The sequence below is a fragment of the Silurus aristotelis genome (assembly GCF_946808225.1).
Source record: "Silurus aristotelis genome assembly, chromosome: 23".
NCBI lineage: Eukaryota > Metazoa > Chordata > Actinopteri > Siluriformes > Siluridae > Silurus > Silurus aristotelis.
The window spans coordinates 5,651,561-5,936,556 of record NC_139596.1 but is presented as its reverse complement, the minus strand read 5'-3'; the positions used below and the strand labels follow the sequence as shown (position 1 = coordinate 5,936,556).

The window sequence follows — 284,996 nt, the reverse complement described above, 5'->3', positions numbered from 1 at the left end:
GTAAAGCTTCACAATATGACATCTGACTCAAGGCAGAAGCTTACATGATACAAAAAACTTCATGCATGAAAAAGGCAATACACAGACCATCTCTGCCAAATGTGAGTTAAAAAAAAAAAACAGGCAGACAGATAATTGCCAGAACCATTCTGAATTTGTTATTTTCTATGACTATACAGTACTTTGCATTTGCCCTTTGGCTGCATATTGAAACCTTTAAAATTCCTGAGCAATCAACTTTTCACATAAATAATAAAATTCTAAATTGGTTACTGTGAAAAGAATGATGCAAAATGAAGCGTATAAAATAACACAAATGTCCTATTCTATTCAAGTGAGCAAATCCTGCTCATCACCATAGAAATCTTTTTTCCAACTGCATAATGGTTACCAAGGTGAATCCATGTTTGGGGTGCTGCCTGTTTCTCACTGATATTACATTTATAAATATGCACACGGCACCAAGGCTGAAGTTCTTTTTAAAACAATCTACTGTACGGTGTTTTAGAAAACTAAATGAAAACATGAAAATGTATAGGCAGAACTATAACTACTCTTTACCTTGAACCCATCAAAACCATATGTGATTCCTCTCCAAACTATTGCCACAAAGTTGAATTGTTTAGAATGTCTCTATATGCTTAGGATTTCTCTTTATTAAAACTTAGAGGTATAAACAGCATGACAATGCCTCTGTACACAAACACATGGGTTGAGAAGACTGGAATAAAAGATTTCAGGTGACCTGCATAGAGCCCTGACCTCAACACCACTGAACCCTCAGGGATGAACTGAAACCCTGAATGCACCCCAGACCTCCTCACACAAACCCCCACAGCAATGCTCCAAAATCATTAGCCTTACAGTGTATATTATATATAAATGTATATATTTTTTCATGAATGTTTAAATATCTTCAACATCTCATGCTTGAAACACCTGAATACATTCACCCCTGAAAAAAAAATACAATATTCAATAAGTCACATTTTCAGCAAGAAATTGCAAGCTCCTGAAGAGGAAAGTATTTTTTATTTTATTTTCAAAAATGTTATATTGACTCACAAGGTGATTATAGACGTACAATCCGTTATCAAAATATAAACTTGAAAATAAATTATTACATTCAAGCAAATCACTTATTTTTTTAATAAATGATGGATTCGTGGTTTTCGAATGTTTAAGTGGCTTTTTTTATATGTATTTAACCGTGAAAAATTAGAAACTAATATTTACAAGGTGACACAATAATGAAATCAACTATCATCAGAAATTGAGCAAGGTTCAAGGTTCCACCAAGAATCAACAAGACCTGACACAAGCATGAAAGATACACAATCCCAAAACTTCACAACTGTTTCCAATTACAGACATCTATCAGGAAGTCCCACTTGTCTGGGCAAACGTTTTTTTTATTTAAAAATGGAGTCCAGAAAGGTCACAGCCATGACTCACTTACTCTGTTGTAGTGAGTACAGGGTGGTGTCTTGGCTAAAACGTAACTTTGTTTTTTTTTTTTTTTTACGTTTTGGAGCTGCTGTGACTTTCTAACACTAGGACTGGTTTTTACCTATCACCCCCCCAAAGATCTAACATTTCACAGGTTACAGACAGACAATGGGGAAATAAAATAATAAGTCGTACCATGAACGCATCCCATTCGTCCTGAGTGTTGTGCCACAGGTAGAGTGAAGGTAATCCTGCTGGTCCTGGAGGACCTGGGCTACCCCGTGGACCGTCTAGCCCTCTTTCTCCTTGATATCCCTTTAGGTATGTAACAATGGATTTTTATAAGTTATTTACTTTTAAAATGTGTTAAATGCATGCAGGCAAAAATAAAATGTGATGTCTAAAATATAAAAATAAAATAAAATGTGTATATATATATATATGTATATTTGGTCTAAATTCAATAATAATAATGATGATAAAAAAAAACTCATGACCTTCCAATCAGAAGTCTAACATCTAACATGATATATAATGATTTATGTTGTAGAAATTCAGGTGTGAAAATCCTAAACAAACACACGAGATCGTCTGAGAGTGAAATGCAAGACTATTTGACTGAACAAATCTCTGAGGTAAAACGTGTTATACGTTGCCTAATTTTTTTATATCACAAGAAGTGACTTCACACCTACAGCAAACAAGACAAACACTAAGTGAATTGCTACTCTTGGAAAATATCAGTGTGCTGTAATCACCATCAAGTTTATTTTGATTGTCCTATCAAACATTTTAGGAGAACGTCTTGTCCTATAAACGCTGCCATGTCCGAAAACATCCTGAATGAAAACTTAAGTTCTGAAACTGGAAACTTTTTTTAATCAATGTTAGTTAAAAATGTTAATCTTAAAGGGCTTAATAGAGTCAAACTGAGACTTGCAGCTGAAATGCTGTCAGAGCTGCTGTTATAGAGACTGAATCAACAGCTTCTGACAAATATGGCTGAGAAATAGTAACGAGATTTACATTAAAGTGTAAGTATTAAAATTGAGCATCTAGATTTAAGATTCAGGCTCTGAGGCAAATATCACCTTACAGATGTTCCTTCTCACCTTCTCTCCCTTAAATCCAATGAATCCTCTGGTCCCGGCACAACCCTAAAACAATGACATAAACGATGTCCATTAACCCGCTCAACATTTCTATAAAAGAGTTCTGGAATTTTAAGGGGTTGTTTTTTTGTTTTATTTTGTAAAAGGAAAAACTGTGTTATAGGGTTTTTTACAGGTTCTCCACAGAGACAAACAAAAAAACCTTTTATAGGTGCAATATTGAACTCTTTGTTCTAAATGTAACCATAGATGAACTACAGTTTCAATTTTTTGGACTATAGACAAGATGAGTCACATATTTAAAGAATATTCTAAGGTTGTAATTTGCTAAATCAAAGATGTAATCACCCAATTATCCATGGCTGTATTTGATGGCTAGTGTCCCAGCATTGGCGCTGAACATGTTTCCCCATTTAACATATTACAAAAAACCCTGGAGTCTAAACAAAATTCTAAAGGTCTGAATGAGTCAAAACATTTTAAATCGAGTCAAAAAACTTCTACAGTATACTGTTTCCTTTTAGAAACATGTGGAACCCAACAAGAAAACCCTTAGCTAGCCAACAAATTCTTAAAAAATCTCTAAGTGAGTAGTGAGTGAACATGACCATAATTAGCTTCTGTATGAAACTTGATGACAAATGGAGAAGGTTCTATTCATTTCATTTTTTTAACATGATTTAAATGATTGTGTACTTCATTGACAGACAGGCAAATCATAGCAAATATACTTCCAGACAAAGAAGACTTGAATCCCACTGGAAATTCAGAATGTCTGCTTGTTTTAGATCAACTGTACTGTACAGAACAGCTGAAATATAACCCTAGACATAGATATTATTAAGGACAATGAATACCTGTAGCTGGCAGTGGAGTCCCCATTGTGTTTGTATCACATAAACACCACAAAAATATGAGAGATCCACAGTGCAGTTTTCATCATGGTATAGCTTACTCTTTTCCCTGGATGCCCAACAGGTCCCGGGGGTCCTCTCAACATCCGATACCTCTTGCCATCAGATCCTGTGAAAAGATCCCCGTGTTTAAGTTGACTCCTTGTGGTGCCTTGGTGTGCCAATTTCTCATTATGGGTCTTTGATTTTTCATGGCCTTTCTGGCTTAGTACGTCTGTGGAGCCTGTGCCAGATTTAGAGGTGATGTATGTCCCTGAAGGTAATAGGTCCTCTTCTGTCAGGTTCAGGTCAAGGAACTGTGCATGCACATGGTTCCTATTTACATGCCTGATATCAGTTGAGGAATCCAGGTCGATGATGTCCTCTGAGGGTTCTGAGGGAACTACATCCACCCGACCTGTTTGTTGTTTTTGTGACTGCAGATCGTTAACTGTAGATTTAGCTGTGGGAGACTGTGCCTGGTTCTCAGAGCTGCCCTTAATCCTGGTGTACGATGTTATGTGAGGGGGTTTTTGCCTCTTGGATTCCTCCAGCACTCGTAAACCATCAGTCGGCTTGTAGTCACCCCTCTGGGATGGAGGGTTCAGCTCATCAAAGGGAATAAAATTGAGCGGATCCTGCAATTTAACACAAAAGGTTATTAGATCACACTCTACCTCTGTACTACCCCAGCAACAACTTCCTTTTGGTACCTTTATTTCTGACACCAAAACAGAAAGTATCATCAATTTCACCTTAATTTGAGTAGTTTGAAGAGTATGTATAATTAGCATTTTCTCCCATGCACCAGAAATTTGAATTTGATGTGCAACAAAAAAAAGTTCAGACAGGGGCAATAAAATGCAGAAAATCACAAGTATTACTAAAAAGAAAAGCCTGGAGAAACAACTAATTAGTTTAATTGGCAACAGGTCAGTAACATAATTAGGTATAACAAAAGTATCTTAGAAAAGCAGAGTCTCTCAGAAGTATATAGGTTCATAGGTTCACTAATCTACAAACTCTGAAACAATAAAGAACTACGTTTCTCAAAGACTGAATATCTCTTTATCTATAGTAAATAATATCATCAAATGACTGAACAAATATTTGTGTGCAGAGATATCAAAGGCCACTGCATTAAAAACAGGTATGATTCTGTAATGGGAATCACTAATGAGCTCAGAAACCAGAAATCACTGTCCGTGAACATAGTTCACCATGTCATCTGCAGATGCAAGCTAAAGCTCTACCATGCAAAGAAGAATTCTTCTTAAACTAGATCTAAAAATGCTGCCATCTTCTCTTTGCCAAAGCCCGTTTAAAATGGACTGAGGGAAAGTGTTCTGACTGTTTTTTGGTCAGACAAATACAAAGTTGAAATTCTTTTTGCAAATCAAAGCTAATACATCCTCTGGACTAAAGAGGAGAGGGACCATCCAGCTAGTCATCAGTGCTCAGTGTAAAAGCCTGCATCTCCTAAAGTAAGTGTGCATTAATGCCTATGGAATGGGTAACCTTGCACATCCGGAAAGGCACCATCAATGCTGAAAGGTATATATAGGTTTTAAAGCAATGTATGCTTCCATCCAGATGACATCTTTTCCAGGGAAGGTATAGCATATTTTAGCAAGACAATGCTAAATGACCTACTGCATTTATTACAACGACATGGCTTCATACTAGAAAAGTCTGCCTGCAGTCCAGACCTTTTACCACTGAAAAACCTTTGGTGCATCATAAAACGAAAATATGACAAAAAGACCTAGAACTGTTAAAAAGCTAGAATCCTGTATCAGATACAAATGGGAAAACATTGCTTGCCTAAAACTCCAGCAAATGGTCTCGTCAGTTCCAGATGTACATGGACTTTTGTTAAAAGAAGAGAGGATGCCACACAGTGGTAAACATGGCCCTGTTCCAACTTTTTTCGAGATGTGTTGCAACCATCAAATGAAGAATTCCCTTTTTTCCCCCTTAAAATTAAACATTTCCTGCTGAACATTTAATGTTTTCTGTTCTATTACAGTTAAAATATCGGTTCATGAGATTAATGCAAATAATGCAAATCGTTGCATTCTGTTTTCAATTTTACGTTTTACACTATATTCCGACGTTTCAGGAATTAAAAATATATCTTCATCTACTCTAATATGCTAACAAGACTCTAAATCAAGTTGTTACTGTAAGTAACTATAAACTGACATTGATATAGAGTGATGAAGCCTCAGCCTTTTACTTTAGAATTTTTTTCCCCAAAGTAAATAACATCACTCAGTTTGCTACACCTTTAGCAAACTACACTGTTTTACACCTTCTTTCTTGGATTTTTAAATTCTAGTGTATTTAGTCTGTATTCAATTCTTAGTATTAAAAATGTTAATACAGGGTATTTAAGCATTTGAATGGCAGTGATGATTTTGATGGAAAGTTAATACCGTACATAGTACGTAATATGCATACAGTATATTTGTTTTTTTTTATAAATAAATAAAACTGTTGTATACTACAAGTCCTCTTTAGGGAGACTGAATAGTCCAAGAGTTAGTGTTCTGAAAAATTGTGTTTTGCAACTTCCATTTTTGCATGTCAGTGATTGGGGAGGAGTTTCATCTTGTCCAGGACTATTTCTGCAGCAAAGACGCAAAACCTGGGTAGGTAGCAAATGCATGACTTCAAGCTCCATTAACCAGGATCTCTGTCCTCCATTAAAAAACACGCCTCAGACTGAAAGCAATCAAGCAGATCACTCTACAAAGCTGGATCCTGGGATGAAACACTCTCCTTAGAGGTGATATGCTTAGTCTAATTTAATGCCTCACCTCCTTTGAGCTATGAGTCAGATTATTGGCTGCTGTTGCAAGAAAGTTGAAATTGTAGTTGGCTCCTGCAGAAGCACAGCACTACTAACACTTTTTTTATAAAACAATACAGCTGATCAGATCTTAGTGGGACATTTGGATAAAAACCAGAAGTTCTAATGCAAAGAAAGAGGTGCCATTGTGGCGTAAACAATAATCATATATTCTCAAGCGCACAACATACTGAGTTTGGGTGACAGTGTCAGGATACTTAGGTGTCTGGTGTGATTTGGATCTAAAGCTGTATTGTAAATAAAAAAATAAGATAAAAGGTGATACAAAGGAAATCCGTTGCTTTCGCAAAAAGTCGCCTGGATGGCCAGGACGAGTGGTCCTTTGTCACTTGAGGACATTAGTACAGCTCAGCCATGGCTTAATATAACTAACCAATAATATATGACCACATGATTGCTCATAATTGCTCATGATTGCACTTATATTATTGATTATCATTATATATTAATTATTTGTTGATGTATTGCTGACCCACTAGATTAATTTTCACATGGCCACAACTCTTCAACAGATCTTCAATAAGCTGTTTAAAAAGGCAGTTGGACAAATATGATCTGATTTTGGTAGGTGTAGATCCTGATTTCCATATAGTAAGAATATCAAAACTGTAAGAAAAAAAGTTATTTATATAAGTACACTAAATGTGATATTTATATAAAAGTTATTTATATAAGTACACTAAATGTGATATTTATATAAAAGTTATTTATATAAGTACACTAAATGTGGCTTATAGCTACATAAAAGAGGAACCTAATACTTACAACCCCAGATGCAGCCTCATGAGTTTGATTGTACATACTAGCATGATGATTGTCTTACATGTTTTTTTAAATCATCAATTGGAGAATTACTTTGAATTAAACATGTTTGCAGAGATTTACATGGTTTAACGGGAAAATAATAAAAATCCAATTACAACTTCGGGTTCAGCTGTAAATACGTGCAATTTTTCTCACTTTTGTTATTTTATTTGTAGTACAAACCAGCACTCTGGAATGGTTTAGCATTTTTAATGGGTTTTAAATGTGGAATTTTAATGGTAAACAATTTAAATAAATAACAGGACCACTAAATAACTAAGTAATTTAAAACACTTCCAGTATATGTATTGACTGTGAAACCTTATAAAATGTGTCTTAAATAAATTTCTGTGGGTTCATCACATTGCTGCATTCTATTCAGAAAAAAAGAATTTACTAATTGAATAGAAGGTAAACCCTGTAGGCTGCTGACCACATATTCTTGGGGCCTACAGTATATTTTGGTAGTTGTTTAATAAAAAGTAGTAAGGTACACAAATATGAACGTGTGGTTTCAAGAACTAGAAATCTTGGACTGCAATCAAAAACAACACTCTCTCAAAATGATTAAATTTAGAACAGGTAAATAATACAGAACTCAGATTCAGATGACCAAATAAAATAAATATCCAAATCGCCAATTAAATAGGCTTACAGCTTTAAAATGATTAATCATTTTTAAAAGGCCTACCACAGCTTTCCATTGTCCATTCACGTGCTGTCCCTTTTGAAATATTCCCAAAATAAGGCAAAATCCAACCCAAACACGAAAACGCATGCTGAAGGTGGAACCACGTTGCATCAGGTCATGAAGGAGTGCACTGCTCGCTCCTGCTTTCGTACTCTCTAACAGGGCTGGAACCTCCCATATACACCCACATCAGAACTCGGCCCAAACCCAACACACCCAGACAGCTAGGCTTCAGGAAATCAAGGCTTAACCCACAGCACGCCCCGTACAGATACTGTAGGACATACACTGCTTGACACACTGGAGACTAGCCATGAAGAAAAGTTCATACTATATATATGTATATATATAGATATATATATATATAGATATATATATATATATATATATATATATATATATATATATATATATATATATATATATATATATATATATATATATATATATATACAGGTGTAGTGATCTTTTCTTCACTGCATCTCATATATATATGATAATATCCCTTACGAGGGAAATATTAATGTCCGTGACGTCGGAGTGACGTTGGGCCGCCTTCCCGTGGGCTCACCACCTGCAGGAGGGAGATATATATATATATATATATATATATATATATATATATATATATATATATATATATATATATATATATATATATGCATGCACTTCAGTGGGTCAGTATCAGTTGGTAAATGGTAAAAATAAAAAAATATTTTTTTTTTAAGCAAATCAGTTTACTGATGTAGTATGAAATACCTTCACAATATTTACAAACAATAATTTACAAATCTCATAAACTTATATTTTATTCACAATAGAATATAGATAACATATCAAATGTTGAAAGTGAGACATTTTGAAATGTCATGCCAAATATTGGCTTATTTTGGATTTCATGAAAGCTACACATTCCAAAAAAGTTGGGACAAGTAGCAATAAGTGGCCGGAAAAGTTAAATGTCCATATAAGGAACAGCTGGAGGAATAATTTGCAACTTATTAGGTCAATTGGTAAAATGATTGGGTATAAAAAGAGCCTCTCAGAGTGACAGTGTCTCTCAGAAGTCAAGATGGGCAGAGGATCACCAATTCCCCCAATGCTGCAGTGAAAAATAGTGGAGCAATATAAGAAAGGAGTTTCTCAGAGAAAAATTGCAGAGTTCGAAGGTATCATTATCTACAGTGCATATTATTATCCAAAGATTCAGAGAATCTGGAACAATCTCTGTGCGTAAGGGTCAAGGCCGGAAAACCATACTGGATACCTGTGATCTTTGGGCCCTTAGACGGCACTGCATTACATACAGAAATGCTACTGTAATGGAAATCAGAACAGGAATACTTCCAGAAAACATTGCCAGTGAACAAAATCCACTGTGCCATTCGCCGTCGCTGGCTAAAACTATATAGGTCAAAAGTGAAGCCATATCCAAAAATGATCCAGAAGCGCAGGCGTTTTCTCTCGGCCAAGGCTCATTTAAAATGGACTGTGGCAAAGTGGAAACTGTTCTGTGGTCAGACAAATCAAAATTTGAAGTTCTTTTTGGAAAACTGGGATGCCATGTCATCCGGACTAAAGAGGATAAGGACTAAACCCAAGTTGTTATCAGCGCTCAGTTCAGAAGCCTGCATCTCTGATGGTATAGGGTTGCATGAGTGCGTGTGGCATGGGCAGCTTACACATCTAGAAAGGCACCATCAATGCTGAAAGGTAAATATTCAAGTCTTAGAACAACATATGCTCCCATCCAAACGTCGTCTCTTTCAGGGAAGACCTTGCATTTTCCAACATGACAATGCCAGACCACATACTGCATCAATTACAACATAATGGCTGTGTAGAAGAAGGATCCGGGTACTGAAATGGCCAGCCTGCAGTCCAGATCTTTCACCCATAGAAAACATTTGGCGCATAATAAAGAGGAAGATGCGACAAAAAAGACCTAAGAGAGTTGAGCAACTAGAAGCCTGTATTAGACAAGAATGGGACAACATTCCTATTCCTAAACTTTAGCAACTTGTCTACTCAGTCCCCAGACGTTTGCAGAATGTTATAAAAAAGAAGAGGGGATGCCACACAGTGGTAAACATGGCCTTGTCCCAACTTTTTTTGAGATGTGTTGATGCCATGAAAATTAAAATCAACCTATTTTTCCCTCAAAATGATACATTTTTTTCAGTTTAAACATTTGATATGTCATCTATGCTAATAAAATAATGAAATTTGAAACTTTCACATCATTGCATTCTGTTTTTATTCACAATTTGTACATTGTCCCAACTTTTTTTGGAATCGGGTTTGTATTATACTGATTCAGATATCAAGCTAACAATTGTATGAAACCATATCTACCCTTCCTTTTCTTATCCAGCACTAAGCTCAGACCTTGGTGGCTATCAGCATTTAAATAGGAATAGGGAAAATGTGATCCTGATTGGTTAAATCCATTTTTTTACTAAAGCAGCTTGTAGCCAATAAAATGTGAACAAAGACAACCACAACAATAGATCAAGAATATTAGGAATATCCCGAGTAGCAGAAAAGTGTCTGCCATCTAGCTGTAACGAGTTTGAATCTTGACAGGGCAGGTGGTACTGTAGTAAGACTCTGGTTTACTATTCTAAAGTTCAGGATTCAAGAACCAGTATCGCCAAGCTCTTGAGGCCCCTGAGCATGGCCCTTAACCCTCAATGTTTCAGTTTTTTTCACTGTGCTGTAAAAGTAAATGTTACAGCTATAAAGCATCTTTCCTTCTTTCATTTCCACAACTATATATGGCTGAGAGCAAAGGTAGCAAAATTGGCCATACTTTTGCATGGAAGGAAATGCATAGTCTCTCCAGTAATTTCAGTAACACTAGCTAAATATTTGCCTCTGTGTATTAGGCTGAGTGTATTAGGATCACTTTAATGCAGCATGAACAGCAGCCCAAAAAGATGTGGTTGAAACGGGGAAACAAGCCGCTAAATGCAAACTATTTCAACATGTTACAAATAATTGGTTTCATTCAGGTCTCTTGAAATGCTGGGTTGAAAAGGGTTGGTCATAAGGCTGTTAAAACAGGAACGATTAGCATTTTGGGCTGCTTTAGAAATATAGTTGACTCTGGGAGATGCATTACAGAGAAGGTTTTTGTTGCCTTCGAGCTCTATGGAACTCTGTCTCTGAGGTTTAACAGCTCTTTTTGGTGGGCAGGAAGGGCGAAAAAAAAAAATGAAACACTTCCAACATTATGATGAACTCCACTTTCCATACACTCTTCTTTTAAATGGGAAACTGCAGTTCTTCAGAACTGCCTTTGGAATCATTACAGCAGTGACTGAAAACACAAAAGTGTATATGTATATGTGTGTATTGGGTGAAGTGTGGGAAAAAAATGATTTATAAAAAAATATATAAAACCGGACACTTTTATCTTCTCTTAATTCCACAAATAGCATATCTGGGTTATTTTCAAGAAATAAATTACAGATGAGAGATCATAATTACAGGGCTGTAATTATGTCTGTTAAAGCAGAATATTCTGATGATAGACAAGCACTGCCAAGGCACACTGATTTGGAAGAGTCTGATGTGAAAGTGGAGCAGGGCAAAATTCACTCGGCTATACTTAGAATAGAATAGAATAGAATAGAATAGAATAGAATAGAATAGAATAGAATAGAATAGAATAGAATAGCCTTTATTTGTCACATATGCATTGCGGCAGTGAAATTATTTCTCCGCATATCCCAGCTTACTTGGAAGCTGAGATCAGAGCGCAGGGTCAGCGATGATATAGCACCCCTGGAGCACCTGTGCTAGGGGCCTTGCTCAAGGGCCCAAGAGCGGCAGCTTGGCAATAACAGGGCTTGAACCCCTGACCTTCTGATCAGTAATCCATTTACCACTCCCCCACTTACTCACACCTCATCGTTGTTGAAGGAGGCAAGGCTTAATAATGCTGATAATTGTAATACTAATACTACAGTATTACTAGTAACATATAATAATAATAATAACAATAATATAATAATTAAAAAGAGCTAATCCTGAAGCAGAAGCATTTAGTTTTCATAATATATGAACAACTAATATACATGATGCCCACAGGTGGAACTGCTGCTATTGAGCCAGGGTTCTTAACAAAAACAAGGTTCATGATAGAGTGTTGCATGTTGCCATACTGACACACTGCTCAGGCATAATGTAACATTATGGCCACTGATCAGGGGTGTGACATTATGACTACCTGCCCAATATTTTGTTGGTCCCCTTTTCCTGCCAAAACAATCCTGACCCGTCGAGCATTAACACCATTAACTTCATCAGCAATTTGAGCTACAGGAGCCTTGGCTGCCCATGACCCTGTTGCCGGTTCACCACTGCTCCTTCCTTGAACCACTTTTGATAGATACTGTCCACTGCACATCTGGAACAACTAACAAGAGCTGCAGTTTTGGAGATGCTCTGACCCAGTCGTCTAGACATCACAATTTTACCCTCGTCAAACTCTTTCAAATCCCCCAACACTCACCCATTTTTCCTGCTTCTAACACACCAACTTCGAGGACAAAAGGATCACTTGCTGCCAAATATATCCCAACCACTAACAGGTATAATAGATAATCAGTGCTATTCACTCACTGGTCATAATGTTATGCCTGGTCGGTGTATACTGACAGACACAATATAGTAAGTGTTGTTACATGTTTTATGTAATTAATTATTTTGAAAACTCAAAAAAGAGGAATGATGCAAACAGTGAATTTTATATCAGTGCAGTTATCTCTAATCACCGATTGCCCAGTCAAATTAGTGGACAGAAGCAGACTGTACAATATAGAAACAATAAACTAAATGAGCACATTATTACAAATGTTGGAACCAGAACATATGTAAGAGTCACAATGGTATAAACCCCCTGTAACACACAGAGCTTCACAGCTGTAATGTATATGACCTATTAAACACCAGTTACCTCAGTTTTATTATAAAGTGTATGACTTCAGGCGCAATATAGTTTAATTAAAACCCCCTGGTTTATAACCATAACTTAGTCTGATTAACCCCACATGACAGATTTGGCCTGGTTTCAGACACCTGACTGTAATGAACATATAACTGTTTTTGTCATGATGTCAACAATGCTCTCTAACATTAGTGTGGAATTCCCAAATGTTCAAGGAAAATGTTTTTAATCTGAAATTTTTGTTTGAACTGGGAACAGCTGTATAAGTGATTAAAAACACAACAAAGCAGTTATTACCATATAATTCTATTGAAACTGATGTAAACTTGCTCCATTTGGTACAACATTGTTTTATACCATTCATTACACATATGTGGACTATAAAAAGGTTAAAAAAGCAAAACATGTATAACTCTACTCATACAGAAAGCAACAACATTCCATGTAATATGGCCCTTTTGTGGAAAACTATGGTCATAACCCCAGACACACACACACACACACACACACACACACACACACACACATACATACACACAAACACACACACACACTTAACCCAATCTTTTCAGCTTACAAGAATATGCAATGTGTTAAATGAAAAATCATTTGAAAGGTTTCAACCAGTTGCCTTGAGCCTAAATGACGAAGCCACTCAGGCAGGTTGGTTGTGGTGGTAAATCATTTAAACACCCTGTAAGTGTATTCAGATATTTATTTCATATCATATTAACATGTAACTACTACAAATTATACAGTAACAACACTAAAACTAACCAACATTTATAAGGGTGTATTGATGCATAGATTTAAAATAATTGGGCACACAAATATATTTAGTCTTAAAAAATGTAAGTTGGTTCTTTATTCTGGATCTGTATATAGATACAGTCATGTAAAGATTAAAGTACTCCCTCTATGAATTCTGTTTTTTTTTTTTTTTTTTGTTTTTTATCAGGACAAAAAAAAAAAATCACCTGGTCCTTATTAGGTTTTATTTAGCTAAATAAAACTTTGAATAAACAAGAATACACAACATATTACACTCTGTCATATGAAAAATGATCAATAAAACAATTATTTATTTTTAGAAACATCAAGTAAAAATGGAAAATAATGTCACCTTATGATTTAATAGCTTGTAGAACCACCTTTAGCAGCAATAACCTGAAGTAATCCTGTTCTGTATGATCAGTCTCTCACATTGTTGTGGATAAACTGGCTTAATCTTCTTTTCAACGATGCTTCAGTGGGATTTGCAGGCATTTGTTTATGCACAGCTCTCTTAAGGTCCTGCCACTGTATTTGACTGGGCCATTGCAACATTTTGGCAAGCTTTAACTGTCAGACAGATGGCCTCAGATTTGGTATATAGGTGGCTATATTTTGCTGGCTGTAAAACAAGCCAAAATCATCACCACCATGTTTGACAGTTGATACAAGGTGCTTGTGCTGATATTCTGTGTTTGGTTTTCACCTAACATGGCAATGTACATTATGACCAAACATCTCCACTTTGGTCTCATTGGTCCAAAGGGCATTGTTCCAGAAGTCTTGCGGTTTGTTCAGATGCAACTTTGCAAACCTAAGCCATGCTGAAATGTTCTATTTAGAGAGAAGAGGCTTTTTCCGGACAACGCATCTGATCAAAGTCTTTTTCTAATAGGACTGTCACTTTAACTTTAGTTTTCTTTTTTTTTTTTTTTTTTTCCTTACAATTATACAGTCTGACTTTGGGGGAATTGGCTAAAACTGAGAAGATTGGCAACTGTCATCCACTTGTACATCTTCTTCTTCTTCTTCTTTCGGCTGCTCCCATTTGGGGTCAACACAGCGGATCATCCGTCTCCATACCACCCTGTCCTCTACATCTGCCTCTTTCACACCAACTACCTGCATGTCTTCCCTCACCACATCCATGAACCTCCTCCTTGGCCTTCCTCGTTTCCTTCTACCTGGTGGCTCCATCCTCAGCATTCTTCTACCAATATAATTCATGTCTCTCCTCTGCACATGTCCAAACCATCTCAATCTCGCCTCCCTCACCTTGTCTCCAAAACATCCTACATGCGCTGTCCCTCTAATAAACTCATTTCTAATCTTGTCCATCCTCGTCACTCCCATTGAAAACCTCAACATATTCAGTTCTGATACCTCCAGCTCCACCCCCTGTCTTTTACTCAGTGCCACTGTCTCTAATCCATACAACATCGCAGGTCTCACCACAGTCCTATAAACTTTCCCTTTCATTCTTGCAGATACCCTTCTATCACAAATCACTCCTGTCACTCTTCTCCACCCACTCCACCCTGCCTGCACTCTTCTCTTTGTTGACCCCAGGTACCTGAACTCCTCCACCTTCTCCAGCTCTTCTCCCTGCAACCGCACCACTCCACTCTTCTCCCTCTCATTCACACACATGTACTCTGTCTTAGTCCTACTGACTTTCATTCCCCTTCTCTCCAGCGCATATCTCCACCTCTCCAGGCTCTTCTCAACCTGCTCCCTACTCTCACCACAAATCACAATATCATCCGCAAACATCATAGTCCAGGGAGACTCCTGTCTGACCTCGTCCGTCAACCTGTCCATCACCATTGCAAACAGGAAAGGGCTCAGGGCAATCCTTGATGCAGTCCAACCTTCACCCTGAACCGGTCTGTTGTACCTACTGCACACTTCACTGCCGTCACACTGTCCTTATACATGTCCTGCACCACCCTCAAATACTTCTCTGACACACCCGACTTTCTCATACAATACCACAACTCCTCTCTTGGTCGTACGCTTTCTCTAAATCCACAAATACACAATGCAATTCCTTCTGTCCTTCTCTATACTTCTCCATCAACATCCTCAAAGCAAATAAGGCGTCTGTGGTGCTCTTCCTCGGCATGAAACCATACTGTTGCTCACAGATGGTCACCTCTTCTCTCAGCCTGGCTTCCACTACTCTTTCCCATAACTTCATGGTGTGACTGATCAACTTAATTCCCCTGTAGTTACTGCAGGTCTGCACATCTCCCTTATGCTTAAAGATCGGTACCAGCACACTCCTTCTCCATTCCTCAGGCATCCTCTCACCTTCCAAAATCCTGTTAAACAATCTGGTTAAAAACTCCACTGCCATCTCTCCTAAAAATCTCCACGCTTCTACCGGTATGTCATCTGGTCCAACCGACTTTCCACTCTTCATCCTCTTAATCGCTGCTCTCACTTCCTCCTTACTAATCCTATCTACATCCTGCTTCACCAATTCCACATCATCCAACCTTCTCTCTCTCTGATTTTCTTATTCATCAGCTGCTCAAAATACTCCCTCCACCTTCTTAACACACTCTCCTCACTAGTCAACACATTTCCATTTCCATCCTTTATTGCTCTAACTTGCAGCACATCCTTCCCAGTTTGGTCCCTCTGCCTGGCCAATCGGTATAAATCCTTTTCTCCTTCCTTAGGGTCCAACCTCTTATACAGTTCCTCATATGCCTTTTCCTTGGCTTTCGCCACATCCCTTTTTACCTGCTGCCGCATCTCCTTGTACTCCTGCCTACTTTTCGTATCATTCTGTCTATCCCACTTCTGTTTTGCCAACCTCTTTCTCCTTATGCTCTCCTGCACTTCCTCATTCCACCACCATGTCTCCTTGTCTTCCTTTCTATTTCCAGATGTCACACCAAGTACTTTTCTAGCTGTCTCCCTCAACACTCCTGCAGTAATTGCCCAATCATCCAACACCTCTTCAACACCACCGAGCCTCTGTCTGACCTCTTCCCTGAACCTCACCCTACACTCTTCCTTAGCTGCTAGCCATTACCTGGAGAAATACAAATGTGTACAAATGTTTTCTCAAGTTGAATATTATTATAAAAAAATGAGCTCAAAGTGTGAGGCAGAGACCAAATAAACTTGCCATCTGCCACTTAATACAAAACTATGTTCCGCACGTACAAATGCACGTACCGCTACACCCCAATATATATATTTAGTGTACACACATATATACCCTAATGTGTGTGTGTGTGTGTGTGTGTGTGTGTGTGTGTGTGTGTGTGTGTGTGTGTGTGTGTGTGTACTGATATATCAATCAAAACATTAACAGTTCCTGTCTGTCTGGTTCCTCTAAAGGTTACTTACTCATTAAGTTTAAACCTACAATTATAAATATCAAACTTATACGCACTAAACTTATACACCCTCTTATACAACTTTATTACAACATTATCTCGATATAACTGTTTTTAGGCAATGTCTATTGTAAAAAGTGCTATACAAATAAAAATTAATTAAACTGTAATCATTCCTTTATGATTTCTTTTTCTTGACACATTTGCTTCAGTTTTTATCTTTATCTAAACTTGTTGCTTTAAATAATTTTTTTCGGGGTAAAACTAAAAAAAAGCCTGAAAAGGCTTAATGAATTTCCAGGCGATTTACTATCTCTAGAGTAGTTCCTGCACAGAAGCTCTAAGCGAACACCCTCATGTCCTCCCAAATGGAGCATTTATCACAAGCATATTCTCATGATCATCATTAATCACAGCCGCTTCCACCAGGAGAGCACTGTTAAAGTTTAACAGGGACAAACTAGTCAGAGTCCTCATGGTATCTCAGTTTGTAATGTTTTCAGACTTCCAAAGTTGTCCACCATGAAGTTCATTCACACATTTTGCACAAGGGCTGCGTCTTTTTGTAACAGAAAAGTAAGCCTATGGAATGCTACACGAAGCATGTTAATGTTTCTAGATGTGGAATTTACCAGCATGTCTGCTTCCTCCGTTTGAGGCCTGGGATTTTGATTAGTGCGTGTAATAAAAGGATCCATTCTTCCACTGAAAGACTCTGCAGAGCTTACTGGGTCGTCTATCAGGCTGGTTGAGGACAGCGATGGAGTCTGGTGAAGTATTGCAAAATGTTTTTAGGCCAATTACAGAAAATATGATTACAGAAAATAATGAAAGTCATAAATAGTGACATCATTACATTTGATTCATTCTGTTAACAGAGTCACGAGAAATGACAGTCTAATCTGGCTCTGCTCTTTGTACCTCTGTGTTGCTGACTGAAGTTACACACACCGGCTGATGGAGTCTGCAATGATTTTGAGCAGCTTTGCCATCACCTATGATGAACATCATCTGCCTGATATCCCCCTATGAGCACAAAATCAATAACATTTAGGAAAGCTCTAGCCAACCATCTTTAAAACACTAAAAACAAGTAGAAGTGCCAGTCACAGCTCTCATATGAGTAGTATTTTCTGTGACTGTTTGCACTGCAACTGTCATGCTCTGATATGAGAAACAGCCTTGAAATTTACTGGAACATATGCACGATTTATCACACACGCTCACACAGCTGCTTGACCTCTTGCCATTAGTACAGTGTTGCAGGGTAAATGATGGTGAGATCGCGAACATCCAACATATTTGAGTCACATGGTAATTAGACACAGTGCTTAAAGTGCAGCATCTTGGAGTTTTCTAGTTTTAGTAAAAGATCCAGATGATCCACTGCCGAATTTAAAACCCAGCAGTTAACTTTTTTGCTTTAAATTTTTTTCAGAATGTGAATTGAATTTGGCATATCCCCTATGTCATCGTTATGTAATTTTTTTTAAGTGTTATCTTTTGTAAAAGTTCGTGAGGGTTCACCTCCACAGTCTTATACTATGAATAGTCAAAAAAAAAAAAAGTTTAATAAGACAAAAAAAAAAAAAAAAGAACCCGATCATTACTAGGAAAATTTGTACTTCAACAGCTTTAACTCTTCCTGTAAGCCTACATAAACAACGAAGTGCGGTGCACATGGTCACAGTGTTAAACACCCTCAATACATGGTCACAAATACCTCAAAAGGGGTCTCAAAGCCCTGCAGGATGCCCCCGACCATCATTAGACCGTCTGCAGGGATGCCCAGGTATGGAAAAGTCCATCTGATTTTCTCCAGCAGTACACAGTTCACATATACTGCCAAATATTCCACAGAGGCTCCCACTGAGACCCAGTGCCACTGCGAATCAGAAAGGCCTGACACTAAAAACCTGTGGAACCAAAAAACAGAATTTATTCAAGCCTACTTGAGTGACACACCCATAAAAATGTAATCAACAATAATAAGCCATTCATTTAAGCAGCATTCTATTTGCCTTGTAAAAATAATTATAATAATAATAATAATAATAATAATAATAATAATAATAATAATAATAATAATATGTACGCACATGATGTTGACACTGTTAGCAAAGTTATTTGCCATGTTTTTACACTCGGAATCCCCTAGAAAAGAATGGCCTTAATTTGCTTCTAAGTGTTCGACTTACTCGTAGTTTTGCTGATGGGCAGTGATGAAGGTAAAACCTGAGGGACTGAGGCGAATCTGAAGCGTCACCTGATTGTAGAAGTCCAGAATAGTGAGGATGCTGCGGTCTACATCCTGAGAGCTGCGTAGCTGAAGGAGTACACTGTACTCATCTGTAAAACTGTGTGCACACACCAGAGTGCACACCAAAAATTCAAAAACACAGGATGATGGGTTAAATATGATTATTCTGCTCATTATTGATATTATGCTAACTTCATGACGGTGTCAATCATTTGTTAATACACTATTCATTGAATGCAGTATGTAGTCTAAATAAAAAATACAATAAAAACAGGCATCTAAGGAAAGCTAAGTTCAATAATATCAGAGTCAACTAGCTTTAATTATTTAATCAAACCAATAATCAACATATTAGCTGTTAATCAGCAGTGCAGAAGAGTTCAGGATTTAGGGACAGACCTCGTGCCAAATGCTTGTCTCGTCGGCAGAGTTAAGGTTGAATAGAGTCCAACGTTCAACACAGAGCATCCCTCATTATCCTTGAACAGAGTTGCGTTCTTACTCTGTGGCACAAGACTAGACAGGAGCCTCAGTAAATCCACCTTTCGGGTGAAAGGATTTAAACGATGTTGCAGTTCCTCTGTGAATATTGCAAACAGTATACATTTTTATAAATGAGTTCTTCACATGGGATGATTAAAGGTTATTTCACTACAGAGTGATAGGCTGCTTAAAGGATTCACAGAGTAACATTTTTATTGTATGTTGTTAACAGACTTCTAACAACCATAGAATCCATAGAATCTTAAATCTATACAAAACTTAGAGAGGGACAAGTTGAAAAACCTGCTTAGAATGTAGTCCAACGATGTACATTATAATAAAGAGAACATCATGTCAAGTCAACATGGAATTGGAGTTAAGGCACATATTTAATTTATAGCATTGCTGATAAATAATGGCTTAATATGAATAACAAAATAATTAAGGGTTTTAGGACTACATTACAGGTTGTGAGAATGCATTCACACAGAGGTTTAACTACACAGACATCAGTAAGTGCACCTGGGTGTTTATACCACTGTGTTTAACTGTTCACTCTATGAAGCATTGACATTGGCACTGTCCTACTGAAAAATTACATCATTTTAACTTGCTTGATTGATATGCCTTTATTTTTAATGTACACTAAAAGCCAAATTATATACCTAAAAAGCCAAATACCTAATGCATTACAACTTTACCTTAAAGTTAAAATTTAGAAAATCATGATAATATATTACATGATTCTATATTATTATAATAGAAAATTCACATCTTGTCCAGCATCATAATGTAATTGTTTAATCACTAATGGCTGGTCCAATGACATGTTTTTGATTTATTTTTTTTCTGAACGACTCATGTATGTAACACAACTCAGTGAACACACCAACACCTCAGGTCACTCATATACAGTAAGAGTTATTACATCACACAGAACGGAAATGGCAGAAAAACAGCAGGGAAAAGCAGGAAACAGCAGAACACAGCAGGGCACATAATCTAGAAAGGAACACAGAAAGATTGCTGATATAATATCTTCTCCCAGTGCCCATGTAATAGAATTTTTCTAAGATAAAAGGCAAACCCCAATCCATCAACAACATTCCTACTTTGAGAGGTCTGATAAATGTGGTTGGGTTAGAAAACTTCTTAAATGATTTATTGCATAAAGATCCCCTAAAAGAGATGGAAGAGTGGCTCTTTAAAAGCACAAAACATTCTTTGCTCAAAGCTAATAGGATGGATACGAGTAAAAGAGAGATGTATTCCCACACTATGTACATCAGATGAGTTTTAAATTATATCGATTTTATTTAGCATTTAATATTTTAAATAATGAACTTGGAACAATGTAACAATTACTTTTCATTCCTCAGCCCTGTGTTTTCTGTTATGTAGCTTTAAGTTGTCTATGTAGCTCCAGGGTTCTGGAGGAACGTTGTTTCATTTCACTGTGTACTGCGTCAGATATACAGTGGGTACGGAAAGTATTCAGACCCCCTTTAAAACTTTAAAATCTTTCACTCTTTGTTATATTGCAGCCATTTGCTAAAATCATTTAGGTTCATTCTTCTCCCTCATTAATGTACACACAGCACCCCATACTGACAGAAAAACACAAAATTGTTGACATTGTTGCAGATTTATTAAAAAAGAAAAACTGAAATATCACAAGTATTCAGACCCTTTGCTCAGTATTTAGTAGAAGCCCCCTTTTGATCTAATACAGCCAGGAGTCTTTTTGGGAAAGATGCAACAAGTCTTTCACACCTGGATTTGGGGATCCTCTGCCATTCCTCCTTGCAGATCCTCTCCAGTTCTGTCAGGTTGGATGGTAAACGTTGCTGGACAGCCATTTTTAGGTCTCTCCAGAGATGCTCAATTGGGTTTAAGTCAGGGCTCTGGCTGGGCCATTCAAGAACAGTCACGGAGTTGTTGTGAAGCCACTCCTTCGTTATTTTAGCTGTGTGCTTAGGGTCATTGTCTTGTTGGAAGGTAAACCTTCGGCCCAGTCTGAGGTCCAGAGCACTCTGGAGAAGGTTTTTGTCCAGGATATCCCTGTACTTGGCTGCATTCATTTTTCCCTCGATTGCAACCAGTCGTCCTGTCCCTGCAGCTGAAAAACACCCCCACAGCATGATGCGGCCACCACCATGCTTCACTGTTGGGACTGTATTGGACAGGTGATGAGCAGTGCCTGGTTTTCTCCACACATACCGCTTAAAATTAAGGCCAAAAAGTTCTATTTTGGTCTCATCAGACCAGAGAATCTTATTTCTCACCATCTTGGAGTCCTTCAGGTGTTTTTTGGCAAACTCCATGCGGGCTTTCAGGTGTCTTACACTGAGGAGAGGCTTCCGTCGGGCCACTCTGCCATAAAGCCCCGACTGGTGGAGGGCTGCAGTGATGGTTGACTTTCTACAACTTTCTCCCATCTCCTGACTGCATCTCTGGAGCTCAGCCACAGTAATCTTTGGGTTCTTCTTTACCTCTCTCACCAAGGCTCTTCTCCCCCGATAGCTCAGTTTGGCCGGACAGCCAGCTCTAGGAAAGGTTCTGGTCGTCCCAAACGTCTTCCATTTGAGGATTATGGAGGCCACTGTGCTCTTAGGAACCTTAAGTGCAGCAGAAATCTTTTTGTAACCTTGGCCAGATCTGTGCCTTGCCACAATTCTGTCTCTGCGCTCTTCAGGCAGTTCCTTTGACCTCATGATTCTCATTTGCTCTGACATGCATTGTGATCTGGAAGGTCTTATATAGACCGGTGTGTGGCTTTCCTAATCAAGTCCAATCAGTATAATCAAACACAGCTGGACTCAAATGAAGGTGTAAAACCATCTCAAGAATAATCAGAAGAAATGGAAAGCACCTGAGTTAAATATATGAGTGTCACAGCAAAGGGTCTGAATACTTAGGACCATGTGATATTTCAGTTTTTCTTTTTTAATAAATCTGCAACAATGTCAACAATTCTGTGTTTTTCTGTCAATATGGGGAGCTGTGTGTACATTCATGAGGAAGAAGAATGAACTTAAATGATTTTAGCAAATGGCTGCAATATAACAAAGAGTGAAAAATTTAAGGGGGTCTGAATACTTTCCGTACCCACTGTATATGGTTAAAATGACAATAAAAGCTTCTTGGCTTGACTTCTTGACTTGTACACTGAATAGTCCATTACACTCTACAGCTAAAATGAATAATGGTATTTAATACATGATAATGGATTTGACATTTTCTATAAGGAGATATATTTATTGCATCAGTAAACTGTAACTTGATGTTTTAAACTGTAGAGTAGCGCTGTACCCAAGATCTCCATGTGAAGTCAAAAAGAAGTCCAAAACTAAATCATATTTAAGGCCAAGGTCCTTTACTTCAGCTAGTTGATGCATTGTGCAAGTGATTAGAGTGTTTCCCATAGGAATATATTGCTTCATGTTAAACTTTGTGCATGTGAAAAGGAAAGATGATATGAGCAATCTTTAAAAAATAAAACAAATCTCCAAAAGTCCAAGACAAAGACCATATTTAATCAGACCAATGGCCAAGACAAGGGCAATGTGTTTTTCACTATAACAATGTAATATAATATTGTTAATATGCAGTCCAATATGCTGGAATATATGACACTTCTTTGCCTTCTTGTATTTGGACAATTTTTGCACTCAACTGAAACCGATGTGCAAATTTGCCAAATTGATGAATCAGCCAATGCACTTCTAATTTAGAATTAATTTACATTTTGTTTAACCTAATCCCCAAAGTGGCATGATAGAGATTTTGCTAAGGTGGTCCCAAATAAATTTTCCATCCATCCCTTCTTCACATCTAACTGTGCTGAGAGGGACTAGCGTGACGTCTCTGCATACTTATTAACCTTGTAACTTTCCAGCAGTGTAACAAAGGACCCTCTCAGAAATTATACTAAATAAAAAAAAAAAAAAATCGTTTTGAAGAGCAAGGTTCTAATTTTACATCATGACATTTCCATCGAGTTCGATTTGTGGCTTCATGGCCATTAAATCTAGGAAAGGGAAAAAGAAAACACTGTAGTAAGTACAGATGTATACAGATTTCAACTGAAGCTTAAACCAGCAATAAATCATTACATTAACTTTTAACTCTTAATGCCTAAATCTGTCAGAAATATCATGAAAATAACTGTTGTACATCGTTCCTCAAAACCAGGCTTCCAGTGTGTGATGTGAAAAGTCTCAAATGGCAAGACTCCTCGTTAGCTTCAGCTGAGTGTTGAAAAGAAGCTTCACTCCAGGCCTGTATTGCAGTCACTGCTCACTCATCGCTCTCAACCGGAACAGATAGCAGCTAGCATGAGAGCAAGACTCTTGTCGCACATCAGCATTCTCTGATAATCTGCTGAAAGCTCAACCTTGCTTTATACCGCACGTACTGCATACCACAAGTGCATTTATCTATACACAAAAGTATATGCTATGATATATACTATGAGCTCTCATTATATAATTAATACATACTATAGGACGATAATCTTTCATGGGAATCTATCACTATATAAAGGGAATATTGAATATTAGGGAATATTAACAGGCATTGTTTTGAGTCTGGTGTGGAACCGTATGCGGTCTTTTGCTGTTGTAGCCCATCTACTTCAGTTTTGTGTGTTTTGAGATGATTTTCTCACCACCGTTATAAGATGTGGTGAGTAATTGTAGCCTTCCTGTTAGAGCATTGTTCTCTGATCAAGATTTTTTGGAAACTCTGTGTACACTCAAGAAACTGTGTGAAAATCCAAAAATCCTGATCAGCTGTTTCTGAAATGTTCAAACCATGCCATCTGGCACCAACAATCATACCATGTTTAAAGTTATAAAGATCACAATTTTTACGATTTCTGAAATTTTATGTAAACAATAACCATACGATTGACTAATCTAATAACTGCATTATGTGTACTAATTATATACATTTTGGCCAGTGAGTGTATAGTAGTCTTTTTTCTCCCTTAAAACACATGCATGCACACCGAAGTCTTGTAAACACACGTCATTCAGTTATGTTTCCAGAGATCAACTCTAGTTTTTAATCACATCCACACTCGAACATATCACACTTTACTTGCATTGCTAAACGCTGCTGTGTACTCAACCTTAGGGGGCTCGAGGTATAAACCGGGGTCATGGCACCGTCGTGTTTTCTCAATAGAATATTTGAGTAAATATTCACCCATTTATGGCCGTGAAACTGCATATAAGGCAATATTTTAGCTGTAGCTGATTTGGAGCAGGACACACATGTTACCAGAAAAGAACAAAAACTTTTAACTGCGACAGAACATGAAGCAACAATCTATTATATCTCATTCTATTACCAAACTTGACAATTACAATTCTGTTTGAAAGTAAAAGGTGAACCTGAATTAGCTGGCAAACTGAACCTTTGATAGCACTTATTTATGGGATGCAGGGTTTAGTGGAATGTTGTGCATCACTTATATGCTGGAATATTTGAGATTCTTGTACTTGCAAGAATTTCAGACCTGTAAAATGGCCAAAAAAGGTTGAGAACACCTGGCTTATAGCCTGAAAAGCTTCTGTCAATGGTAAAAAAAAAAAAATATCAACCAAACCTCTTTATAAAGTATTAAATCTAACCCCACCCCCTTTTTACAATTAGACATCAGCATGCCAGGACACAAAAATAACAAGAACATATAATGTGGATTCTAGAAGTTCATTTATTTACTCATATTCAGTAGATCTGAAGCTGATCCCAAGAACAAAAGGATAATCACACCATCACTGTATGGCATGTTTGGCCTTGATGTACACCTGCTCATAGTAATGTGTGTGTATACTTTAAAACAGTTATTAAGTGGGTTGGTAGGGAGGTGGGTGTTTAGTGTAAACACAAGACCTGAAGCCTGGCAACAGTCAGTGAAGACAGCTGCTCATACACAGTATTCATCAATGAGAGGCTACTGACAGACAGTGTAAAGGCCATTTAGGTACACATGAATTTTGTGTTGTGATGATAGAAAACAATCCAGCAGGATTCTTCAACGGAAGAAGAACTCACATAAGCAAGCTAAACTCTCATAATATTTTCAACTCCTCTATTTTCAGCATACGCATACCTGCTTTATGCTGAAAACTGAATGGAGTTCTTCTTAAACAGATCAATATGCTGTTAAAATATAACACACAGCAAGATCAGAGATCAGAGAGAAATGAGACAGGTGAAAGCAGAGAGAAGCTGCACCATCTTGATGCCACGTGTTTGAAAAAGACCGGAATACCACTATTCTGAACTCTTTCTGTTCAAAAACACTTTAGAACAGCAGATCATGGACACACAGCTCATTGCTTTCAGCATGCTGTTGTCCATAATGCCTCCTATCATCCTGCTGATCAGAGAGCTTCAGGGCAAAACATGTATTATTGTGCTATATACACAGTTAAGAGAGTGTGGACAACAAAAGGAAATTGCAAATTACACCTTCAGCAGCATGTGGATTTTCATTTTCAATATCAAAGGTGTGCAACAGTAATGTGTGCAGTCACGTCTAAGAGTAGCATACAAAAAAATTTCATTGTACATGTCATGTCCGAAATGCTCGCCTCCTTCAGCGCTAACACGAATTGTTATCTTTTATCCATTAGCCATCTAATGCATCCTAACAACTGATTTGGCACAGTTCCAGCTTTACTACACAGTGGTTCAGTGGCTGCTCAGACACCATTATAGTGATTTCAGAATAGTGATGAGAGAGAAAGATCACAGGGCTAGGAGTGTGTAGAGAGAGTATCCATTACCTGTTCTGCTCAGGTGTAACAGGTCTCCATAGACGGAAAGAAAAAAGAGTTACAGAGTTAATTATTAAAGGAGGAGAACAAGCAACTTTCAAAAGCAGCAGCACAAATAACATGTTGCATAAAGTCCTTTGCATACTATTATTATCTTAAGCCTGCTAACTGCAATCACAAATATGCTTTCATACCAGGAGAACACAATGCCACAAACCTACACTGTGTTCTTTTGAACTGGATGCTACTTCAAACATAAATTTTTTTTTTTAAGAGTGATGCCAACTGGGTTGAGACCTGGCAACTTTAAAGACCAATGCATACTCATTACATCATTTTCAGCATCAAACCATCTAGTACCCTCATGTTCTGTGGATGGGGTGGAGTCGTTTTTGAAAGAATCTTTGTCTATTAGGAATGAAATTGCTCTGTCCTCACAGAATACATATTGTATGATAGGTAAGAAGAGCTTTGCAGTAGTCAAGGGACAAGTAGAGCAAAACCATGGCAGCATTAATATTACACCCACAACAACTCAATTTAATTCATTTTTATTTGAACAAATGAACATTGTCTTATAGCAGCTTTACACAGATAATGTGGAGATAAAAATTAGATGTTCTCTCCCTGATGAGCGAGCCGTTGGCAAATCATCAGGGTCGTAAACAACCATTTTGTCTCAGTTTCCTGCCTATGTAATGACAATAAAGGTTTACCTAGATATTAAGACAATGGAAAGTGATTGCCATATAAACAATTTTACCACTGAAGAACGTAGAACTACATCCCAGAAATCTTTTAACTCATAAACCATGAACCACTTATGAGCCTGACCATTAAAAAAAAAATTATTGCCAATAATTTATCTAATTTCGACTAAGATAGATTTAAAAAGCTAATTTTCAAAAAATGCAACCGCACCATAAATCTTTATGGACTGTGGCTCACTAATGTTTCTCAATTAGTAGTGCCTCCAGAGAAGCTAAGAGTTCCTTGTAAGTAGATGCTTTATGGGTAAATTTTTCAAGCTATATCTTTATATAGCTATATTTTGCCTTTGTGATACTTAATAAGGCCAAAACAAAAATGAAAGAGTGGAATCCTCTACCTGAAAATAGCATTACATTTGAGACCTCGTGAACCCAAAAACCCACTAAGATCTGAATGTGCTCTCAAACCAAGATAATGCTGTCATTGCAGCAATAAGGTGCAGACAGTGTCTGGTGAAAAGGCTTGATCATGGCACAATGATGATTTCCTGTCTTGCTTTCATCGCCCTGAATACAAACAGGAACAACTGCAAAGAAGGTACAAGTTTGCATAATTCACCCAGATATACTGTATACCTAGTACTGGTTGAGGACTGTAGCCAAATATATATATATATATATATATATATATATATATATATATATATATATATATATATATATATATATATATATATATATATATATATATATATACACATTTTATTTATTAAACAGCCAAGAACAATTTTATTTAATCTGCAATTATATGATATTTCTTTTCCTATTACTTCTGAAAACCTTTTTGTAAAGCATTTTGAGTCCAATAATATATATATAGAGAGAGAAGCAAAACTGCATGTCTGCATATAGACAGCAAGAAATGCAAAGAAATTAAGGAAACATTTAGGCAAATTATTTCTTTATAGACTAACAGGCTTCCAAACATCAACATTTGGAACAGACATTTTTGAAAAGAGCATGAATATGAACATATGATATAAGCTCTTGTTTCTTTCCCAGATTCCTTTGAGAAACTGTGATTCATGTCAGAAAACACATGGACATGGAAAACTATCAATGCTTCTCAGGGGGATGGGAAATCTGGCCTGGCAGAAATGTACAACTAATTTTCACCATTAATAATCGGTTTATCCAGGTTTCACATGATACACTTGTTCTATGGGAAAAATCGTCCATGCCAAGATGATTAACTGGGTTCCTCTAGCCTCTGTGGAAACAGCTATGTTAACAAAATGTGAATACAAATCACACATCTCCACGGTTACATACCGATAATGTTTTCAATTGGAGAAGTTTGAAATAGCCTGAACCATGCTTAATGTAATGGCATGCAGTGTAATCAATTCTTTATTAGTATTTCCAACATATCTTAGGTTCAGCTCACCATCACTTGCTGCCCTGTAGATATTTGCCTTCCAAGTGTGATGACATATAAAAGGTGACCCAGCTTTCTGACCAGAGGCTACATCGTTAAGAGCAAGATGTACATTCCAGGCTTAAATGAATCCAGGGGTGTTGAGCACACAGGCCATCCACATGCTGACAAGCTTGATGAAAGGTCTCTTGGACACTTGCCTAATCACAGTCCCAAGAGTATCTTATTCTGTATGAATTATTATTCATGAATTATGAATTATTATTATTCTGCAAGTTCAACATTTAAATCTTACATCACCTCAGAAGAAAATAAGCTTCATATAGTTTCATATAGAAATGCAAGAACTAGCTGATATACAGTATAGTGTTATATGCTATCTAGCAAATATGAAAAAATTCTAATACCTTGTTTTTACTGAAGATTCTGAAACTTGAAGTTAGAATTAGGGATTGAATTAGCTTTAATGCTTCTCTAACAACTTTCTTTTATCCATCTATCGTTCATTTTTTTTGGTTTTGGGTGCACATGTTCCCATGCAAACTCTGAAGTATAACTAATCTCCAATCCTCCCGTCTACCTCAAAGATCTCCTTCAATTGGGGCATACATGATAATACAGCTCTAGAGGAAGCTTACCAAAGTACTTTCAACACTAGAAAGAAAGAGTAAGCATACTGTAGCAACCCTGGAATCACATGTAGTTCTTTTGTAGTTTATTTATTAATTAAGTAGTTTTGGGCATTGTGACTAAATGTGTGCAAATGGACCATCACAGCGGGTTTCATTGGCAAACTAAGCGTGTTTTACCAACAATTTCAAATATAACTTTTGTTGAACACTTTTAATGCTCACTGCTTCACTCCATACAGTTTGTTGAAGGGACATGTACTGTATAAATGGGCTACAGTGGCTTCATATTAGCTAATTTCCAGTCTGTCTTGGTGACTTTTCCATTAAACATCCTCCGTAGGAAAAAATACTTTGACATTAAGTAAAATTTATGATTTTTTATGATTTTTAGTTTAGGAACGCAAAGAGTAATTGCTTGTGCATTCAGTTATTTATTTGTAAATAAATATTAAAATAAAAAAATACATATGATTTTTCATTACTTACAGTAAACTATGGGATAAAGTTGTAGATAAATTTATAAACCAATTAATAAATTTACAATTTAGATTTGTATTCTATTTATTTCTATAAAAATGCTTTGGAACAATGGCCATTGTTTAAAGCACTATACAAATAAAGTAGAATTGAAATAATTGCATTTTTTTTTTCATTTTATAAACCAGAAATGACTAACAAGGCTCTTCTTTGTTTCGAAAACTTTAACAATACGGAAATCCAGTCTCACTGCTTCAAAACATCATGTTTCCATCCTGATGGATTTGTATAGCAGACACTGCCAAATACAAACACACTAAACCACTATTTAAACAAATCACAATGTGCCCATTATGGGCTTATCTTTGTGTTACACTGTTGGTTTAGATTACAACCCCCAAAGTGGACATTATGCTATGCTCCAATAGGCATATCAAGAAAACAGTCCAGATGGTACCTATAGAAACTGCATCACCTAAAATGGTTTTACAAACCTGTGCTTTTATGGTAAAGATGTAAGCAGCTATATGTTCCTTAAATCGAGGGAAAAAAATAGAGCAAAAACTTAAACCGGAAACTTTACTTTATTTATAATAAAAAAATATTTTCATGAATGTTTGGTAAAACTGTAGTTAAACTGTTATAGTGCTAAAAAATAAAGACCAAAGCTCCAGTAAATTCAAATCAAGTGTGACTAGAACAGCATCCTTCTAAGAGCAAAGCTCCAAGCTTGTAAAGCTGTTTTACAGAACTTCACCCACAATGTTGACACACCGTTAAGAACGTCTACACACACCTCACACATTGTGGTGTTTTACCTTGGGAATGCAGGCACTTCACACGTCCTAATAACCGAGTCAGACAGTTCCAACATTACACCATGTCTATCAGACATCCCACGAGATTTTTATTCTTACCGTTTTCTCCCAGAGGAGCTGTACCTCTATCCCTTGTACAGTTCTGCCAATATTACCAACAATTACTCTCCATTATCCAAGCAAGAACGAGCGACAACAATTCAGAGTTGAGATTAAGGTCTGAAAATGTAATTTCATTTGGAGAGGGCTTTCCTCTGCACGAACTTTGGTACTTACTAATAGCTGTGCTCTTTAAATAACTTTTTAGAAGCAGGCAGGTCAGACCCTCGAGCCTGTGTATATTTGACAGAGCTGCGTTTTTTTCTGTAACAAACCTAATTTGAGCGATTAAACATGACTTATAAAAGGTTATTTAGAAAGTAATTGTTATCTTGCTTATTTAATTAATTTTTACCTTAATGGTAAACTAGCATAAAAGTATGGACACTAGAAGGGATCCTTGAAAGCACGAGAGTGCCAAGAGAAGTTTGAGTGGGTTTTGCCCCCTCAGGGTCTCTTTTCATTGCTAACAGGAGAGCTCTTGTCTCTTAACCACAGACTCAAGCACTGCCAAGAGTTGTTCTTGGAGCCTGGACACAAGCTCAATTGGGAGGACACTGGCGCTTTAAGAGGAGATTCCTGTCACCAGTCAGGGCAGTGTTTTAAGAGCCGAGTGACTGGAGTCAGGACCACACTTGAAGACAGGAGAGATAAAACTAAGGGGTTCAGTTAACAGAAATACAATTTACAAATACAGACAAAAAGACATTTGAAATCACCGGTTCCCAACCCAGGGGTGGTTACCCCCACTAGAAGTCGCTAAGGATAACAAAAAAAATAACTCGATAAATAATTAAACAGCATTACATACATATTTTGTCACTTTTTTAAGGTAATAAGTGAAATGGGTAAATTAATTTGATATTTACATTGACAGATTAAAAATTGCTGCTGTTATTTGTTCATCAGGATTGAATTGTTGCAAGTTGCAGATGATTGTTTGCATTCTGCTGTTTTTCCATTTATTAAAAACTTATACACCTGACTGTCACCTCAAATGAAATGTGTTTTCTAGTGTGTTTGAATGGAAGAGGGGCATTGGGGGTGAACGACTGTTCTAAATGAAAAACTTAAAGTGCATCTTCACCGCAGTTTATTTTTACCAAAACTATGTTTTGCTAATTAACATGTTTACACATAAATTATATAAAACACAATACAAAACACAAAACACAAAACAAAATATTTTAAATGACCAAACATAAGTTACAAGAAGCCCACTGTAAAATAAATACACATAAAGTGGTCCTAAACTGGGGCCTTGAGGTACACCAGTTAGTACACTTCAACATAATTATAGAAAAACTTTAAACAAAGATTCAAAGAGTGTACATTTGAGATCATTTTATTCAATGTGAACAAAAATGTAAGTTATACAGCACATTTCGGGAATGTTTTGTCTATTCAGCCTTATTCGCTGGCACTGGATCAACCCTTTCAATCAGTTTAGATCACAGGCAATTTGAAATAGCTGGAACTCTTCATGCCTTGGCTACTAGTGTAATAAGAAACAATACATGGCCTTGAGATAACTCTTAACAGATTAGCTGTGGTCTCCATTTCTGTATCTGAGAAAGCCTGTGCTTGTCCAAGCATACTCTAATGATCTCCAGACGCACAATCAGCAGGGCCTAGATAGAATAATCTACCCTGGCTGCACTCCAGAATTATGGTTATCAATCAGCAATAACATTAATTATGCATGCTGTCATTTCACTGCCTTGTGTCTGGCCATCAATGTTGGAGGTGCCACTTAAACAGAGACAAGAAGGTTCTTTCATTTAAAGTCAAAATTAAAAGATTACCAGACTAGAAGCTGAAAAAATAGACCCTGACCTTACTGTGTAAAGGGTGCAATTTGGATGTTGCCCATTACAGTACACCATATACATTATACTACACAACCGGTGGTTTGGGCAAGTTTGGTGTAATGATTTAAAAAAAAAAAAAAAAAAAAAGATTATGCTGAACACAAACATCTGTGACATCAAATGTAGGAAATTGGAAATTGAATATTAGGACAAAACTGATGATCAATTATAAGACTAAAATCATATAATGTTTGTTTTTATACTGTAGAAAACATAATATATACCTCAGTTAACCCACTTATTTTACTCATACACTATGTGGCCAAAGGATTGCAGATGCCTGATCATCACACAATTATACTGGTTGTCTTGTATGCAGTACAATTACAAATTTCACTTCACAGGAACCACAAGGCCCAAACATGTTCCAGCATGACAATGTCCCATGTATAAAATAAGCTCTATGTTTGCCAAAATTAAAAAACTTGTGAGTCCTGCACAGCGCACTTATCTCAGCCCCACTGAACACATTTGGGATCAACTGGAAAGCTGACTCCACCTCAGACCTCCTAACCCAACATGAGTGCCTGAACTCACTTACACACTTATAATCAAATGATTTCCATTAATGATCCAAAATGTAGTGGAATGCCTTCCCAGAAAAATGGATGCTATCCTCAGAAGGGGAGCACAATCTTGAAATGGATGTTCACAACAGGGAGTGATGATCAAGTGTTTCACATTTGTGGCCTTACAGAGTATATTATGTAATTTACAAAACACAATGGTGGATACTGTTCTCAGAAAAAAAAGGGTGATGGTGGTCACATGATGATGCCACAAAGTTAAAAATGCTATATTACTCTTAGACTACTGCAAAGGATTATTCATAGACAAGTTCCCTAATAATATTTCCCTCAACAGCCTCTCTTTTTATTCTCTCTTTTGAAGTTAATAAGACAAAAAAAAATTGTCCTATTACAAGAAACCCAAAACCACAAAGCCCTCTGTCCTGAAGACTGTCCTGTTTTCAGAATCAGCTTTACATTTAACTGCTACAAAAAGCTAACTTTGGAGACGCCATACAATAAGGCTAAATAAACAACGAAATAAACAACTCACTATCTTTAATGCCACTATGTAGAACTATTTCACAGACATTTATCTGTTTATGTAAAACTCTGTGAAAGAAATAATAATGTGGAAAGGATATAATACAAGTACACACACACATACATTATTACTATCCCAGAGGTCTCTAAATTCATAGAAACTTCCAGCAGTGAATTCAAGAAATACTGACTCACACTCATACCCCTGAGAAACTTTCTGTTGGGGACAGCTAGGAAAACAGTGACCTCGACTGGACAGTTCATGTGACATGTCATGTAAACATCTCTGAATGGAAAACGAAAATATATGCCCTCATCAGTTGAATCCATGACTTGACACAATGTCTTTATGTTCTTTCCTCAGCTGGTTATATTTTAAATATAGCCACAAGACAAGTAAATACGGCACACCCAAATCCCCTGGCAGAGAAAGTATAGTAAGTATTCCATAGAATGATATAATACACAATTTTCCACCTATTCTGCAATAAAGACTAGAAATGACTTCAGCAGATCCATGAGTTTAATCCATAGTGTTCTCCATTTCACCTGCTGTTCTCAATCTGGAGCTATACTTTTCCCACTTCAGCATGGCAGCTGGCTGAAATGGAGCCCTTGGGAACTTCTTGTAACATAAGCTCTATAATAAAATTAGTATATTTTTCTCTCTATACATGGAAGTTATTTAAAGACAACCCAAATTATGTCATTCAAAATTTGTGGGAAACCTCAGTGCGTTAACATCATGCCTGTGGTTTGCTTCTGGCTAAAGCTACTGACAGTGTATCAGTTAACATGACAGGTAACTTGAATCACTTTCCAAGCTAGTTCTCATGATTTTAGTGGTTACGTAGACAGTGGTAGCTACGTGGTCAGGAATCTGAGCTAAGGCTTATGGGCCTTTAAACATCAGGTTCAACTCATTTAAGGTTGAAAGCTAAAGAAAATCAGCCATGTTAAAATCCACTTTCCTCACACTGGTTCCTAAATGCTCTCTAAAAAAAAAACGTACAAAAGGCAGGATCATGGTGTATGACTTGCATTGCGCTCCCGAAATAGGTAGAAAGGCACATTCTGGAGACTTTTGCTGTAGGTGGGAAAGTACAGTCTGGGGACCTTTGCTATATATAGTATCTGGTGGGATAATGGAAATGTCAACCAAATTATGAGATGTTATCTGACATACACCAGACTTTTCCTCTGTCCAAAAAAGGGTTAACAAAATAATATTTCAGGAAAATGGTGCTATTTGGTGGTTGAAACACTCTCAAACTCAAGGACACGGTGTCTCTATTAACTCCAGTATTAAACAGTTTTCAACTCAACCCAACATAAGTTATTATCCTTATTTACATTTGTCAGTTAAATGTTTGCAAAATGTTTTGGTATTCCAGCCTTTTAAACAAATGAACAATAACTAAATTGCTGTTACTTGTAAACTATGTCAAATGTATATTGTATATACACTCACTATATTGAATACTATATTTAAGATCCATATTTGTGTGTGTGTGTGCGTGTGTGCGTGTGCGTGTGTGTGTGTGTGTGTGTTTAGTGTATAAACGAAAGTCTGGCGGCCCCCTGAGGCGCACAGCGGTACTGCATCTAACTCTAAAGTTGTAAATAGAAACCCAAAAGCCATTTTTATGAATTACTCACATCTAAGGTGATAAAGGCGATGAAAAAAATAAGATCGAACTCAAAAATAATTATCAAAATGTTTGCAATTAAAAAAGTCAGCAATAAATAAATTAAAAAAACAAACAAACAGACACACAAACAAACCACTTGTATAATAATAATATAAAAGAATGAATAATTCATACCTGACTCCTGAATCCCAGATCCTATTTCTGTCCAATCCGCATGAAATGAACTGATGCCCATGGTGAGGATGGCAAGAGCCAGAAATCCTCTTAAATACATATTTATCAGAAACAGCAATTCCACCTGATTCTGATGTTACATCGAATAACACAATAACAATACGAACTTGCTTACAAGTAATTATTAAAAAAATTTTTCCCATTTAAACAGTATCCATTGTGGTTTTTGGGGAAGAGCTAAAGGAACAGTGTATGTGAGTGTAGGAGTGCATGTGTGCCATCTGTGCTGTTGCTCTCCGATTTACAACTTTTCCTGGGCAAGTGCACAGTTTACTATCAGACCGGTTAAAACACGCCTACTACGAAACAACATCCAATCAGATTTCTCCAAAACTATTTAGGCGTTACATATTCCAAGTGTTTACCAAAACACTACTTTTATTATACATGTGTATTAAGGTATTAGATATGAACACCACTTAATACATTAGACTACAGTCTTTAACAAAATTATCTAAAGTTCTAGAAGTAAAGCTGAATATATCTTGATACAGTGTCTTTAATTGTAACAATAAATACTTAATAATCCTTATTTTGTTTCTCTGTAACCTTTCTACTCACCTTCTTTCTTTCTAATTTTTCTTTCTTCTTCTCCTCTCTGTTCTTAAGGTATTGGTGACAAGAGATATTGTCTCTTTCTTCTTTTCAGGTCCGATCCAATGCCCTGGAGAACTCTGGATGGAGTTCTCTTCAGTTGGAGACCACTCTGTACACCTGGGTGGTTCCACATGAACATTGTAAAGATCAACAGCTCAAGAACGTTGAGAATGGATTTGGACTGTGATTAATATAAACAGTCTGCTACAATGGCATAGAACTGCAATTAGTATGAACAGTTCTGCATTTAAGGACCAATCACTGAACTGCAAACCTCAACAATGATGGAACTGTAATAAATAAACATTCGGTTTTGAGTCTGATTCCACTTTAGGTTCAGGAAGTTTTTCCTTTCCACTGTCTTGCTCATTAGGTTTAAACATATAAGGAATAAACTTATAGGCACTAACATAGAAATTCATATTTATTAATCTATTTATTTGCATAAAGATGCTTTGGGAAAATGTCCATTGTTAAAAGTGCCCTACAAAAAAACTTAATTTAAATGAATTTAAATTAAATCCAATCTGAGTCTAATCTGACCATTTTTTGCTTTTAAAACTGCACAGGTTTTTTCAAGGTGACTTTTAAGAAGAAATTATGGCTAAATAAATGCAATCGATCTATTTAATCTGTTATGGAAAAAAAGTAAATAAATAAGTTTAACTCTTAATACTGTATACACCTTACTTTTTGTTGTTGTTGTTGTTGTTCTTTTAGGCATGTTCCTTTTGTTTATATGCAACAAACACAAAACACACAATGACTGAACAGTTAATGACTGAAAGAAGGTTTTGTGGACATCTGAGTCGAAATTTGACATTTTTGTCTCTAACAGAAAAACATAAAACAGAAGAGAAGATGTCAGCAGACTGCCTCACACCCACAGTCACACCTGGAGGTAAAAGCCTAATGGTTTGGGATTGTTCTGGAGCAGGGAAGGTTGGAGACTTATTTTGGGTCGAAGATATACTGGACCATCATGGCTACCATTCCGTACTTCAACATCAATAAATTCCTTCTGGACTGCAGCTAATTGGAACCCACTTTAACCATACAACAAGACAATGAACCGAAGCATATGTCCAAGTTCTGTAAGCATTATTTAGAGAGCAAACCGTCAGCTGGAGTGTTTTAAGTTTTGTCATGGTATCGTCTGCCCAGTCACTGCACCTAAATCCTACTGAACAGCTCTTTTGCTTGACTGGATCACAAGATCAGAAAGAAATCTCCAACTAGTAAAGGAAACCTTGGCAAGTTTTACAAGAGGCACAGCAAAGTATTTCACCTGAATGTTTGGAGAAATGATCTGTGCGGATGCCAAGAGTGTGTGTCATTCTAAGGGAGGATTTTTCAATGTAATTAAAGTTTAACATCTGTGCATTTTTATATTTATTTTGTTTAAAGAAAATCTTCATACTGTTACATCACCTAGATTGCTGCATATAAACAAAAAGGACATGCACATGCCTCTGAAAAAGTGCTTCTTTTTCAACTTTTTTTTTTTTTTTTTTTTTTTACTTTTGACAGGCGCTGTATGTTCAGGGAAAAGGGAAGAAACCAGAGAAACCCAGAGAAAATATTTAAACCAGCAATGTCTTAATTCTTCTAAATAAAATTTTTTTTTCAATAGGTAATACTTCCTAAATAGTTTGTTTTTGAACTCTTTCTGAATAAGATATCCTCTGTTACTGGGTTCTTCACAAATCACACACACAGAACCCTTGAGGTCACATCTTGAATTTGGGCTAAATATATTTTTTTCTTTCATGGTTCATTCATAAGCAGTAAGATGGTGAATTATGGAGAAATACAGAACATCATTTGTATTTACACAGTATGATATTGTATATTAGTATTGGATACAATGCAGCAAGAATACACAAAAGAGTTTGGTTTCATTGTTTTTTAATTCAAGGACTTTGCTTCATACAAAATAGTAAGGTAGAAACAACTGCAGAATTCAAAGTCTGGCCATTTGAACAGAAATCAGGCAACAAACAAGTGAGACGTACAATCCAAATAAAGGGCGTTTGTTTCATCTCTGTCTCACTGGAGGAGCTGTGCACAATTTTCAATACTGAGTTTATATAGAAACTTCTTATTTTTTAAATGTATTTCTTTTTGCCTCAACAAACCCATCAGTTTATATCAAATGTCATTTTAAAAACAGAACCAAGAAAAGAACACATCGTATCAAAACAGTATGAAGATTAGCAATGCGTAGTTCAACATGCACATACATCGTCAGACCATGCAAACATTACTTTATTCCCCAGAGAGAACAGCCACATTAAACTAGATGTGCAGAAACGACAGGGTGCTCTTTCAGGTTTGGTAACAAACAGTGAAAGATTTTGGAAGGGTTCCAAAGTTTGTCTTTAACAGTGATGAACCTGCAGGTGTGGATGAAGTGGATTATATATGGACTACAGTTTACAGCCACAGTGGCAGAGTGCTGAAGGACAACAAACGTTCTCGGGAGTGCAAGGAGGTTTTACACACTTCGGCATAAAAACGGTGACAACTTCAACATCTGAACAGTTTCAGCGCAGCGGTTCCTTTAAAGAGTGGCCATATAAAAATACGCACTATTCAAAACACCCGCTCTGCTTTTACAAGTGTAACTCTGAGTGGGTAATTCTGATGCATGCAGATACATAGCAGATTATTATTTTTTGAAAGACATGTTAGTGACATCTGCTTCATTAAATCATTGTGCCTTTATGCATTCTAAAATATATATATTTTTCATACATTTTAGTCATTTTTTTTATAGAAAAAATTTGGTCACGATCATGCGGAAGGCTAAATCTGGACATCCCAGCAGATAAAGCTACAGAATGAATGACTTTTTTTTTTTTTCTTTTTTTTTTCCTTTTTTAAAAGTGTCTTCTTGTTGCATAGCCCTACTTCCAAAAGTACTCACATACAATTAAAATCCTGCCTTTTCAATGGCTGAGGCTTTAAGTTGCCCAGCCCCTGTCACCTACTGCATGCTAAGCAGCTAAATGGACACCAAGTTGTGTGTGCAGTGCTACAAAAGTAAGTGGTGCTCAAACATTCGTGGGAAATTGTCTGTTTTTTTTGTTGTTGTTTTTTCCCTCAAGAAATCTCGACACTAGCTTTGCTCTCCAAAAGCCATGTTGAGCTAGACCTTTTAAATCCCAGCCACTGAAACACACCATTATTTCATTACTAGGTGTTACCTTCTGCAAAACTTCTCTGTCTTGTTCTCAGCCATACAGCTGAACATCTGGCAACAGGTCAGTTCAAGCCAGTAAAAAACAGAGTGGAAGGTCAAGGGGTGGACAAATCTCTAAGGATTCTGGGAAAAGCAGAATTATTGTTCTGGGTTTTTTTCCCCTAGTGGATTCAACAACCAGGAATCAAAAACAAACCCTACTCAATATCCACTTTAAACGTATATACATTGTCGTGACATGGGGGAGTGGTGGCTCCAGCGGTTAAGGCGCTGGGTTGCCGATCAGAAGGCCGAATTACGGATAAGCGGGAGAAAATGAATGAATGAACATTGTCGTGACATGTATTGGTGCTGGAATTATTGTGCAAGCATTCATTCATTTTAAATCTCACTGCCTATTGCACTACACACATCAGCTCAGTCGATTTCTGGATGATAGAAAATGCTTTTTAAAAGTTGGATAAACTGAGCATTAATAATTGGCAAACTATTCTTTTCCAGATCAGGAACACACTGTTCTGTGGAAATTAAAATTCTGGACTCTCCTGCATATTACATACATAGTTGCTACCATTGTTAGACAAAAAAAATAACCACTTCATTTCTCTTAATCTTTAACGCACTTAATGCACTTTTGAACTAGCTCATCATAAGCAATTCGATTAGGTTAGCTAAAACTTTTTAGTTTAGAAAGAGAAAGAGTGGGCAGCACACTGGAACTTTTACTTGCTTACCCAAATATTTGTCCACCCCTAAAGAGATATTATGTGTGTGGAGTAATACAAGAATGTTTTTTAAATCTTCTCAACATCTACCTGGGTGTCTGATTCTCAAGCTGTACACCACAAAAATGGATGATTTTTCTGTATTTCCTATTTTGATACACCATCTTATAAAGTTGCTAAGTGAAGCTAGTAGCTAACATTGATGTCCTTCTCAACTCTACAAAAAAAAAAAAAAAAAGGACACACACATTTCACCATCATCAACCTGGTAATTTTGGAAGAAAAAAAAAAACATGCATGAGATTATGTCATGTAAAGTAGTAATATATAACTATTTTCATTTTTATATTTCATCCTAAGCAATGCTGCATTTGATTTTTTGACAAGTACCGCCCTCCCCGTTTTAAAGTATTACAAAGGTAGGAAGGAAGAAATTTAAGATGCTCCAAGAAAACAAATAAAGAACAATCGTACTGTCATTTTCATAAAAAAAAAAAAAGTAAACCCAATGAAATAAAAGAAGAAAAAAAAAAAGTAGTTTCTTTTGCTTCCTGATTAAGGCCTGCAGTCATAACACCTTGTAGTTCCACAAAACCCCCGAGATTTCTTCGGTCCTCCTTTCCGTCGCGTCCTGACACACTAAAAAAAAGTCTGAGGTTGCTTCATTACTACAATATATTCAAAAGATCAAAAGGTTAGGCACTTTGTAAGAATGTCTGGAGCAGTCTGTAAGAAATGGTAGATCCGACAGGACGATGAAACTGTAAGCAATTCACATGAAACACCATCATATCTTTACAATATAATACAAAAAACGCACCTAATGAATAGATAAAATATCAAGTTTATACAAAAAAAAAAAGACTTTTTTTAATTAATTTATATTTTACCAGTTCCTCAACATCACACAGGGTGATGTGTTCTGGGAATGGTCTTCAGCAGCAAAATAACAATTTAAACCTTTATGGAAAATGATAAATAAATCTGTGTGCATGTGGAAAACATATATAGGTGTATATGTATGTGCGTACATAGCCCACAGGAATGGTTCAGCTTTCCAGAGATGGAAAAAACACAAAATGCTTCAGTGAGAGACTTTCCTTTTTGCATTTTCCCATCACAAGTTATACATGTATATATATTTTTATCTGACTGCAGGTGTGTTTGACTAGACAGCTGGCCACAAGAGATTGAGAAACATTGCATTCTAAGAAGTTAAGCTTTATACTGTAGGTCACTGTTTCCAGAGACGGGGTTTTTTTTGTGTGTGTTGTTGTTGTTGTGGTTGTTGTGGTTGTGTATCATTCCAAGTGTGACCTCTCTCACAAAGGCAGGAATTAAGAGCAGAAACGTCTATACATACGATCCAGATCTATCAGGTCTTTATCATTAAGGCTGAATATGAGCCCAGTTAGATAATAATAAAATACATTAAAAAGCAGTCTAGTCTAGGGCTCTCTTTTCGTTTTTGTGTGCGCACATTTTCCCTCTCTGCAAAAATGAAAGAATGTTCACATGTTGTGTGAAACAAGAGATGATAAAACTCATCAAAATTGTACAAGTAAAAGGAAAACACACTAAGAATCATCAGCAGATCTGCGTGTGTGTGTGTGTGTGTGTGTGTGTGTGTGTGTGTGTCTGTGTCTGTGTGTGTGTGTGTGTGTGTGTGTGTGTGTGTGTGTGTGTGTGTGTGTGTGTGTGTGTGTGTGTGTGTGTGTGTTAAAGCCAGACTAGCACCATTCCTCCTCCTCTGCTTCAGGGTAGTAGTGCTGGACGTTGTTGCTGCTGCCACCAGGCCCCGTAGTTATGCTCATGATGTAATGGTACCCGTTGGGCATTCCGAGCAGGGAATGCTGGGACAGCGGTGGGAGGGACACGATCTGCTGTGGGCTTAGCAGCGTCGTCTGGGGCCGGAGGTATGGCTCGGAGCTGATGCGCATTACAGGACTCGGGGGAGGGAGGGTGGTCTGGGCACCTGCAGCGGACACAGGAGAGGAGTTGGCAGTCCTGTAGGCCACCGCTGGGCGAGGGGTCAAGGGCGTCTGGGGCAGCTGCCTGCGCCCGCGGCTGGGCGTGCTCGAGCCCGAACTCAACAACACCAGGCTCCCTTTAGCCCAACCACTGCCCTAGATGAAAATTTAACAAGCAAATCAAAACAATAAAACGATGAGGGTAATGCGTAAAAATGGATCAAATAGGAAAAGGGCCCACAGTGAGAAAGGAGAGAAAAGGAAAACACCAGAGACACAAAAAATGAAGAGAAGAAAATCAGGGAAGAAATTGAAAGGAAACAAAAGGGAACAGTTATATGTTTGGCAGAGAAGAGCAAAAAACAAAAAAATGATACACAAAGACAAAGAAGACAGCACCAAGAGGATAGAAATGAAAAAGAACAGAAAGACAGACAAGACACACAGATAAATAGTGAAGGAGAAAAAGAGCAGAAAAAGAAGTGAAAGGCCATAAGTGGTTGCACTAAAGGGAAAGAGAAAAACAATTTCATTTGAAATCCAGGACAAGGAACAACAGCCACATGGACTAATAAAACCACACTGTTTACATGCATAATAAAATCCAGTGCATTTAAAGGACATGAAAAACAAATGATAGTGAAGTGAGAAGTGAGTGTGCTACAGCTCATCAGGACTCGCCTGCCTGTTTTAAAGCATCATCGTGTGTTCTGCACCCCAACATTCATAAATCATGCAATCCTGCTTCTGAGGAATCTCGCTGCACTGGAAACCTTTACAAAATACCAAAACCATATGACGTTTGAATTTTTCTTGGTTTCGATCTGAACTTGATGAATAGGAAAACAAAACAAATAAAGTGCAATTTTAAAGGAAAATTAAGATCTTTCCTAAGACAATCGATGATCTCGGTCTCTGATTAACAAGCTGAAGTCATACCTTGTACCTTTACATCCACTTTATAGTCTAGCCAGCTTTCAATCCCACCTGCTTGGTGAAGGTGGTCTCCTGAGCCTCTCTGGGCGAGGTGGCACAGCTGGCTGGTGCAGGTTTGGCGGGAAAGTGCTCTCGGCTGCCGTAGCGATCGCACGAGTAGTAGCGCTGCTTCTCCGCCGTCGATGAATGTTGTTTCCTTTCATGGGAACGGCCTCGGTCGTGCCCTCTCTCCTGGAGCGTGGAGTTCCCTGCAGGGTCAGCTGCCGTGCCTGAAAATGAGACAAACTCAAAAAATCTCTAATATGAAAGTTTCAGATGTAATTATGATTAAAGACATACACTATATTACCAAAAGTATTGAGTCACCTGGTCATAAGTACAGTATGTGATTTTTGAGCATTGCATTCCACATTTAGTCCCAATTTGCTCTTATGATTCCTTCCACTCTTCTGTGAAGATGTTCCACTAGATTTTGGAGTGTGTTTATGGATATTTGTGATTATCAGTCACAAGGGTATTATAAAAGGCAGGTACTGATGTAGGTGAGGTGAGGAGGCCTGGGGTGCAGTCAGCGTTCACATTCATCCCAAAGGTGTTCAGTAGGGATGAGATTGGAGCTCTATAGCAGACCATTCAAGATCTTTCTCTCCAAAGCATGTAAACCAGATCTTCAAGGAGCTCACATTGTGCACAGGGGCATTGCCATGCTGGAACAGGTTTGGGTTTTCAAGTTCAAGTGAATACAAAATGTTATTATATCGCATCTTAAGATGTCCTGTACATTTGAGTGCCTCCAGCTTTGTGGTAACAGTTTGGAAAAGAACCACATAGAGCAGGAAAGGTCAGGTGACCCAACACTTTTGGCAATATAGTGTAGTTTACCAAAAACATACAGAAGTTTAATTAATCTGTAGAGAAGGTGTTTGGAGGGTCGTATCAGGAATCTTGTTGATACAATGTTTGTTTTAGAAACTTTTGAGAAAAACGTAAAGCCCAGATTGCATTGTAACGTTTACACAGGACATTTCCCTGAATTTATAATATACATAAAATGAAAAGACAAATAAAAAGAAACCATATTTCCACAGAAATATTAAAATATCTAAATGTATGCTTTATTTCCTTTCAAATAATCTCAGTACTGTGGGAAATCCTTTAGCATGTATTCTATATTGAGTGCAAAACAAATCACTACAATGTTTTTATTCCGCTTATGAAAATTAGGCCCCAAGATATAAACTTACTACACCACTATATGAACGTTATAACTGTAAATGAAATCAATTCTGAGGTCATTCAGTCTTTACTATAACTCTCAAAGCACCTTAAAATCTTCAACCGTGAAACAAATCCTGAGCTGCACTTCTGATCGTTCGCTTTCCGTACAGATCAAAAGGACGCTTGAAGACGCCGTTCCTCATCTTTCCTCCCCTCCAGAACTCCACATTCCTTACCCACCATGCTTGTGGAGCTTGTGCTTCTTTTTTTCTGTGCATTCGGACATTTTTACCAACGGCTGGCCTGCTGTGATGCGGTGATAAATTAGTAGGTCACTGGGTGTTCGGCATGTCTGTCAAAACCTTTTATCTGGCTAATGGATGCCAGCTGCATGCTAAAGCTCCCGCAGATCCAACACACATCAGCTGCGGCTCAAGTCTGCACCAGTGCATAGTGCAATGAGAGCTTTTTTCAAAGATAACCCGGACTTCAGTCATTCTAAATGTAAATTGTGACTGAAACAATCTAACTTTTATTAAATGCATGTGTATGTTATATTGATAATAAGAAGTTTTATAACTTTGCTCCAGGATCTTGGATCTAATCCAAATAAAACGCAACCGCATTAAGGTGTAACTCCAACATCTAAAGACTAAACAATTGATAGCATTGTATCTAACATCCAGTGGCAGGTGGTCAGGGAAAGTCTTCTCTGCAGGCTAAACACTATCAGAAACACTTACCCACATTTACAACCTAAATTCTAATATTTGTTCCATGAAATTGTATGAATTTATTCCCAACAGTTTATTCTCTTCATTTCGTAGCGTTTCTCTTGACTGCACTGTTTCCAGTACGTGTATGTGGATGTTAGATTTTTTGTCCAATCAGATTTCAGCCTCTATGTGCTGTCATGTCAATCTAATCTGCCCAGGGCCTTCAATGTCAGTACTGCTGGCCTTTTTAACCATAGTCCAATAGCTCTGTTTATTTAACCAATCAGATTTCATATTCGCATCACAGGGCGGCTAGCTGGCCCAGAGTAGCGTCAGCATTTTTCCGTCCTCTGATTGGTTGGTGTACATGTGTGTAGCGCTGCACACATAAATACATCTGAGTTAGACTTTTTTTTTGCCTACAGAGAAAGAGAAATTGATTTGGTCTCGGATATACTTAAATATCCATTTTCAAGAAAGGCTAGACATCGTGAGGAGGTCACCCAACCCCAAAGCCCGGTAGTGTAGAGGTTTGGAGTCTTAACTGGGTATTTTGCTTTAGTAAAATGGTATTCATCCTCCTTATGTGAAATGCCTCTCTCTCTGTAATGCCATGCGCTGTTATATTGCATTTTTGTATTGTATTGATGGTTTCTATAATCGAGACATGATAGTGGTGGTATTAAGAGGTGGATTAGGTCGGGTAAGTCCCCACTGAAGGCCCAGGTACCAAGTGCACTAAACCAAATTTAGTAAATATTTTTAATGTGCATGAGTAAATACAACCACCCATATTTTAAATTTAAGTTTCAATTTCCATGATCCATGACTGACACAAGAGCATTTTGGCAGCAGGGATTAAAATGTTTGGGAGATTCTGTAAATGTATATTCTGTTCTAATTTCGTTCTGTAAATTAATTTTTGTTTTTCGGTGCGTCAGTGTTACGCTGTAAGCAGTTTAGACGATTAAATTTGATTTGCCGACATGCAAAATGCAGATCCTGTCTACAGTGTGGCCTTTCTGCAGTTATTTATTTAATTATTAGGTTTATCGATTTAAAATGAAAAGTTTTTTTAATATCATTGTGTGAGACGTTCTTTACATTTTGGTTTTAAACAGGTTGTGAGAAATCACATGATTTGACTATTAGTCGAATTTAGGCAAGACTTTACAATTCTAATTTATGTAAATCCTTATTTGCGGACACTCCAGATTTTCACATATATCACACTGACCGCCCGAGTTTGTGTTCTGTCCACCTGGTGACCGATCCAGTGACCTCTGCTTCTTCTCTCTGTCTCTCCGATGATGGCAGCGGTGATGATGGTGATGGTGATGTGCTCGCTCTTGTGCAGCCCTTTCCAGCGTGTAATCGTTGGCCATGACCTCCGGAGGATGCTGTGGGGCAAACGTAGATGCCGAGCGCCTCAGGGGGGAGTCGGGAATTGGCTAAAACAGGAAAAGAAATGTTGCTATATACTTGTAGAAATAAACACACAAAAGTCAGTGAGCAGTGAAAGACTCATGAGTGCCCTCTGGTGATAAGGCAAATGACAGCTAGAGCAAAACTCAGACAATATTAATTACAACAAATCCCTTAGCAAGGTCGGAGTACTAAATATAAAGACGGGTACATCTGGGACAGCTGCTTACTGTAAGGTTGTTATTAATCTCACTCAGTTTAGTCCTGACCAGCAGTTTCGGGCTAAGCATTAAACAACATTTTCCTGTCAGCAATGGTGCTTACAGGTGTCGTGTCAGTCTGTGATGATTATAGGTAAGCGGTCTTTACCTGTCATTGTCTCTTTGATTTCATGCTTTAAAACAGACAATCTGTCTGTATTACTTAATCCTAACATCCCACATAACAACAGGGTCAACAGACTGCATATAATTCAAGTCTGTGTATTTAATAGCAGCCTAGTAATATATACCATAAAGATTTTATTGAGCTCTCAATTCAGTGGAAGAAAAAAAAAATTAAAACAATACATACAGCAAGTAATGTTCCGGGAGAGTGACGTGAATGACTTCTCTATGAACGTGCCATGCAGGAAAGAGAAGGAAAAAGTCATTTGTTAGAGGGAAATAAAAAAAGATAAGTAGTTAATGTCATATGCATGTGATAAAATGATGTGAAATAAAATGCTAAAAACGTGTAATTGGTCCTACATGTAACGTGTGGCTGATTCTAAATGGATCTAATTATTTTCAAATGGGATTAAAGGCATCTGGTGGTCTCTGATGGTTAACGTGTGGTAATACTGTGTAGTTCAATAGAAAATTTAATAGCTATTAGACTCACAGAACTGCTACTCACACTTCTGGGTTTATGCAAGGAGACAAAGGTACCTGATATTTTTATTAGTCTGCAATGGTTTCAATATGGGTTTACTGTATATCGCATCATTTTCTTGAACATCATAATGTAGCCTGTTAACTGTTATTTTGTTGCTAAGCAACATCACAGACAAAGATTCAATCATTCCACACAAAGAACAATAGATTAAGTGTAGCATATCATGATGCAACCCCAGGTATGAGTATCTTAAAGATTTTGGCACCTAAACCACACCTGAACTATCCTTCAGTTGAACAGAACCATTCGTTTAATAATATGGATTTACTTAACCTAATAGACCAATTCTAACAATTACAAACTATGACTGATTGGAAGAACAAAACATATGGAATGCATTTAAGCTATTAGATTCTGATTGTGGAAAATGTTTATTCAAAGAAACTATGTGGTTTTCCTATTTGGAAATGAAGCAATATGGTCAATGTTTTATTCTTAGTCCATGATCGGTTCCAGAGCCTGTGCTATTTGGCCATGAGTGAATGTATCTTTACTATGTATCCTGTCTAACAGTAAGCCAAGCTGCAGACCTGGAACTGTGCCAGGGTCAGCTAGTCGATGGAGGGAGGGAAGGATCTCTGGATGAAATCCGAGAGATTTCAGCCATATAAGCAGGTGCTGAAATCTCACAGTCAGCCACTATTACCTGTTAAGCACTTTTTTTTACTCCGTCTTTCCCAGGATGAAAATACACTATACTAAGGGAATGTGAGAAATCTGTACCTTTTTTGGAGCAGCTCATTACACCTGAAGCCTTCTAATCGCCTTCTGTGTTACAGGAAAAATGATCTGTGCAGCAGTGCTATGACTCTGATCTAATCTGTCACATCAGACGCAGTGTAGTAGGACTCAAAATGGTAATCGTTTTACAATCTCAAGGCTTTTGAGAGTCCTGGGTTTGAAAAGGTAAAAGGCTACAAAAAACACACAAAGCAAATAGTAATAACAATAAAATGGCTCTAGTGACAGCAGAATGGTCTCAGCACACATGCTGTTGTCAGGAATGCAAGAGGTCAAATCCCAAAATATTCCAGGTATCCATTGCTGGGAGTTTAAGAGCATACAGGTAATTGGCCTTGTTCTCTAGATGGGGAGAATGGCCTTCCTCTTTCTATTATATTTTGTCAACAATCACGGGTATCTGTTAGCTCATGCAAACAAAATTACAGCAGTTTACATTTTCTTCAAGGGTGTTACATGAGCAGCAGTTTAAAAAAACATTTGCCCTCACCCATTCTTATCGATATCCATCGTGCAACATGAACAGCTCATTTAACTGGTGAAATCCAGCCTTGGGAACTTTGGGGAGACCAATCTCTTGATTACAAGTGTTATAGATTATCCCTCCTCAGGCAAGCGTGAAAGGAAGAAAGGTGCTACCTATTTGTTTATGTTATGTCTCCACGCCTGTCTCGTCATTGTTCCTTGTGTTCATGTGTTTTTCCATTCACATCTGTTCCCATTTCCGTGTTTGTTAGTTTGTGTCTAGATCCCCTTTGTTTCCTCTGTTTAGATGTGATGTAACATATTTAATTTATCTGTCATTTATTAAAGCATTTTTTTGTTTCATCAATATTTTATCCGGGTTCTCAATTACTCTTTGTTTCTCGTTTCACGCTCTTGTTTTGCCTTGCTCATGTTGTCTACAGATCGCTTGCTTCTATTTTCTCTACCATGTATCCATACACTGCATGACAAGTCAGAATAGAACTCCGAGTTGCCAGTTTTGTTCAATGCTAACTCTATTATACAAATTTATTATGACTGGTGCATTTCAGTTGTGTGAAGCTATAAATCTATATGCTCTTATACCTAAGTAACAGTAATGGCAGCAAAATAATGTGATATTGGGATATAGGCTTTTAATTCAATGAACAATGATTAATGCACAAGTATAAGCTTTTAAAAGCATTGCACTCAAACCTGTCATTTTTAATGGTTAACTTATGATTAAGATTAGCTATAGTTAGGTACAGATGGGTGACGATAAAATATATGTATACAAAGTGCATTAGCAAGAGGTCAGGTCAGCACAAACTTCCCAAACAGCATCAATGCAATTGATTCATAAATACTAGGATTTCCACACACAACCGCCACACAACGAAATGCATTCATAACTACTGTATGCACCAGTTATACATAGGTTACCTGCATCTCTGCGTTGAGTTTGGGCATGGATACTGCTCTTCCTTGACCCTCTAAACCAGCAAGAGCTACTGTGTTGGCACTGTTTTCCATTTTCCTCATTTCTACTGACACCTGCCACACAAACACATAAATTTTTACAAACTTACACTGCTTACAAATGTGTACCATGTGTAAGAAGACTTGTTAACACCAAGTACCTGGGCATTGTTTGCATTTGAGATGTCTTCAGACTGGCCTCTCAGGATTGGTCGTTTCTTTGACCTCTGGACATCTTTGGTTTTCTCTGAAGCCCAAGATGAGGAGCCTTTAATGGTGTTGTCATGGCTGGGTTTATAATGGGAAGTAAAAGTGTGACATATAAAACACAAAAGCGTAAGAATAAGAAATCAGGTCTATAGTGGAAAATGTCATCTTATGAAGTGAAAATTAAGTCAAATGTGTTGATTATTGTTTATTGTAAGATTATAATATACCAAACAACAGATCTTATAACTTATTTTTGGCATTATTCCTCATTTTACTAGTAGTTTTCACAAATGTAATAATTTTTCTTCTTTCTACAAACAAATGTTTTAAATGAGCAAAATTGCACCCACGCAAGGGGGGTTTTACTGCCAAAATAACATGAAATTAACTTGAAATTAGTACAAATGGTTCAAAATGGAATTATAATGTAATCTTATTGTAAGAAGTTCTACATGCACTATGTGGATAAAAGTATTGGGACATCTGACGAAGTTAGAAACTGAATTGCATAAAATGTCTTTGGATGAGGTAGCATTAAGTTCCCTTTTGAGAACTCGACTGCGTCGAAACGCTTTGGGAATGCCTTGTGTTGTCTATGCTCTGAATCACGTGTGAAATCCGGCCAATAGGTAAGTCATGATGTCATCGACGGGCGACATCGCTTAAACTAGGAAGCTACAAATGGGCGAGCGATGGTAGAGACATTAGCTTCTGTTTGTTCAGGTAAGCGCTTTGTGTGTGAATTTGTGCAAGCATTGGCGAAAAGCAAGCAAAACTTTTGCATGTGTGTCCTTCCTTGCCCCCGTTTTATTACGGGGGGAGACACACATTAACTGTGTGTTGTCTGCTTGGGAGTGGAGCATGCTCAGTCTCCTCTCAAGAATGACGATTGTCCGCGATGTAGCCGCATGGCTATGCGCACGCTCTGCTCTTCCTCGCGGTTCAGGTCCCACTCTCCCCGAGGCGAAGCGACACCGAAGGTCATGGGGCTCGCAGGCCGACCTAGCAGAATGCATGGAGACGGATGAGTCCCCTTTATCCTCCCCTGCTGGGCCAAGCTCCTGACGCGGGCCGTGTCCAAGCTAGAGATAGCTTTGCCGGATGAGAAGAAGAAGCAACGCATTTCCAGCAAGCTGAATAAGCGTTTCACCTAAGAGATTTCCTATCAGCTTGGGAAGTGCAGCATGTGTGGACCCTCCTAAGGAAAGAGGCCATTGAGGTGGTTCCTCTCTTAGTTACAGAGTCAGGCTTCTACAGCCGGCCGATCCTAGATCTGCGCTCCTTAAACCGCTTAAACCGAGGACTGGTTTGTCTCGATAGATCTAAGGGATGCCTATTTCCACATACCTATCCTTCCCATTTACAGAAGGTTCCGGAGGTTTGCTTTCGAGGGGGGAAGCTTACCAATATCGGGTCCTCCTGTTCGGCCTAACACTCTCACACCTCACCTTCACAAAGTGCATGAATGCGGCTCTAGCCCCACTACGGCTTTAGGGCATCCACATTTTAAATTACATCTATGACTGGTTGATATTAGCTCGATCAGAGCTTCAGGTGGTCCAGCATCAAGATGTCATTCTCGCCAGTATGAAGGAATTGGGATTAAGACTAAACGCAAGGAAAAGTGTGCTTTCTCCACTGCAGAGAACCACCTTCTTGGCCGTAGTTTGGGACTCGACTGTGTTGCAGGCACAATTGTCTCCTGCCCGGATCGAAGCCAACCTCACGGCAGTCAAGAGAGTAAAAGAAGGCCAGTCACTTACTGTGAAGCAGTTTCAGAGGCTGCTGGGTCTCATAGCGGCAGTGTCCAACGTGATCCCACTTGGCCTCCTCTAAATGAGACCCCTCCAGTGGTGGTTTAGAGGCAGAGGATTCTCCCGGAAGGGCAATCCACTCCATATTATCAAGGTCTCGTGGTGAGCCCTTCGAGCCTTAGAAATATGGAAAAAAAACGTACCTTCCTGTCTCAAGGCCTCATCCTGGGAGCTCCTTGTTGTTGCGTAACGCTGACGACGGACGCATCCCTCAAGGGGTGGGGAGTGGTCATGAGTGGCCACTCCGCCCAAGGTCAGTGGAACGAGCGGCATCTTTCATGGCACATAAACTGCCTGGATAGTGTTTTGCCACTAAAACACTTCCTCTGAGACCTGAGAGATAGCCACGTCCATACAGACAACACGTCAGTGGTCTTATACATCAACCACCAGGGGGGTCTCCGGTCTCGCCCCCTGTACAGGCTGGTGTGGCAGATCCTCCTGTGGTCCCAGGGAAAACTCCTCTTGTTGAGAGCAGTTTACATCCCGGGCAATTTAAATTGGAGAGCAGACGCCCTTTCGAGGCAAGGACCGAGGCCCGGGGAATGGAGGCTCCACCCCGAGGTGGTGAAGCAGATATGGCAGAGATATAACAGAGCCCGGGTGGACCTGTTCGCAACTCAGGAGACTTCGCACTGTTCCCTCTGGTTCTCTCTCACCCAGCCCCACTAGGGGTGGACGCCATGGTGCAGACATAGCCGGGGCTTCTTCTGTATGCCTTTTCCACCAATCGCGCTGCTCTCAGAAGTTCTGGAGAGTATCCGCCAGGAAGGAGCCCGTCTCCTCCTGGTGGCACCTCGTTGGCCAGGCAGACTGTGGTTCACAGACCTGCTGTCCCTACTAGGAGGGCTCACCTCTCGCAGGCAGGGGGAACAATGGTTCACCCCCGCCCAGAGTTATGAAAGCTATGGCTGTGGCCCCTGAGGGAGCACAGTTCTTAGCAACTGGTCTCTCTACTGAGGTGGTGGAGTCCATCCTCCATTCCAGAGCTCCCTCTATGAGGAGGTTGTATGCCGCTAGATGGCATCTGTTCACCATGTAGTGTGAGCACTACCAGTTGGACCCAGTCAAATGCCCGGTTGGTTCAGTTCTGGAGTTTTTGCAGGAACAGTTTGCCTCAGGATTGGCCCCGTCAACCCTGAATGTTTACGTGTCCGCTATCATGGCTTATTGTACTTATTGTGTGGGACTTGGCCATTGTGCTGGTGGCTCTATCTGAGGCCACCTTAGAGCCCTTGGCCGAGGTGGCCCTTAGGTATTTGTTGGTAAAAACCGCCATTCTTCTGGCAATTTCTACCCTTAAGTGGGGCGGGACCTACAGGCTCTCTCCACGGCCCCTGCCATGGCCAGCGTTTTTCTCTACCCTAAACCTGGGTATGTGTCTAAGGCGCCTGCAGCTTCCTCACGACCTGTCGTACTGCAGGCATTCTGCCCTCCTTTCTTTTCCCAGCCCCCGACCAGGAAAAGCAAAATCGCACACTCCAACATCTGGGGCAACATCCTTCCCGAAGAGTGAAGGTTATTATAACAGCAAATGAGAAATAAATGTGGAATAGCATGTTCAAAAAGCACATATAAACCTTGTGCTTAAGTGTACACAAACTTTTGTCCATATAGCGCACATTTGTCATATTCAAGATTTTCCACTCGCTAAGATGGCAATGTCTGCAGTGCATGCTTTGTATAAAGTGTGTGTGTTTGCAGAGTGATAAGGGCCTACGGTGTGTGTCCGTTGTTCAATGTGGCAGAGCTGGGTCTGATGGAAGGCTGGATATTTGATGGACAGTCCATCATGCTCCTGCTCTTCTGCTGCATAGGGTTTAGAATGGGCTCCAGGAGAGCACCCACATTGTTCTACACAATGGATACACAGAAGAGAGCAGCAAACACCAACAGTCAATAAACTGGTTTTCACTAATTCTCTTGATATGTTGTGCTGCCGTTTGATTTTCTCCTTAACATAACTGTACATATTCAGCAAAGATTTTGTGCTTAGCATTCAAAATTTGCTGTGTTATTTTTTGGTACTTGAGGAATAATGCTAATTAAATAAATTCTTCAAATAAATCATTACACATCAACACAAAACACTTATTTCAGTTTATATTAACAGCAGAATATGAATTAAACCTGGAACTCTATTACCAGGTTAATGTAGCTTTACGCCACACATTCTCTCCAAATCTGCACTGAGGATGAAATGTAATTCGCCTTAAAGATGGCCGCCATGATTGTGTTTAGCTCTGTGAGGTCCCTTTGGTCACCCCCACAAACACACAAAATCTGTTGTCAAACCATGTCAAAACTTAGATTAATTAAAATTAATTAAAAACTAAGATTAATTACCACCACAACACAGCTTTTCGGTGATTTTGCAAGTCTAAAATTGAACAGTAATACACTGGCGGCAATTATTTTTTTTAGCAAAGTTAGTTTTGCAACTCAATTCCTCCCCTGAAAATGTATACAGAACGTGTGATGCATGAAATCAAACATTTTATTTTGAACTATTGCTTCAAACGTTATAAAGAAAAATAATCAATTTGAGTACACAATATGACAATATGCATGTGGTAACACTTTATCTGACCTGTGGTCCTGGCTGATCTTTGGACTGCTGTTGCAGCATTTGCACTTTCTTAGCTCTGTTCTGTTTGTAGTAGTCAAAGATCATGAGTGCAGCATACACTTTGCCAACTGTCAGCTCATTAGCTGTAAATAAGAGAAATATATAATCACAGAAATATATATACAGTGTGTCACATTCACAGCTTTTTCCTTATTTATTTAGCCAGAAAGAAAATCCTATTGAATGATTTACTGAGAGCTCTTTTTTTTTTAAGGTTTTAAAACTAGGAACCACTTTATTTCAATATTTTCCCACAAGTTTTTTTTCTTTCATTTAATCTTTAAAAAAAAAAAAAAGCATCAAACACTGACCCAACACAAATCACACTAACTGTTACTCTTACCCACCCCAATGTAGATCACTTTCTAATAAGAGCACATTACAAAGTGTTATATTCCCCTTAAAGCACTGAATCCATAAAAATCTTTAATAATTCATTACAAGAGAAAGGCATGTTTCATCTGTTTATAGCAATTTGTAATGTTGTGGAATGAAAGATTAGTTCCTGTTATCACTGACATTATAGAAGATCTAAACTTAAAATATCAAGAATATAAAAAAAAAATGCAGCTGGTTACAATTAAAACCAGAAACCAAAAAAAAACCCAGTTCTTCTATGTTAAATAGGTTATACAGCTGACTGTTACAAAGCACTGACAATGGAGATAAAATCCAGACCTGCCAAATAATCTCCTCTCAGAAAACCTAACTACATTATCTTTTACATCGGTGAACGCTACGTGTACAGTTCACTTTACCAGTCTAGAAGGAGCACATTTCTAAAAACCTTGCAATCAGCAACCTTGCACTTGCACTGTCATTCGGACCAATCAAAATTAAGCATTCCAAATTGCAAGACATCTCTTTAAAACTTCTTCTCTAACTGTGGTGAAATGGGAAATACTTCAATATATAGTCCATTTCTTTACCTTAATGCCATATCATAATGGTGTGTAATACTTTTTAAATGTAATTAGTCAAAACTAGATTTATATTTGTTACTTATGACATAAAACTAAGAAGTAGTAAAAGTAAAAGTGCTAATAGTAGTAACAGTAGAAGCAGTAGGAATAAAAAATAATAGTAGTAGTAGAAGTAGTAGTAATAGCAGTAGCAGCAGTAATAACAATAATTGTAGTAGTAGTGGTAGTAATATTAATACTAAAAGAAGAAGTATTAATAGGAGTAGTAATAGTAACAGTAATTGTAGTAGTAGAAGTAGTAGTAAAGTAGTAGTGGCATTAGTAGAAGTAGTAGTAATAATATTAGTAGAAGCAGTAGCAATAGCAGAAATAGTGGTAGTAGTAATATTTATAGTATTAGTAGTAATTGTAGTGATAGTAGAAGTAGTAGTAGTGGTAGTAATATTAGTACTGGTAGTAGTAATAGTTCTGAGCAGAAAAGCTTATTCACCTGCTCTCAGTGCAGACAATCTATCTGCCTCTCATCACTAGATGGCAGTAACAGTACATACTGGACTGGGTTCAAGTTGATAAACAGTGTTAATTAGGATCAGCTGTGTGTGTGTGTGTGTGTGTGTGTGTGTGTGTGTGTGTGTGTGTGTGTGTGTATGTGTGTGTGTGTGTGTGTGTGTGTGTGTGTGTGTGTGTGAGTGTGTGTGTGTGTGTGTGTGTGTGTGTGTGTGTGTGTGTGTGTGTTCTCACGTTTGTGGGGAGTCACCAGAAGATCCATGGTCTTCTGAGACAGGTTTGGCCAGACGGTCGCCAGCTCCTTCTTCAGCTCTGCATCACACAGACGCTGAGCCACGATTCCTGCAAACACACACCAAGGTTTCACTATCACCCCCTCACTACACATCCGGATCAAGATCTAATTCCTCACCTACTGCTCACTGTTTGTGTGTATTTTCCGTATTAGTTAGGCTTTAGAAACACTACGTTTTAATGCATCTCGGTTCTGGAAATTAGTTTTTTGGGATTCTCACAGGATCTTCTTTTTTTTTTTTGCATTAAACTGATGAAGCTACTCTTCATTTTGTGGCAAAATGGTGTATATTATTTTTTATTTTGTATTGTAGGTGAATATTATTTATGTGTCACATAGTATAATAAATACAGGTGTTTTCTGGTTGTGTTTGTTTGTTTATATCCCATAAGCATTGCAATTGATTTTGCAGAATTAATACAAATAATTTTCCTCTTCTTCACTGAGCTCTATTTAAAAGACACATTTTGAAAATTCCATGAATGCATTTAAATATGTCTGACTTGAATCAGAAACATCTTTACAAGAAAAAAAAGCAAAAATTAATTATTACATTAATACTCATATTACGACTACTTCTAAATAAAGACTTTGTTTTATTAATAAGGACGAAGCAAATATATTCTAAGACTGTTGAATTAAAAAAAGCCATTAGAAATGCACTTGAACCGACTCTGTGCTTAGAGGCTGTGGAGGCAAAAAGACTGACCTGAGGCCAGTTTGATCTCCAGCGCAGTGCGGATTAGAGCCATGAGCGTGGAGGTGAAGTGGACCGTGTTGTCATCGGCGATGGGCATGTTCATCTTCACCAGACGCTGAGGGGAGTCAGGAGGGTGTTAGAGGAGAAACCCACAAATAACAACAACAAAAAAGCACGCTGAGAAACTAAACAAACAAACACAACCCAAGCCTGCGAGACACCTCAAGTCCAAAACCATCTGTGTGCTTGTGACAGGCTTTTGCTCAAATGTGGTGTTTTTGACACTTAAAAAGCTGAAATGTTTAAATATACACACGCTCACAGATCTAAATATCAGATGCTCAGCCTGAAGCACACAAAATGTTTTGTCCAAAATGACAGATTACAGGTACAGAGACATAACAGTATTAAACAGTCACATTCACTGCTACAGGCTACATCTGTGGCAAAAGGCCATCAGTGACACAGTGACAGAAAAGTAGAGGGAAGCATGAAGGCATAACCATGTAGATGAATCAGAGCACAGGAACTCAACACTGCACATGGGTAAAGGTATGAGAACATTCAACTTTCCCTCAGGGTGCTGTTCACATCTATTAGACTCGAAGGAGAAACCCAGAGTGAAAGTAATAATTTGAGAAAATGAAATAAAATACCGGTAACGTTGATTAAAGTCATTCAGTAGTCAGAAATTTAAATAAGTTCACTTGGTTAACAAACCTTATTCAAGTAAATATAGAACTAGCACTAGCAAAAAACGACTACATAGTTCAGATGTTTTTTGACTGACATGAGTGAAACCCAGCATGGTCTTTTCATCACAGTTGTAAAGAGTGCTTATGTTCTGGCTCCTTCCTGTCAGCTTGACTAAAGTGTTTCTGGCTGCCAAACCACCACTCGGTGGATGCTTTGTTTTTGTTTGTTTTTCTCAACATTCTGTGTAAACGCTAGCAAAAATCCATTTTTTTTACAAAGCATTTGTAAAAACAAGTGTCCAGTGAGTGTGAATTAAACGTTAAAATAGTATTTGCTGGATGCATCCATTTATTTTTATTTATTTATTTTTTTTAATCAAATCCAATCAAACCCTTGCAATCTTGTTTGCTATGAGTGGTATTAGCCTATACACCGGTATTAGTAATAACATTATAATATTATAACATTATGACTGGTGAGCTTCTGTAGCTCAAATTGCTGAGGAAGTTAATGGTGTTGATGCTCGACGGGTCAGGATTGTTTTGGCAGCAAAAGGAGGACCAACACAATATTAGGCAGGTCATAATGTTATGCCTGATCAGTGTATTTCACCTCTAGTTACCGGTTCTTGTCTGACTTCGGATATTCCGCCTTCTGACCGCCTGACCTTTCACCTGATACCTCTTTTTTAACTTAACTTAAAGGTTTTAACCCTCACTTGCTTTTACTCACATGATCACATGACACAAACGCTGCAGTTTGCTTCAAAATAGACATAAAAAATCCTGTCTCACTCAGGCTGGGTGTAAGCAGTAATTATTGCTGTTTTCTCCCCTACCTAAAAGACTGCACTGATGAGGAAAGCACACTGAGGTTCGTTTCAAAAGGAAAACTAAACCCTGCGTTTGTAAACAGCACCCATAGACTACTTTACCGTACTTAAGAAAGAAGTTTCCATCAGATCAGATCATATGGAATTGCATTTGCAATTTGCTTAATGTGGTACATTTGAGCTGTGAAGTGTTGAGCTTCTGTGAACTGAAAGATTGAATGAATCTAGTTGCAGTCATGGTGTGGAGAAAAAGAAAAAGGATAGAAAAGGAGGGAGTTCACACACTTGTCATACTAAGCAGGTAGCAAAAAAGAGGATGTAGTGGATGAGGGCACAAGCAATAGAGGCATGTGGTAGATAGATAGATAGATAGATAGATAGATAGATAGATAGATAGATAGATAGATAGATAGATAGATAGATAGATAGATAGATAGATAGATAGATAGATAGATAGATAGATAGATAGAGAGAGAGAGAGAGAGAGAGATAGAGAGAGAGAGAGATAGATAGAGAGAGAGAGAGAGAGAGAGAGATAGAGAGAGAGAGAGAGAGAGAGAGAGAGAGAGAGAGAGAGAGAGTAGGTACAGTCCTGGTGGTTTAAAGCCACACATACACAAGACGCATACGCACATATGCATTGCTCCACTACAGAGGTATGATAGAGAGCGATTATTAGGGAAACTTACTACTACGCTCTGCTGAGAGGTTAGTCATTTATGACATTACAAGTTCTTCATGAATTTTTGTGGCCATCAAAACAGGATCACACCTATAATGCCTATGGCTCAGTCACCTGTGTTTAGACTCCAGCATGTGTACAGTATAAAGGAGTAAAATCGTCTCGAAAAAACATCTGATTGAGAAGTGGTGCATCTGAGCTGCTTACAGTATATACTGTGTGCAAACAATGCAGATTTAAGGTGTACATGATTCAATGTAAAGTGTGACAGCTTTGAAAGTAAAACAGAGCGAGACTCAGGACATTTACACGTAATCGCTTCATGTGTCTTAATGAGTAACGGGATTATATCCAGATATTGATTACTGGGGACGGTCTCATGTTAAGGATTCTCAAAAATAGTTTATACCCACATCTTACGCTTGCTTTAATGGACAGTGTCAACTGCATTCTGTAAATCTGTACCTATCTGTACCGGCTGCTGTAAGGGTAAAAAAAATAAAATTTTAAAAGTTTAATCTAAACATCCATTTAACTTTGTGTTTCTACAATTTGTGGTTATAAACACTGTCTGGTATTACAGTTATACAAACTCTTTGAAATTTGGAGCAATACACACTGTCTGGTGTTAGTCTACTTTCCTTGAAGGTTTCTTCCTCACATTATTTCTCCTTTCCACTATTACTTCTTACTTGCTAATTGGAGATGTAAATATGCATTTTAACTACTTCCATTACTCTGTGAACCACAAATCATAACTGAAATCCATAACACCATGGTCCATGGGTCCTTTATCTTTTAAGAGCAAAACAGGTGGAACAAAAACACTAACAAACGGTGTGACTGGTATAACAGATAATCGAGGAGGTTAAAATCTGGATATAATCCAAAAGAAATGACACATAAAATGACCAGGCGTAAACGAAGTCTGAGTATGGGTCTTCACTGAGCTATCACATTTTTGGCACTATAAAGCACATACTAAAATCAGATGACTGGCCTACCTAATCTGTTCTATTATTATATTATTGTCTTTATATAATAGTGGGAGTGGAGAAGGGGCACAATGGTCTAAGAAAAGGAGGGGAAGGAGAAAGACGGGCCACACCAGAATGAGCGGGCACAAAGAGGAGGGGGGGGGGGAGGGGGGAACTGCAGAGCACAGAGGTTGGCTAAAGGATAAGCCAATGGGAAGACAGGGTGAGCGGAGCAGGGGCGGGGCAGGGTGGGGCACGGCAGGAGAAGTTAGGCTACCTTGTAGGCGATTCGTGGTGGACATTTCTTTCCCAAACCTAAAGGTGGGCACATGTGGAGCGACATCTCATACATATCGCGGTACTTGATACGGCCACTTCACAGTGTCGAGAACGCAATAGAATCCAAAACCAAAAGACAAGGATGGGGAGTTAGAAAGACGGGAAGAGGAGAAGGGAGGAATGAAATGAAACAAAGCAGAACCAAAATGATAAATAATAATAATTATTATCATAAAAAAAAAAAAGAAAGAAACAGAAATCTGTGTTATTTAGATTTCCACGAGTGTCATGAGCAGGGATGCCATCCTTGCCTGGGTCAAGGTCAAAGATGGATCCTATAAGGTTAGAGGTTAGAGGAAGAGAGAAGGAGTTGATCCTTGATGGGGAAGAAGAAGAATGGAATGAAGCAGAGGTGCACACATGGTGTGGAATCGTGACAAAATGGCTGCATTGTTTGTAAGATGTCTGCTTGTGCATGCTAAGAGACATCAGGTCAGGTTTCCTTTTTTTTAGTGCTTGAAAACAAAGATTTCAATGCCAGCCTTTTTAAGTCAATGACCTTCCTTTCATACTTTATGTAGATCCAAGCTAAAGCTCAGCAAAAGCTTAGCTTCAACTTAGCATGTCGGAAGACAGTGTTTCTCCAAGCTAAGCTTTTGTGTTATGCTATATTACTATTATATACCTTATTGAGGGTGTATATCGTACAATATTACAAATCTGAGATGACTAAAGATGAGTGTGTTGGCATTGAAAGCTTAGTTTCTCATTCAGCATCATTAACCAAAGCCAGTCAAGTCTGAAAGGGCAAGTGCTCGTGTATATGCAAGTCATTTAGTGCACAGCCATTCAGTTCAGGTCTCTGGGCATTGGTGCGCAGAGCCCGCAAGAGTGGAGGAAGTTTTCTGGGGTTTTCAAACCTTGTATGCTACCCTATTAGGGCAGTTCTTCCCTAAGCCAAGAGGGGGTGAGATAATTCGCAACAAATTGTACATATCCTTATAGGAAATCCGTCCGCTGCAGAGAAAACAAGCAAGACATGACACAGGTGTAAGGCAAGCTCAGCTCGGAGAGTATATTAGTAAAGGCATTGGACACGTATGGCCATGTCAAACCCATATGCATCCATCAGGGTTGTGCATGACTTTAGAGGGGTTTAGATACTCCTTTACATATTATCTTATAAAAAAATGACAGGACAGGAAAGGCTTTTCAGACCCCAATACAGCTTCCAAACTGTGATACTACATAAGTCAGTGACTCAAAACTCTTTCTGTCTTATTTTCTCTCTTCGTTTGCAGAGCATTGTGGGTGTTAGCACATACCATGCAGCCGGGTCGTACTCAGCCCACACACGGATGAACTCGTCCAGGTGGTGGGGACCCAGGATGGAGGAGTCCCGGGTCAGGTACTCAAAATTATCCATGATCACAGCAACAAACAGATTCAGCATCTAGAAAAAGGAGATGGTGATGACTCGATACAGGTGGAGGCTCTTTAATGCTGAAGCAGCACTTGCTACTCTTGCAGGACTACAGGAATCATAATATATAATATAATATACATTCTGTATAATTAATGTGAGAAGCAAATGGAAACTTAAGAAGAACGGGAAAAGGTGAGTGTACACAATACAGTACGTAATGAATACATTATATAGACAAAAGTTTGTGGACACCAGACCACAATATTGCGCTGTGCTTTCTAAGCATCCAATTTCATTTGTAGTCTCTATTTCCTGTTATGATAACCTCTACTCTCTGGGATGGTTTTCTACTAGATTTCGGAGTTTGCTTGGGGAGATTTATGCTCATTCAGTCACAAAGATGTTAGTAAAGTCAGGTACTGATGTAGTATGATGAGGCCTGCAGTCTGTGTTCTAATTCATCACATATGTGTTCAATAGCGTTTAAGCCAGATCTCTATAGCAGGCCACTCAAGATCTTTCTTTTCAAACCATGTAAACCATATCGTCAGAGAGCTTGTTTTTTAGCACAGTTCCATTGTCATGCAGGAACAGGTTTGGGTCTGAATGGAAAAATAAATTTTACTACATTCCACATTTGTGTGCCTCCAACATTGTAGTAACAGAAGAATCACATATGGCTGGAAAAGTCTGGTATGCCAATACTTTTGTCCATATAGTGTTTGCACTGTATATCACACTGTACAAACTTTGAGTTATAATGTGTTACAGACAGATTATATAAACATTAGCAGTTTTCTTAGTCATGAACCCCACCAATAAAAAAAGGTGGGACACAAACAACATTCCTTTAAACCTGCTGTAAAACACAGCAATTGATGTTTTTACAGCTGTTTGCAGCTGGTGGGGCTTATAACGAACGATTGGAATCATAAACCAAATAAACATCAACAAACAAATGCTTGCTGAAATCCCAAATCAGTGTTTGCATGAACCTGACTCAAACCCTTGCGGTCTTCACTGAAGACTTCGGTCTAAATGCATAACCCTCAAGGTATAAATGTTCTGTATGAATTAAGGAGCAATCTAAAAGGTTTGTAAAGATTCCTCTAACTTTGTCAGATATTTAAAGAAGAGACTCACAGCTATTATTTGATGCAGATTTTAAAATTGGGATGCCAGTAATTTTGACTCAACTACAACTACAACATTTTGACTCAACTACATTTTGATGCAACAACTACAAAAAAAAATCACTACTTTTAATGGAAAATAAATCGTGTTGAAATTAAAGTATGTCTCAATGTTACGATATCTATTACTAAGTGTAAGTATTGTTTATTTTATATAAAGCCTAGTAATTTGAATAAAAATAATTTGAATGAGAGAAGAACACATTTTAGAAACTAAAGCCTTTTTTGGTTAAAGATGTACAGCGATTACTGCTCTTCCTGAAGTTGGGGATTTATGTTAATTCCACTTCTCTCTAGAGATTTTCTGAAATATTTTTTCATGCTGTGAGAAAAGAATGTGCATCCCATCGTGTCATGCTTCTTGGAAAACTAAGTCAAGAATTGTTTTTTCCAGATACTTATAGTTGAAATGGAAAACTAAACCAATCTGTTCAAATGCCATCTGCTTAAGCAGTATAATTAGCGGAGTGTACAAACAGATACATGAGCCAGGGCACTGACCAGGAAAGAGCAGAGGAAGATGAAGGAGACAAAGTAAAAGTAAGCAAAGTCGCTGCCGCACTCATTTCCGGGTGTTCCAGAGTTCACATCACATGCACGGTGACTTAAACACGACAACATGATCTCGTGCCAGGCCTCTCCTGTAGCACTCCTACAGGGGCAAAAAACACGCCAGACTTTATTCATTAGTGTGGATGTTAAAAAAAAAAAAAACGTTGTGTTTTTGACATATACCATGTATATTTAGTTTTTTCAAGAACATGCTTAATAAAGAAGGATGTACACACATTAATACAAGAAAGTGAATAAGAAGTAGTCCAGTTTTTTATATCTAAACTTCTTTTAATGAATCTCTGCATGGAATGTGTGTTTTTTAAAAAGTTTCAAGTTTCTTCTTCTTCTTCTTCTTCTTCTTCTTCTTCTTCTTTTTGTTCTTCTGGCTGCTCCCATTAGGAGTTGCCACAGCGGATCATCTTTTTCCATACCCCTCTGTCCTAACTACCTGCATTAATCTGCTTTTAAAATGCTGGATTAATCTCTATAAGAAAAACTCATTTAAAACCTTCCATCATGTCTGTTTTTATAATTAATTCTAAAAAAAAATTGGTCTCATACATTTTTCTTTACCTACATTAAAAAAATTTTTTCTTGAGTAGAACCATGTATTACCGCAGTACAACAACTACTTAGATTTTCATTAAAACCTTCATAAAAACGGCTTGTTATAAATTTCAAAGATTTTATTTTTATTGTTTGCTTTTTTAAAAGGACTTAAAGTACATTATTGGATCATGAGTAGCTTTCAGTATGTTCTTCAGTAAACTATGGGGTTATATGGCCGTGGTCTTGCAACAGCTTCTCAGTTCAAAGTAAGTGAGCAACAGCATGAACATTCTGAAATGTTGTAAAATAAAAAATAAGATCTTAAAATGTAATAAAGTTTCCTTACATTAAAATACATAAATAAAATACAGATACTTGAAGATTATGATTTAAAAATACTATGTTAATGTCCACCACTGGGTACAGTGTGGTAATAAATAACACATTATAGATAAATTATACACACTGACGTATGTAATTGTTCATGCTTGAAAGTTTAACCTACAGTAGGAGAAAGTTAGCATAGCAAATCCACCGCTCTGCATTATTTTGCTCTTAGTTGAATAAGTGACTCTGATCCACCAGGTGGCAATTCAGACTATGCTTTTATTATAGCGAGCGCAAAAACAATTAAAGAACATATGTTCAACTATGTAACACAGCATGCTTAAAACAAGAGCACGTGAAAGGAGAAAGAATGTGCAACAGTAGTAATGAGCTAATCAAAGGCCACAGTCATTTTAACACTGTGAAAACACAGACAACTCCCTGTCTACACAGCCAATTAACAGCTCCATAAGAACCTCCAGAAAAGAAGCACAAGAGAACAGCGCTTATCATCACTATCTCCGCATTTCTCTGTAAAAAAAAAAGGCTTCCAGTGCCAATATTCTGGCAAAAAAACAGCTGCCAAGATCTACAGGAATCTCGTAGTACATGGAGATTCAGCAGCAAGAGCTCCGCAACATGGTGCCTGCTCGGCTTAAAGAAACCAAAGGATGCAACTGAAACACATTAAAGTCAATAACTGTTGTTTTAATAAGAGCTTGGCTGCTTTCTTTGACAAGGAATCAAGTGAGAGGGAGCAAAAGCAGCTCCTCACCTGAAGAGCAGCATGAGAGCTTGCAGGAAAGTGCGGAAGTTGTTGTGGTGGTTTATGGCCGTGTCCTCGTTCAGGTCAATGTTTCCGAAGACCTGTGAGAGACAAATAAAATATAACTCAACATCAGGGATTATCATGGTTTCATGCACTTTTTAAAGACTGACAATCAATTTGAGGCTTTTGCATATAAATATTTGAGGAAAGTATAAGATATAAATCTCCAAATCACCTGAGAGCATTAATGTGAAACAAAGGAAACATCTGTAGCTCTCTAGACTCCAGGCGTTCCCAGTCTTTAATAGTATAGTAACTATTACTATTGCATAAATAAATAAATAAATAAATAAATAAATAAATAAATAAATAAATAAATAAATAAATGAAAAAAATAACCCAATTAGTACTCTAGCTACTGTAAAATGTGATTTTCTTTTGTTTATTCAGAAATAATATTGTCTAATTATTCGAACATATTTTACACCTGAATTAAAAAAAAAAAACCCTCAAGACTGAAAGGTTATATATATATATATATATATATATATATATATATATATATATATATATATATATGTATATATGCATGATTGGATATACAGTGCCCATATTTATTGTATATGTTCACTGACCTGCATTCCAATAATGGCATAAATGAAGAACAGCATAGCAATCAGAAGGCAGACATAAGGCAGAGCCTGGAATGGAAAAAATACTCATTTATGAAATATTCCTTTATCACCGATTAATATCACAGTTCCGTCTGATGGATTTGATGTTAGTGACTTTGAGTGTGGTGGTGCCAAATGACCCGAGTCTTTCATAGACTGAAGACAGGGATTTTAACAAATAACAGGCTCAGAATTTCAAATGTGCATAAAACAAAAAACATCCACAGATCTGTGTATTGAAGCCCTTAAATAATGAAAGAGGTCATGGCTTAACCGGTTCAAGCTTCCTGAAAGTCACAATCTGATCTCAAATCACTACAAGAACCTTAAACAGAAAAGCCTGCGACAAAACACATCTAACATTGAGATTGATGGACTTCATGTTTCACTTCTGTCAAGAATCTGAGGCTACAGTAAGATAAATAAATAACGAGACAGCTGTTTTGAGATGCTTTTCTGGTTATTGCAGTTGCAATGAATAGTTATTTGATTGACAGTATATGGACAAAAGTATTGGGAACCTAACTTTCCCAGCCATATGTGATTCTTTCCCAAAATCTTATCACCAAGCTGAAGGCACACAATTGTATTGAGTGTCTTTGGATGCAGTAGCATGAAATTATTCATTCCCTCAAACTGGGAGATGCAAACCTGTTCCAGTGTGACAATGCCCCTCTGCAGAAAACAAACCCCTTGAAAATATGCTTTGCATGGGTTGGCGTTAAAGATCTCCTGTTCCTCAACCCAATTGAACACCTTTGGGATGAATTTGAATGCTGACTGCACCTCAGGCCTCCTCACCTTCTCACCTACATCAGCCCCTGACTTTACTAACAGCCTGGTGTCTGAATGAGCACAAATCCCCACACTCCAAAATCTAGTGGAACATCTTTCTGAAAGAGTGGAGGGAATTAAAAAACAAATTGGGACTAAATGTGGAATGCGATGCTCAAAAAGCACATACCATATTTACGACCAGATATCGCAAACTTTTGGCGATATAGTGTATCATAGTCTTCCTTGTGAAGAACCTGTTTCCGCTAGTAGATCTGCTAATGACTGAATGCTTTCCTAGTGTCCGAACACTATTCTGTATAGACTCTAGAGACTATTGTAACCTGCTAGACTGTTAACACCAGTCACACCTGTCAATTTTATTAAAGCTCAGGATTATCACCTACCTTGAAGGACTGTACAAACGTCCAAAGCAGGATGCGAATGGTGTAACCCTGCCGGAGGAGTTTAATGAGACGGGCCGCTCGAAACAGCCTCAGGAAGCTCAGGTTTAACAGGCGGTCCTGTGGGGTTACACATGCCTTCATTTAATCGCCCCCTCTTTCATTTACTCGTCTAACATATGACTCTTTCTAGGTATTAATCAACCCACATGGCTCATAGACTCGATGTCATTGCAAAATGTTAGAACTCGGACACATTATACATCTGAGAAAATGCATATTCAAGAAGACGTGCCACTTACCGTAGTCTATAAATGGAGTGCATTTATCATGGTAGCCAAGATGGAGTGAAGACAATGAACAAGACCAAGAGAAAAGAAGAAAGAGAAGATGACAAACAGAGCAGGAAAGCAAGAGAAAAACAGGGAGACATGAACAGTCGTCACATACAGAAAAAGTTAACAATACAAACATTAACATTAGCAACACTTCAACACGGTGACAGTGGGGATTAAAACATACACACAATACTAGAAATACAAGAAAGGGCATTTTTTGTTCCCCTCCTGCCTATGAACCTATTTTGCTCCACAAGCTCAACAGTTCACTTACATTAATCTCAGTGACCAGGATATCTGTAATACTCCCCAGCACAGTCACAAAGTCAAACACATTCCACGCGTCCTTCAGGTAGTTCTGAAAAGAAAAGGATTTGCTACATCACTCACTCACATCCCCAAGTGTCATCACTCGGATTTTTGCGTTTCTTCAGTAACCTACAAGTAGCACAGGTGAGGACTTACCAAAGGACCAAAAGCAATGATCTTCAGAACACACTCCAGTGAAAAAAGCGCAGTAAAGACAATGTTGAGATACTTCAGCATTGCTTCATAGGAGTTTGGAGCATCGTAGTACTGTTGGGTAAAAAAAAGAGAAAAGCGCTCGATTCAAAAAAGGTTTCATGAAGCAGAAACGATGAGTTTTTCTCAGTTGCTTTGGAGCATTTCTCGAATCATTATTTATATATCTGCAAATCAGTAACTGCATTTCTTAAAACAATTTGTACAAACAGCACCACACAATGGATTTCTTGCAAAAGCCTGTATATTTCTCAAAATCCTTAGTTCATCTCTCAAAAGTAAGTATTTGCACAAGGCTAAATTTCTTCTGTATGACAGTATAAGAATTTCAACAGCACTCATTTGCACAGTATCATATGTGTGATATTAATTGCAGGACACCGGACAGTATTCACACTTTTACTGTACTGTATTAGTGTACTTTGTTTCTTGGTTGTTCATCCATTTTCAGAAATTGTAATTCTGTGTTTTGATCTGTTTATCTACAGAAATTTAAAATGGACAGATTATGACAACTGGTTTAACCATTTTTCATTCAATGTCTTATGCAATGACTAAATGCTTAGATGTTTTGGGGGTTGAGACTAGTATATTATATTTTGATCAACATTACAAAATGTATTTAATGTAGGAAACAGCAGATAATTATACCCAATCATTTAAACAAATGTACCAAAGCATTCGCAATTTGTTTAAAGCAACAGGAAAAGCTTTTAAGCCGCCCTTTTTTCCCCACACTTTGAACCCCGTGGCTTAAACAATAAAGCGGCTAATTTATGGATTTTTCCTGGGTTTTTACCGGTTTCACAAGCTTCATGCCGCCAAAAAACTGAGCCCCGTCACGTTAAACCAATGAATTTGCCGCTCCCACTGAATCGGGCCGCACCAAATCATAATTATGGATGAGGTTCCTCTGACGTTTGACCTGCCGCTCACTCGAACTGTCTACAGGAACGCTGGAAACAACCGGGCATGAAAAAACTCACTTCACCTGTGTTCTGAGCTGAATGGCATCGGGAGAAAAACTTCACCGATGGTGACTTTTAAACGCACGACGATGCCAAAAGATAAACTCCTGAGATAAATAGTTGTGAAAGGAAGGAGGAAGACAGTGAACAATGACTTTCTTGGTCGGCTACTGTTTAGATACAAGCCGTGTAACAGACACTGTCTTTCATTAAAGCCTGTGTAAAGTTCATTAGTTTCAGTGTAGACATTGTGTAGGCGGCTTATAGACAGGTGCGGCTTATTTATGTTCAAAATAAGACTCTTTGTAAAATTCAGTGGGTGCGGCTTATATTTGGGTGCGTTTAATAGTCCAGAAATTACGGTACATGATGTGGAAGTTGAACAAGTAGTTTTGAGAATTTAATTCCTGATCTGAGAAACTGAGAAAAACAATTATTAACAATAATTATTTAAAAAATTAACAATAAACATTATTTATTATAACTCTCAAATTATTATTGTTTTATTATAAAAGTGAAAAAAATATAATAAAAACTGCAAACCTTCATCATAAGGACCACAGTGTTGAGGGCGATCATGATCATGATGGAATACTCGAAAGGTGGAGAAACGACAAACTTCCACATTCGGTACTGGAAAGATTGCTGGTTCTGAGGCATGTAGCGTGTCAGTGGTTTGGCATTGATGGCAAAGTCGATACAGGCTCGCTGTAAAACAAAAAAAAAAGAGCAATTAGTGAATCTCATCCTTCATTTCTTACTTAATCACTAAGCTGGACATTCTAAAGCAGCATTTCATAAAAGGATGTTTAGTGCTTTGCTCTTTTAAAAGTGAAGTTTGTAATTTATTTAAGTGTTTCTATACCTGTAATAACCCCATCGCATCAAAGATCATTCAGAAAAAGTGTTATTCACAATACTGCCATACAATGTGTGTGGATAGAGCAGAGGTGCCCAACCACCGGGTTGTGACTGGGGACCAGGTCTGCAAGAATATTTAAAAAAATAAATTCTGAATTTCTGCTTTCTGTTAATAGTTCTTCTGGCCCAGAGATTAGCCCAATCCTCTATTAAGACTGAGTTGCTTGACCTTGTCTGCTCTCCTTATCATATTAAGTTAGTCACCAAATTAGCCAAGTTAGTCAGCACTTTATTTAAATTATAAAGGATTTGTTATTAGCTTAAATCAAACAGTGCATAATAACAGAATATATATTATACAGAAAACTAAGATTCAGAATGCAGAATTTTCTTTATTTATTATAAGTTATATTAGTAATTAAATACTATGCAATTAAATAAACCAATAACGAAAGAAAAATCAAAAGTTGTCACTTTGCCAACAATCATAATGTTTAATTTATTAATAAATGTCACAATGTGCATTAAAATTTTTTATCTCTATTTAAATATATAGCCTGCCACAAAAAAAACAGGAAAAGATAAACACCTTTATCCTGACAATTTTTCTGAGCTCTGCAACTTTGTTATAAAATCCTTCTATAAAAATTTAATAAATATCTCGTCATCACATTTTGTAATAAATATTTTGTTAAATCATTGTTAAATTGCTGTAATACATTATAATGTTGTTAATAAAACAAATGTTATTGAAAAATGTATTACTTTTGGTCACATTGTGCATTTTTAATGCTTTTACTGATTTTACAACATTAATTCAGAGGTAGAGTTTGACATGGTGGAATGGTTGGAACTAGCCTGCATTCCGTCTTAATGTAAATGGAGCCCTGATAACAGATGCAGAGACATGCAGGGTGAGGACATAATCTGAGTGACAGTGCTGCCGCTGCAATCAACTGTACACAAACAACAGAATCCTTAAGTATAGAGGCAGATTCATCTCACTGTCATTTTCTTCTGCTGCACAGAGCCAATACTTGTTTGTGTTGTGTGTGTGTGTGTGTGTGTGTGTGTCTGTGATACAAGTTGCAGAATAAATCCCGATTCTTGGCCCTGTACCTGTATCTGTTAGCATGACTGACTTCACCTCAAAAGACCACAATGCACCACTAAGTGTGACAAATGACTGCAGTGCTACAGCACCACTGTAGATTAAAAAAAATATTCAAACAGAATATTGCAGAACCATTTACATTCCAGTTTCCTAACCATACTGATTTACACCATAAACTCTTAGGTTCGGATTGTGGGTCACTTCAGGAGAGAATTACATTCACCACAGTCATAATAATTTTTTCTATAAATGAATGAACAACTCTGAATAATAGACTTAATGTAGATACCATATAACACACTGGGACTGGGAAATGCCAGCTCCTCATGAATCAGTGTTTTGGCATTTAGCTTTTTGTTGCGGCTCATTTTTGTTGCTTAATATACTTTTAAGGGCTGCATAAAATATACTGTAACATTTTTTATTGTTAACACTTTTATTTTGTGTTTTATATATATTAGGGCTGTCAATCATTTAAAATATTTAATCGCATGATTGTCATGAGTTAACTACTTAGTTAAGGACTGCAACAACTAATCGATATAAACAATAATAATCGATAATGAAATTCCTTGTCAACAAATGTTATTGATTAGTTGGGCTGCTAAAGTTAATTCAATTCAAATGGTGTGAACAAACACTAAATCTAAAGGCAGCAAATAACAGCAGCAGTAAACGATTAAATTTTTAGTCACTGCTGTGGTTTAAGTGAATGGTTATGCATTTGGACTTAAATGCATATTTTTTCCTTTCTTTTTAAGCCTGTTTTTTTGCTGCCTTTTTCTGTTCCATTCTCTTTTATAGCATTTGTCTACTACAACACAAACATGATTTACTGCAGCTTTACTACGTTCCAATGCTTGTTTTCCATGTTTGCATATTTAATGTATGCAAATATCATTTAATTATTATACAAAATGAAATTAATTCTATATTCTAGATGCTTACATCTTCACAACTGAACAAAACCAGATTTTTCAAAAGAATTTTTCCCTGTTTATTGCAGTGTTTACGTTCCAAAACGGCCTGCGATAAACGAACAACCGCGATAAATGGACGCCACCCCAAAAATGCTATTTTATGTATACAGTACTGTATTAACATTTTACTTCATTTATTAATAATTATATTTGTATTCATAAATTTCATTATTTCAACATAAGACTCCATAAAAACTATTTATATATCAAAATATATGTATATATGGAAAGGAAAGATTAACAACATTTTTCTATAACTAAATCAGTATATGCAGAAGCATCAAAACCAACAACAATAATAATATTGACAGCTATTATTATTATTATTATTATTATTATTTTTATTATTATTATTATTATTATTATTATTATTAGTTTTTTTTTGCTGTTATAAACAATATTATCAATTTTAATATATCTGTTTGGTAAGCATTACCATGTATACCTACTGACATTCTTTAAATAAGCATTCATACAGTTTCTGCAGGTTTAATATTTTTATGTATATTAAAATAATAAAAAAGCATTTCTAATTGTGAAGAGATTATGTAATGGTTCAATATTACATATGCATGTTTACTGGTCATTTACATAAACAGAAATGTATTTCATTTACATTAACATATTTAGGTTTTGTTCATTACTAAGTGCTTTTAGAATTGAATTTATTGATGTAATATTATATACTGATTTCACTCACTTTGCAAAATTCAGTCCAGTAACTTAAATTAAGTTTAGTATAATCAATGAAATATTTTTTTCATCTAAACGATACTTAATATGTTTGGTTACAGTAAATCTGAGCAACCACATTCTGCAGTGTTTTTGAGTGAGAACTAGCATGAGGATGTGTGTTTACAAGTTGCTCTGAAAAAGGAGGTCTTCTGAATACTATACAAGTAAATCAATAAGCAACGGATGCTCAGCAGTACATTCTATACATAAATAAAGCAGTAATCCATGCAAATTATATGAATATAATTTTGCAGTAGCTTGTAGTAGCTTCTGTATGTGTAGAGATTTACACACCCTCAGAGGCACGAGTCAAATTTGAATGTTTTTCCCAATATACAGGCCTTTCCTGAATAGCAAATTTCTTGTGCAGACACTCTTTATGAATAAATAAGTTCGTTCGTTCTAGCACTGAAAATGTTATGAATTGTCAGTGACTGAACTGCTGCTTGAGTTAAAAAACTGTGATGAGTCGGTAAACTGCTTTATAGAATTTACCGCCTACTATTGATATATACAGTATGGGTTAATACAGAATGCTATAGAGATATTCAGTCAATGTTGCCAGGCCTGCCGTTTTTCCATTAGATTAATAATAACTCTCCTGCTAGCACAACAGGCAGTGACCTCATGTTTACTGCGAGAAAATAAAGACACCAGCCTGAATTAAATAATTATTTTTCATATGCGATAAAAGAGAAAACAAATCTCACACATAATTGCATTGTGTTTGTTGCAATTTGTTGGCAATTTAAACACTAGTCAGTTAGATTTCATGACAACCAAAACATAGGACTGAGCGAAACAAAAAAAAAAAAAAAGATATACATTTAATTTTGAAATGGATGGTTATCGGGCTTATTTTATCATACAGACCTGCTAACTCTAATTATTGACTAGTTCTTACCTCATTTTTCTCCAGACTGCACTCAGACAAAGCTTTATCGCCCTGCTCCTGGAATGTGATAATTATCAAGGCCACGAAGATGTTGACGAAAAAGAAGGGGAAGACAACAAAATACACCACATAGAAGATGGACATCTCAATGCGGTACCCAGGACTGGGGCCCTGGTCCTCAAATGTGGCGTCCACAGAGTGCTTCAGAACCCTGAGAACACAAACACTCTGAGATTACTATAGATGCCAGAAAATATATTCTGTAGTCATTATTACACACAGCATTAATGTGAAAGTTGGAGGAGCCATGCTCTAAAAAGTTTTAGGCATGAAATTAATTAACAACATTAATCTTGTGCCTATTAGTGTTACATCATCAGCATTTCCACTACAGTAATAAAAGTGTAGCAAAGTTCCAGATCAGAGAAGTCTGCCGTATTTTAATTATCTTTTTTCTTTTTTTGCTTCACCCATAAACTAACTATTTCATCATTTTTACATCATTGCATCAGTGAATTATTTAATAATAGACGTTCATGATTTTATAAGGAAATGAGGGCAGAAAGGGAAAAAGGACACAGTGGCTGAAACTGCACTGGTGACCTGGTCTGGAGTTGGTCCAATGAACCTCACTTACATAAACTATAAATCATGTAGAATTAAGTGGCTCATCCAGGCACATCCCCTCTCTCTTTCCCCTATGTCTGTGTGTGGAGAGCTGAAACTGCTTAAGGAGAGTTCTGTATAGCTGCTCTCTAAAATGCCACACAAAGCTTTGAACTGGGATCAGAGGAAGTCACAGTTGGGTCAGAAAGGCCAGAAGAGAAATCTAAAGTGGATTGTGGCTTTTAGGGGCTTTTAACCCCTGAGAGAAAATAAACTCAATATGCATAAATGTACATTAATAAGAAAGAACTGCACGAGAAAGGCAAAGTCAGAAATAATGACATGCCATGACTTGCGTTTCTGGTGAAAAATGACGGGCAAATATGAGCAAGTTACCCACAGTGGGAAATATTTTGGAGTTTCTTCCAGGATGGGTGTCCAAATCCAAACTTCACACATTCACTACAACTCTCACAGTCATGTATAAAACATCTGATGCCATATGAGTCTGTATGCTTGGAGAATGTTAACTAGCTAGTTTACTGGGTTTCTTATTTGCAAATATGTGCAGAGAAACTATAACTAAAAGAAAAAGAACAGCCAGTGTTACTAATTAGCACCTCCTCCGTTTTAATTTTACTCATCAAACCAACTAAAGTTCTGCCTACTTATTTTTTATTGGCTCACAAGTCTGAAGCTCACTTTTACCTCAGATGGCATTGTCAAAAAACATATTGAACCCTTTCAGTGAACTGAAAAAAAAAAAAAAATGTGTGCATTTGGTCTGGATGCTGCGTTATTTGATAAACTATAAAAAAAATTTCAAGTGTCAAGTCATAGATGCAACAGCTAAAAGTTTAATACTGGCATCCCAGAAAACCACAGACAGAACAAAGGAAAACTGAAAACAGGAGTGAAAAAATACATCAAACAGTACATACTTCTTGAAATTCTATCAGAATACAAAAATTGTGTGTGCGTGTGCATGTGTTTGTGTGTGTACTCACGTAGGCCAGCCCTCCCCTGTAGACACAGTAAAGAGTGTAAGAAAAGCCCACAGCACATTATCATAGTGAAAGTCGTATTTTCTCCATTCTCTGGGTTGGGCCGAGACCTCCTGCTTGTCATACTCCAGAAACTGCCCCCTAAAACACATATACAGTCAAAAATATCTCATTTATCACTTTTTTTATGCATATAGATTTACAGTTCACAAGTTGGTAGACCTGTAGAGAACAAATAAGACAAAGGTTCAAATGACTTTACAGTCATTTGATTCACAAAATTAATAAAAATGTAAAAATGAACAGAGAAATACTGCCGTTAAATGCCTTTCAGATACTCAAAAAGCATATGATTAAGCTGTAGAATGAGAAGCTCCAGTCAAATTGTTAATGTTTTTCTTTAATAGATGCCTTATCATTACATGAGAATATACACATTCATATTGTGTCTTATACACAGCTTGTAAGTAACTTTTTTAATATATACTTTTTCACCAGAAACCTTTCCACTGTAATTACCCTGTCTCTAGACTCAGAGCAGCTATCTGGTCTATTGAATGTCTTTGCTTTATAATCTCTTAAGCTTGACTGCTTTCTCTCCATGAAAAAAAAATAAATAAATTTAGTGTAGGACTGTACCACTGTCTACAGGGAGAGCTGCAGATGTAAGACTAAGCAAATTCAATACGGTAGTGATTGACTTTACCTGCAGTCCCTCTCCAGGCCTTTGGATTCGTCCGTGCAGTAGAAGAACTTGCCCTTGAAAAGCTGCACGGCAATGACAGCGAAGATGAACATGAAGAGGATGTAGACAATGAGGATATTCAGCACGTTCTTCAGGGAGTTCACCACACAGTCAAACACAGCCTACGGGAATCACCAACACAACATTACTGCAATGCAGTGCTGCAATTGTTCACACAAACGGTATATGTCCACTTTCAAGGGGGACTTATGCATGTAAGGTGAGGAGAAAATATGAAAATGTTCATTCAGAACTGAGAATCTGACTTTAGTGTTGTTTAGAAATCTGCATACAGGGGTAGAATTGGTCCAAAACAGAGACATGACTAAATTTCTTCTTTTATGTGTGAAATGCATGGGGCATTCCTTTTTAAGAAAATAATCAACGATCCATTATCCATACGAAATGTTGGTAACCACCATTTATTTTCCAATAACAACAATATGGTTTATTTCCATCTTATATGACAGCAACACTAATTAGAGAGAAAGGCTTTTTACTTGTCAAATATACATTACAGTACAGTAAAATTCCACTGAGCTACCACTTTATCTAGGGTTTTTGTATACATCCCAGCTTGTCAGGAAGCCGGGCTCAGAGTGGTACGGTGTCCCGGGAGCAGACGGGGTTAAGTGCCTTCCTTGTTTAAGGGCCCAACAGAGGCAGCTTGGCAGTGCTGAGGCTTAAACCACCAACCTTGTATTCGGTAACACAGAGCCTTAACTATTGACCCGCCAGTGCCCATAATTATTTATTATAATAAAAAAATAATTACAAAATAAATATTTCATCCATTTAAAGTCCCATTAAATGCTGTGGAGTGAAAAAAGTTCTTCAATCCTCTCTAAAACAATTGTCACCCCTAGTCTTAAAGTTAAAGCTTTACCTCTGACTGTAACAGAATGCTAATACTGCAGACCTCCTTCAAAATATTACAGAAAACAAGTATATTAAAATATACCATTGAGTTGCCTTAAAGCCCACTCTACAGTCGGAGCAGAGCTGTGTCAGTACTAGCTGCTCACATGAGATTTTAGTGCTGTAACTGAATAATTACGCTTTCTTCATTTGTCCTATTTCCATTATATCAGAGTCTGCTGTATACCTCTGTGATATAAAAATTATTTTTTATAGAATGTTAGAATAATGGCTGGATTTTTGTAAAATGTGAACAAATTACACAGTCACCGAGGAAATTTCAGTGTATTCTCAGTACAATTATGTGCTTATTTAAATCTTTTGTAACTTTTGTATTACATTATTAATCTTGAATTAATAGTTTTTGCTGTCATATTGCAACTGAAAATATGGAATATTCATCAAATGTGATTTAGTTTGTCCACATTCCCAATCAGCTTTCCAATGTTGCTGATACTTCCAAAATCATCTCCTCAAAGAAACATACCTAATATCAATGATTATTCGTTTTTAGGTAGATTAAGTGCATTAGAATAAAATCTGTGGTAATTGGAGCTAATGTTAAGGAATTTCCTTTATAAAAGGAATTTAGGAATAATTATTTAAAAAATACTTTATTTTTACCTTAAGTTTTGGTAAGCGTTTGATGGTCTTCAAAGGCCGAAGGACTCGTAACACCCTGAGAGACTTGATGGTGCTGATGTCTTTGCCTTTGGTCCCTCTACAAAATGTAATTAAAATAATCAGATATTCACTTTGGTCAGTGTTCAAAGTGAACCACTTTAACATTTACACATCAAATATGAATTTATTTTATTATTATTTAAGATGTTTTTTCTAGAAAAGACATAACAAAGAAAATCTGCTATGTTACTACTGCGTATACTGTATTTTCAGCGAGTCTGAACCAGCTACCAGATAAACTAAAACACTTGGTGTTACTGGAATCGATCCGTCCAAAAAATGCTAGCAAATCTTTGACATTCATACAAAATCAAATCCTCTGTGGATTGCTTACCTGTAAATTACACCCAACCAACAAGGCATTAAAAGCACAAAAGCACATGACCATATCTGCCAAATATCATGTAATCCTGCATTACATGAGCTTATTGAGATTGTTAAATATAAACAGCATGCTATTATAAGTTAGTTTTATGGATTCAAAGCAACATGTTATTGTACTGAAACCTGTACAATGCTTAACCATGCAACAGAAAAAAATTATCGTGTTAAAAAAAAATGCTGTGCATCAGATTTCGAATACCACAACCAAGGACAGAAAAGAAACTCCATCCAGGAAAAGGGAGACGTTTCTGTTTCTTTGCGGGGAACCAATGCCGCAATGCATTGAGCAGGTAACCGCAAACTTGAGAGGACATACAGCATCCTTAAGCATGTAGAGCAAATCAAACAGAAGTGGACCAGACAACCCTTTTTTATTAAGAAAACCAAAAGAACAAGATCTTAAAAATGACTTTGCCAGACACAGTGTGACCAACTGATTGGCATGGAAACCAAGCTGTGATCCATCCATGCTATGGTCTCTAGATGTCTTAAATAATATCATGAGAATGTAACATCAGTTCACTGCTCAAGCACAGCCTATGACTAAATGTTCACAGAAATAACTCTGAATGTTCACAGAAATAACCCTAAATCAACACTATTCTATTTCTATTTTTTTTTTTTATGTTTAGATGTTGGACAGTCGTAAAAAGCATTTTACTGCATGTGTACTCTGTATGAATGTGTGTGATGAATAAAATAAATTTGAATTTGAAAGTATAGAATAATCCTCATAGTAAGAAAACCTAGGATTGAATTATTTATTTGCATTTAAAATTACTTGAGGCATATCATGAACAGTTTAATTTGAGTTTATACCCGTATTTACATTGAGTTCATTTTGGTCCATTGGTAAATGCCAGACATTCAGTACATAGGCTACTGTTGGATTTCTGATTATATACACAGTAATGAGCAAATTTACACAGATTGCTGTAGCAATCAATTTTCTTAATGTGGAACAACCCACTGGTCTTTTTACATTTCGCCATCTGTAGTTTGGATTTTGTACTAAAATGGTATGATGGGATAATGTAATGCCTCAATCTGAAAAATAAACATCCATGTTGAGCAGGTACCGTTTGGGTCTTCCAGTGCAGCAAAGAAGAAGTGAACATTATTAACAGTATCACATCTCATTCAAGCACTAGCACTGAGCAATTAGAAAATAGGCAAAAAACAATCCTGGGCATAAAAAAAATGCTGCGAGATAATTCAAAGAAACGTGATGAATATGACTACTATACAGTACAGACAGTACTGTTGAGTCCAAATGCACTGTGATGACCTGGATATAATTTTATTACAAATGACAAAATGACAAATGAAACTATAAAGCTGGCGCTTAGCACTTTCAATCCTTAAAAAACCCTCTGTATTAAGAATATACATTAAATAAAACCCTGTTATCTCTGAACCAATCAGATCATACAAACCCATAAAATCTACCCATAACTCATCGCTTTTACTGGATACTATCCAAAAAAGCCTCTACAGGACTACAGCATGGTCACACACATTATAGCAGGGTTAGTTCCTCGATCCACTCACTTAATTCCAGCATGCACCTTACCCATGCTCTCTGATGCACATTATTTCAGCATGCTTTCATCTAAAACTAAATCATGGCACACCACTCAGACGCTCACAGGTAATATGTAATATATCAAGGGTTCCCAACTCCAGCTCCTATTGCTCAGCTTTCATCACTTCTCTGAACATTTCTGCACAGTTTCACATTTCCTGAACAGGCATTCTTCGATTCATGAGCTCATTATCTACAATGTTGTGAGCTGCCAATGGGCAAGAGGAAAAAACCTGAAACTGTGCAGTGCAGCGACTCTCCTGGTCTGGTGTTTAGAACCCTTAGGATATATTATGCCACACTGATCTTGATGATAGCTTTTGCAGAAGCCCCTCTACATTCAAACTGTATTAATACACTGAACAAGTTCTGAGTTTCTGTTGAATGTTAACAGAATGGCCAGTGCAAAGGCCTTCCACAGGTTTCCTCCACAGAGTGGTCGCATTAATTAACACGACAAGGTAAGAGGGGATTTGGGTAAAAAATAAAAGAATGAACATACGTTCCCCACCTGTTTGGACTTTGATGCGATCTAATAAATGAAACAAACACAGGGTAAATATTTTCACTGCTTACAACACAGTCAGTTAGGTCAGAAACTAGGACTGAACTAGCAGTTATATACGCATCATTGTATTCTCATATATTCAATACATGTATCATGTTCTTAAGCTATTACAGTTGGCCTTAAAGTCACCATAAACTTGCAAAATGTAAAAAAAATTTAAATTTTTTAAATAGCAAAAATAGCAAAAAAATTTAGCCCATGGAAGAAATAAAATGTATGGCAAATAATTATTTAGACATTACACACTCAGGACAAGAATAGAACCTCCAAAAACACCCTTCAGGTCTGCACCTTGGATATCAGTAGAAGTGAGAATTAAAAAGCTCTTCTTTTTGCTTATTTATTGAAACTCTCTAAAGAGTTACCTCATATTGCCATGGTTTATCTATTTGGACCTGCCACTTAACTGATTGAGCTTAATTTGATGGGTTTATATGTATTTGTGATCAACACTTGGGCTTACCATACGCAGAGTAAAAGGTTTTACAGATGCATCACTTCCATGGAGTTTTGCATATTGAATCAGAGCAGATATTCACTTGGAGTACAGAAGATTGGTGGTTGCATTTACAAAAGAAATGAAAGGTCAGGATTTCCAGGCTTAAAAAAAGATGTAGGACTATGTCCCCTTTATGAATTACCATTGACTCATTAAATCTCTATTAATTTCACCGGAACTGTACTATAACAAGCACACACAAACCTCATACACAACCAAAAAGGGTACAAGTGGAAAATTGTCTTCTCTCCAAAATGAGTCACTATGAATATCCAATAATATGCTGTATCTGTTAGACAGTCCTTGGTCTATTTGTTAGTTCTATTTTACTCACTGTTTACATGGCTGCTGTTGATAAGGTCACAAGTAAGTGTTATGGCAAGAAATGTCTATACTGCCAATTTTATAATGGTCTCCTAGAGTTGTTCAGTATGGAGCAGTGCAAACTTGCAGTTTGGTATCACAGGTAAACAGTTTCTGGGCTTCTGAAATTTGTAAAGAATGTTCATCTGCAACTCCTGTGTATATACTGTATCACTAATCAGAATGGCTGCAAGCAGGATCTTCTGGTCACCAAAATTGCTTTCATCTTCCTGTAGGAGAGATTTCCATCATTTTCCACGCACATCATTTTGTTTGTGTGGTCAAGGAGAACACTCCTGAGGTAGTATATAGGGCCATACTCTCTTTTAAAGGAAAGGCAAACTACCCAAACTTTACCTGGTTGTCATCTTCTACAAGAACCATTGACCACTAAAAAAATAATTAATAGTTTGGCAATTGGGAAGTCCGTGATATTATGCTGGCCTGAAGGAACTTGTGTAAGGGGTGTGTACTGTATCAGAGATCTTGCCCATTAGTTTGCAGGCAATGCTGATTACAGACACCTGTGTTTCCTAACTCAAAGATTTAATAAGCAACCTGGACACATTTTACAATCTATTTGTTTGCATTTGATCAAGTTGTTCTTGAATGATCAGCTTTTGCCCTGCCTTGGGCATACGTATCACTGCTTTACATTGTAGCATTGTAGCATCATATCACCTTTCTACACTTGTTATATTTAGTTAATCTATGAATTCATATTTATTTGTTCCATACACTGTATGTATTACTTTTTTATAGCTTTTGTTGTGTTTAGTGACAGTTGACAGTTTTTAAAATAAGTTCTGGGTGACTTTAAGCTATGACACAACTGTATTGACAGCATGGGACATAACCACTGACTGGATGAATGGAACAGTCGAGTCAATGGAATAATTTGGTAGACCTTTTCGTCCTTTGGATCAGGTTTGGAGAAAGCACCTGTAGGTGGACGCACAAACTACAGCCATTCCACTCTACAGCAGCCTCACAAACAAGATCTCTTACAAAGGAACACATACTGAAAACATGTAGTAGCTTTTTACTACAAAAAAATCCAGTTCATATGATTTCAATTGGCTCTGAAGAATTACATCCTCACATTATAACTGCATTATTATTCAACGCAGTAAATACGATCATGGGATTGATGTTCTGGCTTTGTTAGTGTCTTATTCAAACAAAATCAGAATCACATGAATCGGATTTTTGTTTTTTCAACAAAACCTGTGGGATGATCTTGAAATTAAGGCCTTTAAATTCTACTTACCACACATAAAACATTATGTCTATACTGCAATTAACAGCATTCTCCCAGTAAACCTCATGATAACATGCATTACAAGAATGTTTTATTCCTCTGCATGCCTGGAGATGGAAATAAATGACCATGTTCTGTTTGCTGGAGATGTGTAGTGATGAAGGAGAGCTAGACCAGACCAGCCTTATTCCCCAACATGATTTTACAGATCAAACTCATATTTACGGTCACATGCACTGATCTGAAATACATGTAAGCCCTCGGAGCAGAAAAGCCCTCATTTGGGTTCTCAGGCTGTGTTCAGATTGTTATCAAATGCAACGATACATTTTATATGGAAAGAGATCATGAGATAAGATCATGAGACTTGGTTTTGTCCATCACAATGTTGTTCTTGAACAATGGCAGAGAAGTTGGGTGATCTAGCAAACATGAATGAATGACAGAAAGTCGATGATCACACTTACAGTATGCACAAACAGGTTAGAGTACAAACGAGGGAGAGGAAGAGACAGAGAAAGCATGAAGGAGAGAGAGTTAAGGCATTACCCCATGAAGCTCCTTCACGCCATTCGAACAGGTAGGAGAAAGAAGGAAAGTAGAGAGTGAGCACGAAATAGGAGAGATCACTCATGGTGTACAATGTGCACAACAGCTCTGACTCCACATTACAGAAATAACAAACAAAGACACAGGAAGTGTAAGAGAGAGCAGCTTTCGATAGAACAAGCACTTGAGACTGGAGGCTCGTAATGCAAAAACAAGAATCTTGTCATCTTTATAAGAAGTCCATTTATCTGCAGTCCATTTATACATTTTTATATGAACGAATACATGTTTATATGATTGGGAATTCCTGTGACTTAGCATGGAGCCTATGCAACCATTTAAGAATAAAAAGCAACCTTTTATCTAAACCGCAACAAATTTTAAACTTAATTTGAAATAGGTTTTTTAATTAATATCTTATATCATTTAAACTACCTATGATCATCAGATTTATTTTAAGCCTGTTTCTGACTACCGGTATATCTCTCACAATTCTGACTTTATGTTTTGCAATCCTGACTTTATTTCTTGTGATTCCGACTTTTTTCTTGCAATTCTGACATTTTTTCTCGCAATTCCCACTTCATTTCTCTTACTTTATTCCTGCCAATTCTGACTTTATTTCTACCAATTACTAGTTATTTTTTTACAAACAAAAGGTAACTTGAGCTATTATTTCTGCTCCTGCTTTAATGTTACAGTGCAACACGTACACAGAAGACAGTAGCTAAGAATACAAGATGATTGGGAGATACATGATTGGGTCCTCTATAACTTTATCTGTTGTTCCATTGATAGATGTACTGATTGTAGCCTATTTTATTTTCAATTTGTAAAGCTTTCTGGCACTACAAAGGGAGTGAATATGCCCGATTGGTTACAGAATTGCAAGAAAAAAGTCAATCAGGCAAACTTTTTTGTGTGGCAGAAACGGGGCTACCATCATTTCTAAACAATTAATCAATATGTAAGATATTAAAAGTTTGAGACCATCTTAATATATACAGGGTATGTTCAGATGAAGTTCAGAACGCATATAACTGTAGTTTAAAACCATAAGCTAAATGCAATCAATGTAGACAAGTCACAATTTGAGCTTCCTGTCCAAAAATCCTAAGAATAAGATTGTTTTCGCAAAACAATTATTAAGTTCAAACTATTAACCTTTATAAATGAAATATTTCTATCATTTGTACACTAATCAACACACACATTAAGAGGTTAAATGAGACTACTCAGTGTTTGTATATGAAATTGTCATTACCCCTTAAGGGAAGAGTGCAATCAATCGCAATAATGCTGAGGTTTTAACTAAGGTTACTGACATTTTTATACAAAATATGTAACTTACAAAGTATATAACTTACGTGAATGCGAATGCCACCAGGGCTCCGCTGACCACAATGAAATCCAGGATATTCCACAAGTCTCTAAAGTAGGAGCCTGGATGCAGTAGCAAGCCCAAATCTACCATCTTACAAAAAAAAAAAAAGGAGCAGAGAATGAAGTAAAAGCATGTAAAGGTGGAAACATTCTACATTTTGGTGTACATGGTTGTACGTGAATCACTGTCACCTTTATTAGATCGCACCTTTAGGCTATTATGCTAATTAATTCTTAAATCCGGATGTTAGAGACAGATGGCAAAGTAAAAAAAATTAACAAAACTTGCTAAGGGTAAAGTGACATCTCATAGTCACATCAGTGTCAAGTAAGCATTAATAAAAACACAGCACGATGAGATCTGAGCTAAGAGCTGCTTGCCTTTTAGTGTCTAAAGAAGGAAGTTTGTGCTCACCTTAATTACCATCTCAAATGTGAACACTCCGGTGAAGACGTAGTCCAAATACTTCAGCACCTTTCAAAACAAAAGGTAATGTTGAAGTTCTATTCTGAGATGCAGCATATTAAAACAATGGAAATGCACTGAGGTGAAACTGCATATAATTAGACTGATTTAGGTTTTGAATGAAACACACTCACGTAGTTGCGCAGAGCGTTGGCATTAACCGGGTCTTCTGCAGCCAGTGCAATGCTGCTCATGGCTATAACCATCAGGATGCACATCTCAAAGTATCGAAGGCTGACAATGTAGTGGCACAACCGCCTCACCCTGCATGCAAAAGATAAAGAGGAGATTCATATACATGCATATTCATAAACTGGAGCACAGATGGGAACACCATTGTGCAGCTTTAATGAACACTGTAGGTAGCAGAGCAAGTAGCTTGGGGCCAAAACACAGATTTTCTTCAGAGATTTTCCAAAAAAGTGCCTTAAATGCAAACACACAAAAACCCAAACATATACAAACACACACTCACGGGTTAGTCGGGCTGAAGATAAACATGGAGCTATATGGAAGGATAGGACGTGGACCACTCTGCTTCACCTCCTCCAGGTTCTTCTCAGTCATGGGCACTGTCTCACTGTCTATACTGTTCACTTCAGTACATAGATAGAGCAATTTTTTAGAGATAGCGATTTGTTACACAATGATGCATTCATTTTTTTGTCATGTCAAATTAGTGTTGCTATCATTTTGTAGCATTACATATTAATTGCATACTGGCTATGAGAGTGGTTTCTCCAGGTGGAGACGTGATGGTGACAGGGATGCGGACCCCCAGCCCTCCTGTGCGGCTGACATTTCGCTGGTTATCCGAGTCTTCTGGTTTCTCAAAACCCCACTGATTCCCCAGCGCAAGCTGATGAGAAGTCGCAGGCAGCATATCTCCACCCATTTCAGCTTGTCTAAAGCAGAAAAGTGAGAAGCCTCAGTTTGTACAACTCAATTCCTGAATAACTTACTAGCCAGCTAGCTTATATAAGAAAACCTGACAGTATTATAAGCAAAGATTTCAAAGGGTTTCTAAAATATTTTAAAGGTACCTTTAAATAATTTTTAAAGATGTTTGGAATCAACACTGCTAAACAACTTTGCTTGTTAATAATAGCTGAACTTACAGGATTTTATAAATGCTTTGCTAACACAGCCTGCATGCTAACATAAACAAAACTGACATGATTTATGAGAGGATTAAATCATATTCATAAACATTTAGAATCTTCCCTGATAAATTTAGTTAGCCAGCTAACAAAAAAAAAAAAAAAAAAAAAAGAAAACCACTAATATTTGTCTGGACCATATTTTGCTTTGATAGCATGCATTTGCTGTGGCATTGTTTTGATAAGCTTATGCAATGTTGCAGTATTTATTTTGATCCACAGTTGCATTAAACAGGATCTTGTAAAGATGATGGGGAAGTCGGACCGCTGTGTAAAGTATTCTCCAGCACATCCCAAAGATTCTCAAATCAGTTAAAGTCTGACCTCAGTCAATCATGTATGAAATTAATGTTTCTTGAACCACTCTTTCACAATTTGAGCCCAATGAATCCTGGCACTGCCATCAGGGAAGAAAAAAATTTGGAAAACCTGGTCATTCAAGAAATTAAGGTAGTCTTTTTTTGCTGAACCTATAGTATACCTGACAAACAGAAGCAGTCCCAGATCACAACACTGCCTCCACAGGCTTATAAGGTAGGCAATAGTCATGATTGGTGCATCTCTCATATTTTCCATGACCACAGGATATGTCTAGGAAATTAGAAGCTACTCACTGCATCAGATATGGTTAAATAACTTGTTGCCATCAGTGATACTACTGTAACACTGCAGTAATTATTCAGTGGAAGGCTCTTATCTATTTGCTTAGGTTAATCAACGAATAAAAAACTGTATTTGCTAACTATTTGGAGATCTTATGATGTCTTAGAATCAAAGAAAAAACTGAGAAACTAGCTGGTCCTATTGCTAGTTAGCATCTGTAGCAGATACGCTATTAGCAAGAAGAATATACATATTTCTGCACTATAAAAATAATCATGATTGAGTAATTGCAGTGCATTACCTGTGTTCTAGAGGGTTGCCCTCTTCTTGCTCTTCATTCTCTCTCTGCTCCCCAACCTCTTGTGTAGACTGCACCTTGCCAGCTCTTTGTCTGTGTCTCCTTCTGCCCCCGTTGCCCCCTTCCTCACCTCGTGAGCTCCTCTCTCCATCCCCTCTGCCTGAACGTGAGCCTTCTCTGTGATGGGGGCGCCTCTCGTTCTTGGCACCGACACCACCATTTCCCTCACGTCCTGCCCTATGTGAACGGTGGTGTCTGTGTTCTCCTCTAGCATCATGGCTGTGGCTGCGCTCACTCTTGCCATCTTTGGTCCGCGTGCCCTCAGTCTCCTTGTTGCGGCTGTGGTGCACATGGTGGCACGAGGCTCCAGTTTCACCGTTTTCTTGGGCTTCATTGGCTGCTCGCTCACGTTTTCGATGGTGGTGTTTACGCGGGGGCTGGGACTGAGGAGGCTCCATAGCAAGAGGGTCAGCATGTACCTGTGGGTTGGGGTCCTCAGGGGTGCCTGCTTCAACTCTCAAGTCTTTGGGTTTGTCCCAGTCACATCGTGGCTCCACCACCAGTGGCCGATCCAGGTGGGTGGTGACATCGGGCCGTAAGTGCTGGGTGGAGGTCAGGCGAGGGTTTAGTTCCTCGTGGTACAAGGCCTCACTGCTGGCTCGCATGTGCTTACGGATCTGTGTGGTCCGTTGCTCCCAAACTGACATCATCTTCAGTGAGCGACGCTGCTCTTGACTGACAAAGAAAGAAAATAAAAACAGAAAAAAAAGGTTATTTTATAATATAAGGTTTTTAGGAAACAAAGAAATGGGACCAGAAATGAACTTTGTCCATCCATGTAAAGACCACCTTTTAAGGAATAATGACCAATTGTTTACTGCTGCAAAGATTTTTCTGCACAAAATTTCAGATGGAAAATTTCATATCAAAATTATGGTATTATACTAAAAAAAGAGGGTCTTTATGGATGTCAAATAACAATAAACATGCTGTCTTTCCTATAATGCCTGTGGATTATATTTAACCAAATTGTCACCATGCATCCCGAACACAGATATAAGATACCCAAAGATCAGGAAAGTTTAAGGGTGGCTACAAAAGATTAAGCCTGGTCAGATAAAACTCTGAGAGTATCATAAATATTCATCTTCGAACTCGAGTTTCTTCAACTGCTGGATTGATTATGATTGGGACATGCAGGGGTTCTCACAGAGGTTTTCTCTAATAGGGACTTGAACACTTTTAAACCCTTCTCTCTGATCTCACTGACATTTATATGGATCTAAATCACTAATCTCAACAGAACAATGAGAAACTGCACACTAACCGTTGGTTGGTATCTCAATCATCTCATGATCATCTCATGGTTGGCATCTCATCTCATCTCATCTCATCTCATCTCATCTTATCTCATCTCATCTCATTCTTTCTTCGCATATCCCAGCGTGTTTGGAAGCTAGGGTCAGAGCACAGGGTCAGCCATGATACCCTGAAGTATCCGTATCATGGCTGGGATATGCGAAGAAAGAATTTTACTGTGCTTTAATGTATAATGTACAAATACAGGCTATTCTAAATGATGCTGCTCATACAAGTGGAACACTGAAGATCTTGCTATTTTCTATCAGTGTCTGGTCTATAAATAGCTAACATTAGCCCCTTTTGGAATAATATAAGTTTAAAATGTTTTCTTTGCTTCTAATTTAAATCAGAGCCTAATTTCTGAAGTGTGATATATGTAAATTATTTTGCCTTACACTTAGTATGGCATCGTTTTCACATTATTTAGCTGTTAACCGAAACTCAGGCATAATCATAATTAGGAATACTCTTCTGTTGGAAAGAAAGAGAGTGAGAGTGCATGCAAGCTCCTCCTTTTTACAAATCTAATCCAGGTTCAACTTAGTGCAGGCTCACTGGTTTCAGGACAGGAGACTGAAAGTATTGTATATGAGTAAATAAGTCATATATAAACAGTATTTTAATATTATAATATTGCAACAGGCAACAGGTTTACTGAATACACAAGACCTTAGAAGATAAGGGGCACAAAAACCCAAAATATCTACATGTTTTCATTTTAACAAATAACTACACCTTAAGCTGCAGGGTTTAAGATTTCATTCGTGACATGTGGGTTGTCGTTCATGACAGCTCCAGCAGACACATTCACACATCTGTGAGGCCCACTAACCTTGTCTTTCTGAAATACAGTGTGAAGGATAAAACCACAATGTCTACATACTTCTGCTTTGTGTACATTTAAACAAAAAATGCATTCTCTTTGTCCATTATTACTTAATCTGTGCATTTTCTTTCTTCAGCCTGTCAATTATTTTAGGCACAAAATAACCAGCCCCAACAAAGACCAAAAAGAAATTCTTTAAATTTCACACTCGAGTTTGTTTATACTCTCTCTCTCACTGGCTTTCTCCTGCCTGTCAGTGGTCAGTTGGACTTTTTTTTATGCAAAAAAAATTATATATATATATGAGCTGAACGGTGTACACACCCTGACCTCCCCTAACACAGCACCGAATAAAAATTACTAATATAGGACTGTCAGGGCAACTGAGAGAACCAGAGACATGTGAATTTATGTGCAGTATTTTTTTTTTTATTATTAATAATCATGTTTTCTAACAGTTACTTTGACTTCTGCTCGGCTATAAAGAGGCGCTGTATAATAAACTATAATTGCAGTTCACTACGAAGCCTCGCTACTAAAAAAGCATCTTAACCTCAGTGTCTAAAGCTTCTGTAAATTCACACATTAGTTGTTTTTATTTATTTTAAACTGCAATAAAGAGAGTTATGAAAATCTTCGTTTTTCCAATAACGCCAATAAAAACAAATAAAAAGAAATAAAAAGCAAAACCCATGAGCATTAATTTGTTCTTGTGGTTAATTGAAGAGAAAATGTTTACCCCAGATGCAGGAAATGAAGGATGGGAAAATACTGTCACATGTCCAGTCTTACACATGTATACACACCAACCACAATGATGAGTGCAATGCTGGTACATATGACTTAAATACATATACAATACAGGGGTGAGTATGTCTCAGCAGTGTCCTTCATAGAACCATTACCTCAAGTAGTGATGGGCAGGGGAGCAGACATAATTCCTAAAACACACGAACATACAGTCAAATACAAACAAACACACAGACACACAGACACACACACACACACACACACACACACACACACACACACACACACACGGAATTCCCGTAGTGCTACATGCAAAAGGTTAGAAAACATCTGACAGGGAAAATACAGACAAAGAGGTAAACAAATAGACACAGAAAAAGCATGAACCAATAATACAGGTATAAAAAAATAAATATATAAATCATAATAGAAATAAAATAACATAGAAGTACATGTAGGCACTAGTAACAAATGTCTTGCTTCTTCATAAAAAATAAATAAATAAATAAATTCACTCCTTGGAAGTGGAAAAGAGAGAGCGATAGAGAGATTGAATTCGAATTAAAGGCACAGAAAAGTTTTTTTCTATGAAGTTTGAATGATTTTTAAAGTTCTGCTGTGAATATATCTAGTCTTGCATAGCTGAACAGCTCACTGTATGTGCATGTGTGTGTATGTGTGTGAGTGTGTGCCCGCAGATGGCAGGCGTTCCAGGCTTTAGTGGGCAGAAGTGCTGACTCACTCGACACCAGTGACAGCACTTGTGGTAGTAACACTTGTTCACATACACACAGCTGGCTCAGAAAATAGAGGACCGACTGCCAATGACACTGCTACGCTAACAGCTAACAATGAACACACATTTTAAAACAGTTTATCTCTGTTAAAACAGAGATAAGTTCCATCCCAGTAAAAACCCACTCTCCTAGAATTTAATGTATGTCTAAGAGTAAATGCTGCAGTATTGCTAATAAGATTAGGTCTAAACCAAAAATTTTTCCTATTTTGACATGCCATGGTCAAAAACAGTATGAAATCAATGTGCTTGTATGGATGTGCATAGTGGAGGCCGGACACAAAAAATGTGCTGTCACAGTGGTATTTTCGAACCTATTCATATCTAACTAAAATACAAGGATATGTACAATACTGAGCTACATAGAAGAGAGCAGATAAAGCCTGTAAACCTATGCTGTATCAAAGTATCATATATGGACAAGTATAAGAGCGTAGACTTATTACAGGAGATGCAGCACATTCACAGCTCTGATCAATGCACATTTAAAGTGAGTGAAGATGGAAAGATGGTCTTTAGACAGAGATTGAGTGTAAAAACAAAACAAAGAAATAGGATGAAAAATGCAGGAGTACAAGGTAAGTAGAGAGTAAAGAAACTCACGGGGAATCAGAGCTGGAGTTGGAGGAGCCGTGCGACAGCGCCCCTCCATTGAGCCTTATAAAACGGCACAAAAATCAAAGAAAGAACAGAAGGGAAAAAAGATCGGACGGGAAAGAAAGAGCGGAGCAGGGCCTGAGCCAGTGGAGATGTCGGTCACAGACTCTGGCCCTACGCCACAAAAGTCAACTCAATCTCAACTGAAACATGATAGACATTTCAACTGAATGAGAAAAATAACATACGATTTAGCAACACATTTATCCTTCAGGCCAATTCAAATTAACCCTTTCATGCAAATATTTAAAAACATGATCCAGGTTCTTTACATAAACTTGTACAGCATATGAACTTCGAACTTCTAATTATCACTTATAAAAAAAAAATAATAAAATCACAAATGGTGTAATTATACAATTCTTCAAAAGAATTCAAACATTCCTCCTGATATAAAAACAAATTCCTAAATGTCTTTATGACAACAAATTGTTCACAATTAATTATGAAATATAGTAATATTATAAAGTTCTGGAATATAAGTAGTTGTGAATGCATGATATAGCTGATAGTAAGTTAGAATAAGCTACTGTATAGCATTCGTTAGAATTTGTATATCATATACATGATATAGAAGCTAAAAAGACAAATAAATAAAAAAAATATCGGATAATCATTTATTTGATACTGCTAAGAGAGATTTCACATATTTTACAAAATGATTGATTATCCAGAAGTCTGGATACTGATACTATACATGAAAGGGTTTTCATACTTTTAAAGGCATTTATTGGAGAAGGAAAAATGTCTTGTAAATACAGATTTTAGATAATTCAGAAAATAAATTAAATTCAGGGGTGGACAAATCAGTAGCCCAGGTGTCCAGGTCAAACAAAGTTTGTGTATAGGCACAATATATTTTTTTTATTATTATTATTTTTTTTTTTTTATCATAGTTCCCTGGTCAACTCAGGTTCAATAACCACAACAAGAAAAGAAAGCACTACCCCTTACTGACTTTCACAAAACAAGTTTTTCATTTAGCATGTATCATTTAGTATGTGACACACCTGTCTCACCAGTAACACATGCCAAAATCCCTACACCTGCTCCTCTATTTACATTCACCATTGTGTGATCTGGCTGTTGATAGAATGGCTTTTACAGATTATCTGATGTATGGATGACAGACATGGATGCATTGAAGCACCTGCCTTTTCCAGCTAAATGTGGTTCATCCCCAGATTGTTGCCACAAAGTTCCATACACAACTGAATAAGACGTTGTTGGATAATGCTAAATTTCGACTACACTATAACGACCATAATGGCTTTAACTAGAAGACTCAAATCTTTTTCAGCTTGACCATGTCCCTGTAAACAAATACAGCTCGATGAGGATATGGTTTGCAAGGGTTTGACTTGAAGATTTTAAATGGTCTTCTATAGAGGTCTGCTTTAATCCAATCGAACACCTTTGAGATAAACTGGAACATTGACTGCACCCCAGGCCTCCTAACATACATCAGTACCTGACTCTACTAAAACCCTTGTGGCTGAATGAGCACAAATGTCCATAACCACAGTGGTACAATATTTTCCCTAAAAAATGGAGGTTATTATAACAGCAAATGGGGACTAAATATAAAAGGAAATGTTCAGAAAGCACATACAAATATTATGATCAGGTATCCATGAACTTTTGTCTATATATTGTATATGAAAACCAAGCAAAATTCAATTCTGTGTTAAGATATCATATATATAATTACTCTCCTGCTAGAATAAATACATTGTACTTTGAATCAGAAGGTTGTGAGCACAAAGCCCAGCACCACCACGCTACCAATGCTAAACACTTGAACAAGGCCCTTAATTCCTCAGTTGTATAAATGAGACAATAGTAAAATGTTTTGGATAAGGGCGTCTGCCAAATGCCATTAATCCAATCTCATAGCTGTTACATTTACATACCACTTACTGACATTTGGTCAAGAGCACATACATGATTACAAACCTTATTGTGTATTAAATCACATAACAACCTAGCTAGCGCTCTATTTGTTATCATTTACATTTATTCACCACTTTTGACCCTAGTCACTTATGTTTCCAGGTAACCATGTTTACAAGCCTGGTAGCAGACCGGAGCTTTTATTTGCCTGGAGGGCTATGAAATGAATGAATGATTTGTCCACGCCTGTAAACTGATACCAACTCAAGCAAAGAACATTCAAAATGTAAATGTTATTATAATCCTTAAACAAACGGAAAAAAAAAAAAAAAAAAGCACTACTAGGTTGGAATGAATACTGGTTAAGAAAAACAAACTGACCATAATGACATGGCAGTTAATGTTTAAAAATTTTTCTTCTTTAACCTTAAAGCCCATTAGAGCAACATTATTCTATTTTGCTATAAAAATGTGCAGTGAAATGTATTTTATTTGTGTACTAAATATCCTCAGTCAGTAATTTATAATCGATGCGTTAAGAGATAGTATTAGTAAGAACTACTGGAAATGAATACTTGAATGTCCTTTACAAGCCTATTGTGCTTCATAATATGCTGTTTATGCATCATGGCTAAACAAGCATATCAAATTCTCAGGCCTAGGGGTATACTGAGGACAGAACTTCCATGAAAATAACATTCACACACACACATAAACTGTAGATTTGATGAAGTTACACATACACAGACACAGACATTTAAACAGTCCAGACACTAATGAATTTAAGACACATACAGTAGATTACAACATATACTGTACAGACAAGAAGTTTTCAGAGTTTTCTCACTGGTGTATTGCAGCAGCGGTGGGATTATTACTTACGCTGCGAGAGAGATGCTAGCAGCTGACATGGGGCTGACTTCCTTCACCTCTTTAGCTTTCTGGAGGGCCAACTTTTTACTGATGGCCTCCTCCTGTTCTTCTTCATCCTGTGATAAATGAGGGTTTAATGACTTAACGTATGACCCACATTTAGGACTCAACAAATCAAATCCTGTAATGTCCCAAGGGACAGATACTATACATGCACCTTCCATGTACTCTAGTTTCAGTATTAATGTAAAGCCATAAATCCTGACCGAAACGTAGCACTCCATTAGTGTGAGTTACTGAGTGAGATGAGCATCAGTCAACGATAAACAGCTGACATGGACAGGGCTATGGAGCCAATAAAGGGCTGCCAGGTATGGCACGGTATGAAGATTGGATCTAACCCTGAAAAATGTTATTTAACTCTGAAAGCATTAGATGCACATGGAGAAATGTGTGTGTGTGTGTGTGTGTGTGTGTGTGTGTGTGTGTGTGTGTGTGTGTGTGTGTGTGTGTGTGTGTGTGTGTGTGTGTATAAATGAAAGCACTACCTTAGTGAGTTCCTGTGCGTTGGCAAGGTTGTCGACAGCGATAGCCAGGAAGACGTTAAGAAGTGTGTCTGAAGTCAGATGTGAGTTAAGGAAATTAAACACACATGAAGCACTGACACCACGCAGTTTCATAATTTCACCATGTTACACGGTGCTTCTTTTCCAGCTGATACATAAGGATACAGTTTCCAAAAAGTGTGAGGACGATGAAGTAAACAGAGGAGAACATGCCACTGCCCACTCCTCCTTGAGATTCAATCCCATGATACATCACTGCATTCCAGTCCTCTCCTGTCAGAATCTACAACACAAATCACGTCTCTGATGTGACCTTACAATCCACTAACAAAACAAATCATTGAAAACATGGATTCGGCTTTTACCTGGAAGACTGTCAGGATTGCTGCTGGGAAGGTGTCAAAGTTCGTTGTTGGGGTCTCGTCTTCAAAATTAAACCTAAAGTACAGAGAAAAACAAGTTCTTTTAGGTTACATATAGAAAGATGTAGTGGTAGGATAAGCAATATAGGTGCATACTGTGTAAAATACACTTGAGACCCAGAAATGTTATTTAAAAAGTCTCTCATTTAAGTTACTCAAACCAGGAACCAGTAAGTCCTCCTTCTTTTACAGTACACTGCACTTATCATTACTCTTAATAATAATGATTTAAAGATCCTACATGATTTAATAGCTTAGATATTAGTATAATAATAAAGGATCATCTCTGCACCTTTACCTTTATAAATGATGCAAAGAACTATAAAAAACACACGCATATAAATGAATATGCATAATCATACTGGTTCCCTTCACAAAGCCCTGAAAAAAGAATGATGCTGACTATAGTATGCGACCAGTTCATTCATTTGTATTTATGTATTTCTTACCATTATATCACTTTTCTCTGGGGTGTACTGGAAGTCAGAACAGTTTCTTGTTTTGTTTAAGTTTTGAGTTGTTATTCTTTATTACAGCTGAATTACTGTTATTGCCCTCTTACCAAACAGCATAATACAAAATAGCGATTAAAGATGTTAGATGAATATGTCTGAAACCTATTTAGACAATGATAAATGTATGAATTGCTGCCAAATGTGCTTCAACTAAGTAGTGATTAAAAGGTCTTAATACTGATGTGATATTCATTCCTTTAATATTTCATTTTAATATATTTTTTAAAGATTTACAGACATTTTTAGAATTTTTCACTTTGTCATTATGGGGTACTGAGTGTAGATTAATGAGAATGAAATATGATTCTATTCTCAAAATAACTATAATAAAAATCCCTAAAAAAAACCTACTGGACTGTAAGAGGGTTTAGGGAACTCTTGTGTATTAGAAAAGCTTATCAACGCTGGCATTTTTATGATCTGCTTCATCTGCTGCTCTACATGCCTGACCCATCATACATAAATGTGTGCATGGATGAACTCTGCCACTGAGTTTATCAATTTTATTCTATTTAGAATACAAAAACACAATAACATTTGTGGAAACTATTTGTTTATGCAAGTCGCTGATCACTGTGGCGGATCGTGTCACTCGATGTTTACACGTTTTTACCTCGCGGCAAAAGTGCACACGAGCGGTTCCTCTGTTACACAGCTCTATCAATAATTCATTGTAGACAGAAATGAAGACCTTGGCTATTTTTTTTGTCATCCCAATGGAATCCACTGTTATTCCCTCCCCACACACAAATACAAACATAGACAAAACCCAGATCTAAATTTACAAGATATTGTTTTTGAAAAACGACAAGAGAAAATATTATCTTTGTTAATATTTCTTAATGTCTAGATCATGTTATGTAGATACTATTTAGTAAAATGAAGAAGATGTATTTTAAGGTGTCTGTGACTGTATTAAATACTATAAAATCTACAGAAATGGACAAAACATAAAAGACAAAGTTTAGGAGTCAAATTGTTTTCTTTCTTAGGTAATTAATTGTTAGAATAATGTTAAGATAAATGATCATGAGTGTGGAATTGTAGTGAATTTCTAATTGGATTTATTCTTATACATTATTATTATGCTATTTAATTACAAATTTAAACTGAATAAACTATTATTATTATTATTATTATTATTATTATTATTATTATTATTATTATTATTATTATTATTATGAGCATAGTTGTAGTTGAAGTGTGTAGTTGTAGTAGTAGTGATTCTGACCAGGAAAGATCACTAAAAGAACAAATGAATGAATGAATGAATGAATGAATGAATGAATGAATGAATAAATGAATAAATGAATGAATGAATGAAAGAATGAACGAAAGAATGAACGGACGAACAAACAAACAAACACATTTCCACATTAAAGAAAGATGACAGAAGGAGTGTGAATACTCACTGTCCCCCAAAAAGCTGCATTCCGAGCAGAGCAAACACCACAATGAAGAGAAACAGGAGGAACAACAGGCTGATAATAGACTTCATTGAGTTCAGCAGAGACACCACCAGATTCCTCAAAGAGTTCCAATACCTGATCGAACACACACACACACACATACACACAAACACACACAAAAAGACAAATACATCACACCCAAAAAGCTTTCAGGGAATCAATACAGCTAGCATGCATCCGAAATAACTTTGTTTCCGAAAGGGAATACGTCTGAGAAGGAGTCTCAGAAAAGACAATAAATCTACAGCAGATTATAATATGGAGGCAGCGCTTCGGAAATGGACATCCACTTTGAAATACGATAACAACATCAGGGATATTTCTCTTTTCTCACTTTGTAACCTTGAAGATCCTCAGCAGCCGCAGAGCTCGTAACACGCTGATGCCAAAAGACGCCCCCGGTTTAACAGCCGCCCATATCACCTCGAAAATACTCCCTACAATCACCTGGACATAACAGAGACAGAATGGACAAACATCCTAATACACTCACAAGATTTGTGCCCTTTCCTATTTCTTATTCCAGGGCAACAGTAATTCCCCAAACACATGCCTGAAATATACTGCATGGTGCTTTATCACTACTCAAGGCAGTAATAGCAGTGTATGGTATTTCAGAGGCAATTCATCACAGTCGTTTGCAGCAAAAAGACACTCACGCCAAAGTCGAAACAGTTGAAGGAAGAGTGGAAGTAGCTCCGGGGGCCGAGGCCGTACATCTTCAGACTCATCTCAATCAAGAACAGGCCCAAGAATACAAACTCTGCCAGATCTGTAATAATGAATGGATCATTTCATACATTTAAAATGTAACTTAAAACACTTCATGAGAAAAATTATGCAAAATTGAATTTCATTTTGGTTTCCAAAAACAATTTCAAAATATGATTCGACTGACCACAGAACTGTTTTCCATTTTGCCTCTGTTACTTTTAAATAAGCTTTGCTCAGAAACGACTGTGGCATTTCTGCACAGTATCATCTTCACATATGGCTTATTCTTTGCATAATAGAGCTTCAACTTGCATTCGCTTATGATATGCCGAAGTGTGGTCACATACAATGATTTCTGCAAATGTTTCTTAGCCCATGCAGTGATTTCATTACAATATCAATAAATTTTCAGTATGTTTCCAGATAGGGGATAGCCTTTGAAAGACTCTTTCTAAAAGATTTACAGTAACTTTTTTAAAGTACTTTCTATAAGACTTTGCAGTAACACTCACTTCACCAGCCTTTTGTTGCCCCATCTAAACTTTTTTGAGACTTGTTGCAGTCATCAAATTCAAAATTAACTTATTTTTTCCCAATAACAATAATAATAATAATAATAATTATTATAATTATAATTTCCTCAATTTAAACATTTTGCTATGTTTTCTATGTTCTATTGTGAATAAAATGAGATTTAATGAGTTTTGCAAATCATTGCATTCCGTTTTTTAATTAGATTTTAAAAACCATCCCAATTTTTTTTAAAGTTCAGGTTGTAGTAAGTTTTATTTTAAATTATAATCTTTCAATTATCCTCCTCATCTTTTAAAGCAATGCAGGATAGCATAATACATTTGGAAGACAGCGCTTTCTGAACACTTCTGCATGCTGAGTGTCACTAACTTTCTTTCGGCTTCTCCCATTAGGGGGCGCCACAGCGGATCATCCGCATGTTTGATTTGGCACGTTTTACGCTGGATGCCTTTCCTAACGCAACCTTCCCCATTTATCCGAGCTTGGGACCAGCACTAAGGCTTGTGCAACCTTAATGGCTGGGGTTGGTTCCCTTACCGGGGATTGAACCCGGGCCGCAGCGGTGATAGCGCAGCATCCTAAACACTAGACCACCAGGGAACTTGCATGCTGAGTGTCACTGATTAATAAAAAAACAGGATTCCACCTCCCTGTCTCACAGTTGAGATCAACTCTGCAGAGTTCACCAACCAACATCCAGATTCAAACTCACAAACTCCAGGCGATATTTTTTTGCCATGTCTCTCAAGGCAGATTGTTTTCTTCATAATCACATAAAAATTGTGTCAGGTACTGCATGTTAAGAAGTTAATACAGAAAATCCAAGAGATATTAGCTCAAATGTACCTCTCTTTTCATATATGTTATAAATATACTCAAAAATCTTGCCCATCTTCTGCCTTTGCTTTTGGATCTTCTCAGTTGAGACCAGCTCGGCAGAGTCCACCAACCCCCACATCTTTCCTGACATATCTGTTCTAACGCTGCCAGATTTCACATACCGCCTTCTTCAGAGCAGGTCTGGAGATTGAGCGGGTCATGACAAAACTTCTTTTCAAACTATTTTTCTGTTGATTTTGGCTTATGTACAGTATCAGTGTCTGTCTTGTTCCATCCAGGATACACCCACAATGCATTTTTAACTGGAATTCTATTTTGTGTAGACAAAATAAAAAACAACTTGTTTTTCAGAAAGAACATTATGCATTTTTCAGGATAATGCATTCTTTTTCTATCCACAGGATATAAGAAGTAAAGGTGTGTATAGGAGTATTAACACAAATGCATTCCGAAAAACTGGACTGGTGTATTGAAGTCAATGTCAACTTACAGAGAGCATAAGTGAGCCACTCAGGCTGGTCGTAGTGCACTATAGCCACACACAGTGTGTTCAGGCCCACCAAACACAGCACAGTCCAGTAGAAGCCTTGAGACTTCACCATGCGCCGGATGAAGAAGCGCACTCGCTTTTCTTTCCTGCGCAAATACGAGGAGCTCTCATTCTTGCTGCTCTTCACGCTGGCCCGAGCAAACGGGGAGCCCTGGGGTGCTGAGGATGGAGAGAGGAGGGAACAGTTACACAAAGCGACTAAACTGCTATCACTTCAAGAATGATAGCGAAGGATCTGAAACATGTGAAAGAAGTAACAGTAAAAGAGGCTGTGGCCCATTTCATGGTGGTCCATTAAGACAAATAATGTCAAAATGTCTATGATGTATTCGTACCTAATTTAAAGCACAGAAGGGAACACGAATTCCAGATTCTACATGTGCCACAACTCTAGAAATGCTCCAGCCACATGTACTAAACCAATATACATACTCAACATAATTGGCACTTATATTTTATGGTGCAATAACAATTCAATAAAATGTTATTTATATAGCACTTATAAACTGGCCAGTGTTACAAATCAGCTTCTGAATACACAGTAATAGAAAACCCTGCAAATTTCCCAAAATGTGACACAAATTTGAGAAATTGAGTTACAAAGATGCAACACTAATAAATGCTTTATAAATGCTGGCTGATGAAGCAGCATGGGTGCGGCGGAGCTCTTGTCCCGACTCTGTGTCTGCCTTCCAGACCTCAGTGCTATATTAAACCCTTAGCAACTCAAATTAAACTAAAATGTCAAGGCCGGGTGTGAAAAAGAGACAGAAGTGAAATATTGGCCCATTAGCATCTTATAATTTGCCCTGTGAGAGACGAGGAATAATCATTTCAAGGGCTATTTTAATCTGGAAATCTGACACAGGAGAAGCCTCTAAGGCTGGACCTGCCCCTCGATCTACCCACCTACACACACTTTTCCACCACCTCATGCTTGCTTTCTATTCGCCCACACACTAAAAGATAATCAAATGCAAAAAAAATGCTAAATCACTGATGCAAAGATTGACTAAAGTATGAGATTAATACTACATTTTGCACTCTTTCTGTTCCTTATGTGACTGAACTGGAATTATTTATAATCCCACTATCAGACTTTAAATAGAACATGATGGGTTCCACTTTTAACTATCGCTCAAGGTTTCTTTATCATGTATTCTCTAGATAATTTTTTTCTTCAAGCCATTGTCTTCTCTGGATTTCTAAACATAAAAAAATCTTTTTTTTTGTAATATTGCCCTGTTGCCCTGCTTGTTCCCGAAGCTTCCAGTCTGCAGTGGTCAGTGTCTATCAAATGTGGTCCAAGGAAGGAACAGTGGTGAACTGGCGACAGGGTCATGTTCGGCCAAGGCTCATTTATGCATATAGATCAAATCCAACAGATGAGCTACTGTAGCTAAAATCTGTCTTCTTCTTCTTCTTTCGGCTGCTCCCATTAGGGGTCGCCACAGCGGATCATCCGTCTCCATACCACCCTGTCCTCTACATCTGCCTCTTTCACACCAACTACCTGCATGTCTTCCCTCACCACATCCATGAACCTCCTCCTTGGCCTTCCTCTTTTCCTCCTACCTGGTGGCTCCATCCTCAGCATTCTCCTACCAATATAATTCATGTCCCTCCTCTGCACATGTCCAAACCATCTCAATCTCGCCTCCCTCACCTTGTCACCAAAACATCCTACATGCGCTGTCCCTCTAATAAACTAATTTCTAATCTTGTCCATCCTCGTTTCTTGCTACCTCCAGCTCCACCTCCTGTCTTTTACCCAATGCCACTGTCTCTAATCCATACAACATCGCAGGTCTCACCACAGTCCTATAAACTTTCCCTTTCATTCTTGCAGATACCCTACTATCACAAATCACTCCTGTTACTCTTCTCCACCCACTCCACCCTGCCTGCACTCTTTTCTTTACTTCCCTAACACACTCTCCATTACTTTGCACTGTTGACCCCAGGTACCTGAACTCCTCCACCTTCTCCACCTCTTTTCCCTGCAACCGCATTCACACACATGTACTCTGTCTTACTCCTACTGAATTTCATTCCCCTTCTCTCCAGCGCATATCTCCACCTCTCCAGGCTCTTCTCAACCTGCTCCCTACTCTCACCACAAATCACAATATCATCTGCAAACATCATAGTCCAGGGAGACTCCTGTCTGACCTCGTCCGTCAACCTGTCCATCACCACTGCAAACAGGAACGGGCTCAGGGCTCCTTGATGCAGTCCAACCTTCACCCTGAACCAGTCTGTTGTACCTACTGCACACTTCACTGCCGTCACACTGTCCTCATACATGTCCTGCACCACCCTCACATACTTCTCTGACACACCTGACTTCCTCATACAATACCACAACTCCTCTCTTGGCACTCTGTCGTAAGCTTTCTCTAAATCCACAAATACACAATGCAATTCCTTCTGTCCTTCTCTATACTTCTCCATCAACATCCTCAAAGCAAATAATGCGTCTGTGGTGCTCTTCCTCGGCATGAAACCATACTGTTGCTCACACATGGTCACCTCTTCTCTCAGCCTGGCTTCCACTACTCTTTTCCATAACTTCATGGTGTGACTGATCAACTTAATTCCCCTGTAGTTACTGCAGGTCTGCACATCTCCCTAATGCTTAAAGATCGGTACCAGCACACTCCTTCTCCATTCCTCAGGCATCTTCTCACCTTCCAAAATCCTGTTAAACAATCTGGTTAAAAACTCCACTGCCATCTCTCCTAAACATCTCCACGCTTCTACCGGTATGTCATCTGGTCCAACCGACTTTCCATTCTTCATCCTCTTAATCGCTGCTCTCACTTCCTCCTTACTAATCCTATCTACATCCTGCTTCACCAACTCCACATCATCCAACCTTCTCTTTCTCTGATTTTCCTCATTCATCAGCTGCTCAAAATACTCCCTCCACCTTCTTAACACACTCTCCTCACTAGTCAACACTTTTCCCTCTCTATCCTTTATTGCTCTAACTTGCAGCACATCCTTCCCAGCTCGGTCCCTCTGCCTGGCCAATCGGTATAAATCCTTTTCTCCTTCCTTAGTGTCCAACCTCTCATACAGCTCCTCATATGACTTTTCCTTGGCTTTCGCCACAACCCTTTTTACCTGCTGCCGCATCTCCTTGTACTCCTGCCTACTTTTCTCATCACTCTGTCTATCCCACTTCTGTTTTGCCAACCTCTTTCTCCTTATGCTCTCCTGCACTTACTCATTCCACCACCATGTCTCCTTGTCTTGCCTTCTATTTCCAGATGTCACACCAAGTACTTTTCTAGCTGCCTCCCTCATCACTCCTGCAGTAGTTGCCCAATCATCCAGCACCTCTTCACCCCCTGTCTGACCTCTTCCCTGAACCTCACACTACACTCTTCCTCCTTCAGTTTCCACCATCTTATTCTTCTTTCAGTCCTCACTCTCATCCTCTTCTTCTTCACCTCAAAAACCATCCTACAGACCACCATCCGATGCTGTCTAGCTACACTGTCCCCCGCCAACACCTTACAGTCTCCAATCTCCTTCAGGTTGCATCTCTTGCATAGAACATAGTCCACCTGTGTGCACCTTCCTCCACTCTTATACGTCACCCTATGATCCTCCTTCTTCTTAAAATACGTATTCACCACTGCCATTTCCATCCTTTTAGCAAAATCTACCACCATCTGCCCTTCCACATTCCTCTCCTTAAAACCATACCTACCCATCACCTCCTCATCACCTCTGTTCCCTTCACCTACATGTCCATTAAAGTCTGCCCCAATCACCAATCGTTCTTTCCTAGGTACACCATCTACCACTTCATCTAATTCACTCCAAAATCTTTCCTTCTCCTCCATCTCACAGCCAACTTGTGGAGCATAGGCACTGATGACATTTATCATTATCCCTTCAACTTCCACCTTCACGATCATCACCCTATCAGAAACCCTCTTCACCTCCACTACACTCTTACTGTACTCTGTAGCTAAAATCTGTAATATGTATTAAAAGGTATAATTTTCCTGAATTAAAGCAGGGTAATTAGACTTATTTTGTACTTCGTCCACCAAAATTAAAATTATAAGATACATTACCATTACATTACTATTAAGATTGGAAAACTGTATAATATTAACAAACTTTTTAATCCGTACTTATAGGAGCCTTAAAGGCCTTGGTCATGTTTGTAAAAAAAAAAAAAAGGATCTGCTTTGTAGATGCATAACACTTTTTTTTTCTTTTTTTTATTTCACACCCACCTGCTGCTGCGGAAAATCTAACCAGTTCACCTCTGGGGTATAGTTTGTACCTGCCCTGTACCTTTTTGGTTGGATTTTACAGGATCCCAGTCCTGATGAACACCTCTAGATGTCTCTACGATTAATTCTAGGCCTAATGCTTACCGACTGATGAGATATCTGTGAAATGATCTTCCCCTTCTTCTGCATTAATGAGGTCATTTTTGCTCTTCTTGGACCTTTTTAAAACTGAAAACGAGACAAACGTTAAAACTAGAATGAGAAATATCATTAAGGAGTGGAGGAGACAGAACATCTAAACTCAGCACACTGAATGTAAGAATCTAAATACAAAACATACGTGACATTGAACTAAATGGATTTAAGAGATTAAGACAAAATGCACAGAAAGACACAGAATGCAGGTGGTCATATTGCTTCTGCAAGAGCTGAGTCTTCAAACTGAATGTAAAAGTTGATGAGTAAAATAATAGTTTTAACAATAACAAATCTAACTGTTCTAAAGTATTTGTTAGTGTATAATAAATAGGAAAGGTACTATAATGTAAATTAGTTATTGCAGAAACAACACATATTTAACTCGTGAAAAACGCTGGTCAGTTCCAACCTGGGTTGTTGCATTTCCTTTTGTACCAGGCACCATCCAGTGGAGACTTCTCCTCAGCATTCTTGTCCTCCTCAGCAAGCATGACTTCCTCTGAACAGGGAGAACAAAGAACACTAACATTCAGCAAGAAGATTAAAGTTTTTTGACAGGGATGTCATTGAGTGCTCATTGTTTCCACCCGGTTGAACAGACCTGTTAGGTAAAGTCCAGAGATGTTGAAAACATAGCACTACTGTTAATTCCTGCAGATCTGGGTTAAGAGACTTTACCTGCACCAACTTTAATCTGAAAATGTCAAGTGTTTACACACTAAGGGAAGGACACATATATTCTTTGAGAAAGACCAGGCTGATAAATTTTCTAGAAAAAAGTAAAGTTGCTCACTGTTAAGCAGACACAAATTAAAAGGGTTCGTATGATTAAACTCTTGGGGAAAAAAGATTCTAAAGAGTTTTTTGTATATTTTAGGGTTTTTGACTTCTTAAACAGGACCCATTCTTTGTGCTGTAATAACATGAAAAGAGGGAGAGGTAGCCCAGTAGTTAAAATGTTAGCTTAGGATCCCAGCACAATCAACCTGCCACTGCTGGGCCCTTAAGTCAGGCCCTTAACCATCAACTGCTTATTTGTATAAAAGAGGCCATTGTTTGTTACACTGGATAAAGGTCAGTTCTGAAGACTCGTAAATATCAGAATGTAAATGTATGTAAACTTCATTTATTGGTTTCCCATAAGCACAAGCTACAGGACTTGTAAATATGCTTGATATAATTCTTTATAATTTTATTACAATCTGGAAAAAATCTGATTAACGCAGCCAAGAATTATTAGTTTCAACTAGTTTTTTTCTGTAGTTATGCCACGGGTTTCCAATGTGAAGTCCTGTACATTCTTTATCCTGGATTTATTATTTAGGCTTTGTTTTATTATTTAAATATATTCATTTATGGTGTTTTGGTGTTTAGTTTTTACATGTTGATATACTACCTAGTAAAAGCCACTTGATGTTGTCAAGGAATGTGCAATAGTTAATAAATCTTTATGTTGGTGCAATTTTTCACAATAACAAAATAGCAAATACACTTTTAACTTGAATGTGCTGTTTTTTTTAACTCGTAGTAAAATTTTTATATAGTAGCACCATATATATGCCTTCATAGCTGTTTTTTATATTAACATATCAAATTAAAGAGTGCAATAATTTAGTTATTTTAATGCCTCTCCAAGAAGAGAAAGATGGAAGGCGTGTAAAGTGCATTTTTGTGAAGGAGTGAGCCAAAAATAAACACAACCAAACATATATAATGCTTGTTTCAGTTTTGGGCTGAAAGTGGTCCAGCTGTAACTTCTGTTTCCATCATGCTTGAGCTACAACCTCATCAAGTTTGAGCTGTGGCTGTGTTCTGGCAGCCAGATATAAATGAATTCATCATCGTTACTGCATGGCAGTATACAGGCCAGATGAAAGTGTGAGTGTGGAATGGCACCAGGCCATCACTCAGTCGTTGCCTGCATGGATTTGAATTCTGATCTTGGGAATTCTGTCACCAAAAATTGTAGATTACAAAACCACATCACCTTCAAATTAAGCTTTTAGCATTAAATTACACACGGCTGTATGCAGTTTTACTGGAGCATGACTTGCTTTATTCTTGCTCGAAAGTACCATGACTAGAGGAGACTGGCAAATTACTACTCCAAGTCTATTAAATCTCTGCAGAGCAGGACTGGTGGGCTGCTGGACCACGGCAAGCTTCACGCTGAGAAGTGGCTAATTAGCTCTTGCACCATTACAGGAAAGATGTTTTTCATGAACTGCTTGTATGAGCTCCTTTGCAACATAAACAAATCTGCATCTTTCTCATTACGGACTTATAGCATCAACATGAATTGCTGTTTAAAGGATAAAGCAATTAAATAGATCATGCTTGGCTAAACCTTAATTATACAGCAAAAAGATTTATGAAAATAACACAATGACTATTTGAGTGCCTCACAACCTGAAAACACAGAGTAAATCTCTAGGATAAGCAAATGGACCTCTTAGAAAGATCTGCACTCTTACAACAGGAAACTGGTCACAGGTCAGCTTAACATTACATATATATTTACTCAGAAGGAACTACTCCTATTGCTCCCTTGTTCATTCTTGGATCAGGACCTTTCTGCCAACCAGTGATAAGACAAGATAATTGCCTGGTCTGACCAGCTACATGCGATACACAGGCTAAGCTTTGTCAGTTTTCAGTCTTCATTATTAAATCCAGGAACACTGGAGACTGGTTCTGAATGAACATCAGTGAACACCACAGAGTAACACACACACACACACACACACACACACACACACACACACACACACACACACACACACACACACATACACACACACACTTCACACCTCAGAACAATTTACAGCAGCCAAGCCACATACTGTCGTTTTTTTTTTTTTGCACAATAGAAGCAAACTGGAGAACATAAAGGAAAGACAGTGAGAGCATGCTAAACTTTGCAGGATTAAACCAGAATCCTTGATTTAAACCAGGGTCCTAAAGGGGTGTCAGTACTACCCATTGCACCACTGAGCAACCAATCAGCTTGGTTATACACCTTAATAACTTCCCTATGGGCCTGTTGTTAAGAAACCAGTTGTAGTTCATCTGTGGCCACAAGTCAAAGCTTGTCCACCCCCTGTCCACCCAGTGACACTGGCCAGTCACAGTCATCTATAATCCCATGTATGTAAAAGAAGGCAGACAGTGCTCTCTTTGGAGTTTGTTGCACTCGACTGTGATGCATCATGAGAAGCAGTCAGTCAGTCTTCCACATTTGATAGCCATTTGATTTTACTCAGAACAAGACTGTACCATCTTCTAAAAATCAGGATTCATTTTGCCTGTTTTGTGACAAGAATTAGTATGAAGAAATAAGAGTAACTGATCAGCTGAGGGTTAAGGGCCTTACTCAAGGGCCCAACTGTGCCAACTTAGTGGTGCATGGGTTCACATTCCAGTATCACCAAGCTGCCATTGTTAATTCCTTGAAGAAGGTCCATAGTCCTTAACTGGTCAGTTGTATAAAGGAGATGATTGTAAGTTGCTCTGGATATGGACAGCTGCCAAAGACCATAAATGTAAATACTAAGTGAAGAGAAAGAAATAATGGTAAAACTACTGCAACGATACCGACCATACAGCATATTTCCCCCAAAAAGTTAATCATTTGCTACTTTTATATCAGTCCAGTTCCAGAATTGTAATGAAGTCAAAAGTTTTTTAGCAATGGTCTTGTTTTGTTTTGTTGGTCTCTACACCTTCACCTTATCTATATACTGTTAAAGGGCTTCATGCCAATATGCTGGCTAGCGACATTATCTACTTCAGCCAGTAGCCATATTTTCCAGTTGCCTAGCAACAGTGTTACGCTACGTTAAGTGAATTATGAACTTCGTAGTGTACTGTAGTGTGCGCATTATCAGCCAAGTGTACCTCATGCGCACACACACACACACACACACACACACACACACACACACACACACACACACACACACACACACACACACACAAACACAGACCTGCTTTGCAGATCCACTCAAGGTAGCCAGTGAGCTCCCGCTCTATCTGCTGCTGTCTGCGCAGCTTCAGGAACTCCTGCCTCTTTTCCACACGCTCCCGCTCCTTAGCAAACTCCCTGCATAGAAAAACACACACACACACACACACACACACACACACACACACACACACACACACACACACACATGCTTAGAAACACTGAGGCATCAAGAGAAAACAATTCTATGTGTATTTATGTATACATAGTTCGTTAGAGTCACCCTAAGCAAAAAAAACAAGTAAATAAAAAAACTGCTGCCATGATAGTGGAATATTGCTAGTGAGAGATTCAAATGGGAAAAGTAAAACACGATGAATAAGAAGCATTTGCATTTAGTACTTGCATTTACACTGTGAAGTCAAATTTTAACAAAAATAACCCAAACCCCTTACTGTGTAATCTATAGATTTCATATATTTTTATATCACATTTTTTGTTTTGTTGTATGCTAGTGCTTCAACGGAGCCAATAGGGTTTCACAAGCCAGTGAACTCTTAGTGCTGGTCCCAAGGCCGGATAAATGGGGAGGGTTGCAATAGGAAAGGCAGCGTGAAACATGTGTTAAATCAAACATGAAGATCAGAAACCTGAATTTAATATCGTATCGGTCGAGGCCCGGGTCATCAACAACCACCACAGGTATCGTTAGCCAACAGGGTACCGGTGGAAATTGGGCTACTGTTGGCTGAAGGAGGTGAAGGAAAGGAGGAAAACGTCTACAGAGACGGCAGGGACAGTTGAAGTGGAGGAGAGTGGAGGTAAGAGTGGGCACTTTGAATGTTGGTACTATGACTGGTAAAGGGAGAGATGTAGCTGACATGATGGAGAGGAGAAAGGTAGATATGTTGTGTGTTCAGGAGACCAAGTGGAAAGGGAGTTAGACCAAGAACATAGGAGAGGGGTTTAAACTGTTTTATCATGGTATTAATGGAAATAGAAATGGTGTAGTGGTGATCCTAAAGGAAGAGTACAGTAAGAGTGTGGTGGAGGTGAAGAGAGTTTCGGATAGGAATGAAAGATTGGTGATTGGGGGAGACTTTAATGGGCATGTAGGTGAAGGGAAAAGAGGTGATGAGGAGGTGATGGGTAGGTATGGCTTTAAGAAGAGGAATGTGGAAGGGCAGATGGTGGTAGATTTTGCTAAAAGGATAGAAATGGCAGTGGTGAATACTTGTTTTTAAGAAGAGAATGGAGCTTAGGATGACGTATAAGAGTGGAGGAAGGTGCACACAGGTGGATTATATTCTATGTAGGAGATGCATCCTGAAAAAGATTGGAGACTAAGGTGTTGGAGGGGGACAGTGTAGATGTGATAAGATGTGAGATTCAGGGGATAGGTCAGACAGGGGCTCATTGTGGAATGAGGAAGTACAGGAAAGCATAAGGAGAAAAAGGTGGGGGAAACAGGATTGGGATTGGCAAAGAGATGAGAAAGGTAGGCAGGAGTACAAGGAGATGTGGCAGCAGGTAAAGAGGGGTGTTGCAAAAGCAAAGGAAAAAGTATATGAGGATAGGTATAGGTATAGGAGCTGTATGTGAAGTTGGATACTAAGGAAGGAAAAAAGGATGTGTTGGCCAGGCAGAGGGACTGAGCTGGGAAGGATGTGCTGCAAGTTAGAGCAATAAAGGATGTAGATTTAAATGTGTTGACTAGTGAGGAGAGTGTGTTGAGAAGATGAAGGGTGTATTTTGAGCAGCTGATGAATGACGGAAATGAGAGAGAGTGAAGGGTGAATGATGTGGAGTTGGTGAAGCAGGAAGTGGATAGGATCAGTAAGAAGGAAGTGAGAGCAGCGATTAAGAGGATGAAGAGTGGAAAGCTGGAAAGACTGGTAAAAACATGGAGATGTTTAGGAGAGATGGCAGTGGATTTTTTAACCAGATTGTTCAACAGAATTTTGGAAAGTGAGAGGATACCTGAGGAATGGAGAAGGAGTGTGTTGGTACCTATTTTTAAGTATTTAAAATGTAAAAAGTATTTTTAAGTCTGGTTCAAGGTGGAGGTTTCTGAGCCTTTTCCTGTTCGCAGTAGTGATGGACAGGTTGACGGACGATGATAGACAGGAGTATCCATGGACTATGATGTTTGCAGATGATATTGTTATTTGTGGTAAAAGTAGGGAGCAGGTGGAAAAAACCTGGAGAGGTGGAGGTACATGCTCGAGAGAAGGGGAATGAAAGTCAGTAGGAGTAAGACAGAGTACATGTGTGTGAAGAAGACGGAGGGCAGTGGAGTGGTGCGGTTGCAGTGGTCAACAGTGCAAAGTCATGGAGAGTGTGTTAGAGAATTGAAGAAAAGAGTGCAGGCAGGGTGGAGTGGGTGGAGAAGAGTGACAGAAGTGATTTGTGATAGAAGAGTATCTGAAAGAGTGAAAGGAAAAGTTTATAGGACTGTGGTGAGACCTGCGATGTTGTATGGTTTAGAGACAGTGGCATTAAGTAAAAGATAGGAGGTGGAGCTGGAGGTAGCAGAGCTGAAGATGTTGAGGTTTTCGTTGGGAGTGACGAGGATGAACAGAAAAACGAGTTTATTAGAGGGACAGCGCATGTAGAATGTTTTGGAGACAAGGTGAGGGAGGTGAGATTGAGATAGTTTGGACATGTGCAGAGAAGGGACATGGGGTATATCGGTAGGAGAATGCTGAGGATGGAGCTGCCAGGAAGGAGGAAAAAAGAAAGACCAAGGAGGAGGTTTAGGTAGGTGGTGAAGGAAGACATGCGGGTAGTTAATTTAGAAGAGGCAGATGTAGAGGACAGAAGGGTATGGAGACGGACAATCAGCTGTGGTGACCCCTAATGGGAACAGTCGAAAGAAGAAGAAGAAGAAAAAGAAGAAGAAGGAGAAGTTGTTTTATGCTAGTGCTTCATAGGACAAATTCAACTAGCAGATCAGACTCTGAACATGACTCATCATGTTTTTTTTTTTTTAACAAGCCATGTCATCACTAGCCAGGATGGTAACTTATAAACAAATTTATAAAGGTGTGAAAAAGTTTTCTTTTCTAAACACAGTCTCTACAGTAGCTAGTCTCTGAACTGATCGGAACTTCAGCTAAACAATTTCCAAACAATTTGTAACAAGATGTTTCAGTATTTTGGTTTGTTCTCTCTAAATATTTCCAGTGTCTTTATTCAGACCGTGGTTCTATGAGGGCATTTATAAAATTTCTCCCTTTGAGTAGGAAGTCTTAAAAAATTACAAAAATAAATAAAAATCAGCCTCCAATTTTGGCCCTTATTACATATAGCGATAGTGAATGAAGGGGAACAAACATTTAGCTTTCTGTTATCATATTGATTAAAACATGAGAGTACATTGCTTGTGTCAGTCAGTTGCATATGAAAAGCACCATAAGGTAAAGAGGCCTGAAGGAGGCGATGCAGGCTGGAAGGAGAGAACACCAGTGAAACCATTCTGATTAAGTAACTGAGATGTGGAACTGTTATTTATCTTTCCCTTCACCCACAGAGAGAGTTTCCTCCAGTTTCCATTAGCTCAAACCACACGCTTGGAGGAAAAAGGAGATAAGTAGGAGGCAGGGTGAAGGAGAGCAAGAGAGCTAAAGAGTGGGAGGAAGAAGAATCAGGCAGAAAACATGACACAGGGCAAAAGGACTTCCCCCTGCCTGAGCTCTCTGCCCCCACAGCGGTGTGCATGATCTGTGTCCCTAAGTCTCTGTATATCTGCCATGAACAGCATCAACCCTCTTCTCCACCTCTCTCCTTCCAGCCATCGTGCGATGCAGAAGCTGTAGGAGTGTGACACTAAGAGTCCTTGCGCATATGTGTGTACAAGTGTGGGCTGCCTAGAAGGAATCCCTGTCACTGACATTTCTGCTGATTATAGATTCTCTCTCTCTCTCTCTCTCTCTCTCTCTCTCTCTCTCTCTCTCTCTCTCTCTCTCTCTCTCTCTCTCTCTATCTCTCTGATACGCACGCACACACACACACACACACACACACACACACACACACACACACACACACACACACACACACACACACAAAAGAAGGCTTTAACCCATCATACCCACACTGTCTGTGATGCACAAAAAATCTTCAACACAACAAGACATTTCCTGTTTTAGGTTTCATCTAGAAAAATATTTTTAGCTATTTTTCAATACCGTTTATGTCATAGTGGAATAATTGAAACTCTTTGCACACTTATTTCAAAATAAAGTACATTTGATCCATAGATGGTTCCACATCAACAGCCTAAAGACCTATGAAGTTACATCTCAAGAACTTTGAGGAAAGATTTGGATTGTAATTAATATCAGCAGGCACCAGATTCTGTGCCACCCAGATGAGGATGGGTTCCCTTTTGAGTTTGGTTCCTCTCAAAGGTTCTTCTCATGCAATCTCAGGGAGTTTTTCCTGGCCACAGTCGCCACTGGTTTGCTCATTGGGAATGAACTTAAAAGTAACAAACTTATACATTCTTTATACGACTTTATAACCGCTTTATCTCTGTGAAGCTTTGAGACCATGTCTATTGTTAAAAGCTCTATGCACCGAATAATGAATTAAATTGTATCCCTACTTACATATTGATAACTCTTACTGTTTAAAATTACTGTGATATTCCTGAAAATCTGGCTACACTCCTTTAATCAGGCTTTATGTAACACGATTAATGTCCTGGTACTAATACGCACACAAGACACTGTGTATTCTGTAATACAAGATAAAAATACAGCTTGGCTGCATAAGATCAAATTCACATCATATATCATATAAGAGAGATAGAGTGAGGAACAGGATGGCTGAATAAACACATCTGCATTTCATACAACATCACAAAACTGATTGTGCAGATGACTATATTTAATCCCTTTTCCCTCATCTTCCACGTATTATCCGATCTCTCTTCATTGTGTACGTGGCCGTGAACTTGTCTTTAACACTGAACGTATCACAAATAACAATGATATCCTGAAATGTGTATCTGTACAGCTGCCATCACATGCAGGGATACACACACACACACACACACACACACACACACACACACACACACACACACACACACACACACACACACACACACACACACACACACACACACAAATAGAGACACCCCCCAATCACCATGGCAACCAGGAGAGCCTGCAGGTCTGAATGTGTAACAGAAGATCAAGGGAGAGGGTATGAGAATAACAGACGATATATAATACAAGAAACCAAATACAAGACTCTGTGTTATGTCTGCCATATCAGCCGAAAGTAAACACCTCGAAAAGACACCCTGGAATGCCAAACAGACTACATTTTTACAGTGTATAGTGACCTTTAATCTTTATTACTTGTTACACTCTATGTGACTGTATGATACTGTGTTTTTGTAAAATCTTGGCCAAATTGTGCAATAAAATGTCAGATTATACAGTAAAGTTTCTCTAATGATAATAAAGAAAATGACTAAGTTTTAAATGCATTACGTCTGAGCAATCACAGATTATGCAGAATGCAGGGTCACACAAACAGAAACAAGCCCACGGTATCATAGTAGCAATGTTATGCCTGGAGAAAAGATGATTAATAAGTTTGTTGTTGCAGGAATGCACAGGAACCAATTACAGGACAAGTGGTTCCTGTTCATTAGCGTGTGTGGTTGCTTTGCAACTGACGCTAAAAGAGCCAGACATTAGCCTGTGAGACAGTGTTTTGAATTTATCACTAAATACGACATCGTCAAGACTGTATTCGGAGATAGTAGCTCAGTGGTATAGGCATTTGGCTTTGCTTCCATAGGTTGTGAGTTTAAATTCCAGCCACACCAAGCTGCAACTCCTGGGCCCCTGATCAAGGCCCTTAACCCAATTGCTGCTCAGATGCATTAAGTCACTTTAGATAAGGGCGTCTACCAACTGACATAAATGTATTAAAATTACTCACTAGTTAGTAATTGCACTACTTATTTATAATTACTTTTTAATGTACCTATTAACCATATTAAATCATATTAATGAAATCTTCTTTCAACTCTTTATATTTTTGGGACAAACATGAAAAGACACAATAAGGGTAAAGGTTGGTGAACATCTGACTATAAGAATGTGCTTTTTTGAACATCCTACTCCACATACAGCTTCCATTAGCTGCTATAGTAACCTCCATGCCCTTAAGAAGATGTTCCACTAGATTTTGGAGTGTGCTTGTGGAGATTTGTGCTCATTCAGCCACAAGGAATCTGAAGTAATATGAACATATGCCAGTGTTCCAATTCATTCCAAAGGTGTCAAAGGTCAGAGCTCTGTAGCAATTTACATTAGCAGGCTAATCGAGATCTTCCATGCATAACATATCTTCATGGAGCTAACTTTGTGCACAGATAATAGAAAATTTAATGCATTACCTCCAAAGACATCCTATACAATTGTGTGCCTTCAACTTTGTGGAAACTGTATGGAAAGCACCACTCATGGCTGAAAAATTCAGGAGTCTTAATACTTGTGCACTTAGGATAGTTTAGCCCATTACGCCTAGTTTTACTAAACTAATTCTTATACAAAATTGTAAACAAATGACAAAGTTGCTTAAATATTTAAACTACCGTAATTTCCGGACTATTAAGCGCACCCAAATATAAGCCGCACCCAGCCGGTATGTGTACCAAACTAGGGGTCTTAGAGGAAACACGTGATAGCCCTCACCCTCACTTTGTAGCGGTTGTATTAAAGAATAGAGCTGGAGGGATGAACAGTTGAACAGATAAGGGAATATATGGAAAATGTAATTAACATTTAATTTCTGGTCTTGTTATGTTGTACTCCTACTGGCAGCGTTGGGCAAAGATACATCAAAATGTATTTAAAAAAAAAATTCCAAATACCTTTAATTTAAGCGTATCAAAATAAACAACAAAATACAGAAGCCACACCATGTATCAAAATAATTTATATCAAAATACTAACTAGTTTCTTAACTAATGAATTATTTGACTGTTAATCATAAATATAATAATATATTATATGTCAGGCAAAATCATGATTCTACTAAACAGCTACTTCAATCAGGGTACAATATTCATCAATCAAATATTTCTTTATAAATTATTTCACCACCTTCTTCCATATAGATCAATTTTCTGTTCTGATCTCAACATGTCTAGGCAAACTTCTGAGTAGGCACCAATCAGAGGGTGCATTTTTATGATGTCATCATGTTGAATTCTTACAAAGTATTTTACAGTATTTTAAAACTACAAAACACAAAACACTAAAGTATTTTCATACAAAATATGAAGCCATTTTCATCAACCCTATCAAATACAAATTACAAAATCCTATTTTATATTTACAATGCGTATTAAAATACACGTGCCCATCCCTGCCTACTGGTGGCATGTAGACCAGCTTCTTTGCAGGGCTCCCAGTCAGAGAAGTTTAATTAAACATTTGTGAAATTTGTTGCCTTCCATCTTTAATAGTAGGAACAGCTGCCCAGAAGCATGTCACATTATACATTCTAAGACCATCAGGCTCAACACACAACTTAATTATTCTTTCATGGTGATTTTTTTAGGAGAGTAGCTATTACTATTTGTGGCCTGACATTAGAATCAACATTTATTTTAAGGTATTTACATGGACCTTTATAACATATTCATAAGCATGGCATGAACTACTGAAGGTACATGATACATGACACACTGACCCTGAATAAGGTCAAAGCAGCTATAACTTTATTATACCTTAAATTAATGACAAACTGGTGACAAATTGCGTGTTGAAAGCTGCAAACAGGATGTTACATGAGGAATACACACACAATACCACGTGCCCAAATGGGTACAGCTAGATTTTCACACAAACTTTTTCTCTTAACAAACACACACACACACACACACACACACACACACACACACACACGCACACACACACACACACACACACACACACACACACACACACACACACACACACACACACACACACACACACAGACTTACTGCCCTCTTACTATCTCGCTCATGGACAGGCAAACAAATGCACATACGCAAACCCATGGTGCCACTATTGTAGGCTCTGCAACAAACACCCACACTGACACACTGGGCTGTGAAAGCATGTCTCATCAGCACCACAACATGGAAGTACTGAAATACTCTCTGTGCAGTAGAGTGTCTTCAAAAGCTGCTTCGATACCTGGAGCTTTGTAAAGAACCGAATTTCACGGCAACAAATATAAGAGGAAGCTATGAGTATACTATAACCTGAGTTGAAGAGAATGAGTGAAATGAAAGCGAGAGAAAGGGTAAGAGAGACAGTGAGACACTGAAATAATTTAAAAAGAAAGACCCAGTAAAGGGTTTGATTGTTAGCATGCAGCAAATACACCAAAACAGATGGAGTGTAAGGGATCAGGAAATCTCTAAGGACACAACAACTCCCCTCTGCCCATCAGCCTGGGAGCTGCACACATCCATCAGAGAGAAAGAGAGAGGGAACAAGGGACAGGCCCTTCATAACAACACATTCATATGCAGATATTTAAAGAAAATAAGGAAAGAAGAAAGAAAGAAAGAAAACGTTTTCCGATGCCACGGTGTCGCTGTGGTGCATATTGGTGGAGCTGTTTGATGATAGAAGGCTGAAAATGAGATTTGCTTTCCGAGAAGTCATAAATGTAACTCTCTCTGGTAGCAGCAGCACCACAGAGCACTCATCTAACGATCCTGCATTAAGCCAGTGTGTGCGAGCGTGTATGTGCGTGCTTGTGTGTGTGTGTAAGAAACAGACTGAGAGATGGAAAGAGTCACAAAGGGAAATAGAGAAATAGAGAGAGAGCATGAGTGAAGGAGAGGGGGAGGTAGAGCATCTGTCTGGGCCTTTAGGCCACATCACGACTGATGGAAGACAAATCTAATTGTAAGTAACATTGCCTTGGCATAACATTGCTGCCTAATCACATTGTCAAGAACATTGCACCCCATACAGCACTTAATACCACAAATGCACCGTACATGTGAAGGCTACTCGTTAATAGGGCTTTAATTCTTACGTTACAATGCATGTTGTGGCATTGTGCCTTTTCATGCAAATTCCACAAGAAATTTAAAGGAATAAAAAGAAAGAAATATCCTCTACCACAGGGTGGTGTGTCAAACAGTTTTATTTTTTATATAAGATTTGTCAATTGTTTACATTATTACTTTGTTAAAGAAAAACACTTTTTAAATCTGTTTATTGCTATGCTTAGATTATGTGGAGTAAGTCATGTAAGTCTAATAATGTATATGTGGAAGCTCAGAGGATAAAATGTTGGATTTCTAATTGGAAGGTCATGGGTTCAAATCTCACCACCATTAAGCTGCCACCGCTCAGCCCTTGATCAAGGCCCTTGGCCCCTTAATTGCTCAGCTGTATAACTGATATAACTGTAAGTTGCTCTGAATAAGGTCATCTGCCAAATTCCTTAAATGTACAGTATAAGAACAAGCACATAACTATTAACTATCATATGAATTATTGCTTAAATTACTGTCACTCCACACAATTTGACCAATTGGATTTGAAATCGGGAAGTTCTGTGGTATTAAATATTTTTACAAGATGCCTTTTCTTAAAAAACCCACAGTGGTGTGGGCCATCATGGCCAGCAAGGTCTTCTCTGCTGGCCTATTTAATATCAGAACCACTGACCTACATTCAAATATATTTTTGTCCATATGTATTAAATTATTCCCAACAGTCTATTCTCTTCATTTCACATATTTTCTCTCAGTTGTGCTGATTTCAGGAGTGTGCGTTTATTTTAGAGTTTCTATCCAAGCTAATTTCAGCCATCACGTTTTACCAGGGTCAAAGAAATCTGCATTGAAGCCTCCAGAATCAACAGAGCAGCTGCTGCTTAAAATGCATGACAATCAAACTGTTGGGTTAACCAATCCGGTTTAGTGACACTGGGAGTATCTAGTTTCTGCTAGAGATAATATATGTGGGTGGCACAGCTTTGGCTGCAGTGAAAAGAGTCTTGTTGAATTGTATTAATTGGGTTTCTTGCTTTAGTAATGGCATTCATTCCCACTGCATGAGATAACTCTCTGTTCTCTATAATATCGATGGTTTTTATAGCTGTTGCTTCATAATGATGCTATTAAGAGGTGGATTGATTTCGGTAGGACACCATTAAAGGCCTAGATGTGAAATGCATGACCCGTCACTGATATAATGACTATGTGAGTAGTGCTGACCACATCATCTGTGTACAATATGTATAATCTAAATAATAAAATGTGACATCCAGTAGAGGACAGAGCCGGGCCCAAACATCACCAGGACCTTGTTAAGGAAAAAGAAACCAAGAGTATAATGTTCTGCGTCACATTATACATCAATTTACATTGGTGTGTAACACTTTATCACTCAAATGTCTCAGAAATTAGCTTGTGTGAAGTCACCTTTCACCTTAAAGGAATTTAATGGAAATCACATATTCATCTTTTATTAGCAAGATACTAGCCAGCCAATATGATGAGTGGAATACTTTCTTAAGGTAAAAAGGTAAGATTCACAGTGAGGAATTCTGAATTCTAAATTCTCTTACTTTTCTGGTCAGAGCTTTGGATTTCCAAGATACAACGTAAACACAACATTCATTTCTAAAGACAAGCACAAGCCAAGCTCCAGGCATCCACACTCACAATATATTATATTTTATAAAAATGATATGAATATGGCAGATCCTGATTATGAATGATAAGAGTCTTTTTTCTTAATCATTCTGTTGCATTGGAAAACAGAAAATGTGCAGCAGGACAACCTTTAGAAAAAAAAATATAAAATAAAACACTTGAGGAATGAATATTTGATGTAGTGATGTGGTGTTGGCTCTTACCCTGACAGCACTCCCAGAACCAGGTTGAGCATGAAAAAGGAGCCGATGATGATGAGGGGGATGAAGTACAGCCAGTTCCAGGTGTTCCCTGAGGCATCGTTGGCCTGCACAAGAGAAAAAAATAAACATTAAAGCATATCTTCACTCAGTGGCAATCAATCTCTCATTTTAATGTTTGCCATGGCTCAATAGCAGCTCTAAAACGATCCTCCGAAAAGGTCCTGGGCTAATTGTTTTCCAGCACAATCCTTCGTTCCAGATCAAACAGATCAGACAGGAATGACGACTATAACTGAGTGGGTAATCTCTTTATTTCCTCAGGTTAGCTGAACTTTTCAGAAACCGAGCCAAACATTTAGTCCCTGTACCTCAGCACCATTATCATTTCATCATTTATAACTTAATTAACACCAGAGTAGAAAATAAATGATAAATAATACGCAATACTGCAGACTTGCACATTTTTGCTAGCGGCTGATATTCAGCTGAATCAGCACATCTTAACATGGCACAGTATGTTGTGTTAAAATCCTCCCCATGCTCCAGAAACCGTCCGGTTTCTATGGCAACCAGACTCGTCCTTCTCATCCCCCTTTTGTTACTAATTGTTTGCACACATATTTTGCTTTATTTATTTATTAATATTTTTGCTCATATAGCATTTTTATCACTCAAAGCCAATGTAGCTTTTTTCATGCCTGAACCTTTATATAGAAACAAAGGCAAGATTTTTTGTATGTATTTTCTATGAATATATTTTCATTCATTATAGTTTACTTGCCATTACATGCATATGATTTAGCTATAATTAGAAATGCATTGCAGCAGATAAAAAAGGGCTAAATTGTATTGTCAGTGCTAAAATGTTGAACTAGAATGTTTGAAAATAATGCAAAAATTTATAGTTTTTTTACTCTTAATAAATAAATTATATTCTGTATGCTACTGCTGCACGATTAATTGTATCGCAATTGAAATGTCGGCTTGTGCGATTATATGACGGCAAATGCTGCGATTTAATGAAATAAATAAGCGCATATGTGGACACACTTTCTGGGAACAGTGGGAACGATTTTCCGTGCTGCTAACAAAACAAAAAAAGACCAGATTGTTTAGGTTTAGTTTAGGCAGTGCACGTGTGGCATGTGTGGTCACATGACCAGGTGAAGATGGATGCTGAGCAGACACTGAACTGGTAGCCAAAAAAAACGCTACCTCTGTTATATGGTGATATTTAAGCTTTAAGATTACCAACACTGAGCAGAGAGAGGAACTGTGCAAGATTTGCTAAATTATAGTTGCTACATCACGTGGCAGTACGACAAATCTGTAACAGATCTTACTGGTTCCGACTCCCTTTTGCCCGCCGCTTTTCTTTTCCTCAAATTCACGCCGGGACACACACCCACTCACGGCAACGCTCATCTTTCCTCGACGCCAACCCCTAACCCACGCACACTCACAGATTGGCTGGCTTCAAAAAACAAAAACATAAGTGCTGCCAGCATTGCTTTAGATGTTGCAGAAGTGGAGGAAAATACACAGCACACTGCAACAAGTCGATTTGCAGACCGTAACCCAAGAAGGAAGCCTCTTCCGAAGCTGCTCACAAAAAAACCCCGCAAACAGTTTGCTGAAGAACAACCTGTCCAAGAGCAGGAATTACTGGAACCATGTCCTGTGGCCTGATAAGACTAAGATAAATTTGTTTGGCTCAGATGGTGTCCAGCATGTATGATAATGCCCTGGTGAGGAGTACGAAGAAAATTGTGTCACTCCTACATGGTCAAGCTTGGTGGTGGTAACATCATGGTCTGGGGCTGCATAATTGATCCTGCTACTGGGGAGCTGTGATTAAGTGATAAAGTGGCCTAGTATGTCTTCAGACCTAAACCCTACTGAACACCTGTGGGGCATCCTCATGGCGAAGGTGGAGAAGCGCCATGTGTCTAACATCCATTGTGATGTCACGAAGAGGTTCCCAGCAACAACCTGTGAAGCTCTGACGAATTCCAAGAACAGGAATATTAAGACAGTGCTGGATAACAATGGTGCACACATAAAATATTTACACTTGTGACACAGTTTTTACAGGTTCACTTAGAATGTACTCACTTTTGCTGACAGCTATTTAGAAATTATATTGTATTATATTATACTGTATGTTGAGTTATTTTCAGAGGACAGTAAATCTGTACTGCTATACAAGCTGTAGATTGACTACTCTAAATTATGTCCAAGTTTCATTTCCTTAGTATTGCCCCTTAAAAACACATACTACAATGGTTGCTGAAATGTGAGGGGTGTACTCACTTTTGTGAGATACTGTTTATAATTCATTAAAGATTAAAGACTAAAAACACTGGGCTAGAGATGTCATGTCTTCATCACATATCATATGCTGGAACATTTCTGACCAGACAGTGTGAGAAATACCCCCTGCTGATCGAGAAGTCCAGAGTTCAGAGAGTTTCAGAGTAAACAGAGTTTATAATTCCTCACTCATAATTGGGAAATCCATAAAAACAAGATGATTCATTATCATGTCATAATTGAGGATTCTTGTTTGTTGCAAAATCTTGCTTTTAGGGTTAGGGTTAGGGTTCTTTTACCTGTTCCTCTTACCCAACTCACTGCATCATTTATGTCACCTTTTGGTTGATTAATTTTCATTTAATCAAACATGTCAAAGATTAATAGTGCTAATTATGCCGACTAATAACAAACTTAATATACCTTATACTACACTGCTAATATATTTAGAATTCTAGTTGCTTAATAGGTGTTGATTAATGTTTTCTAACTGCAGTTGTCAATAATGCTAGCTATAATAAAAATGTCATTGTATATATCATTTATATAACCATTGCTATGGTGAAGTTTTCTATATGATTTAACATTATTGGAAGGAGTCTCCAGTGTCAGCATTTACAGTAAAGCAGTAACTTTTGTTTTTGCCACAGATACATTTTATTATTTGACATTTTAATTTCAAGAAAGATGGAAAATGTCTAACTAATGAGTAAACCACTAATAAAAATGGATATGAAATAAGTGATTATAGTAAGTAACTCATTTTAAAGATAAGCCACAACAATATATGTAATTAAAAATAAAAACCACACTAACTCCCTAACCTTATATGCTATTTTTAGATAGCAGCAATACACAACATTTTATTATGTTTTATTCTTTTTCATCTTTTTATTATACAACAACAGTGTAATACTATTTACATTAGCTTCTGGGTGTGTCAATGCATTCAGGTCTCTTGAGATCTACAATTTTGTTTGAGATTTAAGAAAAAAAACTATTATAATAACATGAAGCAAAAATCAATAAGATATAGGCTCAATTTTCATTTCCAAACCAAACCCACATCCAATCTAATCCAACTAAAGATTAAAGAAATGTGACAGCGAAGCAAAATCCTGTGGCTGTACATAGTGTAAAATCCATATTAACCCTCAAACCAACCCAGGTCAGCAGAAGCACTAGAACATCTTTCACCCCTAACTCAATCCACAGATTTAATGGATACAGGAAATGAGAAGGTAGGTTAGCAGCACTAGACCGTAGTAACAGCTCTTTCAGTGATCTCTTTTGGGCTTTGGGCTCCTACTCTGCTGCTCTCTGAGGGATTATGGGACTCGGAGAAGTGCTGAGAAATTAGCAGAGCTCAGCTCCAGTGCTCCCAAACCGCGAATTAGCCGAGTAAGTAACGACAGGAAAAGAATGTGTGAACCATGCAACATGCTAATCTCTACTCAATCAGCGACTAAGAATTAGACTAATTATGCTAATCTCAACATAAATATGTTACTGTAAGTCTAATTGTGTTTTAAAATGTAAACGAATGTACAATACAGTTTTTTTTATTTATAAATGCTTTGTGCATTATGTTCATTCAAATGTTAAAAATGTGAATGGTAAAAATGCTGACTTCTGATTATTTGAAATGTTCAATATTTTTTTCCTAATGTAAAATTTTTATTTTCTGTTTCAATAAACAAAATACATCGAAATATAATTTGTATCAAATTTGCTCAATCTAAGTGCTGTTTTTGATAACCTGCAGATTATTTACATTTTTGTTGCATATTTCTTTATTCCAGGCCAAAATTAGGATATGAACAGTAGAGACATTTGTTTTTTAAGTTAAAATATAAGAATAAATAATTTATGTTTTTGGTGTTTATCCATGTGCTCACTGTGACTATTGGCATTCTTGGAAAAATTTAATAAATAAATAAATATATTATTATTATTATAAAAAGAAAACAATATACATCACAATTAATGGCACCCTTATGGACAAAACACTTATGGAAAAACACTTTTTTGGAAAAACACCAGGAAATGTGACTTGTAACCTTTCCCATTTTCCATTACCATTGTCTCATAATGCATTTACACAACACAATATTTACTCTGTGCATTTTTACATAAAAAATAAAACATAGAACATAGAATTGACACTTTCTGAACTCTTTCAGTCATATATGCTCCGTGATAGTCTTTTTGTGTTCATCATTTCCTTTCATTCGTTCTTTTACTATATACTGTACATGTGTCTACATCTCATGTTCGCAAAAATCAATGAGCAGAGACAGAAATAATAATGCTCAGAAGTCAGTAGGTTTAGCAATTCCCTTTAAATAACCAAAACCTCCCAGTGCTCCTCTAAGCTTCTAAATGATTGAGTCATTCTACTATGCAGGCATAATTATATATTTTCTATTTCATTACTAATAATGAGGTCTATAGCACCGTCAAAGCTACAGCACATACAATACATCCGGTGAACCAGATGCTTTGTGTGCTGGCTGTGACTGCAGATTTGTTGTGCCATTAATAATTTATTTGTGCTGTGTAATTCCACTCATCATCTATATTCCATTTGTTGCAATTATCTCCCATAACTCTGATTACTACATAAAGTCCTTATTGAATAGCTAATGGAAGAGCTTCAGAACTGCACTAAGCTCAAGGACGATAATGCTTATGTGAGATATCCATTATTTCCATTATTTTACCACTTTATAAAGATAAGAACCAGAACAAGAGCTTTGAAAAGCTAACATGAACCTGCAGTGCCAGCACACACTTTTTCTTTACAGCTTCGGCTTATACAGGATCTTATATAAGAAAGAAATATGATCATTATTATGTTGCATGTGAACGCTTTATGGGATCTTTCATCTCAAAGGTGTCTTCCGACTGTGCACAAAAGAACCCAAGTGTCATGAAAGGATACGACTCATTTTCTCCAGCAATGAAAATCAGAAAAACACACAGGAAAAAAAAAAAAAAACGAGACCGGGCTTAATACCGCCCCAAAGTTCTAGTGCACAAGCTTAAGCGAATTATGTGTGGGAGTGGTGAGGTCTGGCTGATTTTCTGCAGCATTCATCCCCCCATTAGGCCTCCTCCCTACTCCTCTACATCCCATCATTATTCATCAAGGACCCTGGAGACCTGCAGGAGCAGCTCGCACAGCAACACTTACAGATGAGATCTGGCTACAGCTTGGGGAAATGGATTTCTTCTGTGCGATCAGGATTTCTTCTGTGCGATCAGTAGATCTCAGGCTAAAGTTGCTTTGTGTTCTGTGATTCAGTGACTACAAGTGAATAAAGGTCAGAGGCATAGCTAGGAGTGTAATATAAAAATTCTCAGCAATATTTTAACATCACACGTGAAAACAGACATACAGCTCAGCTAGCTATAATGTAGCAACATCAGGATTCAAAAACACATCATCTCGCAAAATGCTTTATAACGCCACGAGACAAAACTAGGATTGTTTTGCACAGACATCAAACTTAACCTTCTATAAATTTGGCTACACCCACATTAGTCTGGATAGATATGAAAAAATAATTATTATTATTTTTATAATTGTCTGAGTTACTAATGTTTCCTGAAATACGCACTGCAACACCTGAAAATGTAGACTGAAAAAATTAGCAGCAGTATAAAGAGCAGACATGTTTAAATTTGGGTGTGTAAGACATGACAGCATTCCTTTCAATCCCAAGAAGAAAATATCAGTAAAATTTTTAAGACTTTGTTCAGTAAAAAATATGAAGTCTTTACATTCCTAAAATGTGAGCGCTGCACCATGACTGCTCATTTATATAAAATGACAGAAATGTAGTATATGTTATAATTTACAAATCTAAGAAATTCAGCTGTTTCCCCCTGTCAGCTCTACTTTGTTGGTACTTTGTTGGCTCAAGATTTGTTGATGTAAAAGGATTTGCACTGTGATATTTGTCCCAAATATATCTGCACATTATGTCTGGAGACCGAGTAGAGTGTAAACAAATCCAGAGCATTTATTAAGTGCTTCTCATCAATAAGACAGAGAAAAACTCAAATTTTATATAGGGTCAGGGGCTACTTTGAAGGATGAAATTGATATTGTCACTATTTTCTTCATACTGTACTAAAGCTATTTCTATAGTCAGACTAGAGGTCCTCATGTCTGAAGCATTACGAGGTTATGAAAACAAATAGGCTACGATTTACACTTCTCTTTCAAATATTTTTGCAATTGGTGACCGTCAATCCATTACAAATCTAGTTCCATCCTTGCAAACAAGCGCTAACTCGAGTGCATGCCAGCTTTATTAACAATAAGAAATTCATTCGAAGCATATCATTCAGTCTCTACACGAGAAATGTCCTCAAATGTCCTGTGTTCGGATGTTGCGTTTAGCATTATGGACTGAAATCGCAGCAAAATAGGAGAAATTGATCCACCCCGTCTCCTGAGGGAATATTTTTAAATGTTTAACGAGAAACTGATCAATACAACTATCGGCGCAGCAACGCAGCCTGCCAGCAAGATTTCCTGTGCCAGACCACCAAACCCCCTTCTATCAATGTAGAGAATCTGAAGGAGACCTGCATCACACAGCAGTGGCTCTGTTATTTGTTCACAGATGACATGCATGTGTGGGGAAACATTTGCATTAAAATATTGTAAATAGTACAAAAATATTTTTGTAGTACAAAAAGAGGTATATGAAATGAACCCATGCTTAATTACCCATTCTTACATTCTGTAAAGCTGCTTTGAGACAATGTCAATTGTGAAAAGCACTATAGAAATAAACTTCAACTTGTTTAGATTGACAGAAAAAGTAATCTCCCAGTCTCCTCTCATTTCCCTAAATACACACTTAAAAACATATTTAAAAAAAGCTTAATAATATAAATTAATAATATAAAGCTTTAAAACATGTTTATTTGCATTCTCTTTTAATTAAACATATTTCTGTTACTTTTTTCTTAAGCATTGCATTCTTCTAATTTTTGTTACGTCAAAAATATTTTTTGGAGGGGGGAAATTATTTCATTAATGTATATAATTATACATTATATTTATTTTTTCTTTGTATTGATGATATTAATGAGAGTAATTCTCACATAAAAATATTTTTTTTATTATTTGTTTGCTTGCTTATTTACTCATTCAATTATTTAAATAAATAATTATTTTATTTATTTATAGTTTTCTTTCTCTATTCAAGAAAAGACCAAGTATCCTAATCAGACAAAATAACTGAATTTAAGATACGGTGTGCTGTAATCAAGAATTGAGGTAAAACATGCTTGCATTTTATAACCTATGATCTAAAAATCCAGAGAGGTTACATTTTACTAGCTACCTCTACAAACAAGCAATAATTAAAAGATAGTAACGAAAAATTCAGAAGAAGAATGTAATCCTCCAGTGAAAACCTGCTGATGTGGAACAAGCTTTTCTGGTTTTCAGCTAAGACAACACGCCAAGGGGACCTAATTAGAGAGAAAGTGATGTAGAAAGAAAGAGAAATAAGGCAGCACACATGCCACACACTATGAGTCTCTTGACAGAACCATTATGTGAACTGGAAGAACTGTACAATGACAAAAGCCTTGATTTGATTCCTGATTTCCTGATTCTGATGCTATTGTTCCTGAGCGTTTTGAACAATGTCGATGCAATGAAAAATGCACATGACAGCATAATAAAGTATTTTAACTTCATCAAGCCCACACCCCCTTCTCAGAAAAATTTAGCTTCCTCTTTATCTTAAATCAAGAGATGCTAAAAGGGTTTAAAAAAAAAAAAAAAAAAAAGGTGCATTGATGGGCAAGCAGCTAGCGTACTCGTGTATCAATACTTTAGCTGAAGAAACAAGAGTGCTGTATACCTCACCTGTTCTACCTGTTCATATGTGGGTATGAAGAAAATTAATCATATAGAATACATTATTGATGAGTCCAGGGAAGTTTAGCTAAAATATTGAAGTTTATAGGAATTTCGAAGCAATCTTTAATTACCCGGATGTTTGTAAGATAAATTAAATTGAGAATTATGAGGACATATGAGAGGTCATTAAACTAGAGACCTGCCTCGATCTGTTTGCAAATCAATAAATCCATATATATGTGTCTGTTAAACCCACGCGCGTCCTTATTTTGGAAAAAAGCTAAAATAGCAATTCTGCTTCCTGCCTTCTTATGACCTCCTTTAGTCTTTTTATATTCTGTGCCCATGTTATAATATTTATGCATAAAAACACAGGCACTGGATGAGAAGCTAGAACAAACTGTCCTTTTTTAGACAAATGACCACTTACTCTTTCACCTTAGGAGACTTTGGGTTATATGTACTGTAATGGTTGAAATAATGCACTTCAAAATCAGATATGCACAATATCATAAAATATCATAACACAAAATTATTTTAGTACAAAAATCTAAAAATCACAAAATGTATGCAGGAGACAAGAGGTTAATTAAATGTTCATATCAGCATAAGAATAGGTACAAATTCGACTTTGGCATGACTGTTGTTTCTACAAAGTTTGATCTCTAAGAATCTTCATACAAACCAATCTGCAAAATTGACACAAAATAGTGTGAAAAAACCCTAACCAGCCAAGAACAGGACTAACAGGTCACAGTTCACCAAATCTAAAAAAGTTTTAGAATAAACAATAAACATGTTCCCACAGGTCACCTGTTTTTGCTCTTGTAGTCCATCCACCTCAAAGTCTGATGTATTGTCTATACTGAGATGTCTTCCTGCTCATCGTGATTGAGTGATTAAGAATGATTATTTGAGTTACTTCAGATTTCCTGTCAGCTCAGACCAGTCTGCTCCTCTGATCTGTCTTACGAACAAGCTGTTTCATCCAGTGAAAGTCCCAGGAGATCAGTAGGTTCTGAAATATTCAGACTAGCCCATCTGGTATGAACAACTATGCCATTATCACAGAGATCACGTTTTCCCCATTCTGATGTCTGATTTGAACATAAACTGAAGCTCTTGACCTGTATCTACAAATATTTTTGCATTGCTTTGGCTGCCTCAAGAATGACAAATTGGATAAGTACATGAAGTGCAGGTGTACAGATGTCCATAATAAAGTGAGTTGAGTGAGAATGATGAGCATAAATGAATAGACAATAAAACACCATCCTCTCTGTTATTTTTTCTGGTCCGCATATGAAATGTTAAACCTAAAACCAACAAGAATGTGTAGATTTGTAGCAAAAGACAGAACAGGAATAATTACAAATGGATCAGTTACCAGAACAATCCTAGCAAGATTAACAACTTCTAATAACTTAGATAATAAGTTGTATTTATCCTCATTTAGGTTGTAGTAATTACAGGACATTCTGTCGTTAATGGCTGCTGTGCAATCAAGTTTCATCAAGGCTGATTAAACTACGAAACATTTATAGACACAGCTGTAAGTTAAGCTTACATTTTAAAAGACATACATTAAAATAACATCAGAATCATAGTGATTAATTACACATTATTTAATCTGGAGTTTTTAAATCCAGCGCTGATTGGGATCTCTTTGGTGTCTGCTCGTGAACATGGCATTCTTCATACAAGGGTCTGTTGCTTGAACATTTCCACAAGGATCATCCTGAACATAATTTTTCTTTTTTTTTTCTTTCAAAATTTGTGAACCAAAAAGATAACAAAGGTCTGGTAACAGTAAATAGCAGAGCATGTAGGTGAGGTGTGATAACTTCCTACCAGGTACAGTATAACACAATGCTCTACAGACAAAAAGGTAAATGATTGAATAACTGAACACGAGACAAAGCACCATGTGACCATATGGATGTCATGTAAATGACAACAGATAAGGCTTCCTGGCAAGGGTTTGCACATCTCTACCCTCAGCTCATCTTTCATTTCATAACCTATTAGCAGCTGTAATCTGGGAATGATGAATGAGTGAAGAAGCAGGAGAGTGAGGGGGGCATTAATGGAAGAAAACAAAAAAGCCATTTTGTTCCCCCCTCCATTCCAGGTGTCCATCCAAAGCACCATGCATCAGGCCTCCTGACACCTGCTGAAGACCCTTGTGCTCGTTTACTCCACACATATATATTGTACACCTACACACATCATACACGTGAACACATAATACACGGCCTCAGCATGATGGATTACACAGCAGTCATAGATGACCCTCCTGCAGCGTCGAACTAAATTCTGCAGTAATAGCCTCTGATGACAATGTGATTAATCACGATATTTTTGGCACGGGTGGAAGGAAGGAGCAGCGCTGTGAAATTAAGGCGACAGAACCGGAGATTATTCATGCCGCCCCGAAGCTGCTAAACCTGAACTCTTTACGGCCATGGATCAAAAACACATCGCTCCCCTGATTCGAGAAACATTGGCTGCTCTGGCGCCGTCCAAAAATAGGATGGCGACCTCGGGATGAAAATCGTCGGCTTGGTAAAAGCATGACAAATATGTTCATGTGACATCACTGGCACTTTGGGAGCTACATTGGCCCTCATAAATTAGGAATGCGACTCCTAGATGAGAGGCATGTTCTATGGCTTTGGGGCTGCTCCAGGATTGTAGGAGTTATACTATTGTTATTCAACATTCTTTGTGTAAAAGAAAAAAAAAATTGTGCCTTTCTGTATGGTGTAAAAAATAAAATAAAATAAAATAAAATAAAGTGCTTTGTTGATTGGAGAGGTGAGATTCGAATGGTCAGATTTAACAGTTTAATACTCTTTGCATTTGTGTTGGGCAGAAAAAACACATTACAAGCCACTTGGAAAATATGTTTACTGCCCCAAAGTGACAAAATGTTTATCTGCACTCCATTCCTTACAGATATAAATGTATTTTAATTAGTATTCTGAGTCGACAATGAGTTAAGCGTCCAACACTTCCGACTAACAGTGAAACCGTGATGCTGTAACAGGCCTATCCAGACCTTCAACAAAAAACAAGAAGCTGCAGCTGACAACTTGGAGTGAAAAAAAAACGTAGCATAACATTCTTTTGGCATATGCCACTCTTGAGACTGCCAAAGAAAAATCCAGAGAGACAGAGTCTTCTGAGATACGAACGCTCTACCAGCCTGCAAGCGGTCATATTTGTTTTATTGACCACTTTGGCACAAGTGGTGACTCTCATTAGAAGTGACGAACAAATAAATGTGAGCATGATTAGTATTTGGAACATTTGGAGCCGTGCCTATAAGAAAACATTATACGTTCGAGGCAAATTTATAGACTTCCTTTTTCGTTGGATCTGGAGGGAAGTGTTTCGAACTTAAAATCAATAACCACCAGACCACCACCAGCCGAGATCATGCACAAAAGGAGCAGGACTGATAATGCTATTAAGCTCCCAGTGGGTAAACAGTGATTCAGCAGTGTTCTGAGAAAGCAAACACAAAGCCATTGAAGCAGCACAGATGCAGGGAATCACAGCATCTGTGTCTTGATGCAGCAGGTAAATGTGAAATATACAGTATCTATAGACAAGCAAAAAGTCTTTCCCTTAAATATACCATCACTGGGAAAGTCTAAGGACTAAGGATTTTATTCTCGCATGATTTTCTAGTAACAAGAAAAGTTTTTTTTATTTAGACAAATTAATAGACTGACTGATTTCAGTCTCAATAATAGTAGTGATAGCAGTCGTAGTGATGCTCCACAACGATACAGTAATCCCTCGCAGAAAAGCTGTGAAATGGCAACCTAATATGTATACAGTACAGTATACAGGATACCTGTATATCTTAAGGCTTTATAAACCGTCCAGACACTCTTAAATACATTTCCTCTGCTCTTAAACACTTTCAATATTCTTAAACCTACGTAATTTTAACATAAAAAATTCTATATGGGTACTCACCAATAAAGATACAACTTAAATAATGAAGATGATGATGAATTAAGTGTGTAGTACTAATGATGATGAAGGTGATGACAATGAAATTAATGTACTGCATACCCAAGAAGAGCATTACAGCTCTTCTGAAAGCTTAATCATTTAGGCTAGAAAATGCATTTTATGTTGATTTTCCTATAGCTGCACTCCCCACAGTGTTTTATTCCTTACTAGACAAAATGGCTTTAGAAAACCCATTTAACAGTAAATGAATCATTAACTACAGTCAATTTATTTTAGCATTACTTCGTAAATTCTTTCATTGGTTTTTATGACATTAACAAGCCAATCAGTTCAGGTAAGTTTAGATCAGTTGGTTCGACTTTACTTCGGTTCTGGTTTAATATAAAAACGAGTAAAAGAAGTACAGTGTTAGACTCACATTGTAAAGGATTTCCACCCAGCCCTCCATAGTGATGCACTGGAAGACGGTGAGTATAGCAAAAAGGATGTTGTCAAAGTTAGTGATTCCAAAGTTGGGGCCAGGCCAGTACTCCCGACAGGTGGTGCCATTCATACAGAGGCGTGCTGGAGGTTCCAGGCCACAGGGGAACTCGGCCACCTGCTCATCTGAGAGGACACACACCATATAATAGTCATTGAAGGTCACAGCATCCCTATTCGAACCACATACTAAAAATCATGTCTGATAAAACATTTTAAGGGAAATGTACATTTATCCCTATTGGGATCTCTATTAACACAAGTCTATAAATACAACAAGGGTTTACTCTTAGGAAACGCTTGTGGAGCGAGGATTCATTAAAAAGATGGAACCTTTCCAACAGGGAAAGCAAATATTATTGCATGAATCACCATTATGAATTCTTCAGGTTATTCTTTTAATGATGTGTCTTTAAGCACAAAAACTGACGCTGTTTGCAGATTGGAAACCCAAACAATCCATAAACCTTTGAGAAGCACTTTTAAATAAAAGAGAGCTAAGCTTCATAAAATATTTAATATCTACACTAAGTATTAAGAAAAGTGTTTGTTTGTAAAACAAACACTGATGTAAAAAAGTTCTTTACATCAGGAAAAGTTTCAAATAGAAGCATTTAAGAAAAAAGAACTGTTAAACATCCTGTACAGAGATGCTTAGAAAGTGTACATAAATGTGTTCCCAACAACTATTTAACTATGGCGTGGAGTGGAAGCTTAGAATTATGGGTGAAAATGAACTTTCTGTAGGATGTACATACTGGTGTCATCTCTGAAGCAGGCACGGTGAAACTTGCCCATGTAGAAATCCAGGCCAATGATGGCGAACATGAGAATGGCAAAGAAGAGCAGCAGGCCGATCTGCAGCAGAGGCACCATGGCTTTCATAATAGACTTTAAAACCACCTGAAGACCTGGGCACCGAAAGAATAGATATCAGATACAGATAGATATAATATATAATATTATAATATAATATTAATTAGATATAATATATTTAGATATAATTTGTCAAAATAGAATGTCTATGTGAATCTGTATTAATGCTATAAAAATTTTGTATGATGTAATAAATCAACAAATTGAAATGACTGTTTTAGATGATTCCTCAGAACATTTTTAGAATGTGTGGTCCAAAGTAATACCTACCTGCAAATAAAAATAATAATAAGGCATGAAGGAAAAAACACTAGGTTTGGTTTCATATGAATACATAAATAAATAAAAACAAACAAAGAAACAAAAAAGTTGTAATAATAATACATGGGTTATAAATAAATTATTGAGAAAACAATACCTGAACGGTAGCAGCAAAGAATGTTTGTGTATGTAGCTGATGTGCATTCCTAACCTATACAGTAATCTTATTTTGATAGATAATCCTCTGGGCAGTGCCCACTTACAAGCGACAACACTGGCGACTGCGACACACTAACAACAATCAGCTTGTGCAAACAGAGTTTCTGTGCTAACTGATATGAATGCTTCAGTGAAGATACCTGCAATACCAAATGTATGTCATTTATATAATTTTTTCGTTTATCTTAAAAAATGCTATTTAAACATACAAACCCGATTCCAAAAAAAGTTGGGACACTGTACAAATTGTGAATAAAAAAGGAATGCAATAATTTACAAATCTCATAAACTGTCAGGGATCCACCTGCCACGCCCCCCTCACACTACCTCTCTCTGCCGCGCTCAGCACTAAATGCCGACACCTGTCACTCGTTGCTGGTTCCCTATTTAAGCTCCCGTTCCGATCTCACTGATGTCGGACCTACTTCATGGCTACCGTGTGTAACCAGGTTCCTGACTGCCAGCGTTCCCCGCTGGATCCTGCTTCTGCTACCGGTCCTGTCGAATTATACTTTCTGTACTGGATATAACCTTCCACAACGGATTACACTTCCCTAACGGATTAGACTTTCCCAAAGGATTATTACTGACCTTACTGACCAAACCCGCATCACGGTTTCTAACTCTCTCTGACTTCTGTTTGTTTGTTGTCTCACTCAATAAAAAATTATTTAGTTACTTCCGCATTCGACTCGTGGTCTGTACCCCAACATAAACTTATATTTTATTCACAATAGAATATAGATAAAATATCAAATGTTGAAAGTGAGACATTTTGAAATGTCATGCCAAATATTGGCTCATTTTCGATTTCATGAGAGCTACACATTCCAAAAACGTTGGGACAGATACAGCTGGAGGACCAATTTGCAACTTATTAGGTTACTCAATTGGTAACATGATTGGGTATAAAAAGAGACTCTCAGAGTGGCAGTGTCTCTCAGAAGTCAAGATGGGCCGAAGATCACTAATTCCCCCAATGCTGCAGTGAAAAATAGTGGAGCAATATCAGAAAGGAGTTTCTCAGAAAAAAATTGCAAAGAGTTTGAAGTTATCATTATCTACAGTGCATAATATCAGATTCAGAGAATCTGGAACAATCTCTGTGCGTAAGGGTCAAGACCGGAAAACCATACTGGATGCCCGTGATCTTCGGGCCCTTAGACGGCACTGCATCACATACAGGAATGCTACTGTTATGGAAATTACAACATGGGCTCAGGAATGCTTCCAGAAAACATTGTCAGTGAACACAATCCACCGTGCCATTCGCCGTTGCCGGCTAAAACTCTATAGGTAAAAAAAGAAGCCATGTCTAAACATGATCCAGAAGCACAGGCGTTTTCTCTGGGCCAAGGCTCATTTAAAATGGACTGTGGCAAAGTGAAATACTGTTCTGTGGTCAGACAAATCAAAATTTGAAGTTTTATTTTGAAAACTGGGACGCCATGTCATCCGGACTAAACCCAAGTTGTTATCAGCGCTCAGTTCAGAAGCCTGCATCTCTGATGGTATAGGGTTGCATGAGTGCGTGTGGCATGGGCAGCTTACACATCTGGAAAGGCACCATCAATGCTAAAAGGTATATCCTAGTTCTAGAACAACATATGCTCCCATCCAGACGTCGTCTCTTTCAGGGATTTCAACATTTTCCAACATGACAATATCAGACCACATACTGCGTCAATTACAACATCATGGGTAGAAGAAGGATCCGGGTACTGAAATGGCCAGCCTGCAGTCCAGATCTTTCACCCATAGAAAACATTTGGCACATCATAAAGAGGAAAATGTGACAAAGAAGACCTAAGACAGTTGAGCAACTAGAAGCCTGTATTGGACAAGAATGGGACAACATTCCTATTCCTAAACTTGAGCAAGTTGTCTACTCAGTCCCCGGACGTTTGCAGACTGTTATAAAAAGAAGAGAGGATGCCACACAGTGGTAAACATGGCCTTGTCCCAACTTTTTTGAGATGTGTTAATGCCATGAAATTTAAAATCAACTTATTTTTCCCTTAAAATGATACATTTTCTTAGTTTAAACATTTGATATGTCATCTATGTTGTATTCTAAATAAAATATTGAAATTTGAAACTTCCACATCATTACATTCTGTTTTTATTCACAATTTGTACAATGTCCCAACTTTTTTGGAATCGGGTTTGTAGTTTACTGCATAATGTCTAATAACTTACTGGGAATTCCAGAAACCAGCTTAAGCGGCCGTAAAACCCGCACTGCCCTGAGTGTCCGCAAATCGAAATCTGTCCCAACTGTAGTCAGAATCCTGCAAAACACAGAAAAAAACAAACACCACTCTCAGTTATGTCTGTGGTGAGCAGAAATGACAAAAGATGAAGAGATGACATGGTTCCATGAATACAAGGTAGAAGATGTAGCAATTTTTACAATGTGAATAAAAAAACCTTAACCTTAATGTATACCCGGTGAAAGGTACAACCAGATAAAATAAAGCCAATTCACCATTAACGACTGTAACAGTACAAAAGCTTTGGAGGCTGTGGAGTGGACAGAATGACAGATTAAATCTCTTTCACGTCCACACTTTTACTGTGCTTTTAAAGCACTATGTTCCTCAGTATACTGATCTTAGCACTGAGCAGTTAAAAAGACTTTCTCCTGGGAACTTCCATGTAATCACAGCAATTCTATTTAAAAGAAGCCTAGTGGAAAGACACACACACACACACACACACACACACACACACACACACACACACACACACACACACACACTCTGACTGTATAAGAAGAGAAAAACGGAAGCACCATAGATTAATATATTTATTCTTATTGCTTTAACTTTATCTCCTTGACCCCAGATAAATGCACTTCCCACTGCTGTGGCTTATCGTACAACTGATTTTATGTCAATTTAATTAAACAAAAATTCAGGTGCAGTCAAAGCTAGCTATTTAACTAAAATAGCGTGACCTTTGAAAGAAATTCCTGGATGACATAAGCTTACCTGACAAGATTTCTGGGAAGATTTTTAACACTACATCTAGCTGATACAGGTTAACTCGACAAAGTTTCTAAAAAGAAATTTTAGTTTATTTTCTTAAGGATTTCTATTCAGCAAACATGACAATTTCTACGAGAACTTTTAAGTTGTCATTTTCATTTATTCTTTTTGTTTATTCCACTGTTCTTCACTTATTGCTTTGCTCATACAACTGACCTGGATACAATTTCTGAGAAGTCAACTAAGACAGCTAGCTAACATAAACTCGACAGAAGTTTTTAATCTTTGCAAAAATCAAATTATTATCGAATTATTTTGAAAAACCCGTAAAAGTCATATTTATTGTTACTTATAATCTTCATTAAATTCCATGTAGCATATGCTATAACAAAATTTCAATAAAAGTTAACTTCATAAAAACATTTTATTATTCGCTCACAGGACATCTGAGGAAACCTTTACGCGATATTCATTCATGTTTAGAATATTAATTTACAGCCTTCTTAGTGGGATTTCTCAAACGTTTTAAAGTAAAAAAGACATCTAGCTAATATAAGCTATTTCTGAGTGAAATGTAAAGGCATTTTTTATTCTTTGATGTTAATATTTATTAATGATGTTATATTTTTCTTTGCCATTAATTAATCAGTTAACATGAGTCACAGGATTTTTGAAAGATAATTTTTTATATAATATCTATAATGTTTAGCAAGCTAACACAATGTAACTAGATATGATTTTTCAGAGGAATAGTATTAAACGCTCAGAAATTAGCTCCCCCGTCATGATTATGATGTTGATTTTTAATATTCACAAATCTATATCTTTACTGCTCTGACAGGTCAGTTAGCTAATGCTAGCACAGAGAAACTGTGCTTTGAAGACACTGTACAACAGCAGAAACTGAGTGTTGAATTTAATTAGCAAACCCTTTTTACTCAATAGCCAAACCTCATGCTAAATAAATCTTCTCCACCTTGTCCTTACCTCAGACTAGTACGTTTTACTTCACTTTGTACACTTCATTTAAAGCTAATTCTTCCCTGATGTCTAATTCAAATTAGCTTGTGAAAGGAATGGAGAGTTCACACTCCCCTGGAGAGCTGTTGGATTATTAGCGAAGTCAGCCAGGATTGGTGTTTGGGCTTGAACAGCCTTTGAAAAAGCAGGAATGTGTTTTAGACAGTCACTGGGGAGCTCCAGCAGCAGCATTTTGACTTTGACTTCTACTGGAAGGTTACATTTCACACAAACTATTTGAACAAATGTTACCTTATTAACTGTTTGAGGCACTGATACATGAACACACAAATCAGAGGGGGTAAAACTGAAAAAATGACAATCCAAAGTGAGCCACGATTTAAGGTTGAAGCAAAAAATAGAGAACCATAACACATTTCCAGTAAACAGTTAAAATAACTATGTAAAAATCATAAACTAAAACAGGCAGCCATTTGGGAATCTTAGATTTTCACATACCCATTTTACACAGTCATTTATCTCATTCCTAATATAATATTTTTTAAAATATAAGCAAACTGTTATCCATAAGAGACATCAGATTACTACAGAAATGCACCCTGTGACCACAAAGTTCACCACTCTAATTTAAAAAAAAAGTTTTTAAAGATTTTAAACAATCCCAGAGTTCACCGTTAAGAAAAGGCCACATGCTGAAATTAATATTCCTGTTAATTATTTCTCTACATCACGTCTGTCTAACACATATGGAGGAAAGTTCTCAACAGGAAGAAGGTTTAATTGCAGCAGAAAAATTATTACACCACATCAGAGTTTTTTTTCCCCTCTGCTAGAGGTTAACTAAACTATCTGTTCATTAACTCCTGCAGATACTAGAATATTAAAATGAAGCAAGAGATACATATTTATTATCCAGGTCAATGTTTGGTTCAACATTCTTTATTTATGGGTATATGTCAGCTGGTTATTATTGCTAGACAATGTAATCTTGAAATATTAACCCAGGTGATGTGGAGTAAACTGTCGGTTCACAGATTCTTAGACGGTAAGAACTGCAATGTTCACTGTATGGTATATCATTTAAACATTCGGTGCATGGCTTTTGTGGAGTAAACAGGTTTATTTGGAATAAACTAGTTTTCAATTTAAATAAATTTAATTCAGGTTTATTTTTATATGGTTTTTAACAATGAAAATTTTTCCATAGCAGCTTTTTCAGCGATAACGAGGTTATAAAGTCGGAATGTATACATGTAATGGCTATAGGTTTGTTCCTTGTAAGTTTATCCCTAATGAGAAAGCCAGTAGTGACCATGGCAAGGAAAAACTTCTTGAGATGGTATGAGGAAAAACTTCATCCTAAGCTTCATGACACGTCATTTCTATTCATTCATCACCTTAGTTCCATCATTAGGTGGTACTGAATGTCCATTCATATAAATAGTTTTGCCCATCTCAAAACAATGTGGAGAAATTATTGTCTGCATTAATTACTACAGATGTGTTCAAGACATTTAAAACAACACTGACATACTGTATTTTTTTCTCATTACTTCTGTTTGTCCAGGTTGAGAACAATTAATTTTTTTAATTGCATAACCAAACAGCATCTGGTCATTTCTGAGCTGAAACATCCATGCAAATGTGTAAAGAATGAAAAAAAAAAAAAAAAAAAAAAAAAGTGCATCCCTAAACATGCAGTTCAATTGCAATATCATACTGAAAAACAATTTACAAAATAAAAGTGTCTTCATAACAGAGCAGATACCATAACTGTATGAAGTACGGCTGTTAAATGTCAAAAAAGGTGAATGACTCAAAAACGAGTATCACATTCATTAAATGATACATTGTTAAACAGTATATGGCGATCACCTACTGTATAATTGTACAAATATTTGTGTATTTAAATGCATGTTTTATCATTTTTATTAGTACAACTATCAAAATTGCAGAGTACAATAGTGTTAGTAATATTATTAATAGTAAAATATTTCATCAATGGACCATGCAAAGAAATATTAAGAAATAGAGATAGAATCATAGAATGAGACCAACCACAGGCTTTGCTCATATAGTAGCTTATTGGCAAACACATGAGTTTGACTTGTTTACTTGTTGATCATGTCAGTGTTTTACCATAATATACAGAGAAGTGCAAAAAACCAACCAATTCTTTAAATAGGAGCTATTTACATCATGAAAGTCAGAAATTTTTTTAGCATAAGCCTCTATCTAGCCTCTAGGGTGTGAAGACCAACTACTGTACATGGACCAAAGAGAAACCCACAGCATAAATGCAACCACCCGTTTTCTCTAGCTTTCTGTTGCCATCTATCAATTACCTGCTCTAAATCAGGTTTTTTCTCATTAATGGATAATATATGCTGTTTTCTCCAGGTGCACTTCTCCTTTAATGCTTCCAAAACAGCTGGCCTGCGGAGGATGCTGATCATCAGCCCCCGCTAAGACATCTGGAAAACCAGCACAAAATCCTCCACAGACCCCTCCACCACAAGAGATTAGCAAGCTAATGGACCTGCGGCAAACACACTGCTCATGAGCCAGCTCCATTCTTTCAAGTGCATCACTTCTAGAGTCAATGCTAAATGCATCAAGATGCTATGAAGTGAGGTTTTCCATATCTCATGAAGTATTTTAGCTGGGTTATGTTAGACCAAAGGAGTCTAACAAAAGCATTTTGGTTTGAATCAAATGAGGAAGTAATATCAACTAACATGACAGGATTCAAAAATTTTGTCGATTCCAAGAACGCTCATCCATCTACATCATGTTACCTTGCTAGATAATATCAACTAACCTGACAGAATTTCTAAGAAAATGTTTTAAGTCACATCTATAAAAGTTGCTAGCTATCTTAAATGAACTAGCCTGACAAGATTTCTTGTAAAATGGTCATGTCCATAAATGCAAGCTACTTAAAGTACTTACTTACTTATCTTACTTATTGTATGTATTACTTACTTAATGTATTATTAATGTATGGATTTCTGACAGCAGGTGAAACATTCACCAATATACTGTTAGCTAGCTAGCTACATATAATCAAAACTGACAGGGCACTCAAGTGGCTTGAGTTATTGCTTTATCAGCAGTTTTAATGAAAAAATAAACCAAAACACTTGTGATATCTCAGAGAAGTGCATTGTAACACAATTTATCATGATACTAAGTTTACCATCACATTGACCAGGTCTAGCTTCCACATGTGATTATTTTACTTAGACACAAAATCCCCAAACCCTGGAGTTAAGCTCCCTTGACCGCTGGCACACTTTTACAAATGCAGCACAGCCATTGTAACTCTCAGCCAGATTTTGACTGGCAGGTTATTACACAGGCTTTTAAAAGTCTGCAACTCTGTTCATCATGCAACAGAAAACCAAACGTGCAAAATCATACACTCTTAATGTCAGGGCACAAGACGGATCACATTGCAGGACTCCATCAGAAGCTTTGATACTGAAAGGCAGCCTGACTGTGCAACTGGCCAAGCATGAGAGAGTGCTGGGATAAAATGCACGAAAGCAGCAGATTATCCTTCATAATGAATCCAATAGTGTTGGTGCATCAGGGTCGGGTTGAGAAATAATGCATTGTGGATTTACTGATGAATTATTGACCAGAAAAGTAGCAGAAAGAAACTATTTGCAAATTCAGTATTGATCTGAAAAAACACACTCATCAAAATCAAACAAGTTTTTTTTTTTTTTATTCCATATTAATCATACAAAATTACAGTAAGTGAAGACGTGTTTTTTGCTGACAAAAATAACTAAATTATTCATTAGCCATTAAAGTCCCCTGGTGGTCTAGTGGTTAAGATGCAGCACTCTCACTGCTGCGACCCGGGTTCGATCCCCGGTCAGGGAACCATCCCCAGCCACTCTCATTGCCGGTCCCAAGCCCGGATAAATTGGGGAGGGTTGCGTTAGGAAGAGCATTTCATTACAGATGAAAAACTTTCCTCTAACAATCCCTTTTTCCACATGATATTATTCAGCATCCCTTTAGTAGGTAATTCATAATCATTCATGACCATGGCATATGTAGAAAATTAAATACAATATGGTGTACTTTTAAAGGAAAATAATAAATGAAGAGTGTTTATAGGATGATTAGTTTTCTGAAGTGTTTTATTCTTCAAACAGCAATTTTGAAACTTGAAAATGTTCAAATTTTTTGTAACATTATTGAAAAAAATGTAACTTATTCCAGGTATCACTTACATGAACGTAGTTATTCTCATTTAGTCATATACATTTCATATACATTTGCGGCATTTAGTAGACGCCCTTGTCCAGAGCGACGTACAAAAGTGTTTAGAGTCTCTATTAATGAATCAATCTACACTGGCATGCTAGATTACAAACTTAAGCTACATCAGCCTACAACCCTGTTGATTTTTTTATTTAGCAAAGCAAACTTGGAAAGTGTTAGTTAAAGTGTTTTAGGAAGACTGTCAGGGACTCCGCTGTTCGGACATCTAGGGGAAGTTTATTCCACCACCTCAGTGCCAGAACAGAGAGAAGCCTTGAGGCTCTTATTTATGACATGTTACTATAAACCATAACCACATTTTCCAGAAAGTTCTAAAGACTTTCCTGTAGAGGAAAAGTTACTATCTGCTACAAAGCATTGACTTTGGAGACTCCCCTAAAAACTTCTAAAAAAATCTCCTTACAGATATTGCCTGTCAGTGCTCTGGTTATAGACCTGGTAAGAAGGCATCACTGCCTTCTTCACATCACTGTGGTGTTAACATTTTATAAAAAAGGGTTAAAACACTTTTGTTAAACCTTCTGAGGCGACCCCAGTTTTCCTGTAAAATACTGAGGAGAAGAGAACATTCAAAAAGATTTTAACCTTTTTATCTTTTTCTTATATATTTGTGCATTGATGAATTTGTTAACACTTCATATGAAATATCAGCTGAAAAGATAATGTTCTTGTTGGAAAGCTAATGATTTTCAAGATATGTATACAAATGACAGATGCAGTACAATAGTCTATCTTTTAAATAAAGAATGCTACATGCTACATCTAAAAAAAAAAAAAAGGAAATGTCACCTCACCTTATATTCTGATGTATCCCTTACATAAAATCTCCCACATTGCTTGAAAAGAGGTTTAGGAGAGTTATATGAGTCCCACTGTATGCCCTTCACATTCTTCTTCTTCTTCTTCTTTCGGCTGCTCCCATTAGGGGTCGCCACAGCGGATCATCCGTCTCCATACCACCCTGTCCTCTATATCTGCCTCTTTTACACCAACTACCTGCATGTCTTCCCTCACCACATCCATGAACCTCCTCCTTGGCCTTCCTCTTTTCCTCCTACCTGGTGGCTCCATCTTCAGCATTTTTCTACCAATATAATTCATGTCCCTTCTCTGCACATGTCCAAACCATCTCAATCTCGCCTCCCTCACCTTGTCACCAAAACATCCTACATGTGCTGTCCCTCTAATAAACTCATTTCTAATCTTGTCCATCCTCGTCACTCCCAACGAAAACCTCAACATCTTCAGCTCCGCTACCTCCAGCTCCACCTCCTGTTTTTTACTCAATGCCACTGTCTCTAATCCATACAACATCGCAGGTCTCACCACAGTCCTATAAACTTTCCCTTTCATTCTTGCAGATACTCTTCTATCACAAATCACTCCTGTCACTCTTCTCCACCCACTCCACCCTGCCTGCACTCTTTTCTTTACTTCCCTAACACACTCTCCATTACTTTGCACTGTTGACCCCAGGTACCTGAACTCCTCCACCTTCTCCACCTCTTCTCCCTGCAACCGCATCACTCCACTGCCCTCCCTCTCATTCACACACATGTACTCTGTCTTACTCCTACTGACTTTCATTCCCTTTCTCTCCAGCGCATATCTCCACCTCTCCAGGCTCTTCTCAACCTGCTCTCTACTCTCACCACAAATCACAATATCATCTGCAAACATCATAGTCCAGGGAGACTCCTGTCTGACCTCGTCCGTCAACCTGTCCATCACCACTGCAAACAGGAAAGGGCTCAGGGCCGATCCTTGATGCAGTCCAACCTTCACCCTGAACCAGTCTGTCGTACCTACTGCACACTTTACTGCCGTCACACTGTCCTCATACATGTCCTGCACCACCCTCACATACTGCTCTGACACACCTGACTTCCTCATACAATACCACAACTCCTCTCTTGGCACCCTGTCGTACGCTTTCTCTAAATCCACAAATACACAATGCAGCTCCTTCTGTCCTTCTCTATACTTCTCCATCAACATCCTCAAAGCAAATAAGGCATCTGTGGTGCTCTTCCTCGGCATGAAACCATCCTGTTGCTCACAGATGGTCACCTCTTCTCTCAGCCTGGCTTCCACTACTCTTTCCCATAACTTCATGGTGTGACTGATCAACTTAATTCCCCTGTAGTTACTGCAGGTCTGCACATCTCCCTTATGCTTAAAGATCGGTACCAGCACACTCCTTCTCCATTCCTCAGGCATCCTCTCCCCTTCCAGAATCCTGTTAAACAATCTGGTTAAAAACTCCACTGCCATCTCTCCTAAACATCTCCACGCTTCTACCGGTATGTCATCTGGTCCAACCGACTTTCCATTCTTCATCCTCAATCGCTGCTCTCACTTCCTCCTTACTAATCCTATCTACAACCTGCTTCACCAACTCCACATCCTCCAACCTTCTCTCTCTCTGATTTTCCTCATTCATCAGCTGCTCAAAATACTCCCTCCATCTTCTCAACACACTCTCCTCACTAGTCAACACATTTCCCTCTCCATCCTTTATTGCTCTAACTTGCAGTACATCCTTCCCAGCTCGGTCCCTCTGCTTGGCCAATCGGTATAAATCCTTTTCTCCTTCCTTAGTGTCCAACCTCTTATACAGTTCCTCATATGCCTTTTCCTTGGCTTTCCCCACATCCCTTTTAACCTGCTGCCGCATCTCCTTGTACTCCTGCCTACTTTTCTCATCACTCTGTCGATCCCACTTCTGTTTTGCCAATCTCTTTCCCCTAATGCTCTCCTGCACTTCCTCATTCCACCACCACGTCTCCTTGTCTTGCTTTCTATTTCCAGATGTCACACCAAGTACTTTTCTAGCTGCCTCCCTCATCACTCCTGCAGTAGTTGCCCAATCATCCGGCACCTCTTCACCACCACCAAGCCCCTGTCTGACCTCTTCCCTAAACCTCACACTACACTCTTCCTCCTTCAGTTTCCACCATCTTATTCTTGTTTCAAACCTTACTTTCCTCCTCTTCTTCTTCGCCTCCAAAACCATCCTACAGACCACCATCCGATGCTGTCTAGCTACACTGTCCCCCGCCAACACCTTACAGTCTCCAATCTCCTTCAGGTTGCATCTCCTACACAGAAGATAATCCACCTGTGTGCACCTTCCTCCACTCTTATACGTCACCCTATGATCCTCCTTCTTCTTAAAATACGTGTTCACCACTGCCATTTCCATCCTTTTAGCAAAATCTACCACCATCTGCCCTTCCACATTCCTCTCCTTAAAACCATACCTACCCATCACCTCCTCATCACCTCTGTTCCCTTCACCTACATGCCCATTAAAGTCTGCCCCAATCACCAATCGTTCTTTCCTAGGTACACCATCTACCACTTCATCTAATTCACTCCAGAATCTTTCTTTCTCCTCCATCTCACAGCCAACTTGTGGAGCATAGGCACTGATGACATTTATCATCATCCCTTCAACTTCCACCTTCACGATCATCACCCTATCAGAAACTCTCTTCACCTCCACTACACTCTTACTGTACGCTTCCTTCAGAATCACCCCTACACCATTTCTCTTTCCATCCACACCATGATAAAACAGTTTAAACCCACCTCCAATGTTCCTGGCCTTACTCCCTTTCCACTTGGTCTCCTGAACACACAACACATCTACCTTTCTCCTCTCCATCATATCAGCTATCTCTCTCCCTTTACCCGTCATAGTACCAACATTTAAAGTACCAACCCGAACCTCTACTCTCCTACACTGCTCCTTTTCCTGCCGTCTCTGTAGACGCCTTCCTCCTCTCCTTCTCCTCCTTCTCCTCCTTCGGCCAACAGTAGCCCAATTTCCACCGGTACCCTGTCGGCTAACGATACCTGTGGCGGTCGTTGTTAACCCGGGCCTCGACCGATCCGGTATGAAATTCTCATTTGTGATCCGCATATTTGATTTGGCACATGTTTTACGCTGGATGCCCTTCCTAACGCAACCCTCCCCATTTACCCGGGCTTGGGACCGGCACTAAGAGTACACTGGCTTGTGCCCCCCTAATGGCTGGGTTCACTGTATGCCCTTCACATAAAGATATTAAAATAGTCAGATATACTTTTAATGTGTGCAAATTTCATAATATTATATTAATTACAGCTGGAATGACTGTTAGAGATGAAATGAATCACTGAACAATTTCCAACCAATCAGATTCAAGAATACAACAGCTCTGTGGTTTTAAATAAAGAATAAAGAATATTAAGGTGCTTACTATGTTACTGAGCACTGTTTCAAAACAGTAAATGATGCAATGAGAGAGAAAGCAGATCCTCTGGGAGTAGCAGACAGGACTGCTCAGGGAAAACTAACCACACAATGGGACATTCCTCGAATATACACAAGCTGGTTTATCGTGGTTCAGCTATTCTTCTATTAAACAGCATTACTAATTAGCACAGCATGTGAGCGATTTCTATGAACTTGTGAGCACTGGTACGCGCTAGCACAAGCAGTGTATATAATTCTTTAGTGTTTGGAAAACATTTCATTAGGCACATACGCAGTTCCCCGTTATTAGTTCCTGACGTGGGCTGTGTTCAGCTGAAGCTGTGGAGCAATTCTCATCATTTCTCTTAACCAAGCAGCTTGACTAATAACATTGAAAGAATCCGGATTCTATGTTGACGTTTTCATGTTCTCACATGAAGGAGCACTTAATCCTGCTCCTTGCTTCATGCTGCCAGAACTGATAGTAAAGATACAGGCACGGATACAAGATCTCTCAGACTTTTCTCCCACTTTATTGGTTACAATAAGACGTCTTGAAAGTGTAGTTTTTGTTATTCAAATCTTTTCATTTCATTGGTCTGTTGCTTGATCATTTTCACCTATACTGTGTTTACATCTCATTAGTCTGTCTGCTTATAGTGTATACTGCAGTGTCAATGAACAATCACAATCGCTAAATGACATCCACAAATCTGGTTAAATGTATTTGTGTCTATGCTAAACGGTATTTTCCTAGTTTTTCTACCTTCTAGTTCATGTTCTTTCCTGCTTTTCCTGCCATTTTGTCAAAATGGACACACTTCTTCTTTCCCCTGTACCCTGGTTTGGATTTCTGTACTGCCCTTAATGTAATCACATTGCGCTCACACACTTACATCCTTCTTCAATTCTTGAAACACTAACACCAAAGAAGATTACAATAGTATTGATCACAATATTACAATAGATTAAAATTAGGTTATTTTAGACTCTATATATATATATATATATATATATATATATATATATATATATATATATATATATATATATATATATATATATATATACTCTGTATATGTGTGTGTGTGTGTGTGTGTGTGTGTGTGTGTGTGTGTGTGTGTGTGTGTGTGTTAGTGTGTGTAAAAATTTTATATTTTTCCTAATGATAAATGACAACATTCATTGTGTCACAGTCAAACGAACAAATGCATGACATCACATATCTATTACATAATCCTTTCCCCTGTTTTCTATTGTTTTAATTCCGTATTCATTTGGAAGGGTTGTGTTGCCACAGCTGAGTGGAACAGAGGGCTTTTCCAGCATCAGTGCTTAGCGCACACGGGAACGATCGCAAGAGACAAAGAGACTCATCTCCATAGAAACAGAGGGCGGATCTGCTGCCCTCATTGGAATACAACTGAGAGAAATAAGAGTGATCGAGAGAGCGGTAGAGTGAAATGTATCACAACAATATACAGATGCCTCTTAGGCCGACTGCATTACCCGGTATATTATTTCATCAATACATTATTGTAAACAGTATCAGATTGCACAGACATTCAGAGTGCAACACAGAGAGGAAAAGATTATAGGAAGATTAACTCAGCTTTTTCAAAACTCCTCATCATGAGCAGAATCATCTGGCATCTAAAGGATAAACGAATAAGAAAGGAAAGGCCTTGTTTAAAGAAGATGCATGTCTGTAAGATGCTACGTGATCTGCTCTCACAGTGATAAATTTTGACATAAAGCGAATTTCCTGTATTTACTGACAAACTTAATCTCATGCATCCCCATGGCAGAAAATTCGGAAATACCCCGGCCTGCACGTACTACATCTCTGAACCTAAGAGTGATGCGTCTGCTAAAAACATCTAAGCAAAGATAAAGCAAGATCAAGAGGAGCATTTCCTCGCTTTTACAGCTGTTTCTCAACGGAAAACGGTATAAACCAGTATATCCTGTCTGCAGTGACAGGTGAATGATCTCACGACCAAAGCATTTCAAAGTTGTCATTCCATCTGAATGAGAAACAAAAGACGAGATAAGTAAGCATCAGTCCAGAGCTGTCACTGTGGAGATGGAAGCAAGTAGCTATGTGCAGCACAAATATGAGACGAGACGTCAGAGATAAGGAGCAGTAATCCATGCTCGGGTGTGTATTTACTAAGCAGCATAGTTTCTCCATCCACCTACATACGTTGTATTTCTTTCATATTCACAAGGCAAGATAAAGAAAATTCTGGAAAAAATTACTTTTACATGAACTTTTTTACACGATCTTACATGATTTCTACAAAGTACATTATTTTAAAAAACATAATTGCTAAATTCAGAGGAAAGAATATCACTTCCTTCTTTGCCTTTTCCTTAGTACAGGTCATTTTTAACACTATTTTAACCACTGAAAACAATATGTACTAAAAAGTAGACAAATCTGTAGCTCTGACATTGAGGACCAGCAGAATTTGTCTCAAAACTAGTTCATAGAAACCGAGAGACCGAGAGTAGATAAAAGCAATGGGTATGAACAAAACATCCCATTATAAGCGTATTGTTTGTAGCCAACCTCAGCATGCAGATTCTGTACCTGAAGTATCCCAGGCAGCAACAATAATTCACATATCTGATTTATCTGAGAAAGATTCAAGTCATGTAGCCTATTTCATGAAAACACATTCTGAGCTCTGTAAATCCATATAAATGTGCAGGTTTCATAGTTAAAAAGTTAATTAGCACATCTGACTGTTAGCCTGGATGTATAACCGCTTAGTTTCCAAACTAAAATTATTTAATTATATTTTTAAATTTGTATTTAATTATTTAATTAAATTATATTTGCAATATTCTGAAAATCCAGAATATATTTCTCAGAGTATATTCTATACAAATAGAATATTTCTATTGCTTGTTTTTATTTATTTTATTTTTTTCACACAGGCTAATACAGTCACTTCTGACAAATCATGCAAAGTTATCTGTCTCAACTTAATTTCTGTCATGCATAACGTTTTTTTTCCTTTTTTTAATTTTCTGCCCATTAATTCCATTACGCAATTATAGTTCCTCTCTCACCAGACTTCCTGATATCATTGTCATCCAACCAGACACAGCACATGATGCAAATTAATGTAGTGATGAATGATTTAGTTTGTTGCTAACCTTCAACACTGATCCTGTTTCCCCATTTAGCTTAAATCTGGTGTTAAAATAGGTGGGAATGTTTTGGATGTATCCGCTCATAAGATAAGAAAAGAACAAAAAATATTTGATCCTTAACCAAAGAAATAGAAGTTACTTCTTTAATTATAAATCTAACAGCTCTTGAACTGAAACTGAAACTAACTAGTTTGGTAAACATTCCATAAAATGAAAATGGATTCAACATACAGCACGACACAATTTTTGAATTAATAAAATAATTCCCTTTGGAAAGTAGCCTTGTGAAAGGAGAGGAATAACATCACCAACACTAATTATTGCCTCTAACAGCACAAACCACTGTGCTTTACGATTTACACAATCAATAACAAACACAACACAATAGTATATTTGCTTTTTTTCCACCTCTGAATAAGTTAATAGACTGTTTGGGTTGGTTTAGGTTCAAAGCTTAACATCTCAATTATTTTGCTCCAACAACAATGAAGACATTCCTCTTTCTCAATTCCTCTTTTAATAATTGATTTTAATTTATTCACAGCAAACAACATAAAGATTCCCATCAAAATTATTTCCAAAATCAGAGCACAGCGCCTGGGATATGAACTGCGAAAAAATGAAAATGTTTTATAAATGTTATCTCTCGAGTTGTATGTATGTCTCTGTTTCATTTACATGCTAAAGATTCTAGGCTTTTTTTTTTTGCTTAATATTTTGTATTACAGTGCATACTGTCTGTGTTCATATCATTACAAGAAACATTTTTAAGCATTATTGCATCACATTATAATGTATAGTAAGAAGTTTTCACAAACTTGTTTACATGATTTTCTTTTCACCCTCAGATCATAAAAAAAGGAACTTTACTTAAATGGATCACTTAGCTTTTGCTTTAGGCTTAGAGTTAAGCTACCATCACGACGGTGAGAGAGCTTATATCATGTATCATGGCACAACCCTGTGAAACGCCCTTAGAATCATATGTAGTGGGTTCAAGCAATCCTCTTGTGACATGCTGGGGCCAGGGTTTACTTGGCCTGGAGTTTTCAGAAAGCTGCTGCCTACCTGAAAGGTCTCCCACCAGGTGAAGAACAAGCAATTCTACGACTCAGATTGCGAGTAGGTAAGGTGAAGCATTGAACAGTGATAGCACAACCAGAAATTTCTCTTCTTTTGGGCTCTTTGGTTTTGGGCTCAGAAGGGCCCTTTGTAAAGCCTGTATTTCCAAATCCAGGTCCTATGGGTCTCTCTGGCTTCCATAACCAAATCTACTGCATAAACCATGTTCGAGTTATGGTATCTATACCTTTCCCTACCCAATACTATTATTTTTTGGAGTACCCTTAGTTGGTGCTATTGTACTCTTGTTGTTTTTCATCGCCAAGTCAAGACTATCAGTTATATAACACCTAACAATTATAGAGATTCAGAATTAGTTTTTTTATAAAGGAAAGCGGTTTATATACTGGTATACATTTTTATATGATTAAACTGGGATTGTGTGAAAACAATTCTTTCTGGCAGAGATTATCTTCTGTAAAAATGTTTCTGTGAATATGCATGGAAGATGGTTTAAAATTGTACAAAAATGTAGCCTTTTTATAAAAAAGAAAGGTGTCTTTATTTTTGTGACTTAACACTAAAAATGACCAAAGCAATCCGTATCAAGGCTATAGTGACAGATACATAAACACGAATCATTTTGAAAACATCAAAAAGCATTATAGACTTTATTACTCATATTTTTTCTACCCTTTCTTCTCTTAAGTGTTTTTTTTCAATATTTTTTGAAGGCATACTGTATCTAACAAAGCTTCAGTACAAAAATAATAAACATCAAACTGAAACAGAAAGAATAGGTAGTGAGACTAAGCCGGTCTTGTTACATCATTAAAACAATCATATTTGGCATCTTTCCAATACATTTCACATGTCAGGAATGAACAAAAAAAAACCTTAGATGACACACTCAATCAGCGCAAGTGGCCACAGAAAACTGGCCATTATATTTATGTATAATGCACCAAACAAGGACAGAGCATTTGAAATGCAGTAAATGCACACATACACAAAAAAAAAGAACATTTTGAAAATGAAATAAATAAGATATTTAAGCCCTTTCCAATTAAAAAAAATATTGTTTGTGACCTAAAAATGACCAAAAACAATCAGTGTCAGTGCTATAGTGACATGCATAAACACATCATTTAAATTTTTATTTTTTATTCTTCTCTAAGTGCAGTATGGTTTGAAGGCATATCTAACAAAACTTTAGTAATATAAGAATGTTACAGCCCCCAGAGCATGATACTGCCACCACCATGCTTCACTTTTAGGATTTTTGGGCAGTTGATGAGCAGTACTCAATATTCTCCAGACATTAAAACGGTCAAACAGTCAAATCTTTGATTTATAGACTAGAGAATCTTGTTCCATACAGTCTGAGAGTCCTCAGTTGGAAAACTCCAAGCAGGCTTCCATGGGTTTTGCACTAAGGAGAGGCTTCTGTCCAGCCTTTCGGAACTTTGTTCCAGCTCCATACAGGACCCCTAGAGCTCAGTCAGAGTGACCATTGGGTTCTTGCTCATTTCTTTAACCAAGGCACTTCTCTCTCAATTTCTGTTTGGCTGGATAACCAGCTCTTGAAAGAGTCCTGGTTGTGCGACACTTCTTCTATTTGGGAATTATGGAGGGCACTGTGTTCTTGGGATTCTTCAGTTCAGCAGCAATTTTTACAGCAAGTAATTTTTGTAGTCTTCCCTGTGCCTTGCAACAATCTTGTCAATCTTGTCATAAGGAAGCAGTTCCTTATGGCTTAGTTTTTGCTCTGTTATGCATTTTCAGCTGTGAAGCCTTCAACAGTTGGACTCTGATTACCATGTAAAATTATCTCAGCAATAATCACAGGATTTGGGAGGCACCTGAGCTTCTCTTTCTTGTTCGCTTTATTGTCTTCCTGTGCCATTTAAGTAGTCACCCGAATACTTCTTCCTCTAAAACACTAGACAGCCGGAGGCAGAATACTTCTCCCTTTCTATTGCAAATACATACCTATACACACACTCTCTGTTTTCTTTACTTTTAATAATTTCAAATATTCTACTTTAAAAACTGAACCAATGCACATCGACAAATAAATGTAGCAATTTCCAGAGCTTCATAATATACAGAATACGTATATATGTAGCAGGCAAATTTGAAATGAGCTCATTATGTGCATAAAAGTGTACAATTTCTCAGTTTACACAAATCTTATGTTCTTTATGTTCTATTGTGATCTAAATATCGTGTTAAATGTATGCACACTCTGTAGCATTTTACATATTTTTTTAACAAGCTAACTAACTTGTTGGACAACTTCAAAGCTTAACAGCCACACTTTTTGTTCCATCAGCAATAGTAATATAAAGCATTTGTTTTCTATATCTGGCCAATCAGAGCACAGCAAATAAAATATTAATCCGGAAAGAACGAAAGTGTTGCAAACATCATCTGTCAATCTGCAGGTATGTCTGTTTCCTCCACGAGCTAAAACATTCTAGTCATATATTACACTTCAAGGTTTTAGCCTTTTTTAAAAGATAAAACTTAAATATTTTTACTTAATTTACTTAATTTTACTTAATTTACTTAATTTTTTTAAATAATGAAGTTATTTTTACTTATAAACAAGCTCGCACTGACATAAAGCTTTATCAAGTGGTAACGTATTTCAAATTGTATGTGTATGTCATTACATGAGGCAAGAGACATTTCCTTTTTAAGCATTCTGTAATGTTGCATTACAAAAGTGTTAAAGAATTACATTATATAGTAAGATATTACAAAGCATTATTTTCTTTTCATCCCCAGGTCAGACAAAAAGCAAAAATGTATCTAATGGACCTATTAGCTTTTGCTTTAGGCTTAGAGTTAAGCCAACATCACAGCGGTCAGAAAGCTTATATCATGTATCATGGCACAACACTTCAAAATGCTCTTAAGATAGTATGCAATGGGTTTCAGCGTTCCAAAGGTGGCATGCTGGGACCTGGCGTTTATGTGACCCGGAGTTTTCAGAAAGCTGCCGCCTACCCAAAACGTCTCCTACCAGGTGAAGAACAAGCAATTCTGCGACTCAGAGTGCGTGTAGGTAAGGTGAAACGGATTAGCTATCAGGGCCATCCACTCCAAATGAGCTGGCACCAACATGGATATGACACTGCTTGGGTTCCTCCTAAATGTGGAATGGTAACTAGTGGACTGGAGGAGGACTGCGTGTGGGATCCGAGTAGGATTGAGGTTTTAGAAGTATTAAACAGTAATGGCACAACCAGAAATTTATCTCCTTTTGGGCTCACGCCTGGTCCTTTTGGATACCCTTGTCTACCACCTGTACCACCAATGTTAGGGTTCCCATATCCAGCACCTGTACCTCCAATGTTAGGGTTCCCATATTCAGCACCTGTACCTCCAATGTTAGGGTTCCCATGTCCAGCACCTGTACCTCCAATGTTAGGGTTCCCATGTCCAGCACCTGTACCTTTAATGTTAGGGTTCCCATGTCCAGCACCTGGTTTTCCAAATACAGGTCCTGTCTTTCCTCCAAATTGGTTTCCATAGCCAAGCGTATTGAGTAACTCGTGTTTGGTTATGGTAACTCTCCCTTTTTCAACTCAATACTCTAACTTTTGATAGGTGCTACACCAATACATTTTGGGTTTTATAAACAAAGCTGTATCTGATAACAATATGCATATAATAAAGGGAAAAGGATCTATCTGGTATCATGTTTGATACATTTAATATTATGTGAACTGTATACCACTACTTAAAATGTATTGAATATCTGTACATTGTATATAAATATATTATTATTTTGCTTTCTTGTGTATCATATGCATGCAAAAAGTCAAAAGTGATGCTAAAGCAATAGATCTATAATTTTGAGTCTATTTTCTGTGCTTATGAATAGAAATTTGAAGGAGAATAATAATAATAATTAAACATTTTTTAAAAGCTTTTTTTTTGGTGATTAAAACAAAAAATTACCAAATTTCCAATGCTATAGTGACAAATCCACAAACACAATTCATTTTGTAAATAATTTTTTTGGAACATTAAAAATACTTAATTATTCTTTTTTTTTTTTTTTTAACTGTTCTTTTATGAATATCAGTATGTTTTGACAGCATTTCCAAACTACAGGACTAAGGGAATGTTACCAAAACTGAAACTGAAGCAAAAAGAATTGGTAATGAGACTAATGTCAAATGTTATAACAAGGAATGAAAAAAAAAATGACCCAGGTGAAGAAAGAAAGAAAGAAAGAAAGAAAGAAAGAAAGAAAGAAAGAAAGAAAGAAAGAAAGAAAGAAAGAAAGAAAGAAAGAAAGAAAGAAAGAAAGAAAGAAAGAAAGAACAGTCCATACCAAAGGGATTAACTAGCAGATCGCCCATATCTAGGGATTTTAATATTTTGGGAATTTGTCATCGAGTAAATAAAGCCATTTTTGTCAGTGTTTTATAAACAAAAGTATCATTGTATAAGAAATTTAGAATAAATTTTCTTATATAGATATTTTATAGTTGTATTTATTAGTTTACTTGAAATAACAGCATGAAAAAAATCAGTCAGATCAAAACATTGGGCATTATGCCTCAGCACTGCCATGCACTTTAACTGCAGCTTCCAAACAAGCTGGTATATGTGAAGAAAGGAATTTATTGTGTTGTAGCACAACACAATGTGGCAAGTAAAAGCCTCTTTCTCTTTTTTATTTGCTTTATTGGCTCCCTGTGCCATTTAAGTAATCAACCAAATACCTCTTCCTCTTAAACACCAGACAGCTGGAGGCAGAATACTTCTGCCTTTTTTATTGCAAATGCATACCTTAAATTACACACACACTCTGAATAATAGCTGAAATAATTAAGGAGTCAAGAAAACAAACACACTGTATTACTGTCAATGGGTTACAGAGCCATAGCTACTTTAACACCTGCACCAATGTACATCCATTTATAGAAATTCATTTAACATTTTCCAAAGCTGCATAATATAAGTGGCTGTCCTTATTCTTAGGCAAAACTGGATTTGTGAATAATCTTCATGACAAGCATATACAAAGTCTGATTGCCCCTGCTGTTAACACACCACTATTTCTTTTTCTCTCTAACAGCACACTCCGTAGCATTTTACTATTTACTTTTTTCTTTCTAACAAGATAACTAACTGGTTGGACGAGCTCATAACTACAGCTACATTTTTTGCTCTATCAGCAATAGTGACCTAATGCATTTTGTTTCATTCTCTGGCCAATCAGAGCACAGCAAATGGAATAATAATCTGAAAAAAGAACAAAAATGTTCCACAAACATCATCTGTCGACCTACAGGTATGTCTCTGTTTCCTCCACGAGCTAAAACATTGTAGTCAAATATGCACACGTCAAGGTTTTAGCCTTTTTATAAAGATATTTTTTAAAGATTTACAATATTTTAAAGGATGAATAAATGAATAGTTATAATTTATAAACATTGCATTGACTAATAATAATGTTCTGCTCTGTATTACACATTGTATGTGTACATATCATTACATGAGGCATTGTCCTTTTTTTAAGCATGCAGTAATTATATATCTTTTATTACTGAAGTGTTAATAAATTACATTATATGGGGAGAAGTTGTCCCAAAATAGTTAAAATTATTTTTCTTTTCAACCACCAATCAGACAAAAAGCTAATTTATCTATAGCTTTTGATTTAGGATTAGAGTGATGCCAGCATTACAGCAGACAGAGAGCTTATATCGTGTATCATGTCACAACACTTCAAAATGCTCTCAGGATCAGACGCAATGGGTTCAAGCGTTCCAAAGTTTATGGCGTTTATGTGACTAAGTCTGAGTATTCAGAAAGCTGCCACCTACCTAAAATATCTCCTACTAGGTGCAGAACAATTCTGCGACTCAGTGTGCGAGTAGGTTAGGTGAAACGGATTAGATATCAGGGCCATCCACTCCAAAAGAGCTGGCACCAACATGGATATGACTGCTTGAGTTCCTCCTAAATGTGAAATGGTCCGCAGTGAACTAAAGGAGGACTGTGTGTGGAACCATGTTTGTGTTATGCTACCTTTGGCGTTCTCAACTCCATACCTCTCCTTTCTGAACTATCATTTGTAGTTGCTAGAGTATATCAATCTATTCTGGCTTTTAAAGGAAAGATGTTCTCTCTGGTATCAAGTTTGATACGGTTAATATTATTAGAAGTGAATACCACTACTAAAAAACTGTATTAAATATCTGTACATTTTTATTGTAAACTATATTAATATATTATTGTGCTTTCTTTTGCATCAATTTATGTATTTAGGGATTTTTTTTTTAAATTAAATTATGATTGTGGTAAAGGTGTTCTTTTTTCAGATTATTTTCTGAAAAGTTTCTCTATAATTATATGTGTAGATGACTGCTTAACAACCTGTCTTTACAGTAAATAAAATAAATAAGCTATTAAAGCCTCTACAATAAAAAAAATGGACATGTTTATTCTTTGAGTCAAAACTTAAAAAAGACAAAAAAGTGATTCTATGGAGACAGAGCTATAAACTAGATTTTCTAGATTTTTCTAGATCTATTAAAATCTTGACATGTCCTGAACATCAGTGGTTGTACCTAAGTGCCTGTATGTTTTGACACAGTGCTACAGTACAAAAGAAACGTAATTATCAAACTGAAACAGATAGTATGGCTAATGAGACAAACCCAACTGGTCTTGCTAATGTGCATCATCTTACAAAACACATTTTATGCTCAGGAAGAAAAAATGATGACACAGATGACACATCCTCTCACTAAATTAAATTAAAAAAAAATAAATTAAATTGTAAAAATTATATCTAAATTTTGACCTACTTGAAAGGGTTTAACAAGCATGTCAAATTAAGACAGATTTGTCAGTGTTTCATTCAATAAAATCTGAAAGAGGTTTGGCCTATAAAATAAGAGTTTATAAAGGAGATGTTTTAAGCAAGATTACTAATACTTTGAATTTTTAAAGTAATAAATAGCATTGGGTGAAAAACAAGAAAGTCACTAAGTCAGCTTGCTGAGCAGAGAAGTAAGTAAAGTTGATAATCACACAGCATGGTCTTTTATTCCAGAGGTCCTGGCACAGGGCAGGAATTTTTATTGCTTGAGTTCTACCAACTATTTGGGTAAATAAAAGAAAAGCAAGGAGTTACAAAGAAAGTGTAAAAACAACACTACAATAAAGAGGTAAGCCATTAGCTTCCACCTCCTACCCACCCCACCAAACCTTTTGGGTTGGTTTCCTGTTTGTTGGTTTGTTTGCTTGCTTTGGGCCATTTTAGTATTCAGCCAAATACCTCTTACAATAAACCAATAAACCGTACGCTGGACGGCCTTTCTAACGCAACCCTCCCCATTTATCCGGGCTTGGGACCGGCACTAAGAGTGGCTGGGGTTGGTTCCCTGACCGGGGCTCAAACCCGGGCCGCAGCAGTGAGAGCGCTGCATCCTAACCACTAGACCACCAGGGAAGTATATTTATACACTGATATATTGAAATTCATTCAGCATTTTGTAAAGTTACAAAATGGGGAGGAATATTAAATATCTTGTCAAACATAAAATAATGTCAGAGATTTTCTCCTTGTGCCGTTTGCAGCAGCACCTAGTGTGATTCCAGACTTCTGCATTCCTGTTTATGTGTTTGGTAACAAGTTCGTTTGTTTTGATAAACATGTTAAATCTCCACCCCTGTCTTGTAGATTAACATTGTCTTCATGTGTTCTTTTCATTCATGTGTCCCTACGTCTGTGTTCATTAGTGTAAATACCCCCGTGTTTTATTATTTGTTTCACGTTTCAATGGCTTCTTTCTCTCGCTCTTGATTTTTTTTTATCTCCACCTTTCCCCACCCATTGCTTGATTTACACCTTCGATTCTGTCTGCTGTTTTGGATTTGTGTCAGGCCTGGCTTTGAATTTGTGTAACATTCTTACTCTGCACTTGCATCCACCATCAAATGCCTTGACATTACATGACAGTGGTAGTGGGAATGTGGTTAAGCACCAGAATTGCTCAACTGTCAGGTAGAGGAAACAGACACAGAAAAGGTGGATGGGAAACCCCAAGATCAAGTGAATGGCCTGGATGAATAAACAACTACAGAGTACAAATGGGAGGAGGACAGGGAAAGTCAAGAGAGAGAGAAGGAGGGGTCGTCTGCTTCCAGGTGCGCCATCCAATGGTCCTCAGCCAGCTGGACTGCATTGTCAAGTGACTTTAAGCACTGACAATGGACCCACTCTGGGATCATTATTGAAATTTGGATGACAAATTGCTCCAGGACAATGAGGCCTCATCTAGGAGCCACTTTTGGAAGGCATCACAGAGCTACTGGGCAAAAGTTAAATGCTGACTGATCTCTCAGAGCGTCAGCAAATGGAATCGGGTTTGGGCTGCAATGATCCCTGTATTTTGTCTTTTGTCACAAGGGGATGTACAACATTCACAAGATAATCTGTTCAATGGCTCTAATCAATCGTAAATCACGACTAATTCAGCATGGACTTATGGCTAGGAATCAATTTCCACATATGCATGTTTCCTGGAGTTGCTCTTACATGTGTTAAATAACTCTCCAGAAGGAAGAGATGCAGGTGAACAGCTATACCCATAGAGTTGTAGAATATGCACTTGAATTTGATTGCAAGTAAGTATGGCTGGAATGACACAGCTGAAAACTGTATCCATAGGGTACTCATCGGAGATCACACCCTACCAAACCTCTCACCCTGCAAAGCAGAGCATTTCACAACAACTTTGACGCTTCAGGTAATAGTCTCCCCTAAACCAGACAAATCACCTGGTGGTTTAACCACTCATTTTTGTATCAAGGGCCCTACCCACAGCCTGGCATCCACAACCATTAAGATCCAAGTGAACACATGCACAGTCTGCTTCCTCCAGATTATCAATACCTCATGGAAGCATTTTCTAGGGCTAAGGCAAGTAGCCTTCCTCCCCATAAGTCCAATAAATGCCATTTACCTGCTGTTGGGTTCCACACGTCTCAGAGGCAGATGTGCAAGGCAGAGCATAAAGCAATGAAGGCTTTTATTCAAGAGGCCCCCAACCAAGGGGGCACACCTCCAGCCTCAGCAGACTTAAAAAGAAGCACACTTAGATCTTGAATTGATTATTGTGGCCTCACCTAATGCACTGTGAAGTACCCCCCCTGCACTTGAAAAGCTTAGCAAAGCTAGGATCTTTAACAAGTTGGATTTGCACAGCGCCTATAACTTGCTACACATAAAGAGAGGAAGACAAGTAAAAAACATATTGAGTACTGTCACCAATCACTATGTGTTCTTGACCATGCCATTTAGTCTCTCCAGTGCTTCCTCAGTTCTCTAAAGTTTCATCAACAATTTCATCTGCTCAACTTACATATTACATGTCCACTAAGTGATTCAACAATTTAAAGCCCTACACGGTGTGTCAAATGGGTGAAGTGGGAATTTTATTAAACTATTTAACTAGGTATATTATTATTATTATTCCAGATGACAAGACCATGGAACAGAATAAAGTCTCTGCTGTGTAAAACTGTGAAGGCGTTACAGCAGATCCTGAGGTTTGCAACCCCTCACTTCTTCTGTTAAACAGTAAACATGTAAACAAGTAAACTTGTGTAACCAGTCGGCACTGGCATACAGCATGAGAACCGAACATGACCCAGGTATGGTGGAGATGGAACAGCCTTTAAGGTGGCAAACAAAATATGGGCCAGATGTTAAATGTATGATTTGGCACAGATGTAAAATATAGAACTGTTTTATTTAAGATATTTTCAATAGTAAGGTGATAATATTTTTTATACACAGCTGTTTCCCCTATTCCTGTTTGCAATGTGGGTTTATTGCATTTTATCAACAAGGTTTCATCAAACAAATAATTTTAATTATGAATCATGATAGTTTTAGATGAAAAATGTATGTTTATCTTATTATAATCCCTTTATAATTTATATATACTTTATAATTTATAAATATTACCCTTTATAATCTATTATTAAATTAATCTTATTTAATATTTTCTCTAAACCTTTTCATGCACAAGACAAGGCCAATTTTCACACATATTGCTCCTCTCTTAAAATGTCCTATTAGGGCAAAAAAATCTATCTATCAGGTAGAATTTAGAAAAGTGCAATGGTTCATGGGTTTTCAGATTTTACCTTTCAGGTAAAATTTTTTGTTGAGGCTGACGTGGAACCAACAGAGACCAGAGTAGGGCCAGCTATACTTATACATTTGGTTAAGATATGGATATGCCATGGGCATATGTGGCCCAAGTTCTGGCAACAAGACCTCTGTCCACTCATGTACTGTAATTCATTTCTGTATCTGGGCCAAATGAAAGTAAGTTGTGGCCCATCACTGGGTCAAAGCAAGTTTCTATGTGGGTTGTTGCCTTTTTCTAAAAAAAAAAAACCCTCTCCCCAGCAGAACTTAACTAAGATAAAGGAGTAATACTGGCCATTAAACTTGCCCTGGAGCGGTGGCAACACCCCACAAATGTACAAATGCTAGGCTTAAAGAATGAACCTTCACCAAACAATTTGTTCTCTATTCTTCACCTGGTTCAAGTTCACCCTTTTCTACTAACCTGGCTCCAAGAATGTGAAAGCTGATGATCTTCATGCATCACAAGGTCGACAGTAATGTGTCAACTATCTGTCCACTATCTTATATGGCCAGAGCCATGGAGTGCAAAGAGGAACTTTACATTCCAGATCAGAATTACAACCAGCATCTCACATAATAAATATATGTTTAATAATTGACAGTGCTTAATTTGTTTTTGTTCTTTTTCTACTTTGTCTCTATCAATTAACCTGTCAGACTTGATAGATGGGTTAGACATTTTTTTATTAGAATCATGTAAATAAATGAAATTATAGGGTAATAAAAAAAAATCACTTATATATAATTTATTAGCTGTTATTGTGCAGATTACATCTGTTATATAATGTAGTCAAAACATTCGAGATTAAACCTGAACTTGTATCAGGCTGAACCCTTCTGAATGCTCTTAATATCAGAAATGATGGTTTTAATCCCCTATATTACATATTGTATCCTGGTGTATGCTTTTGTGTGAGTTTTTTGAGAGCTTTTAACTATCAAAAATATATTTAGGGGAGTGGTCACATGACCCTTAAGCAGTTTAAGAGTTTTGCTTCGCTTTGAAACTCCATATTTTTTATCTATCTATCTATCTATCTATCTATCTATCTATCTATCTATCTATCTATCTATCTATCTATCTATCTATCTATCTATCTATCTATCTATTTTTTTTTTTTTTGTATACTTTGCTTATTCGATAACGTGAAAGGAGTTGAAAGGTGGGGGGGATAAAGATTTTCCTATTTTTTCATCAACAAGATCACAGAAAAATAAAGAGAAAAAAAAAAACCCCACTGCACGTGATGCAGAAGGGGGAAAAGGCTAGTGACAGCCAACTATCGGACACTTCACTTATTTTGAATGAAATTAGGACTGTGGGTACCTGGCTAGACGGTATTGAGGGACAGTTGGGAAAAACTGCACAAGTCACTGACAACCGAGCACCGGATCTCTGCGGTGGAGACACAGGGAGTACACATAGCAAACAGTGGAGCAACTGCAAGCCAAAGTGGACGACCTGGAAAACCAGGGCCACCATAAAAACAAAGATTGTTGGGCATCCTGAGAAAGCGGCAGGCAGTGAATCCTTGACTATATTTTTCAGTCTATGTTGCCTGTATGGCTTCAGCTTTCTGCAGATTTTCCTGTCATCGAGATCGACAATTTGCACAATGGAGAGTTAATTTTATTTGACACTGTGGAAGCAGCCGCTAACTTTCTGGACACAGCCGAGTGATCTATTGTTTTTCTTTAGACAATAGGATTGTTCCCGTTTTTTCCCCCTTTCTTTAAACAAGGGCGTTGGAGGGTGTTTCATGTTTCTCCCTACTGAACTCAAACCCAAATATATGGATTTTTCAAGGGGATGCAGGGCCACACGGTGAAATTTTGCTTGTAAGGACGAACTTCCGTTCTATATTTATGACTGTTATGCCGGACCTGCACTAAAGTGTTTTCTTTTCTTATTTAAATGCCATATAATTACATGTTTACAATTTTTTTCTCTTCTCTTCTTCTTTTTTTTCTCTTCTCTTCTTTTTAGGCTGTATTTAATTAAAAATGTTTCTTATTAAGGTTACTAGAGTGGACTTTTTGTTTATTTCTAGTAGAAGTTGTGAGGAGATTTTCTCTGTCTGTCGTGTTCTGGGAAATTTAATAGTTCTCTTTTTTATGACAACACTTTCTGCCAGTTTCTAAAAGAAATAAATATCCAAGTACTTAGTCTCATTTGGTGGTGCTGTTTACTGGACAGAATTTATCCTGGATAATGAATTCTGTCCAGTAAACAGCACCACCAAATGAGACACAGCTAAGGCCACCATAAGGGGCCACATTATCTCTTTTACTACGTTGCATAAGAACAAAAGGCAGAGAACAGGAACAAATTAGAAGAAGAGGTTAAACGATTTGTATTGATTCATAAATCCCCCCCCCGCCCCCCCCCCCCAAAAAAAACTGGAATCTTCCAACGGGCACCATGACTAAAATAAACTTGAACTATTCAGAACATGAAAAAAATGAATAACGTTCAGCAGGCAGAGGTTCTATCAATATGATAATAAACCCAATCACCTCTTAGCATATCAACTCAAATGTGAACAAGCTGAAAGGTCTATCAGGGATATTAAAACCACTAAAGGGAGTAATTTCATATGATCCAGCTAAAATAAATGCCAGTATTAAAGATTTTTAAAACATCCCACGCTATGTTCTTAAATACCCCACAACCTGTAAACTCACTGACTCTGGGTTTGGCAAGACCTTAGTGAGATATGACTAGGTGTACCCCTTTACTAATGTTTTTATTTGAAAGAATTAACACAATAAAAATTAATGTGCTCCCCTGTTTACTCTATTTATAACCCTGTTATTTGAATCATAACTTTTTTAAAGGGATATATATTAAAGATGATAATGATGGAATAATCGGTCGAGTTAAACGTGCTCCTGAGGTTCCAGTGACCACTGTTCCTGCCCCTCTTCCCTCCATGGATCTTCCCACTTTGTCCAAGCCTGCCTCTGGATAGTGTCCTCTTCGATTGCAGGTCACTCTGTGCAGCTGGGGACGGTTTTTCAACAATGCCTTGGGTAGTTCTATGAAATTCCGGAGTAAAAACAGGAGCTTTGAGGATGGATTTGGACTGTAGTTGATGTCAACAGTCCGCTACACTGACTCAGGACTAGTTTGCTTCTGATCACCATCACTGTACCCTGCAACATCGTTTATCTGTAATAAATGGACTTTCGGTACAACCCAGATGAGGAGGGGTTTCCTCTTGAGTTTGGTTCCTCTCAAGGTTTCTTCCTTATGCCATCTCGGGGAGTTTTTACTTCCCACAGACTTGCATCACAGACTTACTCATCAGGGACAAACTTATAAAGAACACCTTATTTATTTTTATTACCACATTATCTGTGTAAAGCAACTTTAAGATAATGTTCATTGTTAAAAGCGCTATACAAATAAAAATCAAATGAATCAAATTGAATTGAATAATAAAAAACCTAGGATCAAATTTGCTTCCCTTCTCAAGCCTAACATGCAGCTCTATTATTGGGCTGCTCAGAATAAACAAATGCTTAGATGGTTTTTAAATGATACAGACTCCTTGTGGGTCAGTATGGAATCGTTTGCATGTGCACCAAGAATGCCAACGTCCTTCTTATTTATTCATAACTTTAGGGAGGTCTACCCGGCAGCTGGAACTTTTTTGTTATTAAACACACTTTTGGCTTGGGAAGATGCCAGAAATAAATCTCAATGTCTCAGGAATTTGTCCATGCATTCCCAATCGCTTTAAACCCTGATTTCCCTGACTCGTTAGCCAGTATTGGCCTTTGGACCTGGGCAGAAAAGGGTATATTTAATTTAGCCAGTTTATTTACAGGAAAAGTTTAGGATAGATTACTATATTCACAAAACAGATTTTTTCACATTTCTCCAATTATGTCATTTTATTTAGTCTAAAATGAGAGGTGAAAATTTGCTGGGAACTTTCTAATATTGAACATATTTTTCTTCTTCCAGGGACACTAAAGGGGCAGATTTCTTATCTGTATTTTCTGCTATCAGAAACCTCTTCCCCTTTAAATCCTTTAAAAAAGATTTGGGAAAGGGATATGGGCCAACCATTTACTGATGACGAATGGCTCTCTATATGTGAGGAGGTTTTTCATAAATCAACCTCAAGCTCTGTGTATGAGCAAAACTTCAAATTCAAATACAGAATATATCTTACTCCAGTACGCCTTCGTAAATTTTCCCAAATGTACTGTATCTCAGATATGTTTTAAATGTAAATCTGAAATAAGAACGTTAATGCGTTTATTTTGGGACTGTAAGAACATTAAACCTTTTTGGCATGAGGTACATAATATGGTTCATAAAACGCTGGCTAGAAAATTCACTATGTCTCCAACTATATATTTACTAAACTGAAAAACATAATTAGATATTTCTGCTGACTCACACTCTATTAAATGTCATTACTTATTTGGCAAAGAAATGTATACTTATTCTATGGTCATCACCACAGGTACCAACTTTAAAGATGTGTTTAGCACAAGTGGCTAATCTTCTCCTTTTTGGAAAAACTTACATATGTGTTGACTGTTCAGCTCTGTTGTTGTTTTGTTTAAGTTTTAAAAAGAAATCAATAAAACTATAATAAAAATATATATATATCTTTACCAAGAGGACCGGCATATAAATACAAGTGAATGTAGGTCAAGTCAAATAAAGCAGGATACAACGCTTGGGTTGTGAGATGGTATAGTATGTAGTGAACTGGAAGAACAATAAAGATGAATTCCTATAAATATGGTTTTTAGCAATACTGGAACTTGATCGCAAATACAAAAAAAAATAGTCTACCCATTGTGAAAGGTCTGGCCCTATTGGTTCTCCAAATACTTTACTTAATTTAGTCCTATTTACCACTAGTAAATACTACATTTGTAGGCTTATCCTCAATATTAAGCACATCACATGACACAAATTCATGTAACAATGAATGATTTAGAAGTCAAGTCAAGTCAAGTTTATTTGTATAGCGCTTTTCACAACAGACATTGTCTCAAAGCAGCTTTACAGAAAGATGATATCATTTATTGCTCAGTCTGTATGAGGTCCCCATATACGTAGCTAAAATTTTATGGGGTTTTTTGGCAACTCTAAAATAGCCAGGACTGTGTATTCATTCTTTTAAGTGCTGTATTCATTCATTGGTGAAGTCTTATGACGATAAGAGCTATGTAAAAAATGAGCTAGGCTAAACCAAAGAAACTAAAGTGCCTTCGTTCCTGTAAGTTAAACTGCAACTGTTTACCACTGCGACGATTCTTTGTAGGCATTACAGTGTTATTAGCAATAACTACAACTGACTTACTTACTATACTATAAATAGATAAAGCATACATGACATTCTTTAATACATAAAATACATTGTTAGCATTATCACATCGTTTTGGTTTAAGAGGAATAACACCACTATCACTGAATATTTCCTCTAACACACTTCATAGGATTTTACTGTGTACCCACTTAAAACCTGACATAATTATATATTTGCTTTTTTCCAACAAGCTAACTAACTGGTTGGACAAGTTTAAAGCTTAATCAGCTAATTTCTTTTCCATTAGCAAATATGATGTAATGCATTGCTGTTGGATCTCTGTCCAATCAGAGCGCAGCAAATAAAATAATAAATGCAAAAGAACGAAAAGGTTTACCAGAACTTCAGCCTCTCGACCTACAGGTATGTCTCTGTTTTCTCTAAGGGCTGAAGAATTCTTGATATATATTTACCCTTAAAGAGAAGTCATATTTTGTAAAGTTTTCACAAACTGGCTAATCTAATTTCCTTTTCAGCCTCAGTTCATGCAAAAAGCTAATTTACCAAAATGGAAATCTTAGCTTTCGCTTTAGGCTTAGAGTTAAGCCGACACCATTGCGGCCAGGATGCTTATATCATGTTTCATGGCACAACCCTTCAAAATGCCCTCAGTATCATACACAATGGGTTCACCCCATCCGCTGATGGCATGCTGGGACCTGGAGTTTATGTGACCCGGAGTTTTCAGAAAGCTGCCGGCTACCCGAAAGGTCTCCCACCAGGTGAAGAACAAGTAATTGTGAGACTCAGAGTGCGAGTAGGTAGGGTGATACCAATTACTTATCAGGGACACCCTCTCCAAATGTGCTGGAGCCAATATGGATATGACACCGCTTGGGTTCCTCCTGACTGTGGAAAGGTACCTAGTGGACTGGAAGAGAATTGCGTATGGGATCCTAGCAGGATTGAGGTTTTAGAAGTACTGAACAATAATGGCACAAACAGAAATGTATCTATGTTTGGGCTCATGCCGGGTCCTTTTGGGTACCTATGTCCAGCACCTGTACCACAAATGCTAGGTTTTCCATGTCCAGCATTCGGATTTCCAAATCCAGGTCTTATGCGTCCACCATTTTGGTTTCCCTAGCCAAGTATACTGACTTACTCAGGTGTTTATATCTTTTCCATAACTCCATTCCTCCAGTTTCTGGATACCATTCATACAGTAGGTTCTATACCACTGGTTTCCATAGCCAAGTCTGAAAGACAGTTATATAATACATAGCTGCTACAGAGACTCCGCACAGCTGAAAACAGAGACTTGAAATTTCAAATCGAATTGACAATTAATGTTATGTAAATTCTATATGCACTGTATTACATATACCAATTATTGTGCCTTATTATGTATTACTGTATGTATTTGGGATTCTGCGATTAAATTGAGACTAGCTTCCAAGAAGGTATTTCTGGCAGAGAAATGGGATGCTTTTATTAAGCATCCCTTTTTTTTTATTCTAGATTTTTTCATTAACATCATTTGCCTTTACTAAGTGTTGGTATATTTTGGCAGTATTTCTAACATAACTTCAGCAGTAAAAAAAAAAAAAAAAAAAAAAAAAAAAAAAGAGGTTACTGAATTAAAGTGAAACAAAAAGTAAAGGTAGTCATAAGATAAGCCAACTAGTCCTGCTACTAAATGCCATCTTGAAAATATTTATTTCCTACACATCGACCAGTTGTATTTACCCACTGAGGTATTTAACCTCAAGGAAGATACTCATCAAAAAAGAGAAAGATTGAGATGCTGGGATTTGATCAAGTAACAATGGAAAAATCAACATCAGGACAAAAAAGATAACAGGACAAAGTCTGATTAGACACTAAAAATATAGAATTGTTTATAAAAAAAAATTATTTAATTAACTAATGTAAGAGTAAAGTTTTATTAGTTTAAGCAAGATTACTGATGTTACATAATTTTGTTATAATTTGCAAAAGCTGATGGGCAAATACCCTTCAAAAAATAACCCCTAGCCAAAAGATTGTTGAAGATCAATCAGTTCTACAATTTGGTGACTATATACACACCAGGCACAATTTGAGCAAAAAGTCACACATAGTAAGAAGTAAAGTAAGAAGGCAGCACACTACAAGGGGTGAGCCAATAACTTATACCTCCTACCCACCCTATCAAACCTTTTGGTAAATTGCACTGCTTGTTTGCTTTATTGGCTCCCTGTGCCATTTAGGTATTCAGCCAAAATCTCTTACAGTAAAACACTAGAGAGCTGGAGGCATAATACTTTGGCCTTTAATTCCACATACATACCTTTACCCCACACACACTCTGTTTTCCTGACTCCTCACTAATTTCAGCTATTCGTCAAAACACACTGTATTAGAAAACTGTCAATTGATAATGGGCTACTGAGCCACAGCTACCTTAAAACACAAACCAATGCACATCGTTTTATAGAAATTCATTTAGCATTTTCCAAAGCTGCATAATATAGATGCAATAATTTTTAAACAAGATGGGAAAAGAGATTACATTTCTTGTCAAGCAGGATTTAAGAAATCCTGCACTGGAGTTTATTATCCTATTTAAATAGCAGAGAAGATATTCATCTGAAAAATAAAATACACCACCTAAGTCCAATTCTCTGTCCAATCAAACAAAGTTTCATAGTCACCTTCCTTCTTTCACCTTTTTTTTACCACTTGCATTTCCTATGTGGAGGGCTATCATCACCATTAGCACCTTCAATTTTAAAGGACTACAAGTCAAGCTATAATTGTGTTTACTTTGCATTGGTTTTGCATTAAATATTGAATATTATTTTTGTATTTATTAAGTTTTGCTACAAAGGTGGATATGTAAAGAATTACAAGCCTGTCCTGGCAGATGAGTTCACCTTGGCTGAGCCTGTATTCTGTAAATTCTTTCTAATGTTTGTTTTAACAGTGACGTACTGTATCCCAAATGAAATGCACAAGCACATGTTGTGTAACCTGTCTTTACACAAAGAAAAATTAAAAACATTAACCTCAAGCATATTAAACTAAAAAGAAGTCAGAGTTAAAATCTATGTTGAATCATTTGTGTCTTTAATTGTAACAGCCTGTACTGCAAGGTTAACCTGAAATATTTTTTGGACCCAGTTTCCAACTAGATCCTAAAAAGGCTTTAGCCAGCAAATTGTTATGATGGGAAACTGATTCTGAATTGTTTAGGATCATTCACTCTAGAAAATCTGGCAAAGAGCTGGATGCACTACTTGAATGCCTCCATACTTTGGGATGTTGCTGTACCTTGTAGCCTGGAGAAAGGTTCTATCAGGGGAGGGGGAGGATTAAGGAGTTTAATAACACCATAGTAAATACCCAGGTAAATCCTGGAAAGTTCCTGATACATGCCAACATCCTACATAGCAACATCCTACATAGCATACCCCTTTTGTACTTTCTCTGTCCTCTATATAGATATACTGCATACCACAACACTGTTTATCATTAAATCCTCAATAGGTTTCTTGAGTATACAGTGGTCCCCTGGAACTCGCAGGGGTTATGTTCTAAGAGTGTCGGAAATCCACGAAGCCCCTATGGTATCTTAGTAAATTTATCTAGACCAGGGGTCACCAACATGGTGCCCACAGGGGCACCAGGTCACCCGCAAGGACCACATGAGTTGCCTGTGGGCCTTTTCTAAAAATAGCTCATCATAGCGCCACTTACCAGTGAGCTGCATCTAAATTTTCTTGTTGCTATTCTTTTTTAAATTACACTTGCATTGGTTTAAAGTTATATATAGTTATATACGTTTATATAAATAAAGTTTAGCATTGTGATATTTATCTGTTTCCTTCCTTGTTAAATCATTGTTGATAATTATTGTGAGAAGTCATTAACACGATCAGTGTCTTCACATAGATGAATAATAATAATTATTATTAATTTACATATGATTAAAGGTAAATTGAGCAAATTTGTTATTTCAGATGTGTGTATCAAACTGGTAGCCCTTCACATTAATCGGTACCAAGAAGTAGCTACCCTAGATACCCAAGAAGTATTATGTCAGTAAGTTGGTTCCTTTTTGCTGCATACTCAAAAGAAAATGTAAAGTAATGGAAATAAATGCTTTATTTATCACTTAAAATAAATAATACAATAATGTGTTTTAAAAATGTATGAAATTTGTTAGTAAAACATAGTTTAAACTGTACATTTGGTCCCACTGCGGATTCCCGCGAATTTTAGGATAATCAGCAACTTGCTGTTAGTTAGATTCCAAACGAGAACCCGGGAATTTTCAGAGCCACAAATTATCTTGGGTTGACTGAATTACCATATGTTTGCAACCGAGATCCTTTTCACCTGTGTTTTATTCACTACATGCCATTGATTTTCATTCAATACACATTAACTCAGTGAATGATTAAATCATCTCTTCAAAAAAAAGAAAGCAGGCAAATTGTAATTAAACATCATATGCAGAACCATTTTTACTGTAGGTAAGAGTTCAAATATCTCATTTTGAGATTTCCATCGTACATATTCTTTTATTTGCAGTATAACAATGTACTAAATATGTCTGTTTTCTCATGAGAATTTATTTAAATGCTTTAAAAGCAGATATTTCTTGTTGAAATGAAGGTGCTTGTGTGTTGGAAAAACATATTATATGAATATTATTCCTAAAAGAACAACAGCAGCATTCCTACTACATCTATGTAACAGAGTTAAATAAAGCTACACAAAGGCCAAAGCTTTCATTAATATTCACATCAAACACCAGAAAGGGAAAAAAGATTTCAGTGCCTTTGACCTTGGCTTGGTTGTTGCTGCCAGATGGGCTGGTTTGATTATTTCAGAAAAAATAAATACTACCTTTAGCTATTCAGTTTCCATTCTCTCTACAGTCTCTGTGTTTTGATTGGAATGGAACTCGGTGTGGCCTTATGCTGTTAAAGCCCATCTGCCTCAAGGTTTAAAGTCTATTGTATATTCATTGTCTCTTCATTGTCTATTCTGCATTGTGCATTTGTGCCTAAAATGGGTAAAAAGAGTGTCTATTTGTGAAACCAGCTATGGCCAGCCTTCAGCTTTGCCCAGTCCCCTCTGAGATATCGTTATCTTTTTGTACACTTCAGTTTAAACTTTAGAGTCTGTTGTATGCAAAAAGCAGATAACCCAGAGAAGCAGTTCTGAAGTACCCAAACACAAATATATGACAATGGCATGTATGGGTATATTTATGTTGTGTGGGACAAGATTTGCTAAAGTGAATCCATGTCTTTATTTTACAAAGAAAGCTCATGCTTTCCCGCAATCTGAACAGAATGATGTAATACAGTAGTGTATGAATGTGTAGCATTTTACATATTTGTATGAGTAATATTCTGGCTTCATGTCTTCAGTGTATTAACTGCCAAGGGGCTGATGGATTGTCTAAATAACAGGTCTATATTTGTGTGATAACGTTCTGACTTAAAGTGCTGGCATTGTGTAAAAAAAATAGTTACAAATAGGTAGTCACTGGTCTAGCACACTAATCCTGAAAATCACTATTAAATATCTAAAAAGCCTGCATACATGAGAAATACATTTGTGTATTGCTTTTGTCTATGTAACAATTCAATAAACACATAAATAAATAAATCGACATCCTGGATATTTGCTCTGTTAGAAGTCGACACACTCACTTTATATCCCACTGACTATCCAATTCACACTGCTTTGTACAGTCCCTTTAAAGGTGCTTACAGTGAAATTGGTGACCCTTTTTACCCATTTTCATCTGACATACTCTCACATTTTAAATCAAAAGTTGTATTTCTGCAAGTACTGTTGACTATGTCCTCTGACTATGTGTCTAACACCACTGTAGTAATGGTTTCAAAACAGGATGTTGAATGTTTTCTAGCTCACAAGTGAGCAGAGTCAACCAAACAGTGAAATGTCCAGAGTGCAGTTAAATCGAGTGCTTACTGGACTGGAGTAACATTTTAAACATATATACACATACTGTACAGGCAGTCCCTGACTTAAGATGGAAAAATTAAGTAGTATATTGTAATTTGTTAATAATATTTTTTCCTGAACATAATAATTATGTGTTTAATATATCATTCCCTGCACAAGGAGTATGGTCATGTCCTTACAAACTGTTCTAATGTCATTGACAAGGCTGATAATAAAGCAACAATTAATCACTAACAGGAATTTGTGTAAAAAAAAGTAAAATCTTCAATCTTCAGAAATCATAGACAGCAGCATCTGGGAAAAAACAGTACACTGCATTGCCTGCATTGTGAAATATAAAATATGTAATACAATTAAATGGCCAGTCCATTTGGTCTTCTTTATATATAAATCATTAGCAATATTACCTATACTTGCATTTGCATAGGACTTTAAATGGCACCTTGTTTTTCAGTTCTTCAGTAATGGCTGCATTGTGATGGCTATTTAGGCTCAACGGCTTAATCTAATTATCAATAAAGAAATGAAAGAGACAGTAAAAGGCTGACTGAGCAATAACAGTGCCTTTGTTTTGGAATCATCCGTAAGCCTGTGTGTGTGTGTGTGTGTGTGTGTGTGTGTGTGTGTGTGTGTGTGTGTGTGTGTGTGTGTGTGTGTGTGTGTGTGAGTAAACACAATGGTATAGGGAAACATTTATACTGTGCCCCTCACTAATATTGGCACCATTGCTAATTATGTATAATATAATACATATAAATGAGCAAATGAGGCTCTGAAAATTTGTATTTATTGCATAAACTTTTGATCCTTTGAATTCATATGAGACTAGTTAAGTTTGCACTGCATTGTGTTTGTTTATATATACTCTTGATTATAGCTTTTATAGTTCTCTTTGCACAGTACTGTATATCCAGAGTATACAGTAGGTTTACTGGTCGGCATTGTCTTGTGTTGTCTGTTTGTCTGTCTGTTTGCACTGTCTGTCTGTACTGTTTTTCGTCTGCACTGTTTGCACTAGGTTGCACTGGATGCACTTTATGTAGCTCTATGTTGTTTAGTGTAGCACCAGGGTACTACATCATCTGGAGGAATGTTGTCTCATTTTTACTGTGTACTGTGTACCACTGAGTATAGTAGAAATGACAATAAAAGCCTCTTGACTTGACTTGACTTGAGATACCTACTGAAATTTGTTTAGTCCACCTGGATGACTAGGTACATGTTATTGTTTAAAAATGACTTTTTTTATATTCCCTCAACAATATACCACTTTAAATAACTTAAAATTAAACCTATTTTCCGCTCACTAAACAATCTAGTTAGGTGGCAAAGTTCTTTCTCTCCAAACGCTATAAAATAAGCATAAACCAGATAGCTCAAGAAAGATGCCTACTTCCTAAGTATGTTTTAAAAATGTTCAATTAACAGAGGCTGGGATACAGATACATTTTTCACCAGTTGTACCTGAGAGATGAAGGTCTAGTTCCCTTTCAGGAACTCGAGCTGCGTCGAAACCCTTTGGGAACGCGCTTGAGTGTTCATGCTCTGAATAACGTGTGTAATCAGTCAAAAATTGGACACTGACCGATAAGGTGACGTCACGACCAGGAGTATAAAACGCAAATGAGAGAAGCCAGCGGCAGCTTCTGTGTTTTCAGAAAGCGCTCTGTGTGTTTGTGTGACATTGTTCGTCATATTGTCTGTCAAAAAAAAAAAAAAAAAAAACGAAAAAAATTATGAAAGCAGGCGGAAAAATTAAGCACAGTTTTCGGCCGTGCGTTCCTCCCTGCCCCCGCTATATTACGGGGGGGGGGGATTCGCACAGCTTGTGTGTTGCTTGCTTGGGTGCGGAGCATGCGAGATCGGTTCTCGAAGAGGGAGCCGTACAGCAGATCTGGCTCTCAGAGCCGCTAAGGAGACCGCTAGGGCCATTGGCCGGTCTATGGCTGCCCTGGTGTCTACAGAAAAGCACCTGTGGCTCACACTGTCAGACATGTCTGATAGGGACAGGGCTGTATTACTGGACGCTCCGCCAACTCCTTCTGGCCTTTACGGCGATTCCGTACATTCGGTGGTTGAGAGGTTTCAGGAAAATAGGAAACAAGCGGCGGCGTTCCAGTGTTACCTCCCACGCCGCTCACAGGGGGCTGCTCGGCGGGCTCAGCCCCAGCCGCAGCCCTCCGTCTCCCATCGGGAGGTTCAGAAACGCAGTGTCAGGACACGCTCTCCCCCGGTGAGGAATCCTGCGCGGCACTCGGCGTCAAAACCTCGTGAGGTGACAGATCTGAGGACTGTCATCTCCAACAAAAAGGCTTTGGCAAAAAGATCCTGACACAGAACTTTCTGGGGATCTGACTGTGGGGGGGGCGTGTCACACCGCTTTTTCCGGTGCTCGCCCTGTCCCAGCCCCCTCAGGGACCTGGTCTGTTAACCCTGCCACCCTCGGTGCTTCAGGGCACGGCCAGCTCCAGCGAGCTCTCTCCTTGGTCTCCACCCGGCATCGCTTTGGTCCGGGAGATCTCGCCTCAGGGTGCTGCCTTGGCTCTGGGCGTTCCGGAGGTCAGTCTCGAGAGGCTGATACCCTTGAGGCATTTTCTGGGAGCTTGGAAAGCTCTCCCAGATGTGTCTCGATGGGTCCTGCGTACTGTAGAGCGGGGTTACTCGATTCAATTTGGGTCTCCTCCGCCCCGTTTTCATGGGGTTCTTCCCACTCTGGTGGGACGACAGCAGGCTCTGGTCATGGAACAGGAAGTAGATACTCTCCTGAGGAAGGGGGCCATCGAGGTGGTCCCTCCATCAGAACGGGAGTCCGGGTTCTACAGCCGGTACTTCATAGTTCCCAAGAAGGACGGTGGGTTACGCCCTATTTTAGATCTACGTCAGCTGAACCGCTCTCTCATGCGACTCAGGTTCAAGATGCTGACCCTCAAGCAGGTCGTGCTTCAAATCAAATCCGAGGACTGGTTTGTCACGGTGGATCTAAGAGACGCATACTTTCATGTGTCCGTCCTACCTTCTCACAGGAGGTTCCTGAGGTTCGCTTTTGGGGCCGAAGCTTACTAATTTCGGGTTCTTCCATTTGGCCTTGCCCTTTCACCCCGTACCTTCATGAAATGTGTGGTCAACTACAATCAACTACATAGACGATTGGTTGATCCTAGCTCAGTCAGAGCAGCTGGCGGTCCGGCATCGAGATGTCGCTCTCGTCCACATGAAGGCTTTGGGGTTTCGGCGGAACGCCGGGAAGAGTGTGCTTTCTCCTTTACAGAGAATTTGGAGAGATCCCCGGTTCCTATCTCTAGGCCCTGTGCTGGGAGTCCCCGGTCGTCGCTCAATGCTAACGACGGATGCGTCCCTCACGGGGTGGGGAGCGGTCATGAGTGGTCGCTCCACCAGAGGTCTGTGGGAGGGGCCCCATCTACTGTGGCACATCAATTGCCTAGAGATGCTGGCCATGCTTCTAGCTTTGAAGCATTTCCTCTCAGACCTCAGAGGTCCCCACGTGTTGGTCCGTACGGACAACAATTCGGTGGTCTCTTACATCAACCATCAAGGAGGTACACTTTTCCTCCCGTCGCGTTGCTTCCGGGAGTTCTGGAGAGAGTTTGCCGGGATGGAGTCAGTCTCCTCCTGGTAGCTCCAAGGTGGCCGCGCAAACCATGGTTCGCGGACTTGGTGGCTCTCCTCGAGCACCCTCCGTGGGAGATTTCTCTGAGGAGGGACCTCCTTTCTCAGCTAGGGGGTGCCATATTTCACCCCCGCCCGGAGCTGTGGAGGCTGTGGCTGTATGCCGCCAGGTGGCGTCTGTTCTGCTCGTGGTGTGAGCACCGCTGGCTGGATCCAGTCCACTGCCCAGTTGGTTCAGTGCTGGATTTTCTCCAGGGACAGTTCGCCAAGGGGTTGGCTCCGTCCACCCTAAAAGTCTACGCGTCTTCCATTTCGGCCAATCATGCCCCTATGGCCGGGCAATCTCTGGGCAGAGACCCCTGTGTGACGCGGAGGCCCCCGGTACAGCCTAGAGTGCCTGGGTGGGACCTGACCGTCGTTTTGGGGGCCCTTTCTGAGCCCCCCTTCGAGCCTCTAGCCGAGGCATCTTGGAGGCACCTTTCTATCAAAACCGCGTTCTTGTTGGCCATCTGCTCTAGAAAAATAGTGGGGGACCTGCAGGCCCTCTCTGTGGCCCCCTCCTTCCTGGAGTTTACCCCAGGTATGGCTGGTGCCCTCCTTTACCCCTGTACGGGTTACATCCCCAAGGTGCCCTCGGTCGTCCCACGGCCCGTTAGGCTACAGGCATTCTATCCTCCTCCATTCCAGGCCCCAGACCAGGAGAAGCTTAACCGGCTCTGCCCAGTGCGTGCTCTGGACACTTACGTCCGCAGGACGGGTTCTTGGAGAAGGTCCCATCAGCTGTTTGTCTGCTACGGCCCTCCCAAGAGAGGCTTGCCTGCTAATAAGACTCTGAGCAGTTGGATTGTTGACGCTATTACTTCTTTTTATGAGTCCTCTGGTCGCCCCGCTCCCTTCGGGGTCAGAGCTCACTCCACCCGGAGTGTGGCTGCCTCTAAGTCTTGGTCCTCTGGAGTTCCCCTCTGGGTTGGTCCGCCCCACTGACCTTTGTGCGGTTCTATAACATGGACCGCAGTGCCACTCCTGGCCCCTCGGTCCTCCTCTAGCTGTGGTCACATACACACTGGGTCTGGCGTGATTGGACACTCGTTCCCAAAGTGTTTCGACACAGCTCGAGTTCCTGAAAGGGAACGTCTCTAGGTTACGTATGTAACCCTAGTTCCCTGAGGGAACGAGACGCTGCGTCACTGTGCCACACCTCCGGCGTCCCTTCTCCCTTACAGAAGCTGCCGCTGGCTTCTCTCATATGCGTTTTATACTCCTGGTCATGACGTCATCTCATTAGTGACGGCCAGCGTCCAATTTTTGACTGATTACACACGTTATTCAGAGCATGAACACTCAGGCGCGTTCCCAAAGCGTTTCGACGCAGCGTCTCGTTCCCTCAGGGAACTAGGGTTACATACGTAACCTAGAGACGTTTTGCTTCACCAGCCATGTGTTTTTTTCCAAAATGTAACTAAATATTCAAACTGATGTGATGAATAAATCTAAATAAACCTAGTGAGATTCAATGCCCAAATGTTATTAAAGTGTTCAGAAACTGTATCCATTTCCTAAGTAAAACTAATCGCGTTCTGCAAAGCAAAACGTTCGTCTCAATACATTAGCCTGCATATGATATATAAGCAATAATAATACAGCAAAAATAACCACTGCCTGAATATGTATTTAGGTATCCATTTTCACCTGATTAAAAACCTTCACCATTAAAAATGCACAATTATTGAAACTTATATTTGCACAGTGTCTGTGTGATCAGATTTATAGTAGCACATAATAAAACAACAGCAACAGGAATGTCAAAGCACTTCTTTATATCAGACCTTGTAGCTTTGGTAGATTTGGTAGCTTAGCTGTTAGCTTTTCATTGTTTTCTTCAGCTAAAAATTAAACGGGTGTGTAAACTTGTGAAAAACTGCATGCTAATGAGAGGTATGGGATTTTATAAAACAGCGATAGTCTGAACTCAATAAAAAAAAAAAGGGAAATTACTTTATTATGCCGCACATAAATGGTATTTTTTATGGCACCGACTTTATTAAGCAGCTGAATGTATTGTTTGATACACAGACATAACGATAAATCACACCATACGATATGATTGCTACAACCCTTACACGTTATTCGTCACATTTCAAATCAATTTACAAATCCAGTTGATCAAAAGACACAAATTTTAATTCCACGTGCCAGCACCTGAAGTCTGCAAAATTAAGCCTTCCTCTCAACTCATCTACGTAATCTATTTGCTCTCCTCTTTGTTTATGACGCTGCACAGCCCACACTGCATGTAGCCATGTGCAGCTGCTCTGAAGCCATTAAGCACAGACTGTGAGCCGATTACTGGAAAAATGCAAGATTTATTCACACATTCAGTAAACAATTCAAAGCCTCACGATAATGTGATTTTGTGTCTGGTGGCCTTGCTTGAAGTTATGCAATAATCTAATGAGAACTATCCTCATTTAAGTCCATGATTGAATTAAAGCTTGAGAATAATGCTATGTGAAAGGGGGTGGTTTGAGAAACAAGAAGCCTTTAATTACCCGCTAAACTCCGACAATTTTTCAAGCACTGTGGCCCGCACCCTGATCACACTATACATCGTTAGCCTGGAATGTCGGGAAGATTCTCATAGGAAAAGAGCTAAGTAGAAGCTTTTGTTTATCATTTTACTTTACAATGTTCTTCATTGTAGTAACATCAGAAAGATGCTGAGAAATGAAGAGAGTGTGGTAGAGCTACATTTACTACGACACATGCATGGAAGAATAATAGAAATTAGATAAAGATTGAGAAGAAAGCACAATAATGCAGCATCATGGTCATCAGTCTTAAGTCTGGATTTCTCTCAAATTAATCACTTTCTTCCCATGCCTGACCACCGTAGGGGAGGTGGTAGCTTAGTGGTTAAGGCTCTGTATTACTGATCCGACCGTTGGGTGTTCAAGCCCCAGTATCACCAAGCTGACACTCTTGGCCCCTTGAACAAGGCCCATTTCCCTCTGATCCTGCACGTTTTCCACCATCGCTAGGGTATTTGAAGAAAGAATTCCACTGTGCTGTACATGTGACATGTAAAAAGCACCTTTACATGAAGTGCATAGAAGGGCTACACAAAATCGCTGACATGGATCTCTGCATCACACTCACAAGTCAAAAAAAGAAATTATATAAGGTGCTTAGTTTGTGTAGTTGATTTAAACCACACTTGGGTTCACACAGAATCTCATCAACTGACCGTATTAGTTCATATTGAGAGATGCCACGAAGTTGGTGGCAGTGAAGCAGCTTAATTCAAATCTGTGTGTGGGTTGACACAGTCATGATCTGTTATTGTTAACGTTTGCACCTTGGACCCATGTGTGAATATTTTAGGGTTTCTCTTGTTACACTGTTTTAAAAAAATTAATAAAATAAGAAATTAGGATCCCAAGCATCAATGCAGTACCACTGTCACGTGCTGAGCTAGAATAAAAATAATACATTCAGTAGGGGTTAAAACACTGAACAATGTTCAGACCACTTAATGTTTTACACACTACAGCATTATTCCTATAATCAACCCTTCAAATGATTTTTCACCACATGCTATTTCCTCCACATTCAGAAAATAACATGCAGTATTTAACATTTAAAATTGACTTCGGATCAGTTATCAGATCAGGACACAGATTTTCTGGTTTATCCCATGTGTTACAGGATTAATCACAGGTACTTCTTTTAAAGAGGTTCTTGATGTTGTGGAAAACCTTCTGCCCTGAGAGACTTGAACAGCACATAGGTAATTTCAATAATCTTCATGTGCCAGTCAGAAGATTTAAGATAATCACGGTATTCTAAATATAGATAACGTCCACCATAGTTGCTGAAATTTCTATTAACTTACGTTGCAAACTGTCCAGAATAAAATACATCTCAGGATATGTTCTAGTAATGATCATCACACCTGACCATATATATATATACACATATATATATATATATATATATATATATATATATATATATATATATATATATATATATATATATATATATATATATATATACAGGTAGTCGTCGTAAGTCGACGACTACCTGTATGTGTATGTATATATATATATATATATATATATATATATTCATACACATACAGGTAGTCGTCGACTTACGACCACGATTGGGACCGACAGACTGGTCGTAACACGAGTAAGTAGAGTATCATGCCGGAAGCTGGTACGCACTGTCGCACGCCGCGACTAGCGATTGTGGTTGTAATGGTCGTAAGTTGCATAGGTCGTAAGTCGACAACTACCTGTATATATATGTGTGCGTGTGTGTGTGTGTGTGTGTGTGTGTGTGTGTGTGTGTGTGTGTGTGTGTGTGTGTGTGTGTGTGTGTGTTTGTGTAACCACAAACTGTAGAACATTTTACTTTTGGCTTTTGTTAAGTGGATGGAGGCTGAGAGGATGAGTCTCTTACTGAACAATAGGAGAGAACATCAACTAGGTTGAGCAGCAGGGAATCCCATTTTACACGCATGAGTGTAATGCAAAATTCCCCATCATTCAATTTCCACATCTCTCCACTCCATCCAATTTCTGAACCATGAAATGCACACATATGCTCTCTCTCTCTCTCTCTCTCTCTCTCTCTCTCTCTCTCTCTCTCTCTCTCTCTCTCTCTCTCTCTCTCTCGCGCGCGCTCTCGCTCTCTCTCTCTCCCTCTCTCTCTATCTCTATCTCTTTCTTTTCTCTTTTCTATAATGCGCACACACACACACACACACACACACACACACACACACACACACACACACACACACACACACACAATACTTATCTCAGAAAAATGCAAACACTACTCCCCCTCTCTTTTACACACTTGTTTCTTGCTGTGAGGGACTACAGTAGGTATGATTAGCAGCACACACACCGTATGTATTGCTTTACACGATTTCCATTTATCTCCAGCTCAAACTGTATGACATTCTTTTTTTCTGGTTGCAGGAAAATGTAGGAGGAGAAGAAGAAGAAAACACACACACACACACAAATATTGACAAGTGAAGGGCCATTGTGGGAGGCAAAAAGATACTCTCTAAGACTTCAAATCAGAAAGGACAAATGTAAAAGTACTGAGAGAAAGAAAGACGGCAGGAATGAAGAGATATGAGATCAGGAGATTGCTTTAGGAAGTACAACTACTGCAAAATCTATTTAGTGAAGCAAAAGGAGAGGTGGAGTGGCCAGGAAGCCATATCCTTTTGATTAGGACAGTCGCAAGCAGTGACGCACAAATGAGCTCTGTGATTTAACCCATTAAACTCTGTTAAACGACCTGTCACTCGATTCAGACCTAATGTATTCCTCTTACCCTTAACTACAAACTTTTATTTATTTTTCTGTAAATGGGCCATACTGAGATCTGGTGAAGTCCTCATTCAGATAAACTGTGTGTCGTTGAATCTTCTGAGGTCAGATTTGTAATGAGAGTAAAAGTCGCTATTTTCAGTAAATCAAAATTAAAACAAATGAAAACAGAAGTGTGGACTAAAGAAGTTTGTATTTCAGATTTGTATTTCACTTTGCGGTAGCACTTGTTCCATCACATCCAACACATTATTGACTTTTTTATTTTATTAATTTTTTTTATTCAATTGAATGAAGGCCATGAAATGATGTGCTCTTCTATAAAGAAAACTTAATCCACATGTCCATCTGTTTAATAAAGCATTCCCTCCCAGGTTTCTACGAAGTCGCAGACACTAAGCATGTATCTCTTGGCTAGCGCCTCCAAACACCGCAAATCAGTGTTAAAAAAGGCAGCTAAAGTCTCCAGCAGGCTTCCACAGATGGTGTGTAAAGCTCCAGCTCATTTCCTTATGAAGGCAGGAGCAGCAGCGAATAGATTGTGCCACTTGCTCGATGCTGCCTTCATCAACACAGCATGTTCTTTTCACCGACTTCTTACAGGATCCCGTCCAAATGGCTCCATCTGAACTTGTTGCCATAATGACTTTTAAACAAGAAAACACAGAAAAATTGCTTGCTGCTTTCACTTGCAAAAACAGACCTGCACCAGGTGTGGTTAAGGGATCAGGTGGATTTATGGACAAATCAGGATGTCCTTGACAATTCTTTTTGTAATTCGGTAACTGCAAAAGCCATCTAAATGTATATTCTCTCTCTCTCTCTCTCTCTCTCTCTCTCTCTCTCTCTCTCTCTCTCTCTCTCTCTCTCTTTCTCTCTCTCTCCTGCTAGCTCTTCTCCAATCCCATGACAGCTACATAGGGAAAAGTCTACCATGTTCTCCCTCAAGGTAAATGGAGCCTGACATCCATATTTTTTCAAAATGCTGCTTGCTGCAATAAAAAAAAACATTTGAAGGAAAGCACTATCTGCACTCTTCCACATACATGAACTATAAAATGCCCATAATTAGTTGGTGTTACTGTGATTGAAAGGAGCGATATAAATCTTACTCCCATTAAAGAAAAACGTGACCAGTTTGGCTACCTCGGCTCCCAGTCCTGAATGGATGGTGTTCATTTAAACATTCAAAAACACTTTTTTTTTTTAAAAGACAAAGACATGGAGTTGTTGATACAGTATGTGTGACCCCAATACCTAAAAATGAACAAAGATGATCACATGTAATCATTTTTGAATATACCAGTCTTCTCAGTCCACACTACAAACGTTCAAATATCCACTTGGGATGATGTTTTCGAAAAACCTCAATGTTTAATGGGTAAAAAGATGCAGAGAAAAAGTTGTCCGGAATAATGAAAATGTATCTGCAATCTTTGGAAAGATCAGGAAAAAGCCTCCCGAATTTTCTTTCTATTTTACTCATGGCTTAATAGTGTGTGGAATTTTCAAAAATTCAAACTGACATCTTATAGTGGGTTCAGTGTCACAATCCAGTATCTATTAGTGATGGTAAGATTTACCAAGCCGCGTTGGTGCATTGGTATAAAAGTTAACGGTGTGATGCATCAATTTTAAAAAAGTTGGCATTTGTATGGCAATGCACCTTTTTTTTTAACATATTTGCATCTGTAAAAAATATTTATTTATATGTAATTATTTGTAGATGCTCTATAATTTTATTATTTAGAAAGTGACCAAAGATTTGTGACCAATATTTTATATATCGACTGATTTCTCCTCGCTAAACAGTTTCTCAAGCGCGTTCTCCCAGCACCACTTCTGCTACACGAACATGACGTATTACAACACTACAGAGATCGAGGTGTCCTAAGAGTCACATAGAATACAGATTAACATGGCAGAGGTAGAGTTGTAACTTGCTAAATAGACAGGAAACAGAAAAAAATAAACATCTGGTTTTATTTGATCCTTTTACTTTTGTACTACAAAGGCCTGTTTGTGAAAGGGGTCATGAGTAAAAAGTCAGAAGGCACATACAGTGAGGAAAATAAGTATTTGAACACCCTGCTATTTTGCAAGTTCTCCCACTTAGAAATCATGGAGGGGTCTGAAATTGTCATCGTAGGTGCATGTCCACTGTGAGAGACATAAACCAAAAAAAAAAATCCAGCAATCACAATGTACGATTTTTTAACTATTTATTTGTATGATACAGCTGCAAATAAGTATTTGAACACCTGAGAAAGTCAATGATAATATTTGGTACAGGAGCCTTTGTTTGCAATTACAGAGGTCAAACGTTTCCTGTAGTTTTTCACCAGGTTTGCACACACTGCAGGAGGGATTTTGGCCCACTCCTCCACACAGATCTTCTCTAGATCAGTCAGGTTTCTGGCCTGTCGCTGACAAACATGGAGTTTGAGCTCCCTCCAAAGATTCTCTATTGGGTTTAGGTCTGGAGACTGGCTAGGCCACGCCAGAACCTTGATATGCTTCTTACAGAGCCACTCCTTGGTTATCCTGGCTGTGTGCTTCAGGTAATTGTCATGTTGAAAGACCCAGCCTCGACCCATCTTCAATGTTTTAACTGAGGGAAGGAGGTTATTCCCCAAAATCTCGCAATACATGGCCCCGGTCATCCTCTCCTTAATACAGTGCAGTCGCCCTGTCCCATGTGCAGAAAAACACCCCCAAAGCATGATGCTACCACCCCCATGCTTCACAGTAGGGATGGTGTTCTTGGGATGGTACTCATCATTCTTCTTCCTCCAAACACGTTTAGTGGAATTATGACCCAAAGGTTCTAATTTGGTCTCATCTGACCACATGACTTTCTCCCATGACTCCTCTGGATCATCCAAATGGTCATTGGCAAACTTAAGACGTGCCTGGACATGTTCTGGTTAAAGCAGGGGAACCTTCCGTGCCATGCATGATTTCAAACCTTGACGTCCTAGTGTATTACCAACAGTAACGGTGGTCCCACCTCTTTTCAGGACATTGACCAGCTCCTCCTGTGTAGAACTTGCAAAATAGCAGGGTGTTCAAATACTTATTTTCCTCACTGTAAGTGATATGATTTGCTGTCTGTCTGTGTTATCTTCAGCATGGTGTGGTTACTCACTAAAAGTGATCTGAAGTACAGTAGAGTATATAGTTGTTGCTGATCATGAATAGATCATGAAATGTCTGAGAGCAAAATCACAGTGTTAGAGTCTGTTTTTATTTTTAAATAGTTTACTGTGTAAAATTGCGTAATTTTTTTTGCAAATGGCTTGTGACAAAAAAACTGAGCTCTGGTTTATTAGAAAAGCTGCAGTGGTGTGCAAAAAAAAATGATAAACTGTATCTCTCCTACCTTTTATTCTAGCCTTGAGTCATCTTATCAACTCTCATAAAAATCACTACCACCTCAAAAAAAATAAAAATAGACGAGTCTGCATTTAGATTTTATATCAACTCCTGTGTGTGCTACAGTCTCTTAGAGGCTAACAAACGTCAGGGCGTGTAATCTTCCAGAGAACAACAAAAGCAGCTCATTTAGAGCAATCCACTGGAAGAGAAGCCACCCAAACTGATGTGCACCAAAACATCAACCACAGATTAAACTGGAGCTCCCCCACCACCAGCTCCACCACCTCTACCTCTCTCTATTTTACCCATAACAGCCTCATCAGGAGAGGGAAAAAGAAGGGAAAGAGAGATGAAAATTGTGTATAAAAAGAAAGGTACACGCAGGCAGACCCAATCTTATCATCAACCCTTTTATCTTTCCATATAAAATAAATCATGAGGTTTTTTTTCCAACGAATACAGTGTTTTGCAGCAAAACAAATACAGAGAGCAGGAAAAAAGATAATAGATATAAAGTAAAAAGTGCTAGTGGAAAATGCAAATCCATAAGAGAAGTGGTGTCATGAATCCATTCACTGTTTCAGTTCAATACAGTATTGATCAGGGTGTGAGCGCAGCGAGTCAGACCTATTCTCTTATTAGCCAACATCTTACTGGAGGAGTATTAAAGCTTAGGGAATGACTAAATGAGCTGTGTGCTGCCTTGTTTCACTGCTTGGCTAATTCGTTCATTAGCTGATTTCCAAATTTCAAACAAGTTTTTGTGGCTTGTTTCCTTCTGTTATACAGAAACAATGCTGAAACTGTTTCTGTCCTCATGAAGGTTCTGTTCTACAGTATATCTTTCATTTCCAGCAGGGCGGATTTCACAAATCTGAAAGGCAGCAAGTGGACTCACAGGCTTGAATTAATTCACTGTTTTTTCACCATTTTTCAAATAATTGACAGACAGACCTTTTTTTTCCATCACTGGAACGTGTTCAGGACAAATTTTGCCCTTTACTTTTGCAGTTTCTCACTAAAGAGATTAATACGAGGTGGTATCCAAAAGATTATTTTGGACAACACCCAGTTTTGCAATACACCAATAGACTCAGTCACAGGAAGCACCAAAAATCAGTGTGCCAAAACACTTCGTTCTGTGTACATCGGCAGAATTACAACTAGTGCTATTCTGACCACGTTTGACCACTCAGCTCTCCTCACACGAGAGCATCTTGCAGGAACGTAGCAGGAACACTGGGAGCGCTGTATTGCTGTGCAATTTTGTAGCTGATCGTGTGTGAACGTAGATTAAAAAAAAAAGTACTGAGTTAGTCTCTAAACCTTTTGATACCACCTCATACATGACTGTTATAATGTAATAACAACAGAAACAAACGTATGAGATGTGTGAGACGACTCACAACATTCACTATATTTGTAAACGGATAAAATGTTGCATGTGTTGTACATTAATTTTTAAAAATGTGCTATTATTTGGAAATAATCTTCGCATTGGAAATGTTAGAGTTTTCAACCAAAAACATATTCATAATTTGCTTATAACATCATGCAGGTTTTACAATTCTTTCTTTACTTACTTTATCTCATTTTTAAAGCTAATATATCTCATATTTGGCTACATACTGCAAGTATAATACTAAAAATGTCATTTAATTATTTGGTGACTGGGTTTTTTGAGGAAAAAATGACAGGGATTTTGATACAAAACACAACTACACCTACTGTGCAAGTCAACAAGTAGTCAACAGCACAATTTGTTTTGTTGCAATGAGCCTGTCATTATCCTCCTGTGGAGAAGGTGTCAGAAAGCAAGGTAGTGTTTAATGCCACATGTATCCTCACAGTAATTGCTCAATAGTTTCAGCCCCCTGTCCACATTGCTGAAATCACTGTAGCATAGACACCGATGACAGGAATGGATACATCCTGTAATAGACTACATCTCTAACTCCAGTCATCACTTCCTGCTGTGACAGTCTGGACAACAAACTACAACTTCAATGCTGTAAGATGTCTGACACGTTGTCCATGCCAATCTATTAACATACGCTATAGATATCAATATTAGAATAAATTAATCCGCATTTCGGACAGAATTATCAATACGCGAAAACAACTCCTGTCTTCGTCTTTTTAATTTTCTATATATGGTTATATTAACAAAGATATATGTATTAGAACAGTGGTCCGAAACCCCCGGGTCAATTGGTACCGGGCCGCACAGAAAGAATACATAACTTACATTATTTCCGTTTTATTTATTATCTGATTCTAAACGATGTTTTATTTTGGATAATGAGCAGATTCTCTCCACCACATCTGTCTATGCCTCACTCTTGATGCATGTCATGATGCCTCGGTCACATGTCTTACCTCCATCCGCTACCTTATTAAAGGAGCTGCTTCGGCCGCTAACACATAATACATTACCGCTAAATTCAAACCCCCAAGTGAGCAAAATGAACAAAAAACAACACAGTGGATTCACTTTTATTATTATATTTAGAAAATACTCTCCGTAAACCATACGTATCATTTCATTTTGTTGTGTTTATCCGCCACACCTTAAAGGGCGGTCCGTGAAAAAATTGTCTGACATTAAACCGGTCCGTGGCACAAAAAAGGTTGGGGACCACTATATTAGAATACAAACTGTGCATCATGATTGTATTATAACAATTACATTTTCTGCAATGTCATCCACTTAAGTATATCTTTAAGGTAAAGACTGCATGTAGTTTCAGCATTTCTTTCAACTTTTTGAAACTGACAGTGGTGGACCGCAAGAAAGTAAATGTAAATCATTACTGTACTTAAGTAGCTTTTTCACGTATCTGTACTTTTCTAAAGTATTTCCGTTTGGGGAGACTTTTACTTTAACTTCACTTCAATTTAAATATGTTTTTTTACTGAACGACATTTTGCGAAATCAGTCGTTCAAGCAGAACATTCGGAGAGGAATAAATGATGGAAGAAACCCCTGATTCGAACTTGCCACAACACCCATATTTTTTATTTGCGTTTTATTAGCATTTTTTTGAAGTTGTTAAAAATAAGATTTTGGGCTCATGAACATTTTAATAGATATCAATCAAAATAAAAGGCCACTCTAAAATTTGCAGTTTTACTGTAAAGCGGGTGGTCCGAAAACCAGTCAGTATCTGGTGTGACACCATTTGCCTCACGCTGTGCAACACATCTCCTTCGAGTTGATCAGGTTGTTAATTGTGGCCTGTGGAATGTTGGTCCACTTCTCTTCAATGGCTGTGTGAAGTTGCTGGATATTGGCAGGAACTGGAACACGCTGTCGTATACGCCAATGAGGAAGACGAGCATGTAGGTGAGCTTTCCTGAGACGCTTCCTGACAGTTTGAGCAGAAATTCTTTGGTTATGCAGCAGCTGTCCGGGTGGCTGGTCTCAGACAATCTTGGAGGTGAAGATGCTGGATGTGGAGGTCCTGGTGCTGGTGCTGGTGTGGTTACACGTGGTCTGCGGTTGGGAGGCTGGTTGGATGTACTGCCAAATTCTCTAAAATGCCTTTGGAGACGGCTTATGGTAAAGAAATAAACATTCAATTCACGGGCAACAGCTCTGGTGGACATTCCTGCAGTCAGCATGCCAATTTCACGCTCTCTCAAAACTAGCGACATCTGTGGCATTGTGCTGTGTGATAAAACTGCACATTTTAGAGTGGCCTTTTATTGTGGCCAGCCTGAGGCACACCTGTGCAATAATCATTTTAATCAGCTTTTTTATATGCCTGTGAGGTGGATGGATTCCACTCAGCAAAGGAGAAGTGCTTACGAACACAGATTTAGACAGATTTTTGAACAATATTGAAGAGAAATAGGCCTCTTGTGTACATAGAAAAAGTCTTAGATCGTTGAGTTCAGCTCATTAAAAATGGGGGCAAAAACATTATAGCCACTATAAATAATAGTATTTGAATATATAAATCATAGTACACTTGAAGTACAAATACTTTTGTACTTTTACTCAATGAAAGTTTAAAATGAGCACTTTTACATTTACTGGAGTCATATTTTACCTAGTGTATTTCTACCTTTACTCAACTACATGGTGTACTTCATCCACCACCGGAAACCAAAGTTTTACACCTTTTGCAAATAATTTACACTAGTTCTTGCTTCTTTTTTTTTTTTTTTAAATACAAAGTGAGCCGCTTTAAATGGATTCTGCAGCTCACTGCACTGGTCTTTCCCTTTTAGCAAGAACAGCCGCTGCTTCCACTAAATCTGTTTATTGCTCTGAGGTTGCAGGATGATGTAAACCCTGGTGGATGGGGCCAAATAAATCTGCCAGTCATTAGTGAAAGTGAACCAGGACCCTCCCAAGTGGAGGCAGTAACCATACAGAGATGTGCTCTGACGCAAGCCTAAACCGTCACTGCTCGCTCCCCCAGGGCGACATCCTCGGGCCGTGTCAGCTATCACTGGCTAACTTTGCACTTTCCCAGTCTGCTCAACACAACCAGTGGATCTGGACTGTCAACATTGCAACTGCTTCTATAACTGTGTAAGACCTCCATCCTGCTATGAGAGCACACATTTCAGGCTTGTAAGAATCTTATTTTTTCAGCAACTGTGAACTGTTCCAAATGAAACAGTTGTTTCACAATGAAATTCTTAGCATCCACATTTAGGGTACAGTTTGTCATTTTTAGAAGTGTTGGTATTAAACACAATGAGCTGATATACACACGGGGATGAGGCAAGGCCAATTTGCAGTTTAAGCTTTTTCTCTAATATCTGCTTCAAAAAATGCTACTTCAAATGATCCTATGCTTATAATCTTGCATAATAATCATGTTAGAAAAGCTGTTTTTTTCCCAATATTGCCTGATAAAATATTGCCTGATTGCCTAAAAAAGCTTGTTTCAAATGTCTAAACAGGAAATTGGCCTTGCCCCCTGATATCCAGCTCTGTCTATTTTACTTTCAATGGTGATGGGGTGAATTTTTTGAGAAGGAGAAATATTTGTAATGTTTTCAGTTTTCTGCAATTTAAGTCTTAGTAGTAGTAATGGCCCCAGAGAGTACACACACAGCTACTTTAATTTGTAATCTCTTGATGCAAAGGTAAGCAGTGACACGGTGCATGAGCGTTCTTTTCAATGTGCTGACACAATCGTGTCAGAATGGCAGTGTGTGTCACTGAGCATAACACTAGGAAATCTGTCGACTCACCCCGTCAGCACAACGACGAAATCCATTACATTCCAGCCGTTACGGAGGTAGGAGTCTTTATGAAAAGCAAAGCCAAGTGCAATGATCTTAATCCCAGCCTCAAAGCAAAATATGCCAATGAAGTAGGGCTCTGTGTCATCCTGCAAGAGAGAAATGAAAAATCATGAGGGGAAACAGAATAAAATGGAGATGAATCGATGGGTCTTATATTATAACAAGTCTGAATTAAAAAAGAATAATAATCATATCCAGTACTGTGTAAATGTTTTAGGCAGGTGAGAAAAAATGCTACTAAGTAAGTATGCTTTCAAAAATGTTTATTTTTTTTTTATCATTTAACAAAATGGAAAGTAAATGAACAGAAGAGAAATCATATAATTCTAAAAAGGACACTATAAAGCTGTATAAAGCTCATACAGCTGAAAATGACCATATGAAAGTTCTTTAAGCAACTTATAAGTTGTGAGCCATAAATCTTCCAATAATTCAACTGAGCCACTGCAGCAAATCAGCTCCCATAGACACACATTAACTACTATTCCTTTTAACAGGTGCCTTTGCCCTAGTCGAATCGATAGTCGTCTTTGTCTTCAGTTATAAATTTGTTTTTAATTTCTTTATTAAGATTAAAGAAAGGAATTTTACAATTGTTGTACTAATTACAAATATTCTATTTGAACTTCAGCATGATCTGAATACAAAATTGCAAAATCACCAGTTCGAAGTAATGAGTGTTTTTACATATAAATGTTTACAAACCCAGGAACTTAGGAGCGTATGCTCTCTTAGGTTTCTTTAAACAAACTGAATTTCCATGAATTCCACACTTCCTGAGTGAATGCTCTCGTGCTCTTATGCTCTCATGATTTCCAGATAAATGAATGTGTGTACAGTTTGATAAATGAGGCCCAATGTCCCAGAACAGCAGCTCTGAAAAATGCTCAATGCTGAGTATTTTTAGTAACCTATTTATGATAACTTATGTGCTGGCCCATGCTACAACTAAATGAATCAAACAGAAAACACAGAGCAACACAAATACACATATAATTTCTTCTAATAACCCATGAGTTAGACCCTCACCCAGCTGAACTGGTCTAGCGTTGTGAGAAGGCAGCTGCAAGGCCCATGGACTGATTAAATGGCACCTTGTTTTCATAAAAGCTTTGCCGTTGGTGCTTAAGACCCCCCCCCCATGTGCAACACGGCTCTCAGCATTTACCTCTTTTTAATGATGTGACATTATGGAAGACGTGGATTTGAATATGGGGGGTATGAACAGGAGTTTGATCCTGGTCGATTTACAAAGCTGCACTGGGGAGAGCCTTGCAGCTACATGACACAAACACACACACATACACACGTACACACCATCCCCACTGAGGTAATTCTCACAAGAGGGGGATTTCAAAGGTCTTAACCAGGGCATGCAGACATGGACTCCTGTAGGTGACTTGACTTTTCCTTTAGATGAATTAGACATAGTAAATGTAAATGTTACTGTACATAAGTAGCTTTTTCACGTATCTGTACTTTACTAAAGAATTTCCATTTGAGAGACTTTTACTTTATGTCACTACATTTCAAAGTCAAATATCTTATGTGTTTTTAAATCCTATATTTTAATTTGGTTCTAAAGTAAATTTTTAGCTTCAAGGTTTTGGTCTCGTGATAATTTGAACAGATATCAATCAGTGAACGACAAATTAAAATTCTTTCAATAGATTGGTGTGCTAAGAGTAACATTTCACATATTTCAGTAAAATAAAATGTGAAATAGATGTAAAAAAAAAAAAAAAGGCAGTATTTTCTAATAAACTGAGTTGATGAAAAAATTATAATACAAACATTATAGCCATAACAAATCATAGTATTTTCGATGCTTAAGTACATTTGAGGGCAAATAGTTTCACACTTTTAAGATGAAGGGAACAATTTTACTTTACTGGAGTAATGTTTATATAGTGTATCTTTACTTTAACTTAAGTAAACGGTTTGTGTACCACTGGGTGTGTCTCTGGTTGCACCTGAATAAAGTGAAATTTACTTTTTAGCAAATTATCATGTCATTTTTTTTTTTTGCACAATTAGATAAACACTAATACTTACAAGTGTAGTTATTTGGCTAAACAGGCTTGCTAATAATTGAGCTAATCAACACTGAAATCATCCACCAAACTAGAAAACTAGCTACGGATATTCTGTTCTGGTTAATTATATTGTAAAAACCAGCAGTCAGGTATAATAGTAAGTATCCATCGTGTATCCATCGTTAGGATACATGTAAAAAATTTTATACATAAAGCGAATGTCTTTCGTTAAACCTGTGTAATTTAAACCGGTTTCTAAATCTCTGAAAGGAAGCTAAAATTAAAACCATTGCTTGCTGGCAAGTTTTTAGCAATCAGGGAAATAAACTGAGTTCAAATTGAAAACCTGGGTATAAATAGCTCCTGCCATGTTTTCTGTATTATTTAAAGAATTGCTATCGAGTTTTATTATGATTAACTGTTGTGAAAGTCTCTCAAATTTATCTGTGATTCAGGGGGATGATTTAAAAGTATATTTCGTACATAGGTTCAGTGTTTACAGTTAAAAAATGACTAAATGACTTATAGATTGACTAAAACACTCACCAGTCGCTCAGACATCGGGGTTTTATCATCTGCAGGTAAATGCTGCTCCAAGGCCAGGACGATGCAGTTGGCTATGATGGTGGCAAGGATCATGTACTCAAACGGAGTGAGACCGTCAAGAACGTAACACATGATTTAAACACATATGCAGAGAGCAATGGATTTTGAGCAGTGATTGTATATCAGTGTTATGCCAGTAAGTATGATTATTCTACACTGAAGATGCGTAGGATATCTGCTTTATGTGCCTTGCAGAGTCATTGCCATTATTACAGTCATTAGACATGGCTCATACGGCTCACAGACAGCATTAACTCTCTATTTGTAGATACAATAACCGAGAGGTGACTCTGTTAATGGTTTTCTGTCTTCACATTATCCAAGTGTCTATAGTGGGAATGGAAGATATGACAATGTATATGCAATATTTTATGCATCTTATAGGTCTTGGCATGTGTGAGTGCTTTTAAAATGCCACCGTTTTATTCGGACAAGTACCTGCATATATTTTTGTAATTCTTTGTGTAATAAAACACAATAAAACCGTCTTACGACACGCAAAGAATAAAGGCTGAGAAATTGCAGAGACCATTTGGCCAATCCTGACAGTTTGCTTTTAGTAGTGGTGAAATGTTTATAGTGTAAATTGCTATTTAACAAAAACATTTTAACATGGCACATTTTTTTGTGAATAAATATTCACATTCAAATTATCACATATAACTTAATTATGAATTTACATTCCCCTCTAATGTGAATATTTAAATAAGACCCACTAAAACTGCTGTAAAACATTCCTAATAAAGTAAAAGGTTGTGACTAGCCTACTTTTCCAAGTATGAGCACTAAAGAGATGGCTGTGTGAATTGCTCGAATGCCACCCACATTCCAAATCGGTGCCAGGTTTGGGTTTTTTTTTTGCTCTTAACTTCTTCGTGTTTCTGGCCACATGGAATGGGACTTCGTTTCAACACCTTGGAAAGCTCCAGATTGGAAACAAGTGAGAAGTGAAGACAAAGGATTACATAAGAGTCAATCATTTTGAATCTTTACCAAATATTTCAATCTGAAGCTCCGTTAAGACAGAAACTGCGCTATAGATTTACATTCAGTCGTCTGGTCACTTTAGAGTTTATAATATACTGCAGATTGACAAGCGTTCGTCTCTTCCTATGTGAAACAGAGCCTGGCAGCAGGGTGGAGAGTAGTAGCGATGTCTTGGTGCGATTAATAGCTGCATTTTAGGCACTCATTGCTGCTGTTCCCATGGGGAAATGTGAGCGGGTAATTTGGGCAGCCTAATGCAAGAGCTGGTTGCTAGGAGCGACCAAGAGGCTCGCAGCATCCGAGAGGATCAATAGCCAATTGGCTGAGAAAGGAATATAAAGACGAATGTGGAAAAACGGCTACACAGGAGCGCAAGAGGAACCACGGAAACCTCGTGTGTTTTCTTTTTTCGCTTGTGTCTGAAATCGAGCGACTACAAAAGGCGGTGTTCAGCATATGCATCTGTCAAAAATATAAATGCACCACTACTGCCTTCTACTGATCTTCTAAACCTTTATTTTGCACCTGCCTAATTCAGTTTAATCTCACACTAGACCAATTTCTACTCATAGCTTTGGAATCATCTTATTTCCATTTCTACTTCTATTGATTCTTCTCTAGTCATTTGTGGGGTTTTTTTGTTTGTTGGTTTTGTTTTGTTTTGTTTTTTTTGGGGGGGGGGGTGCAACATCTGGGGTGTGGTCACCTTTGAAACAAAGCTCTCCACCTCAAATGCACCAACAGAATCCCATCTAAGCTTGTAATGATCAGAATGCCCTTTGTGTGATGCAGGTATTAACTACAAAGCTACAATAATGCCATAATACAGTGAGTATTTCGGTTTTACATGTTAAGTTAAGAATCAGATGTTAAGTTGACCTTTAAAGAAATTACACATCATTCCTTTTACCTGTTGTCCAAGCTCAGTCCAGGGCATACTGATGCTACCTTCTGCAATCAGGAGCTTCAGGAATTTTTGGGTTAATCCTCACAGCTTTCATTCCATGTGGTCACTGTTTCCTTCTCTTCACCCTCTCTCCTTTCTTTAAGCACTTCTAATCCTCTTAAAAACTTTCCTCAAGGGATTGTTTAGCTAACTCTCCTTCCATTCTACCCAAAGTGACTTACAGCTAAGAACGGATCCAATTGAGCACTTAAGAGGACCTACTAGTGGTAGCGCAACTCAGTGGTGCTGGAAATTGAACTCACAACCTGCTGCCCAAAGCCTCTGGCACTCAATCATCACTGTTCTTATAAGAAGAAGTAGTGGCTCAGAGGTTAAGGCTCTGGGTCATTGATCAGAGGGTTGAGGGTTCAAGCTCCATTGCCACTAATGGGCCCTTGAGCAAGGCCCTTAACCTGTTTTTCTGCTCCAGGGGTGCTGTATAATGGTTATTTTAATAAGCTGTGATATAGGAAGCAAGAATTTAACTGTGCTGTAAATGTGACAAACTGTTTCCTTAAATTTAATCCAATTCTGATCAGGGAAACACTGAGTTGTGGGCTTCTACATTACCTCCTTACAGGTTTACTAGGACTTTCTCACTCCTAGTGCATCTAGAGTTGCGTCTGGTTGGAAAATGCTCACAGAAATTTCATGAATAAAAGACAAAAACAACATGTACACGTGCTGATTTAAGAATAAGGCATGCGTAAAAGGGCGTGCGTAAAAGGATATGGCCACTCCGTGACTCTCTTGGCGTACTTCCGAATCACGTTATCCTCGCTGAAGATGAAGAGAGAGCGGTTGACGGTGAGGCAGTTCTGTTTGACGGGGATTGGGTTGTAGATGGCCATGGTGCGGGCTCGCTGGGCCATGGTCTGTTTGTAGATCCTGGGGGCTCCCGGGGGCCCCTGCTGGCGGCTCGGCCCGCGGCCCGCGCCGGACGGAGAGCCGCCTGCATAGCGCACCGGCAGGTCGTCTTCGAAACGGGCCATTGTAGAAACGCACAGGTCTGAGCGCAGGAACGAGACTCGGTTTCAGACTGGGCATGCAGAAGGAGCATCACAACGCGCGGTGTAGTCCAAGCCACGAGGTTGCATCAGGATGAGGTCCGGCTACAGCATCCGACAGAGCAGCTCCATTCAGCAAGCATCAGTCAGAAGATTGGAGCGAGAAGAAAAAGGCCCTGGGATTATTCCAGATAAAAACCCACTGTGCGCATCTCTTCTTTTACATCCATAAACACACACACACACACACACACACTCACACACACAAATCAGGTGCCTACAAATCTGAAGTTTATCTTGTCATGTTGCACGATCCTTTCACATGCACGCTCTCCTGGTGCTCATTTCCCTCAAAGATCTCAATGTGGTGTCCAAATGCAAAAAAAATAAATAATAACAATAATAAAAACAAGCACACACAAGAGCGCGCACGTCTCCGATCGTGTTACTGTTCTGGTGATGCAGGCGAGCCCGATTATTATTATTATTATTATTTTTTTTTTAAAGATCCGGTACTGTTTGGAGATGTTTAGAGATGGAGATGCGTGGAGAAGGTTCTTCAGGTTCCGACTTCTATCCTCCTTCCCAGGATTGGTGCTCCTGCAGAAGATCTCCCGCACCTGATCTTATTTTAGGAGAAAAAAAAGAAAGAAAGAAAGAAAGAAAGAATCGGAATAACAGAGAGCGACACTTGGAGCTCAGGCTGGAAGAAGAAGAAAGAACCTGAAGCGCGTTGATGCAGCCGCTGCTGGTTCCAGAGCGGGTCACGTGACGCCACGGCAGTGGCCCCGCCTGTGTTTCAGTCTCCATGGCACCGGGAGGGGAAAAACCGGCAAAACACGGAAGTCCAAACGTGTTCCCACTGGATACCGAGAGCACTAGATAGGCAGCGGAAGTCATTACCTCATACCCTGTGTAGTGCACTTCTAGAGGGAGAGAGGAGACGTTTGGGACTGCATTGACTGATGAGGGGGTCTTAAATTTGGGGGAAATCAAGGGATAGTGAGGATATGTGGTTTATTATGCAGGGTTATGAATTTTCTGGAGGCAGATATGTGTTCAGATTATTTCGGAAGGCTTTCTAAGACTCAGAGATGAAGCTGTAGGTTTGCTTTGTTGAGTTTTCTGTCATATAAAAGTGATCCTTCAGGTTTTTCAGTATAAACAAGCTTGCTTTTCTGTTTACCTGTTTGTAAGAGCAGAGGAAAAGAGATGCAGGTGGTGAGGAGAACATGAGTGCAAACAGGAAGTAACTTGTCCTATGCATAATCCACAACATGAAACATCATTTAATCGAATGTGGATATTATTTTTTAATGAATCAGAAAATGGCATAACTGACACATTTCTGGGGTACAACAAAGAAAAACTAACTTTATTGAAACTGTAAAAAAATGTATTCGGTGCCACCAAAGATGACGATGAGTTCAGTTTTGGAGTTTGGTTTCCTTAAAGATTTAATCCTCAGAGTTTTTCCAGGCCACAGTCACCACTGGGGAACAAACTTATAGGCACTAAACTCATACATTTCATTTCATAACCTCGTAATCTCTGTAAAGCTGAATTGAAAATTTGTTAACTAAGAATGTAACAGCGATTATGTTTTGTGTCATTGATTATTTTCCTATGACAACAAACACCTAAGTGTGTTATTCCTCACATCTATTCAGCAGCTTTATTTCCACAATTGTTTAAATTACTGTTATAAACCTGTTTAGTGCCCCAAAAGAATCAATGCATTAAAATAAAAGGAAACCTGCCACTAAAATTCAGGTGAACGAAGTAATAATCGCATGCTTTCAATTATGATATAAATTGTGATTATTGGTGCATGTTGAAAACTGTTAACTTTGTAGCACAAAAGGCTATTAAGATTTGCATGATGCTTTAACTGGGACACGCACACCACTGACCATGTGTTTACCGCATTCCTGTGGAAATATCATGTTTAGTTTCGATTCGCATCGAGATAAAAGTTAACAATATGATGCATAGATTTTAAAAGTGTGCATCAGATAGAAGTTGGCATTTGTATTGTAATGCATCTTTCTTAGCGTATTTGCATCGGTGGAAACCAATTTATTTATATATAATCATTTTTAGATGCTTTTTATTTGTATTATTTAGAAAGCGACCAATAATTTGTGACCAATATTTAATATATAGACCGATTTCTCCTCGCCAAACTGTTTCTCGAGCACGTTCTCTCAGCACCTCCGATGCTACGTGAATGTGACGCATCACAACACTACAGAGACCGAATACAGATTAACATGGCAGAGGTAGAGCTGTGACTTCCCAAAGACAGAACAGGAAAAGAAATTTCATCTTTTTACTTCTTGCACTACAAAGTTTGTGAAAGGGGCCATGCGTTAGAAGTCAGAAGGCACTTAAGTAAATTTATGATTTGCTGTCTGTCTGAACCACAAAAAATTATAATAATCTGGACCATATTGAATTGCATAGCATATTTTTTTTACTGCTTTGTATCGCATTGAATAAGATTGTGTTGAATCAAATTGAAATCAGATCGCAGTGCATGTATCGTTGGCTATGCATTGAGATGTGAATCGCATCGGCCTTACTTATGAGGATGAGCATTCCTATTGCAAAATAACTCATCAGAATTGTGTGGTTCACTATTATGTGTGGCATTTTGTAGGTAAAGGTGAGGTAAAGGTGATAAAAACCACCGGGAGGATGCAAAGAATACGGCAAAACTGCGGAGTTGTCATTTTTTTTGGCTTGGATTGACACAGAAACGTTATTGATCACTAAAAGAAGAGAACCTTAAAATCCAACAGCTCAGCAATTGACTTTTTCTGGCCTGCATTAAAACAGTAAAGGGTTTAGGGAATGGTGTGGAGTAGGTCTGTGTTGTCTTTGTTTTTATTTTTTGGAAAGTGTGCAGGATTTGATGCAGCTGGAGGCAGTGCACTCGGCCAAGCACTGATTGAAAGTGTCTGAACACTCAATCTGGCTGTTTGCCTCATGGGAACAGAATTGCAGGAAACAGTGTGTTAATTGCGCAGTTTTCTTTTGTAAACCTCATGTTCTAGAGGAGTATAGGATTTAGTGCTGGCAATGCAGGACTCTTCACGGAAATGATTTCTCTCTAATACAACATCGGTCTCGAACACTGACGTATACTTGCTTTCATAACGTCAGCTGTTCCTGTAATTCATCTGAAAGCCTTATCTGATCATTCTGCTCAGTTCCTGTTCAGGTAAGTGTTCGAGTGTCTAAACAGTATCACCTATTAAGAATCTGGCATGTAACCAGCTGTTAATGCACGGAAAGCTAAAACACATCCAGGAGAATAATCCGGAACAGTGCATGGTTATTTTGCAGCTGTTTAATTTCACCAATCGGTGCTTTTCGCATTGCTCAGCAATTTTCTTTGTCACCAAAACAGAAACGAATTAAATGCTACGACGTTAAAAATACACAAGTCATATCCAAGGAATAGCAGTATTTCATGGAAATGGAATTTTAGTTCCAATGAAACAAGGAGTAAAACTGAAGGAATACATGTCAAGCATATAAAAGAAAATATCTACAAAAACGCTTTAATCGGCATGTTTTTCATAATTGCAAACAGCACTGAAATAAAATTGGGATGAGTAAAACAAAAATCTTAAAATGGAGGCAAATCCTCTGCCTCATGGGCTTAAAAATCAACACTAATAAAATATATACTGCACGTTGGTATTTTTCCTTTTATGATGTCAAAAAAAGCTATTGTTTTTCTATCCATTCAAAATCCAGCTAAATTTTTTTACTTAAAATTTTTTTTTTCCATAAAACATCCTCTTTGTAGATTTAAATAACAATAAGAAAATACCCCGTGGTAGAATGCTACCAAAAAACACAAACTGGAAGTGGTACATAAACAGTTCATGTCTGCAGTGTCCTCACAGAGGCAGGTCAGGGTTGGCTTGCTGCTTGTCCTGTGTTGGCTGAGCGAATGTGCCGAGTGCTGGCTACCTGAGAGGAACTCCGGACAGGAGGCGTTTGAGCCGAGCTGTCCACATGGCCGTGTCCCAAACATGCCCCCGAGTGCCTACAATTAGGAGAACTGCACTGACAACTGAAGTACTTCTTCTTAATCTCCCAGTACTGATCGCCGTAATCAAACCTTGGGTTAAGAGAAACAAGAAATAAGAACAGGAGAGTGTAAATATAAATTATATATATAGTGATAGAGAGATAAAAAACCCTTACCCCAGCTCGTCTCCAGCTCGTATGGGTTTGCAGGAGAACAGTGCGATTCGTGGGAAGCGCAGGTCCTGGTGTTTGGTGAACACTCGCACAGGAAACAGATTGGGCTCACACAGGTGGTTCATAAACCTACTGACATTGCCATAGAATTGGGCATCGATGCAGAAGACCTCGCCAACCTGCGAGGGGAAAATAAAGGCCCACAAATTAAAAGCATTTATTCCATCCAATTGGATGTAGCTGAGAATCTACAGCACAGCCTGCTGGCCAGATGCGGCTCAAAGCCCCAGCACCTGTTTACCATCAATGGTACAATACTGACCTTATTATCCAGATTAAACATGTAGGAGTCGTTGTCTCGAACGTTTGCTTCGCCGTCTGAAATGATCTCGCCGGCGAACCTGCACACACAGCAACACAAAAAATATGATTTGGTCCAAACAGCAGGAAATGAATTACAGATGAATAATTGATAACTATTATGGTTCTCTTTCTGTGCTCCATTTCATATTCAATTAAAATCCCTTTTCTTGAGAGGAGACTATTTAAAAGTAGTACTTCCGAATTTGAAATCCAACCTCTATCAACAGGAATGTATCTCCAGAGCATGTGATCAACAAAAGACACATTTTCGATCCACTGAAAACAGAACAGCTCTAAATCTGTATAACTAATTATTTAACAGATCAAATGAATGCTAATGGCATTGACCGGGTTGCCTTCACCGCCTCAAGAGCTTTTTTTTTTTTTTTTTTTTATTAAAGAATGCCTTGAATAGGTGACTATTTTTTAGATCAATTCCAAAATGTAATCATTTATCTTGTGGTAGCAAAAAAGGTCAACAAATATCAATAATTTAATTAATTATTTTTAAGATAAAAATCCAATAAATGAACTGATGCAAGAACAGCAAAATAAATAAATAAATAAATAAATAAATAAATAAATAAATAAACAAAACAGTGTCATGGAATAAAAACTATTTAAGACAACTGTTTGGATCAATTTCAAAAATCCTCTGCTGGCAACTTCTTAATTGCTACCAAACCTTCACATGTTTAAGCACTGTTTTAAGATTTTGCTAATGAAGACATGAACACACTCACAGCCCGGGAAACATTATGTCCTCCACCACCTAGTGGTGAAGAACTAAATAATAGGAGACTGACTAATTAAAAGTCCATTGCTTCCTAAACAGGTTGAGTATAAAGTGCAATAGGAAAGTATTCAGATACCCTTCACTTTTTTCTTGTTTCAGCCTGATATGACAAGGTTCAAATTGAATTTTTTTTCCTCGTCAATCCACACTCAGAACCTTAAATGACTAATTAAAAACAGCATTCTAGAAATGTCTCTTTTTATATATATATATTATATATATATATATATATATATATATATATATATATATATATATATATATATATATATATATATATATATATATAAACTATAACAAGTACATAAGTATTTAAAACCTTTGCAGCAATACTTAGTAATTAACTCGGGTGTCTCCCATTTCTCTTGATCACTGCTGAGATGTTTCTACACCTTAACTAGAGTCTACCTGTGGAAAAGTTTATTGATTGGGCATAATTTGGAAAGGCACAAACAATGAATATCAGAACACAAACTAAGCCATGAGGTCAAAGAAACTGCCTGGAAAGTTTAGAAACAGGACTGTTGTAAGGCACAGATCTTGGGAAGGTAAAAAGAAAACTCTCCTGAAGATTCCCAAAAGCACAGTGGTCTCCATAATTCTCAAATCGAAGAAGTGTGCCACAACCAGAGGTCTTCCAAGAGACGGTAATTTGGCTAAACTCAAACACTGACTAAACACTAAAGGTAGAAGGGCCTTAGTTGGAAAGGTGACAAAGAACCCTATGGTCACTCTGACTGAGCTCTGGAAATTCTGTGCGGAGCTGTAACACAGTTCCAGAAGGACAATCATCACTGCAGCCCTCCACCAGTCTTGGCTTTATAGCAGCCTGGCTAGACAGAAGCCTCTCCATAAGGCAAAACCCATGGAAGTCTGTTTGGAGTTTGCCAACAGGCACCTGAAGGACTCTCAGACTGTATGGAACAAGATTCTCCAGTCTGATGAAACCATGATTTAACTGTTTGGCCTCAATTGTAAATGTTATGACTGGAGAAAAAAATCAAGCACTGCTCATAATCTGCACCAAAGTAAAGCATGGTGGTGGCAACATCATGCTGTGGGGGTGTTTTTCTTTTGCAGGGACTTAGCAACTGGTCAGGGTTGAGGGAAAGCTGAACGGAGCAAGTACAGAGTTATCCTCAATAAAAACCTGTTCCACAGTGCCCAGAACCTCAGTCTGGGGCGAAGGTTCACCTTCCTACATGACAACCATGTGTGGATAAATGAGGGGAAAAAAAAATTCTGAACAATTATAGCATCAATTGTAGACTGCAACAAAACTGAAAAAAGTGAAAAGTGAACGGAGTCTCTCTCTATATAAATATATATATACTTTTAAACAACAGCATTATTGTGTTGGTCTGCTGATGTACAAACATAAGAGAATCTTAATAAATCTTACCAAAAAGAGATTGTCATTCTAAACTTAAAAAGTTTGAAGTTTGGATCATGAGTTTATCAGTAAAGGATTTTCCATTTATTTTCAAATTTTCAAGTAATTTTTTTCCTGGTCAGAGTAGCAAAGAATCTGAAACTGAGGCTGGAACACAAACATTTACAGCAAGGGGGATTTTAGCATAGTTCATCCACCCACCAAGTTATTTTAGGAGGTGGAGGGAAACTAGTACCTGGAGCAAACCAACATTGACAGAACGAGGACATGTGAAACTTCACACAGTCAGTAACCTGAACTCAAGATAAAACATGAGCTGTAAAGCAACAATGCTTCCTTCTGCACCACTGTGCCACACACTAGATGTTTTAACTTTTTTTGAATGGTGGAAATGCATGAAGTGCCTTTTGATCTTTAGTGCCTTTGAAAGTTTTAGCTTGAAAATGTGTTTGATTTATTTTTACAGGTTATTAACACACATGCTACAGAAGAGATTTCCGTCATTAAAGACTTCCGAAGGATGTGATCACTTTAAAAACCTTACTCGCATATGAAGGCTCCTTTAGGAACATCCTGCAGAGCTCTCACACCCCAGCCCATTTTAGCCGTGCGAAAGACTTGCAGTCGTGCCCTAACAACACACAAACACAAAGTCAGGAATTGGACTCTAATATAATAAAAACCCGTTTATAATACACACATACACAGAAATATCATTGCAGGCAAACGTGACGAGCAAACACACTGTTACCGCAATCGATTTTGCACCACTCTGTTCCGGCACGTTCTCCAGCACGCGCAGGCATGATTGCATTCAAACAGAAAGGGTGGGTCTTCTCTACAGAACTCCTGCAGCAGACGACCTTCCTGCACACACCACAGATGATTGGAATAACAACCTCGACGTGGCGATCATGCAAAAAAAACGCTTTCTCTCATCACACAGAGGAATAGAGCAGCTGGACACTGACTGGTTCTGTCATATAGCGATCATTTCTAATAATTAGGCAGTTAGTAAACAGGAAAAAAAAAGATCTCATCTCACCCTGTCGTACCAGCAGCGTATACTAAGCTGGCCACAGATGCAGCTGCTGGATGAGCAGTCGTCTTTACATGTGCAGTGCTTCGACCCAGACACAGAAACACACAAAAATTTTTAAAAAGCATAATTAAAGACTGCATAAATTTACCTGTGCATGTTTGTGTCTGATTTTCTCACCTGTAAGTGTGTGATATTTTCATCGATGTTCACCTGAGCGGTGAAACAGTTTTCAGGGACATATTTGAAGCTTGGACAAGGCTCCTGGTCCACTCCGTTCACACAGGTCACAGGGATGTCTTCATAACCCCGAGACAAATCTCTGTGTGACGAGACATTAAACAAACACCTGAAGACACTGCAAAAGACACTCTGCCCGTGAAACATCTGAAATCTGCAAGAATGCAATTTTTTCAATATAATTTTGAACTATATTATTATTCTTTTTGCCCTTGTTACCGTTTTACATTTGCTTTTAAGTTTTTTTTTTGTTTTTTTACTTATTGTGTCTTAATATAAGCAAAAAAAATTTTGGTGGATTTCTTTTATTCTGCCTTCTTTCCTTCCTCTTCCCTTCTTGAATTTTTTCTTCTTCACATTTTCATTTATTTTTCCTTTCTTTCTCGTTGTTTTCCTCTTTTCTACACCCCATGTTGCCTTCCTTTATTTATATCCCTTTTTTCCCACCCATTAACATAACATTTTCACCAGATCTTTTGTCTGTACAATTGAAACATGATAGAGTGAGATAGCTATTCCTAGAGCTACCTGCAGAGAAGCTGCTCTCCCTGTCTGTCTCTGCCATTACGAGCATCAGTGAGTTTTTTGCTGGTGTTAAGGATGCTCCACATCTTGGAGGTGATGCTACAGCATTCTAAAGGGGTTTCTCCATCTTTGTTCTTCAGGTTCACATCTGCTCCTCGGGACAGAAAGAGCCTGTGTACAGAGCAGTTCATTACGACAATGAAATACTGCAAAAATATCTGCAGGTCTAAAAAAAGTACAAGACGTCGAATATCAGACTAAACAGTTGTAATTAAAAGAAATGCCTGATAGCGGATAATGTGAAAAAATAATAATTATGTGTCTCCATCTGAGTGGGACAAACCCCACAGCTCCACACTCACATGACGCAATCCAACTGGTTCTGTCTGACAGCAATGTGCAAAGGCGTGTCCCCGTGTATGTTCATAGTATGCAGGTCTGATCTGTTCTCCAGCAGAAGTTGAGCGATGTCTGTACAGCCAGCAAATGCTGCCCAGTGCAAACAGATATTCTCCTCCTAGAAATAATTATAGCACCAATAATGTTAAATGGGCTGTATAGGATACGTTAATAAGCTCTTTTTAGTCTCCAAAACTTTATAAACTCTTAAGAATAAGGAAATGAAATACAATTACATCACGAGAACACAGCTGCACTGCCTACCCTGACATTTCATCCTGCACTGAAAAATCCTTCTCTTACTCTCTGACCTACAAGAATACCTCAAATGTGGCAGAGCTGAGCAGCTCCGCTGTAAATCTATGGTGGTCCTAATTTGGGGCCCATAAAATCTAAACAGGGGGGAAAAGAACTGGCTAGACTGATTTTATGATTTAACTATCTGTCTAACATCGCAGGATTGAAATCCTTCAGCCTCAGCCCTGCTCTTCAAAACCAGCACCCACCTTATCTCTCATATGGATATCGGCTCCACGGGCAATCAACAGCTTCGCCTGCTGTGTGTGCAAATTTTCAGTTGCCCAGGTAATGGGGGTCCAACCGCCGTCATCCTGAGAAGTTCACATATAACAACTCACGATTACACAGGTCAGAGCTATTTTTAAGTCCCTCTCTTACGTGCTCTCTCAAGTTTTCTGACACCTGTCTCAGGTCAATATCAGAGTGAGTGAATGAGTGAGTGAGTGGGTGAGTGTGTGTGTATATATATAAATATATATAAGAGCTGCACACATGAAGTGCACATATCACTGCATACCTTACAGTTAACATCTACAGAGGCAGTGGATAGGAGATGCTGCAGAATACCGATGTGGCCTCCTCGAGTCACCATGTGGAGACATGTAGAGCCCCTTATATTCTGTGAGAAGACAGTAGAATGAGAGTTTGATACAGCACAAATCAGCTACACAATAGAATGTGTCTTCTTACCTTGTGTGATGTTGAGGCCCCGGCCTTCAGTAGGTACTCTACTGTCTCCATGTGGTTGTTCTCACACGCGTCCATCAGAGGAGTGCGCTGCTGGTCATCACACGTGTCCAGGTTTGCCCCCGCCTCAATGGGACACACACAGAAGTGCATTTAGCCAACACTTATTCAGAACGAATGACTGGGCTGACAGGTTGATGTTGGCAGCCTCGTGAAGCTTTATGGTACCTGGACCAGGATGTGGCAGATCTCTTTGTAGCCTTCAGCAGCAGCTGCATGGAGTGGGGTACGCCTCCTCTCACTCTCCATTTGCAAGTTAGGGTCCGTTCCTTCTACTTATAGCCACAAAATCGACAAATGATTTCATCAGTGTTTCACGTGGGCAATAACGACGCTATTTAGCTCTGTAACAGGCAATGTCTGAAATCATTCTAGGTGATTATTCATACAACCCCCCTTACCCAGCATGTGCATGACTTGTTGAAGCTCTCCTCTTTTAGCGGAGAAGAACAGCTGCTTTGGGGGAAGCTTTGACCTTTTATATCTTAGAAAGGAAACAGTAAAAAATTAAATTGCACATAATCAAACGAATGCATCAAAAATCATGTACCGCAGATGAAAATCTTTAAATAATGAATAATAAAGTAAACTCTTGCATCTCTGTAACTCTCTCTACATGTCCCACTTTCCTAATGTGACCCAGTGGAATTACATGATCATTACCTACTAGATCATAATAAGTTCTTTGCCCTAAAGATATTTAATCACAATAACCTGTGCTCTAAAATTTTGAGCAATTTGTATACAGCTTACTTTCCATCCTCCAGTGCTTCCAGAACCGTCTCCAGTGACTCTACAGCATGTTCCACAGGTGTATCATCAGGTGAAGAGACCTGTCCTTGCTTTCTACAAAATATAAATCAAATAATACTATATAAAAGCAATAAAAATCATAGACAACTCATAAAAGAATAATCTCCAGTTAAAACAGAAAATGTTACAGCTGCCAGCCTACTCTGCCAAAGCGAAGTCTTCTTTATCTGCAGGTAAAGCAGCTGCAGTGATTGGAGTAATTGGAAAGGCTTTGGGGATGGTGACCTCTTTGGCCTGGCTAGCCTCCTCACCGCAGTGAGGGCAGAAGAGCTGACCACGAATCGTCGGCGCACAGCTCTGGTGGAACCGGTGAGAGATGTGCCCATCTGGCTGGCATTCCATAAACGTTCCCTGCAAAAGAAAATAACAAAAATTACAGCCATTAATAATTAAAAACATTTCCACATCAATTTCACTGAATTGGCTTTCAGATTATGTATTTCTGCTATATGAAACGCTCTATATTTAGTCCCAGAGGACTGACTGTTTCTGCCCCTCTCCCCTCCGTGGATCTTCCCACTTCGTCCAGGCCTGCCGCTGGATGGTGTTCTCTTCGATTGGAGGTCACTCTGTGCAGCTGGGGACGGTTTCTAATTAACACCTTGGGTGGTTCCATGAAATTCCGGAGTAAAAATAGGAGCTTTGAGGATGGATTTGGACTGTAGTTAATGTCAACAGTCTGCTACATTGACTCAGGAATACAGTTTGCTTCTGATCACCATCACTGTAACCCACAACATCGTATATCTGCAATAAATGGACTTTCGGTGCAACCCAGATGAGGATGGGTTCCCTCTTAAGTCTGGTTCCTCTCAAGGCTTCTTTCTTTGCCATCTCGGGGAGTTTTTCCTTCTGCAGTCACCACCGGCTCGTTCATCAGGGACAAACTTACTTATAAAGAACAATTTTTTATCACCACATTATCTGTGTAAAGCTGCTTTGAGACAATCTTCATTGTTAAAAAATGCTATACAAATAAAAATGAATTGAACTGATTTGAATTGAATTGACTGGCTGTCACAAATGCCTTCAATGGAGACACAAAGATTTTCACAAAGACACCGCCAACTTTTTTTAACCCTTGTTTCAATGACGCATTATCAGATCAGACCGTAGGCTTCCAGTGTACATTAAAAACATGCATTCTTATATTTATTTTCCTAAATCGTGCACCAAACAGAGTGTGAACCATATATGTGCACCAGTCTCTATACTAATGTAGTTATACTCTAAGAAAAAAGCTTCCGCTTGCACAGCACCGACATTCCAGTAACCTGGAAAAATGGAAATCTTTCATTTTCCATCAGTATAAATCCTGCTGTAAGATTAAACAGGACACTGCTGAGTTTCTGTGTATAGAGTATAGAGACACTATTTTTAGGTGCTTCCGAGTTAGTACAATAGTATAACACCAATAAGCTGCCAAAATAAGCTTTAAAACGTGTTGGCTGGGTAAAGACAAAGAAATACTTATAATATACATTTTTAATGTCTTGAGTGGCTGCTCGCACAGAAACCATTAATCATTCCTGTTAATTAAATAAAGTCAATGCTGAACATAGGCAACACCCAAAACAGGTGAAAATTTCAACTGATTTTAGCTGATCTTTTCCCACAAATATTCCAATGTACCATATAAAGTCTTTATAGGTATACATCTTCATCTATGCAAGATAACAGGCTGAGTTATGCCATGCCAATGCCAAAGGATAGCAAAGGAACTTTACATTACAACCAAAAATAATTAAGGTCAGGTACAGGGATTTATCAGCATCAGCATTTATCAGCTTCAGACACTTCTGACCTTTTATTGGTGGTGCCTTTAACAATAATGTAATGAAGATCTTTTGAAAGAAGACAGAAAACACTAAATATTCTTCTCCACTAATGACAGCCGAGGCTGTACTCACAGCTCTGCAGAAGACACCACAGCCTGGGCAGCTCTGATGTTTGACCATGCCGGCCCGGTGATCCTCACACAGCACCAGCAGTGGGATCCGCAAAGATGGGCGCATCATCTCCTGCTTCTGGATCGGTCTTCGACATAAACTCAGCTACGTGTGGAGAAAGAGAGAGAAGAATTGTTACGATTTGTAGCAGACAGGAAGAAAAGAACCAAAAAAAGTAAATAGAAATATTTGCACTCTTTTGCAAATTGAGACACTGAGAGGAAGTGATAGCTGATAGGGAAGTGTTAGACAAAAATAGCAATACCTTCCCATCTACACCTTCTACAGCCATGCACTTTCCCTCTGCCAGCGTTACTACGTCCTGGTTCCTGGGCGTTTCCATGCGGCAGCTGCACAGAGGCGGCTCCAGGGTCTCGTCCGACTCCATATTTTCCTTATCCTCAGGCAAACCTGGAAAACAGCAGCTATTTCTCAGTTCTTCTGCGAGATACATGTACAAGAGTTGAACACCTTAAGAGGTATTGTTAAAGGCTACAGGAAAATGCAGGTGCATAAGAGGACTCCTGTGGAACCCAAAACATATTATATACATAATATAAATATATTTATTTATATTGAGTTTTAAGATAAAGTGTGTGTTGAGAGTTCATGATTAGTACTTTACACTAGAGCAGCACAGAACTGTTTATTAATCATTGCATTACATTTAGTCAATCTTTGTTTTGTAATGTGAACACTGCCAGGACTGAGTTTGCTCACTAAATACAATACACTAAGAGAAATACAGGGAACCTACCAAGTGCCCTACATTTGGGATTCATCCATATGTAAGTTGCATTTTATTGTCTGTAGAAGTTTACATTTAAATGCCTCAGTTATTAAATATATACACACCAGAAGTGTGCACTTGACCCAAAAACATCAACATCTTTCTGTTTCTTGTGCACAATAGTTGCATAAGAAGTATGAGGTAAAATAAGAGTCATAGATTGTATTATTTTTCTGGCAGAATAAATTGTAACACTGATGTACAGAGCAGTGTAAGAACCTTTACTGAGTACCTGTGTGTATAGCGGTGAAGACACTCTCCTCTGCCAGCGTGTGTAGAGGAAGCTCTGTATATTCCTCTTGGATGTTTTCTGGAGATGTGACACCTTCACTCTCGTTCTGGAGTTCAGCCGAACCTTCTTCAGCCGCTCTTCCACTCAGCTTCTCGCTGCTGTCCATGTTTGTTCTGGGTTTGAAAGCCTCCTCTAAGGGCAGCTGTACTCCTCTGACTTCACATGACACCGGTTTCTAATGACAGGATACGATAATCCTTATTAAGACTTAATATTCAGATGGAGTCGAATATTCATAATTTTACAACACCATATATAGAATGAAACAAAAATAGCTTTCTACAGTCTATATACAGTACCTATACAACACTACACACTAACCTAAATAAGTTGGGACGTGGTGTGAAATGTAAAAAAAAAAAAAAACAGAATGAAATGAATTGCAAATCTCATAAACCTAAATTTTATTCACAATAGAACATAGAAAACATATAAACGGTTAAACTGAGGAAACGCATCAAGAATATTCTCTGGGCCAAAGCTCATTTAGAACGCACTGAGGCAAAGTGGAAAAGGGAAAAAGTAAACGCCGGCGTTTCTGGATCATGTTCACGCATACCTTCTTCTTTGCATGATAAAGATATAACCTACATTTGTGGGACGACATGGCAAACAAAAGTGTTTATCGAGGTGTTTAATGAGCCCATGCTGTGATTTCCATTACCGAATTATGTCTGTTTTAAATGCAGTGCCGCCTGAAAAAAAATCACAAGCTTCCAATGTTGATTTTCGCCCATTTGTCCCCTTGTGAACAGAGATTCTCCAGATTCCCGACATCTTTTAATGATCTCATGTACTGTAAATGATGAGATATTTAACTGTTTTGCAATTTTATGTTGAACATTATTCTAAAATTGTTTTTTTGTCTTTTCCAGATTGGTGAAGCTCTGGCCCTTTTTTACATCTGGGAGACTCTGCCTCTCTCAGATACACTATTTATACACAATCATCTTATTGACCTGCTGTCAATGAACCTCATTAGTTGCAAAATATTTCTTAAACTGTTTAATCTTTATAACATGTACTTTTCCAGCCTTTTGTTGCCCCGGCCCAACTTTTTTGATACGTGTTGGTTTTCCCCTACACATTCCCATACACATTTCCTCAGTGTAAACATTTGATATGTTTTCTATGTTCGACTGTGGGTTTATGAGATTTGCAGTTCATTGCATTCTGTTTTTATTTACATTTTACACAGTAACCCCACTTCCTAGTACTATATAAAGTAAATAATAAGCACTGTTGTGATGTAATCAGTTAAAGCCACTCACTTGGCTGTTTGAGGTAGGTAAGAGGAGGTTCTGCTGAGCTGACACTTTGGTTTTCTTTTTGGGAACAAAGCTGTACAAGCCCATCTTCCTCTTCTTCTTTTTCTTCTTTGTGACTGCGTAGAAACAAAAGAACAGAGAAGAGTAGTGTCGGTTTATGCTCCAGTTGACATTGGATGGCGGAGAAATCAATACAAGGAGGAAAGAAACACTGACCTGCTTGCGTTTTTGCGGAGCCTTTCGGGCTCTGAGGGAGCTTCAACTGAGTAGACGACATGAACTTCAACTCTGTGTCTTTTACTTTAGTGCTTTTTTCTGCGTTCGGGTTCTTGACACGTGAACACAAAAAGGTAGAGCAAGACATTTGGATACTAAAGCTGTTGGCAACAAACTGGTGATTTTTTCTCTCTTGCTGAATAATGATACTATCATAGCAAAAAAACAAACAAACTGTGATGTATATTGTATCTAACCTTCAGATCATCCACAGCAGGAGCAGGACTGGCCATGGTCTTCCATGCTAAGCGTGACTGCACCAGCGTAGACCCTTTATTCCCCTCTGCAGAGCTTTTTGAGCTAGTATCATTTCTCTCTGTTCGCCAAGATGTCCTGGAGGAGCTCTGAAGAGACTTAACTGCATAAGTCTGAGTTGGTGCAACATCAGAATCTGAACTCTGAGTCTTCTCAAGTGGGCTTGTTGCAGTGTCTGACACCTTACTGGTGTGAGAGGATGTGGTTTTTGCTGCAGTCTTTCCAGAAAGCAAATGAAGGCCTGTTTCTGTGTCTTTCTGTGTTCTTTCCGACTCCGAGGCTCCACCCTTGGGCTTGAGTTTCTTTTTCCTTCCTCGCTTTGATGCATCACCAGGCTTGTCCACACCTAGACAATTATAATCATTTAACAAATCCACAGTAACGTATTTACGTCTTTTAACCCTAAACGTATCCATTCGTAGAGCTCTACACTGACACCGTGCCGTCTCGACTGGAGGACAGCGTCTACTTTCTGCTTTAAAATTGCTCTCAATGTACTTATTAACAGAAATGCATTCATATTTGATTACTTTAGCTGAAGTTGTCTAACTACATAGGAATACTGTAAACTTGACAGTACAGCAAAACCCAAAAAATATAGCTTGAGACAGGAATAAGAAACAACAGTAGCTGCTGTACCACCACGATGTTCTTGGTGGGATTCTACACAAACACAAGTGTATCTGGAGTGGAAGAAAAAACAGCTAAAAAAAAAAGGTAGCAACAGCAGCAATCTGGTTCTCTTCTGACCTCTCAACAACAAGGTGTTTCTGTACAGGTGCCTCTTACTGGATGCTTCATTTGTAAACTCTCATGAACGTTGAGTCATTCAAATCCTAAAAGACCTGCGGTTTCTAAAACACTTATACGGCGCAAACAACTATACCAAGATAAAACATCAAGATTTTCCTCATTCTGATATCCGTTGGAAACAGACCTGCATCTACATGATCTGTCTGCCCTGCACTGCTGCCACATGCGGAGCTGATTGGATCATTTCATGATGTAGATCATACTGGTTGGTAAGTGTATGCCTGAAGCGTAAGAACTGAATAATAAATTATGGGGTTGATCAGTGATTTTATTTTTTCTTTCCGGATCCGGAAAGAAAGCTGTGCCCTACACAGCATTCGTCAATTAGAGACAACTCTGTGCAGCTGAGGTTCATTCTACATGAACTGTCTTCAGATCATGAAGTTACTAAGCAACTCAAGAACTATAATATTGGATTTGGACTGCATTTATTTTTAATGATTTTTATAATATTATTATGTAATTATCATGGTTTTTCTATCTATCATCACCCTACTGAACTCTACCCTACACTGCTAGGACACTAATGGACCATAAAACTTACTGATCTCACTGCCGGTAATCATCACGCAGTTCAGCTCCACTTTGTACATTTTCGTCTCTGGATAATTATAAATGCATATTACTGTAATTCATAGAATATCTTTTGCATATGTACATATGTTTTGCATACGCACCGTGTATACCTTTTGTACAGGTGAACACCCAAAGTGCATATTTTATATTGTAAATTTATATATATCCCATACTTCTTTACACAAATTCTCTTGAAATAAACTTCTCTTCAATAGATCATATGTTTCTGATTCACTGAACAGTGATTCGATTCACTGATTCGCATCGGTGCATCGGATACAAGATGGCATTTGTATTGCAGTGCATAATTTTTTGTTACATATTTGCAAAAAATATATATATTTTTTTACATTTATTTATTAGTAGTTACGCTACACTTTCATTCTTTAGAAAGCGAAACACATGACGTATCGCAACACTACCACAACCTGTAGGTGTGTCCCGAGAGCCACATAGAATACAGATTAACATGGCAGAGGTAGAGCTGTAACTTCCTGGAGACAGAACAGGAAAAATATGTTTTGAAATTGAATCTTCTTTTTTTGCATTACAAAGGCTTGTTTTTGAAAGGGTCCATGATTTAGAAATCAGAGGGCACATAAGTACATTTATGATTTGCTGTCTGGTCGAACCAAAGACATAAAAGCCAGCAATCAGTACTGTTGAATCGAATTCCAGTGAATAGAATCAATTAGAAATCGGATCGCACTGAATCGTAACGGGGTAAATCGTATCGCATCGGTAGCTGCTTTATATGCATTTCATCCATCTAAACAGTCTACTACAATGACTTGGGACTGCAGTTTGCATTTATTCACCCATCACTTAACAAGTGCACCACAACAATGAAGGAACTGTAATGAATTGACATTCGGTGTCACCCAGATGATAATGGAGTCGAATTTGGAGTCGGGTTCTTCTCAAGGTTTCTAGTTCATTGTCCATCAGTTTGTTTTTCCTTTCCACTGTAAGCCACTGGCTCATTCATTAGATATAAACTTATATTAACTAAGATCAAAATTCATATTTTCTAACCAATTTCTCTCTGTAAAGTCGTTTTGGGACAACGTATATTGTTAAAAGTGCTATACAAATAAATTGCTTTGTAGGCAATGCATATGAAAATATAGACACACTGCCCTAAGTTCATGTTATGATTTGTGCTCTTATAATAATAATAATAATAATAATAATAATAATAATAATAATAATAAAAACAACAACAACAGAACTTACCAGGTTTTTTGGATTTGGCCATGGCTCTCAGAAGTCCAGTCAGAGGAGATGGTGCTGAAGTTTTCCAGTTTTGCAGACTGGCTGAACAACTGCGATCAGATTGAGCTCTCAGATCCTCAGTTACCTCCTGTTTCCTAACTGACACAAGTACATTCATTAGCGTTTATATTATAGCTTTATATCATCACTGCATCATAACACACTATTAAACCAAATTCATACGGTGACAATCGTGCAAGCCCACAAAACCACACAGGGACTGATGCTAATATTGCGCAAAAGAGAAGTGGAGAAGGTGAGAAGTCCCTCCTGTGAGCCCACCGCACGACCACCAGCTAGGCTAAGCTAACGCTAGCGAAAACACCATTCATCAAAAAACACCGCGGTTTGACAGAACCAGTGCGGCTTTTAAAGCCTAAAACGAGTCCACAGTGTTAAAGAAAACCTCGAAATGGTCAAACAGGTTCCTACCTGTCAGAATAAAAGAAGCTTCATGCTCAGGAGGAGGTTAAAAACAAAGAAAGTTTAGAGGCAGCGCTTGACTCACTTCCTCTGGCTCTAGAGGAGCCTGGAGCTCTAGAGCCGCAATGGTGATCTCGAGCGACTCCTGCTGGCTGCTTCCTTAATCACCTCGAGTCGCCTACTTTTTATTTCTGTTACAATTCGATACATTTGAAATCGAATAAAATGTATTAAAGTACAAATATTAGTGTGAACACAATTTTTAATTGTCAATATTGTCTGTAAGTAATGTGTTTTTACAAGTGGCAACAAATCTCTGATTTGGCGTCTGTATTATTATCAGGAACCCTGAGAGGAACCAGAACCAGATTCACAGGTTGGTCTTCAAAGTGGTAGATTATTTGATTATTTTAGATTATTGCATACAGTATCTTACATAAGTGAGTACACCCCCCACATTTTTTCAACCATTTTATTATATCTTCTCAAGGGACAATCCCATAGAACTGAAACTGCCCTCTGAAAATAACTCAACATACAGCCATTATTGTCTAAATAGCCTGCAACAAAAGTAAGTACACCCTAAGTTAACATGTCAAAACTGTGTCCAAAGTGTCAAAATATTGTCGGAGCATCATTGTTATCCAGCACTGCCTTAATCCTCCTGGGCATTTAATTCACCAGAGCTGCACAGGTTGTTGCTGGGATCCTCTTCCACTCCTCCATAATGATATCACGGAGCTGTAAGACACATGAAGCTTCACTTTCTGCTTGACGATGCACCACATGTGCTCAGTAGGGATCAGGTCTGGAGACATTCTTGACCACGCTATCACCTTCACCTTCCTCAACAAGCCAGTTGTCATCTTGGCGGTGTGTTTTGAGTTGTTATAATGTTAGAAAACTGCCGTTTCGGCCCAGTTTCTGAAGAGGCCCTACCCTACATGAATCATGTTCTGCTTCAGAATGTCACATTACATGTTGAAATCCATGTTTCCTTCAAGAAACCGCAGCTCTCCAGTAACAGCAGCACTCATGCAGCCCCAGATCATGATGCTACCAGTAGGCAAGACACAATTTTCTTGGTTCTCCTTACCAAGGCCTCACCACACATGCTGGACACCAGCTGAGCAAAATGAGTTTATTTTTCTCTCATCAGACCACAGGACATGGTTCCAGTAATTCATGCTCCAGGAAACAGGTTGTCTCCAGAAAACTGTTTTCTTGTGAGCACCTTCGGAAGAGGCTTTCTTTATATATATATATATATATATATGCTTCATGCTTTGTTAACAAGTACAGACTGCAACTTATCTGCTGTTATATAAACTTCATCACCTCTAATCTATTCATGAGTAGAAGTCGAAGATGATGACCAAGTACTACAGAGCATTTCCAGTGCAGTAACGTTACTGAATGAAACTGAAGTGCTAATAATATACTACCGCATGGATTGTTTAAGCGTGTAAACTTCCTCCACTGCTGCTAAAGAGACCGGTGCCGATCGATTTCCATGTAATGTCTGTTAGTGTCTTCCTCGAGGTTTTCATCAGTGGCAGCTTCTTGTTGTGCATGGTGCCCTCATACCACATCAGTTACTGCTGTGAGGAAAATAGTGCATACTCCAAATATTTGCTCAGCAGTGGTCCAGATTTTACACTTAATTGATAATTGCTAGCACTTTTACTCTCTTATTGTAACTCTAAACCATCAAGCACTTCAGGCAGCATATTTTGGAGCTGGTTGTCAAAGTAAATCAGAGGGATCATAAACTGCAAACTAAACAGAGTATATCTATATAGTGTATTAGTGTGGTTACTGAATCAGGGTGGATTTTCATGAACTTGTCCAGGTTTTAAAACAAAATAATGGACACATTCATAAGATATGATATTAAAGTTTGGAAAACAACTAGGTATATTTTTGCCAATTCTCAACTATCCAAATTCCTATTCTCAGCTGACCGAAATTAAACTTGACATGGTCTTCTGCTACTGTATCTACATCAGGGTTTACATTATGAGAAGCATTTTTGTGAAACACTTTAAATAACGATCTCCTCAAACCAGACTATTATCCTCTGACCTCAATAAGGGAAATAAAAAAAAATTTCCGGCCTCAGTATTTCATGTAAAACCAGGAAATCAGGAGTTTTATAAATACTCAAACCTTTACTGCAATAACTGTAAATGTTCTTGAAAAAAACCACAAAGATGGTGTACAAAAAACTGTTTTATTACAACATAAAATTACTTTGAAAATATTCTGTGATAAAAATGAAAGTATTGTTTGTATAGAATGGAATATACTAGTTCTTTTTTTAAAACAAACATCTTCAAAAGAAGCACTGAGAGAAAAAAAAGCAAATGAAAAGCAAATGAAAATGCGAGTTCCTTAATTTCTTAAGAGTTTTTGTAGTGAATTAAAACAAAACGTTTTAGATCAACCTGTAAAATCTATAAAAAATAAAACAGAAAAGGAACCACGCATGAAAGATTTAATGTAATGACCGCCTTCAATGGATGAAATAGTAATCACATTTATATACAATTATTAATTATTATGAAACTAATTTAAAACAAGTGGGCTATACACAGATGTATACATGAATACAAATTAACACAATGTCTCCCATGAACAAGAAGAAGAAGAATTAACAAAAAAACAATCCAAACACATAGGATAAGTAAATGTGAGATGCCACTCCAAGCTTCACAAAAAGATCTTTTAGTATGTTTGTTTGCTCTGATCACGATTTTCCGGTGTAAATACAAAGTCCAAAAAGTGCATTAAATGTGGTTATGGATGAACATTAGTCCCAAAATAAATCATCGGCTGCTATTCAGTACGGAGCAGAAACCATTTATGTGGTGAGAAAGCTGTCTTCATAAGCTGGTGGAGGATCTGAAAGAGAAAACCAACCAAATAAAGCAACTCTCACACACAACACTATACAACCAAACTGAAATACCACAGTATTTTCAGCTAAATGTCTAAAAGTAATTTTGTTGTAATTATGCTGAATTATTACTAAGTAATTTACATGACATTCTTTTGGATTTTTTTTCTAACTAAAACTCGTTAATTATTTACTTTCATTTTTACTAAACCTATGATTAGCATTGCTTCTTAATTCTCTAATAATGGACATGTATATGTATGTAGAAGCTATGCATATGTATAAAGGAATGTATATATTTTTAACATTTACAGCATATTTGCACTCTATAAATCATACAACAGCTTGTGGGCCTCACCATGCGGTTGTGCTGAGCTTCTGTAATCTGGAGGCAGGATGAACGGGCAGGAGGTGGGCATGGGTGGGCCGTTTCCTTCAGAGAAGTAGGGGATGGTAGCCCCTGTGGAGAGGGAGAACTGATGCGCTGACGGGTTGCTGTTACAATGGGGGAACACAAGGCCTGGGGCGTAGCTGAAGGCGCTGGGAGACATGGGGCTCTGTTGCTGAGAGTGGAGCTTTGTGGGAATCTCTTCGCTCTGACGATTCCCAGCATCTATCATGTCTGGGTCTGCTGGGGGCGCGCTCGGAGTGACAATCATGCTGCGTGGACGGGGTCGGGGGACAGGGCGAGGAGGCAGACTGGGGGAGCTGGATGGTGGAGGAGAGGCAGCGGGGGCATTGAATGAACCTGAAGATGCTGGGTTAATTCGTGGTGCTGGGGTGGGAGCCGTCTTGGAGGCTTTGGCGACTTTAGGAGGAGGACGGAGACTTGGATCAACCGCAATGTTCCCAATATGAATTGGCACCGTCAGTAAGATTTCCGGATACTTTAAAGAGACCTGGTACATAATAAATTATTATTATTATTTTTTCAATATATATTTTATATAGAATAGAAAGAATACGTGCTTTGAGAATGTTGGTGGAGAAGTATAGAGAAGGTCAGACGGAGTTGCATTGTGTGTTTGAGAAAAACATTGCATTGCATTGTGAGAGAAAGCGTATGACAGGGTACCGAGAGAGGAGTTGTGGTATTGTATGAGGAAGTCAGGTGTGTCAGAGAAGTATGTGAGGGAGGTGCAGGACATGTATGAGGACAGTGTGACAGCAGTGAAGTGTGCAGTAGGAAAGATTCAAGGTGGAGGTTGGGCTGCATCAAGGATCGGGTCTGAGCCCTTTCCTGTTTGCAGTGGTGATGGACAGGTTGACGGAAGAGGTCAGACAGGAGTCCCCGTGGACTGTGATGTTTGGGGATGATATTGTGATTTGTGGTGAGGTTTATGGATGTGGTGAGGGAAAACATGCAGGTAGTTGGTATGAAAAAGGCAGATGTAGAAGACAAGGGGGTATGGAGACGGATGATCCGCTGTGGTGACCCCCTAATGGGAGAAGCTGAAAGAAGAATTAGAAGATTGTAATTTGTGGTGAGAGTAGGGAGCAGGTTGAGAAGAGCCTGGAGAGAAGAGGAATGAAAGTCAGTAGGAGTAAGACAGAGTAAATGTGTTTGAATGAGAGGGAGGGAAGTGGAGTGGTGCGGTTGCAGGGAGAAGAGGTGGAGAAGGTGGAGGAGTTCGGGTACCTGGGGTCAACAGCGCAATGTAATGGATAGTGTGTTAGAGAAGTGAAGAAAAGAGTGAAAGGGAAAGTTTATAGGACTGTGGAGAGTCCTGTGATGTTGTATGGTTAAGAGACAGTGGCATTGACTAAAGGACATAAAGTGGAGCTGGAGGTAGCAGAGCTGAAGATGCTGAGATTTTAATTGGGAGGGACAGGATTAAAAACAAGTTTATTAGAGGGACAGCGAATGTAGGACGTTTTGGAGACAAGGTGAGGGAGGCTCGATTGAGATGGTATGGACATGTGCAAAGGAGGGACATGGGGTATATAGGAGGGAGAATGCTGGATGGAGCCACCAGGAAGAAGGAAAAGAGGAAGACCAAGAAGGAGGTTAATGGATGTGGTAAAGGAAGACATGCAGGTGGTTTGAAAGAGGCAGATGTAGAGGACAGAGTAGTATGGAGACGGATGATTGGCTGTGGCGACTCCTAATGGGAGCAGCCGAAAGAAGAATAGAAAGAATTAAGCTGCCACACTCACTTGGATGTAATAGCTGATCTCGATAAGATTACACCCTGACAGAGACGACTGTGGAAGAGGAGGAACGATAATCTGTTCTTTCCATGCAGCCTGTTTGCCTGCCTTCACTCCAGCTCCCTCCACCTCCGCGATCATTCTCAATTCATGAGTCGGCTTTTTCGTTTGATATGTCACTCTCTGACAGGACACAAGTACATATAGATGATACAGCTTTCAAGAAAAGGACAAACAAGTATTGTTACTAGTTTATTGATAAATAATTGATAAATAATTACCTGCATTAAACAAGCCACCACATGGCCTGTGTTCTTCCCCGATTGGTTGTCGATCTCTGTGGACACTTTAATGATCTCCCCTGCAGTATAGCCACGCTGATTCGTTTTAGCATCCAGGACAACTGTCCCATTCTTCATCAGCATATATGTGAAATTCTTAGTTATTTTTGCAGAGCTTAGTTCCTGTTAAATCAATAATAATACAAATAAGTATTTGTATAGCATCTTATATAAAATAAAAAAGCAAATAAAGCAAATAACAACAACAATAATAATAATAATATTAATAATAATAATAATAATAATAATAATAATAAAATAAAGCAGGACCACTCAAATGTGTTATTGGAAAACTACATGCAATCATGTAAAAGCTTTTTTTTTAAAGCATAAAAAAAGTTGACAACGATTGACAACGAAATTCTGATGCTGATTCACTTTTCCAATTGATCTTATGCTAGGGAATCACAGGAATGAAGGACTACTAACATGTAATGATAATTTTATCCCATATTCTAAAATTTGATTAGAAACTGATGCCTGTCACAGATTTAGACCAAAGGTAGCGCAGACATTAAACTTTTTGAGAATCATTTCTTGAAATGTTCTGAAGATCAAGACAAATGACAAAAGTATTACTGATGTACAGCCTATCAACCAATTTCACAAATTTCCCAGTCTGTTATGAGAGAACATTTTTGAATATGAAAGTTCCACTGATAACTTTTGGTTAGACAGTTCTCAAGACCATGTGAGACAAATTTTGTGAAGATTGCACAAAATTTAACTAAGGAGTGTAGTAGCAGTTGGATATAAGCATTTTTAACACAATATTGAAACTTTTGACCAGTCGGTAGCAGTGCCACAAAATGTGTTGTATAGTCTAAGACAAATGCCTACCAAGGTTCTGAAAATGCCTACCAAGATTTATGTCAGTGTGCAAGGTCCTTGCTCAGATACAGCCTCAGGACCTGTTTGGCTTTGTAGTCACATTTGTTGGCATGTTACGGGCAAATAGTTTGGAATATCATTGTAATAATAGTATAAGTATTTAATACTTACTAGACATATTTTGTAAGACAAAACACAAGATTACAAGAAATTTCATTATTCATTTAATAGAGAAACTGATGTACTACCACTTTCACATTTGGTCAAAATTTTCCTTTGCAAAATTAGTTGGTTCCCAGGCATATTTCCCAATGTTTTACCCTATTGTTTTATCAGCCACCGCAGACCCCCTTCGCTAGTTGAAGAAAAGGAGGAAGAAGAAGAAGAAGAAGCAAATGTAGAAAAACAATTGTGTGCCTGCACACATTTGGTGCTTTGTCTCCTAATAATAATAACAATAATAATTACTAATCTATAAGAAACAACACTAAAAAAACAAGTACTGTAAATAAAAATACAATTTCTACAATCAAATTTGCTAAATGTCTGCATGATTGTCCATTCTGGGTGTGTCTGCTATTCTGGTACTGACTGGATGAATATTTAGGGACATGTAGAGACAAATACAAGCTGATCTATGCAGTACTTTAAAACTGACATAAAGTCAAAATAATATAAAGGTAATTTCAAGAGAATTGGTGTAACATAGTCTCAACACTTAGGTCCTGGATGATTAGTTTCTTTTGCACCCCAATAAACAGTCAGTTACAATAATTAATAAGAAAAGGGAAAAGCAAAGTGTACAGAAATCTCACACACTCACATAGATGTCAGGCACTTCATTAAGATTAATGTTGTTCAGCATGTAGAAGGGCTTCTCTGCTTTGTAGTCTTTTGAGAAGCGAGGCGTGTCGATGAACGCTCGGATTTTGTACATAATCTTTCCATATGGCCCTTCGAATGATGTTGGAGCTGTGGCTGGAAAAAGTAATTAACAGTAAGAAGAAATATTATTAAAACAAAAGGACAAGTCTCAAAAAGCTCATCATTGTATATTTGTATATAGTTATTTATATAGAATCACTTTCTAATATTTTGAATATTATAATTAATATATATTTATATACGGTACATATATATTAATATATATAATTATTTTGGGATTCTTTAGTGTCGGTGCTTAGGAGCCTGTTTTCTGCTACACGAAACTCTTCCGGACCGATGACACTGTGCTTTTCTTAACAATGTGAAATCTTGTCATTATTTTGGCCTATTTATAGCTGCTATAATGCAAGTAACAGGAGGAACTTGTTCAACAGACAATATAGAAGATTTGTTCTATTTGAAGAGCCTACATGCTGCAATAAAATTTTACTAAGAGGGAAAAAAAGCACTACAGGAATTGCTTATATAACTGTACAAGAATAACTAATGAACTATAAACCTCAATTTGATCAATGTAAAATTATGTACTATTGTTTTTTTTTTTTTTATGTATGAATCATATAATTAATAATTTTATTACATTTACTGCAGAGGTCCCCCGATCAACGGGTCATAGCCCAGAACATGGCCGTGGAAGAGTCGCAAAAACACACACAAGTGCATCTCACCAGCCGATCACCAAGAACATTTTCAAAACCATACTGGTATGTGGTTTACAAAAAGTTGGAGACCCCTGATTTACAGCAATTAGCACATGCCTTTATCCCAAGCATATTCCAGTGAGTCCCCTTAGCAAAACCACATCGTCATGCTAGTTCACTTGTTCAGGTATATCGTACTTGTAAATGTAAGGATGTGACTAAGAATGAAATGTGAATTACAACTTGGTTCTCTTTGCTATAGCGTCTTCTAAAACCACATCACTGGGCATGAGACAAATAAAGCGGTTTTAAAATAGCAGTTTCCTGTGTGACCTGCTCAACATGCTTGATTACCTTGATAGAGTGTAGCATTGTTCTCCAATGTAATCATTTCAGACCATTTTCGTCACATCACTTTACTTAATTCAAAGCTAATTCACTTTTTGTGTATAATTTGTGTATGATTTCCAGATGCGAATTATTTTTTTTGGAATAAAAATGAGTTCAAATGACTTCCACTTTTGCCTTTCAAATATATTTCATATGGTTTGGCTTTAGCAAACCATATTAATACACAATGTCAATATAAAATGGATCACAATGCCCCATGTTCTTAATTAATACACCATAACCATACACCTTTACTTCCCACTGAAACCCCCTGTACATTAGGATGCTGATATTTATGATATTTGTTCGTCCATTTTCCCTTGAAATTTATTGCCACAGTCTGAGATGCGTGTACTTTTAGTTTTCTGAAATATCAAAATGTGATTTTAAAGTTGTATAGCATTTTTTCCAAAAAAAGCTTTTTGGTTTTTGACTGTAAACAGAGTCGCCTTGTTCCCCTACACATTTCCTGAACTTTGAAGTAGCACAGAAGAGGAAGTTGGTTGACGTGACGTACAAATACTGCTTTTTACTGTTAGACTGGATGTTTCTGTGCGTCATGCTGTTTAGAACGAGGAGTCGATTTTTATGAGCTAAATATGTGATAAAATCTTAATTGCATGACAAAATAATTCTGCTGAAATACATCTGAAGGAAATCTACACACTATGCTTCATCAATGTTTTATTACTTTGAAAAAGCATTTAAACACAATTGATATTTTTTATGCTAGCAAAAGCTGATTTAGCGCCATGACCTGGCATAAACATTAGCATCTGAACGAAGTTACGTGCCTGTTATCTGGTTTGACGGGTTGAGCTGGATCATGACTAGCTTTATTAAACAATTAACATGTATTTACTTTGCTTCTTAGACAGTTTTTTGTTAACTCCTTTAACTCAGAGGGGACACACATCACTATATCTTGATTTCGTAGCTTGTGGCGTTTTTTTTTTTTTTTACTATGAGCCCTTATTTCAGTTCTTTTTTTCCCCATTCAGAACTGGTGGCTGCTTGGACACTTGTTAAATTTGGTTCCCCTTCTTTGTGAGCCAGGACATATGTGGGAAAATGATTGGAAAACATTGATCATTTTACAATGAAGAATCACTTTGAATCTGGTCAAATTCTGTCTTTTTTTTTTTTTTTTTTTTTTTTTTTTTTTTTACTGACATTTAGCTCAAACAGTGTAAAATCCACCAATCTGCAGTCTTCCTATTCCTATTAGACATGTGTCTTCCTTTCACTTTCCTCTAGGACTGAACCTACAGGAAGTATAGGGCTCCGTCTTTCCGAATATCAAGTTACATTTTACTGCTCATGTACAGCAATCGCGATCACCTCCTACTTTCCAGAGTGCGATTATGTGACACAAATTAGTAGGAGATACTCAAATTGGGTGCGGATACTTCCTGCTTCAGGTGAAAAGCATTGTCACTACTGCAGAACTGGGTAACACAGCTTTTACAGTTAGTTTTGCAGTAGGAACTAAAGAACATTTATTAATAACTGAGGAGGAAGATTAAACTTTTATGTGTTAAAGGCAAAAGTAAAGATTATTAGGGCCATGCCTCATCAAAGTTCAGTGAACCGCTGTTGCTATGGTAAATAAACACAGCTGACGTGTGTCTGTGTGTAAGAATGTGGAGAAACAGGTGTGTGTGTGTGTGTGTGTGTGTGTGTGTGTGTGTGTGTGTGTGTGTGTGTGTGTGTGTGTGTGTGTGTGTGTGTGTGTGTGTGTTTTGTAGACTCTTACCGGGTATGAGGAACTTAAAAGGGAAAATGTGTTCACCCTGTTTCAGAGTGCCTGGGAAATGAAACACACACACATCAGATGCCACAGCTGAGTGCAACATGAGATTGCTACAACTTGCTGTAACAAGTTATTAACAGAACACTTGATTATGAACCATGAGTTCCAGTGAAAGCATTTTTAACCAAGACAATTTCTGAATAAGAGGTTGCAGTCTTCAAATGTAAATGTAGAAATCTCTCATTTCTATCTGTTTCGACAGGAAGCTACTGCTAAGTAGCTGCACATGTTGACTAAAATGCTCCTAACATTTCTTACTAGCATTATATCTGACTAGACAAGTGCTCATATTTAAGCCTTTTAATGGCCTTTTTCACAGTTGTGCACAATTATTTAAACTTAAACACTCCTTCTAAGACTTCATTATCGATTAGCAATTGTTATGCAACATGGCAACATACTGCTAAAAACGCTAGTAGTACAACTTTACTGGCTGTGGAATCTGAAATAAAAAAACATTATAAAAATAATAAACTCGTACAAATTGAAAACAAAGTGAAACTGAAACCCTGAAAAAAGGTTCACAAAATTTTTTTAAAATAAAAACAAAATCAAAGAGAAACCGAGGAGCAGAAACCCAGAAACAGAAAACCGAAACAGAAAACAAGGCAATGAGGATCGACACCAAAATAGATAAATGAAAGCACAATCTGAAGGAAAGTATAAATCAATATAAAATGCACAAATAAAGAACAAAATTAAAACAAACGGAAAAGAACAAATGAAGGAAAAACACCAATAAATTTAATTAGATAAAAAAAATGTAAAAGTAAAAAAAATACCAAGAACTTTAAGAAACAAAAACAAATCAATGAAAATGTTGAACTAAACTACAAATAATAGGAAATAATATTCAAAATACTATTACAGAAAAAACATTTGAGAGCAAAACTGGAAAAAATATTACTATGATTTCTTTTCTAATAGAATATGGTGGCGACTGCAGTGTGGTGATAATATAAGAAGAAGGTATTTTTTTTTTATTTCAAGATGTCCAGAAATTAAGAGAGTTAAGTGTGTGAGAGAATTAATATTTTATGAATATTATAATTGGAAACGTACCTTTATCAGCCACAGTCAGAGAGCTATTGAAGTACTGCTCCTCCTCGACCCAGTCCGTGTCGTTCACTTTGTTGGACACACCGCAGGAGCCATGGCAGTTCACCTTAATTGCTGAACAACAGAAGGAAACAGACAATAATGACTGACTGCTTACAGACAATAAAGCAGCTTTTTACCACACACCATTAATGCCATAAGACACTGGGGCTTGCATAGAATCATGAAGATTGGAGGGATAAACATGGAAAGAGCACCATGTTGGTGCAAAGGGACATGATCACATGACCATGGTGTTAAGGGAATTAGGATGAGTGCATCACCGAAAATGATCTTCCAATGATGTAATCTAAAACAGCATTGAAAACAATGACTTCATCTTTTGAAACTACAATCCCATGAGCATCTCTCTCTCCGTCTCTATATTGGGATTGTGCTACACTTTGCTCATGTCTTAAAAACAAAATGGATGCTGTTAATGCAAAATAATCGTGCATTGTCGCTTATTTTTGTCTGGTATTTTGAACTATAGTGTCAATTGTTACCTTATAGCTTTAAAGTCATCAAACGTAGGCCTACTGAGCATTTGGAGCTTCACACATATGGGTTCTCCAGTTTCTTTCCACGTCTCATAAACATGCTGGTACCTCCACTGGAAAATCCAGTATGAATAAGTGTGTGAACGAGAGTATGATGCACTATGGTAGACTGAAGCTCCATTCAAGGTGTACTGCATCCAAATAGGTCATGAAAAAGACAATGTGTTCGAATTTCCATTTTGTGGCCTTTAAGTGCTAATGGAGAGCCGATAGGACCTGGAAATGCTGACAGAGAGGCAGCAGAACCTGACAATACTGATTAAGAACCAGCAGAACCGGACAATACTTACAGAGAGTCAGCAAAACCTGGCAACACTGATGGAGAGTCAACAGGACCCGACAGTTCTGATGGAGAACTACCAGGATCTTACAGTGCTGATGGAGACCCAGCAGGATCTGACAGTGCTGATGGAGAACCAACAGGACCTGACAGTGCTGAAGGAAAACCAGCAGGATCTGACAGTGCTGTAGGATCTTACAGTGCTGATGGAGAACCAGCAGGACCTGACAGTGCTGATGGAGAACCAGCAAGATCTGACAGTGCAGGGGTGAGAACAAGCAGGATCTGACAGTGCTAATGGAGAACCAGCAGGACCTGACAGTGCCAAGTGAAACCCAGCAGGACCTGACAGTGCCGAGTGAAACCCAGCAAGAGCTGACAGTGCCGAGTGAAACCCAGCAGGATCTGACAGTGCTGATGGAGAACCAGCAGAACCCGATAGTGCTGACAGAGTCAGCAAAACCCTCCACTGTGCAAGCTGATCCACGAAATCTGAGCTGACTGGAGTTACCCAACCTAATCGCAATTATGCAAGATGATCACATTTAGAATTTCATTCATGGTTACTGGAGTTATCCGTAACACACTCTGTTGATTGTGACTATTTTAACCATTTTGATCCATTTACCCTTGTACTTATCAGAGTTATTTTAATTGTAATCCTATTTTTCAAATTTCTTTCCTCTGTAAATATAAACATTTTTTATTTCAAATGGTGTATTTTTTTAAAGATTAATTTTTTCAGCTTCAGAAAGCTTTTTATCCTGTCACGGTCACCAGGTTTGAACATGGGCTGTGAAACTGGAAGTAACACCTGATTGGTTTTAAGGAGGCAGGAGGAAAAATGACCACCACCAAAAAAGCCCAGAACAATCCAATTCATATTAAACTCTTTTAGCTCTGAAGTTAAAAGGACTGTACGTTGTCTATACACAACATTTTTTTGTTTACTTCTAGCACACAGAGTTTGATGAGTATCGCCCACGTTTGCCAATTCTCTGATTAGTCATCATGAGGTAAACTAATAAACATAGTTGGTAATATTTCTCAATATATGTTCTGCATGAACTTTCCTATTATATTTAATACATTGTTCATTAGCACCTAGATGCCTGTGCACACAGTAACCAGGCTATAACATTGACCTTGTTCCTTTACATTGAGCAGGTTTAATTTTCACTCGTCCTGTCACGGTAGGAATGTCAACAAGCCAGTCCTGCCAAACACCCCCCCCCCCCCCCCGCGCGGTTTCCCTTCAACTTCTCACAACAACAAAAAGATAACACTGAGTCACGTGAATATTAGGACTTAGGTGGTGTCCCAAACACTTTTTCTTCAAATATGATACCTCTATAAAGCATAGGAACACCAGACGGAGCCGTTATTTCCATAGATTAGAGATGCCACCTATTCCACAGCACTTTAGTCAAGCGACAGGTGCAACAACGGCAGCATTGTGTGAGGCTCAGGAGTTGCTCGCTCGCCTCTTTTCTCGGTCCGGGTTTGAGTTTCCCATACGTGTTACCGGTATAATTTTTATGCAAGTACAATTACAATTTTCTTTGCCAATTGCAGAAATCTGCATTTGCTTTATAATGTGCACTAGAGCTGAATGATAAAGGGATATAAAATATATTTATATTCAGATAAACAGACAGACATAGAGTACAGATTTACTGTCCTTTAAAAATAACTCAACATACAGCCATTATTGTCTAAATAACTGGCAACAAAAGTGAGTACACCCTTAGTAAACATGTCAACAACATGTCTTAAGTGTGAATATTTTGTTTGAGCATCATTGTTATCTTGCACTGCCTTAATCCTCCTGGGCATAGAATTAACCAGAGCTGCACAGGTTGTTGCTGGGATCCTCTTCCACTCCTCCATAATGACATCATGGAGCTGCTGGATGTTAGACACATGAAGCTTCTCCACTATCTGCTTGAGGATGCCCCACAGCTGCTTAATAGGGTTCAGGTCTGGAGACATACTTGGCTACCATCTTCACCTTCAGTTCACCTTAGCAAGGCAGTTCTTCTTCAGAATGTCACAGTAAATGTTGGAATCCATGTTTCCCTCAATGAACTGCAGCTCCCCAGTACCAGCAGCACTCATGCAGCCCCAGACCATGATGCACCACCAAGCTTGACTGTAGGCAAGATACAATTTTCTTTGTTCTCCTCACCAGGGAATAAACACACAAGCTGGACACCATCTGGGCCAAATTATTTTATCTTAGTTTCATCAGACCACAGGAGTTCCAGTAATTCATGCTTTCGGACAGGTTGTCTTTAGCAAACTGTTTGCAGGTTTTCTTGTGAGCAGCTTCCTTCTGAGACGACGGCCTGCAAACTGACTTGTTGCAGTGTGTGGCAAATAGTCTGATTACTGACGAGCAGACCTTTCACTTCTGCAACATCTAAAGCAATGCTGCAGTGCTCATGCGTCTGTTTTTTGAAGCAACTTCTGCACCTGATGCACAGCACGAGGACTCAACTTCTTTGATGGGCCCTTGCGAGGCCTGTTCCAATCTTCTTATAGCCTCAGCCATCTTTGTGGAGACCAACAATTCTAATTCTTAAATTCTCAGAGAGCCTTTGTCATGAGGTGCCATGTTAAACACCCAGTGGTCTGAATTGTACTCAAAGCGCCAAATTTTAACTATACAAATCTGTGTATCTAGTATTAACAAAATACACAAATTTGTATGGTTCTGTCAAGCAGAAAAAAACATGACCATGATGAATAGGACTTGTGGCTTTGCACGGTTACACAATGTACAGCTGTTATCACTTAGGGTGTAGTCACTTTTGTTGGCAGTTATTTAGACATTAATGGCTGTATGCTGAGTTATTTTCAGAGGACAGTAAATCTGTACTGCTAAACAAGCTGCACATTGATTACTCTGTACTCTGAAATATATCTAAGTTTAAGTCCCTTGAGAAGATATATTGAAATGGTTACTGAAATGTCAAAGGTGTAATCAATTTTGTGAGATATATATATATATATATATATATATATATATATATATATATATATATATATATATATATATATATATATATATATATATAGTAATACATTTTTTTTATTATTCAGTCAGTAGGCTCTGACACAAAGCGGCGTTAATTTTGCCACCATTAACAGTGTTGAATAAACAAAATATCCTGGAGTGGGTTCTTCCTCAACAATAACAGTATTTATTTTTCAACACATAATATTTTTCTACCATTCGAAGTAATGTTACATGTTGTGGAACAAGCACAAAGCAAGTTCGTTCCTGTTATAAACAGTCCTGCTTGAGGATACTAAGGTATTACAATTCAGCTTGTCATGAACCGCAAAGTCAGGAAAAATAACTGAAACTATAGGAACAATAACGGGTTAATCAACTTACTCAACAGGACCAATCACAATCGAGAAATCTACAACAATGTGGTGGAACAGTGCCTATTACAATACTGAAATGAAGATTCATCTTATCACATGGTCTCATCAGAACCAAATAACAATCTGAAGAAATCAAATGATATGAGCAAGACCTCCTAGCGTTCGTTTCAGAATGTCCAATAAAACAGACTGTTAAGTGAAAGCGCAGTGTGAACTTTTTAACTGCAAAATGTGAGATAATGTGAACATTTCAATCATAAAAAACAGAGAGAGGGGATAAACACAAAAATGACATCCCACACCAAACCACTGTAATTTAGTAAAAAGAGATCAGTGGTGTTAACAGTATTCAAGAGATACTACTACACTGTGTCTCTCTACACTGTGTGATTGCAATCCAAGTCGTGCTTTTTTTGGGTTTCAAAACTACATGGAGGACGCGTTTCAACGGAAATATGTTCTCCAAATACCACGACACACAACATTCGGGATGCTTCAAGAGATTTTTAAAAGCAGACAAGCAGGTGTGCTGTGGTTACAAGATGAATGATTAACCATCCGGACTGGTTTCTGAATACATATGAGCCACCTGGAAAAAAACAATTAGGGCAAAACAACACAAAGGGTAGACTCAGAGATCTCAGAGATTTTAGAAAGTAACAAATATACTTCAATATAGAAATTTGTAAAGAAGTCAAGAATGTTTTGTCATTATTAGTGTTAGTATTAATAAAAGCTTAGAGCTGACTCTGCGGTTTCATAACAGTGTTAAGGTTTTATAAGGGACACTGTGAGATTTCACTTTTCTGTTTAAGCTCTAAATATAAAATGATGTTATAGTAGTTAGACACAGCTTGAATTTATGTTTTAATAACTAGACTAAATGACAGATACTCTGGATCAACAGATCTAGATCAGATTTGTTCAAGTTTGTTCATTTGTTTGTTTGTTTGTTGCCTTATTTCCAGGCCCAATACAGACCACAATGTATGCAGCTTATCAATTAACATGTTTATTTGTTTTGTGGCATTATATCAACCTGTGTCCTTTAACAGTAGTGTCTTTAACAACTGTAAAGGCAACTTAGATGCCAGGATTATACTGTATGGTATATGGGAAACACAATGCCATGGCTCAAAACAACTCTATAACCTCACCTTTACACTGGATGGGTTGAGCAGTGGAGATTTTCACCGTCCCGGAAATCGACTCTCCTGGACTATAAACCACTTTGTTGTCTTTTAGAGTGATCTGAAATTCCTGAAGCTTCCCCATATTTCTTTTTTACCTTCCACCTCGTTCGGGTGGCTGAAACAAACTGATCCACAAACACACACACTCACACACGCTCACGGCCACAGTGGGAACAGGAAATTCCACCTGCGCACCCGACTCTCGTCGTGACGTCACACCAAAAGGGCGTTCTACACCTATCACCTGGACAACTTCCGCTCCACTAGAGGCGCCCGAGTACTAGATATTAGATTGGAGGCTAAACTCCATTATGAAGTGTATATAGTAATACAAGTTGGGTTAAAAGTAACTAGGTATTAAAAATTGATAATGAAGTCCATATTTCTAATACAAATTGAAACAAATTGTACATGTATTTTATTACATAGGAAAATGAAAGCAAATCTGTAATTCTCAACGTGGCGTCAGCAGAATAAAATGCACAGTCAGTCTTCTGAAGGAAGTCGTTTGGAATATTGCTGAGAACCTTCTAAATCCGTGCCTCTAATTCCTCCAGTGTGCAGGGCTTTGTCCTGTACACTTCCTCCTTTGCGTAGCCCCGCAGGAAAAAGTCACATGGAGTGAAATCTGGACTTCTTGGAGGCTATTCATGAGGTCATCCCAATCGAAGGTCATCCCAGTCAACGTCCTGGACAATTCTGGTCTAACCACCACACACGAGGAAAATGCAAAATGCTTGAAAATGAATGAAAATGAGGTTGCCTAGTTACTTGTAGCAAACACAGTGCCATCCAGGTTTTTGGTCATGGTAACAAAACAAATCTGGCTTTCAATTTATGAATCATTACAAAGTTTATATATATTTATAAGTTACGGTTCAGTATAATTTCGGTACATTTGGGGAAGACACTTTTTAAATTGGCACAAATTAAGTTGATTAAATAAAATAAAATAAGTAGAAACATTTGTTTACATCTGTTAGACCCCATTTGGGTAATATGCCTGTGATTAAGGTAAGAGTGCCTGTGTTTGTGTGTGTTTTACATTTAATATTGAATTTTCTATAGATATATTTCACTTAATGGTTCTAAATTTTTCAGAATATTTTAACAAATGTCTTTATTTCTTCCATTCTTCATTCATTCACTTCCTCGTTATGTGGAATTATGAGGATTTACTCCTGATAATTCTCTTTATAGCGCTAGCGTTAGCCGCAGGCCACTTCGTGATTAACGATTAACTAGCACTATGAATGCTTTAGCGTCTTCAAGCAAACAAATCTTTTTTCTGGTACGGAGTTAGTTGCCACAGTAACACTGCACTGTTTTGTATTTTTTAAAGTTTAATAATAATTTAAAAAAGAGCTTAAAGTGCACACTAAATAAACTTGTGGTCCACCACTTAATACGTTCCTGAAGGAACTTAAACTATGTTCCACGTGTAAAAGGATTGGACCGAAAGCCCTGTACCAGAAAATGTCCTGTACCATTACACCCTTAATAAATATATCTATTTTATATTGTGTAGGGCATTGGGCTTGGATGGGGGCCTCCATAACCCTAACAAACCTATACACTAGTTCACCAATCAAGACGGGCAGTAAGAAAAGGCTCTTCACCATTGGATATAAACAACTGTCACTCACCTGAAGTGGAACCAGTTAATATCTGTAATATCTATAATCCGAGTTCCAACCATCTAAATGCATTTCGGTGTTGCCAAAATGAATATATCCCTCAGAGGTTGCTAAGCGAGAAGCTAAACAAAGCAGCTTGTGATGCAGCTATGTGAGCTGTCCAGTGGTGGACACAAAAGTACACAAAACATGTATTTAAGAAAAAGTACAAAAACATTTCCCTTTAAATGTAATTAAGTATCCAAGTACTATGATTAATTATGTCTATAATGTTTATTAAAAAATTCGATAAGTGAACATTTGATCTGTTAACTGGTTGCATATTTTAAATTTATTGTGTAACTCAGCTGAGGTACAGTTAATTATGTAAACAATGTTTGATAGCAACAGCTTTTCTCAGGTCGAGTTACGCAATAAATCTGACATTTGCAACCAGTTAACAGATCAAATATTTACATACATAATCCCTGTGCCCTCCCAGATGAAGGTTATTTTTAAAGTAACCAACAGTTTAATGTTTTTAACAATTTGCAAATCAATTCATAATTGTATCTTAATTAAGTTTCTTAGTTTCTTGGTGTTTGGTAACAAGGGGCCTTAGCAACACACTCAATGACAAACAGATTTGTGTGTATATACCGTAATTTAAAAATAAAGCGCACCCATATATAAGCCGCACCCACTGAATTTGATTTCTATTTTAAACATAAATAAGTCTACATTGAAACTAATGAACTTTACACAGGCTTTAATGAAAGAGAGTGTCTGTTACACAGTGTAACGGGTTAAACATTTTGCGCTTCCTTTAGGAGCATAGCGGTATTTTGGGAATAGCCTGGCACCGCATTTTTCCGCTATTACTGCATGTGTGGAGACCGAGGAATATGTCCTTATTATTTTCTGATGCTCATTTCTAAGTTTCTTTGACTGACCCTTAACGCTGTTGCCAAGAAAATTAAAAAAGCACGAGTTTTGGAAACCTGTCTGTGCTTATATGATTTCTGTTGCAACTGGAGTTAGTGAGCTCTCCCTTCACCCAGACTCAACGCGTTACAACGGCTTGTGTCTAAACAGTAGCCTACCAAGAAAGTCATTGTTCACTGTCTTCCTCCTTCCTTTCACAATTATTTGTCTCAGGAGTTTATCTTTTGGCATCGTTGTGCGTTTAAAAAAACTTTTTTTCTCCCGATGCCGAGCAGCTCAGAACACAGGTGAGGTGCGTTTTTTTCCATTAATAAATGTTAAACAAAACACATTTGAACACATTTGAACACTTATTACGAACATTTAATGGAGAAAATTTTAAAATAATGTTTAAAAAAGTAAGATACAACCTAGTTACATAAGTGTGTACAACATAACATTCTTAGGAGAGGTGTGTCATTTCTTTATATACACTGTAAGTATGAGGTCTTTCAAATATGTTTATTGGTAAAATAAATAAAATTAAACTGATAAATGAAACTTAGTAAATAGGTAAACATTTTTAAATAACCCCTGCATTTTAAACACTTGCATTGTGAAAGCATATAAACTGGGATAAGTGCTTCCAGGTTAGAAGAATGAGCAATGTTCAGCTGTCAACCTCTCGCTTCACTTAACGGTTATTAAACAAATTTTACTCTACACTCTATTAATTATCACTTCTTAACTCAGGTAACTGGCATTTGGCAAACAGGAGATGATATAAGAATCAAACTCAGGATTCTTCCCAATGAAAACACGTTGCATTACAGGTGCATAATTTTTTCCCCTTTGAGTCTGAATGATTTACTATTACTATCAATAAATTACTATTGAGCTTCCTCCAGGTTGTTTGATTTCCTCCCACCTCTCAAAAAAATGGATTAACTAGAGGATTGTCTAGAATAAATGACCGATGGTGTGAATGAGTGTGAAGCGTGTGTGCTTAGTGCCTTGTAATTGACACTGACCCACCTTATGACCAACGTTTCCTTTTAATCAGCACTGACTCCACCTCGAAAATAACCATTATACAGCAGTTTCTGGTGATGAAATATTTATATTTAAAGACATGCTCCATGTCAAATAAGGCTCTGAATAAGTGCTTTATTTAAGGACAGTGCATTTGTTTGGTAAAATGTATACGCCAAGACTGTAAGTTTACTTGAGGTAAAATCATTACTTAAATATGTTATTTTTTATAGTATTTAACCAGAGTCTATTTCTCAAACCAAAAAAAAAAAGGGTGACAAAAAACAAAACTTGACTGCCAGTGTACATCGTATACATCATTTCACACTGCACATGCATATCAGTAAACTGCATACATCATATTTTTTGAGTCATTAGTTATTCTTAAAAACTTAATAGTATTCTGCTTAAATACCTTCCGAAGATAAGCGCCTCAAATTAAACTACTGAAGAAAACCAACTAAACAGCAATAAAACAGCAAAACGAAAACATTTCACTTATGTATAACAAATATGGAGAAGTATAGTTTAGGATATATTTTACACTTTTGTTCCTCCCTGACGGCCGCACAGAAAATACTTGAAAGGAATTTGACTTAACAATTTGACAGTTAATAGATTGCAATCAAACATGCCTTGTTTTGTAACTATGAAATCCTATAATTGCACTCTAGAAGATACGGTATAGACAGCATTCCTGTTTGCACTGTAACTTGTTGTCTCCGATTCAGTCCTGTTCTCTTGTTCCTGTTGACCTCTGCCTATTTTCACAGAACTTCGGAAAGCTTTATTAAAATTGTGTGAGCCAAAGAAATAGACAAGGGGGTCCAAGCAACAGTTGATTCCTGCCAGGACATATGAGACGTAGTACGCCGTTTCCACTCGTAGCAAAAACTGACAGTTTTCAGGAAAGTACTTTTTAACGATAACCGCAACAGTACGGGTAACATTAAGAGGAAAAAAGCAGAGCCCAAAGATAACCAGACACATTCCAATCATCCTTATTGACTTTGTCTTGATTGACTGACCTTGAAGTGAATTGACGTTCACCTGCGCTACTGATCGAACCAGAAAGCTGTAGCAGATCACTGACACAGTGAAAGGCAAAAGAAAGCCAAAAACAAAGAGTACAAAGTTAATAGTAAAGTACACACTGGTATGTTTGCTTTGATGTATGGAAAGGCATTGCTCGTGTTTGTCTTCTTTGGTAACAGGCAGCAGAATCCCATACAAGATGCCACCAGCTAACACAAAACACCACACTCCAAAACATAGCTTCTTCACGAATCCCTTCCGTTTCATCCGTGACGATCTTTTGAAGTGAACCACGACCACATAGCGGTGAATGCTAATAAGTGTGAGAAAGAATATACTGCCGTAGAAGTGAGCAATGATTAAGGCTATCTCCATCTTGCACAGAAAGGTGCCAAAATTCCAGTTGTTCCCGTTGATAAAGTAGACTGCCATCATTGGGGTTGCAGGAGCGGCGAGGGCATCACTTATTGCCAAGTTGAACTGCAAAACCGTGCCAGCATGCCATTTAGAAATCCGGAAGATGAAGACCCAGAGGCTAAAGCCGTTAAGAACAAGTCCTATCAGGAAGACCACGCATAGGATGATTGTTAAGCTGATGTGCAGGGTTTGTGGTGGACAGGACATGGTAGTTTGTTCCACCATCTTTGAGAGACTAAAATAAATATGCACATAAAACTGTGTGCTCATCTGGTGATACAGCAACTGCTAAATAGTGCAGAAAAAATGAGGAAGAAGAACATGGGCAGTTCTTCTTTTTTTCTCGCTTTTTTTTTTTGTGGATCAGACAAGCTAAAGCATTATTACATCGATTCCCATTAAAAACATTACATTCTGAAAATACTACAAAATTCTTTACAAGAGCAGGGTCCATTAGGCTCAGTCAGGTAGGCTTATTAAAAAAGTGTTAGAGTGAATTAGAGCCCAACATTATCATTGTTATATTTAATATTTAGCTTTTTTTACTTATAGTCACTGCACTGTTTAAATAGGTACAATCACAAAACTGGGAAAAAAAAAGTCTGCAAACAATGTTCACATATAACCTAAAGTGTTCTGTCAAAAATCTACCGCTCTAACAAATACCTGTAACTGAGCAAATGAAGTCAGCTATAGCAGCACAAATGCTAGAATTGAAATTGGTATAGAGAAGACGATCTTTTTTTTTTCGATTCTCTTGTGCAAGTGAAAATGTGATATCACTATCTTCACTTCGGCTGCCCAAACGTCGACTTAGTGACGGCTGCAACCCACACATGCATAAATAAAACTTCCTTTGTTGGTTAGACTGTTTCATTACAGTGTCTCCAAAGCACTAAAAAGAGTATTTTCAACATAATAATTTATTCTTTTAGCCAGACTGTGTAAAATAATAAGCGTTTTAATATAATTATAAGAATGTAACATAAGAATATAATTTAATATAATAATGTTTAATAGTTCTGCAAAAAAAACTATATGAAATGTACATATATGAAAGTAAAATATATACAAGATACCACAATTAATCAATACAGTAATTTTGAAAATAAACTTTGTAAAAGAAACATTAGGAAAAAGGGTTGTGTTAGCATCCTGATGGATGTCAGCTTACCCAGCTTAAGTTTTTTTCACATACCAGAGTATAATGTCTGCATTTCATATTGAAGGCTTAGTAATTTGTACTGTCTCTTAGGTTTCAAGTATTCCTGCTCTACAAATCAGAATCTGCTGTTATATTTCCCTCTTTTATTCCTCACAGAATAATGGCAGCTTCATCTGTTAGCTAGCATCTGGCTTTTCTAATGAAAAGCAAAATACTTTTTACCTCAGTAACCTTTAGGGGAAAACTTTCACTGCACGATTGCATGCAGTCCTCAGAAGTGTGTGTCTTTTGTCCTTTCATTATAATTCGTTAACCTCGGAGAGGGAATTGAATAATAATTAAAAATGTAAACCAGAAGCTGCATATAGTATTTTTAAAAAAATGCTCTATAGATAGAAGTCTAAATACATTTTTTTTTTTTTTTTAAATCCCCAATCATGTGGTCTTTTTAAAATGCATAAATCATCATAATGTTATCTGCACAGGACTGAGCTCTGGAAAAACTATATTTATTTTTTTATATATATCTGTTTATTTGTCGACCATCTGTCCTTTCTCTCACCATTCCTTCTTCATTCCTTTCTTCCTTTCTCCATTCCTCACTCTTTTCCTTCCTACCTTCCTTGATTCATCTACAATTGTTAATGTTTGCCTATATTCACCTCTTACCTCACCCTTATGTTTCTTTCTAATTATTTAATTGTCTTTCCATTTTTTCTTTAAATATCACATATTTGTTTAGTCCCTCTTGCTCGTAACACTGTCTCAAATGAAAGTCCCCTGAGAGGAAAAAAATCAGTTGATGTGTTTAAACAATTCCACATTACTTACAGGTTTCATAAATCACACTTTTAACATCACAACAGTTGAAATTTAAGATCAATCCTGATTTTATGAACAATTTAGTAATGATGCCCCATGGGTGTACCTTAAGTCATGAAGGTACACTCTCAGGTAAAACTTGTGTACCAAAAGTTTTAAGGCAGAACCCATGCTGTCCCACCTAAGAGAAGAGTAAGTTAAAAATGGGTGGTGGTCGTATTTCCTCTTTTAATCGTCCGAGGAGTGGGGACAACTTGTGTGGTCAGAGCGCTGTCATTCTCAACGTCCCTATCGGTTGTTTGCATCCTGACTCCTATTTTCCTCAGGGAGCTGCGAAAGGCTGCCATGAAGTTCTGTGACGCAAAGCAGTAGATCAGTGGATCAAGACAGCAGTTGGCTGAAGACAGTATCCAGGAGAGGTAGTATGATGTTTCCACTTGTGAAAGCAGATGGCAGTGTTCAGAGGAGTTGATTTTCTTGAGGACCACCAATACAGTACGTATCACGTTAATAGGCATGAAACACAGTCCGAAAATCAGCAAACAAATGGCCACCATTTTGCGTGACTTACTCTTCATGAGCCTGCCTTTGTGATGGCAGAGGTTGATGCCCGACACAGACTTTGCCAAGCGGATGTAGCAAACCAGCGATATTGTGAATGGGATCAGGAACCCGGGCAAGAGGAGAGCGAAGTTAATAACAAAATACTTCTTGATATGTTCTTCCTGGTGGATGCTGAGACATAGTGTGCGATTCCCTACTATGCTTGTGTCCAGAAGAGAACTACACACCACGCCTTGAATCAGCAACACGACCCAAACTCCTACGCAAAGCTTTTTTACAAAGTCCTTTTGTTTCATGCGGAATTCCTGACTATGGTAGACTACGGAGACATAACGGTGGATACTTATGAGAGTAAGAAAGTAAATACTACCATAAAAGTGGGTGGTCAATAGAATGATCATGACTCGGCACATCAGACTTCCAAAAAGCCAGCGTCCCAGCGTAAAGTAAACCGTTAAAAAGGGTGCTAGAGGGCATAAAAGGAGATCGCTGATGGCCAGGTGGAACTGGAGCACCGTTCCTGACTTCCACTCTGAGGTGCGGTACTTGAAGACCCACATGCTGAAGATGTTCAGGAGAAGCCCAAGCATAGGGACCAGGCAAATCAGCACAGAGATGGAAACAGGCTGGGACTCCATAGTACATGCTTCGGAGGAACTATTTGTGCAGTTCATTTGGAGATTTATACTGATTGGAAGAAACGTAACAAAACTAGATGTTATGCTCCTAATTTACACATTTACATGTATTTTTGTAGATATTGATTTTTAATTATTTGCAGCATGTATTTTTTTTGTCTATAAACAAATCATTAAAATGCTTTAAACTAAATTTGGACTATAAATATAACAAGATTTTTACTTACATTCTCTCAGGGCTTTGAAGACGTAAGGAAAGAGCAAGCCAATTCACCGCTCTCGCTAATCAAACTTACCTCAAGCGTTGTGCGATTTCTGAGACTTCCTGTCTGCTTTCATATTCATAAATAGCTTTCAGAGGATGTTCTAAAAAAGTCAAGCTGACAGAAGGAGCCTGTCCTGCCCCTTTTAAAACTATATATATGTAAATCTGACTCTATATGTATTTTGCATGATGCCTGACTCACGACATGAAGAATTTTTAATTTCAAGAATTATGTCTCTCAGTTTGCCCTTGTCTTGCCTGTAACCTGACACAAAACCAGGTATTAAGATAATGCTCAGCATTTTTCAATGTTGGCATCGGACTGCAGGTAACCAGTCAAACCATGTACTTTCCCATGATATTTATACAGGCCTTATCCTACTCTTCATATTACACTCAGTTTCCAATTTATGATGTTCCAATACAATGTTTATTATTTTCTTTCTTTCTCTCTTTTTTTTAAATAGTTTTATTTTAATGTAATGGTGTAATAATATTTGAGTCAGATTTGTACTATTAACTAAGTAATTCATTATTTTATTGAAAAAGATAAAAATAATAACTCTTCCCGTGGGCTCACCACCTGCAGGAGGGACCGTAAGGGACGGTGCTGTGAGGATTGGGCAGCAGTCGAAGGCGGGGGCCTGCTTAAACTGCTGCCCCCGCGACCCGAATTACGGATAAGCGGGAGAAAATGAATGAATGAATGAAAAATAATAACACCCCTCGTGTTATGCACGTCCCATTGCACAGCACCTTTAAAAAAATCAATAAAAATGTTTTAAACATCGAGCCTTTTATTGTGTTTGAGTATAAAGATTTACTTTAAAATATACAAATATGCTCAACTTTATTTTCATTAAAACATTTACATGCTCTTGGCATCCAGACAGTTCGTTTCTCAAATCATTCAGCTGAAATACTTGCCTCTTGTCAAACTTGCCAAAGGTTTTCCTCACTAGTTGGAGATTTCTTTCTGGCCTTGTGTTCTTGTTAATCTCTGAGCAGTTCAATAGGATTTAGGTGCAGTGACTGGGCAGGTTATTCCATGGTAGATAACACTCCAGCAATCTGTTTGCTCTCTAATTAATGCTTGCAGAGCTTGTTTTAGCTCATTGCCTTGTTGTATGGTCTTCTTCTTCTTCTTCTTCTTCTTTCGGCTGCTCCCATTAGGGGTCGCCACAGCGGATCATCCGTCTCCATACCACCCTGTCCTCTATATCTGCCTCTTTTACACCAACTACCTGCATGTCTTTCCTCACCACATCCATGAACCTCCTCCTTGGCCTTCCTCTTTTCCTCCTACCTGGTGGCTCCATCTTCAGCATTTTTCTACCAATATAATTCATGTCCCTTCTCTGCACATGTCCAAACCATCTCAATCTCGCCTCCCTCACCTTGTCACCAAAACATCCTACATGTGCTGTCCCTCTAATAAACTCATTTCTAATCTTGTCCATCCTCGTCACTCCCAACGAAAACCTCAACATCTTCAGCTCTGCTACCTCCAGCTCCACCTCCTGTTTTTTACTCAATGCCACTGTCTCTAATCCATACAACATCGCAGGTCTCACCACAGTCCTATAAACTTTCCCTTTCATTCTTGCAGATACTCTTCTATCACAAATCACTCCTGTCACTCTTCTCCACCCACTCCACCCTGCCTGCACTCTTTTCTTTACTTCCCTAACACACTCTCCATTACTTTGCACTGTTGACCCCAGGTACCTGAACTCCTCCACCTTCTCCACCTCTTCTCCCTGCAACCGCATCACTCCACTGCCCTCCCTCTCATTCACACACATGTACTCTGTCTTACTCCTACTGACTTTCATTCCCCTTCTCTCCAGCGCATATCTCCACCTCTCCAGGCTCTTCTCAACCTGCTCTCTACTTTCACCACAAATCACAATATCATCTGCAAACATCATAGTCCAGGGAGACTCCTGTCTGACCTCGTCCGTCAACCTGTCCATCACCACTGCAAACAGGAAAGGGCTCAGGGCCGATCCTTGATGCAGTCCAACCTTCACCCTGAACCAGTCTGTCGTACCTACTGCACACTTTACTGCCGTCACACTGTCCTCATACATGTCCTGCACCACCCTCACATACTTCTCTGACACACCTGACTTCCTCATACAATACCACAACTCCTCTCTCGGCACCCTGTCGTACGCTTTCTCTAAATCCACAAATACACAATGCAGCTCCTTCTGTCCTTCTCTATACTTCTCCATCAACATCCTCAAAGCAAATAAGGCATCTGTGGTGCTCTTCCTCGGCATGAAACCATACTGTTGCTCACAGATGGTCACCTCTTCTCTCAGCCTGGCTTCCACTACTCTTTCCCATAACTTCATGGTGTGACTGATCAACTTAATTCCCCTGTAGTTACTGCAGGTCTGCACATCTCCCTTATGCTTAAAGATCGGTACCAGCACACTCCTTCTCCATTCCTCAGGCATCCTCTCCCCATTCAGAATCCTGTTAAACAATCTGGTTAAAAACTCCACTGCCATCTCTCCTAAACATCTCCACGCTTCTACCGGTATGTCATCTGGTCCAACCGACTTTCCATTCTTCATCCTCTTAATCGCTGCTCTCACTTCCTCCTTACTAATCCTATCTACATCCTGCTTCACCAACTCCACATCCTCCAACCTTCTCTCTCTCTGATTTTCCTCATTCATCAGCTGCTCAAAATACTCCCTCCATCTTCTCAACACACTCTCCTCACTAGTCAACACATTTCCCTCTCCATCCTTTATTGCTCTAACTTGCAGTACATCCTTCCCAGCTCGGTCCCTCTGCTTGGCCAATCGGTATAAATCCTTTTCTCCTTCCTTAGTGTCCAACCTCTTATACAGTTCCTCATATGCCTTTTCCTTGGCTTTTGCCACATCCCTTTTAACCTGCTGCCGCATCTCCTTGTACTCCTGCCTACTCTTCTCATCACTCTGTCGATCCCACTTCTGTTTTGCCAACCTCTTTCCCCTAATGCTCTCCTGCACTTCCTCATTCCACCACCACGTCTCCTTGTCTTGCTTTCTATTTCCAGATGTCACACCAAGTACTTTTCTAGCTGCCTCCCTCATCACTCCTGCAGTAGTTGCCAAATCATCCGGCACCTCTTCACCACCACCAAGCCCCTGTCTGACCTCTTCCCTGAACCTTACACTACACTCTTCCTCCTTCAGTTTCCACCATCTTATTCTTCTTTCAAACCTTACTTTCCTCCTCTTCTTCTTCACCTCCAAAACCATCCTACAGACCACCATCCGATGCTGTCTAGCTACACTGTCCCCCGCCAACACCTTACAGTCTCCAATCTCCTTCAGGTTGCATCTCCTACACAGAAGATAATCCACCTGTGTGCACCTTCCTCCACTCTTATACGTCACCCTATGATCCTCCTTCTTCTTAAAATACGTGTTCACCACTGCCATTTCCATCCTTTTAGCAAAATCTACCACCATCTGCCCTTCCACATTCCTCTCCTTAAAACCATACCTACCCATCACCTCCTCATCACCTCTGTTCCCTTCACCTACATGCCCATTAAAGTCTGCCCCAATCACCAATCGTTCTTTCCTAGGTACACCATCTACCACTTCATCTAATTCACTCCAGAATCTTTCTTTCTCCTCCATCTCACAGCCAACTTGTGGAGCATAGGCACTGATGACATTTATCATCATCCCTTCAACTTCCACCTTCACGATTATCACCCTATCAGAAACTCTCTTCACCTCCACTACACTCTTACTGTACGCTTCCTTCAGAATCACCCCTACACCATTTCTCTTCCCATCCACACCATAATAAAACAGTTTAAACCCACCTCCAATGTTCCTGGCCTTACTCCCTTTCCACTTGGTCTCCTGAACACACAACACATCTACCTTTCTCCTCTCCATCATATCAGCTATCTCTCTCCCTTTACCCGTCATAGTACCAACATTTAAAGTACCAACCCAAACCTCTACTCTCCTACACTGCTCCTTTTCCTGCCGTCTCTGTAGACGCCTTCCTCCTCTCCTTCTCCTCCTTCGGCCAACAGTAGCCCAATTTCCACCGGTACCCTGTCGGCTAACGATACCTGTGGCGGTCGTTGTTAACCCGGGCCTCGACCGATCCGGTATGAAATTCTCATTTGTGATCCGCATATTTGATTTGGCACATGTTTTACGCTGGATGCCCTTCCTAACGCAACCCTCCCCATTTACCCGGGCTTGGGACCGGCACTAAGAGTACACTGGCTTGTGCCCCCCTAATGGCTGGGGTTGTATGGTGAAGATTCCAATTGACTGCAGTCCAGATTAAATTGCATAGTGTTGAAGTATAAAGTGATAAAGCTCTTCCACCTGGAATAAGTCTAAACCTTCCCTGATCCAAAACAATCCTAAGCCACTGAGATTCATCCTCAATGTTTGACTGCAGTTTGGTATGACTACAGTCTGCTCTCCATCTTACAAAAGTTCTTCTGTTAGAGCCAAAAATGGCAAATTTGGATTTGTCTGTCCACAAACCTTCCTCCAGGCATTCACTATCCAGTTATTGTGTGGTTTTCCATTTTACCTAATTTATGTATATAAACAAAAGAAACAATTAAAGACTATGAACATGTACAGAACTCAATATTCGGTTGGGACTCCCTTTGCATGAATTACTGCCGAAATGCGGTGTGGCATGGAGGAGATCGGTCAGGGTCGCTGCTGACGTGTTACGAAAGCCCAGGTTGCTCTGATAGCAGCCCTTAGCTTTTCTACATTGTTTGGTCTGGCGTCTCATATCTTCCTCTTTACAATACCCCATAGATTCTTCATGGGGTTTAGGTCAGACTAGTTTGCTGGCCAATCAAGCACATGGATACCATGCTCCTTAAACCAGGTATTAGTAATTTTTTTCCTGTTGGAAAATGAAATCAGCTTTTCCATAAAGCTGGTCAGAGGAGGGAAGCATTCAGTTGCTCTAAAACTTCCTGGTAGATGGCTGTGCTGACCTTGGACTTGGTAAAAACACAATTGACCAACACCAGCAGATGACATGATGATCCCCAAACCACCACTGACTGGGTAAACTTTACACCTCAAGCAACTTACATTTCTCAGTTTCTCCAGACCTTGATTTCTAAATTAATTGCTAAATTTTCTTTCATCTGAAAGCTCACTTAGCAACAGTCCAGTTTTTGTCCTTTGCCCAGGTAAGACACCTCTGGCGTTGTCTCTGGTTCAGGAGTGGCTTGACACAAGGAATGCATCAGTTGTAGCCCCTGGATACGTCTCTGTGTGAAGGCTTTTGAAGCACTGACTCCAGCTGGAGTCGAATCTTTCTGAAACTCCCACAAATTCTTGAATGGGCTCAAGTTTCACCTTTTTCTACTGCATTTTTACTTCCATTCAACTTTCCATTAATGTGCTTGGAATGTGCTATATAAGATACGAGTTTCACATTTTTTTTTATTGAATTACTAAAATAAATCAACTTTTAAATGATATTCTAATTTATTTAGATGCACCTGTAGTTGTTTTTTTTTTACTCAATTTGGTAATCTGCCAGGTCCCACCAAGCAGCCAGCTCTCCACAATCATACCACAAGTTAAAGGAGAAGGCTGATACTATAGATTACTAAAATACTTGAATCCAGTCAACCACATCTTTTCAAACAGGTGCTCATTCTGTGTCACAGAGTAACATAATCTTCACATGAGCTTCTACATAAATACATTTTGCTAGTCTTACAGATATCAGCAATGGAAAAAGAGAGAGAGAGAGAAAGAACATGCTGTCCTTTGTAACCGACCAACAAGGACAAATTTACTTCGTTTGCTTCCCTTCAGTGCCGTGTCCTCCAATATGGGGGGTGGGGGGGGGTTTCCTTGTGGTTGCTATGTTTACTCGTGTTTATGGTGAAATGTTCTCATGGGTAAAAACAGCAGTGCTGTGAATATACGTTAAATCGCTTGCCTTCCACCTCCAGTGCAATCTGGCGTGCAGCCTGACCAGTCATATCAACTCTGTAAACAACCTGTTGCTATTTTGTGGTTAATAATGTTGCACTGTGGATCGGGATCCAGTCCTGAGGATCTGGAGGAAGGGGAGAGGATAGAACATTGCACTTTTTATGGTTGTTGATATTTTAGGTTTATTAGCAAAGGTTAAATCGTATCTTTATTTATTTATATATTGTAGGAGTTCAAACCACACAATGAGACATCATTCATATTCTAACACCCAGTCATGATTTCCGGAATAAGGTGCGAGATCGGCAAAATTTCCCTTCAAAGTATCAGAAGTGTCCAGGGGAATGCCCATGAATGACTGCCTTGTGAAAGGACAAATATATACATTTCAGTTTCTAATAAAACTTTCTAAATTCCTGTTTTCGATTCCTGTTTATTTACCAATGGGTAGTTCCTAATTTAGCTAAGAACAATACAAAAGAAGAACTTTTGTTTACATATTCAAACTTTTTTTTTTAATTAAATGTACATGCTTTATTAGGATTAAACGAATTCAAACACTGGACATGTGGAAATTTGAATTACTGTATAACAAAATTTGATGATATATATTTTTATAGGGGTGTAACAGTACACATATTCGGTGCACGTGTAAATCTTTTGCAATCTTTTTTACGTGCGGAACATGATTTAAAAAATGTTTCCTCACGATCGTATTAAAAGGCAAACCACAAGTTTGTTTAGTCTACGATTTGCACTTTCAGAGTAGAAAAGAAAAAAAGAAGAAAATAAATAAATGAATAAATTTCCCAAACCAACTTTAAGCGCAGTGTCACTGTAGCTGCTCACTCAATACCGGAAACACAGTTTATAGTGCGCACGTGTTCTGTACATGCGCAAAATCACTGCCACTTGTCATAACAAACATTTTTATGATGATCTTGTGATATAGATTCTTTAGTGTTTTATGTCCGGCTTCAAGAATTTATCTTAAAAAGAGAAAATCCTGATAATTCCACATATTAAGGGAGTGAATGAATGAAGGATTGAAGGAATGAAGACATTTGTTAAAGTAAAATTTGTTAAAAAAGTAGAACATATCTTTAGAAAATTATATATTACACATACAACACACACACACAAAAAGTTATATACACATTTGTATTACCCAACTGGGGTCTAACAAATGTGAATTATTTTATATTTGCATTTATTTGATTTTATTTCATCAATTTAATTTGTGCCGATTTAATCGATATACTAAAATTGTAGTGTAATTAGATTTATTCTATTTTATTTTTTATATACATTTTTTATTTAAACCTTCTTCTTCTTTCGGCTTCTCCTATTAGGGGTCGCCACAGCGGATCATCCTGCTCCATACCCCCCTGTCCTGTACATCTGCCTCTTCTACCCCAACCACCCGCATGTCCTTCCCACCACATCCACAAACCTCCGCCATGGCCTTCCTCTTTTCCTCCTTCTGATTCCTGATCCGCATATTTGATTTGACACGTTTTACACTGGGATGCTCTTCCTAACGCAACCCTCCCCATTTATCCGGGCTTGGGACCGGCACTAAGAGTGCACTGGCTTGTGCAACACTAATGGCTGGGTTATAGTTTTTTTATTTAAACCAAGCAGGCAAATTTTTTTTTTAAATGTTGATGTTCACTAATGTAAATAATAACCTGCATTAATAAAAAAAACAAAAAAAAACAAGCAATTTTATGTTTTGTATTTCTTCCCCATAACCGTACAGAAGTACGTACTGAACCGTAAATTTTGTGTACCGCTATTTTGTCTACTTTAGCATGGCAACAAAAAAAAACTTTTGCTTTGAAGCCTGAGAGAGTGATGCATAACCTAAAACTCAGGAATTCTGGGTTTTGTAATGATTCCTGACTGCATGTCCTAACAGGAGAGGACAACGCAAGAGAAGACAAAAGACAGCCAACATGTTTGTCTGTTGTGACCTGTGAGAATCAACTCCCGTTTAAAATTAGAGGAAGAAAATGAAAGCACAAACAATGCAGCACAGTTCCTCAGTTCAAGTCACCAGGGTGACCTTCTGTGGCAGAGATTTCAGATTAACAATTTTTTTGTTAATATTGTGTAAAAATGAACAAAACTGAAGAACATAATTAAGATAATTTTACATTTTTATTTATTTACAACTGAGCTTGGCTACAAACAATCCATACACCATACAGTCAGTCACAACGGTACTGTACATATACATAATCACTTTTAACTGATACAACAATGAAACCAAACCACATGTTAAAATACTCAGTCATAACAAAAGCTCTAGTCCTCAGCGGTGCCATTCTGGACCACGTGTTTTTTTAAAACGACCTCAGGATAAGAAAAAAAAAGCAAAACGAACAAATTACGCTACTGAAATGCAGCTGCGTCTCCGTCAGTCTCTGCAGGACTGTGAGGATCAGAGAGGAGTGGTGGGCGTGGAGGGGACGCTGACTGGGTGCAGTCCCAGGTCCAGGCTCGGAGCTTCCTCGGGTTCAGGTGGACTTCGTTTAGACGCCTCGATCTTTTCCAGCAACTGTGTGTAGAGCTCTTTTAACGGCTCACTGCTCTGTGGACATAAAATAGAGCAGGATTACAATGATGATGGGAAAAGCCGTTTTTTGACTTGTGTGCTTGCACTATATCCTAGAATAGCAAAGTCCACTAAAGGCGGTAGAGCATTTTCACATTTAGCTCCTAAACTCTGGAATAGTCTTCCTGACAGTGTTCGGGGTTCAGATACACTCTCCCAGTTTAAGTGCAGATTAAAAACATATCTTTTTAGCAAAGCCTACACATAACACACATAACACACATCACATCATAACCTTGTGCTCCAGAACATCTGATCACATGCACATTATCAACTTGTGCTGTTAATATTATGAACAGCAGCTACGCTAATTCCTCTCCACTGCTTCTCTTTCTCTCCCCATCCCGAGGCTTCCTGAGGTTTGGCCAGCTCCAGTCACGTCCCACCTCGTGAAGATTATGGACCTATGGATGATCATGGAGAAGTAGATGCCGAGTGTTTAAAGGCCCTGGCATGGAGAAGCTGATGCTGGATCTATGATGATCACAAATTGTTCTGTATTGTTGAAAGATTTATGACCAAACTTTTGATGTCACCCATATGAGGATGGGTTCCCCTTTGAGTCTGGTTCCTCTCAAGGTTTCTACCTCATATCATCTAAGGGAGTTTTTCCTTGCCACTGTCGCCACGGCTGCTCATCAGGGACAAACGCACACCATTCACCTTCACTGTTGTTTTCTGTAAAGCTGCTTTGAGACAATGTCTGTTGTGAAAAGCGCTATACAAATAAACTTGACTTGACTTGACTTGACTATAGACTCCTACAAAAAACTTTAAACAATTAGGAATTAACAAGCAAATTTGGGCTCTTCTACTTGACTGTACATAATCTGCTGAATTAATACAGTGTTCGTTCTTATTCTAATTAATAAGAATGTTTCTTTCAGACACAGCAAGTGTCGCAGCTCAAATCACAGCAAGCACATCAGCTCACACACCACTTTCTCTTTCTTTTTACACTACTCCATCTCCACCTCAATCATTAGCGCTGTTTCGTTCTGTCTTTGACATCGCGTACAGGACCATTTTTTAAATGGCAACATTACAATAAACAAAATTTATTAAACCTTTTATTCAAGGACCTATATTTGTTTCAATATTTTCCAGGCCTTGAATCCATGTGTCTGATTTCAAGTACTTTTCAAGAAGTGTGGGAGCCCTGATTAGACAAACAAAAATCCTTTTTTTTTTTTTAATGATGGTTGCGAAACAAATATGAAAAGCATGAACAATATACTGTATGCAATGTTTCTCTAGACATTGAATCATTTTAGTAATAGCTACAAAAAGCTTTGACTTTGTCAGGAGGAGGAAAGAAAACAGAGATATTACTTAATATGCAAAAACACCAAACACATGTAAAGCATAAACTTACCCTACTTCCACATGTTATAATAATAATAATAATAATAATAATAATAATAATAATATAAATGCATTATTAGTATATTTTTCGGGCTTGTCTAATGGAGCTGTACCTGCTTGGGTGGCTCGAGTGTTTTCATCAGTGCTTCCATGGAGGATGAGTGCACTTTCTGGTAAAGATGGTTCAACAAGCGTAGTGTGTGTCTGTGCACATTCTCCTTGCTGAAAATAGTGTTATACAGATGTTGTTAGTTAATTAAGAAAATGACGACAATAAGAGTCTCAGTCTCAGAAAGCTTTTATTCTTTCCTGGACAGAAAATAAGCAAATGTGCTTATAATAAGTGTTTAAAAATACAGTCTATATTATCCTACATGGAACAGTTTACTAAACATTTAAAAAAAAAAAAAAAGTAAGCAAATTCTTATTATTGTAATTTCCAGACTATTAAACGCACCCAAATATAAGCCGCACCCACTGATTTTTACAAAGATTTTTATTTTGAACATAAATACGCTGCACCAGTCTATAAGCCGCAGGTGTCTACACTGAAACTAATGAACTTTACACAGGCTTTAATGAAAGACAGTGTCTGTTACACGGCTTGTATCTAAACAGTAGCCGACCAAGAAAGTCATAGTTCACTGTCTTCCTCCTTCCTTTCACAACTATTTCTCTCGGGAGTTTATCTTTTGGCATCGTCGTGTATTTAAAAATCACCATCGGTGAAGCTTTTCTCCCGATGCCATTCAGCTCAGAACACAGGTGAAGTGCGTTTTTTTCATGCCCGGTTGTTTTCAGCGTGATGAATGATTCACATTTCCTGTACACAGTTCGAGTGAGCGGCAGGTCAAACGTCAGAGGAACATCATCCATATTTATGATGTGGTGCAGCCCGATTCAGTGGAAGCGCATCTGATTTAATATAAAGAGTTTCATTGGTTCACCTGAACCCGTTCTGCAATTTCATTAGTCTAATGTTATGGGGCTCAGTTTTTTGGTTTGAAGCTTGTAAAACCGGGAAAAACCCAGGAAAAATCCATAAATTAGCCGCTTCATTGTTTAAGCAGCGGGGTTCAAAGTGTGGGAAAAAAGTAGCAGCTTATAGTCCGGAAAATACGGTACATCAACATCTATAGTATACATCCCGAATTCCAAAAATGTAGGGACAGTGTGTAAAATAACACAATTATTTGCAAATCTCAACATGTCTCAAAAATGTTGGGACGGGGGGAAAAAAAAGTCTGGAAAAAGTAAATGTTAATAAAATTAAACAGTTGAAGAAATATTTTGCAACTAATGAGGTTAACCGAGGCATATTGGAAAACTGTTCGATGGTCAGACGTATCAAAATTTTTATTTCTTTCTGGAAACCATGGACAACACATTCTCTGGACTAAAGAGGAGAGGGACCATCTGGCTTTTTATCATCGCTCTGTTTAAAAAGCTGAAACTCTATGGGAGTGCATTAGTGCCTGTGGAATGGGCAGCATTTGGAAAGGCTCCATCGATGATGAATGGCTGAAAACATATTTTTCAGGGAAGTTCTTGCATATTTGAGCAAAACAATTCTAGCTGCATACTGCATCTATTTTCAATAGCATGACTTTGTAGTAGAAGAGTCTGGGTGTGGAACTGGCCTGCCTGCAGTCCAGACCTTTCACCATTCGAAAACATTGGGTGCATCATGAAACGAAAAATAAAAACAACAACAAAGGACATTCAGAACTTTTGAGCAGCTAGAATCTTGTATCAGTCAAATATGGGACAACATTCCTCTTCCAAAACATAAGCAACTAGTCTCCTCAGTTCCCAGATGTACAGTATACAGACAAAAGACGTGATGCTACACAGAGATAAACATGGTCTTGCTCAGACTTTTTTGAAACTTTTTTACAGAATGTCCGAACATTTTTGTAATTGGGGTTGTAAAATAACCGACGTGACGGCACAGATACATAAATGTGGCTGCCACAGGGCCCAGATAGAGACCGCGGGTCTGAGTTGGTAAACCCTGATATGAGTCACCACTATATATTAAGTCAACCGCTATAAATGTGTAAAGGAAGTACTGCAGCAGAGCAAAGCCCAGGCTTGTTCACTAGAAAACTGACCTGGAGGAGGATGTGAGCAGGAAGTTGTCAAAGACAGACGTGCAGAACTCCTCGTTGCCGAACTCATCAGATAGAAGAGTCACATGGCCGGTAAGGAGATGAAGAAAAATGTCTCCAAATGCCATATCATTGTATGTCTCAACTGCAGGGATGGAGAGAGATACACACACACACACATTACACGTAGGACCACTTCAGGGAACCACAGCAGTGATTTAATAGCAGTGGGTAAATATATAAAATACACATTTACTGTACTTGTCTGTATATTTAATAGGTGGTAACAGTAAATCACACCGGGAGTGTGCAGGAACATTTCTTTACTATACTAGATTACTTATAAATGGGTTCATATACAATAATTTGGGAATTATTTACTCCCTCCTTTTCTTATTTCCCAGTAAAAAGAGGTGTGGTCTCTGAGTATTTCAGTCCCTCTAAAGAAGGTGTGGTCTCTAAATCTGTCAGTCCCTGTGAAGGAGGTGTGGTCTATGTGTGTCAGTCCCTGTGAAGAAGGTGTGGTCTTTGTGTTCGTCAGTCCCTGTAAAGGAGGTGTGGTCTCTGTGTCCGTCGGTCCCAGTGGAGGAGGTGTGGCCTCTGTGTCTGTCAGTCCCTGTGAAGGAGGTGTGGCCTCTGTGTCCGTCAGTCCCTGTGAAGGAGGTGTGGTCTCGGAGTCTGTCAGTCCCTGTAAAGGAGGTGTGGTCTTTGAGTCGGTCAGTCCCTGTCAAGGAGGTGTGGTCTTTGTGTCCGTCAGTCCCTCTAAAGGAGGTGTGGTCTCTGAGTCTGATTTCACTCTAGAAGTAATGGTTTTAAAGTTCTATTTAAGGAGGTGTGGGCTCTGTCTATTTTTTAACAGACTCAATAAAATAAAAAAAAAGGTTTGTTTACTGTAGCTAATCAGGGTTGTCTCCAGCCGATCTTTCAGCTGTGGTCACTGTGCCTGTGCATTACAGTAAAGGGAGCATAGGCTCTGCATTTATCAGGTTTATTATTGGAGTGTCTGTGGGTCAGCCACAATAAGGAGGTGTGTCCTGCTTTTGCAAGCTAAAAGCTTTCTTGGAAAACAAAATATACAACATACATATTTATATCTCTAACATACAGTATTGTAACAAATACAGAGCATGTACCAGGAGCCATCTTACCCAGAGCAGGAAGCAACCTCTGTAGAGCATTCTTATTCCTCTGCTTAGCAATATGGAGAACATAATACAGACCCATCTCACACGCAACTCTGTTTTCCTGCAGATATCTGAGAAGAACACAAGAAAAGTAATAACTGGATAATAGACATGTAAACGTGGGTACACACTGTGGACATCATGTCTCCTTGGAAGGTGTGTGGAATTACCTGGTGAAGGTGTCAGGGAGGGTATTGGGGTAAGTGAGGGAGCTCTTCTCTTCACTGGGGAGCTTCTGTTCTACAGTGAATGTGTAATCGTCCACCACTATGGACATCATTGCTGGCAGGAAACGTGTAACAACTTCCAATTCCTAACAAACAATACGTGACAAACAAACAAAACAAATGATGCGTTCATTTCAGATTTCCATCACACACACACACACACACACACACACACACACACACACACACACACACACACACACACACAAACACACAAACACACAGTTTTACCCTGCAGTGACTGCGGAGGTTTATAAGCAAGAACCGCTCCACATTTTTATACAACACAGCTGCCAGATATAGTAATTTTATTAATATTATTATTAACTGAAGAACTTACCAGGCGTGGCTCTTTGAAAACCTGACTGTCAATCATGTCCCAGGCGCCCTGACCGAGACAGAGCATCCTGAGGAGTAGCAGTAGGTCTGGACTCTCCTGTTCATACACAAAAACTGCTTTAATACTCTGATATAGGGGTGCAGTGGTATACGCATTCGTACTGATCCGTTTTGGTACAGGACTTTCACGTGTACCGAATGCAATCTTTGTTTTACGTGCGAAACGAACATATTAGGTGGTGAACGGAAAGTTCTGTTTAGTCTCGTGCGTGAAATCGACACTTCCTGTCAATGTTTTTGCCACAGTCTATAGATTTATTTGCGTTTTATGTACAGCTCATGTATCGAGGGAGTGAGAGAATGAAGGAAGGATGGAGGGAGGGAAGGATTTCATTTATGAATAAATAAATCAATAAATATCTTGTGTTTCTTAAATGAAGACGTTGGTTAAAATATGTTGAAATAAGTAGAACAGTTTAGTAGAACATATCTTTAGAAAATTAAATATTAAATGTAAAAAACACACACAAACATACACATCTGTATTTCCCAAATGGGGTCTAACAAATTTAAACTATTTAAATAAAATTCACTAAATAGGAAGATTTAATTTGTATCTATTTAAAACATTACTCAATTTAAATCATTATAATAAAGTGTATTGCATTAATTTTATTTGAATAAATAAGGCCTATTTATTCGAGTTTGACCTCCCTGAAGAACATCTGTATAAACGTTCGAATCAATGCAGCCTTGTATATATCAAAAGGCACAGATATATATATATATCTCTTAGGCACAGACACAGGCTCGTTTTCGACCACCACCATTATTATTATACTCTGATCAGGAACTCGTACTCTGGGCAGGGCATCCTGGCTGAGCAGCTCCTGCAGGTTCCTCACTGTGCTCAGGACAAGTGTGTTACTTGCAAACGGATCACACAGGATCATAGAGAGGTCCCTGTGAGAGACAGCCGTACACAGAATGACCACAGTGCTGGAAAACGTTATTGTGTACATCAAGAGCAAACTGCTTTGTCGCTTTTATTGAACTGGTCGTACCCCAGCACTTGCTCCTGGCCTTTCTTCATACTGTCCAAGAAACCCTGCAGCTCTCGGGCACGCTTGGCATCAACAAACTTTTCCCTGATGCAGGCGTCCAAGCACCAAGTGAACTGCAAATAAAATCACATGCATTCTTTTACATCTAATTTAAGGTTTTAAGCACTGAAAATACATCGATTATATTCTCTTTTTATTGTTAATATTTTTTGCGCTAAAATAGACATGTAGACTGAACAATACATCTCATAATAAATTGGATTCATGAAGTAACCACCACGATAAACGGGGGATTACTGTATATCCCTTTATGACTCATGGAAACGTCATGAACCAGATCGGCCACAAGGTGGCAGTGCAGTGCAGTGTTTTGGATTCTTTAAGGCCTCAAAACATTTCTTGGCGTCTGCAAACAACAAAGCCTCAATATGCATATGCAAAAATGTTCTTCGCAGTAAGTAAGAATTATAACCCAGTAGGTACCACTACAACCAGTTAAACACATTTCTGTCCATCAATGTTGCCCGCAGCCGTTGTTTTGCCAGTTTCAGACTCAACACTGTTACTGCTGAGGTGGACATCAGCTGCTCACCTTGTGGCAGGGGTCGACGGAGCAGATCTCGCTGACGTCCAGATCGTGCAGGGACATGAGGAGCTCGGCGCGCAGGGTGCAGTAGTGCACGTTCCGTGTGCGCAGGAAAAGTGTCCTGAGGAATTGCAGCACCATGTCGTACAGCTTGACGTTCTTCCCGATCATCTGGGTGAGCTTTTGTACAACCTGTTACGAGATTCACATTTAACCCCAACCAATTCTCTGTTTCAATTCTTCAACATATCAAAAAAACGATGCGTTTAATGAGCGTGGCGGCGTGTACCTCTCCCTGTCGCCGGGTTTTAGGAGAAGGGCTGAAGAAGTTATGTAGGAAGGAGAGGTCGCTGCTTAAGAGCGCAGACTCTTTCTCCACGATGTACTGCTTGAGCAAAGGAGAGACCTCATCACCAAACAGAGCCTGGTTATCTTGCCAGATCTGCCTCTTTACCTCCACGGCACAGACTTTATACAGCTCCTTATCAGCCATCACCTGCTTCAGCTTCTTCTCTGGAACCTGCATGAACAGGACAAAAGAAATAAGACGGAAGCGACAGACCCACATTAAATCGTTAATACCAGAAAACACGACACCATTCGTCTCTCACCTTTGGTAAATGTTTCATAACCTGCATGACCACCGGCTGAATGGATGGCATTTTGACCAGCGGAAAGCTCTTGTCGAGAAGTTCCTCCAGCTTGTGGTATCTAAGTCGGATTGAATATACACAGTGTTCCAGATTATTATACACATGCCACTTTTGTTCGTGTGTCCAAAACAGTCAGTGTGTGTGAAGATTTTTATTTATTTTTTATCCCCAATGTGGATGTTATTACACATGTAAAAGAACTGACGATATCAACAGCTGTATTGACATTCTTAGACCATCCAGTGTAACACGCCATTAATCAGTGAACAAAACAGTGTGAAATTGGTCTTCATGTGTTTCTGAGCCACTGCAAATCTTTCTCTTTGTGCGCTTTTTTTTTTAGAAGTGGATGAAATACAGCTGTATGCACATCTGCCAAGCTTCAAATATCTGTTTGCTGCTAAGCAGTGGCTTTTTTTTAATAGCCACCCTTATAATACTTCTCTGACAGAAATCTTTCTTAATAATAATAATAATAATAATAATAATAATAATAATAATATACCTTGAGAATATAAGAATAATAATCTTGTGATAGTTTGATGATTTCTTTTCGGTTTCTGCGATAAATAGTAACGATTCCTCGAGTAACGCCAATAAAAAATAAAATAAATGTATTGAGGCAAATTATTGAACCACACACGAAGCATTGTGTTTCTTCACGGACCGTTATTACTGACGCACCACTCGCTTAACTCATAAACTCAGAAAGTTTCCAAAGTTTACTAAAACATAATGAAAATACTGTACAGTGCGTTTACCTTTTTGAACGTTTTTTTATTGATTTTTATATATTTATTTATGATTTTTTTTATATATATTTGTTTCTACATTTTTATGTAATATAACAATTAAATGCACTAAATAGGTTTTAGTTTTCATAGATATTCTTGTAGGCAATTTCAGCAATAAAAACGTAAATTTTTCTTTTTCTTTTTCTTTCAAAACGTCTTATTTTCTCTTGTGTATTTAGTATTACTCTTTAATGCTGGAGGTTGGAGCTCAGTGGTTAAGGCATTGGACTTTGGATCAGAAGGTCAGAAGTTTAAATCCCACCACCACCAAGCTGCCACTGCTGGGCCCCTGAGCAAGGCCCCTCACTCTCCCCTGCTCAGTTGTAATTCACTCTGGATGAGTGCGTCTGCCAAATGCCAAAATGTGAATGTAATAAAGAAAAAGTATTTCTTATCTGATTAATGGATGGAATAATCGGCAAAATACTCGACTACTAAAATAATCGATAGCTGCAGCCCAAAATCAAATGCCATGCCAGTGCACTATTTCAGGTTTGTCTTGTAAAGATCTAGAAGTGTAGATCTTGTTTAAAAAATACAAAAATAAATAAAAAAGAACCACAGGATAATGTATCATTGCAGATGTTGTGCTCTTACCTGTCCTCATCTTTGCCTTCAGCAATGACAGCAACTCGCTCCATCAGCTTCTCCCGGAGCTCGTCAAACACAGACTGGTGAAACTCCAGCCGAGGAGTGCCGTGAAGATCGAGGAAAGGAAGCGCAGACTGCAGTGTCGGCAACAATATACCATTCTCCGTCTGCACAGAACCATATCAGCTGCTGTGGTCAAGCAGAACCTTACATAATGAGTTTTATCCTTCTGATAATATTAAATCAGTGACTAAATCAATTCATTTCAAAATACCATCATCATCACACTACGCATATAGGAACCATCAATATTACAGAGAATCTCATACAGTTAAAATAAGTTCCATTAATAAAGCAAAAAACCCAATCAACACGATTCAACAAGTCTCCTTTCACTGTAGCCACAGCTGCACCCCTGAAGCTGGACTGCAGCCCACATACATCATCTCTAGCAGAAGCATCAATATCAATCTCAGAAAATGACTTTGGGTTTTTCATGCATTTTTGTGTATTTTTCATGGGGAAGTATAAAGTAAAGTATAAATATACACTTTGACCGTTTTGGCCGACCTTTCCTCACAATGTCCAGCTTTTCTTGAAAAACTCTTCTGGAAAATGGCCTTGTAAATGTATCAGAGACCAAATCAATCTAATTTTCAGCCACGTGGAATCAAAAAGCTGCGATTAAATCCACACAAACATATGCAAGTGACCTCTCTATCCATCCAGTCGAACGACGTGAAAATGCCGACGTTATTGTGTGCCTGGTTAAAGCAACAGCTTCAAGCAACATGTACTTTACACTACAGGCGCTCGAAGTGCTGATTCTGAAGGCCTCATGGCAGATTTCTTTGACTCTGGTAACACGTGAAGAAGCTCACACTACTTGGAGCAGGGCAACTAAGAGAAAAGCTATGAAATAATGCGACTACTGCGAATAAATTTCAACATATTCATGAAAAAACTAATTAAAACGTAAGTCAGTGATTCTGATAGTGCTTAGGTCAGCAGAGAAGGTCTTCCTGGCCCTGATGGTCCGTTATCGCAAATGTCAGTCAACTTGATCCATGCTCGGAAACACAAACATTTGTGAGAGGATATACAGTAAGTAACATTTTTCAGCATGTTTTCTTTATGCTTCAGTATGTTAATCGCTGTTCTCAATGCTACTATCAATTAGTATTTAAAAAAATATTTAGTGCTCTCGTCGTCGTCTTCTTCTTTCGGTCGTCACAGCGGATCATCCGTCTCCACACCCCCGTCGTCTACATCTGCCTCTTTCAAACCAACTACCTGCATGTCTTCCTTCACCACATCCATAAACTTCATCCTTGGCCTTCCTCTTTTCCTCCTTCCTTGCGGCTCCATCCTCAGCGTTCTCCTACTGATATACCCCATGTCCCTCCTCTGTACAAGTCCAAACCATCTCAATCTCACCTCCCTCATCTTGTCCACAAAAAAACGTCCTAGATGTAATAAACTCATTTCTAATCCTGTCCATTGTCATCACTCGTAACGGAAATCTCAGCATCTTCAGCTCTGCTACCTCCAGCTCCACCTCCTGTCTTTTACTCAATGCCACTGTCTCTAAACCATACAACATCGCAGGTCTCCCCACAGTCCTATAAACTTTCCCTTTCACTCTCGCAGATACTATATGCTTTGATATACATTATTTACAATAGTTAAACATATGCAATGTTAAGCGAAATAAAACTAAGTAAAATGAGATTAGACTTTGGATCAGATTTATAATGTTTAGGTAGGTTCTAGATTTTGAATCATCCCGCCCATATTCTCTAAGCCCCGCCCCTATACTCAGCAAATATCGAGTGATTGACAGGAGGCGCATCCAAACCAATACGTTTAACACACGTTTCTGAAATCCACGTCTTGATACACTGGTTTAAAAAAATTGATCACTGCACCTTCAACGTGTCCCGTTTAAATGAGCCCGTCCGAGCAACGCATCAGTTTCACATCTCACACACTTTTTTGTGTGGAAATCAAATCACTTATAAAGAAAAAGTCTCACTGTATTGCCACAATGGAACCAGTGTGCTAATAACAGTTACCTGAAACTGGTCAATAGCTTTCAGAGGCTCAGTGCAGTTCGTCAAAGTTTCCTTCAGATCTTCGCCATTGGAAATCCCGAGCTCAGGCAACCCGGCGAACATCTTGCGCTGACTGTAGTTCTGCTGTCCTGCAATACTTTTACTCTACACGCTGATGCGCGTTGGAAAAAACGAAATAAAAAAAAGACACTCGCCGAAAGTGTATTATTTTAGAGCGCTTTGCATTTACACGCTTCCTGAGCGCGCGACAAAACCGACCGTGTAGCCCTGACCTGCCAGATCAATAGTTCCGCATGAAAAAGGTTCCTACATATCCAGTATTAATGCACCCTCTACATTCTTTTCTGCTGTATTTACTGTACTGTACTGTTTGGTCATGTAGACATTTTATAAATATAATTAAAGTGTAAGAGTAAACACACACAAAACATGTAGAAAATACAGTTTTATTTAAATTCCAATTTTTCTTCACCATCATAGCTGTGTATAAAATGCACACATTATAAAAAATACTCTCTAAACATTTCATTTAAAAACTGTTAACTAAAACCAAATCCACACAACTTATGTTAAAATGACCCTGAATGTATTTATTAAAGACAAACAAACAAAAAACATTATTTCTTTTTCTTCGTATTTTAATGGCCCGTTCCGGGTTTGTTTTCTACTGAGCTCATTCTTTATGCTACATTTTTTTTTTTAAATCTCATAGTTTCAGTGTACTTTTCGTTTACCCGACCTACTGAAATAATGACGATACTTCAGGGGTTAAAAACAGCCCTTTACCACTGTCCTGTCCATTCAGTGCATAAAAACCAAAAATAAAAACATTTTAAACAGTCAGAATTATATCCCAGCAGCATTTCCTTTCTTCTTGCGACACATAATCACTAGTAGAAAGACGACTGCTAGGATGAGTAGGAACGCGAAGAGGAAAACAAGCATGCTCCAGGCTCCTGGACGAAGAGCCTTTCTCAGGGATACGCTCTCAGATGGCACAAGGTTGCTCAGGTTCAGGATGTAACCAAGAGCCCAACCAACTGAAGTGTCCCCTGCCTAGAAACACAGCAATCAGTGAGATACAATCAGAGAAGAAATACACAATAAATCATCATAACACAACAGTTAAGAACTTTAGATAGACTGATGAATTCTATACATTTTAAAAAATCAACCAATTTCATAAATCATGTTCTTTTAGTGCGGTAGGAAGCTCAGTGGTTAAGATGTTGAACTCCTGATCAAAAGGTTGTGAGTTTATATCCCAGCACCACCACGCTGTCACTGCTGGGACCTTGAACAGGGCCCTTAACTCTCATCTGCTCAGTTCTATAAATGAGTTCTATTCAAGAGGTTCAATTGCTGAAATTATAGCACAAATCCATATCAATAGTTTTTCCAGGTGACTATACAGTATGAGAGTGACCTCTAGAGGCAAATTACTGCCACTGTGTGGTGTTTATTTGTAATGTTCTTATATATATATATATAATTTTGGATGTAAATGTTTTTATTTATTTGGTGTTTCTTTTTCTTTTAGTCTCTTATAATATAATGAATATATACATTTTTAAATAAAGTTAGTACTATTTTACATTGAGTGTTATGTATGTTTGTTTTAATCCATTTTTAATTTTAACAATCTGTTGATGAATTGGCAAGTACGGTCCAACCTAGCTGTGGGTATCGGTAAAATCCAAAAAACCTCTATTCTATTCTATTCTATTCTATTTTAATTCTCTGGTCTGGAAACCTGTACTCAGAGCTTACCTTCTTCTGAAAGGAGATGTGGGAGAAAGTTTCGGGGTCAAATTTGTAACCTTTCAGAAATAGCACCTGCATGAAGACCGTGGCTGCGCAGTAGTCGTGCAGTCGTTTTTTTTGATCTGGAACCAGTTTCAGCATCTTTAATACAGAGAGAGAGTACAGTGCATGGATAAGGAACATTGTACACTTAATGTACAGAAAATGCAACTCCAGTGTACACCTAAACAGCAGGTATTACATATTGTAAACGTAAACACTAGAATGTAATACAAGATATTTTTCTCATCTTTAAGCGATAGCAACATGCTTGTAATTGTCATGCTCTTTGAGATCTATATTCTCCAGACTCCTAATAGTTCTTAAAATAACCAAACCTTCACGAAAGGTGGTAGAGCATTCTCACCTTTAGCTCGAACTTTGAAATAGCCTTCCTGACAGTGTTGAGACTCAGGCACATTCTCCCAGTTTAAGCGCAGTTTAAAGAAGTATCTTTTTAGCGAGATCTACACATATACACAACACTTATCATAACCATGTGCTCCAACACATACGATTGAATGCACATTGTCGATTTTGTGCTTGTTAAAATTATCAACGAAGCTACACTAATTCCTTTCAGTTGTTCTTTCTTTACCATCCCGAGGCATCCAGAGATTGGGGCAGCTCCAGTTGTTCGCCACCTTATTAAGGTAAGAAAATGCCGACCCCCCCGCATGGATCCTGAGGCATCTGGAGGTTGTGCCAGCTCCAGTTGTGTACCACCTCATGAACATTTCAAAGATTGGACTTTGAGGATAAGCAACCTCTTAATCAATACTCAAAAACATTCTGCTGTTTCTGTCAGTGAACAGTTAAAGGCTCTGGCATGGAGGAGTTGGTGTTGAATCTATAATGATCTCAGATGTTGATTTGTGAGTTGCTCAGGAGCTTCTGGTTCCACACCTCCAACTGCCTGTATAAGACTGTAGAAAGGACATTACTAATAATCACACACTCCGGTGTGTTGGGCAATAAACACACACGCTCATTATATTTCTCATGGCAAAGGAGGGGTTTCATTTTGAGTCTGGTCCCTTTCAAGGTTTCTTCCTCATACCATCTAAGGGTTTTCCTTGCTAAAGTTGCCCCAGGCTGCTCATCAGGGATAAATACACATACATTTGAATATTAGTGAATTTTGTTCTATAATTGTAGGTTCTATTTTTTTTTTCTATAAATGTCCATTGTAAAAGGTGCTAGAGAGATAAACTCGAATTGAACTGAATTAGTTGTATAATGTGTATAGCGTGAAAGGTCTTTTTTGGCAATTACCCTGAAAGCAGGTGGATTTAGTTTACAAAGAACCTGCCATTGTTTTTTTTTTTGTCAAACCAAACAGAAAAACATTTGCAAATATTTTGCAAGGAACCCAAATATTTTGTTATTGTTGACAGCAGGACACATTTTGGAATCGAATAGATTTTGGTGTGCAAGAAATAAAATTTATTTAAATGGTTGGAATGCTTATCAAAAACCTGCTCTGAATCATGTAATAGATAAGAAGCGTGTTTTTGGCATGTCGATAAATGCACAAAATTGTACCTCAAAAAGAATCACGAGGCCCCGCCGCTATCTGGACAATTATTTTCTGACATTAAAAGGTCCTACTCATTCCTTATATACCAAAATAAAACAATCTGTTTAAAATGTGAGCTACATTCAACAAAAGAAAAAACATTTGCATACTTTGAATGAAATTTGCATTGATTTCTTTGTCATGGAAATGTCAATATAACCTTGTACTATATTTACTAGCATTATAATACTAATTCTACAATGCAGATGCTGTACTGCACTTCATACACGTTTACACAAAAAGTACAAACTGATGCTAAATGCAGTATAGATGTTTAGTGTAGGATAAACTTCTGCTTGCTTTCCTTTACAGGTCTGAGAAATGTGAATGTTAAATATGTAGATGGATAGCCTTGAATAGCAGGGGACAGAATTAGCACAGAAGAGTCGAACCTCATGGAAGCTCATGTTGCAGACGGTGAAGGCGGCCTGGTCTAGGAGCTTGGGGGAAGTGATGGTTATGCCTGTGGCCTGCTGCAGGAAGTTGTAAATGTAGTAGAAAGCAGAAAATGCCTGATGCAAATGAGAGAGAGAGAGAGAGAGAGAGAGAGAGAGAGAGAGAGCGAGAACATACGTTACTCTGTTTTACAGATTTTCTACAAAAACAGAAATCCATGCAAGTCATAGAATTCGCTTTTTGGCTTAAATATTACAGCAACTAAGTTCACATCGTCATTTTTAGTAGCATACTCGAAATCCTTCGTATCCTTCGCCGCTCCAGGTAAATGATTTGAATGTGCTTTGAAACTGTGTACACAGGATTATTTGATTAAAGTTCAAACAGGATCCGACTTTAAAGACTGTGAAACAAGTTCATTTGGAATCACAAAATCTAGTATAAATCATGAGATCTGAAGGTTATTACAAAGGTGGAGTACTGTGGAAAAAAATAACACAGTATTTAGTCATCGCAGAACCCAGCCATTAGGGGGGCACAAGCCAGTGCACTCTTAGTGCCGGTCCCAAGCCCGGGTAAATGGGGAGGGTTGCGTTAGGAAGGGCATCCAGCGTAAAACATGTGCCAAATCAAATATGCGGATCACATTTAGTCATCGCAGATTTAATGCCATTTTGGGTCCTGTTTGTACATGCCGCCATTTGATCAATGTGTAATAGGTGACTGACAGGCTTCATACTGTCCAGATGATTTATATTTTGTTTATTTAATTTTTACATTTTTATACCGTTTAAATTTCCATAACATTGTATTTGTATATTATGGCATATTATAGTCTATATAAATGTGCTTCATTAATAAAGCTCCATACTGCTAAAGCTTAATGATTAACCCATATAGTATATACATTTTGAGTTTTGACACAATGTAAACTGCATAGTCTGTATTTGAAGTGAATATTTCGACAAACATTAATGTGATGAGTGCTGGAGTGCATTTAATGCCACCTTTTGTTACAGGAGCTACAGGAACAGCACAAGAGAGAAACTATACACAGCTCTCATAGGTACCCTTGTTTTGTTCCTTTGCAGCTACAATACTTGCACTGTGGTGTTCATGATGGGACACGTTGGTACACAAATAATCCACTGTTTCACACTATTTGCTCAACAAACATAATACACCATCTGGTTCTTTTTTTTTTAAACTGAACTGCATATGTTCCTGTTTGTACAGTATGTGTGAAAGAGCTATATACTCTACTAAAAGCATCTGCCAAAATCATCAAACCTACCATAAATTTGCCAGCAACATTGGGTTGGAAGACACCGTTAAAAGAGCAATTGGTGTAGCTGCAGGACTGGAAGGAGAAGATTTGCGTCATGTTCCCCAGGCAGTGCTGGTAGTTCCCCGAGCCTACAAACTTAAGCTCTTTGCCACGGGTAATCGATTTGTTGACATTGGTGCACGGAGAATCTAACTTATCCAGTGTTATAGACACATTGTAATCCATTGGATAGCAAGGGTTGATTAGGGGTTTATCTGTTCCCTGGGACTGAAAGAGAAAAAGAGATGGATGATAGATGAGACTGATTACAGAAACATGAAATACAGTCTATTCAGTGATCATCAGGAACGTCTTGATCATGATAGAAGTCAGAAAGTTTACAGTGACTTAAGAACCGCCCCTTACAACCAATAATGAGCAGAAAAAAACACTTCAGAACACATGAACTTGAAGCTGATAGGCCACGAATGAAGGAACCATATCAGGTTACAACTAATTGTTAAGGATTTTCCTTGTTTGGTTCAATTTCTGTTGAAGTCACAGTGACCACATTCTGTGATGAACATGTCAGAAAGTGGGATGGCTACATGCAAGATTGCTATGAGAGCCAGAAAGCCCAAGATTCCAGACCAAAGGATTCACAAAGGAGTAACGGCATTATTTTGTTCCCATGGAATTGCCCCGATAGTGGGCCTGTGAGGACACTCAAGAACAGGAAGCATGATTTTGCTTGTTTTCTGAACTGTGCTACTGCCAAATCATACAAGCAAACTAAAAATGCTGAAACTACTATTATGGGATTAAACCTGTAAATATATTTGTAAAAATATGTTTCATTTTCTCACAATTGGCATGCATCACGCAACATTTACAAAGCCGCTAATATAAGTCTCAAGTGTGGTTACTGTGGTTTGGTTTGTCAGGCCAGTTTAGTCATGCAATCACCAAGTTAGTTTAGTTTGGGGAGGATTTTACTTTATAATAAACTAGAAAAATGTTGATTTGTTCAGAAAAAGTAATGTCTCATTCTTGCACGGCTAAGGAATCTATAAAATCTATATTTTTTGATGGAACTAGAGTTATTGTTTGACCTTTCAGGGTGAATTAGTGAAGTGAAAAACACAATCATATCTCTACTGATAAATTAACAGTTTCACTTTCAAATACATTCTTGAAGGCAGTTGAAAGATGTATTAATGTAATGTGATGCATTCGTTCAGGATTAGAAGGCAACAAAAAACAATGTTAAAAGACAGATCGTGGGCGAGATGTCTGCATGCAAGACAAGAAACCACAACGCTTGCTTCAGATCACGGGACAGTCGTCTCATGGCACTAATGTCTTTGCTAACTTGAACCAAATGTCAGAAATAATCTATAATGTCAAAAATTGAAATAAAAATGTGTTGAGTTTATTTTTCCAAGGAATTTTATTTTTATTGTTAGAAAGATTTGTTCCCTTTCAGCTTTTTTCGGGTTTTTTTTTTCGTTCTCTATTGTTTCTTACAAAACCATGAATGTTTTTTTTGTAAAAATGTGACCACAGACTCTGAGCCTTTCATCCATCCATCCATCCATCCATCTTCTCCCGCTTATCCGATGCCGGGTCGCGGGGGCAGCAGTCTAAGCAAAGATGCCCAGACTTCCCTCTCCCTAGACACTTCTTCCAGCTCTTCCGGGGGGACACCAAGGCGTTCCCAGGCCAGCCGGGAGACATAGTCTCTCCAGCGTGTCCTAGGTCTTCCCCGGGGTCTCCTCCCAGTGGGACGCGCCCGGAACACCTTCCCAGGAAGGCGTCCAGGAGGCATCCGGAACAGATGCCCGAGCCACCTCAGCTGACCCCTCTCGATGTGGAGGAGCAGCGGATCTACTCCGAGCTCCTCCCGAGTGACTAAGCTTCTCACCCTATCTCTAAGGGATCGCCCAGCCACCCTGCGGAGGAAGCACATTTCGGCCGCCTGTATCCGGGATCTTGTCCTTTCGGTCATGACCCAGAGCTCATGACCATAGGTGAGAGTAGGAACGTAGATTGACCGGTAAATCGAAAGTTTCGCCTTGCGGCTCAGCTCCTTCTTCACCACGACAGACCGGTACATCGACCGCATTACTGCAGAAGCTGCACCGATCCGTCTGTCAATCTCCCGTTCCACCCTTCCCTCACTCGTGAACAAAACCCCAAGATACTTAAACTCCTCCACTTGCGGCAGGAACTCCCCACCAACCTGAAGTGGGAAAGCCACCCTTTTCCGACTGAGGACCATGGCCTCGGATTTGGAGGTGCTGATTCTCATCCCAGCCGCTTCACACTCGGCTGCAAACCGTCCCAGTGCATGCTGAAGGTCCTGGTCTGATGAAGCCAACACGACAACATCATCTGCAAAGAGCAAAGACGAAATCGTGTCGTCACCAAACCGGACACCCTCCGACCCCTGGCTGCGCCTAGAAATTCTGTCCATAAAAATTATGAACAGAACCGGTGACAAAGGGCAGCCCTGCCGGAGTCCAACATGCACCGGGAACAAGTCTGACTTACTGCCGGCAATGCGAACCAAGCTCCTGCTTCGGTCATACAGGGACCGGACAGCCCTTAGTAAAGGGCCCCCGACCCCATACTCCCGGAGCACCCTCCACAGGCCGCCGCGAGGGACACAGTCGAATGCCTTTTCCAAATCCACAAAGCACATGTGGACTGGTTGGGCAAACTCCCATGAACCCTCCAGCACCCTGTAGAGGGTATAGAGCTGGTCCAGTGTTCCACGGCCTGGACGAAAACCACATTGTTCCTCCTGAATCCGAGGTTCTACTATCGGCCGTATTCTCCTCTCCAGTACCCTGGCATAGACTTTCCCAGGTAGGCTGAGAAGTGTGATCCCCCTATAGTTGGAACACACCCTCCGGTCCCCCTTCTTAAAAAGAGGGACCACCACCCCGGTCTGCCATTCCAGAGGCACTGTCCCCGACCGCCACGCGATGCTGCAGAGGCGTGTCAGCCAAGACAGCCCCACAACATCCAGAGACTTGAGGTACTCAGGGCGGATCTCATCCACCCCCGGTGCCCTGCCACCGAGGAGTTTCTTTACTACCTCGGTGACTTCAGCTTGGGTGATGGACGAGTCCGCCTCTGAGCCCTCAGCCTCTGCTTCCTCAATGGAAGATGTGACGGCGGGATTGAGGAGATCCTCGAAGTATTCCTTCCACCGTCCAACGACATCCCCAGTTGAGGTCAACAGCTCCCCACCTCTACTGTAAACAGCATTGGTGGGGCACTGCTTTCCCCTCCTGAGGCGCCGGACGGTTTGCCAGAATCTCTTCGAGGCCAGCCGATAGTCCTTCTCCATGGCCTCACCGAGCTCCTCCCAGGCCCGAGTTTTTGCCTCGATAACCACCCGGGCTGCAGTTCGCTTGGCCTGCCGGTACCCGTCAGCTGCCTCAGGAGTCCCACAAGCCAACCAGGCCAGGTAGGACTCCTTCTTCAGCTTGACGGCATCCCTTACTTCCGGTTTCCACCACCGGGTTCGGGGATTGCCGCCTCGACAGGCACCGGAGACCTTACTGCCACAGCTCCGAGCGGCCGCTTCGACAATGGAGGTGGAGAACATGGTCCACTCGGACTCAATATCTCCGGCCTCCCTCGGGATCTGGTCAAAGCTCCGCCGGAGGTGGGAGTTGAAGATCTCGCTGACAGGAGGCTCGGCCAAACGTTCCCAGCAGACCCTCACAGTACGCTTGGGTCTGCCGAGTCTGTCCAGCTTCCTCCCCCGCCATCGGATCCAACTCACCACCAGGTGGTGATCAGTTGACAGCTCCGCCCCTCTCTTTACCCGAGTGTCCAAGACATACGGCCGCAGGTCAGATGAAACGACCACAAAGTCGATCATCGACCTGCGGCCTAGGGTGTCCTGGTGCCACGTGTACTGATGGACACCCTTATGCTTGAACATGGTGTTCGTTATGGACAAACTGTAACTAGCACAGAAGTCCAATAACTGAACACCGCTCGGGTTCAGATCAGGGGGGCCGTTCCTCCCAATCACGCCCCTCCAGGTGTCACTGTCGCTGCCCACGTGTGCATTGAAGTCTCCTAGTAGAACGACGGAGTCCCCAGTCGGAGCACTGTCCAGCACCCCTCCCAGAGGCCCCAAGAAGGCCGGGTACTCTATACTGCCGTTTGGCCCGTAGGCACACACGACAGTGAGAGACCTATCCCCGACCCGTAGGCGCAGGGAAACGACCCTCTCGTTCACCGGGGTAAACTCCAACACATGGCGGCTGAGCTGGGGGGCTATAAGCAAACCCACACCAGCCCGACGCCTTTCACCATGGGCAGCTCCAGAGTTGTAAAGAGTCCATCCTCTCTCGAGGAGTGTGGTTCCAGAGCCCAGGCCGTGCGTAGAGGTGATCCCGACTATCTCTAGTCGGAACCTCTCAACCTCACGCACAATCTCAGGCTCCTTCCCCGCCAGCGAGGTGACATTCCACGTCCCTAGAGCTAGCTTCCGTGTCCAGGGATCGGGTTGTCGAGGCCTCCACCTTCGACTGCTGCCCGATCCTCTTAGCACCGGCCCCTTACGGTCCCTCCTGCAGGTGGTGAGCCCACTGGAAGGCGGCCCCACGTCGCTCCTTCGGGCTGAGCCCGGCCGGACCCTGTGGGGGAAGGCCCGGCCACCAGGCGCTCGCATACGAGCCCCAACCCCGGGCCTGGCTCCAGGGTGGGGCCCCGGCTGCGCCATACCGGGCGACGTCACGGTCCCTGATGTAGTATCTCTCTTTCATTCATATTAAATGGTAAATACTGCGCAAACCAGCCTCTTTTATTCATCTCTGATTAATCATATACCACATGATCTCTAGTCTAGTTTTAGGCTTGACCATCTGAATCCATTTAATGCATCTTTTTAAATTCCTAAAAATAATGACTTTGTGCTTATGAAAGAAATCTATTGAGTTGTATTATGCAATACACAAAAAGATTGAAGCAATAATTGCAGTGAGATCAAATTCCGACAAGACTGCTGGATCTGAAGAGCTGAAAACGCATTATCAACAAATAAAAATCATAATGCAGCTATTTCTGTCATTTAAGGTACAGTATATAAATATCCCCTGTATAACCCCTACACTTTTTCTACTGCAATTTAATTGAAATTAAAATGGCGGAATTCAATATTAAAAACCATTCCAGTGAACTCAGATAGCCAGTATGTAATACTGATTTAACTTGTTTACTGGATGCCACAGATCGCTATGGCAGAGCCACTGTTTACCTTAACCAGCTGAGCCAGGAGTTTGAGCAGCATCTGGTCCCTGCCGTAGCACAGGAAGCTTTGAGTGTAGATGCTGTAGCTTCTGCCGTACAGCCGCAGAGTCATTAGATTGTTTTTGTTCTCCACTTTGTCCTTGGTTTCGAAGGTAATCTGAGTAGAGGCACCACCGAAATCTAGTGCACCAACCGTCTCTTTGCCAGGGGAAAACCAGTGGCCCACAAACCCATACTGATAACAGAAACAGGGCAAAGGAACAACAGTGAAGCAGAGCAGACAATACAGTTATAATAGGGTTTCAAAAATATGTTTAAAACACATCTAATGAGTTTTAAACAGATACAAATTTTAGGTTAAAATAAGTGCCAAATTACACCATCCTGGTCAGGTTGCGTTTATAGGACTGTGGTGAGACCTGCGATGGTGTATGGATTAGAGACAGTGGCATTGAGTCAAAGACAGGAGGTGGAGCTGGAGGTAGCAGAGCTGAAGATGTTGAGGTTTTCATTGGGAGCGACGAGGATGGACAGGATTAAAAATGAGTTTATTAGAGGGACGTTTTGGAGACAGGGTGAGGGAGGCGAGATTGAGATGGTTTGGACATGTGCAGAGGAGGGACATGAATTATATTGGTAGGAGAATGCTGAGGATGGAGCCACCAGGTAGGAGGAAAAGAGGAAGGCCAAGGAGGAGGTTCATGGATGTGGTGTAGGAAGACATGCAGGTAGTTGGTGTGAAAGAGGCAGATGTAGAGGACAGGGGGGTATGGAGACGGATGATCCGCTGTGGCGACCCCTAATGGGAGCAGCCGAAAGATGATGATGATCCTGGTCAGGTTGCAGTGCTTTAAAATTAGGTTTTAGGAAAACTAGTTATTTTGTTTTATTTGTTGTCTATGAAAAAGAAAAAGAAAAGCTTATTAACACCAGGTGAAGTGTTTGCTGAAGTTAAGTGTCTGACCAGGAAATTACACATATGATGACAGTGCTAATGTTTCCACTTCCGCTGTTTTTCTCAGCATATCTATTGCAAAACAGCATTTTTTTCATTGCAAAGCAGCAAAGTACATAATGTATAAATAAAAGTGATACAAGTTCAAGCCAAATTCACTAAATTATTAAACAACAAATATTTTGACAAATTGAACACACAAATACACAATCATTGCTGTACATTCCAATTATAGTTTACAGTATTTATGACATGAGTAATGTCATTAAAATGATAATAATTTACAAAATGTGGTGTCTTTATGGAGCACTATGAGCGGCACAATGAGATAAAAAATAAAAATGTGTAAGCGGTGATGATGATGATGATGCTGCTGATGAATATATCGATTGTTAGCCTGATTACCTTGATAAAGTTCTCTAACAGGTAGTTAACAGTGACCCAGCCATATGCACCTTCCTCCTGCCCCGTCAGTATGGTTGCCCCTTTAAAATGAAAAGGATAGCTCTTCATCTTCTCTTGTACTTCCTTTAATATCTCTTCTGAATCTTTGGGTTGAGAAATGCTGTACACAAAACAGACAACAATCATTTCTGGAAAGCATTTATTCACTGGAAAAGACCTGATTAGATCTTCTGGAAAAGATGACTCACTTCAGTAATCTCATGCCAGCAGTAGCTCCAAGATATAAGGGTGTGGCTTTATGTCTTGTATCGGGGATGACCTTCATAGCTTGCTCCATGCAGTGCTCCAGACTACGAGCAGCTCCTCCTCTCTGACTGGCATAGCTTGATATTCCTAATCCTAAATAAACGGTTTCAAAATAAACTCAAACTTATTGCTTCATTTAAAATCATGATTTAAACTGAAACTTAAGTTCTCTTTCCAAAGATGCGAGTGTGCGGTGATAAAGGGAACAGAGGTTGATTTTTGACATGCCAGATGTTTCCTCAAATCATCTCTTAGCAACAATCATCATAATACAATCATTAAATCGAGCTTCTTTGTCATGTGGTTGTGCCATCGTGTCAACGTGGGTGATGGGGAACCTGAACTGAAAGTGTTGTTGGTCAAATCTTTTTGAGAATACTAAACAAAAAATAAGGACCTTTTCCTTTAAAGAACCTGGAAAAAAAATGAAGTGAAAACGAGATGAAATTAGATGTTCTGTGACCTGTGAATATGACCTCGACTGACTGAGGAAGTTTATGAGTGAACATCTGTTAGGGTTTTAACCAGTGTAATTTCACTGCTAATTAGGTAAACAAAGTTCGAGGTCAATATTTAGAAACCTTTTATTTAGTCAAGCTTTCTTTATAAACCTACCAACATCATCGCAATGCCTTCATAATGTTAGATTGTGTTCGAAGAACATCTATAATAAAAAAAAATTTAATTAAAAAAATTAAAGTACAAACCTGAATTGTTAGTTATGTAGTTGAATCGGAGCAAAATAAAAACATTGTGTTCCACTTACTGTATATTGCTTCAAATGTAAAAAAGGATCATATCAAATAAGGATAATATTAATTGTAATAATAATCAGATGTAGAAAATCTAAATGCAGTTTTTTCTGGAAAAATCCAATGTCAAATTTTTCAAGTTCAGATTCAAATTTGCAAAACAACTTTTGCAAAAAAAAAAAAAAAAAAACAAATAAGCATGAGAACATGGAAGCAAGCCATGGCAATTTCAGCGCTAGATAATCACGTTGACTAAGTGTTTGTAGAGACCTTTGTAGCATTCTGTGCCAAATTTGTGTTTCAATTTCAACATACATTATTGGGATTCTAAAACTGAGATGAGATACCGCTAATATTTACTAAAAGATCTGGTCTATTAGATTTGAAGAACTAAAATGCGATTCAGCTCAGTCTCCCACCTGTTTATAGCCCAAAACTGCTTCATTTGTAAAAAAAAAAAAAAAAAAAAAGAAAAAAAAAAAAGAAAAGAAATAAAGTAACCCCTATAACTGTTCCCACATCAGGCAAACGCATCTCAATCTCAGCTTCACTGAAAAACCATTTTTCCTCACTGTCTCAAATGTATATACTTTTGAACTCAAATCACTGCTCGTACGACATTTTATACATTTCTTTAAATGTCAATCCTGTGTGTAAAATTCTTAAATTGAATAGGAGTTATTGTATTTCTTTCTCCCTGGCACATCTGTTCAAGCTTGTACATGCACACACTTTTCTTGTACTCACCTTGCACATGGCACTCGTCATGCTGGCTGACGATGCCAGTGTCGTTCTGTTTGTCTGCAGGCCATTTGTAGATAAACATGGCTGTATGGGAGGATCCAGCATCCAGGACGATACCATACTGCAAAAACACGTGGAAGGTTGAATTTGGTATCAGTCAAACAACTTCGAAGCCCGATAACTTTACAGAATGCCAAAACTGAGCAGGGGCCGGGGTTTGTGAAGATACAAATCTTTTACTGTTAGAAAGACAATTTGGATAGTTTTGGACCCTCCGACAAAACAATGTTGTTATTTGTGCACATTATTTAAATTACAGAACAAATCTTAATGTTCGCTTTTGTTTTGGAAAAAAAAAAAAAAAAAAAAAAAAAGCTAATTTGCCCCAAGGGCAAGGCTGAAGCACAAGGGGCTTTTCTCCTTGTTTCTGGCAAGATCACATGTACAAGACAATACATGCAACTAGAGCAGCATTCCCGTTTCAGACCTGCACTCCACCCTTCTGTTGAGTTTGTGTACAGCTTCACTCTATCTGCTGTGTCTTCACACTGACAGCGAAGGCTTTATATTGATCACCAAAACTCAGGGTTAAAGAATCAAAAATAAGTTTCAAATTGAACTAAGAAATATAACTCGACAGTGAGACTGTGTGTGAATGTGTTTGGCTGAGATTTTCCATTTCTATATCCATAGCTACTGATAAACGCTCCTGCGAATGTTACGGAAACACAAACAACCAGATAGATTTAACAAGATTATGTCACCATGGATTAAGTTGTCTCAAAACAACTTGCACCACTCCCTTTTGCTCCACTCACCCTGTTATTGAACCTGCTTTCATTTCCTATAATGCTGTGTCCGTTCCTAAAGGTAATAACTGGCAAGGTCTACCACTTTGCAGCACTTTGTATGAGTTCAGTCCAGTGTGATTTTGCACACACCAAAGCCAGAGGCAACACATTCCATCTCCTAACTCAAGCAGAATGGCAAGCACTTTCCTTATTTTCTTTTTTAAATGAAGAGATAAATAAATACAGTACAATAAATGGGGGTGACATTTGTATCATTTCCTTTATTCTCATGAACTGTTCATCTTAAATTGAATGAAACACAATACATGTCTATCAAACAACACTAAAAAGAATGACACAAATCACTAGTGAACATTACACTGATCAGAGATCTTTTGCATAAAGATGTACTGTATTACACACATCCTACAATTTATGCTGGCTTTTTACCATTCCAGGTTTATATCTCGCCACACCCTTCTTCTTCTTCTTCTTTCGGCTGCTCCCATTAAGGGTCGCCACAGCGGATCATCCGTCTCCATACCCCCCGTCCTCTACATCTTCCTCTTTCAACCCAACTACCTGCATGTCTTCCTTCACCACATCCATCCACATTCTCCTACCGATATACCCCATGTCCCTCCTCTGCACATGTCCAAAATATGTCTTGCTATTATCTAACCTCATAAATAAATATGCAAAGCTTACACTATGCTTTTGCACCAGAGCTCAGCTGCAAAGCATTTGATAATCATGAGGAATTATAGTTCCCCTTTATTTTAACTGGGTCACAAGACCATTTGAGATTGACTGTCATAATGCTCTTAACTGAATGCAACAAAGCCACATCAATGGGCACACATGCAACTTCCTTGATGTTCAAGTTTCACTCTAGCTGAAGGTTTTGTCTCATATTTGCTCACATTTATTTTTACGCTCAAAGAAACACCTATTAGTGTAGTGTAATCTTTCTGTTGTGACTGGAAAATCATATTTCAGTGTTAAAAACTATAAAGCAGGGTGTAATCTTTAGGAACCCAGGATTTACTTGTTAAATTACTTAAAGTGGCTTAATCACAAGCTTAATGAATATTGTCAGACCTCCTCCTTCACTTTCTTCACATCCTGATTAGATTCCCCCCTGATTAGGATTCCAAAGTGAGATGAATCCTAATCATGATGAATATATTAATAGACATTATAGAAACTGCTCTATCTTTACAACCTAACCTATCAATCAATAACACCGTGGATCGGACGTGATTTAAAAATTACTTCTGTTCAACTCAAGGTTGAAATTACTAGTCCACTTTTGTGGTGTAGGATTATTTCAGATATTGGGATCCAGAATGTGACTGAGCTGCAACAGACTGTTCAGAGGGGCATCACATCACATCACATCACTCCACCTCACTCTTTTGAGATTTACATATCTAGAATCTGAATTTGAATCACTTTGACGTGTTTTGAATACATTTCACATTTCTTTACCGCCCATGCAAATGGCACTCTGTCTTTTGGAAGGGTTGATGAATGAGGTTAGGGAAGAGTAAAGGAAGCTGCTCAAGCAAAAACATCAGGCCAAAACCAACGCCCTAAACCGCATGCAACCTTCTAACAGTGTGTGTATACACGTCAGTGTAATCGTGTGAAATATTTTGGATGTAGTCCATTACTCAATTAGTCACTGAACAGCAGCAACCAGTGCTGGAAAAAACACTTGTGCCAGTAATTACCCCCCCCCCCCCCCCAATGCGCATATATACCAGGTCTTATGGTAATATGATTGAACAGTCAAACAAGCGAATCTTTTATTTTAAGAATTTTAAGCCAAGTTTTTTAACCCTTGGAAGGAATACAAATGATTTTTCTCTCTCTCTATTTCTGTGTATGTGTGCTTAAATAATTCAATCCTTTCCCCAAATGTTTACAGCAAACATCATTCATATACAATTTATTTCAAGATGCAAAACGATTAGTATTTACTATTATTTGGTGCTAATATTATATACGTTGATCCATTATTTCAGGATTACAGTTACAGTTAATGATGTTGATACGCATACATTTCTACAATACAAACAAAAGACGAGGAAATAGATATTATATTAAATCGCCCTGCGCGTTCATATTACCGTAAATGTGGATAAATAGGCGCAATAAAAGTTAATGAGTTATTCATTAAAATCACGAAAAGCTCGTCATCAGTTCGGCTTTAAAGAAAGTTCGTATCAAATAAAAGCACGTTTATACATTTAGAATAAACTAAACGAGGGTAAATGTAATGAGTGAAGATGTTTTTCTTTTTACCATGTACTGAGCAGGTTCATTCACGTCCTCGGTGTTGATGGAGAGCAGAAGAATGCCTACAGTCGCCAGCAGTAATATGGCAACTGGGACGCCAATGAGGCATGGCTGGTGTTGATTCGCCATGATAGCTGCCGTGCACTGGTGTGCATGTGTGTGAGAGAAGGAGAGAGTGTGAGTATGCGTTTGTGTGGTGTGTGTGTGTGTGTGTGTGTGTGTTGCACTCGGAAGTTGAGTTCACCTGTTGCAGAGAGTCGCGCCGGAGTGTGTGTGAGTGTGATAAGATTTGCTTGAGTGCGATCCATAAAAGTGGGCATGGCCCTCATGTGGAATGACATACTGATGTTTTGCAAGGTCAGCAGAAGTGTCCTCCCGAGCACTGTGTTCCAGCTGCTGCAGTATATAACACCCCCCACCCCCCCCCATCAAAGACTCCAGGGATGTCCAAAAGTTGGTTTCATGTTTTCCTTTAACGTTGACTTTCAGATCAGATTAAAGAGACATGAAGAAAGAAAGGTGAATTCATAAAAGAATTGGGTCATGTATATAAACACCACCTGCACAAGACAAAAAAACCTGAGGATGAACTTATTGAATCACTGAGACAATAAAAAAACAAAAACAAATTGACACTGTTGTAAAATCGCTTTATGTTGAATCACTTGAAAAGCTATTCAGCCTTTAATTTCCTCTTTACTGCATGCTTTATCTTGTTGGTATTGTGGAGCATGGTTAGAGTAAATAGTCACATCTATTGAACTTGAAAGCTTTAGGCTAAATGTATTTTTATTTTTGTCATTTTTAGGGGATGTGCATTTATGCATAACCTTCTTGTAAGTGTGAGCAGGTGCTGCATTACCACACAACACTGTTAAACCTGTTGCATTCTAACTAGGAAATGGCTGGTAGATCTAGACATACAGTAGAACCACAGGATGGAGAACTTGTAGCTCTTCTCAGACTCACAAAAAAAAAAATGATGTAATCATTCAAGTCAATTCTGCTTTAATTGTATAGTGCATTTAATAAAGGCCATTGTCTCAAAGCAGGTTTACAGAGATAAAGAGGTTATAATGTTGGAATATGTATGTTAGTGCCTATAAGTTTGTGCATAATGAGCAAACCATTGGCGACTGTGGCAACTACCTGAGATGTAATGAGGAAGAAATCTTGAGAGTAACCAGTCTCAAGAGGGAACCCCCATAACCAGACTCAAAAGGGAACCCCCAATCATATGGTTAGCACCGAATGTCCATCAAGTATATGTTAACTGATTATTTGCCTAAATTAAAATAAGGTATAAGCACACACTTTTATAGAAAATTAATCAACAATGCTGATGTCAATACAATAACTAGTGAATTTACATTACAGCACTGTGACACTTGTGAACACGACAGCTTCAAGAATGTCAGCATGCATTATATCGGTTTGTAGTTACAGGTAATGTTTTGGAATGTTAATGAAGACAGGAGAGTTCCTTATATTGATTACATTATTACAACAGAAAACAATTTGAAGACATTCTAGAGTTGAAAAACGTACAGTTAAATCTTTAACTCTGACTGTTACGAAGCAATGATCGATACTGGACACTCCTTCTAAAAATGCTAAATAATCATCTCGTGACAGGAAACTGTGAAATATCAATTATCGGACACTTTTTGATCTGTTTATGTGTAGTATCTGCCATTAAATAATAATACCTGCCTGTAGAGCTACAACTGGGGGCATTTAATACATTTAAAAGCATCTGATAGTTCGGAACTGGGCTCACTATGTACAAAGCATGTTTCTTTATTTTGGCCTTCTGGTGGAGGGGTTAATAATCTTATTTAAGACCCTACATGTTGGAATTTAAAACTAGAGATCGTTTCCAAGTGAAATCCCTATAAAAAGCTAATAGACTTTATCTACTGAAAGAGCCCTTGAGGTAAGTCCCTTTTTCCCATATGTGGATGTTATTTGAATAAAAGCATCCACCAAATAAATTAATGTAAATAATTGAATATGCTTACAATACAGTTTCTTCTCAGGTCTCTTTCTTGCTTTAGTGGATATTCCTGATTTGGACTGATATGGACTGCTGCAGTAATCCTAAAACCCTTCCTTTGTTCATCCCGGGTCTCTTATTGACAATTCACTGTAACTGAACTTTAAAAGTTACCTAACATCTCTGGATGGTGTTTCTGTTTCAGCGTGTACGGCTGTCAAAGACCTTGGTGTGATTATTGACTCGCGTCTTTCCTTTGAGGCTCACGTGAATAATATTACCAGGATCGCCTTCTTTCACCTTAGAAATATTGCTAAAATTAGAAATATGATGTCGTTACAGGATGCAGAAAAACTAGTTCATGCTTTTGTTACATCTAGATTAGACTACTGTAACACTTTACTGTCTGGGTGTGCGAGTAGGTGCATAAATAAGCTTCAGTTAGTTCAGAATGCAGCAGCAAGAGTCCTTACTAGATCTAGGAAATATGACCACATCACCCCTGTTTAAATCAGTCTACACTGCTCCCAATTAAATCTCGCATTGATTATAAAATTCTACTACTGACATATAAAGCACTTAATGGTCTCGCACCACCGTATCTGAGTGAACTTCTGTACCAGTATGATCCTCCACGCCTACTTAGATCAAAAGGTGCAGGCTATCTGTTGGTTCCTCCAATAATGAAGATTACAGCAGGGGGCAGATCTTTCTCTTATAAAGCCCCGCAGTTATGGAACAGCCTTCCAACCAGTGTTCGGGACTCAGACACAGTCTCAGTGTTCAAGTCGAGGTTGAAAACATATTTATTCAGTCAAGCCTTTAATCAGTAGATTTTTTCTCAGGTAAAGGCTCAGATCTGGAGGGAACATTGATATTGAGTGTTTGGTGAACTGGGATATTTGTACGCTGTCGTCCCCTCACATTCACGTGTTCACTCAGGTTTGTTGATGGTGGTGTTGTGGGCCGTCTCTTATCCCAGAGATCCCTCATGTCTGTGTTGCCTTCTGGTTCTCCCTTTTAGTTATGCTGCCATAGCGAGTCTTGCCGGAGTCCAAACTGCACAGTGACTTTAACTCTCATGCAACAATAGGTACACTTAATAATCCATATCCTTCTCTTCCTGTCACCCTCTTCTCTCTCTCTCTCTCTCTCTCTCGGTCGAGTTAAACATGCTCCTGAGGCTCCAGTGACCACTGTTCCTGCCCTTCTCCCCCCCGTGGATCTTCCCACTTCATCCAGGCCTGCCTGGATTGGACTGTAGTTGATGTCAACAGTCTCCTACACTGACTCAGAAATACACTTCGCTTTTGATCATCATCACTGCACCCCGCAACATTGTATACCCGCCACAAATGGACATTCAGTGTAACCCAGATGAGGATGGGTTCCCTCTTGAGTCTGGTTCCTCTCAAGGTTTCTTCCTTATGCCATCTCGGGGAGTTTTTCCTTGCCACAGTCGCCAGTCGCCACCGGCTTGCTCATCAGGGACAAACTTACTCATAAAGAACATATTCATTTTTAATCACCGCATTATCTGTGTAAAGCTGCTTTGAGACAATGTTCAATGTTAAAAGCGCTATACAAATAAAAATGAATTGAATTGAATTGAATTAAAAGCTTATAAAGTACTGATTTATAAGCAGACTATTGTGTGTTACTCTAGAAGAGGTCTGGATTTATTTTGTGTCTGGTTCCACTGAAAGTGTCTTCATGTGATTGCAGGGAATATGCTTTGCTATTGACTCTTCCTTGCTAAGTAAGCATGTAAATATAAATCTCCAGATTTCTATAAAAGTCTTTTGAGATGATATCTGTTGTTACTGCTATGTAAATTGTCTGATGTTTGTGAACAAATAGTACAAAACAGTTTTTTAAAAATCTTTAATTCGAAACTTTCATGCTGAAAATTATTGTGTGATTGGTGCATTTTTCAATATGGTATATCTCAAACAGAAGATTGTTTCTGTCTTTCTCTTAACCATCTCTAAGTTAAATAGAAGGCCTTGTTTTATCCGTGATAAAGTGGACATACTCCGATCCATCCTGCTGGTCCTGGCACACTCTTGTGACCATGAAGCACTGATAGTTCCACAACAGTAGCAGCACCATGACAAACAGAGCCAACAAAACCAGAGCCACCACCAGGAGGCGCTGTGTGTCCAGCTGGGAACCTACATGTTTGTATCTCCAGAGCCATGTTTTAAGCGGTGACTCAGAGGGTGGAGGTGGTGAAGTCACAGAGACGTCTCCAGTGTGAGCTGAACTCTGTGGCTTGTACATGGTTCAAGTTTTACCAGCTCACCTGCTGAGAAATCAAGAGATTAGGTCTATAAAACAGAGGTCTGAAAATAGACTGAAAAACCACATTGTAAGTATGTGTGTGTGCATCGAGCACCAGATTGCAGCACCTGTAAGAAAGTAATATGCATGCAGTCCTAATATGGAATGAGAATTGTGTCAAACGTTCTTTATAAAGCATGATAAGGAATCTAAGTACCCAGATAAAGAATGAAGAATGTGGTTTACAGCAGTCTCACTTTTTTACTTCTTGAGAATTGAAGTAGTTGTTTCTGTTAAGTCATGGGTCATAGATGGCCAAGGTGCACCAATGCACATAAGGACTGAAGGTTTGGGGTTAGGGTTAGCATGTCTTGTTAGATCCTATAGAAGAGCTACTATACAAATTGCTGTAAAAGTTAATTAAGATGCAATAATAGAAATGAATCAGTCAGTGGCCGGCCATGCAGGTCACACCTGGGCCTTCAGTGTCCTTCCAAAATTAATCCACCTTTTAATAATATCATTATAATGCCACAGCTACAAAAAAAACAATATTATAGAGGAACGTAGTATAACAAAGCGCTGCATTACAGACTTGTTATCTCATGCAGTGAGATTGAATGCCATTACTAATGCAAGAAACCCAATTAAACCACAATTTCTCCTTTCATTGTAGCCACAGCGGTGCGCCTACATACATAATCTCTAGGAAAAACTTTAATATTCTTCTTCTTCTTTCGGCTGCTCCCATTAGGGGTCGCCACAGCGGATCATCTGTCTCTATACCCCCTGTCCTTTACATCTGCCTCTTTCAAACCAACTATCTGCATGTCTTCCCTCACCACATCATAAACCTCCTTTTTGGTCTTCCTCTTTTCCTCCTTCCTGGTGGCTCCATCCACGGCATTCTCCTACTGATGTTCCTCATGTCCCTCATCTGCACATGCCCAAACCATCTCAATTGGGCCTCTCTCACTTAGTCTTACGTCCTACATGCGTGGTCCCACTAATAAGCTAATTTCTAATCCTGTCCAATCTCATCACTTCCTATGAAAATCTCAACATCTTCAGCTCTGCTACCTCCAGCTCCACCTCCTCTATTTTGCTCAATGCCACTGTCTTTAAGCCATACATCATCGCAGGTCTCACCACAGTCCTATAAACTTTCCCTTTCACTCTCACAGATAATCTTCTATCACAAATCACTCCTGCTATCACTCTTCTCCACCCACTCCACCCTGCCTGCACTCTTTTCTTCACTTCTCTAACACACTCTCCATAACTTTGCACTGTTGACCCCAGGTACCTAAAGTCCTCCACCTTCTCCACCTCTTCTCCCTGCAACCGTACCACTCCACTGCCCTCCCTTTCATTCACACACATGTACTCTGTCTCACTCCTACTGACTTTCATTCTCCCTCTCTCCAGTGCGTACCTCCACCTCTCCAGGCTCTTCTCAACCTGCTCCCTACTCTCACTACAAATCACAATATCATCCGCAAACATCATAGTCTACGAAGACTTCTGTCTGACCTTGTCCAACCTGCAAACAGGAAAGGGCTTAGGGCCGATTCTTGATGCAATCCAGCCTCCACCTTGAACCAGTCTTTTGTTCCTACTGCACACTTCACTGCTGTCACACTGTCCTTATACATGTCCTGCACCACCCTCACATCCTTCTCTGACGTACCTGACTTCCTCATACAATACCACAACTCCTCTCTCTGCACCCTGTTATACGCTTTCTCTAAATCCTCCAAAACACAATGCAACATTCTCAAAGAAAATAATGCATCCTGTAGTCCACTTCTCTCAGCCTGGTTTCTACTACTCTTTCCCATAACTTCATGGTGTGACTGATCAACTTTATTCCCCTGTAGTTATTGCAGGTCTGCACATCTCCCTTATTCTTAAAGATAAGTACCAGCACACACCTTCCCTATTCCTCAGGCATCCTCTCACCTTTCAAAATCTTGTTAAACAATCTGGTTAAAAACTCCACTGCCATCTCTCCTGAACATCTCCATGCTTCTGCTGGTATGTCATCTGGTCCAACCGACTTTCCACTCTTCACTTAATTGTGTTTTTAGAAACATGTCATGTACACCACAATCCTGATGTTCTACTGCCAGTTCACCATGACTAGTGTTGAGGGGATGCATCATAGTAGTTCATTGCTTAATTGCATAAGATATGCAAAAAGAGCTGAACCACAAAATTATATAGAAAATATTTACTGTTAAATAATATAAAAATATACATTTTTATACTTTTGGACACTAATTAGTTGTTTTATGCAGTATTTTAGATGTGAAATCTTTACACATTGCAAGTGTTACTTTATTTATAGTTGCCAGAATTCAAATATGATTTGAATGTGCATGCATTATTGAATAATTAAACCATCTTCAATCTGGATTTGTAGGCACTTAAGAGTCAAATAACAAGCTTTAAAAGAAAGAGGTTAAATATGTGTTATAGAAATGGGTAGAATTTATTTAATTATTAATAGGCCCCTGACTGCAAAACGTTTTTGTCCCTGCTAAAATGAGAAATCTGCACTGATGTAAGAGTTTCTCATCTCCCAGTGGTCTAAAAATACACACGGAAATGAAATGAAATTTTCACAATACCCTACCATTATGTATCCACACAGCCATGCTGTGAGAGAATGCACTTGCTCAGATTCTCTATCTATATATGAAGTAACTTTTATGCCTGAAATCATTTGTAGTCACTGCGTTTCACCTTTTGCATGGCAGCACATCCGTTGCCCGAGGAACGGCTCGGTCCTCTCGAGTGTCACTTTGACGACTCGGTCAGCGAGCACGAATCAGCCATATTGTCGTGACATGAGAAGTGTGCACAGCTTGTGCTGTCACTTCACACTGCTGATTTATTTCACAGCTTCATCCATCTGCACTGAACATATGAAAGCCAGCAGGAAAAATAATGAAGTCCTACCTCTCTGCTTGTCTCCACACACAGATAGAGACGAATCCTGTTTCTGTTTCTGCAGGGTGGGGAGGTGGTTTAGGACGTGTCCGCTGTCTGAGCAGATTTGGTCTGGTGCATTTGGACTCTTCAACAGGTAAAATCAAACAGACACAGGCACACAGACTCTAACTCCACCCTTTAATTGCCTTTGACTACTAAGCTTTGCCACACAACGACCCTTAATAATGCTTTTTATACAAATCATACTTGTAAACCTTTAATCATATGTGTACATTTTATAATAATATTTAACAATTAACTGAAAAGACAGACAGTACAGATGCTGGGCCTTCGGAAACAGCGAATACCTTCGAGTCATCTGCTCAGATCAACACTTCCTGACTGACAGCACTATACAACAGTGTTATGTCTTATTGTTTAAAACTCTTTTGACAACACAATGTTCCCAAGATAGACACGGTGTTGAGGGATGTAGATGATTGCTCCCTGCAATGTATTGTGATTTCAGACTTCAAGTCATGTTGCAAATACATTTTTGCTAATATGGTTTCAACCTTTTATCATTTTAAGCCAGAGTAAAGCAATTGTATGGTCATTACAGTCCCTGTTCACACTAATTACTTATTCAATCTCTTTATGTACATTAGCAGTAAAACGTTTGGACACATTTTCTCCTTCAGCGTTTTTTTTTTATTATTATTTAAAAACAACAACCCAGAATAGAAGAGCAGAATATGTATAATATTTTAGATTGGCCAAAGTAGCTACATTTAGCTTTGATGACTGCTTATCACACACATGCCATTCTCTATTCAGATTCACAAGGCAGTCAAATGGTATGGGTTATCAATTTATAGGTGTGCCTTGTCAAGAGGCAATTTGTGACATATCTTGCCTACTTAATGTGCCATCTGCTCTCTTGTGTAGAGAATTTGTCAATAACCCTGTTAGTGTTATTGAAAATGTACCAATCCATATTATGGCAAGAAATTATGCAGTCACCAACACCATCAAACGCTATTGCAAAACAGGTTCCCATGAGGATTGTCTTAGGAAAGGAAGACAGAGAGCTACAGTGAGGAAAATAAGTATTTGAACACCCTGCTATTTTGCAAGTTCTCCCACTTAGAAATCATGGAGGGGTCTGAAATTGTCATCGTAGGTGCATGTCCACTGTTAGAGACATAATCTAAAAAAAAAAAATCCAGAAATCACAATATATGATTTTTAAACTATTTATTTGTATGATACAGCTGCAAATAAGTATTTGAACACCTGTCTATCAGCTAGAATTCTGACCCTCAAAGACCTGTTAGTCTGCCTTTAAAATGTCCACCTCCACTACATTTATTATCCTAAATTAGATGCACCTGTTTGAGGTCGTTAGCTGCATAAAGACACCTGTCCACCCCATACAATCAGTAAGAATCCAACTACTAACATGGCCAAGACCAAAGAGCTGTCCAAAGACACTAGAGACAAAATTGTACACCTCCACAAGGCTGGAAAGGGCTACGGGGAAATTGCCAAGCAGCTTGGTGAAAAAAGGTCCACTGTTGGAGCAATCATTTGAAAATGGAAGAAGCTAAACATGACTGTCAATCTCCCTCGGACTGGGGCTCCATGCAAGATCTCACCTCGTAGGGTCTCAATGATCCTAAGGAAGGTGAGAAATCAGCCCAGAACTACACAGGAGGAGCTGGTCAATGACCTGAAAAGAGCTGGGACCACCGTTTCCTAGGTTACTGTTGGTAATACACTAAGACGTCATGGTTTAAAATCATGCATGGCACGGAAGGTTCCCCTGCTTAAACCAGCACATGTCCAGGCACGTCTTAAGTTTGCCAATGACCATTTGGATGATCCAGGGGAGTCATGGGAGAAAATCATGTGGTCAGATGAGACCAAAATAGAACTTTTGGGTCATAATTCAACTAAACGTGTTTGGAGGAAGAAGAATGATGAGTACCTTCCCAAGAACACCATCCCTACTGTGAAGCATGGGGGTGGTAGCATCATGCTTTGGGGGTGTTTTTCTGCACATGGGACAGGGCGACTGCACTGTATTAATGAGAGGATGACCGGGGCCATGTATTGCGAGATTTTGGGGAACAACCTCCTTTCCTCAGTTAGAGCATTGAAGATGGGTCGAGGCTGGGTCTTCCAACATGACAATGACCCGAAGCACACAGCCAGGATAACCAACGAGTGGCTCTGTAAGAAGCATATCAAAGTTCTGGTGTGGCCTAGCCAGTCTCCAGACCTAAACCCAATAGAGAATCTTTGGAGGGAGCTCAAACTCCGTGTTTCTCAGCGACAGGCCAGAAACCTGACTGATCTAGAGAAGATCTGTGTGGAGGGGTGGGCCAAAATCCCTCCTGCAGTGTGTGCAAACCTGGTGAAAAACTACAGGAAACGTTTGACCTCTGTAATTGCAAACAAAGGCTCCTGTACCAAATATTAACATTGACTTTCTCAGGTGTTCAAATACTTATTTGCAGCTGTATCATACAAATAAAAAGTATAAAAATCATATATTGTGATTTCTGGATTTTTTTTTTTAGATTATGTCTCTCACAGTGGACATGCACCTACGATGACAATTTCAGACCCCTCCATGATTTCTAAGTGGGAGAACTTGCAAAATAGCAGAGTGTTCAAATATTAATTTTCCTCACTGTACCTCTGCTGCAAAGGATAAATTAATTAGAATTACTAGCTTTAGAATTTGCTAATTTACATAAATGCTTCTTGAGTTCAAGTGACAGACATATTTCAACATTCACAGTTCAGTTCATCCAAGCTGTAATCAAAGATTACAATATATTTGTACATTTTTACAATAATTACATTAAATGTAGATACTTTGGATAATCAAAAAAAATAAAACGTATTCTGGGTTGTAAAACACCTTTTTTACTACACAATTCTATAGATGTTTTTTTATAGTTTGAAGGACTTTAGTAGTAATAAGCAATGTTGAAAATAATTAAAAAATAAAATCACTGAAGGAGAATGTGTCCAAACCTTTGATTGGTACTGTACATTTTAAATTTATTAGTTACTGTATTTGTATATTTTTTCCCCTTTTGGAGCCCCTATACACCCAGATATGCAAAGAAATGTAACCTACATTTTTCACAGGAAACAAATTCAGTTCTGAAGTTTAAAGTTTGCATTTTTTTTATGAGTTATTGTAAACTTTCTGTCTGCCATGACAATAAACCATAACCTCCTCTGCACCATTCTATTTCAGGAGCTAATGAACAATAATATTTTCTATTCTTTGCATTCAAATGAGATGGAAATGTGATTATGGAATCGCTTTCTTTTTTTTTTTTAAAACAAAGGCATCCCCATATTATACAGTTTATAATTTCTTTTAAAAGCATATATTTCCTTACAGTCATTTTAGTCTCGTTTAAGTTTGCAGCACTGAGACTTCTATTTTTGTCCTGCTTTAATATCTGTGCTTTTAGCGTTGATCGTTTTAAATTGTTTAAATCATTTATATAAATGAAGGCATCCCTGGAGGAATTCTGGTTAGGCCTCGGTGGTCTCAGGTTTGAATCCCAGCTACCCGAGCTAGTGGGGTTGCACAATGCAGTTTAATTCCAATGCCAGTCTGATGACTGTATAAATCGAGCAGTTGTGCCAGAAAGGACTTTAGATATAAAATATGTGCTAAATGGATGCTAAGTGGATAAATGATCTAAACCATGAAGATTTTCCAGCTGAAGAAAAAAGCACATAAAAAATCATTGAAAATCTTTTCTTGAAAAAAGTGCATTTATGTTAAAATTGTATTGTCTTGGTTTAGTATTTATTTAGCATTTAAACGTATTACAATTGAACTCACTTTTTTTTAGCTTCATGTATATTTGAAGACAAACATAAAGTAAAGATATTATATACTCAAAATGGCAAATTAATACTTGACTTGAAGTAATAGTATGTGTGAACATCTACTGTATATAAAGCCCAAGAATTGTGTAGATTTAAATCAGTGTAGGAGCTAAGGGTTAATAAATCTGCCCACTTTACATTCCCATCCTGCTCCTCTGCTGTTTATCTGTACTTTCAAATATTTGCCTGTTGCAGTTAAGCAGTCGCACACACCTGCCAGAAATTCTATAAGAACCTCAGTATGAATTAAATATAGCATTGATTTCCTTACATACTGAAACAACAAACCTATTCCCAGAGGAAAGTCTAGTGAACGGTGAATCGACTGGTTTACA

The 284,996-nt window shown here is 38.4% G+C and overlaps 9 protein-coding genes across 16 annotated transcripts in view; 1 reads left to right on the top strand and 8 right to left on the bottom strand.

The window, feature by feature from the left end:
* The window catches only part of LOC310718184 (uncharacterized protein), a 65,718-nt gene extending 30,067 nt beyond the window's left edge, over positions 1 to 35,651 (bottom strand). For both annotated transcript variants that reach the window (XR_014531062.1, XM_083526789.1), the window contains exons 1-9: positions 35,363 to 35,651; positions 19,565 to 19,745; positions 19,104 to 19,262; positions 18,629 to 18,821; positions 17,827 to 17,931; positions 17,538 to 17,672; positions 3,517 to 4,092; positions 2,562 to 2,606; positions 1,645 to 1,764 (exon numbers count right to left, since the gene is read on the bottom strand). Coding sequence is in view for 1 of the 2 variants with exons in the window: in XM_083526789.1 (XP_083382915.1) it covers positions 1,645 to 1,764; positions 2,562 to 2,606; positions 3,517 to 4,092; positions 17,538 to 17,672; positions 17,827 to 17,931; positions 18,629 to 18,821; positions 19,104 to 19,262; positions 19,565 to 19,745; positions 35,363 to 35,462 (1,614 nt within the window). In the remaining variant the exon portion in view is untranslated. The remainder of the gene's footprint in view (positions 1 to 1,644; positions 1,765 to 2,561; positions 2,607 to 3,516; positions 4,093 to 17,537; positions 17,673 to 17,826; positions 17,932 to 18,628; positions 18,822 to 19,103; positions 19,263 to 19,564; positions 19,746 to 35,362) is intronic.
* A 5,991-nt stretch (positions 35,652 to 41,642) lies between these two features.
* cacna1ba (calcium channel, voltage-dependent, N type, alpha 1B subunit, a) lies at positions 41,643 to 194,338 on the bottom strand. 3 transcript variants are annotated; one of them, XM_083526781.1, is made up of 50 exons: positions 193,877 to 194,338; positions 193,322 to 193,721; positions 190,596 to 190,702; positions 187,960 to 188,099; positions 134,369 to 134,460; positions 131,572 to 131,724; positions 130,752 to 130,939; positions 118,138 to 118,241; positions 107,252 to 107,367; positions 103,675 to 103,764; positions 103,212 to 103,295; positions 98,749 to 98,967; positions 96,830 to 96,942; positions 96,505 to 96,617; positions 96,114 to 96,245; positions 94,130 to 94,202; positions 93,930 to 94,047; positions 93,747 to 93,814; positions 93,208 to 93,314; positions 90,379 to 90,432; positions 86,045 to 86,776; positions 84,701 to 84,885; positions 84,456 to 84,576; positions 84,115 to 84,244; positions 83,930 to 83,989; positions 83,499 to 83,605; positions 79,403 to 79,423; positions 76,863 to 76,959; positions 75,282 to 75,442; positions 74,579 to 74,716; positions 72,975 to 73,176; positions 68,924 to 69,088; positions 67,356 to 67,466; positions 67,165 to 67,248; positions 66,556 to 66,672; positions 65,336 to 65,401; positions 64,707 to 64,798; positions 63,002 to 63,152; positions 61,207 to 61,334; positions 59,880 to 59,976; positions 56,425 to 56,530; positions 55,655 to 55,762; positions 53,952 to 54,073; positions 53,082 to 53,215; positions 49,499 to 49,625; positions 49,302 to 49,412; positions 46,788 to 46,826; positions 46,027 to 46,240; positions 42,907 to 43,124; positions 41,643 to 42,075 (listed from the first exon to the last, which is right to left on the bottom strand). In XM_083526781.1, exons 2-50 carry the CDS (start codon positions 193,578 to 193,580, stop codon positions 41,680 to 41,682), a joined length of 6,870 nt encoding a protein of 2,289 aa, XP_083382907.1. In that variant the 5' UTR covers positions 193,581 to 193,721; positions 193,877 to 194,338; the 3' UTR covers positions 41,643 to 41,679. The 3 variants fall into 3 exon arrangements, with proteins under 3 accessions (XP_083382907.1, XP_083382909.1, XP_083382908.1); XM_083526783.1 differs by lacking the exons at positions 59,880 to 59,976; positions 79,403 to 79,423 and adding an exon at positions 60,802 to 60,898 and having other exon boundaries at positions 193,322 to 194,338; XM_083526782.1 differs by lacking the exon at positions 79,403 to 79,423 and having other exon boundaries at positions 193,322 to 194,338.
* LOC310718621 (uncharacterized protein) lies at positions 151,709 to 165,956 on the top strand. Its single transcript, XM_083527533.1, has 2 exons — positions 151,709 to 152,454; positions 164,954 to 165,956. Exons 1-2 carry the CDS (start codon positions 151,724 to 151,726, stop codon positions 165,537 to 165,539), a joined length of 1,317 nt encoding a protein of 438 aa, XP_083383659.1. The 5' UTR covers positions 151,709 to 151,723; the 3' UTR covers positions 165,540 to 165,956.
* Positions 194,339 to 197,138: 2,800 nt separating the features above from the next.
* ehmt1a (euchromatic histone-lysine N-methyltransferase 1a) lies at positions 197,139 to 212,515 on the bottom strand. Of its 4 annotated transcripts, none has more exons than XM_083526837.1 (24): positions 212,434 to 212,515; positions 211,887 to 212,024; positions 209,204 to 209,607; positions 208,947 to 209,058; positions 208,734 to 208,846; positions 207,403 to 207,637; positions 206,646 to 206,791; positions 206,342 to 206,485; positions 204,574 to 204,782; positions 204,372 to 204,464; positions 204,020 to 204,102; positions 203,787 to 203,893; positions 203,562 to 203,684; positions 203,389 to 203,490; positions 203,078 to 203,182; positions 202,535 to 202,689; positions 202,176 to 202,343; positions 201,588 to 201,729; positions 201,414 to 201,491; positions 201,120 to 201,235; positions 200,913 to 200,999; positions 198,139 to 198,217; positions 197,820 to 197,995; positions 197,139 to 197,733 (listed from the first exon to the last, which is right to left on the bottom strand). In XM_083526837.1, the coding sequence occupies exons 2-24, from the start codon at positions 211,906 to 211,908 to the stop codon at positions 197,523 to 197,525; spliced, it is 3,210 nt and encodes a 1,069-aa protein (XP_083382963.1). In that variant the 5' UTR covers positions 211,909 to 212,024; positions 212,434 to 212,515; the 3' UTR covers positions 197,139 to 197,522. The 4 variants fall into 4 exon arrangements, with proteins under 4 accessions (XP_083382963.1, XP_083382962.1, XP_083382961.1 ...); XM_083526836.1 differs by having other exon boundaries at positions 212,358 to 212,495; XM_083526835.1 differs by having other exon boundaries at positions 211,887 to 212,020; positions 212,358 to 212,495.
* A 2,047-nt stretch (positions 212,516 to 214,562) lies between these two features.
* On the bottom strand, positions 214,563 to 229,076 carry arrdc1a (arrestin domain containing 1a). The gene is made up of 8 exons (XM_083527006.1): positions 228,851 to 229,076; positions 223,422 to 223,532; positions 222,303 to 222,353; positions 219,394 to 219,548; positions 217,680 to 217,862; positions 217,405 to 217,581; positions 215,606 to 216,146; positions 214,563 to 215,252 (listed from the first exon to the last, which is right to left on the bottom strand). The coding sequence occupies exons 1-8, from the start codon at positions 228,966 to 228,968 to the stop codon at positions 215,212 to 215,214; spliced, it is 1,377 nt and encodes a 458-aa protein (XP_083383132.1). The 5' UTR covers positions 228,969 to 229,076; the 3' UTR covers positions 214,563 to 215,211.
* A 2,748-nt stretch (positions 229,077 to 231,824) lies between these two features.
* Positions 231,825 to 234,194, bottom strand: LOC310718743 (lysophosphatidic acid receptor 6). Its single transcript, XM_083527725.1, has 2 exons — positions 232,462 to 234,194; positions 231,825 to 232,347 (listed from the first exon to the last, which is right to left on the bottom strand). The coding sequence occupies exon 1, from the start codon at positions 234,178 to 234,180 to the stop codon at positions 233,116 to 233,118; it is 1,065 nt and encodes a 354-aa protein (XP_083383851.1). The 5' UTR covers positions 234,181 to 234,194; the 3' UTR covers positions 231,825 to 232,347; positions 232,462 to 233,115.
* A 708-nt stretch (positions 234,195 to 234,902) lies between these two features.
* LOC310718744 (lysophosphatidic acid receptor 6) lies at positions 234,903 to 237,489 on the bottom strand. Of its 2 annotated transcripts, none has more exons than XM_083527726.1 (2): positions 237,327 to 237,489; positions 234,903 to 237,148 (listed from the first exon to the last, which is right to left on the bottom strand). In XM_083527726.1, exon 2 carries the CDS (start codon positions 237,133 to 237,135, stop codon positions 236,095 to 236,097), a length of 1,041 nt encoding a protein of 346 aa, XP_083383852.1. In that variant the 5' UTR covers positions 237,136 to 237,148; positions 237,327 to 237,489; the 3' UTR covers positions 234,903 to 236,094. The 2 variants fall into 2 exon arrangements, with proteins under 2 accessions (XP_083383852.1, XP_083383853.1); XM_083527727.1 differs by having other exon boundaries at positions 237,396 to 237,489.
* A 7,985-nt stretch (positions 237,490 to 245,474) lies between these two features.
* On the bottom strand, positions 245,475 to 257,258 carry nelfb (negative elongation factor complex member B). Its single transcript, XM_083526970.1, has 13 exons — positions 256,940 to 257,258; positions 254,871 to 255,031; positions 253,438 to 253,537; positions 253,116 to 253,346; positions 252,833 to 253,018; positions 252,241 to 252,353; positions 252,037 to 252,139; positions 251,178 to 251,273; positions 250,781 to 250,923; positions 250,575 to 250,681; positions 249,430 to 249,571; positions 247,429 to 247,537; positions 245,475 to 245,926 (listed from the first exon to the last, which is right to left on the bottom strand). Exons 1-13 carry the CDS (start codon positions 257,039 to 257,041, stop codon positions 245,777 to 245,779), a joined length of 1,743 nt encoding a protein of 580 aa, XP_083383096.1. The 5' UTR covers positions 257,042 to 257,258; the 3' UTR covers positions 245,475 to 245,776.
* A 113-nt stretch (positions 257,259 to 257,371) lies between these two features.
* On the bottom strand, positions 257,372 to 273,958 carry LOC310718249 (ectonucleoside triphosphate diphosphohydrolase 2-like). Its single transcript, XM_083526998.1, has 10 exons — positions 273,763 to 273,958; positions 273,525 to 273,662; positions 270,427 to 270,544; positions 268,870 to 269,020; positions 268,622 to 268,781; positions 267,269 to 267,496; positions 262,012 to 262,272; positions 260,714 to 260,833; positions 258,710 to 258,844; positions 257,372 to 257,995 (listed from the first exon to the last, which is right to left on the bottom strand). The coding sequence occupies exons 2-10, from the start codon at positions 273,645 to 273,647 to the stop codon at positions 257,786 to 257,788; spliced, it is 1,506 nt and encodes a 501-aa protein (XP_083383124.1). The 5' UTR covers positions 273,648 to 273,662; positions 273,763 to 273,958; the 3' UTR covers positions 257,372 to 257,785.
* Positions 273,959 to 284,996: the final 11,038 nt, after the last annotated feature.

Coding starts and splice junctions, on each gene's coding strand:
- LOC310718621 (XM_083527533.1), top strand. CDS start 151,724: ATGTATCTAATGGACCTATTAGCTTTTGCTTTAGGCTTAGAGTTAAGC. Junction 152,455..164,953: donor CCTCCAAATTGGTTTCCATA/GCCAAGCGTATT, acceptor AAAAAGCTAATT/TACCAAAATGGAAATCTTAG.
- cacna1ba (XM_083526781.1), bottom strand. CDS start 193,580: ATGGCCCGTTTCGAAGACGACCTGCCGGTGCGCTATGCAGGCGGCTCT. Junction 118,242..130,751: donor GGGTGGAAATCCTTTACAAT/GTGAGTCTAACA, acceptor TCTCTTGTGCAG/GCCAACGATGCCTCAGGGAA. Junction 83,990..84,114: donor CCAACGCTCTGCGCAACTAC/GTGAGTGTGTTT, acceptor TTGTTTTGAAAG/GTGCTGAAGTATTTGGACTA.
- ehmt1a (XM_083526837.1), bottom strand. CDS start 211,908: ATGGCCAAATCCAAAAAACCTG. Junction 206,792..207,402: donor CTTCACCGCTATACACACAG/GTACTCAGTAAA, acceptor GCTGTTTTCCAG/GTTTGCCTGAGGATAAGGAA. Junction 198,218..200,912: donor AAAGGAGCCTTCATATGCGA/GTAAGGTTTTTA, acceptor CTGTGTGTGCAG/GTTCGCCGGCGAGATCATTT.
- arrdc1a (XM_083527006.1), bottom strand. CDS start 228,968: ATGGGGAAGCTTCAGGAATTTCAGATCACTCTAAAAGACAACAAAGTG. Junction 222,354..223,421: donor TCTGACTGTGGCTGATAAAG/GTACGTTTCCAA, acceptor TTCATTTCCCAG/GCACTCTGAAACAGGGTGAA. Junction 215,253..215,605: donor AAGCTCAGCACAACCGCATG/GTGAGGCCCACA, acceptor TTTCTCTTTCAG/ATCCTCCACCAGCTTATGAA.
- LOC310718743 (XM_083527725.1), bottom strand. CDS start 234,180: ATGAGCACACAGTTTTATGTGCATATTTATTTTAGTCTCTCAAAGATG.
- LOC310718744 (XM_083527726.1), bottom strand. CDS start 237,135: ATGAACTGCACAAATAGTTCCTCCGAAGCATGTACTATGGAGTCCCAG.
- nelfb (XM_083526970.1), bottom strand. CDS start 257,041: ATGTTCGCCGGGTTGCCTGAGCTCGGGATTTCCAATGGCGAAGATCTG. Junction 251,274..252,036: donor GCCAGGATGCCCTGCCCAGA/GTACGAGTTCCT, acceptor GTGTATGAACAG/GAGAGTCCAGACCTACTGCT. Junction 247,538..249,429: donor CTGCTCACATCCTCCTCCAG/GTCAGTTTTCTA, acceptor CACTATTTTCAG/CAAGGAGAATGTGCACAGAC.
- LOC310718249 (XM_083526998.1), bottom strand. CDS start 273,647: ATGGCGAATCAACACCAGCCATGCCTCATTGGCGTCCCAGTTGCCATA. Junction 262,273..267,268: donor TCCTGGCTCAGCTGGTTAAG/GTAAACAGTGGC, acceptor TTTCTCTTTCAG/TCCCAGGGAACAGATAAACC. Junction 260,834..262,011: donor ATGTTGCTGGCAAATTTATG/GTAGGTTTGATG, acceptor CATTTGCATCAG/GCATTTTCTGCTTTCTACTA.